This window comes from Podarcis vaucheri (assembly GCF_965113315.1).
Source record: "Podarcis vaucheri genome assembly, chromosome: 18".
Lineage (NCBI taxonomy): Eukaryota > Metazoa > Chordata > Lepidosauria > Squamata > Lacertidae > Podarcis > Podarcis vaucheri.
The window spans coordinates 1894876-2136837 of NC_138756.1; the positions used below are offsets into that span (position 1 = coordinate 1894876).

At 48.3% G+C, this 241962-nt stretch overlaps 10 protein-coding genes across 16 annotated transcripts in view; 4 read left to right on the plus strand and 6 right to left on the minus strand.

Moving 5' to 3' along the window:
• MEF2B (myocyte enhancer factor 2B) overlaps positions 1–343 on the minus strand; it is a 41785-nt gene extending 41442 nt beyond the window's left edge. For 2 of the 3 annotated variants that reach the window (XM_082206574.1, XM_082206572.1), the window contains exon 1: positions 158–343. The gene's annotated coding sequence lies outside the window, so the exon portion shown is untranslated. The remainder of the gene's footprint in view (positions 1–157) is intronic. The other variant, XM_082206573.1, reaches the window with a different exon arrangement.
• Positions 344–11502: 11159 nt separating this feature from the next.
• TMEM221 (transmembrane protein 221) lies at positions 11503–17324 on the plus strand (the record flags this gene model as incomplete). Its single annotated transcript, XM_082206641.1, has 3 exons — positions 11503–11819; positions 16022–16107; positions 16711–17324. The coding sequence occupies 3 exons, from the start codon at positions 11503–11505 to the stop codon at positions 17229–17231; spliced, it is 924 nt and encodes a 307-aa protein (XP_082062767.1). The 3' UTR covers positions 17232–17324.
• Positions 17325–19767: 2443 nt separating this feature from the next.
• On the minus strand, positions 19768–27442 carry BORCS8 (BLOC-1 related complex subunit 8). The gene is made up of 4 exons (XM_082206820.1): positions 27313–27442; positions 24726–24838; positions 20684–20748; positions 19768–20038 (listed from the first exon to the last, which is right to left on the minus strand). The coding sequence occupies exons 1-4, from the start codon at positions 27347–27349 to the stop codon at positions 19933–19935; spliced, it is 321 nt and encodes a 106-aa protein (XP_082062946.1). The 5' UTR covers positions 27350–27442; the 3' UTR covers positions 19768–19932.
• Positions 27348–41526, plus strand: RFXANK (regulatory factor X associated ankyrin containing protein; the record flags this gene model as incomplete). 3 transcript variants are annotated; one of them, XM_082206686.1, is made up of 9 exons in its annotated part: positions 27348–27480; positions 30115–30270; positions 30634–30717; positions 31516–31581; positions 32928–33028; positions 33123–33248; positions 35241–35307; positions 37161–37241; positions 38923–41526. In XM_082206686.1, the coding sequence occupies 9 exons, from the start codon at positions 27348–27350 to the stop codon at positions 38979–38981; spliced, it is 873 nt and encodes a 290-aa protein (XP_082062812.1). In that variant the 3' UTR covers positions 38982–41526. The 3 variants fall into 3 exon arrangements, with proteins under 3 accessions (XP_082062812.1, XP_082062813.1, XP_082062814.1); XM_082206687.1 differs by lacking the exon at positions 27348–27480 and adding an exon at positions 29030–29406; XM_082206688.1 differs by lacking the exon at positions 27348–27480 and adding an exon at positions 29040–29406 and having other exon boundaries at positions 30066–30270.
• NR2C2AP (nuclear receptor 2C2 associated protein) lies at positions 40798–47516 on the minus strand. Its single transcript, XM_082206806.1, has 6 exons — positions 47298–47516; positions 44598–44740; positions 43873–43963; positions 42243–42348; positions 41775–41842; positions 40798–41681 (listed from the first exon to the last, which is right to left on the minus strand). The coding sequence occupies exons 2-6, from the start codon at positions 44636–44638 to the stop codon at positions 41565–41567; spliced, it is 423 nt and encodes a 140-aa protein (XP_082062932.1). The 5' UTR covers positions 44639–44740; positions 47298–47516; the 3' UTR covers positions 40798–41564.
• Positions 47517–86780: 39264 nt separating this feature from the next.
• Positions 86781–153340, plus strand: NCAN (neurocan). 2 transcript variants are annotated; one of them, XM_082206244.1, is made up of 15 exons: positions 86781–86905; positions 107613–107692; positions 118722–119123; positions 120933–121107; positions 122785–122912; positions 127589–127882; positions 130945–131970; positions 137350–138630; positions 142978–143094; positions 146278–146391; positions 147843–148001; positions 149481–149563; positions 150137–150281; positions 152349–152531; positions 153123–153340. In XM_082206244.1, the coding sequence occupies exons 2-15, from the start codon at positions 107620–107622 to the stop codon at positions 153260–153262; spliced, it is 4320 nt and encodes a 1439-aa protein (XP_082062370.1). In that variant the 5' UTR covers positions 86781–86905; positions 107613–107619; the 3' UTR covers positions 153263–153340. The 2 variants fall into 2 exon arrangements, with proteins under 2 accessions (XP_082062370.1, XP_082062371.1); XM_082206245.1 differs by lacking the exon at positions 86781–86905.
• A 4061-nt stretch (positions 153341–157401) lies between these two features.
• On the minus strand, positions 157402–174037 carry HAPLN4 (hyaluronan and proteoglycan link protein 4). 2 transcript variants are annotated; one of them, XM_082206603.1, is made up of 5 exons: positions 173342–174037; positions 168304–168415; positions 166723–167085; positions 162046–162348; positions 157402–158731 (listed from the first exon to the last, which is right to left on the minus strand). In XM_082206603.1, exons 2-5 carry the CDS (start codon positions 168413–168415, stop codon positions 158382–158384), a joined length of 1128 nt encoding a protein of 375 aa, XP_082062729.1. In that variant the 5' UTR covers positions 173342–174037; the 3' UTR covers positions 157402–158381. The 2 variants fall into 2 exon arrangements, with proteins under 2 accessions (XP_082062729.1, XP_082062730.1); XM_082206604.1 differs by lacking the exon at positions 173342–174037 and adding an exon at positions 171070–171809.
• Positions 174038–174420: 383 nt separating this feature from the next.
• TM6SF2 (transmembrane 6 superfamily member 2) lies at positions 174421–192408 on the minus strand. The gene is made up of 10 exons (XM_082206606.1): positions 192135–192408; positions 185361–185455; positions 185061–185158; positions 182945–183048; positions 182524–182606; positions 180052–180176; positions 178456–178557; positions 177656–177748; positions 176650–176769; positions 174421–175568 (listed from the first exon to the last, which is right to left on the minus strand). The coding sequence occupies exons 1-10, from the start codon at positions 192221–192223 to the stop codon at positions 175368–175370; spliced, it is 1110 nt and encodes a 369-aa protein (XP_082062732.1). The 5' UTR covers positions 192224–192408; the 3' UTR covers positions 174421–175367.
• A 963-nt stretch (positions 192409–193371) lies between these two features.
• SUGP1 (SURP and G-patch domain containing 1) lies at positions 193372–210739 on the minus strand. The gene is given in 15 exon segments (XM_082206938.1): positions 193372–194684; positions 195508–195637; positions 196194–196339; positions 196856–196962; positions 197865–198042; positions 198199–198305; positions 199448–199821; positions 201470–201593; positions 203784–203887; positions 204091–204214; positions 205023–205256; positions 208288–208391; positions 208985–209156; positions 210615–210651; positions 210653–210739. Coding segments are annotated over 15 exon segments (2040 nt in total). The 5' UTR covers positions 210725–210739; the 3' UTR covers positions 193372–194657.
• A 1585-nt stretch (positions 210740–212324) lies between these two features.
• On the plus strand, positions 212325–239228 carry MAU2 (MAU2 sister chromatid cohesion factor). Its single transcript, XM_082206387.1, has 19 exons — positions 212325–212888; positions 216289–216306; positions 216530–216595; positions 217714–217809; positions 218406–218500; positions 218999–219026; positions 220792–220947; positions 223041–223187; positions 224387–224477; positions 225427–225530; positions 227537–227614; positions 228233–228298; positions 228477–228560; positions 228791–228840; positions 230683–230760; positions 232126–232237; positions 233733–233823; positions 234875–235002; positions 236005–239228. Exons 1-19 carry the CDS (start codon positions 212340–212342, stop codon positions 236077–236079), a joined length of 2112 nt encoding a protein of 703 aa, XP_082062513.1. The 5' UTR covers positions 212325–212339; the 3' UTR covers positions 236080–239228.
• The last annotated feature ends 2734 nt before the right edge of the window (positions 239229–241962 follow it).

Sequence of the window (241962 nt, forward strand, 5' to 3'; positions counted from 1 at the left end):
CCGTTTCCTAGAAGGATGGCAGGCGTGGAGACCTCTGAGCATGTGCAGAGCGCCTCCCCAGCCTTCCCGGTGTCCCCCACCCCAACCAACACACCTCTCTCTCTAAGCTTCGCCAGCCCATTCATTCTTTGGAGTCCTCGCCTCCCCTGGGACTTACCTGACGCACCTGTGCTCAGGTGTGCGGTCCTGCTATCCCTCTGCCGGGGGAAAAGCCAAGCTCTCCGCCTCAGTAGCAGATCCTCTGCCCCGGCGCCGCTGCCCGGTGGGGTCCTCTTCTTGCAAACAGCATTGCACGAATTGCAAAAACTGAAATATGATGATGGTTGTTGCACAAGGTCCTTTCCCGAAGCTCGCCGCTTCCCGCAACAATAATCCGCGCCTCTCTCGCCTCCAGCCTCGGGGTTCAGAATGGGAAGGCTGCTCTTTTGCATAGCCGCGTCCCCCGCGCTCCTGATTGGGCCGGATTCGGCCGGGTCGTTTGCATATGCAGGCTCGATTGGCTGACAGAGAGAGAGGGGTGGGGTGGGCAGAAAGGTACACAGTCACCTCCGCGCACGCCCCGCCCCCAGAACGCCTGCTGGCCCCGCCCACCACGTGGTTTCAGACACGCTTCTGAAACGCCGCTTTCACACGTGAGTCAGACACGCGATGCGCTTAAAGATGTTCCCTTTGTAAAGCAATCGCTGCGTTTAAAGAGTTGTATTCTGTGTTTTCTGATTTAGCTCGTTTGCTGTATTTGGCTTTTTGTTTTTTAAAGATGAATTGTATTTTATTATCTGCGTACACCACGCAGAAAGCTTGGCTGGATGGCGTGGGTGGGTATGCGAATTTAATTAATGTAATAAATAGGTAAATGGAACACTGGGATAGTCAGTCAGTAGAGCATGAGACTCTTAATCTCAGGGTCGTGGGTTGGGCAAAAGATTCCTGCATTTCAGGGGGCTGGACTAGATGGCCCCTGTGGTCCCTTCCAACTCAGCTCCACTCAGAATGGACCCCCTGGAATTAAGGTAGCTGTGCCATTGATTTCAGAGTATGGTGGATGCAGTTTACAGAGTTACACTGCTAACAGGCAGCTAAGAACTTGGCTCTGAACTTGCTTATTTCTTTCTCCCTCCCAATCCGTTTTCCTTTTGTGCTGTTATCTTTTCAGCTTGTCATTTGCAAGCCTGAGGGGAGGGTGCCTTGATGTGGTTTGTAGGCAAAGTGGCATTAAAAATCATTTAAACCAACAAATTTCTCTGCACTTGGAGGAGCTTACAAAGAAAAGACAACGGCAGAAAAATCAGGCAAATGTAGACATACTGCCTCCCTTTAAAAGACTGGCAAGGAGGACAATGAGGCAATGTCACACAGAGACGTGTGGTTCTCTTCCTCAAGCAGTCAAGCACTCTTAGCGTTCTCAGAGACACACGTCTAAAGGCACCAGAAATGCGGAAAACGAAAATCTGAAGCCCTGCAGGAGATTCTGCCCCAGAGTAAGACATAGCAGGAATGTGCCGGATCAGGCCAAAGAGATGCCAGGCATCGTGGCTGAAAGCTATTGGCAACCTCTTCCTCCTCCATGAATTTCTCTAATCCTCTTTCATGCCATCTAGGGTGGCTTCCATCGCTGCTTCCAGTGGCAGTGAGTTCCATAGTTTAACTTTGCAGTGTGTGAAGGGTATTTCTTGGACCCTTGGTATTACCCCCCCCCAACTGCTGATTTAGTACAAGTGACAGGATTCCCCACTTCTCATTTTGTAGAGATACACCAGTTCAAGTTTGCAGCCCCATTTTAGCCCTTTAAAATCTGGTTCACATTTACTGAGCTCACGCTTGAAAGGCCTGCAATCTTATCAAACAGGGACAACTGTGTCCCAGGTGGATTAATCCAGAATAAAGATTGCCCCATTTCCCCCATGCTTCACTTCTAACAACCTCATACTGGAACTCCAAATTGACACACATGGATAGCTCAACTGGAAGAGCACGAGACTCTTAGAGTTGTGGGTTCAAGCCCCACATTGGCCAAAAGATTGCTGCATTGCAGGGGGCTGGACTAGAAGGCCCTTGGGGGTCCCGACTCCGCAATTGTATAATTCTCTGATTGTAACAGTGTCTGTGCAAGACCAGAGAGCTTGCTCCTCTTTCCATCGTGCACCTCGCACGGCAAACCTCTCTCTTTCTCTCTCTCTGATAAGAGAGGTCTCTCTGGTTGCTGAATCCCCCATCCTTGGAGAACGAGAGGCAGCCAGAGAGTCCCCAGAGAAAGTTTTGTGTTTACAAGCGCTGGAGGGGAAACTGATGCAACCCAGGGCCTCCGGTTACATGCGCCCGGTTGGCAGGAGGCCAGGAGAGTAGGAGGGAGTGTAGCGGAGATGTAACAGCCCAGGAAAGGGCTGATCTGGTACCCTGCGTCCTTCGAAAGAGAGATGATGAGCTTGTTCCCTTCTCTCCTTTGTTTCAGTACAGTGGTACCTTAGGTTACAGACGCTTCAGGTTACAGACTCCGCTAACCCAGAAATAGTACCTCGGGTTAAGAACTTTGCTTCAGGATGAGAACAGAAATCGTGCTCTGGTGGTGCGGCAGCAGCAGAGGCCTCATTAGCTAAAGTGGTACCTCAGTTTAAGAACAGTTTCAGGTTCAGAACGGAACTCCAGAACAAATTAAGTTCTTAACCTGAGGTACCACTGTACTCCCTTTCCTCTTAAAGCAGTGTTTTTTTTCGGGGGGGGGGGGGGAACGAAGTTTCTTTGTTCACTGTGGGCCCAGTCACAGTGTCACACACACAAACACACCGGCAGCAGCTAAATGTAAGATGTGATTAATAAACTCAAGCCCACAAAGATCTGGATTAGAAATGGCTGCAACTTTATTGATCACAGATATAGGTGGGTTTTGCGGTCAGGCATTGGGCATCCATCCCAAACCCCCAGACTATCTATCCCAGGGGTAGGCAACCTAAGGTCCGGGGGCCGAATCCAGCCCAATCGCCTTCCCAATCCGGCCCGCGGATGGTCCAGGAATCAATGCGTTTTTACACGAGTAGAATGTGTGCTTTTATTTAAAATGCATCTCTGGGTTATTTGTGGGGCATAGGAATTCATTCATTTCCCCCCAAAAAATATAGTCCGGCCCCCCACATGGTCTAAGGGACCGGTCTGTGGACCGGCCCACAGCTGAAAAAGGTTGCTGACCCCTGATCTATCACCTACCTACCTATCTATCATCTATCTATCTCTATCATCTATCTCTATCTATCATCTATCTATCTAGAAGAAGAAGAAGAGGAGTTTGGATTTGATATCCCGCTTTATCACTACCCTAGGGAGTCTCAAAGCGGCTAACATTCTCCTTTCCCTTCCTCCCCCACAACAAACACTCTGTGAGGTGAGTGGGGCTGAGAGACTTCACAGAAGTGTGACTGGCCCAAGGTCACCCAGCAGCTGCAGGTGGAGGAGCGGAGACGCGAACCCGGTTCCCCAGATTACGAGTCTATCACTCTTAACCACTACACCACACTGGCTCTATCTATCTCTATAATTTTTAAAAAGGTAATGGAACTCAGTCCCGCTTTTAAGTATTTTATGACGGACACTGGAAGGTAAAATGAAACCAATCAAACATTATGACAGAAAGGGGGGTTTTAATGCAAAAAAACCCAAAACAAAACAAAAACTTAAGAGGCGCCTCCTGGATCAGGCTGAAAGGTGCCATTTCGTCCAGCATCCTCTTCAACGGGAAACCCACAAGGAAGATCAGAGCGCAAGACCCCTCCTTCCAGCAGCGGAGATTCAGAAGCCTCTGATCCTAAAGGTGGAGCAGAGCCAGCAAGGCCAGCAGCCATCAATAGGTCTGGATAGCTCAGTTGGTTAGAGTGTGGTGCTGATAATGCCAAGGTTGCAGGTTCGATCCCCGTATGGGGTGATAGCTGCATATTTCTGCATTGCAGGGGGGTGGGCTGGATGATCCTCAGGATCCCTTCCAGCTTGACATTTATCTGATTGCCCGGTCCTCTTTCAAAGCCATTTAAGCTGGTTTGCCATTTTTGTCTCCTGTGGGAGGGAGTTCTGTAGTTAGAACTCTGCACTTCATGAATCTGTATATATAATCTGTCCCGAATCATCAGACATTGAGCTTAATGGGACGTCTACAAGTTCTAATGTTATGAGAAAAACTTGCAGAACTTCTATAAACAGTAAAGTTTTTTAAAATTTGGTGTGGTGCAGAGAAAGTGAACAGCGAAGAGTCCCCCCCCCCTTACCCACTTTCTCCATTCTATGCATATTTTTTAAACAAATTCTATTGTGTCCTCTCTTCCTCACCTTTTCCTCTAAAGTAAAAAGCTCCACACACTGCAGCTTTTCCTCACAGCAGGAGTCAATTCTGGTTTTTTTCTGAACCTTTTCCAACCCTACAACATCGGTTTTTTGAGATGTGGCCAGAGCAAATCCCTCTATGGGCTTCAGCTGTGCAAACCTAGGCCCCCCTAATTCTGGTTTGGGATTAGGCAGCTGTCAAGATTCAATTCCATTAGCCCTTTCTTCACCTGCATGAAGACTGGACTCATGGGCTCTGCACACGCTCCCATTGACTGATGGTTTGGGAAGCAGTGCACACATGACGCTGGCCACAGTCATTATCTATCCTCAGGACCAGTTTACTTGCAAAGTAAACAGATTTGGGGGGACAGGTCAATAATAATAATAATAATAATAATAATAATAATAATAATAATAATAATAAATACCCCGCCCATCTGGCTGGGTTTCCCCAGCCACTCTGGGCAGCTTCCAACTGAATATTAAAATACAATAGTCTATTAAACATTAAAAACTTCCCTAAACAGGGCTGCACACTGCTTTCGGGGAGCAGGGTCTGCAGAGGACAAATGCATCAGAAGTGATTCTCCCCCCACCATCTCTGGGAGCAATTAAGATTAGCAATTAAACCATTAGGATTAGTTCATTAACACCCCGGTTAATTGCCTGCCCCTCTCTGCAGAATTGGAAGATTTAACCACAGTCCCTAGAAAGATGCATGTTGACTGCCTTGGAGGGCACCCCATGTTGGAGCATCCTCAGTCTAGGCTTCAAGACAGAACATGGTTGGCATCTGTTTGTCTCCCCGGGGTGCAAGCCTGGGCCGTGGGTCTGGGGGTCCTGGGCTGCCCAGGTGACAAGACCCCCCTCTCGGCCTCACTGAGGGGTCCAAAGGAAAGCAGAGCAAGATGTTTGGCGCCAGCTTGGCTGCAGGAATTGCAGGAAGGAGGCACGCAAGGCACCTTCCAGCCGCCTTAGGGACTCTGGATTTGTGGAAGATTTGCCTTGGAGCCTTTTCTTCTCCCAAAGATATCCTGCAAGGCAGTGGAGATTTAGGATCAGAGTTTTCCTTCTCGTAGGTGGACTCCCTTCCCAAGTGGACGGGCCCCATCTGCCCCTCACTTCCCTCTGCAGCCTTCTTGACCGTTGGACCCCCTCTTGACCTCATCCACTCTGTTCGCCAGAGCCTGTCTTTGCAGGCAGGGATGTCCCTAAGTCACCAAGGATTTGAGCTGCCCCCACCTGGTTTAGCTGGCCAGTCAAAGCCATTCTGCACACTGACATACCCCCCAACATTTCTCCAGTGAAAAGAGGGGTGTCCTATTTTAATAATAATAATAATAATAATAATAATAATAATAATAATAATAATAATAGCAATTATATTATTTATACCCCACCCATCTGACTGGGTTGCCCCAGCCACTCTGGGCAGCTTCCAATAGATACTGTAAATAAAACCTATGTTTTATATACATTAAACCTTAAAAACTGCCTTCAAGTGTCTTCTAAACGTTGTAGCTTATCTCCTTGGCTCAGGGGTCACAAAACTCCCCACCCTCCCACATTTGTCTGATGATAATACAGTGGTACCTTGGGTTACATATGCTTCAGGTTACATACACTTCAGGTAACAGACTCCGCTAACCCAGAAATAGTATCTCGGGTTAAGAACTTTGCTTCAGGATGAGAACAGAAATCGTACCCTGGCAGTGCGGCGGCAGCAGGAGGCCCCATTAGCTAAAGTGGTGCTTCAGGTTAAGAACAGTTTCAGGTTAAGAATGGACCTCTGGAATGAATTAAGTACTTAACCAGAGGTACCACTGTAGGGACGTCCTAAGGAAAAGCGGGACATTCCGGGATCAAATCAGAAGCCAGGACGGCTTCTGTAAATCCTGGACTGTCCCTGGAAAATGGAGACACTTGGAGGATCTGCAATTCCAGAGACAAAATGCAGGCATTGATTGCTGGCACTGCCAGATAGAGACTGGGTATGCCCCCCCTACTGAAAACCTTTGAGAGCTGCTGCCAGTCTGTGTGGACAGTACAGAGTTACATGGACCAGCTGTATTTGACTATGTATAATAATAATAATAATAATAATAATAATAATAATAATAATAATTTTTTTAAAAAAATATTTATATCCCACCCTCCCCAGCCGAAGCCGGGCTCAGGGCGGCTAACAATAAATTTCCTGTTTAAAATAACCACTTAAAATCATGAGGATTAGAACGGTTTGGAAACTTCAGCCGGTGCAGAATTCAGCGGCCAGGTTGCTCACCGGAGCAAGACTGTTTGAGCATATTGTACCAATCCTGGTCCAGCTGCACTGGCTGCCAATTAATTTCCGGGCCCAATCCAAAGTGCTGGTTTTGACCTATAAAGCCTTAAATGGCTCAGGACTGCAATACCTCAAGGACTGCCTCTTTCCATATGAACCCACCTGAGATCATCTTCTGAGACCCTCTTTCATGTGCCTCCTCCTCAAGAGGTCAAGAGGGCGGCAGCACAAGAACAGGGCCTTCTCTGCAGTGGCTCCCCATTCATGGAATGCTCTCCCCAGGGAGGTTCGCCTGGTGCCTTCATTATACACCAGGCAAAAACGTTCCTTTTTAACCAGACCCTTGGTTGATCTGTTTGACATCATAGAATCATAGAGTTGGAATAGACCACAAGGGCCATCGAGTCCAACCCCCTGCTATCCTATAATAATAATTAAAATGTGTTTTGTTTTATTTTATGGGGGGATTATTGGGTTGTTAGGGACACGGGTGGCGCTGTGGGTTAAACCACAGAGTCTAGGAGGTTGGTGGTTCGAATCCCCACGACAGGGTGAGCTCCCGTTGCTCGGTCCCTGCTCCTGTCAACCTAGCAGTTCAAAAGCACGTCAAAGTGCAAGTAGATCAATAGGTACCGCTCTGGCGGGAAGGTAAACGGTGTTTCCGTGCGCTGCTCTGGTTCGCTTAGTCCTGCTGGCCACATGACCCGGAAGCTGTCTGCGGACAAACGCCGACTCCCTCGGCCTATAGAGCGAGATGAGCGCACAACCCCAGAGTCGTCTGCAACTGGACCTAATGGTCAGGGGTCCCTTTACCTTTACCTATTGGGTTGTTGTTTTTATTTTGATTATGTATTTTGTGGTTTTACATTTTGATTTTATTCTGTGAACCGCCCTGAGACCTCTGGGTATAGGACGGTATATAAATTCAATGAATAATAATAATAACCACCTCACTTTGTTTGGGGAACGGCTGTAGCTCTGTAACACATTTCTGCACTCAGAAGGTCCCGAGTTCAGTTCCCGGCATCTCCAGGTACGGCTGGCCATGTCCCGAGTCTGAAATCCTGGGGAGCTGCTGCCAGTCAGTGTAGGCAATATTGAGGTAGATGGCGTCCTATCTTCTTTTCCTCCAGGCTCTTGGCCAATTCTTGCATTGCAGGTGGCTGGGGAAAATGACCCTCGCGGTCCCTTCCAACTCTACAATTCTATGATTCTTTAATATGCCAATATTGTGAATGATCTACTATAGATTATTTTAAAAACCAACTGTAGGGATTCTCATCTGGAAGATTTCTGATTTTAAAAGTACGAACTGTTTCTTCCTGCTGAGTTTGCTGGGTCTTTCTCTGCCGTTGACTCTAGAGAAGGCCTGGCGCCCTCTTCAGGCGCTATAATTCACTCATCGTAACCTCACGTCATACATGTAAAGCACAAAGATTCCTGGCGATCATCGTTTGTGAAGGGTGCTGGGAGTTGTAGTTCTGTGAGGGGGTAAACTACAGTTCCCAGGATTCCTTGGGGGGGGGGGAAGATGTATTTTAAATGTGTTTTTAAGAGCCTCTAATGCTTTTCAGAGTGAAGGACAGCTCACTCAGTAGAGCATGAGGCTCTTGTTCTCAGGGTCACGGGTTAGAGCCCCATGTCGGGCAAGATTCCTGCACTGGAGGGGGTTGGTCTGGATGACCCTCAGGGTCCCTTCCAGCTCTATGGTTCTCTGATTCCACATCTTGAGGCAAAACGTTTCATAGGCTTTGTGCTCTGCAAAGAAAGGCATCATCTTTCTTTGGGTCTGAGTCTTCTGTCAACCCATTTCACTGGGGGGTGGACTGAGTTCAGGCTACATGTCATAAAACATAATTTTCTATGTTCTCAATTTGACCCTTTTACATGGTTTTGTATGTATTGTGGTATTTTATGCATTGTGACTTGCGGCCATTTTTACTTTTCATAGTTCAGTAATTATTTATTATAATTGCTAAGAATGAATTTCTGTTTAATTGTTATTTGCTGTTGTTTTGAGAGTCCAATTCATTGTGTGCTATTATATTCTAATAGATTAATTGAATATTACTAATAATTGAATATTTATTTGATATGTCATCCCAATTTCAAGTTATGTTTTATCATGACATTTTGTATTGGATCAGGTTATTATAAAGCGTGTGTTCTTGGTTGTCTATTTTGTTGCTGTAAAGTGAAATGAAATGTCAAAAAGCGATAAAAAGTACTAAGTGTACATTGAAAGGGGAAACGTCCCCCTGCCATCGCCCTGCCAAACAGGTGGCGCAGGTTTCTGTGGCGCTCTTTGCAAGCCTGCCGGACCTGTTGAAATGGGCCGAGAAATGGTCACAAATCCTCTTTTCTGAGCCCGATTCAGGCCTCTTCAGAGCATCATCTCTGATCCTGGCGACATGGGACCTGGAAAATCCCAGGGGCTGGATGGCACCAGGAGCCCAGACGGCCTGTCCTGCCAAAGTCAACAATCCCTTCCCCGCAAAATTAGAGGCTGGCTCCCATTTCCCCCCAACAGAGCTCTGTGGCAGAAGAAGCCGCCCACGGAAAGGAGGCCTGGGCGCTGACCCTTCCGTCTGGGGCGGACGCTCACCGGCTTCTCTCCCACGCTGGGGAGAAAGGCTCTTTTGGGCACTGCCTTCAGATGGCAGCACACGAAAGCTTATACAGTACCTAGAACAAACGTAGTTGCGCGCTCTCTCTCTCTCTTTTATTAAAGATTTTATTGATTTACAAAAGTGTGTGCAATGTCTCTCTCTCGTATTTTTTCCCCATGTAACATTTTTACAAATTAGTTTCATTTGTTGAGACATTAGGAAGAAGAGGGGGAAAGAGGTGGAGGGGGAGATGGGGGGTTGGGGGCGATGTTTCTATTTTACTTACTATATGTAGGGTTTGGTGTCAGCGTCGTTTGTGCAGGTTCTCTGCTGTTCACTTGTGTTCCTTTGGTGGTGAGAGAGGTTGGGGTTGGCCATGGGTGTGGTGGTTCATTTGTGGTTGGCTGTGGTGGTCTTTGTTTTCGTGTGTGGGTGAGGTGGGTGTGTGTTTTGGTTCAGGTTAGCCATATTGATTTGTATGCTGTTGGTGGATTTTTGTCGTTGTCTTGTTGGGCTGTGTATGTGATAAAGGGGAGCCATACCAGGGTGAAGGCATCTTCTTCTGTTTGTCCCCATGTCAGTTTCCATTTATTGGTTAATTTTTCTAGTAAGGCTGTTTCCCATACTATTTGGTACCATAGGTCCATGCTTACTCCTCACAGGTCTCTCCAGTGTCTGGTTATGGTGTTTCTGGCTGCTCAAAGTAGGTAGGTTAGGAATTCTTTGTGGTGTAAGTGGACATTATTGTCTTGGAAGATGTTTAGTAAGGCCAATTCTGGGGTGATTTCTAATAATTGCTTGGTTATTTTACTTATTTCTCGTATGGCTGTTGTCCAGAATAGTTGGATTTTGGGGCACTCCCGCCACATGTGGAGGTATGTGCCTGTGGAGGTGCACCCTCTCCAGCATTTTGGTGAGGTTCCTGGGTGTATTAGCGCTAGTTTTCACGTGGTTGGTCTCTAAGGTGCTACTGGACAGTTTTGTTTTGTTTTATATATACTTCGACTGTGTCAGACCAACACGGCCACCACCTGAAGAGGAGGTTAAGGGGTGATATGATAGCCATGTTCAAATATATAAAAGGATGTCACATAGAGGAGGGAGAAAGGTTGTTTTCTGCTGCTCCAGAGAAGCGGACACGGAGCAATGGATCCAAACTACAAGAAAGAAGATTCCACCTAAACATTAGGAAGAACTTCCTCACAGTAAGAGCTGTTCAACAGTGGAATTTGCTGCCAAGGAGTGTGGTAGAGTCTCCTGCTTTGGAGGTCTTTAAGCAGAGGCTTGACAACCATATGTCAGGAGTGCTCTGATGGTGTTTCCTGCTTGGCAGGGGGTTGGACTCGATGGCCCTTGTGGTCTCTTCCAACTCTAGGATTCTATGATTCTATGAATCTATGCATCTGGCTGGCAGGCTCTTGCCCTGTTTCAGGGAGAGGAAAAGGCAGAATCATAGAATTGTGGAGTTGGAAGGGACCCTGGGGGTCATCTAGTCCAACCCTCTGCAACGCAGGAATCTTTTCCCCAACGTGGTTTGCCGTCTGGTTAAGAGGTCTGCCAGCTGCTTGGGACCAGCGTTGCCCTGGGCCTTGGGTGCCAGTCGCTGATTCTCAGCCTAACTTTACTCACAGGGTTGTTGTTTCTACAGGCATTTTTTAATTTTCACAAACAACTCCAGAAGGAACAAGGATAACAGCTGGAGGAAATTAAAACAAAACTGTAAGAGGCAGGCAGAATGAGTGGCTGCACAGGTGTTGAAATGACAAAAAGTCCATAATATCAGCGTTGTTTTTGGTTACCAAGTCTAGTTGCAGCTCTGCCAGAAAATCATGGTGTAGGTCAATTTCAAGGCGCTAGTCCCTAAGCCGCGGAAGCAACGAAGGCGGCGCTGCGAAGGCAATCGCGGGCGGCAGCGATGGTTCCCGCGCCTCCATCCTCCGCGGCAGGAGCCCCCCCCCCGGCTCCCGATCTCTGCTCTCCCTCCCCGCCGCTGTTGACCGATTTCAAGGCGCAAGACCCTCAGGCGATGGGGATCTGGGGGAGGGTCAGGCAGCCCCGCGCGAGCCCCCTTGCCTGGCTCCGCTGCAGCTGACCCATTTCAAGGCGCTAGTCCCTGAGGCGCGCGAGCTTCGCGGGCGGCGCCTTGCCGGGCGAGCGGGGGGCGGCAGGATGGGACCACCCCTTCGAGGCGCCTCCCCGCCCGCTCTCGCCCTCGCCCCCGCCTCCCGAGCGCTGCCTCGACGGCGCACCGGAGGGACCTTCTCGCGCCTCCCGCTCTCCCCCCGCGCGGCCCCGATCCGCCCCATGCCGGCGCCCCCGCCCTCCTCCCCCTACGGGCCGCGCGCCCTGGGCGCCCTGCTGCTCTTCGGCACCGTGTCCGGCCTGATGGCCGTCCTGGCGTCCATGCTCATCTTCCAGATCCAGGCGGGCAGCCGGGCCGGGGCGGCGGCGGGCGCGGCGGGTCTCCCCGAGGGGGCGCGCCGGGTGCTGCTGCCGCTGTCGGCGGTGCTGGCCTCGCTCTGCCTGGTGCTGAGCCTCAGCTGCCTCCTGCTCAGCCTCCTGCACGGCTACTGCGGCGCCGAGCGGTGCGCGCCCACGGGGGGCGCTCTGGGGCCCGACAGGTGCGTACTGGCAAGAGGTGCGGGGCTCTCCTGGGGCGCGCGGGGGGACGGGGACACCTCGATCTGAAGTTTGCTTCTTTGGGCGGGAGGGGGCTCTTAAGCCATCTCAAAGAATAAGAATAATAATAATTTATTATTTATACCCCGCGCATCTGGCTGGGCTTCCCCAGCCACACTGGGCGGCTTCCAACAAAATATTAAAATACAGTAGTCTGTCAAACATTAAAAGCTTCCCTAAACAGGGCTGCCTTCAGATGTCTTCTAAAAGTCTGGTAGTTGTTTTTCTCTTTGACATCTGGTGGGAGGGCGTTCCACAGGGCGGGCGCCACCACCGAGAAGGCCCTCTGCCTGCTTCCCTGTAACCTCACTTCTCGCAATGAGGGAACCACCAGAAGGCCCTTGGAGCTCGACCTCAGTGTCCGGGCAGAACGATGGGGGTGGAGACGCTCCTTCAGGTATACTGGACCGAGGTCGTTTAGGGCTTTAAAGGTCAGCACCAAAACTTTGAATTGTGCTTGGAAATGTACTGGGAGCCAATGTAGGTCTTTCAGGACCAGTGTTATGTGATCCCAGTCACCAATCTAGCTGCCACATTCTGGATTAATTGCAGTTTCCGCGTCACCTTCCAAGGCAGCCCCAGGGAGAGTGCATTGCAGTAGTCCAAGCGGGAGATAACCAGAGCATGCACCACTCTGGTGAGACAGTTCGCAGGCAGGTAGGGTCTCATCCTGCGTACCAGGTGGAGCTGGTAAACAGCTGCCCTGGACACAGATTTGACCTGTGCCTCCATGGACAGCTGTGAGTCCAAAATGACCCCCAGGCTGTGCACCTGCTCCTTCAGGGGCACAGTTACCACATTCAGGACCAGGGAGTCCCCCACACCAGCCCGCCTCCTGTCCCCCAAGAACAGTACTTCTGTCTTGTCAGGATTCAACCTCAATCTGTTGTTTTCCTATCCTGAGCTGGTTTGGAAGAAAAGCGAGATACAATCATAGAATGGGAGAGTTGGGTGGGACCACGAGGGTCATCTAGTCCAACCCGCTGCAAGGCAGAACTCTTTGGCCCGCGTGGAGCTTGAACCCACAACCCTGAGATTAAGGGGTCTCGGGCTCTACCAGTATGTATGGGATATAAATGAAATACGTCCACCCATCCAAGGAACTTGCCGTAATTAACTTGCCATGGGCTTCCGGGGTCTTGTAGCGCCCGAGTTTATTACAGGTCTCCCAGAAGAAAGGCCTTCTTCTGAACACGCGACTCAGAGGCCGGGGTCTGGCTCACCTTCGTCAAAGGTGGCTGTTCATGCCCCCACCTCTCCTTGCCCCTTGCAGTCCTCCTCCAAATCATTAACCAAAAGCATGTCCAAATTGTCTCCGAACACGAAAGAAACGACGGCATCCGCCATGCAATACATGCGTTAGCACGGCTCAGAAACGACACGCTGGGATGTCAGGAGGTCAGGGTTAAATTGCTGGAAGCAGAAGGCAGAGAGCAAGTTGGCAGAACTGGTGCCACAACTGCAGGTGTTTAAGATTCAAGCGGGCATTGCCCTGGCACTTCCCTGAAGGTCATCATAAGGTCTAGAAACTTGGATTTCTAAACACACACACATGCAGTCATAATGCCTAGACTCAGAAACATAGAATCATAGAATTGTAGAGTTGGAAGGGACCCTGAGGGCCATCTAGGAATCTTTTGCCCAATGTGCGGCTCAAACCCATGACTCTGAGATTAAGAGTCTCATGCCAGATTAATTGTTATTTTTAAATTTACAAAATGTACGTACTGCTTGATTGTAAGCTAACCTCTGGTTCACAGGGATGTAGAGCAATTCGTTGAAACTAACAGGTATTTTTAAATATTCAAAGGATAAAAATCAATATAGATTCATAGCACTGCAGAGTTGGAAGGGACCTCAAGGGTCATCTAGTCCAACCCCTGCAATGCAGGAATCTTTTTGTCCAACACGGGGCTCGAACTCACAGCCCTGGGATTAAGAGTCTCATGCACTACCGACTGAGCTGTCCTAGAAGCATGAGACACATCAGTGCATGTCCAACATCATGAGATCTAGATACTTGGGTTTTTAAACACACAGACACCCACAGTCATAGGGACTAGAAACTTTTCATGCATGTCCAGTTTCATGAGGTCTAGAAACATGTTTTAAATATATACACACACACACACCTAAGTTCTACAAACTTCCATAGACCTTCTAAGTGCCCCTATTTTCCAGGGACAGTCCAGGACTTACAGAAGCCATTCCAGTTTCTGATTTGATCCTGGAATTTCCCACTTCACCTTAGGACATTTCATTGGAGAAATGTTGGAGGGCTGGAGTTATATGACCCCCCCTGCCCCGAGCCAAGGAGATAAGTAACTAGACAACCTTTAGAAGACATCTGAAGACAGTCCTGTAGAGGGAAGTTGTTTAATGTTTAATGTTTTATTATGTTTTTATATATGTTGGAACCCACACAGAGTGGTGGCAGCAACCCAGTTAGATGGGCAGGGTATAAATAATAAGATTATTATTAGTATTATTATGCAATAGGATGCCCCTATTTTCATTGGCGAAATATTGGAGGGTATGCTTTCATGAATGTGGTGTAGTGTCATGAGGTCAGAGACATGGGTTTTTAAACACACACACACACACAGGCCTAGAAACTTGCATGCACATCTTGTGTCACAACAAGGTCTAGAAACAAGGTTTAAACATTCACATCTCCATAGTGATAAATACTTGATTTAAAAGCCACACATACCCCAGATTCAAGCAGGCGTTGCCATGTCTATGATCAAAAGATCCAGAAACATTTTTTTTTTTTAAAAAAGCATTCGCTCACACAGCCAGATTCAAGCAAGCATTGCCCACACATTTTCAAGCACACTGTAAGGTCCAGAAGTTGAACCAGACTGAAGTGGGCACTGCAATGTCGAGTACAGTCAATAAGGCCTTAAAACTTAGGGATTTTTTGCCTTTTTTCTTAAGAAGAGCCATAGCTGGCAAACCATCCATAATTTAAAAATACTGGAGCACTTTCAGGCACACCTTCTGTCATGTGGTCTAGAAACTTGGTTTTTTAAAAACAGCAACAACGCATTTGCAGGAAGGACAGATTTGACAGCCGCTGCTGCAATTTCTGTACTTAATCAGCCATTGCATGATGCTGGCTTTTACGTTACTCCGCAGAGTGCTGGGGCCCCCATCCGCACCCGTCCAAAAATTCCTGCCGTATGAGAAACTCTGCTCATTATCCCTCCAGCTCACGTCCGCCAACTTTTCCCACATTGCCGCTGTCATTCTGAATTACCACTTTGAGGTTTTCTTTTCTGAGTTTCCCCCCTCCCCTCCATGCTTTCTCTCCCTGTTTCATTTTCCTTTTTTTTCTCAGAGTTTTGCAAACAAAGTCCGTCCAGGCCTGCAGCGAACCCCCCTCCTTTTTTTCGGAAAGTAGGGGACGGTCAAAACAAAGCTCTCTCTATTCTTGGGGACAATGGCAAGCAAGGATGGAGCAGGCAGGGCGTCCAATATTTTCTCTCTGTTCCCAAGACACCGTCCCTTTGCAACATTGCGTTTTTTAAAAACACCACGTGGGGGCATCTGTCGTCCCCCCCCCCATCCTCATCTCCACAGTTACCGATTGAGGTGCAAATATTTGATTTATTCTTGGGGGACGCTGGGGGTTAACATCATACTCCTTCCAGAAAAGAAACACCCCATGTCCTGAGGAAACACTTTTAGGACAAATATTTCTCGAAGCTTTAGCATGAGCTGGAGGGGAGTAAGGGGTCTTTCGCAAAGGAGACGCGTTGAAATCAAGGAGCCAACGTTCACCAGGCCTGTTGAGTTTGGCAGGTCTGCTCAGTGGTCTAAGAAGAGCACTGCCGGGTCAGAGGGAGGGAGAAGGAACGAGAGGCTACAAAGGGGCAACACACAGAGCACACCATGCATTAGAATCATAGGGAAGGGACTCCCAAGGGTTATCTAGTCCAACCCCCTGCAATGCAGGAATCCCAGCTAAAGAGCCCACTGCTGAGCTCAGTGCAGTGTGTAATCTCTTTGGGGCAGAGACTCCTACCCCCTGCTTCGCTGATGTAACTCCCTAAAGCTCGAGGTGATATCACGGAGGCGTTGCATATAAATACGTGAAAATGAATTAACCACAGGTTTCTGTTCCTTCCTCCTGCCGCAGGGGCGACTGGTTCCTCGTGGACAGCCGGAAGGTGCGTCACGTGGCCGTGGGCCTGTTTTGCTGCGGGGTCTCGGCCTACCTGGCAGGTGAGTTTGGCTCCTCCCCCTGCCCACTCCTTTGACTAGCTCTTGCCCGCCCTCTGCTGGTGAGACCAGTGCAAAAGTGCATTCAAAGGAAGCTGGCTCCAATTCTAATTTTTTAATCACTGATGTATATTAAATTGTGCCCCGTCTCTAATTCTAGTGCTTACCTGCTAGAAAACTTGCAGTTTGTTGAACAAACCACAGTTAAAAGCACTCCGTGGCATCCTGTTCTGTCCAAACAGTGTCAAATGTTGTTAAAGCAAACCATGGTTTACTGTGCAAGCATTATCTCTGAGATATATATATACATAAAAAATCACTGCTGAGGGTTGCCATATTTTGAAGAGCAAAAAGAGGACACATTTGTCGACTTTAACTTTGGATCGCTATGACAGCTCTCATTTTACATACCCATGAAAAAGAGGTTGTGCCTAGGAAAAAGAGGATATATAGCAACCCTAGCTGAACAAACCGCAGTGGCCTCCTGTGCTGTCCAAACACAAGTCAAACCTGGTTAAAGCAAACCGTGGTTTACTGTGTAGGCATTCTCTTTTTTACCTGTATGAAAAACCACTGCTGTGGATTAAATCTCCCCCTCGATTCCAGCTCTCTCCATGTACATGCTGGTGCAGTTTGAGACTGAAACCGGGATCACCAGCGCCTGTGTCCTTTCGTCGGGCATCTTGGTCCTCTTCATCACTGTGACGCACGCCCTGATCCGCGCTGCCAAAGCCACGGGGCTCAGCCAGGGCGAGCTCTCACACACCCTCTACGAGAACGACTCGGCCCGTAGCGGGGAGCTGCCTGCTGCCCCCCTCAACAACACCAAGGGCATGCCTGCTCCCCGGCCACGCCCAGAGATCCACCGGGAGTTTTCCTACCCGCCGTTCCTTGAACCGAAGTCCCACCTCACCACACCGGCCAGCAGCAACATCACCTCGTCGGGGAGCGCCGAGCTAACCCTGGAAAAGGATTGCTACAGCGCTCCCCGGATGCACCGGACCCTCTCGGCGGAGTCCGGCCTCCTGCAAACCCACGGGAAGCCATGGAACGGCGTCACACAGGAAATGAGGAATGTGCTCTCCCGCAAAACGGCCGGCACGGGGAAAGATTCGACATTGGTGTAGAAAACGTGGGTAACCCGTCTCTGCAGAGGTGTATGGGGAGCCAGCTGGTTCTCTGGAGGCCTCTCAGCTATTAAAGACGTTTACTCTTCCTTATTCCCGCAGCCTGGTTAATTGGCGGAACTCCCTACCACAAGGTTGTGGCCGCTCACATAGGAGGTTTTGAAATAACAACAACAACAACAACAACAACAACAACAGACTAGGTTGCCCCAGCCACTCTGGGCAGCTTTCAGCATATACAGAAACACAGTAAAACATCAACCACTTACAAACTTCCCTATACAGGGCTGCCTTCAGATGTCCCCTAAAAGCTGTATAGTTACTTATCTCCTTGACACTTGAAGGGAGGGTGTTCCACAGGGTGGGCACCGTCACCAAGAAGGCCCTCTGCCTGGTTCCCTGTAACCTCACTTCTCGCAGTGAGGGAACCGCCAGAAGGCCCTTTGCGCTGGAGCTCAACTGAATGATGAGGGTGGAGACGCTCCTTCAGGTATACAGGGAGGAGGCTATTTAAGGCTTTAAAGGTCAGCACCAACACTGAATTGTGCTCGGAAACGTACTGGGAGCCAATGTAGATCCTTTAAGGACCAGTGTTATATGGTCCTGGCAGGTGCTCCCAGTCACCAGTCTGGCTGCCGCATTCTAGATTAGTTGTTGTTTCCGATTCATCTTCCAAGTTGGCCCCACAAAGAGCGCATGGCAGTAGTACAAGTGGGAGATAACCAGAGCATGGACCACGCTGGCAAGACAGTCTACGGGCAGATAGTCTCAGATGGAGCTGGCAGACAGCTGCCTTGGACGTAGAATTGACCTGTGCCTCCATAGACAGCTGTGAGTCCAAAATGACTCCCAGGCTGTGCACCTGGTCCTTCAGGGGCACAGTTACCCCATTCAGGATCAGGGAGTCCCCCACCTCTGCCCCCCAAAAAACAGTACTTCTGCCTTTTTAGGATTCAACCTCAATCCGTTAACCACCATCCATCCTCCAACCGCCTTCAGGCATGTAAAAGGGGATTAGGGGAGTCTGGTGAGGGCAGACGCATTGCATCTTACGCATAATTACACTTGTGCAATTCCTACCATACGTGGTTGAGGGCAGGCTGGTTGAAATTGTGCAGGTTAAATCCAAACAAGGTGGACAGTTTAAAAGCTTTTGGCACTGGGACTGCATGGGCTCTGGGAGCATGGCGTATTCTCCCCCCCATTGCGGAGACACAATTTCCCTTGTGCCTGAACCCCCACACAAGATGCAATCTTACTGTATCAGCAAGCCACTAGTAATGGAACCTCCAATTACAGAGGCTGGAAAGCAGCATCCAAATTAGCTGTGATTCCCACATTGTAAGGGTTGGACTAGATGACCCATGGGCCCCCTTCCAAAGAAACAATTCTATGATTCTACAGATTTGCTCCCAAGTAATCCCAGGCATCGCCGGCACCTGCTCAGAAAGACTCCCTGCCTGAAACTCCGGGGATCTGCTGCCAATCAGTGTAGACCAAGCTGAGTTACATGGACCAATGGTTCCACCTGGTTTACGGCACCTTCCTAGGCTCTGATTTTAAGTCAGAATCATGAGCAGTGTTTTCTTTCAGGGGGTGCTCAAAAGTAGGCAGTACCGGCACCTCCTTTGTTGTTGCTAAGAAGTGTGGCACTTCCTGTAACGACTTCATGGTGGGTACAGTGGTGCCTCGCAAGACGAATGCCTCGCAAGACAAAAAACTCGCTAGACGAAAGGGTTTTTTGTTTTTTGAGCTGCTTCGCAAGACGATTTTCCCTATGGGCTTGCTTTGCAAGACGGAAACGTCTTGCAAGTTTGTTTCCTTTTTCTTAACACCCTTAATACAGTTGCGACTTGACTTCGAGGAGCAACTCATAGAAAGCAGTGTGGTAGCCTTTTTTCAGGTTTTTAATGACTTTGGTGATTTTTGAAGCTTTTCCAAAACTTTCCCGACACCGTGCTTTGCAAGATGAAAAAAATCGCAAGACGACAAAACTCGCTGAACGAATTAATTTTGTCTTGCGAGGCACCACTGTATATAGAAAAAAGCACTGATCATGAGGGCTAGGATCTTAACTTGTTGTTTAAAAAAATAAAATAGAAGAGCTGCAACTCAGCTGTAATAATACAAATAATAATACTACAAATAAATAAATAATAATAATAATAATAATAATAATAATAATAATAATAATAATAATAATTTTATTATTTGTACCCTGCCCATCTGACTGGGTTGCCCATCATCTGCTTTGTGCACAGAAGGTCCCAGGTTCCCTGGCTGGGAAAAAGACCTCTGTCCACTATGCGTGTCTCAAATCCTGGAGATGAGTAGGAAATACTGGCCAAAAGTCCTGACTTGGGATAAGGTCAGTTCACATATTCCTGCCACACCTTTCCCAAGCATAAGGAATGTAGGAAAAACCCTCACTCTCAGCACACAGGAAGAGTCTCTCTCTCTCTCTCTCTCTCTCTCTCTCTCTCTCTCACACACACACACACACACACACTGCAATAAACACCATTCTGTTATCGGCTTGCTGCTTGCTGAGCTTTAATATTAACAAGGTTTAATTTAAAAAGTCAGCCACAATCAACACAGTGCACACTGCTGCTGTCTTGGCCTCCTGCGCCGACCAGACCCTGGGACTCCTCTGGGGGTGGGAGGGGGGGTCGTAGGGGGCTTCTTGGGGTTCCTGGAGCTACCTGCGGGCAGCATTCAGGCGGTCTTTCACCGCAATGGTGTGCCTGAGCAGACCCTCGATGCTCTTGAAATAAACGCTGCTATCTTTCATGTTCTTGATGGCACTGGAAAAGAGAGAGAGAGCACTTGAGGCGGCATTATTATTATTTATTTTTATTTTGCTGTCAGAAAGTTCTTCCTGATGTTTAGTTGGAATCTCCTTTCTTGTAACCTGAAGCTGCTGATTTGGATCCTCCCCTCTGGGGCAGCAGAAAGCAAGCTTGCTCCCTCCTCCATGTGGCAGCCCTTGAGATATTTGAGGATGGCTTTCATATCTCCTCTCAGTCTCCTTTTTTCCAGGCTAAACATACCCGGCTCCCTCAACCGTTCCTCATCAGGCATGGTTAGCAGATCTTAGTTGCCCTCCTCTCCACACTTCCAGCTTGTCAATATCCTTCTCAAATTGTGGAGCCCAGAACAGGACACAGGACTCCAGGTGGGTTCTGACCAAGGCAGAGCAGAGCGGGACTATAGCTTCACTTCACCAGACTTCTGAATTGCATGCCAAGTTCCTAGGTCTCATAGCTGCGATGAGATACCTGGAAGTCTGAATTCTAATTTTAAGCAGTTTGGGTTTTGGTTTCAGCTGAGTACAGTTAGCCATGGAAATGGGGATCAATGCCGGAGGCCCTCTGCTGCCTTCCCCCCAACCGCAGCCTGGGAAGCATCTTTGGGAAAGGGATGCAGCCCTGCAGGCTTCCCCCAAGTACCTGCAAGCGTACTCCACGGTGTAGATGGCCCCTTGACTTTGCTCCTCCCAGCTCTGCATGTCGGCCTGCAAGGAGAAAAGGGGACAGGGTGAGGATCTCCCAGAAGCAACCTGGGTCTCCTCAGTTCTACCTTGATGCGCTCAACACTGCCATGCAGCACGTCCAAAGACCAACCCTAGTGCTTTTGGGGTGGGGTGGGGGTTCTGGTCACAAACTGCCCAAGGAGAAAAGGCTGCAACGACCCTTGGGGGGTCTCTTCCAACTCTACAATTGCATGAGTCATTCAGAGGGGCAACGGGCAGCCTCCGACCTCTCCAAAATAAGGCTGGCCTGTTATGCTTAAATATCTGAACTTATCTGCAAGAAAGCCCTGCAGATGGACAGCAGATTTAGCTACAGAAGCCAAAGTACAGAGACAAAATGGGTAACCTCCTTTGCAGAGAAAACAAACTCCTTAGCCAATCAAACGTTTATTATGCGGTCACAGCAGCACTCAAAATTTGCCAGGTGCATTTTGTACCTGGCTATCAGCCCCTTGCAACCAAGTGAAGAGGCCCAGGTGCCAGGATGGGGCCTGACGTCTCCCCCATCTGGACTGTTTTCACACACTAAGGCCCCATCCTGTAGAATTCTATCCGTTATATTTTATCCACACAATCAGAATAAATGTAAAGAATCAAAAAGTCGTACTGAAAAATACAACTTTAGAGACAACTGCCCTCCAAAAGGCTACGGGGCATTCTGCTTTGGCGACTGTAACCTTGGCTTAAGGAGCCATTTGGCGATGGGCTTATATATCTGAGTTTCTAACCCTGGGTCACAGGTGCTGTACCAGGAAGATTTGGGCATCGCGTGGCAGGACAGAGTCTCAAACCAAAATGTGTTCCCCCAAGCCCACATTCCCAGCTTGTTTGCACTCCTGTCTCAGGGATGTCTACTCTGGCTTGGCCACATGCACAGAATGGAAGATGGCAGGATCCCCAAGGAGGTGCCCTGTGGGACCGTTGGCAGACTCTGTGTTACAAAGATGCCTGCAGTCAGTTTGCATCCATAGCAGTGATGAGAGGAGGAGTGACTGTGCCGGGAGGAGCACAGAGAGAGGAAATGCCCTAGTGCATCTGCAGCAGCACAACCAGACGCCTTCCTCTGCCCCGGCTGCAATGCAATATGTCTCTCCCGCATTGGTCTCAGGTGCTGCAACCTTCCAGCAGCTTGACTTCACCCTCAAAGGTGCACTCCATTGTCTCCTGAGATAGACGGATGCCAACCCCAAAGGCCCATTAACGTCTTTTTAAAAAAACTAAAGGGGTGAATGAAAGGTAGCTGTGGCTTAATGCAAAACACACTCATGCCCCCCAAGTCCAGAAAATTCAAAAAATCTTAGATTGCCTCCCTTGGATGACTTGCATTAGCTTAGGCTGGCTAATGCTCAAGACAATGGAATTAACGGCACATTAATGGGGCAGGGGAGGAACAAACATCAGATCCCAGTCCCCAAAAGATAGCTAAGGGGTGGGGGAAAACAGAGGGAGGAGGTTGCTTTCTTTAACTCGGAACTGGGGAATAACAAATCCCTCTCTCTCTTGCCAGGACAGCTTATCCACGAGATGTTGCCTAGTTGGAAAAGATGAATAAATCCTTGATGAATTTTTTTCATTTTTAAGGAAGAAAGACAGCAGGGTGACCTTCTCCATTTCGCTAGCATTCTCTTCCAGAACCCTGCTCTCCCTACGGCACCACTATTAATACAAGCCCCTAAATTAAACAAGGGACTTTTTAAATAAGTTTGGGAACAAGCAGCCCGGATAACATCTGCCCTCCCTGCTGTATTGACTCTCTATCCCTTTTCAAAACAACCAAAATACCCTCATCCAACATCTCCCCCTCCCAGTAAGAACCAACCCCCTCCCTCCAGAGACTGATCTGCACACGTAGGACCTGGGAGGCCGAGGTTCAAATCCTCCCACTGGGCCAGGAAGCTCGCTGGGTGACCTTGGGGGACCATCACTGCCCCTCAGCCCAGCCTCCCTCACAGGAGGGTTGTGAGGATTAGACAGGGGTGGGGCGGGGAAGAGACCCGTGTTCACCGCCAGCAGCTCCTGTAACCCAGTTATTTATGGAAAAATAAGCTTTATATGCGATGAAATGGTTTTGTCGTTTTCAGGAGCTTGCATGGATGGTTTTGTTGCTTTAGAGTTGGCTGATTTCCTCATTCTCAGGGCTTGCATTTGTGCACCCTGCTCTGTTTCTGTGCTGCGAAGGCTGGCTGCGTGGTAAGAAGAAGCCCGCAAATCTGTACCATAATGACAATGATGACAACAACTGCCTCCCTCACAGGGTTGTTGTGGGCTAAAATGGGGAGAAGGAGAACCACCCACGCCGCCTGGAGCTTCTTGGAGGAAACAGGGCGAGAAAGAAACGTAATCAATAACTACAAAATATAATGAGATGAGGGAAATGACCCTCTCCTGATGGAGGGCAGGGTAGGCAATCCTGTAGTAGTAGTAGTAGTAGTAGTAGTAGTAGTAGTATAACAACAACAACAACAACAACAATTTTATAATTCTTACTGGATTATTCCAGCCACTCTGGGCTGTTTCCAGCAAAATACAAAAGCACTATAAAACTTCAAGCATTAACTGTGGGCTTGCACATGTTTCTACACTCATCCATCCTATCTGACTCTCCGCTGGAACACTGGGAGGTGACAACATTTGGAGGCTGGCAGGTTCTCTGATATAGGATTTTACTACAGTGGTACCTCTGGTTATAAACTTAATTCATTCCGGAGGTCTGTTCTTAACCTGAAACCGTTCTTAACGTGAGGTACCACTTTAGCTAATGGGGCCTCCCGCCGCCACTGCACGATTTCTGTTCTCATCCTGAGGTAAAGTTGTTAACCTGAGGTATTACTTCCAGGTTAGCAGAGTCTGTAACCTGAAGTGTTTTTAACCCGAGGTGTTTGTAACCTGAGGTACCACTGTACATTCATGGTACTGGGAGCTGTTAGGAGACCTATATTCTCCCTCCCAGAGCTACAATTCCCAAGATGATTTAACAATCAATTCCTCTTCCCTTGGAACTGGAACTTTGGGCTGTGTTCAAAACTCAGATATATGAGCCAGGCACCAAATGGCTCCTTAAACCAAGGTTGCAGTTGCCAGAAAGGAATGTCCAGTCGCCATTTTGAGGCAAGACAGCTCTAAAGTCTTATTTTTCAAATGACGGACGGACTGATTGCTTCTCAGTTAAATATCTGGCTAGTTCAGAGGACAACCCTGAACTTGGTTAAGAGCTTTGAGAACTTAAAGAAGAAAGTCACTTGATACAGAGACAGTCTACAGATCTATTGGCCTATTCTAACCTCTTTTTCTTAATGGTGACATGGACCATTCATAACGTAGGAATATTCTTCCCAACTGTAAGTAGGGCAGTGGGAAAATTGAAGCAACAACAATTAATTACAACATTGTTCACCACTCCTGCTCAGGCATTTGACATTTTGGTTCCTGAAATTCAATCCAATTGTGCAGATAAAATAGAACTGATAGATTCTACAGGATGTTGTATTAGTGTGCGAAAACAGTCCAGATCCAATGATCCCCAGGAATGAACCTCCAGATGGTGGAGACATCAGGCGCCATCCATTTTGCTTTCCCCATATTTATTTACCTACTTAATTTATACAGCTGCACCATATAAGCTAATCTCTCGGTTGCAGAGGGCCGACAGGTACAAAATGCGCTTGGAGAATTGAGAGTACTGGCTCTGAGAGGGGAATATAGGGGCTCCCCTATATTCAGCAACCCACAGGTCCCAGGATTCTTTGGAGAAAGGCAGGACTGTTTAAAGCAGTAATCCGCACAATCCCTAAAAGTACACTGAAGTGGGGCGGGTTCAGCTAACTGATCTGGTGCTGGTGAGTCACAGAATTTGACGGGATCCCAAGGGCCATGTAGTCCAACCCCCTGCAATGCAGGGTCCATGATTAAGCATGGTGCGCATTTGAGTTTTCTCACTCCTGGGTTCAAAGGTGCCATACCTTATGCTGGGCCAACTCTGGGAGGGAGCGCCTGACATGTTCCTGAAGACGATACAGAGCCACAGAAGGTTCGTTGGCCAAGACATACATGCTCTCCGTAAACTTGTCTGTCACTAGGAAGAATGGGGAGATGTTAATTTTAATTGCAGCTTCATTGCCAAGCCAGGAAATCCTTTCCAGACAGCTATCATCATCATCATCATCAGTAACAACCATTACCAGTGTTAGAAACTCAGATATATAACCTAATTACAGTGGTGCCTCACAAGACGAAAATAATTCGTTCTGCGAGTCTTTTCGTCTTGTGATGTTTTTCGTCTTGCGAAGCAAGCCCATAGGGAAATTCGTCTAGCAAAGCAACGCAAAACCCTTTCGTCTAGCGAGTTTTTCGTCTTGCGAGGCATTCGTCTTGCGGGGCACCACTGTACCAAATGGTACATTAAACCTAGGCTGCGGTCACAACAAAATGTCTAGGTGCCATGTTTTTTTGCAATGGGATTATTATTATTATCATTTCTATAACACTTTGTATATATATATATATTATAAGATATTTATTAAGATTTTCAAGAAATTACAAAAAGAAAAAGAAAAAAGAAATTTTAAAGGAAACATCTTTGTATTTTTTATTTTTTTTAAATAATTTTTATTAACAGGCCAATCACATCACATTATCTGTATCACATTGATTCCAAATTATACAGCCAAATTTTAAATTTTGTTGGGGGTGCCCATACATCAAGCTCGGCTCGAGTCCAAAACAGCATCACTTATCTTACTGCTTTCATTAGACAGTTCTCTCCAGTTTGATCCAGATAGTCCTTTATTACTTCCTTTCTCTTCTTGTTGTTATCATAAATTCCTTTCTTTGCGATCTCTGATGATTTTCACAAGCGGGTTGAAAGTTGGCATTCTATGTGGGTTTTGTACTCTTCCAAAAATCATATCGATCCGGGACAGCCTCCGTACAACGCTTCCATAAACAAAATTAATCTCCGATCTGTCCTTTATTTTTCTCAGGCTTACCGAATAAATCAAATGAGTCTGGGGGTTCTGTCAGGTCAAACTACCATTCCAGCATTCCTTCTCATCAAACAATCCTGATTCTCCTCCCCCAGTCCTTCTTCCTCCAGCAGACCTGTCATGGAGAGACGCCATTTTTTAACTGCGTCATAATTTTTTTCCTCTTTTCTCACCGTTCTCCAGTCTTCTTTCCTGTTATACTCTGTCCCACATAGTTCTTAAAATCCTGCCTGTGATTCATAGAAACGCGACGATCTTGTTTCTATCTGGGGTGAAGGGTTATTAATGTCACATCATGCAGGGGGGAAAAGAGTTTTTTCCTCCACCCCCCCCTTCGTTCCAAACATAGTCTCCTTGTGGTAATTCATCAGAAGATTTACTTATCTGTCCGTCACTCCTGGTCGCAGAGATCCATTAATCAGCAGTCTTATCAGTCGAGCTTTACTTGATGTATGTGCTTTCAGCTTCATTTCCAAACGTATGTTTCCAATTATAATTCCAAGCTGCAGCAACCAGCACGTGCTAAGCTAATTGGAATCGGCGTCAGGAAGATCTGACTTCACCAAGGGCCTGTGCCAAGTGTTCGGCACCCCCGTCACTCGTTTCAGGGGGTGCATTGTGAACACCGCTGGCAGGACAGTCTCCCCCCGCATCCTGGGGAGATTAGGAAGACTGCATACTTCCCATAGTACCTCGTATGGGTCAGAGAGATGTTATTGTCAGCCATCTTCCAACGCGCCACCTGGTGGCCCCCCAAATCTTTGTATTTTAAAGCGAAAAAATCACAATGCGGTTGAGATAAAACAATCCAGAATAAAACAGATTCAGGCTTCCAGGAATTTTTTTCAGATCCTTCTCTAAGTGACATTTTGCTTTCTCCATATTTAGTTACCTACTTAATTTATAGAGCTGCATCATTGCCAATGGGGTGTAGTGGTGAGAGTGTCAGGCAAAGACCTGGGAGATCAGGGTTCGAATCCCCACTCCATTATGAAGCCCACTGGGTGACCTCTTCACACACCTCTCAGGGCCATTGCTTTCAATGGGTCTAATGCAAGCCACAACTGTGCCACCCCCCACAATAAACACAGGTGGGAATGGCTATGACTCCGTTCCCCCCTACTACATACTACTGACATGAAGGGAATTACAACATTGTAATATTAATACTAATGAAAGAATAATGTTACTATTCTTTCTGTGGGTTAAATATGAAATAATAATAATAATATGATATAATAAAACAAACAAACAAACAAACAAACAAACAAACAAACAAACATCGTTTCCCGGGGCTCCAGCGTGCCCAGGAGAGAAGGCGGCTTTCTGCCAGGGGAATGCTATCTGCACAGGCTCAGAGGCGCTCTTGACGCATGGCGTTCCGTTTGAAGGCCTGAGCTTGGGAAAAGAGGGGCTGGGGCCGCTTTTTAGGCGCTTCCCTAAAACAAACCCCCACATCTGGGCTGCGGCTTTGCGCTCCTGCGAATCATTGCACGCCCCCTCCCCCCTCCTGCCCGGACGCCTTTGGGCGCGACACCACCGGAAGTGGCTCCTCCGCCGCTACCTTTCTTGACTTTGAGCTGCATCTCCGGCTCCTCCATGATCGCGGGGAGAGCCCGAAGCGGCGGAGGGGAAAGCGGGCCGCGGCACCGGACAAGGAGGACAGCTGCCGGGCCACTTCCGACGGGCCGCGTGCAGCGCCGAAAGGGGAGCCGCTCGGAAACACCGTCCGGTGAGAAAGGTTCCCCCTGGGCGCTGTCGAGGGAAGAGAGGGGCGGACGGGGCTCGGCCAGGGGGGAGAAGGGAAACTCTGACCCCCAACTCTCCACCGGGGGATCCCTGCGGGAGGAGAGCAGGCTCAGGAGTACTGGATATCCCCCAGAAATCCGGAATGGAGTCCCTAAGGCTGGCTTCACCCCTGGAGGCGCACTCCATTGTCTGTCCAGACAGACCAGCCATAAGGGCCTTGGAGGTCCCCTCCTGGCCGAATGCAGGAGTTCCCCCACTCTGGCCAATAAATGCATGGCTGCTCAAAAGTGAGGCCACCAGGGTTCAATGGGGCTTACTCCCCAATATGCGCCTTTAGAATTTCAGCTGGCCTTAGATTTGTCTGGCACAGAAAGGGGTGCCTTTGCAAATGACCTCTCTTTCATTTTCCCCTGGGAAGTTTTCAAACTATAGGTCAGATGGATTACTCAGTTGGTCAGAGCGTGGCGCTGATAACGCCAAGGTTGCAAGTTCGAACCCCATAAGGGACAGCTGTGTATCCCTGCATTGCGGGGGGTTGGACTAGATGATTCTGAGAGTCCCCATATCCTCCAACATTTCTCTGGTGAAAAAAGGGACATCCTATTCCCTTAAAATAGTAATAATTTTATTATCTGTATCCCAGCCATCTGACTGGGTTGCCCCAGCCACTCTGGGTGACTTCCAACATATATAAAAACAGAATAAAACATTAAACATTAACCAAAAAAATCCCTATATAGGGCTGCCTTATATAGTTACCTATCTCATTGGCTCAGGGGTTGCATAATTCCATACGCTTCAACGTTTCTCCAGTGAAAATAGGGGCTTCCTAAGGAAAAGTGGGACATTCCAGGTTCATATGAGAAACTCTGGAACAGCTCCTGTAAATCCGGGTTTGTCCCTGGAAAATAGGGATGCTTGGAGGGTCTGCATTCCAACTCTACAATTCTATGATTCTCTGATACGCCACTGAATAGGTCCACTAAAATGAAGAGAAGTGACCAGTTTAGGTCCATTGCTTTCAGTGGGTCTAATTTTTGAGTAGGACTCAGTTCGATATAAGCCATTCCTTTCAATGGGTCTACTCTGGGTATGTATTAGACCATTGAGGTTCTACTCAGAGTAGGCCCTCATGCTGGTTGAGGCTAATGGGAGTTGTAGTCCAAACCATCTGGGAGGCACTAGGGTGACAAAGGATGGAAGAGATTATCACTACAGCCTGCAGGGGGCTGGACCAGTTTAATATCTGCCTGCTGTTAAAACATGTAAAGCCTCTGGGTCATCTTCAGTGCTCATTGGTTCTGAGGATGACAGCTGTTAAAGTTTATGTGGAGTCTTTTAACTTTTTAAATTTTGTAGTATTTTGTAAAAAATAAAATATTTCTTTAAAACAGTTTTATAGGGTAATAAAAACAATATTTTATTGTTGTCAATTAGAAGCTGCTGTGGACGGGCGTTGGCTCAGAAGATACGTTAAATAAACACAATGCATTAAAGCATAATCAAAACCAAATTTTGTGGAGGGTTTTTAAAAAGAAAACAATTGAACGGCTGGCCCTTTAAACCGCCCTTTGGGGGAAGCGCTTCCTCTTAGTTAGTGGCCGGTGATTGGCGGAGCTGGAGGGCGGGGCGGAGGCTAAGCTGCGCCGCTCATTCATAACAATACCGGCTTCCGCAACCTCATTCAGAAGCTCTTAAAGGGCCAGGCCGCCGCCGCCGCCACCCCGCGGGAGCGGCTGCAAATGCATTGTGGGAAGAGAAAGTTACTTTCAGTTTTGCGCGGACGGGCAGAGAGAGCAAAGAGAGGCGAAGATGCGGCAAAGCGGCTCTGGCGGCACCATGATCGTCAACCTTTTCTAAAGGGCTATGTGTAAACTTGACGTCATCGCCCTTCTAATGGGAGAGGCTGGTGAGTTTTTACGTCACATGTTGGAGGCAGGAAATCCCTCCAGGGCTTGGCCCGGGGTGACGTCAGAAGGGTTGTAAACAGATCAGAGTAGAGTTGGGCAGGGTATGTAAATAATAATAATAATAATAATAATAATAATAATAATAATAATAATAATACTTTGCATGCTGTAGGCCTGGGTTCAATTCTCAGTGGCATCTCAGTGGAATTTGAGAGGCTCCCTCTGAGATTGAAACACAGGAGAGCCAGTCAGTATTGGAAGCCGTGAGCTTGGTGGACCAATGGACTGTCTATAAACTTTCCTTTGCTTTTACTTGGAACCATGAGGACTAGCGCCTCATCCTTAACCCCTGAGCTATGGCCCTTCCCACAGAATGCACAATTTGTCTGAAGACGGTCCCAGGTTCCGTCCTGGGCATTTGCTGGTGAGGTTGGGAATGCCCCCCCACCTGACTCAGTACAAGGCAGCTTTCAGAAGAATAATGAGGACTAGAATCTTTTTAATTTTGAAGAAAGGACTGCAGCTCAGTGGCAGAGCTGTGCCTGGATTCTGGAGAGCTGCTGCCAGTCAGGGTAGGCAGTGCACAAATAGGTCGACCAGTAGTCTGGCTCTGTCTGAGGGCAGTTTCTTGTGTTCCTGTTTCTTTGCTGTGCCAAAGCTCTCAGGGCGCTGTAGACCTGCCATAGACACCTTCACAATTTCTCCAGAAGCTCCTGTCGCCGAAATGACCCACAATGCCCCATCAAAGGACCCAGAGATGCCCGCCAGCGACCAGGAGGACGATCAGGCATCAGTCATCTTGCGGCTGTATCCATACTCAGAGGAGAAAGACGACCCAAACCAAGCTGTTCCTGCACCAAATGGCAAGTCTTCAAACCCGGCCGCCTCTCCTCAAAAAGGATATTTCATTTCATTTCACTTTCAATGTGTATACCTTTTAATTTGTTTAATTAGCCAAAGGCCTGGGAAAAGAGGAATGTTTTCCCCAGGTGCCTAGAGATATGTAACGAAGGCTCCAGGTGAGCCTCCCTGGGGAGAGCATCCCACATATAGGGAGCCACCACAGAAAAGGCCCCGTCCTTGTGTGGCCCCCCCCCTCTGGACTTTTCACAGAGGAGGCCTCAGGTGGTGAGTGCTGGGTCCAGGCTGGTTCACATGGAGAGAAGCGGTCCTTGAAAAATGAAGGTTCCAGGTTTAACATCTTTTGTCTTTCTTCAAAAATGCAGATGGAAGCAGTCTGAAGCTGGCGACCACCCTGACCAACCGGCAGCGTGGCAACGAGGCATCTGCCTTGCCGGCCACTCTGGACAGTGAGTTGTTGTGCCACAAAACATTTTTGCTTTTCATTAGCTGGGGAATGGGGGGAGGGGGCTGTGAATCAGTTGAAGCCAAGGTGGCTTCAATTCTCCCCCATTTATACATTTTTTTTCCTGTTGCTCTAGAGGTCTAGCCCCTTGTTAAGATCAGCCAAAGTTCATGATTCTGTTGTGCTGCTTTTCCTCTGAACTGACTTCCCAAACCACTTGGTAAACTGACGGGCTATACACTTTTGTTGTTGTTCAAGAGGATTAGCGCCTTGAAGGGGGAAATTAATTAGTTTTTTGTTAAAAATCAGTCAAGGTTCAGGATTAGCTGAGTTGGTAGAGCACAGGAATCTTAATCGCAGGGTTGTGGGTTCTATGATTCTGTTGGGCTGCTTTCTCTCTTAATCGACTTCCCAATGGTCGCTAACACCCACCAAGCCGTTCCTTTTCCCTTCATGAACAGAGGGCTCAAGAGCAAATCTGCCCTCCACTCCTCAGGCCATTTTATTCTATTTATTTTTAAAGGCATTAATCCAAAAGTCAAGTTTCCATCCCTCATGATTGCCAGTGAATAACATTTCTAGCGATCATGAAAGGCGTCTGCTTCCCTCCTCCCTCTGAGGATTAATTATGCAAAGACAAGAATGGTTTGAATACCATTGCATATTTTACAGAACAGGACAATCATTTTGCAAAAACTGGCTTGGAATTTGGGTTCTGTGCAGCCTCTTACTGTAAGACTGCACTCTATTCCCTATTTCAGTTCTCAATGAAATCCTGTTTGTTTGTTTTTTACTTTTCCAGCTCTTTCTATTCATCAATTGGCAGCCCAAGGAGAACTGGTCCTACTGAAAGAAAATCTGAGGAAAGGTGAGATAGGAACACCCAGCCCCCCTCCACCCGCGTCTGACTTCCTGCCCACTAGCTAGAGTGTGCCTCACAGGGTTGGTTTATTTATTTAAGGTGTTTTTAAAACATTTATTTTATTTAATCATTTGACAGCTATTTACAACGATCAGCAAAATTCTCCTCTAGGCAAGGTTATTCCAAATCGTTATTCTGCAACACTTAACATATCAGTGCAATATTTCTTCTTTCAAATAACCCTCCTCAAAACCTACTTGAATTTGACTAGATTCTTTCTCTATGATAGGCGACATAGTTCTGAGGGATACTGGATCTGAGGGAACTTCGTATTTCAATACTGAGGACATTCATCTACCAAAGAGGTTCCTAAACTTCTTTGGGCTCCCCCCCCCTTCAGAAAAAAAAACCTTAGTGCCCCCCAGGAAAACTACTTTCTTTAAGTGAAGAAACAGAAAGATGCCATGACAAATTTGTGTTCTTTTAGGGATCTTTATTTTTACCTACATTCTGCAATATAGTGAAGAAATATGTTGCTGTAAATAAGACACCTTGAAGCTTAAGATTATAAAATTATTCATTAAAATCAACCATAGTAACATTCATATTATACACAGAAAATTAAGATAACGATAATATGAAAATAAAAATTATGTTGTCATTGTCCTGCAACAGCGTCTGGCCTGGCAGTAAGTGTTATTACACAACAGATGAAACATGTTTTTTCCAATTTTTATTCTCTTCTTTTTTATGCTTCCACTGCCCTCTTAGTTTTATTAATTACGCGCCCCCCCCCCATCACACTGCTTAAATCATGGGTAGGCAAACTAAGGCCCGGGGGCCGGATCTGGCCCAATCGCCTTCTAAATCCGGCCCATGGATAGTCTGGGAATCAGCGTGATTTTACATGAGTAGAATGTGGCCTTTTATTTAAAATTCATCTCTGAATTATTTGTGGGGCCTGCCTGGTATTTTTACATGAGTAGAATGTGTGCTTTCATTTAAAATGCATCTCTCTGTTTTTTGTGGGGCATAGGAATTTGTTCATCTCCCCCCCCCCAAATCTAGTCCAGCCCCCTACAAGGTCTAAGGGAAAGTGGACCGGCCCCCTGCTGAAAAAGTTTGCTGACCCCTGAATAAATCATTAGCCATTCCACCCAGTGTGCAGGAAAATCACAAAAATTAAAAACAAACCGTGCAGAGAATGAGAGAAATCTGTTGTAAAACCAAATGCTGCCATGAAATGATTTAATTCACTTAGCCGGGAAAGACCGTTGTGCAGCCTACATGAAGACCCCTGAACTTTCCTACCCCTGTGTCAATCAGCTCCCTAATTTTGGAAATGTTGACAGGCGAGAACCTTTTGAACAAGCCCGACGAACGGGGCTTCACGCCGCTGATGTGGGCAGCGGCTTTTGGAGAGATCGAGACAATTCGCAGTATGCTGGAATGGGTAAGGAACGTGCGATGGATGGGGAGGGAGAAGCGCAGGGGTCACCTGCATTTTCCCTGCCGCGGCTGCAGCCCTGTGTGTCCTCTCTCCCCAGGGCGCAGACCCCCACGTCCTTGCCAAGGAGAGGGAGAGCGCCCTGTCCCTTGCCAGCATGGGGGGCTACACGGACATCGTCACCTTGCTCCTGGAGAAGGACGTGGACATCAACACTTACGACTGGGTAACTTTTGCATCGGCGGGTGGATAGGGGGCAGGTACGGCCCTGCTGACCTGAATCAGTTTCACAGGCCCCGCATTCATAGAACCATAGGATTGTAGAGCTGGAAGGGCCCACCAAGGGCCATCTAGTCCAACCCCCTGCAAGGCAGGAATCTCAGCTCCAGCATCCAGGACAGGCGGCCGTCCAACCTCTGTTGAAAATCTCCAAGGAAGGAGAGGCCACCACCTTCCATCCCATGGTCGAACAGCTCTTACTGTCAGAAGTTCTTGCTAAATGTCTTCCTTGAAGCCATGGGTTCGAGTCCTGCCCTCCAGAGCAGGAGAAAACAAGCTTGTTCCCTCTGACAGCCCTTGAGATATTTGGAGATTGCTGTCATATCTCCTCTTTTCCAGGCTAAACATCCCCAGCTCCTTCAACTGTTCCTCATCAGGCTTGGTTTCCAGACCCTTGATCATCTCGGTCGCCCTCCTCTGTCACCTCTTGGCTGTAAATGGGAATACATACATCACCCAGGATTCCAGTCCTCATGAAGGCAAAGGAAGGGCTGATTTAACAGGAACGCTGAAAGCTGCCTGATGCAGAAACCAGAATTATTTGGGTCTGAGATCAAACAGCCAAAGCACCTAGACAGATCTGCCTTGTCTCAACAAGGATACTGTAGATTTGGGAAAGGTTCGGGAAAGGGCAGCCCCAGAGATTCAGAGGATGGGACACTTCCCAATGGGAAAGGGTTGCAGCATTTTTATAGTTGGAAGAGACCCTGAGGATCATCTAGTCCAGCGGTTCTCAACCTGTGGATCCCCAGATGTTGTTGGACTACAACTTCCATCATCCCTGAGCTCTGGCCTTGCTAGGGGTGATGGGAGTTGTAGTTTGACAACATCTGGGGACCCACAGGTTGAGAAAGGCTGAAAGTCCATGGGTAGGCAAGCAAAGGCCCAGGGGCTGGATCCGGCCCAATTGCCTTCTAAATCTGGCCCGCGGACGGTCTGGGAATCAGCATGTTTTTACATGAGTAGAATGTATCCTTTTATTTAAAATGCATCTCTGGGTTATTTGTGGGGCATAGGAATTCGTTCTCCCCCCCCAATATAGCCCGCCCCCCCCAAGGTCTGAGGGACACTGGACCGGCCCCCTGCTGAAAAAGTTTGCTGACCCCCTGCCACATTTCGGCCAGTTTTCAGCCTCACAACCCCCCTAAGAAGTAGGATAGGAGAGGGGCTTTACATGCAGAAGGTTCCAGGTTCCATTCCTGATGGCATCTCCAGTCAGGGCTAGGAAAGTGAACACCTGGAGAGATGCTGCCAGCCAGTGTGGACAGTGCTAAGCTAAGCAGGTCGGTGGTCTAATTTGGTAGAAGGCAGCTTCCTGTCCAATTCTGCTCTGCTGCTTCAGAATCTTGAGGACTAGAATCTTTATTTATTTCTAGGGAAAGGTTGAGCTTCTGATTTGCATTCAGAAGACCCTGAATTCAATCCCACAGAAGGCATCCCCTGAAACCCCGGAGAGCAGCTGCCAGTCTGTGTAGACAACCATGAATGAGAGGGACTCAGTAAAAGAGAGCTTCCTATGTAAATCAGCCTGTACTCAGAACCATGAGGCCTGGAAACCTGTTTTGTTGTTAAGGGCTGTCAGAGCTGAGGGAAAACAGGGAAAGACTCTCCAGAAAGTTGAGGACTAGAACCTTGATTTATTTTTAGAGGAAGGGCTCTCAAGACGGGTGGATGCCAGCAACCTGCTCTGAGTGCCAGCCCTTTGAACCAGGCCATGCGGGGGTGGGGGTGCAGACTTTCTCCGATTCTATTAATATTTTGTAAATTTCACTGGTTTCCCTTTTTATAACTATCTTCTCTTTTCTTTTATATTCCGACTAAATCTCAATGGTATCTTTTAACAAAGGATTGCCAGTTTTTTGCCTATTTGCCTAAGAAAGTGTGTGGGGTGTGTGTGTGTTTTGCTCCTTGTGCTGATGCTTTTTGGTTGCCTCTGCAGAACGGCGGGACTCCTCTCCTCTATGCCGTGCGCGGGAACCACGTCAAATGCATTGAGGCCTTGCTAGGTAAGTGGTGTCTGGGGAAGGTGCTTCCGTACCTGAGCGACAATCTCATTTTTGGATGGAGAAGCCAAGTTTGCCTCCTTTCGGCCACAGCTGAGAACGAGGGGGTCAACTAACGGGCCTTCCCCCCGAGCGATAATAACGTGGGTCCATTAATTTCAGCAGGTCTGCTGTGAGTAGGGTGGTGCTGTGGGTTAAACCACAGAGCCTAGGACTTGCCAATCAGAAGGTTGGCGGTTCGAATCCCCGCAATGACGGGGTGAGCTCCCGTTGCTCGGTCCCTGCTCCTGCCAACCTAGCTGTTCGAAAGCACGTCAAAGTGCAAGGAGATAAATAGGTACCGCTCTGGTGGGAAGGTAAACGGCGTTTCCGTGCGCTGCTCTGGTTTGCCAGAAGCGGCTTAGTCATGCTGGCCACATGGCCCGGAAGCTGTACGCCGGCTCCCTCAGCCAATAAAGCAAGATGAGCGCCACAATCCCAGAGTCGTCCGCAGCTGGACCTAATGGTCAGGGGTCCCTTTACCTTTACCTTTACTGCAAGTGCAGTAGTTTGCTGCCAACTCTCTTCAGTCCATGGAAGCATTTTTGGGTTTTGCCACAATGCCTCTGCTGGCTTTTTGGAGTTGCCACGAAGCTCCCTGTTTTGCCTGCAATGGACTTTGATGCGGCGAAATATGCTATAGGGCATATTTCTCTCTTGGTGGCAACTTAAACATCTCTGAGGCAGTGTGGTGCAGTGGTTAGGGCCATGGTTCTCCCAACTTTTTCCTCTGGACCACACTTTCAGAAGAAAAATTTGTTCGCGCCAGACTGGATTTTTTTATCGATAAGAAATACATTGGAAAACGGAAAGAAACGACTCCTAACTGTGCTCGATTTAGAGCTAGTATCATCCGCATACTGGTGAACACCCAGCCCAAGCCCAGATTAAATGTATTCCCATCTGAAGCCCTAAATTGTTGTTGTTTAGTCATGTCCGCCTCTTTGTGACCCCCTGGACCAGAGCACGCCAGGCCCTCCTGTCTTCCTCTGCCTCCTGCAGTTTGGTCAGACTCATGCTGGTAGCTTCGAGAACACTGTCCCACCATCTCGTCCTCTGTCGCCCCGTTCTCCTTGTGCCCTCAATCTTTCCCAGCATCAGGGTCTTTTCCAGGGAGTCTTCTCTTCTCCTGAGGTGGCCAAAGTCTTGGAGCCTCGGCTTCAGGATCTGTCCTTCCAGTGAGCACTCAGGGCTGATTTCCTTCCGAATGGAGAGGTTTGATCTTCTTGCAGTCCTCCAGCACCAGAATTCAAAAGCATCCATTCTTCGGCGATCAGCCTTCTTTATGGTCCAGCTCTCACTTCCACACATCACTACTGGGAAAACCAGAGCTTGAACTATACGGACCTTTGTTGGCATGGTGATGTCTCTGCTTTTTAAGATATTGCCCTTAAATCCTTGAGGCAGAGACTATGGGATAATGCATATAGTGATCACATGCAACCTGTGGACATCTCTTACTACATTCTGGGCTGCATAAACAAGGCAGGAACCAATTAATTAAACCCTTATCGGCAAACTTGCCTGGAAATCCTGAAACCTTCTATCTCAAGTATCGCCTTGAGGCAAATGATATTGCCCTGGCCGTGGCAAAATTTCTCTCTGGGGTGATACGAAATAGAAATCAACACACTCTGGATAAAACACAGTGGCTGCCTAGGAATGTCCCCCCCCCCCATTTCTGCTGTATTTGCTTTTGAAATTGCTTTTGTGGGTCTTTGGACTTTAATAAAGAATGTATGTGTAAAGTTAAAAAAAGAAGAACATAGCACTAAAATAAAATACATAAAATATTTGTCTCCCCTCCCTCTTCTCAGCCCACGGTGCTGATCTCACAACCGAGGCAGATTCAGGATACACCCCCATGGACCTGGCAGTCGCTCTGGGACATAAGAAAGGTGGGTTCGGAAACATGTGAGGGGCCAGAGGGTCCCACGTCAAGGGGCCGTGGTGCTCATGAGGGCCTTCCGCTTGTGGGGGGCTTCCCGTTGGAGCATCCAGAAGACTGGGCAAGGTGGGGGTCCCCTTTGACCTCATCCAAGCCTTCTTAAAAAAGGTAAAGGGACCCCTGACCATTTAGGTCCAGTCGTGGCTGACTCTGGGGTTGTGGCTCCCTCGCTTTATTGGCCGAGGGAGCCGGCATACAGCTTCCGGGTCATGTGGCCAGCAGGACTAAGCCGCTTCTGGCGAACCAGAGCAGCGCATGGAAACGCCATTTACCTTCCGGCCAGAGCGGTACCTATTTATCTACTTGCACTTTGACGTGCTTTCGAACTGCTAGGTGGGCAGGAGCAGGGACCGAGCAATGGGAGCTCACCCCGTTTCAGGGATTCGAACCGCTGACCTTCTGATCGGCAAGTCCTAGGCTCTGTGGTTTAACCCACAGCGCCACCCGCGTCCCCCAAGCCTCCTTAGTTTCTTCCAGTTCCTCCATGGACAGAGCCAGCTACCTTAGAACGGCGGAGAACCTCCAAGAGTGGGTTGGGAAAGCATTTCGGGGCTTGCATGCTCGCGAGGAGGCCTTCTATCGCCCTCACCCACACACCAAGCGTGTAAAAGAGGCAGCGGGGCATAGTGGTTAGAGAGTGGGACAAGGACCTGGGAGAGAACAGGGCTCAAATCCATTGGCCATGAAGCTGACTGGCTGGTGACCTTGGGGGCCAGTCACGGCCTCTCCCAGCCTGACCTCCCTGGCAGGATTGTTGTGTGAGGATTAAATGTGGCGGCAGAGGAGAGAAAAATGGTCACCACTTTGAGGGCAATGAAAGTGTATATAAATACAAGGAATGCTGATGTCTGTTTTGACCTGTTTTTAGTTTAAACCAGTGTCTCCCAAACTTGGGTCTCCAGCTGTTTTTGGACTGCAGTTCCCATCCCAAAACAGCTGGAGACCCAAGCTTGGGAAACCCTGGTTTAAAGCATTCCAAAGATAACATCAGCAAGAGTTGTTTTTACGCTTTATTGTCTTTATTCTTTTAAGCTGCTTGTAAAACCACTTTGAGGGACGCAGGTGGCGCTGTGGGTTAAACCACAGAGCCTAGGACTTGCCAATCAGAAGGTCGGCGGTTCGAATCCCCGCAATGACGGGGTGAGCTCCCGTTGCGCGGTCCCTGCTCCTGCCAACCTAGCAGTTCGAAAGCATGTCAAAGTGCAAGTAGATAAATAGGTACCTCTCTGGCAGGAAGGTAAATGGCGTTTCCGTGCGCTGCTCTGGTTCGCCAGAAGCGGCTTAGTCCTGCTGGCCACATGACCTGGAAGCTGTGCGCCGGCTCCCTCGGCCAGTAAAGCGAGATGAGCGCCGCAACCCCAGAGTCGGCCACGACTGGATCTAATGGTCAGGGGTCCCTTTACCTTTTTAAAACCACTTTGAGGGGACTTAAGGGGGAAAATCAAGCACTGCATAAATTTATTGACATAAGTAAATATAAGTTGAAATTCTTTCTTTTTTTAAAGAAATAAATCAACAAGTGCATAAATTTAATGAAGTAGATAAATGTAAACTGGAATTCTGTATTTTTTTAAAAAAACAACAACCCAAGTCAGTCAATTCATTCTTTGCTTTCCCTCTCCCTTCCCTAGTGCAACACGTGATGGAAAAACATATCCTCAAGTTGTTGCGGAGCAAAGAACCTGAGTGAAACAGGACTTCTTGTCAGACTGGGGGGGGGGGAGGACCTTCTCCCTGCCCCCCACCATTTTTCTCTCTGCTTTGAAGGTGGAATCAAAGGAAAGCCTTCTGCACTGAGCGGCTGATCTGAGGCACATGAGACAGGGCTGGATATTTGAGAGTCACCGGGCTTTAAAAAGTTCGCTACAGATCTCGTGAAAAGAGGGGGCAGTGGAGGGGGTTAGGTTTGATGGCAAGACACGACTCCCCCCCCCAAGCTGCTTGTTGCCATCAGCTTACTATTTTTTATTTATTTATTGAATTTTTATACCGCCCTATACCCGGAGGTCTCATTTATCGACCTGATGTCCACTAAGCACCACAACTATTCTGGAACCCCTGAAATCCAGACTCCAGCCAGAGGAGAAGTTTCCGGAGGCAAAGGAACTCCAGGTGGCTCGCAGAAGCAAGCCAAGCTGCAAATCAGAAGTCACTTGATGTTTTCCCCACTGCGTTTGCAAACTGTTCTGAGCTGGATGTGTGTGATGGGAGAGAGACTTTTGCAGATTCCCGAACTAAAAAAAAAAGTACTACGTACCATACTTTTAAATTTTGAAATGGCAACAACTGAACACCCCCGATTAATGGAAGAAACTATTCTGTCCCTAGAATACTTGCTGAAACTGCTAAGCAGGTGACTCTGCTACACTGTGCTTGTCTTAAACAGCAGTCTTGCTTATTTCCGCTCGCCTAGGGCGAACCAGGACTCCAGGGGAGCAGCTGTGAGAGCTTTCTTTTTAAATAAAGGAATGAATATCTCTGCATAAAAACACAAAATAAATTATTGTTCACTATTCGTTGTATGTCTTTACCACCCTACGTCTGAGGATCATACAGCAGTTTACAGTATAAAAGCACAAAAATATATAACCAAGAAACCAGTAAGGCTGTCCTCCCACAAACATCTAAAATTAGCCTGGTTCTAAGGAAAAGCCTTTGCCTGGCTCCTAAAGATATGTAATGAAGGGGCCAGGGGAGCCTCCCTGGGGAGAGCATCCCACAAATGGGGGGCCACCACCAAAAAAGGCCCTGTTCTCATGTTGCCACAAAGAAAGGCCTCAGAGGATGATCTCAGGGTCGGGGTCAGTTCATATGGGGAGAGGTGGCCCTTGAGGTGTTGCGGTCCTGAGCCACCTTCTGGACCGTTGGACCCCCTCTTGGTCTCTGTCACTCCATCCCCCGGAGCCTGACTGCACCTGCAGGGGAAGCCCCTGATTCCCTGAGGGTTTGAGGTCCATTGGCTTCCCTCCCCTGGCATAGCTGGCCAGTCAAAGCTGTTCCCGGGATTGTGGCCGCTGTCACATGCCGGCAGCATCTAGGAGCTGCAGGTGAGAGCTGAGTGCCCAGAGCTTATAGCCCTAAGATCAGCAGCAACACCCAAATGGAGGGAGTGGTAGCCAACTGGGTGGAAAACTTGCCCCAGTTTGGCTTTTGGAGTCTGGCAGCCACTCCTGGGAAGGGGAGACACCTTTTGAAATTATGGACTGTCTTCATAGAATTATAGAGTTGGAAGAAACCCTGAGGATCGTTTTGTCCAGGCACCCCCAAACTCGGCCCTCCAGACGCTTTGGGACTACAATTCCCATCACCCCTGACCACTGGTCCTGTTAGCTAGGGATGATGGGAGTTGTAGTCCCAAAACATCTGGAGGGCCGAGTTTGGAGGTGCCTGATTTAGTCCAACCCCCTGCAAGGCAGAATATGCAGCTGTCCCACACGGGGATCGGGCCTGCCGCCTTGGCAATTATCAGTGCCACGCACCAACCGACTGAGCTATCCAGGCTCCTCTTGTTGCAAAGAGATTTTTATTTCATTTTGTGATGCATATGAAACAGAACAATGAACGACAATGGAAAGGTGAAAAAGAAAAGTATCTGACAGACAGAATGAGCACAGTAGCACATGGGTTAGAATGACAAAGGTCCAAGTGAAAGTCTAGTTCCAGATTTGCCAGACTTGTGACAAGAGTCGTCTTGAAAACGATTGTCCCATTGTACATAGAATCACAGGCTTGTAGAGTTGGAAGGGGTCCCAGGGGTCATCTAGACCAACCCGCTGCAGTGCAGATGGCCATGTGACAAACGGATGCCAGACTGCATAAAAAGCACCTGGAGGTTCTAGTCCTCAATGAAATCTCAAATTTCCTCCATTTTCCAGAGTGAGTGGCACTAAGCCTCCAAGGTGTAAGATTGTGGGATGTTTCCCACTGAGTTGCAATTCCTATTTGAGCTGCCAAGATCGTATGTAAGACCAGTTCTTTGGGCATTATGTCTACATTGGTATCATCAAAAGCATTAATTTGGATAACAAACAATTGTTTCTTTAGTAATATTTATCATCTCAGTCAAAATAAAATTCAATTTTTTATTGTTACAACTTGCATTCCCGCCATAAGTAAACTTATGGGATGTCCTCAAGTTGCAAACCAGGGCAAAGAGACACTTCCATTTCAGAAGCAAGGCAGAACAACTGGAGAATCGGATTTGTGAGGTTTTGGCTGTTGTGAAAAAGGCACAATTTTTTTTAAAAAAACAGTCACATGAGGACTTCCAGAGTCAAAGCTTCACCCCACGGACATCCAGCTGGTAGACAATCACCCGTCCGAAGAAATCCGTGCTGTTTTCAAAGGTGATCTTGAGTTTGTCGAGAGGAGTTTCCTCGAGGGAGAAATGGTAGAGGGAAGAACAGTTAAGGAAAACTAAGTTCTGGACTCCATCCCCACCCCCACAGCCCAGTGAACTGGGAGGGAAGGGAAAAAAGGATATTTGCAGAGAATTTGTATCCTCAGGGTAGAATTCCGCCACCGGGGAAAGATCGCCTCCGTTCTGGCAGCCTAGGAGAAATTTGAAAGGAGATGTGGAAAGGGCAATATTTAACGGGGGTAAAACAGGGTTCTTTGATCGAGGCAAGGCGGGTGGTGGGGTTCTGGAGTCGTTTTTTGTGTATTGCCACTTTCTTGCCATGTCCCTCGGCCAACGAAAACTGATAAATGAATGGAAGAAGGACCTACTTGCCTGACGCTGATACAAAAACCTTGCATGCACACTATGTGAAAAAATAAAAGTTTACTATCTCCCCCACCTCATACTGTCCACAACAGAGCTTTCCAAACTTTCCATGTTGGTGAGACACTTTTTAGACATGCACCATTTCGCAACACAGCCATTCTGTTTTACTAGCAAGCCATGAAGGAGTCTTGCAACTGCTGCCTCTGCCTCTGCCACTGTCCTTACCTTGCACAACACACTTCCGGCTTGCAAATCCCCCCTGGAATTGGATCCGGACCTGGGACGCCCGGACAGCCTGTGGAAATTCCAGCGTCAACCACTGGGTGGCACCCTAAGACCAACAGCAGCCGTCAATTAGGGACAAACCTTTTAGCTCAAGGAGAGGAATTTCAACTCAAAACTGCAATATTTTATTTCCACCCCCTCCCCCAGGCAATGCAAAAAATACTACAAGGAGCCCTTCCCTGGGGAAACGAGTTCAGAGCTTCAGCAACATGTGACCCTAAAACTCTGGACCAGGCATAGGCAAACTCCGGCCCTCCAGATGTTTGGGACTACAATTCCCATCATCCCTGACCACTGATCCTGTTAGCTAGGGAGGATGGGAATTGTAGTCCTAAACATCTGGAGGGCTGGAGTTTGCCTATGCCTGCTCTGGACCCTCCCAAACAGAAGCCAAAGTTTAGTGCTTGTTTTGTGCCACAAACCCCTCGTTTCGTGCCCCCCCCCAACTGAGTAATTGCCCTATGGCGCCCGGTTTGAGTGTCAATTATTCCTTTGGGAGGGGCACCAAACGAGCACCAAACTTTGGCCCCTGTTTGGAGTCAATCAGACAAGGTTGGATTTTTTTGGCATTAACTTGTGACCCCAATTTGTTGTGTTAATTCCTTGGTTTGGAGGGGGGTTCACAGCACAAAACTAGCACTAAACTTCAGTATCAGTTTGGGGGAAGGAATCCAGAATTTCAAGATCACATGTTAATGAAGCTGGAGTTCAGCTTGCAAGTGAAATCGCCAGGCTCAGCCCCTGCTTTGCGTCATGAGATAATCTCAGAGTCGTGTGTTGGGCAAAAGATTCCTGCATTGCAGGGGGTTGGACTAGATGACCCTTGGGGTCCCTTCCAACTCTGTGGCTCTATGATTCTGTGAATGGCTTCCCTCTGCACAGGACCCTAAAGAACAGCACTGGGCTTGACGGGTGATCTTAGTCTGAGCTGGGATAAGATGAGTTCCTATATACCTGACTAAAGCCAACCCTTTTATTTGAACCATGAGGACTAGCTCCTTCCTTTAGTACTGGGCTTGATGGATGAGTGAGTCTGAGCTGGGACGAGACAGAATTATTTATGTCTTTTATTTCCTAAAAATTATATACAGCTTGATTATTTAACCAAAAAAGAAAAACCATGCGATAAAAGAAAAATGAAATTACCAGTGAAAAACAATTAAAAACCTTTAAAAAGAATTGCTTTCTACAGAGGAAGGTAAGGGATGAAAGTTAAGAAACAGTGAGTAGAGAGGGGCTTGCAGTTTCTTTTTTTCTGTTTCTTCTTTCTTTAGCTTCTTTCTACTCGTTATTTCTTGTAGATTAGTTTGTTTCTTTTATTGTATTTTGGAAACTTCAGTAAAAAATCCCCTGACTCAAAAAATAATAACAGGGACAATATGAAGATCAGCCTGACTGCAGTAGCGTTGTTGAGGAAGACCAAGATATCAATGGAGGGAAAATCTTGCAAGTACTCCAGCTCCGTGTTATTATTACTGTCACTGCTGGAAGTGCAATAAAATTGATCTCCAATCAATTAAAAAAAAATGGATTATTTTGCCAGCACTGCAGTTTTTCTCTTGCATCTCACCTGATCTGAGTTCCAGCAAGTCTCCTCATTCCCATCAAACATAAACTTCTTCCCAAACTGCTTCACGTCTCGGTTGAGCACGGAGCTGACCCTGCAAAAATGCACAAAAGCACTGCAGTCGGGCTTTCTCAGAAGCCATTAGGAGGTGGGAGGGACCCCACAAGGTCATCAAGCCCAACCCGCTTAGGAGGAGGAAGAAGCGGGGGGAGGAAAGAGAAAACTACGCATGTTTATGATTTTTATAATAAAACATCTATCCCATAAGCCACCTCAAACACATCTGGAAGGAAAATGGGATGAAAAGATAAACAAGACATGTTAAAAGTTTATTAGCATCCAAACTTTCCTTCACAGAGTTCAAGGGGGCACACAAGGTTCCCCTCGCGTTATTCTATCTTTACAATAAGCCTGTGAGGTAGCTCAAGCTGACTGTGACTGGCTCACAAGGCCACCCAGTGAACTTTATGGCTGAGTAGAGGGTGAGAGATTTGAACCCAGGCCTTGCAGGTCCCTGACAAGCACATTGGGACTTGAACTCTGGAACTTGAACCCGTGACCCCAAGATTAAGAATCCCATGCTTTACTAACTGAGCGATCTGAAGCCGAACTATAGAAATTACTATCACTGTCATGTTGCTATTACTGACAATTACTTCTGCTACAATGATCATTCCAATTCAGTTCTTTAATTTGCATCTTCAGAGGACAGCAAAAAAATCTCTCACCTGCTCACCGTCCCGGAGCAAATCAAGGATGTCACTGCCATCGTGACACCAGCCAGTTGGCAACCCAAGTGAAGGAATGTACAGACTGAGATGCAGGCAGAAATCCAACAGGTGTGTGCCTATGTTCTTCCAACCACAGCTACCTGTTAAAGGAGGACCAAGATGGAACGGGACGGAATTAAATTAATCATTTTGGGAATGAGACCGCCAACCACCTCCGACTCCCAGGGACCAGTGTGTCCAATGGTCAGTGATAATGGTAGCTGCTGGAGTCCCTGCAGGTATTTGCAATCCCTGACCGAAGAAGAGGCATGGGAGAGAGGGGGGCTGCCCACCAGATGATGCTTTTATTTGGAAGAGAACATCCCACCTGAGAGCAGCATATAAAGGTAAAGGGACCCCTGACCGTTAGGTCCAGTCGTGGCCGACTCTGGGGTGGCGGCGCTCATCTCGCTTTTATAGCCGAGGGAGCCGGTGTACAGCTTCCGGGTCATGTGGCCAGCAGGACTAAGCCGCTTCTGGCAAACCAGAGCAGCACACAGAAACGCCATTTACCTTCCCGCTGGAGCGGTACCTATTTATCTACTTGCGCTTTGACGTGCTTTTGAACTGCTAGGTTGGGAGGAGCAGGGACTGAGCAACGGGAGCTCACCCCAGCACGGGGATTCGAACTGCCGACCTCCTAATCGGCAAGTCCTAGGCTCTGTGGTTTAGCCCACAGCGCCACCTGCGTCCCTAGAGCAGCATATAAATCATGTTAAATAAAAACAAAAACTCGTATTTTCTTTTTCCTTGTCCCCACTGACTGGCTAAACCAGGTGAGCGGCGGGGGTCCAACGGTCAAGAAGCCCTTGGAGAAGTGAGGGGCAAGTGGGGCTTGTCCACCTGGGAAGGGAGCCCATCGGGGAGAAGGAAGACTCTGATCCTAAACCTCCACTGCCTTGTGGGACATCTTTGGGAGAGAAAAGGCTCAGGAGTAAACCCAAGAAAAATCCAGAGTGGAGTCCCTAAGGCGGTTGGGTGACGCCTTGTCCGCCTCCTTCTGGCAACTCCTGCAGCCCAGCTGGTGCCCAACGCCTTGCTCTGATTTCCTTTGGACCACATCTGGACCTCCAGAAACACAGCCCAGGCCTGCACCCGAAGGAGGTCACTTGGGTGTTGCTCACACAGTGGTTTGGCTTCACCCGCATAGGCGCACTCCATTGTCTCTTGAGAGAGACAGGTGCCAACAACATGTCCCCTTTTGCAATCTGTGCCTCTTCCCCAGCTCCTTAGCACCAGCACTGTCCAGACCAGCATTTCCCAAACTTGGGTCTCAGGATGGTTGTTTTTTTTGGCACTACAATTCCCATCATCCCTGACGACTGGTCCTGCTAGCTAGGGGTGATGGGAGTTGTAGTTCCAAAACAGCTGGAGACCCTGGTTTGGGAAAACCCTGGTTTAGCCTCTGCTCCCCATACAGACAATACTGAACAAGTTGGATCATCAATAAGGCAGGTTCCTGTATTTCATTTCACTTTTATTTTGTACACCCCCTTTCTGAACTGGGAAGGGTTCAGAAATAATAAATCTATTATTTATTATTATTATTCTATATTGCAGTTTACAGCAACAAAATACTGTATACCACAAAGAACACACGCCTTATAATAATCTGATCCAGTACAAAAGTCATAATAAAGCGTAACTTTAAAATACAAGTTACAGATAGGTAGCCGTGTTGGTCTGCCATAGTCAAAATAAAAAAATTCCTTCCAGTAGCACCTTAAAGACCAACTAAGTTAGTTCTTGGTATGAGCTTTCGTGTGCATGCACACTTCTTCAGATACACAGTAGTGTATCCGAAGAAGTGTGCATGCACACGAAAGCTCATATCAAGAACTAACTTAGTTGGTCTTTAAGGTGCTACTGGAAGGAATTTTTTTATTTTTAAAATACAACTCATAGTTGTCCAAGAATTAATTAGATTGTAATAGTACCCAATAAAATTTACCCTCAAAACATCAGCAAATGATAATTAAATAGAAATTCACTCTGAACAATTGCAATAAATAATTACTCAACTATGATCAATAAAAATAACTGGAAGTCACAATGAATAAAATACCGTGATACATATAAAAATAGGATCAAATTGAGAAACAAAGCCACACAACTTCTGAAACTGTTCCCCCCCCCTAAACTTCTCTTCGCAAACGTCGCTTCAAAACTAGACCCGCACATGCAAACCTCTGATTAATGGGGTTTACTCCCAGGAAAGCAAACCCAGGGGGCCAAGACTAGAGACAGCTCATTTTTGCCACCTCTCCTCAATCTAGCAGCCTTTCTCAACCTGTGGGTCCCCAGATGTTGTTGAACTACAACTCCCATCACGCCTAGCTAGCAAGGCCAGAGCTCAGGGAGGATGGGAGTTGTAGTCCAACAACATCTGGGGACCCACAGGTGGAGAACCGCTTAAAGGGGTTGCCAACGTACCAGGAAAAAAGCACAAACGCACAAAAGCAAACACACGCCCTGGATCTGTTCCTGTGGCCTATTTAACAGCCGCTTAATTTGCAAGAATCTGCCAGATCCTGCCAGATCCTCCGCGCGCTGCCCGGTTTGCAGCAGAGAAAACTGGTGCAAGAAAAAGGCAGAAAAGGCAAGGCGGAGGAGCAGGGGGTAAAGCAGACATTGGCAACCTTCCTCCCCTGTACCAACCTGCGAAAGATGTGGGAGAGAAGCTGTCGATGCCGGGATCTAAGAAGCCACCCGCGCCGCTTCTTGCAAATATAATCTCTGCGGCATAGCTCTGTTCTTCGTCTCTGTCTGAGAGGCAGAAGAAGCGCAACTGGGATTGAAAAGCCACTGGAAGAAAACAGGAGGAAATTCCTCTCCGGCTCCACGTGCTTCCTGCTTCCTGCGCCCGGGGCCAAGTCTTAAAGGGACCAGTTTGCAAGCCCAGTTCAAAACGGAAAAAGAAAGAAATATCCACGTTTGACCTAATATCATCTTGGCCACTAGGTGGCGGTAAAAGAGCGCGGCTCTAAAGCAAGGCGGGGAAGCGGATTTAAGGCAAAATGTTGGTGTGTGGGTTTTTTTATAAAAATATAAAATTGGAGGTCTTGATTCTGAGGGTTCCTTCTTACGGAGGGTGCTGGGGTTCTACAGACCGATCTTGCGAGGCGCCTGGTGGTGTTCACAAGCGGGTCTATGAGATGCACTTATTTAGATGCAGTCTGCATGCGGCACTGCATCGTTATACTGCGGAACTCTCCGCCACAGGAGGCAAGGACGGCCACCAACTTATACAGGGTGGCCAAAAAGTTGGTATACCGCTTTAGAATCCACTTTCTTTGTTCTTGACTCCAGTTCGCTGCCATCATGATCAATAGTAGTAGTAGTAGTAGTAATAATAATAATAATAATAATAATAATCATCTCATCTGGCTGGGTTTCTCCAGCTCCCTTCAATGCAGGAATCTCAGCTAAGGCTTTCATCAGTTTGAATAATAACAATGGTAATAGTAATAATCTTAGAATGAACGGTGGTATAAAAATAAAACAATAAAATAAAATAGGATCCAGTGGCTGGATGTAGGATTTCCCCCACTTCACCTTTTGCCTGCCTTGTTTTTGGATAATGCCATGGCCTTCGGCTGGTGCAATAAAAGTTTGTGGTGATTCCCTTCTGCCTGCCCTGAGCTCTCCACGCCCATCATCCCTGCCAGGCCCAGCTCACCTGTCAGTGGCCCATATCACCCCTTTGTCCCACTTCAAGCCTCACACCGTGTGAGTAAGCGATACCTGCCGCCCTCCCGCCGCCTCGCTGCTCAGGTTACCGCTTCTCTCTGTCTGGCGCCGGCCACCTCGGTCTCAAGCTGAACGGTCTGTGAGGGAGGCAGAATAGGGAATAATTTATTTCACACTCTACCTTTCCGTTTCTCACAGATTTACTTATAGGAAAATGTAGCCAACTATAATATCAGAACGAAAATACAGCAACAGCTCGTAGGAACAGGTTTCCGTACCAGAATCAAACACCATAAATTAATATCACAAAGTTCCATGTAGCACAAATGGGTTTGTGTTCCTCTGTACCTTAGAATCATAGAACTGTAGGGTTGCAAGGTATCCCAAGAGTCATCTAGTCTAACCCCCTGAAATGCTAAAGCAGCCATGACAGACGGACACCCAACGTCTGCTTAAAAACCTCCAAGGAAGGAGAGACCACCACCTCCAAGGGGAGCCCATTTCACTGTCGAACAGCTCTTCCTGTCAAGAAGTTTTTCCTGATGTTGATTCAGAATCTCCTTTCTTGTAATTTGAAGCCGTGGGTTCGAGTCCTACCCTCCAGAGCAGGAGAAACCAAGATTGGTCCATCTTCCATATGACAGCTCTTGAGATATTGGAAAATGGCTCTCATATCTCCTCTTTTCTAGGCTAAACACCCCCAGCTCCTTCAACCATTCCTCATCAGGCTTGGTTTCCAGACCCTGGATCATCTTGGCTGCCCTCCTCTCCCCACATTCCAGCTTGTCAACATCCTTCTTCAATTGTGGTGCCCAGAAGCCGTATTCCAGGTGGGGTCTGACCAAGGCAGAAGAGAGCGGGACTATGACTTCCCTTGATCTGGACACTGGACTTCAGTTGATGCATAGGTCATTCTGTTGATGACCTTATTACTCTAGAACAGGGATTACTCCTGTCCCTAGACTAGATTAATTTAGGGACAGGAGAAATGAAGGACTTCATCTGGTGATGTCCAAAGGCTTCTGAAATGTTCCTTGAATCATAAGAATGGCCTCAGTCCAGTAGACCTGAAGGAGCGCCTCCATCGCCATCGTTCTGTCCGGACACTGAGGTCCAGCGCCGAGGGCCTTCTGGCGGTTCCCTCATAGCGAGAAGCAAAGCTACAGGGAACCAGACCAGAGGGCCTTCTTGGTAGTGGCGCCCGCCCTGTGGAATGCCCTCCCACCAGATGTCAAAGAGATAAACAACTACCTGACATTTAGAAGACATCTGAAGGCAGCCCTGTTTAGGGAAGCTTTTAATGTGTGTGAATCTTTGTTGGAAGCTGCCCAGAGTGGCTGGGGAAACTCCTGGGGTTTCCAGAAACTGGCATTCAGAAGCAGCTCTGCCTGACTGTGGGAGCAGAGTGTAGTCATCCTGCCTAAAGGTAAAGGTAAAGGTACCCCTGCCCGAACGGGCCAGTCTTGACAGACTCTGGGGTTTGTGCGCCCATCTCACTCAAGAGGCCGGGGGCCAGCGCTGTCCGGAGACACTTCCGGGTCACGTGGCCAGCGTGACAAAGCTGCATCTGGCGAGCCAGCGCAGCACACGGAACGCCGTTTACCTTCCCGCTGGTAAGCGGTACCTATTTATCTACTTGCCCCCGGGGGTGCTTTCGAACTGCTAGGTTGGCAGGCGCTGGGACCGAGCAGCGGGAGCGCATCCCGCCGCGGGGATTCAAACCGCCGACCTGACGATCGGCAAGCCCTAGGCGCTGAGGCTTTTACCCACAGCGCCACCCGCGTCATCCTGCCTAGTACCCATCAATCCCTCTCTCCTGCTCCGTGAATTTGCTCAGTCCTCTTTTAAAGCCTTCCAGGTCTGTGGCCACTGCTGTCTCCTGGGGGGGGGGGCTCTTGGGCCCGGATCCTGCGTGAGGGTTTCACACTGTGAGGTATCTGTTTGGCCACTGTGAGAACAGGAGGCTGGACTAAAGGCACCACTGGGCTGATCCAAAAGGCTCCTCTTAGGTTTTTAGGGTCTTAGGATCTCAGCGGCTTGAATAGCATTGCGATTCAGCTGAAAGCAGCCCAAAATCTGATGCTGGGCACTTCGTACCACACACTGTGAACTGAACCCGGGAGCCTCTCTCAGACCCTCCAAGTCTCCCTATTTTCCAGGGACAGTCCCAGATTTACAGAAGCTGCCCCAGTTTTTGATCTCACCCTGCTTTTCCTTAGGACGTTCCTATTTTCATCAGAGAAATGGTGGAGGGTATGGCGCTATGGGGAAGTTTTTTATTTTTTTTTTTTTTTATAATAATTTTTATTACATTTTTTACAAAAATAACAAAGAGATCAAAAAGTAAGAAAAAAAAAAAAAAAGACCAGAAAAAAAGGAAAAAGAAAAACACGACCATTTCAATAACTCATTTCAAATTTCCATTGGACTTCCCCCATCCCTCGCAGAATGCATTTCTTAACAATAAATTTATCAGCAAATTATATCCTTATTTCGTATGTTTCTTTCTATTTTCAATTACAGTTTAAATTTAAATCTCTTGATCAATATATACTCTGAACAATATACCATAATATCGTTTTTACCCATTTAAACCTTGATTCTTTCATAAATCTTGTCAAATTTCATAAATAATTAAGTTTTGTTACTGGAGCTAGATTCCCAATCACACGACATCTTATGTTTCATATAACTTATAATACTTTTGCAAATAGTCTTTAAATTTTTTCCAGTCCTCCTCCATTGCTTCTTCTCCCAAGTCTCGAATCCTTGCAGTCATCTCGGCTAATTCCATGTAGTTCATCAGTTGCGTGTGCCAGTCCTCCAGTGTGGGCAAATCTTGGATCTTCCAATGCTTAGCGATAAGAATTCTTGCTGCTGTTGTAGCGTACATAAAAAAAGTTCTATCCTTTTTAGACACCTTCTGGCCGACAATGCCCAGAAGGAAGGCCTCTGGTTTCTTGGGAAAAGTGTACTTAAACACCTTTTTTAACTCATTATAGATCATTTCCCAGAAGGCCTTCAGTCTTGGGCAGGTCCACCAGAGGTGAAAGAATGTTCCCTCAGCTTCCTTGCATTTCCAACATTTGTTATCGGACAAATGGTAAATCTTAGCTAGCTTAACCGGGGTCATGTACCACCTGTATACCATTTTCATAATGTTTTCTTTCAAAGCATTACATGCAGTAAACTTCATACCGGTGGTCCATAACCTTTCCCAGTCATCAGACATAATATTATAACCAATGTCCTGAGCCCATTTTATCATTGCTGGTTTAACTGTCTCATCTTGAGTGTTCCATTTAAGCAGCAAGTTATACATTCTCGATAATAACTTGGTCTTTGGTTCAAGCAACTCTGTCTCAAGTTTCGATTTTTCCACCTGGAAACCTGTTTTTTTGTCTAGCTTAAAAACCTCATTAATTTGGGCATAATGCAGCCAATTTTGCACCTTATCCTTTAGTTTTTCAAAGCTCTGCAATCTCCAGTTACCTTCAATATTTTCTATTATTTCCCAATATTTCGGCCAATAAGCCTCCATATTGGTTGTTTTCCGAGCTTTGGCCTCTATTGGTGAGATCCACCTCGGAGTTTTGCTTTCCAATAAGTCTTTGTATTTTTTCCAGACCATATATATTGCTTTTCTGACAATATGGTTTTTAAACATTCCATATGATTTACCCTTGTCATACCACAAGTACGCATGCCAACCTAACGAATTGTTGAAGCCTTCCAGATCTAGGACATCAGTGTTTTCTAATAGAATCCAATCTTTCATCCAGCAGAAGGCTGCCGCTTCATAGTATAGCCTTAAGTCCGGCAGGGCAAACCCCCCTCTCTCTTTTGCATCAGTTAATATCTTAAACTTTATTCGGGGCTTTTTGCCCTGCCAGACAAACCTAGAAATGTCCTTCTGCCACTTTCCAAAGCATTCCACTCTGTCCACAATCTGCAAGGCTTGAAACAAAAACAACATCTTTGGCAAAACGTTCATCTTTATAGCTGCAATTCGGCCTAACAAGGATAATTTCAGTCTTGACCAAATTTCTAAATCTTTTTTAACTTCTAACCAACATTTCTCATAATTATCTTTAAATAGATTCAAATTCTTGGAAGACAGATTGACCCCCAGGTATTTCACTTTCTTAACAATATTTAGTTCTGTCTCTTTCTGAAACCCTTCTGTTTCCATGGCCGTCAAGTTTTTCCCTAAGACTTTAGTTTTTTGCTTGTTCAACTTAAAACCCGCCACCCGACCAAATTTCTGGATCAGTTCTAAAACTCTTTTTGTACTGGGTTCTGGCTCCTGTAGTGTTAAAACCAGGTCATCTGCAAATGCTTTCAGTTTATATTGTTTCGCTCCGACCCGTATTCCTTGTACCTGCCGATCCTCCCTTAACATGTTCAGCAAAACCTCCAGGACTGAAATAAACAATAAGGGGGATAGGGGGCATCCCTGTCGTGTTCCTTTTTCAATATGAAGTTCTTCTGTCACCACATTGTTCACTATCAACTTAGCTTTTTGTTCTGAATAGATTGCTTCTATTCCATTCTCAAACCCCCTTCCCACTCCCATCCCTTCCAAATTTTTCTTCATAAATTTCCAGGAAATGTTATCAAAGGCCTTCTCCGCATCAATAAAGATCAATACTGCTTTGGTGTTAATATTTGTTTGTAAAAGTTCCAAGATATCAATAATGTTCCTGGTATTGTCAAACAAATGTCTGCCTGGGAGAAAGCCGGCCTGGTCTTTATGGATTATCTCATTTAATACTTTTTTTAATCTGTTGGCCAGAATATCCGCAAATATTTTATAATCCACATTTAGGAGTGAGATGGGACGGTAGTTCTTAAGTTGAGTCTTTTCAGTTTCCACTTTAGGTATCAATGTGATGAATGCTTCTTTCCACGTATCTGGTGCCTTCCCTCCCCCCATAATCTGGTTACAAACCTCCTCTAGTGGTTGTATCAAATAGTCTTTTAACGTCCTATAATACTTGGAGGTGAGTCCATCAGGTCCTGGAGATTTGCCCAGCTGCATATTCTGAATGGCATCCTCGATTTCTTGTTGTGTTATTTTACAATTCAAGGTTGATCTCTTCTCTTGAGATATTTCTGGAAGACCATTTTCTTTCAAAAATTGTTCTATCTCGGTTACATCCTCGGGTCCTTGTGTATACAGCTTTTTAAAATATTTCTGGAAACACTTTCTAATTTCTCCCGGTTTCTGAATGTTCTTTCCTTCAACTTCTAGATTGGTAACATAGTTTAATTTTTGTCTCTTTTTCAACTGCCAAGCTAGCAGTTTCCCACATTTATTCGCCGATTCAAATGATCTTTGTTTCATTTGTTTAATTCTCCATTCCACTTCTTGGTTAATCAGTTGCGCATATTGTGACTGGTGGAATTTAATTTCTCTTAAAGTCTCTTTGGATTTTGGGTTTAATCTTAATTTTTTCTCGCCGTCTCTTATCTTCTCCAATATCTTGTCTTTTTTACCATTCCAGAGTTTTTTCTTAATCGTATTCTGTTGTATCAGAAACCCTCTCATAACAGCTTTGCTCGCGTCCCAGATTGTTCTTTTTTCCACCGAGGTGTTCAAGTTGATTTCAAAATAGTCCTTTAAAGCTTTTTGGGCCTTCTTTACAATCTCTTGATCTCTTAGCAGGTTGTCATTCATTTTCCATCTGAAGGAGTCGGCAGTAGTAAATCTCATTTCCATTTTCAGAGCGTTATGGTCGGAGCAAGTCTTTGGGCAGATTTCTATTTTTGTGGTCTTAGGTGCCAGCCCTCTAGTTGTCCAAATTTGGTCGATCCTTGTCCATGACAGGTGGGCCTCAGAAAAGAAAGTTCCTTCTTTACCTAGGGGGTTTCTCGTCCTCCATGAGTCAATTAAATCCATATTGTCAGTTAATTCAAAGAAAGTTTTTGGTAGTCTTCCATCTTTAGTCAAATTCTGGTTCTGTGACTTATCCATAAAAGTAGAGACAACCCCATTCATGTCTCCCATCATAATGATGTTAGAATAGTCCAGATAGTCCAATAATGTCTCATGCAGCTTCTTATAAAATTCTGATTTCCCCTCGTTTGGTGCATAAATTCCTAATATCAAAATTTTCTCTCCTTGGGTCGAAATCTCAATAGCCAGGATTCTTCCTTGTTCATCTTTAAACAAAAATTTCGGTGAAAGAGTCTCTTTGGCGTAAATCACCACGCCTCTCTTCTTGACTCTGTCTGATGAGATGAATTCTTGGCCTAATCTTTTATTTATTAACACCTTCCTGTGTACCCTTGTCACATGGGTTTCTTGCAAACAAATTATATCCAAATTCTCTTTCTTTAGGATGTGGAAGATCCGTTTGCGTTTTTCTGGGGAATTCGCGCCATTAATGTTCCAACTATACAGCTGCAGAGACATCTTGTATCAATCTGTTGTTACTCTTGTGGGGTGTCCTCTTTTTTGTCCGAGTCCGAAGGTGGTAACTCTTTCCCTAACTCTGGTGGTGGCCAAATAGCTGCTCCTTTCTGTAGGTCTTCTCCGTGATCGTGTAGGAACTTCTGGCAATCCTCTTTCGTTTTGATTTTTATCTTCTTTCCTTTGTATTTAAATAAGACACCTTGTGGGAACTCCCACCTGTAAAGTATTCCGTTACCTCTCAAAAGTCCAGTTAGGTCAGTGTAGTTGGCTCTTAGATCCAGTAATTGTTTAGGGATATCTTTGTAAATTTGTGCTCTTCTATCCTGGATCACAAGTGCTTTATTGAAGTGTAAATCAAGTAGCTTGTCTCTCTCCTGTTTAGTCCTTAAAATAATCAAACAGTCTCTAGGCCTGTCCTTCCCAATGACTCTTCCCAATCTAAATGCAGTCGTTATTTTGAAATCTGTGTCTTGGTTTATACCCCAGAATTTGGAAAATTCTGCCGTTAAAAAGCCGGTCAAATCCTCTTTCTCAATCTCTGGGATAGAGCGTAATCTCAGGTTATTTTCCCTGTTTCGCAGTTCCACCAAAGACAGGTAGGCCTGCTGGTCTGTAATATGTTTGTGGAGCGGTCTTACCTCTCCTTTCAGTTCCTCCACTCCTTTGGCTGCAGCCTCTGCTTTTCCAATCGCAGCCTCCGCCAATTTTCGATTTTCAGATGTTACGTCGTTTAAATTTCCAATATCTTGTGAATGCTTGGCCACCTGTTCCGAAAGTTTGGTAATTGAAGATGTGGCTAAGTCAATTTTTGCAGTTTGATCATCCACTTTTTTGTTCAAAATTGCGAATTGTTGTAACATTTCCTCTAAAAGAGTGTTAGATCCTCCAGATGCCATATCCTCACCTATTGGTTGTTCAGCTTCTTCAGCTGGTGTTGTTGGCGAGGGTGCAGTCTGTAAAACAGCAGGGACTGAAGATCTACGTCCCTGAGAAAACAGGGTTGTTTGTGTCAGTTTGCCTTTCCCTGCCTTCGACGCAGCTCTTGTTTTTACCCTGTCGCTCATTCCACACCTGTCTTTGGATTCAAGGTCAGACTGTCAAAAGTTTCATGAGAAAGGCAGGCGCAAGCGTAAACAATCTAACCACAGAAAGACAAAGCAAAGTTGGTTCTCAGGAAATTGTAAGTCCCAAGTTCCACTAGAGGGAGTAATGTTGCAATTCAGGGAAGAAGAAACAAAATTTCAGACGCCATTAAAGTTCCTTAAGTTAAGTAAATTAACGATGATCCTTGGAAAAGACCTTTTCCCTCTAGCAGAGCTCTCACAGTGTTGCCATAAGTTTCTTAAAGGGTGCAAAGTACAGTTGTTTAATTGTATCCAACAGTAATGCCTCTAAGTGTCCATTTCAAATTTATAAGTGTATCCGCAAAGTAGCCTTTTGTCCCACTGCAAGTCCGGGACTGGGGGTTTTAAAGTCTTTAGAATTTAGAAAAGTCCAGCAGAGGAGAAAGTCCCCAACTAAGGTACAGAAAATAGCAAGGAATTAAAAGTAACTTGCCTGCTTCAGTTTCCGACTTTTCCGAACGTATGATGTCTCACTTTAAAATCTCTCCGCACTGCTTCCAGCTTGTCAAATCTTTGCTTTTGATCACTAGCATCCTCGGGAGACGGACTTCCTTTTTCTCGCCTCCCGCTTTCAGCCAAATTCATAAATTTGTAATCCAATTTTGAGTAAATCTTACTCACGAGTAGTTGGTTTGTAATCCAATGTAAAAGGAAGAAAGGTCGGCGCTCATCCGCAACAGCCGCGCGGCTTCACTCCCGCAGAAAGAGCGATGAATCCACAGCACCGCTTCCCCTCCGCGCTTCCGGAGCCCCTTACGGGGTCCCTTCTTCGTTTTGGGGGTCGCTCTAGGTGCCCGCCGGATCCCACGGCCACGAGCTCACTCTGCTCGTGGTTTTTCTTAGTGGGTCGTCGCTTTGCCGCAGCGAACGACCCTTTTCTGCGGAGCCCCTCTTCGCAGCGCAAAGAGGACCGCCATTGCTTGCTTCGCGCCGCCTCCGGAAGTCGCTATGGGGAAGTTTTTTAAAGCTTAATGTTTTATTCTGTTTATATATGTGTTGGAAGCTGCCCAGAGTGGCTGGGGCAACCTAGTCAGATGGGCGGGGTATAAATAATAAAATTATTATCATTACTATTTTTATGAAATAAAGGTAAAGGGACCCCTGACCATTAGATCCAGTCGTGGCCGACTCTGGGGTTGCGGCGCTCATCTCGCTTTATTGGCCGAGGGAGCCGGCGTACAGCTTCCGGGTCATGTGGCCAGCAGGACTAAGGCACTTCTGGCGAACCAGAGCAGTGCACGGAAATGCCGTTTACCTTCCCGCCAGAGTGGTACCTATTTATCTACTTGCACTTTGACGTGCTTTCGAACTGCTAGGTTGGCAGGAGCTCACCTTGTTACGGGGATTCGAACCGCTGACCTTCTGATCAGCAAGCCCTAGGCTCTGTGGTTTAACCCACAGCGCCACCTGTGTCCCTTCTTTAATGAAATAGGACATCCCTATTTTCCTTGGAGAAATGTTGGAGGGGCTGTGCTCTCGGTGCAAATCCCACCTTTGGTGTGTGTTTGTGGCTGTTTGGGAAAAGATCCTGGAGACTTCCTGTCTCTCTGAGCTGCCTCCATGGAATACAACTGAATCCAAACAAAAGGGAAGGGGAATTCCATCCACTCGGTTTATTTAATTTCATTTTTCTTTGAAAACAAAACATTGCATCCTTTTTCTCCCATTGTTTTGTCAGGCTGTCATTTATCTCCAGAGCCTGCCGCTGTTCTGTTTCTGCCAGGGTCAGGCAAAACATTAATGAAAGGGAGGAAAATGACGGAACAAAAAAAACCGCAAACATTTAAATCTCATGTTGTTTAAATGCTGTGGGTGGAGTGGCAGAACTCTGAAAAATAATAATAACCATCTTGTTTTGCAGAACCATCGGAGGGAGGGAGGGAAAGAGGGATTTCAACTGGGGAGTCCAAAAATTTTCTGGACCCATAGGAATGCCTCTGAAGTTGGAGTCATGGTGTAGCCATGGTGGCAAGTGGCCACTGATAATCTTTTTCCTCCACAAGTTTGCCTAGGTTGGTGACCATAACTGCTTCCTGTGGGAGAGAGTTCCGTAGGTTAACTACATCTTGCGTGAAGAAGGACTTTCATAAATGCCAGTGGGTCTAAAGTCTGCCGGACTCACATGGGATGCAACCTGTCATGTACTGGCAGGATGAGAGGAAGGAGGGAGAGGACGAAGAGGATCCCAGCGAGGGGACTGGGACGCACTGGGGCAGCAGGGGATGGAGAAGGAGGTCCTCCCAGGGTGATGGAGGATGGTGAGCGGATGGGGGTCGGGGCACAGGTACCAGAGCAGTGGGACCCATCACCAGTCAGAGGGGCCCCAATCCCACGAACATGGCGGGCTCTGAGGCATAGGGAGCAACAGGAGGAATGCTCTAGGACAGCCTTTCTCAAGCTGTGGGTCCCCAGGTGTTGTTGAACCACAACTCCCATCATCCCTAGCTAGCAAGGCCAGAGCTCAGGGATGATGGGAGTTGTAGTCCAACAACACCTGGGGACCCACAGGTTGAGAAGCGCTGCTGTAGGAGGCAGAGGCAGGCAAGGCCCACAGCCCAGCTCCCTACCTGGCCAGGTGGGGCTTGCTTGTTCTGGCAGGAGGGGTGTGGGTCCTCAGCTGGAGTAGGCTTGGAGCAGAGGACTGTCAGAGAATCAAAGACTTGTAGAGTTGGAAGGGACCCCAAGGGTCATCTAGTCCAACCCCCTGCAATGCAGGAATGCCTCATCAAGCTCAGATGCTGCAAAGTGCAAAAGCATGCAAAGTGCAAAAGGGCAGCAGAGTGGAGGTGCTGGGTCTGGTCAACTGCCCATGTTGGTGGACCTTGGCTTGGATGCTCCTGGACATCTACGGAACTGTGCGTTGGGTTTGACTCTAGATAGTATCCTGACTGCTGGACTTCAGACTTGGATTAATCCTGGACTGCGTTTCCTGACCTTTGGACTTTGGTGGTATGGATTGACCCTTGGACTTTGAACTTTGCACTAGGCATACTGAATTGCTGCCAGGTAGGCCCGGGGTCCAGGACACAACCCAAGATTGTACAGTGTGGTGTAGTGGTTAAGAGCGGTAGTCACGTAATCTGGGTAACCGGGTTCGCGTCTCCGCTCCTCCACATGCAGCTGCTGGGTGACCTTGGGCCAGTCACACTTCTGTGAAGTCTCTCAGCCCCACTCACCTCACAGTGTGTTTGTTGTGGGGGAGGAAGGGGAAGGAGATTGTTAGCCGCTTTGAGACTCCTTAAAGGGAGTGAAAGGCGGGATATCAAATCCAAACTCTTCTTCTTCTTCTATATAATAAGAATGTAAGAGTGTTGTCTTGCTGCAGTTCATTTGGCCCACAGGCAGGTGGCGCTGTGGACTACAGTGTGGCGACAGCTGTCTGAGAGCTGCTTGGCCTTCACTGCAGCATTGGGGGAGGGTCTATGCTGCCACCACCGCCATTGCGCACCTCAGCACTGATGCTGCTTCAGCCTTCTGCAAGCAGGGCAGTTGCTGAGGAGTCACCTGACCTTTCCTGACTCTTCCTCCATGGCTGGTCTGGGATGTCTCCTGCTTCCTCTTTCTTCCTGGCAGGAGAAAGTCGACGGGGACGGAGGCCTCCACCAGCCTCCAGAACAGGTGCCTCTGAGCATTTTTAGAGCCAGCGTGGTCTAGTGGTTAGAGCAGGGCCTGGGAGAGACCAGGGTTCGAATCCCCACTCACAGGGTTGTTGTGGGGTTCAGCAAGGAGGTGGGGAGAACTGTGAGCCTCAGCTTGAGGGGTGGAAAAGCAATAAACAAAGCATTTTTACATTCATGCTTACGCTCCTAAACCATGTCGTGAGTCTCTTGGAGACCTTTGTGTGTGACAACTGACCAGGGTGGGTTTTCAATGTTGCGCTATATCACCAGGTATACACCCTGAGTAGAGTTGCCATGTTTTGAAGAGCAAAAACAGGGACACAATTGCTGACCTCTACTTTTAACTGTAGGGATGTGGGTGGTGCTGTGGGTTAAACAGAGCCTAGGACTTGCTGATCAGAAGGTTGGCGGTTTGAATCCCCACGATAGGGTGAGCTGCCATTGCTCTGTCCCTGCTCCTGCCAACCTAGCTGTTCGAAAGCACGTGAGAGTGCAAGTAGATAAATAGGTACCGCTCCGGCGGGAAGGTAAACAGCGTTTCCGTGCGCTGCTCTGGTTTGCCAGAAGCGGCTTAGTCCTGCTGGCCACATGACCCAGAAGCTGTACACCGGCTCCCTTGGCCAGTAAAGTGAGATGAGCGCCGCAACCCCAGAGTCGCCCGCGACTGGACCTGGTGGTCAGGGGTACCTTTTCCTTTACTTTTAACTGTGGATCGCTATGACGACTCTTCCCATGAAAAAGAGGAAACATCCTGGGGGGAAAAGGACATATGGGATATACCAATATATCACGATGTTTGAAGTAAGGATGGAGCTGGCTGTCTTCACAGTTTTCCCCACATTGTGAATTTTGCATAGCACAAACACAGACACATCATGATTCGTGATATATTGCCAGGTCAAAAATTTTGAAACCAATATCATGATATGGACATCAAACTGGCTTTGGACAATATATACCGTATTTTTTGCACCATAACACTCACTTTTTTCCTCCTAGAAAGTAAGGGGAAATGTCTGTGCGTGTTATGGAGGGAATGCCTACGGGTGGCGGGGGGGGGGAATCTGCTGCAGTCGTGAGCAGAGGATCCATGGTTCTCCTTCCTTCCTTCCTCCGTGGTTACAAAGCATGGAGCCACATGGATCCTCAGGATTTTTGCATTGGGCTACTCCAAACTCACTGTCAGATCACATGTCTGTGGCCACAGCATGAACCACAAAAATCATATATCCACTATTTCGTTTAGAATGTTTTTTTCTTGTTTTCCTCCTCTAAAAACTACGTGCGTGTTATGGTCTGGTGCGTGTTATAGAGTGAAAAATACGGTATTTCCCATCCCTAGCTGACAAGTCATTTTCTAAATATATAGTAGATATGTTTATGATTGCATTTCCACCCCAGCTTTTTGTCCAAGGAGTTCATGGGGGCACCAATCATTCTTCTTCTCAATTAATCCTCACAACAGCCCCGTGAGTCAGGATGGGGCTGAGAGGCAGCGACTGACCCCCAAGTTCTCCCAAGGAGTTTCACGGCCAGGTGGGGGGGATTCGAACCTGAGTCTGATGGGAACTGTAGACTGAAATATCTTGAGAGTGGCCAGTTGGGGAAGGCTGAGCTGACAGTGCGAAGCCGGAGTGGGGGCTTTGGCAAGGAGCAAGACCGAGAGAATTATAAGCAGCCCTTATTAGCCGCTTAATGAATTAAATTGCAGGTTTAAAACGGGGACTTCTAATTGGATTTTAATCAGAGCCTTCCCCCGTGAAAGCACGTTTGCTGAAAAAAGAGACAACTGTTGTAAACAATTTACATAATTCCCTTGATTGGGTAATGCGTTCAAATAAGATTTTCCAAAATAATGCACGGATCCTTATTGTTTTCGTTAAGATTCCCTCTTTCTTTGGGGAGTGGGGCTGGCAGTTTTGAACCAGCCAGGAGAGCTCAGCTGGATCCAGACTCAGCAGTGCTTAGAGAGAAGACCCATTGAAATCAGTTTGGCTTCCCCCCTGAAGCGCACTCTATTGTCTCTCCAAATGGATGCCTGAATAAGAATAAGAATTAATAAGAGCCTCGCTCAGTATTGTTAGCCCTGGATGGCAGCAGCTTTCTGGGGTGCTGGGCAGAGGGGACACCGGACCCTCCAAGGGTCCCTATTTTCCAGGGACAGTCCTGGATTTACAGGAGCTGTCATGGTTTCTGATTTGATCCCGGAATGTCCGCTTCTCCTTAGGACGTCCCTATTTTCATCAGAGAAATATTGGAGTGCATGGAGTCATGTGACCCCCAAACCGTCTTAAGGCAACCCTGCAGAGGGACTTTTTGAATGCTTAATGTTCTGTTCTGTTTTTATATATGTTGAAAGCTGCCCAGAGTGGCTGGGGCAACCCAGTCAGATGGTCAGGGTATGGTGATGATGATGATGGAATAGGATGTCCCTATATTCATTGACGCGGGTGGCGCTGTGGGTAAAACCTCAGTGCCTAGGACTTGCCGATCGCATGGTCGGTGGTTCGAATCCCCGCAGCAGGGTGAGCTCCCGTCGTTTGGTCCCAGCTCCTGCCCACCTAGCAGTTCGAAAGCACCCTTAAGTGCAAGTAGATAAATAGGTACCGCTTTATAGCGGGAAGGTAAACGGCGTTTCTGTGTGCTGCGCTGGTGCTGGCTCGCCAGAGCAGCTTCGTCACGCTGGCCACGTGACCCGGACAGTGTCTGCAGACAGCGCTGGCTCCCGGCCTCTAGAGTGAAATGACCACGCAACCCGAGAGTCTGTCAAGACTGGCCCGTACGGGCAGGGGTACCTTTACCTTTACCTATATTCATTGATGCGGGTAGCACTGTGGTCTAAACCACAGAGCCTAGGGCTTGCCGATCAGAAGGTTGGCAGTGCGAATCCCCACGATGGGGTGAGTTCCCGTTGCTCGGTCCCTGCTCCTGCCAACCTAGCAGCTCGAAAGCACGTCAAAGTGCAAGTAGATAAATAGGTACCGCTCTGGCGGGAAGGTAAACGGCATTTCCGTGCGCTGCTCTGGTTTGCCAGAAGCGGCTTAGTCCTGCTGGCCACATGACCCGGAAGATGTACACCGGCTCCCTCGGCCAGTAAAGCGAGATGAGCGCCGCAAGCCCAGAGTTGTCTGTGACTGGACCTAATGGTCAGGGGTCCCTTTACCTTATATTCATTGAAGAAATGTTGGAGAGTATGGGACACACACTTCACAAGCTTTTTTTATGAAGTTAGGAACCATTTCCTCAGTGTTATCCCTCCACTAATCTCAGTTGTTTTCCTGATTTCCTCATGGGGGGGGGGCTTTCTCCAAAAAGGCACTCACACGCACCCCAGCCACCACTGAGCTGATGAGCCGATTTATTCCTCTGGCAGCGACAACATCAGCTTGCTTTATGCATTCTGAATGCACCCATTCCAGGGAACGCTGCTCAGCAAGAAGTGAGCATTTTGTGCCTCCCTTGAGCTAATTAGCTTTGGCAATTGATGGATGGCTCGTTTCCGGGCCAAGGCAGAGCAGGGCTGAACAGAGGCAGGCCTGTCCTGTGCTGAGTGCCCTGCGCCAAGAGAATGTGCGCGCATGTGCGACGATCCAGTCATCTGGTCCAACTCTGTACCATGCAGGAATTTCAACTAAAGCCTCCATGGCCAGACCCTCCAAGCGTCCCTATTTTATTTAAAATGCATCTCTGGGTTATTTGTGGGGCCTGCCTGGTGTTTTTACATGAGTAGAATGTGTGCTTTTATTTAAAATGCATCTGTGGGTTATTTGCGGGGCATAGGAATTCGTTCATTCCCCCCCCCCAAATATTGTCCAGCCCCCCACAAGGTCTGAGGGACAGTGGACCGGCCCCCTGCTGAAAAAGTTTGCTGACCCCTGCTATAAACCTTCCCACTAGTCCATTGCAGCGCACCCAAGAATAATTATTCAAATGCTCAAAGCGTTTCTCTTGCATTATCCAATTACAGACCCTCCAAGGGTCCCTGTTTTCCAGGGACATCCCTGATTTAGAGAAACCGTCCCAGTTTCTGATTTCATCCCAGAACGCCCCACTTTTCCTAAGGATGTCCGTATTTCCATCGGAGAAACGTTGGGGCGTATGTAATTGTGGCAATCACTGTCATTATCTGAACTTTCTCGTCACTTGTAGGGCCAGGCATTATATTGATATATTGTCCAAAACCAGTGTGAAGTCCATATCGCTTGAATATGGCATCATAGAATCATAGAACTGTAGCGTTGGAAGGGATCCTGAGGGTCATCTAGTCCCACCCCCGGCAAAGCAGGAATAGGCAGCTGCCCCATGCAGGGACTGAACCTGCAACCTTGGCATGCTCAGCACAACACTCTAACCAACTGAACTATATGAAGCGAGGAAGATGTTTCGCTTTTGCCTCGCCAATTGTAAATACCGTAGGTTATTCTAAGTGCACTAGGAGGGGCCAGCCTCAAACACCCCCCTGCTGCCCCCTTGCCTCTTAGACCCCCTAGGTAATCCCATCACCCCAGGGGGCAGCACCCCCCGCTTTGGGAACCCTTGCTTTGGACAGTTGGGGGGTACATGGGAACAACCAGCAAGTGGGGAGATGTGCCCAGAGTAGGAGTCTATGAGGCTTCCCCTGAAAATTTCACTTACAGTGTCTGATTTTGGGACCCTCCACCAGTTACCCCCTTCCCTGGGGGAGAAAAAGCCAGCAGGGCTGTCTAGTTAGGAGAAATTGCTTCTTTGCTGTCATCATCCCAGCGCTGTGGAACACCCCGCCACTGGAGGCTCAGCAGTCACCTTCTGTGCCACCACCTGCTCAAAACTTTTCTATTCTGTCCATGCAGGCAGCTAAGAACACGTTGCTTTTAATCTTTACGTTACAGTTTTACATTTTTATATTATTGCAGACCAGCAGGATGTATGACACAGCGGTATATAACATTGATTTAAAAAGACAAAATACATTTTTGAAGTAAGCGAAATGATGCATGCTGCCCCCTAAGGAAAAAAAAAAGGGGGGAAGGCCATTTTATATATATTTGCAGGAATCAGTATGTTCCAGGCTGCGTGGAAAGGAGACGGCTGCTGGGTGGGTGGGGGCTGCAGCCAGGAACCCAGTGCTTTTGTTCTGCCATCTTGGGGTGCGGTGGGGGGGGGGGGGCAAAGGGCTGCCCATGTTTCTGGGGCAGGCAGAAGCAACTCGGAGAGCAATTGATCCGACTCCTGCCCTGAGAGGGCAGGTTGGGGGTTTGTGGGTGGACTGGAGAGAGAGAAAGAGAGAGAGAGAGAAGAAAAATGAATCGATTTTCTCTCCCCCCTGCTCCCCCCCCCCGCAACATCACCATAGCAACTCATGCCTTCTTTTGGCAGATGCATCACCAGGTCTTCTCGAGAGGCAGAGGGTTTGAGGCTTAATTCCAGGTGGGGCTTTTTGCACTCTTCAGAGAAGGATAATTTAATTAATCAGCATCTGGGTGGTAAATAAGTTTGCCAGCCAAACAGTCTTGGCTTTTGGTTGTTTTTAGAGAGGAGGCTTGGCAACCAGGGAACTTCACATCCCAAAGAACAGAATAAGAGGAAACCCTCCGACATTTCTCCGATGAAAATAGGGAAAACCTAGTTAACAACAACAACAACAACAACAACAACAACAACAACAATAGTACTCCACCCATCTGACTGCGTTGCCCCAGCCACTCTGGGCAGTTTCCAGCCCCTATAAAAACATGTTACGGAAATTACGGGGGGGGGGGCACATCTTTAAAGTTAAATATTACAAATATTATGCCTGAATATATCCTTCCAACTTGACAGCTCAGGGAAGTCACCTAGCTGTAAAAATAATATAAAATCATCTCCTTTCCCAGTTCCCCCCATTCCAAAGCTATTTTCCCCTTGCAAAGGACTCCAGGAAGTTCCCAGAGGTGACAATTGCTGGGCTCCTTGTTAGCCAAAGGAAGCCAAGTCTCATCACCCGACTCGCCTCAGGCTCCAGACATGCAAAGGAACTTCTAGTGTACTTTTGGGTGGTGGTACTTAAGACATATTTCTCTATGCTCATCTTATACCTGGGTCTTGCCCTGCCATGTCTGCTTATGCTAATCTGGTACCAAGGACTTGTCTGGACATGTTTGCCAAGGTTAAGCCCTCCCCTTCGAACTGTATTCTGGGATGTGGTGGGAAAGTTTCCAAAGTCTTTGTCACCCCATCCTCGGGGTTCAAATTTGCTTTTGAACCTCTTGCGCAATCAACTTTGGTCCACAGCTCTTTGCTCCGGTTGGCTGGCAGGGACCCACGGGCTCTGCCCGACCAGCTGGGGGACGGAGCAGCCTCACACCTAGATTTTACCTTAACACATAATAAAATATGAAACATTAAAAAACTTCCCCATCCATGGCTGGCTTCAGATGTCTCCTAAAAGTTGTCTAGTTACTTATTTTCTTGGCTCAAGGTCACATAACTCCATAACCTCCAAAATTTCTCTGATGAAAATAGGGACGTCCCAAGGAAAAGTGGAACATTCCGGTATCAAATTAGAAACTGGGATGGCTTTTGTGAATTCGGGACTGTCTCTGGAAAATAGGGACACTTGGAGGGTCTGCTGTAGGTTTGTGTTTCTTTTTTAAAAAAATAATAATATTTATTAAAAATTTCCAGTCAAACCAAATTATATATTCCAAATTATAAAAATTATCCAATAACCAAACAAATCCCAATGTTATGCCTAATAATAAATTACTGTTATTATTTAGCTGGCTTTCCATGCTTCAAGATCAGAGGGAATCCTAATCATTTCACAGTTCTACTGCATTTCAAAATATTGCATTAATTCCCTTAATACATTCTGATGTTAATCCTTCATTATTTTCAACAGCTTCTGCATTCATCTGCTGTAGGTTTGTGTTTCATTTTGAAAAATGAATTGCTATCTTACGGTTTATTATTGTACATATTTTAAATTGGATATATATGGGTGCACCAAAATCTTTTAAGTGCTTAGGGCCTTAATCCGGCTCTGTCTGTCCTGAACCATCCAACACACCGGCCTCGAGCTCCCTGGAGCAAAGGTGGGTTTAATAAAGGTACGGATAAATAAACCTGGGGTCGGAGGGAAGCAGCTCTTGCCCCGCACAGCATCTTCAAAGAGCAGCGATGCAGCTCAGCAGAGGAGGAGGTCACGGTTTGCACCCATTAAAGGCAGTCGGCTGCCTGGAGACTTTTCGCTGCACCATCCTAATAGGATAATTACAATTCCTGCTTGTTTATTCTGCCTCTCTTCTCCGCCTTCCTCCCAAAAGGACCTGCCATCTCTGCAAGCACCTCCGCAGTCCCAAACACTTTGGGGCCCCATCTGCAACCAGGAGTATTTAAGCTCCAGTGTCCCTATTTTCCTGGGACAGTTCTGGATTTACAGAAAGATTTGAACCTGGAATGTCCCGCTTTTCCTTAGCATGAGGATCAAAAGCTAGATCCTCCAAGCATCCCTTTTTTCTAGGGACAGTGCCAGATTTACAGAAACCATCCTGGTTTTTGATTTCATCCTGGAATGTCACGTTTTTCCTTAGGATGTCCCTTTTTTCACTGGAGAAATGTTGGAACGTGTGGAGTTATGTGACCCCCGAGCCAAGAAGATAAGTAACTAGACAAGCTTTAGAAAACAACTGAAGGCAGCCCTGGATAGGGAAGTTTTTTTAATGTTTAATGTTTTTATATACAGTATGTTGGAAACTGCCCAGAGTGTCTGGGGAAACCCAATCAGATGGGCAAAGTATAAATTATTATTATTATTATTATTATTCATAGAATCATAGAATCATAGAGTTGGAAGAGACCACAAGGGCCATCGAGTCCAACCCCCTGCCAAGCAGGAAACACCATCAGAGCACTCCTGACATATGGTTGTCAAGCCTCTGCTTAAAGACCTGCAAAGAAGAAGACTCCACCACACTCCTTGGCAGCAAATTCCACTGTCAAACAGCTCTTACTGTCAGGAAGTTCTTCCTAATGTTTAGGTGGAATCTTCTTTCTTGTAGTTTGGATCCATTGCTCCGTGTCCGCTTCTCTGGAGCAGCAGAAAACAACCTTTCTCCCTCCTCTATGTGACATCCTTTTATATATTTGAACATGGCTATCATATCACCCCTTAACCTCCTCTTCTCCAGGCTAAACATGCCCAGCTCCCTTAGCCGTTCCTCATAAGGCATCATTTCCAGGCCTTTGACCATTTTGGTTGCCCTCCTCTGGACACGTTCCAGATTGTCAGTGTCCTTCTTGAATTGTGGTGCCCAGAACTGGACACAGTACTCCAGGTGAGGTCTGACCAGAGCAGAATACAGTGGCACTATTACTTCCCTTGATCTAGATGCTATGCTCCTATTGATGCAGCCCAGAATTGCATTGGCTTTTTTAGCTGCCGCGTCACACTGTTGGCTCATGTCAAGTTTGTGGTCAACCAAGACTCCTAGATCCTTTTCACATGTACTGCTCTCAAGCCAGGTGTCACCCATCTTGTATTTGTGCCTCTCATTTTTTTTGCCCAAGTGCAATACTTTACATTTCTCCCTGTTAAAATTCATCTTGTTTGCTTTTGCCCAGTTCTCTAATCTGTCAAGGTCGTTTTGAAGTGTGATCCTGTCCTCTGGGGTGGTAGCCACCCCTCCCAGTTTGGTGTCATCTGCAAATTTGATCAGGATGCCATTATTATTATTATTATTATTATTATTATTATTATTATTAAATTGGGCATCCCTGTTTGGAGGACATGCTCCTAGAGGTAGGCAAACTAAGGCCCGGGGGCCAGATCGGGCCCAATCACCTTCTAAATCCGGCCTGCGGACAGTCCGGGAATCAGTGTGTTTTTACATGAGTAGAATGTGTCCTTTTATTTAAAATGCATCTCTGGGGTATTTGTGGGGCATAGGAATTCGTTCTCTCCAAAATATAGTCCAGCCCCTCACAAGGCCTGAGGGACAGAGGACCGGCCCACGGCTGAAAAAGTTTGCTGACCCCTGGAGGTTCTGGAACTGAGTTCTGGCTGACAAAAAGCCCTGTCCTGCAGTCTGATCCAAAGACTTCCCATGGATACCCCAAAGGTCCTCAGCCCCCCAAAAGGGAGCAATCCAGAGAAACTCCTGGGAAGCAGCAGAGAGTTTGAGAAGAGCAAAGTTCTTCCCCCCAAGCGACCGGCCGCTCGCGTGACAAATTCTGTAGCTGCGCCTTCAGCCAGGATGTGCCTCTGCCTTGCCGTGGTGACAGTTCCAGACTCAGGAATTAGCTCTTGGAGAGGAAAGGCGAGGGGCTCAGGGAGACGGAGGCCCAATTAGGAGTCTGCACGTCCTTCGCTCAGGGCACCTGGGAGGGCAAGTGTCGCCGCAGCGGATGTCGAGGTGAAACCTGGAAGCTTTCTGAGGAGGAAGGAGCTAAATTTTTTAACAGGGATCAAACAGTTCCATGGATATCCTGGTCAACGGTCAGGTGGCGGTGCTCGAAACAGCACTGTCTGTCCACATCCCAGTCAACTCCTCTTATCGGCAGGTTGAGCATCGCTTCCCTTTTGGGTGAAGACAGAGGCAAAGGAGGTGTTGAGCAGTCCTGCCTTCTCCCACTCACCCAGTATAATTTCTCTGTCTTCTCCACACAGAGGACCTATCACTTGCTTGTTCTTCCTCTTGTTTCGGACATAGTCCAAGAAATATTATTATTGTTGTTGTTGTTGTTGTTGTTGTTGTTGTTGTTGTTGTTGTTATTTAACCTTTCTTGCAAGCCTGAGCTAATTCTGAGCTTTGGTCAGCCTGACCTTCACCCTCCAGCTGTTGGCTACTCATCTATACTCCTCCTTTGTGATTTCCCCTTTCTTCCATTTCTTATACATGCCCTTCTTAACTCTCAGCTCATCTGTAAAGCTCCTTATGCAGCCACACTGGTTCCTTAGATGCCTCCCACTTTTCTTCCTTGTTGGTGTTGTCTGCATTCAGGCCTTCAAAATTTCTCCTTTTAGAAACTCCCATCCTTCTTGGACTCCCTTCTCTGAGTATTTCTGACCCTGGGATCACACCCAGTAGCTCCTTCAGCTTTTTGAAATTGCCCTTATAGTCCAACTGCACTCAGTTTCCCTTACCTGTGTATCCTGAAACCCAGGAGAACATGTTCACTTCCTCCCATGTTTCTGAGCACTTCCATTTCTTCAATCAGTTCCTCCCTGTTGGTGAGGACCAGATCCAAGACAGAGCACCCCCTTGTTGGTTCTTCTATCTTCTGGGAAATGAAATTGTCAGTGAGGCAATGGAGGAATTTGTTGGACATTACATACTTGGCAGAGTTTGAGTCCCAACAGTTATCGGGGAAATTGAAGTCTCCCATAACTATTATATCTCTCCTTTTTGAATGTTTGGCATTCAGCTCTAGGAAGGCATCATCCAAGCTTTCAGTCTGGCCGCCTCGACTGTGGGTGGCTGTATCCCTAAGTCAGGAATGTGGAGCATTAGGCCTGGAGGCCCGATGCGGCCCTCTAAGCCTCATGAAGTGGCCCTTTCAATTCTCCCATCACTGGTCCTGCCTAGCTTCTTGAACTCTGAAGATGCTTAGATGGAGGATAGAGAGGGGTGTCTGTGTGGAGACTAACCTATTATAGAAAGGTAAATTTTATATTTGTTGCTCCATCCAATTTTGCCTCAGGCAAGCGGCCCCCAGAAGACTCTGTGCGGCCTTTGAGGTGAAAACCTTCCCCACCCATCTCAGCTTCCTCTTGGGAGCGTGGGAAAAGAGGTTTTAACAAGCCCTTTGTCCCCCCCCCCAACAGGAAGATTGGATAACTGTCTGCCTGGGATTCTTTCACTGGGATCCCTGCATTGCAGGGGGTTGGACTAGATGACCCTCAGGGGTCCCTCCCAACTCAAAAGTTCTATGATTCTACTTTGCGGTTCCCTGCGGCTGGTCTGCAGAGGCATTTACTGCCCACAGCATGGGAGGGAGAAAGTTCCCCCGCAGATTGTCCATCAAAGCATTCATGCTTCTCTGTAAGGAGCATTTATCAGTATTTTGAGTTACAGTGCAATTTGGGATATAAAATCCCATCACTGGGCCGTTATCCATTTCCCGAGTCCAAGCTGCTGCCATCCTCCTCCAACTCCTCAATAGACTCCAGTGGCTCCCTCTCATATTTTATGATGGGGAAAAAATCTTCCGAGCTCTGCACCCCTCCCTCCCCTCTCTTGGGATATAAATCTGTCATCTCTGCCTCTGGCGCGGAGATCGCTTGATATGGACAATAACGCAGAAACAAGGATCCCGTCTTGTAAAGATTTACAGGGATGACTTAGCAGTGTGCTGGGAACGCAGGCCACCGTTGAACATCCCTGGACAAATCCCATGAGTGCACTCCAAGACTGCAAACCAGCCAGGCAGCATTTGGGAATCAAAGAAGACGGGGGGGGGGGGAGAGAAGCAGAGCCCCAAATGGGGCCCATCTATGCCAACATTTTATTCTCAAAGTACGTCTCCCCTCCTGTGGCTTTCAAGAACTGGAGGGTAGATCATAACCATTCTGCATCATCACCATCATCATCATCATCATCATCTAAAAACATCATATAATACCAAACATTAAACACTCCCCCATATAGGGCTGCCTTCAGATGTCTTCTAAAAGTCAGATACCGGTAGTTCTTCATCTCCTTGACATCTGAAGGGAGGGCTGTCCACGGGGCAGGTGCCACTACGGAGAAGGCCCTCTGCCTGGTTCCCTGTAACTTCGCTTCTTGCAGGGTCGAGCCATAGCAAGGGGGGGGGCTGGCCAGGGTTTCCTCCCCGGGTGAAGCCTCCAGGGAGGCGCCATTGAGGCTCCCAGCATGTCTGGGCTTTAGATGGAGAGAAAGATGAAAAAGTGAGTGGCAGCCGTGAGCTCCATCCTTCCCTTTTCCCCACGAAGCTGAAGAAGGCCCATTTACAACGCAATGCTGGGAGAATGAGAATTGGGAAATCTGGAGAGGCTGCGTGGCTCTCCCCAGCGAGGCAGAAGGTCGGATCCCCTGTGGGTTTGCTACTGTTTGAGAGAGAAATTCTGGAGGGAAGCTGAGGAAGAGACTAGATGATCCTTGGGGTCACTTCCAACTCTACAATTCTAGATCCCTTCAGAACTTTGAATGTGTTTAAATAGCCATGGTCGGTTCATTTTACAGACTAAACATGATCTACACACAGGAAAGTAAGGGGTGTGTGAGCACTTTCCCTGCCAGAGGCGGATCCCTGGACCCTGACAATCGCTGGTCAGCCCAGCTGCAGAATGGTAATGGAAGGGCACTTTCTACTTTAGACTCACAGAAAAGCATTTCTTCCCCTTTCATGGAACCGTAAATGACTACAAAATTATCATGTCCTAAAACGAGTAATTAAACAAAAATAAAATTGGAAGGAAACTTGTTGAAGCTTACTCAGGAGTAAATTTACACATCAAAACTCTTTGAAAGGGTTTGCACAGAACCAAGAAGAGGGGTGTGTGGCAAAAAGACACAAAGGGGGGGGGACCATTTTAAAAGGAAACCAGAGGGTCTTGGCTGATCTTATGGAAATGCAGTCTTTGAATGATCCTGTGACCAAATAAATCCAATTCAAAACCTGACCTCAGATAGACAATTACTGCATGTGGAAGTTCTACTTTTGACAAACAATTTGCTTTTATTGCAAGGGATGCTCATTTTCCCTTTGGTCATATAGTCATAATACTTCTAAGGATTTATTTGTCTTCAAATGATATTCTGCCTACTTTTTATGCCCTTTATGAATAAATGTGTTGAGGTGTGTGTGTGTGTGTGTGTGTGTGTGTGTGTGTGTGTGTTTAGAATCATAGAATCCTAGAGTTGGAAGAGACCACAAGGGCCATCGAGTCCAACCCCCTGCCAAGCAGGAAACACCATCAGAGCACTCCTGACATATGGTTGTCAAGCCTCTGCTTAAAGACACTCCTTGGCAGCAAATTCCACTGTCCAACAGCTCTTACTGTCAGGAAGTTCTTCCGAATGTTTAGGTGGAATCTTCTTTCTTGTAGTTTGGATCCATTGCTCCGTTTGTTTGTTTGTTTGTTTGTATGTATGCAAACACACATCCAGGGGGTGGGGTGCCAAACTGAATCTTTGACCCGGGTGACAGAAAGCCTGGTTTTAGCCCTGTGCAGGGAGGAAACCTCCAGAAGGCCCTCGGCGCTGGACCTCCATGTCTGGGCTGGACAATAGGGCTGGACATGCTCCTTCAGGTCTACAGGGCCAGGGCAGTTTAGGGCTTTGAAGGTCAGCACCAACACTTTGAATTATTGTCAGAGACATACTGGGAGCCAGTGAAGATCCTTTAGGACCGAAGTTATATGGTCCCAGCGGCCGCTCCCAGTCACCAGTCTGGCTGCCACGTTCTGGATTAGTTGTAGGATCTGACCAAAGACTTTGCCAGCAGAAAAAGTAGGATGGGGAAAAAAGTAAAATATAAATAAAATAGAAGCATACAAAAATAAACATTATTTTTCATCTTACTGTAGGTTTTGCTTCATTTAGAAAAAATAAAATTATATTTTACGGTTTATTACTGCTTATATTTTGATTTAAATATAAACATCTTTTAAGTGCTCTGGGCCTCTGAAGGTCTTAATCCAGCCCTCTCCACACCCCCCAGTGTTATGATAGTTTGGCAAGAGCCTGGTGCTGATAACACCAAGGTTGCAGGTTTGATTCCCGTGTGGTCAAGCTGCCTATTCCTGCATTTGGGGGGGGGCGGGGGGGTTGGACTAGATGATCCTCAGGGTCCCTCCCGACTGTTCTTTGAGAGAGAGTGGAAATGTCTTCTGTGTCCACTTTCTCCGTGCCATGTCCCTGGTATGAACCGTTTCCAGCTGGGCAATGCGCCTTTTTGAGGTGAGGAACCAGAAATCGGCACATCACCCGATCAGTAGAAACATCATACGGTTCATAAAATAAAAACAGATGGCGCAGACATATCACAATACCCTTCAAATCAAACACTTTGCTCCATAAGTTCTCACCTCCACAGCGTTTTTACTCAAACCTTTTCTACTGCATTGTATCGCCAATTCCCCCCCAAGACAATTATTTTCTCGTTTTTCTTCCGCCGCTCTTGTCTCGAATCCTGCCCGCGATTTCACTCGGCTGTAATCTTTGTTGAAAGAGTCCACAAAAGGCCCCTTTCTCAACGGGGGGGGGGGGTTGAGAGGGGGCGGGTGAGCCCCCAGTTCCCCCAAACCCGGCTCCGGCTGCGTCGCGCCCAAGCCAGAGAAAGGCGAGGCGAGAGACGCGACTCCGCATTCTGGTCTCCGCCTGGCAAGGCGTCGGACCCCCCTCCTTGCCCATTTCCCTCCTTCCTCGCGTCCAGCCAGGAGAGGGGGGCGTGTGGAGGGGGGCCAAGGGGCGCCCATTATATCCCCATCTATAAACTGCGCAAGGGCTGGTGGGTGCCATGACATTCCTCGAGAGAGGAAAAAGACCATAACTCACGTCCGGCCCTTTCGCTCATGAAGACGAATGGCCCCCAGGAGATGAGTTCGGGAGAGCTGCGGGGGTGTGTTTGGGGGGGGGGTCTGCAAGTCCAAGCAGGTCCAGAGAGGGAGAGGGGATGCGCGGAACGATCAGGGCGGGCGGCATGGGCGTAAATCAAAAAACAATAACACCTAACTGCGGGTCTGGCCCCCATTACATAAAGCCTATCACACCCCCGACAAAAACCCGGCTACGCCCGTGGGGGGGGGGCTGCTGCGGCCCCAGGGTGCCTATTTCATAGAATCATAGGATCATAAAGTTGGAAGGGACCCCGAGGGTCGTCTAGACTAACCCCCCCTGCCATGCGGGGATCCAGGTGGGAACTGGGAAGACGTGGATCTCTGAAGATTAAGATAGAAGCTTGATAGAATATAAAATGGGGTGGGTGGGTGTTTTCTCTCCTCCCCCCCCGCGCGCTTTCTTTAGGTCTTAGCTCTGTTTGGTTTTTATTGTATAATATGTTGAAAACCTTTAATAAAATTGCTTTTTTAAAGAATGAGGCAAAATGCCCTAAAGTTCGAATAAAATAAATTCACTTTCTCCAGGACGATGTTATTGGACGGTGACCTCCCAATCTGCCCCCGCCCTCCAGGAGAGAGCTGTCCCTTTCCCCCTCTGCTTGAGTTTTGTGGGGAGGGGGCGGGGTCCCTCGGAGTTCCCCCAGTGCTTTGCCACCGGCAGAATGTCAGCTCTGAGGCGCCCGCCTTGGAGATCAGGCTTTTTGCACTACGCAAGTTAACCCTGGTGACACACAGTCTCAAGGAAAGCCCTGGATGCTTCAGCGGAGATTTCTGCATTGCAGAGGGCGGGACTAGATGACCCTCGGGGTCCCTTCTGGCTCCATGAGTCTTTGATGTCCCACCAGTGCCCCCCCTCCCCCAGGTCTGATGGCAAAAGTGTTGCGGGATCAGAGCAACATTTGGGGAGTGAACTTTCCACACCAGGGATCTGAGGCGTTTATGATTCAGCTGACATTTGGTTGGAATAATCCGGCGGTGGGGAATTATCTGAAAATGTCAATTTAATTCACGGGATTGGATTTCCAGGCAGCTCTGTCTAGAAGAGACGGCGCCGTACCGATGGAGTGGCCTTTTTGGGGGCCGAGAAATAAGAGCGCCCGGGGTTCCTTAAGACCGGCACCCTGGCAAAACTCATCTCTGCATCTGTGTGCTGAGGAATGGGCTTCTTAGTGTGCTGTGTGGGAAATGACTATTGCTCTCCGTTTGTGGGGGTCAGTCTGGATGATTTCCTGGTGTCCTTCCCAGACCTGTGCTCCTGCACCCAGCGCGGGTTCGGAACAAGAAGAGGAGGCTACTGAACTGGTCTCCAGACCGCAGAAAAGATATTGTAGAGTTCAGTGGCATGGTTTGGGGGGCGGATTTCCGAGGGGGGCACCCAGGCGCCCCCACGACAGGCTCCCTCGTTGAGGCTGGAGCCATGCCTGGGCTGTGGGGCTGGGATGACGCCGCCCGCATGTGCCCCTCTCCTGGGCCAGCTGAGAGGGAGGGAGAGTGCCACCACCCCTCACTGAGGAGGGAGGGAGGACGAGGGGGCAGGAAAGCGCTGCTGGACCCACATGCGTCGCCCAGAGTTTCGCCTCGCTGCAAGGAAAGGAGGGCGAGGCGAAACGGCGCCCCCCCCCCCCGCTTGGAGATTCTCTGCCTCATTTCTGCTCCCAGGTTGGGGCTATTTTGCAAGGAGAGCCGGCCTTGATCAGACGCTGGCCAGTCCACCAGGGAGCCGGCAACCCCCTCTATGCCGCTGGTGGAGTTGGAAAGAGTTCAGAAAGGGCAAGGCAAAGCATAGAAGGTGGGCGAAGAAGAAAAGTCTCTCCCCCCCCCTCTCACAACACCAGAATCCGTTGACATCCAGGGAAGATTCAGGGCAGATAAAAGGACTTTTTTTCGCGCAATGCAGAGTTAAACTGCGGAACTCGCTGCCACTTGAGGCCGGGGCCCCTCAAATGTTGTGTGCGCGCCATGTCATGGGATCGATTATGTGGTGTGAGGTTTACCTGCCTCCCTCCCATATTTTATTCAAGTTGACGCCTAGTCCTAACCTATTATCACATGTGATATCACATGCTATATGCTGCATATGCATTTTTGATAAGGTCCACACCAAGCCGAATGCGTGATCTGCTACTACCTTCAACCTTCTCACTAGGGCAGCTCGTTTTATGGGACCTGGCTTTGTGTGGTGGAAAGCAGCTCTACGGGGCTGAGTATTTCAGGAATCTCTTAGGTGGATCCAGCCACCTCTCCAAATTTCTGTCATTCATCTTTTGAGGGTGGGGGGAAACAGGCAAGCGAATCAATGTGAGCGGTGGATTGACCACCCAACAGCCCATCGCCTCCATAAAGTCACCATTGCCTAGTGATTATGGTCGAGCCGCCTTCCGAGCCAGGGACTGTGCACATGGCAGGATACGACCCTTCTCCCCAGTGCAAAACAGGCTGCCAATTGTGTGATGGCAGACTTCCCCCTGGCCTCCTTACACACACCCAGCGCCCACCCCCCACAATTAATTACTATTCCTCTCAGGTCCCGGTTGCTAATGAACCCGGTTGCTGAAGAAGGGATCACATTCATCCCTTAATGATCTCCTTTGCAGCTGGGGTCTTGGGCAGAGGGGCTTACAATGCAGGCGACTCTTTCCTGCTCCCCCCCACCCCCCCCCCATTTTCTCTCTGCTGCTTCTAGTGGGGAACCACCTGGACAGAGGATCGGAACCGGGGAGGCTGCACGTGTGTCAGGAACACCCCTGGCAGGGTCAAGTCATTCCTCTCCCCAACATGTTGGAGAGGAGGCGCTCCAAAGGGCAAATCTCCTTTCAGGTGGGGGAAGAGTGTCCACACACCCACACCCACCCACCCACCCAGCCACCCACACACACCCTCTTCACACAGACTGATGACATCCATGGCTTCTACCTCTCCTTTAACTTGGAACCAGCGAAGGCAGTGAATGCATACCATTCAACATTTCTCCGATGAAAGTAGGGACGTCCTAAGGAAAAGCGGGACATTCTGGGATCAAATCAGAAACCGGAATGGCTTCTGTAAACCTGGGACTTTCCCTGGAAAACAGGGACACTTTGGAAGGTCTACGAATGTCCTGCGTGAGTCTCCAGAGGTGTTTGGAGGGTGGAGGGTGGCTAACGGATTGAGGTTGAATCCTAACAAGACAGAAGTTCTGTTTCTAGGGAACAGGCAGGTGTGGGGGACTTCCTGGTCCTGAATGGGGTAACTGTGCCCCCGAAGGACCAGGTGTGCAGCCTGGGAGTCATTTTGGACTCACCACTGTCCATGGAGGCGCAAGCCAATTCTGTGTCCAGGGCAGCTGTCTACCAGCTCTATCGGAGACCCTCCCTGCCCGCAGACTGTCTTGCCAGAGTGGTCCATGCTCTGGTTATCTCCCACGTGGACTACTGCCTTATGCTCCACATGGGGCTACCTTGGAAGGTGACTTGGAAACAATATATTGTGGAATGGGGAGTGGGGGGGTTGTCTCCTGACCCCTCTTAGCTCCCTTCATAAACTACAGCTCCCAGAATTCTTTGGAGGAAGGCCCTGTCTGTTTCATGTGGCATCATGGTGGATCTTTCTTTTTCCTTTTTTAAACATTTATATACCACCTTTACCTTCCAAAGAGCTCCGGGTGGTGTCCATGGTTCTCCTCCCTATTTCACTCTCACCACAACCCTGAGACTAGGTTCAGAGATGGCAACCAGCCCCCAGCCCCGCCCCCAGTGTCATTCATGGTTGAGTGGGGATTCGAACCCTGATCTCCCAGATCTTAGTCCGACCCTCTCACCACTGCACCCCACTGGCTCCCTAGAGTCCTTCTGCTATGGGGCAGCTCTATAAACTGAGTAGGCAAATAAATATGAGGAAAGCAAAATGTCACTTAGAGAAGGACCTGAAATATTTTCCTGGAAGCTTGAATTTGTTTTATTCCAGATTGTTCTATTTGGTGTTTCAATGCACTGTAAACCCCACTGCAAAAGAAAAGCAAAAGTGCTTGGAGACATTCCATTGTGGCAACCACAACCAAAGTTTAGGACGCTTCAGGTTACATTAGCTAAAGAACAGTTTCAGGTTAAGAACAGACCTCCGGAACGAATTAAGTTCTTAACCCAAGGTACCACTGTATCTGAGTTTCTGTAGCATGAAGGCCTGACAGTGTGACTTGGTATAAATTGGATTCCTATATCCCAATCTAAATTAGAACAGTGAGGACTAGTATCTTATCATTTCTTTGGGGGAAGCGCAGTAGCTCAGCAGAGGTGTTTTGGTCCCAGGTTCAATCCCTGCTGGCATCTCCAGGTAGGAGGAACCCTGGGGAGCTGCTGCCAGCCTGTGTAGGCGATACTGAGGCCCCCTGTGGGGTCAGACTCAGCATAAGGCATCTTCTTGTCTTCCTACACATCCCACAGAGCTGCCAATTTGCTGGAACGCCTTCTGCTTCCAGATAAATGTGACAGGAGCGTGATCTATTGTTATTTTCTTGTGTGCGTTAGGAAGGGTTGTGTTTTGTTTTGGTATATTAACTATTCTCCCTCCTCCCCCGGCCCCCCAACCAAATGCATTTTACTGCCTCGCACATCTGGGAGATCAGATCTGCTATATCGTAGCCTCTGGCTTCTCTTCCACAGCTTAGAAAAATCAAGAGAGAGAGAGAGAGAGAGAGAGAAAGGAGGGGGAGATGAGAAATGGAAAGGGAAAGAACAAAGAGGAGTAATGCACACAGATTGCAGGCTGCTGCTCCTTCCTGACTCAGGGAGCAAGCACCAGCAGATTTTTTTGTGGGAAGGGGACACCGTTGCCAACAGGGTGTGTGCATGTGCAGTACAATTGCATCTTGCACCAAATTAATTTGCACGGTTTCAAGGTCAAAACCCAGCTGCTTAAAACCGTGCAAATTAATTGCATGCAAAGTGGAGAGCTTAAAAGCTCATTTTTTTGCACAAGCTTTTCCTGCCTTGCTTGCTGGGCAAGCCCCACTCGGCTCCTGAAGGTAGGGCTACTTGCGAGAGAGCAGTTGGAGTACACAGGGTTTTGCATGTAGGGCCATCCCTAGAACACACACCCCTTGCAAGATGCAATTGTGCTGCATATATCCACATGGGAATTGGGTGTGATAGGCAGAGAGACTGATAAATGCATCGAGCTCCCATAGAAGAATGGTGCTGTGTGTTGGAGGGGGGGTCAGTCTGGATGATGCCCTGGGTCCCTTCTAATTCTCAGAGTCCTATACCTAGCATGGCTTAGAATCTAATAGAAGATTCTGCTGCTGAAATAGCCAGACAGGTTTATTTGTTTTTTTTTTTAAATATAGATTTCATAAAATTTTCATAAATTTCACATAAAATTCCAATACATAATAATTTGGTGTGGGGTTTTTTTTTTGTTTGTTTTCTCAGCTCCCCACCCCATTTTCCACAGTGTTTATTTAATTCTATCCCTTCGCTGAGCCATATCTACAGTTTTTTATATCCTAACCGTAATATGATACTCTCTAATTCTTTTTGTTGCTCATAGTTCAAATCCTGCTTTCAAATTCATTGCATCATAATATTTCTTTAAATACTCTGAAAAAGGCCGGACGGGTTTCTTTGTAAGACAATGATCTTGGCTGGCCACTTGAGAGTTCTCACCAGAAAGCCCCCCCCCCCCAAATAATGAGCTATGGTTGCACGAGTTGTGAGGGTGCCCTCTGGACTAATGGGTGGGCATTTCCTCTAGCCCCTCACCTAGCTGCTAGGTAGAAAAACAAGAGCCAGAGTTGTGGTGGGTGAGAATGCTGAGCTGGAAGCCGGAGACACAGAGGACATGCTTGCTCTGTGCTGGACCCAAAGCTGCGAGTAATGGAGAAGCAAGTTAGGGTGCTAATGTGGCAAGACTTATGCGCAGGTTGTGTATATGTGCTCAGCTGCTTACAGCATGGTGCTGATAATGCCAAGGTTGCAGGTTCAATCGCCATACTGCATATTGCTGCCTCGCAGGGGGTTGGACTAAATGATCCTCAGGATCCCTTCCAACTCTACAATTCTATGATTCTATATCCTAAGACAGCACAGCCTCCGCTGACCTTCATTCCAAGGAATCAAACTCTGGGCAAATGCTCGGAACCCCTGGAGTCTCTTGCTGGTCAGAGATCGTTCTCTGAGCAGTGGAGGCTGGTAATCATCATCATCATCATCATCATAATTTATTTGTACCCCGCCCTTCCCAGTTCAGAAAACCGGACTCAGGGCAGCTAACAACAAATTTAAAACACATAATTTAAAACGGCATAAAATACAGCATAAAATGTGAATAACAATACATTCAGAATTAAAAAATCAGTTTAGGGGGAAAATCCATCCAATAAGCATTAGATGATCACCAGGGCTAGCTGGCTAAATTAGTCCTATTTGGGCCAGCAAGGAGACCAGGGGAGAATTAGCTGTGGGATCCCAGAGCGGGGAATCTTCATAAAAAGGGGAAGGGGAGGGAAGGAAGGAGAATAAAAGATCAGGCTAAGTTCAAATTGAAAGCCAGGTGGAATAGCTCTTCCACCAGGTTGCAGCCATCACTGAGAAGGTCCTGGCCCTGGTGGAGGATAGTCTGACTTCCTTAGGGCCCGGGACCTCTAAACTATGATTATTCATGGACCTGAAGGTCCTCTGCAGGGCAGATGAGGAGAGCTGGAAGGGACCCCAAGGGTCATCCTGTCCAGTGCAGGAATTTCATCTCAAGCATCCAGGACAGATGGCCGTCTAAGCTCTGCTGCAAAATCTCCAAGGAAGGGGAGTCAATTCCACTACTGAATGGCTCTTAGTGCCAGCTTCCTCCTCTTCCATCTCAGCGGTGCCCTGGTCACATGCACAACACACATTTAAAGCCCGGGAACTGTAGTTTGCCAAGGGTGCTGGGAATTGTAGCACCTTGCTGGGTCAGCTGTTATTCTGTTTATTGCATTTATGAGCCACCTCCCCCCCCCAGGAGCTCAATGCGGTGTACCTGGTTCTTTCTTCCTGTTTGTTTAATCCGCACAACAGCCCTGCAAGGTCGACCAGTGAGCTTCACGGAGAAGTGTGGAATTTGAACCCAGAGGCCTCCCAAGTCCTAGTCCGACTCTTCACTGCTATGCCACCATTGGCAATACAGTTCCCAGGATTCCTTGAGGAGAAAAATCAGGTTGGTGGGATATCTCAATCGGTAGAGCATAAGACTCTTGATCGCAGGTTTGTGGGTTCGAGCCCACAGGGCAGGCAAAAGATTCCTGGGCAAAAGAACCCACCGGGTTGTAGGTTCGAACCCCATGTCAGGCAAAAGATTCCTGCATTGTAGGGGGTTGGACTAGATGACCCTCGGGGTACCTTTCAGATCTACAATGCTGTGATTCTATGAAATGTGCTTTAAATGTGTGGCATGGATGTTGTTGTTGTTGTTGTTAATAATAATAATAATAATAATAATAATCAATTAAATTTGTCTGTAGCCCTTCATCCGAAGATCCAAAGGTGATTCACAACAGAAAAAATAGAAAATGAGAATACAAAATACGACTCTTGCAGGGAAGAGGAAGACTGGGGCAAAGGAGGCATTGATTAGCTCTGCCTATCATTGGCTCCTGGGGCACCCAGCACCCACCCCATTCACTCTAATGGAGAAGTCATCACTGCTTTAAATGGATGAAACTGGATAGCTCAGTTGGTTAGAGCCTGGTGCTGATAACGCCAAGGTTGCAGGTTCAATCCCTGGGGACGGCTGCATATTCCTGCATTCCAGAGGGATGGACTAGATGATCCTCGGGTTCCCTTGCAACTCTACGATTCGATGAATTTTGCCCTCCAAAGCCTTTACTGCAGCGCTGCGCTGCAGACCATCCACTGCAATTTCACTCCCGGCCCAGCTGTGCAGGACAGAGCGCTGCAGGGATTCCCTTCAGATGTGAAATTGTACCTTCCGAAATAACTCTTTTGGAAACTTTCCACCAGAAGGGATTGAAAAGACACACGCGACCTGGTTCTTTCCTCCTTCTGCCCCCCTCCCCCCCGATTCCTGCAGGTTTTCTGTCTTCCATCGTCTTTATAGACTGAATCATACATCTTTCTTTTTCACAAAAAGAAACGTGACCTAGTTTGATGGCAATTTTGCTCTTTCTTGCAGCCTAAAATAAAAAATTGCCATCACTAACCCAGCATGGATACGACTAATATTTGATCCCTGGTACCAGGAAAGAGAACTATTTTCCAAAGATGCTCTCACCACTTGATCAGAGGAAGAAGGGTTCGGTCCTTTGCAAAATGTCAAAAATGTTTTCCTCCATATCACCTAATTGTTGGAGGGCTTGTGATAAGCTTGGTACATTTAGGGCAAGTTTGTTGTCCAAAAGTAATGTTAACTGAATGTTTCTGATGATACCAATGTAGATATATTGTGAGAAGAATTGGTCTTATACATGATTTTGGCACCTAACATAGTAATTGCAACCCAACGGAAAACAACCCAAAATCTCATACTGGGTGCTATAATAGAGAAAAGGATGCATAATTTGATATTTTGACAAGTATTAGAACATCCAAGCAATTCTAATAAGATTTGGCCTGTCTTTATAACATATACAGTGGTACCTCGGGTTAAGTACTTAATTTGTTCCGGAGGTCCGGTCTTAACATGAAACTGTTCTTAACCTGAAGCACCACTTTAGCTAATGGGGCCTCCTGCTGCTGCTGCGCCGCAACCACACGATTTCTGTTATCATCCTGGAGCAAAGTTCTTAACCCGAGGTACTATTTCTGGGTTAGCAGAGTCTGTAACCTGAAGCGTATGTAATCCAAGGTACCACTGTACAGCAAAATCATCATTTTCAAGACAACTCTGGTTACAAGCAAATCTGGAACTAGACTTGATCAACTCAGTTTTGTTGTTGTTTAGTCGTTTAGTCGTGTCCGACTCTTCATGACCCCCTGGACCAGAGCACGCCAGACACTCCTGTCTTCCACTGCCTCCCGCAGTTTGGTCAAACTCATACTGGTAGCTTCGAGAACACTGTCCCACCATCTCGTCCTCTGTCGTCCCCTTCTCCTTGTGCCCTCCATTTTTCCCAACATCAGGGTCTTTTCCAGGGAGTCTTCTCTTCTCATGAGGTGGCCAAAGTCTTGGAGCCTCAGCTTCAGGATCTGTCCTTCCAGTGAGCACTCAGGGCTGATTTCCTTCAGAATGGAGAGGTTTGATCTTTTTGCAGTCCATGAGTCTCAAGAGTCTCCTCCAGCACCATAATTCAAAAGCATCAATTCTTCGGCAATCAGCCTTCTTGATGGTCCAGCTCTCACTTCCATACATCACTATTTTAAGGTCTGTCACATGAAGGATGGAGCAAGCTTGTATTCTGCTGCTTCGGAGGGCAGGACTCGAACCCATGGCTTCAGGTTACAAGAAAGGAGATTCTGACTCAACATCAGGAAGGACTTTCTGACAGTAAGAGCTGTTCAACAGGGGAACAGTCTTCCTTTCCTTCCTTGGAGGTTTTTAAGCAGAGGTTGGGTGGCCATCTGTCATGGATGATTTACTTGAGATTTCTGCATTGCAGGGGGTTGGGCTGGATGATCCTCAGGGGTCCCTTCCAACTCTATAATTCTAGGATTCTATGTCCGATCCCCAGGTAGGGCTGAGAGCTAAATGCTGCAAAAGGGAAGAAGCCTCTGAAACTTGCCATCATTTTTTTTGTCCTTTTCTCTATTCAGTAGAGGGTAGGGGGGTCTCTCAGCAGGCTCCCCCCGCCAGCTTAACACACAGATATACACCACACAGCTGCACCAGCTTAGCTAGAGACAGAGACCCCTGTATATATATGTCACAACAGAACAATGATCCCCTGCCCCGTCTGTCAATTCATAAATGGCAGGAAATAGAGTCAGTGGCTTTCGCTATGCAAAGGAGGCCTATACAATCAGATAGGAAATGAGAGACCTCCACTCTATAGGATTTCAGAGAGGGTGCCCCACACATCCTATGGAAATGAATAGGGGACTTCTTCTTTCACGAGGACGCTGCCAAAGGCAAGGAAAAAGGCTCCCCTTTCTCCATTATTCCACACCCAGCTTTGTAGGGCAAGAGAAAAAGTGCCCTTTCTGTGCAAGCTGGTGGCTGAGGTTGGTTGGCAGGGGAAGGAAGAGGGTGCCTCCTCAGCATAACCTATATCCTGTCACCCAACAACCCCCTCCTCTTGCAGCTTCTCAGGGTGTTTGCCTTCCCGCCCACCTGCTCGCCCCCGGTGAACTGATTCCTCAAGATGTCCTCTCAGATTTTTCTTCTGAACTCTCAAAATCACCCCTTTTAATGTTAATTGTCATTACAGAAGAACATTTAAAACAAATGTAGGTAGCTAATTTATAGACCCAGAAAAGATTTCAGCAGGGGTCTAAAGCTACAAAGAAGCAAAGACGCCTTCTGGAGATCAAGAAGCAGGGAGTTCCAACGGATGGGCACACCATGCTGAAATGTCTGCTCCTCACCAAAGCAGAACAAATATTATGTGCCATTTTGTAAAAGTGCAAGGCGTGCAGATGCACATAAGCCAAACAGGCACATATGAGGCAAGTAATAGAATCACAGAGTTCTAGAGTTGGAAGGGACCCCGAGGGTCATCTAGTCCAACCCCCTGCAATGCAGGCAACTTGACTGATCTCAAGCTAAGGGTTTTCGTAACAGCTTGGACTTGCCTCGTGTCTTAGCCAACCCTTAAGTCTTGCAGCCATCCCATTACCCCTTAGAACAGGCCCACTGATATCCACAGACTTTTAACTTCATTGGCTTCATTAATTCCAATGGGCCTACTCTGAATAGAAGTAGAATTAAAGTATCCTATAGTATACGAAACAGAGGGCCATCTAGTGCCGCCTCTGCAAAGCAGGAATCTCAATGAAAGCATCCATGACAGAGGGTTGTCCCCTCATTCCACCCCATCAGTTCCTCAGAAGGCAGAGGTGCTATTCTGGTCTTTTTGCCCCCAAACCTCTCTTCACTGAGAGAGCTTGATCCATTGGGAACGTTCACCTAGAACAGGGCTAGGCAACCTAAGGCCCGCCTTCTCAATCCGGCCCACGGACTGTCCTGGAATCAGTGTGTTTTTACATGAGTAGAATGTGTCCTTTTATTTAAAATGCATCTCTGGGTTATTTGTGGTGCATAGGAATTCGTTCACCCCCCCATATAGTCCGCCCCCCCCCCACAATGTCTGAGGGACGGTGGACCAGCCCCCTGCTGAAAAAGGTTGCTGACCCCTGACCTAGACCTTGCACCTCCTTAATGAGAACTCCCCACAGAAATTAACTGCTGCCCTCCCTCCTAGTTAAAACTGTAAGTTGTAACCAACAAAGGCAGAGCAGACCCATTGAAATTAATGGCCCCAAGTGAGTCAATTTTCCTTGTTTTCAAAGAACCGTAGAATTGTAGAGTTGGAAGGGACCCCAGTGGTCATCTAGCCCAACCCCCTGCAGTGCAGGGATCTCAGTGGGTCCACCCTGAGCTGGGCTAACACTGGCTCATCAGAGCCAACTCCTTGGGGCTGAGGCCCCTTTGCCCCTGAATAAAATAGTTGAGGGGTTCCGCAAAGTGAATGGGCATTGCCATTCAAATGGTGTGTGTGCACTGAGTCATGTGATCGATTATGCAGGGCAGGGCTTACCTGCCGCCCCCCCAACATTTTATTGAAGTTGTCACTCCTGCACTGGCTGTAACCCCATTGTCCTTTCTGGTGTCTATTCCTTCCTCTCTCCCCTTTTCAGCAGGACATGCAGGTCAAGATCTCTATTTGAAATACCCTTTTCACCTATGCAATCGTTACCTATAGGCGATATAGAAAGATAGGAGTGGAAGTGTTTTCAATTTTTTTCCAAATACTGAATTGCCTTTCATCGTTTCTTATGTTGTTGTTTTAGAAACTCCCCACTGTAGAATCGTTTCGAGACTGTTTATGGCAAGCCTAACCCTAATGAAAAATCAATACACCCGGATCTGGATAGGCAAGAAGCTCCTGCAAACCTCTCTCCAAACACCCACGAACTTATTTCATATTTCTTTTGCAAAAGTTGCATGCCCGAGAACTGCCCGTCGGTGCTTTGATAGCTGGAAAAAGTGTAAGTGTAAGAGTGATACTTACTCTCTCACTCTCTCTCTCTCTCTCTCTCTCTCTCTCTCTCTCTCTCTCTCTCTCTCTCTCTCTCTCTCTCTGTGTGAGTGTGTGGATGTCTGTGTGTCTTTATAGGAAACCATGCGCATGCGCACCTGATACTCTCTTTCTTCATTCCCCCCCCCCTGCTTTCCCAGTTCTGCCTTGCATTACCATCAGTCCCACCAGCAGCTGCTATTCCTCTCTAACTGGGCGTGCAGGTGGAAGAGAGAAAGAGAGAGCAGGAGCCCAGGCGTGGTCGAGAAGGCGAGAGGGGAGAGGCGAGACCCCCACCCCTCAACCATCACCACCCCCCCCCCATGGAGAACCAGCGGGGCGCCACGAAAGGGTCCCTTCGACACCAGCCTCTCTGCAGTTTCCCCCCAGGCTGATCTGGGCTGCCTGCCCCCTTTGTTTCCAGAGCTGCGAGCGAGGATTGGCTGTAGGGAACCCCCCTTCTACAAACCCACTCACCCACCCACCCTGCCCCTCTTCTCCTCCCCCCTCCATCCTCTCCTTTGCAGGGGATGCTGCTGGTGGGCTCAGCCCCCTCTGAGTGGGTCCTCCCACCCCGCACACCCCACCTTTGAAACATCGTCCTAACCGTCGCCTCCTCCGCCGCTGCTTGGAGAAGCGAGAGAGGGCGAGGGAGAAGTCTTCTCTTTCCTGCGGGGAGAAGCGATGCATTCCTGCAGACTCTGAAAAAAAGGAGGCACAGGAGTCAGAGGGTCAGGTAGGGGCGTGTTTGTTTGTTTGTTTGCATTTTAAAAAAATAGCACCCAACCCCTCCCCAAAAACCAGCCCTAACTTCATTGAAAATCTTGTTTTGCAAATATTAGGATCAGCTGAATTTAAAATACGTTATTCTCTGATTCTGTCCGGGAGACCTCTGTCTCTTTTCCTGCAGGGATGTCATTTCATTTCACTTGGGGGCAGGATCGCTCGGGGGTTGAAGGATGGGGAGGGGGCACTGATGGCAGAGAAAGTGTGTATTATGGGGGAGTCTCTCTGTGTGTGTAATAACTCGCCCCTTTGGGGAGCTTCTGGGGAGAAGCGTTTGTTTCCATTTATTGGGGGGGGGGAACGACCAGCTGCAAATCTCCTAAATCTGCCAGTCCCCAAAGGAAATGAAGCCTTTTTTCTTTTCTTTTTTGCGATCTGAGAGAGAATATGGGAGATCCTTGGGCGAAGGAGTCCTCCCTGTTTCATTTGGGGGAAGGGAGGGGAGGGAGATTCCTGCTTGTCCACTTCAAGCACCTGGAAACTGGCCAGCTGCAAAAATTTGCAGTCCCCAAAGCAAATGAGTCCTCTCTCTTTTTGTTGCAATCTGCTAAGAGAATAGAAGTGTTTGGAAATGTAGCTGCCTTTTCCCTGTGTGTGTTGTCTCCAGCACAGAGTGAAAAAGGACTTATTTTGAGGGGTGTAGGGGGGAATAAGCTAATCCAAAGAAAGGCAGGGAAAGAATTAGAATTTTGGGAGTTCAGGGCTTGGCATGGTGTTAGCTCTGGTGAATGGGAAGGAAAAGGGAGGAAGGTGGAGCCCTTCCAGTCTAAAGTGTGTTGGTGTGTAAGTGTAAGAACAAGCTAAATGAAAGAAAAAGAGAACACTGGGCAAAAGAAGCAGAAGAAAATCCTTTGGGTTGCCAGAGAGCAGGTCTGTTTTTAAAACACACACACACCCCCACACCCCCACACACCCCAACATCCTTTGGGAATCCGAACCCAGGGAAAGATAAAGTGTGAAGGCAGAGAGTTGTGTGATAATGAGATGGGTAAGCTCTTGAATAATACAGCTTTACGCTTGTTAGAAAGGGAGGAGAGGAATTGCACAGGGGTGAAAACCTGCTGACATCTGGGTGTTGTGTGAACAGGGAGAAAGAGGGGGGGTGCCTTGTTTCCAGGGGGCTGTGCAGAAGGGGACCAGCAGGTCTGGGAAAGGGGCGAGGAGAGGCTGGCGTGGAAGGGATGGGTGTCATTTGAAGATGACAATGGTAGTAGTAGTAATAGCAATAATAATAATATCAGCAGCAGCAGCAGCAGCGATAACAGGAGATTGTGCTTGCGACTCATGAGTTGGTGATCCAAAATGCAGCATGAGGAGTGAGCTATGTGTGGCGCTAGAAGGCTTTGTTGCTCAGTGGGAGGGGGGCAGAAGGTTCGGATGCACCCGTACTTCTAGAGGGGGCTGGGAAGGGTCTGGCACCTGGGAGAGTCTCCCCCCCCCAGCTTCCTTTAGCCCCTGTATGCAGACCCACAAAGAGTTGGCAGAGCAGGAGATTCAAAATCTCTGGGTCCTGGGTTTGCCCCACCTTGGGCAAAAGATCCCAACTCTACAATTTTATGGTTCTACAAGGACTGGAAATTTGCTTTGTTTTTTAAAAGGAAAGGACAGCAGCCCAGCGGGTTGGGTCATCTAGGTAAGACCACAAGACTCACTGCCTGAAACGCTAGAGAGATGCTGCCAGTCTGTGCTGACAATATTTAGCTAGACGGACCCAACGGTCTGGCTCAGAATAAGGCAGCTTCCTGTTCGTTCCGAACCAGGAGGACTGGGGTCTTACTTTGAAGAGAAGGAAAGGACCACAGCTCATGGGTGGAGCGGGAGAAGTAGTTCCTTGCCGCAAGCCCCAAAGAGCTGCTGCCAGTCAGTGCAGACGATATTGGGCTAGATGGACTCGGTATAAAGCAAGTTCATAAGTTCCCATTAAATCAGCCCTTTGTTCACAAGTATGCGGACCAGCCTCCGTGTATGCTGAGGTCCCAGGTTCAATCCCAAGGAGGAGTGTGGGAGACCCCCACCCGAAATTCTGGAGAGCTGCTGCTGGTCAGTGTAAGTGATACTGTAAGCATGGATCCAATGACATGAACTTGGTGTTGGAGTCCTTGTATGTTTCACAGATCCCAAGAGGGGAGAGGTCACTGTGGGGGGAGCATTCAGGAAAAAAGCACCCGGTGGGTGGGCTATCATTATCGTCCATTATCTTTCCTGCAAATGCCAACCGTTCCCTAATATGGGAGAGGGGAAAGTGGAGTTATTTCCTAGACCCATAGAATTGCGGAGTTGGAAGGGACCCTAAGGGTCATCTAGTCCAACCCCCCTGCAATGCAGGAATCTCAGCTGACGTATCCATGGCAGAGGGCCACCCAACCTCTGCTTAAAAACCTCCAAGGAAGGAGAGTCCACCACCTTCTGAAGGAGTCCCTTCCACTGTCAAACAACTCTAGAAAGTTCTTCCTGATGTTTAGTTGGAATCTCCTTTCTTGTAACTTGAAGCCACGGGTTCGAGTCCTGCCCTCAGGAGCAGGAGAAACCAAGCTCGCGCCCTCTTCCATGGGGCAGCCCTTGCATATTATTTTATTGCAATACAAGTGGTATATGAGTATTGAGGAAGAAATAAAACCAGGAGGATAAAGGTGTTTAAACCTACTCTTTGTCCCATGGAGAGTAGACCCATTGAAACGGACACTGTAAACTTGTGGGTGTCCAACGAAGCTCAGTGCTGGAAGATTCAGGATAGGTGGAAGAAAGGACTTCTTCGTGCAAGTGCAGAGTTCATCTATGGAACTCCCTGCCACAGGAGGTAGAGACAGCTGCCAACTAGGATGACTTTAAAGGCACATTCATGGGTGAGAAGGCTAAGGCTGGCTGCCAGACACAATGGCTCTGCTTCTGAACACCAGTTGCTGGAAACTGCAGGAGGGGAGAGCGGCTCTGGCGCTCAGACCTGCTTGAGGGTTTCCCAGGAGAGGAGGCTGGACCAGGTGGGGCAGTGGCCTTATCCAGCAGGCAGGCTCTGAAAGCCTTGGAAGCATGGAATCGTAGAGTTGGAAGGGACCCCAAGAGTCATTTAGTCCAGCCCCCTGCAATGCAGGAATCTTTTGCCCATGGTGGGGCTTGAATTCAAGACCCTGAGATTAAGAATCTTGGATGATGATGATCACCTTATGGAACTTCCCAGTCCAGAGGCAGCCTGTCTATATTCCCAGGTTCTTATGGGTGACAACAGGATGCTGCAAAGCTTGGGCCACTTTTGTTCTGATCCAGAAGGCTCTTCTCATCTTTTGTTCATTTGCTTTCTTATTTCTTAAATCTCACTCTCCTCCCCAGTCCTAGCCAGAGGTTTCAGGCTGCAGGGGTTTCCAGGGAGCTGACTTGCCCCTCCTGCAGATTGCCTTTGTTGAAACCAGGCTCTCTAAAAACCTCAGGGACAAAGGATTCCGGTGCTGGTGGAAAAGGGTCCCCTGAACACCCTTATTCCACAGTGTACAAGAAAGATGTGGGGCGAAGCCAGTGCAGAGGGAACTGTCCTCTGCACATGCCCAGAGGAACATGTCTCCGGTGGTTGTGCTGCAAGACCTGAGTTGGGAAATGGCTGCAGAGCTGAGCTTTCTAATTAAGGCTTCAGGGTAAAGTGTTATGTAATATCTATGTTGCTCACAAGAAATTGCCGTTCTGATCCCAGCTCATTGAGATCAGCTGGGTTTATGTTGCAGTTTTATTTCAGCTGCCTACGCAGAAGTAACTTTGACTGAGCTCTGTGGGGTGTGCTGCCTAGTAAGCCTGCACAGGAGACTGAAGCCTCTGTCTTTGGGTCGATGTGAATCACTGTTGCAAAATGGGGGCTTTGTAGCAATCAGGGCTGCCTTTCTGCTGTTTGAAATTTTTTAATATGCTTTTCGTCTTACTTGTTGTGGCCGTCAGGTTTCATATTTGCGAAAGCACAGTGCTCCCCCCCCTTTTCACTCTGTTAGTCTGTGGAACTCCCTTCTGCAGGATATGAGATCTGGTGTGTTGTGGTTAGATTGCTGGACCAGGTCTCCTGTTCAAACCTCCAAGCAGCCCTGAAGCTCACGCAGCCTTGCGCAGCCAAAACTACTTCACAGTTATACGGATAAAAACGGGGGGGGGGGGGGAACCTTCACAGCTTAGATGAAGGCTGATATTATTATTTTTTAAAAGTGTAATAAAAAGCTGGACAGATTAATGGAAGACATTACATCTATCAGCAGCCTTGATCATTTTGGATGATCCCCTCTTCCTGTTTGTCAATACCCTTCTTAAGTTGTGGGGGGTTGGACTAGATGACCCTTGGGGTCCCTTCCAACTCTACCATTCTATGATTCTGTGATCCACAGAGAAAATTGTGGGATATACCGTAAATGTGGTCTACAAAAAGTACAGGGTTTTGGGGGGTCAAGGCAGGACAGGCTCCAAAACTGTTCAGGACCTGGGACAGCTCCTCATGGATGCTTTCAGGACCAACAGAAAGGCCTTGGCTGAGCTGAGCCTTTATATCCCTCAGAGAACATTTTATTTCATAGAATTATAGAGTTGGAAGGGTCCACGAGGGTCATCCAGCCCAACCCCCTGCAATGAGGAAGTCTTTTGTCCAATGTGGGGCTTAAACCCACGACCTTGAGATTAAGAGTTCCATGCTCCGCCGACAGAGACATCTATTTATTTCTTGAGGTCAAATCCCACTTTTGTCCCACAAAGGGCTCAAGGTGGCATAGATAGCTCACCACTGCTCCTCAGTTCCCGCAACAACCTTGCGAGGTAAGTTAAGATAGGCAGCAACTGCCCCCACCCAACGTCACACCCAGCCAGCTTCATGGCCAAGTCGGGGATTCAAACCCAGGTCTCTCCCACATCCTAATCCAACCCTCTAGCCACTACACCACGCTGCCTCTCTAGTAGGCTGATTTGCACATAAGGCGGTGGTTTTCCGTTCGGAGGGTTTTCCAAAGAGTTCTGCCTATGGGTTGTTGGTGGGTCCCTGGGCAGGTTGCAGGGAGTCTTTGAGATCTCTGGAGTCGACGTATAATTGGAACCTGAGGCTTGATAACCGGCGATGGGGTGAAATCTTTGCACTAATTCAGCCGGTCGGATGTGCCAGGGGGAAAACGTCCAGATGGCCAGCGGCAATTAACTTTGGAACTCTCTTTAATTTGCAATCAAAGTGTTCATTGGCTAATTGTGACAATTCATCAATGGAACGTTTTCTAGTGGTTCCCTCCCTCCCTGCCTTATGCCAATCCACTCCAGTGACCGATATTCAGAGCTTTATGAAACAAGCTCTCCCTCAATGGATTCTGCAAGACAGCAATCATATCCCCCTTTACCTGGGAGTAAGCCCCTTAAAACACTCTTCTTTTCTTTTTGGCAAAATGCAACTTCTCCGCCCCCAATTTCATCTTCCCTTGTGGGATATATACAGGAAAAGAGGAGGCTTAGGAGTGAACCCTACACAAATCTTGAGGGGAGTCCCTAAGACGGTTGGATGGCACCTTGTACACCTCCTTCTTGCAACTCTTGCAGCCAGCTGGTGCCAAACGTCTTGCTCTGCTTTCCTTCCGACCCCCTCAGTGAGGCCGGAAGGGGGATCTTGACCTCTGGGCAGCCCAGGACCTCCAGACACTTTGCCCAGGTTTGCGCCGTGGGGAGGCCATTTCAGTGCTGCTAACACAGTGCTTTGACTTCACTCCTGTCTCTTGAGACAGGCAGATGCCAATAATGTCTCTCTCTCTCCTGTGACTGCTCATATATTGTGGGATTCACTCGCAAGAGACTCTGCCACAAGGCTAAGACCTCCCTGTTCAGACAAGCCTTCGGAAACTTTTAGCTGAGATTCCTGCATTGCAGGGGGTTGGGCTGGATGACCTTTGGGGGTCCCTTCCAGCTTTATAATCCTAGGATTTTAGAAACACTAAGGTCCAGGCAATGCTGACCATTCAGCTGCTGTGAGGACAAACTGGATTTTAATTGTTGGTCCTGATGTCTTTTAACTATTGCTTTCATAGAATCAACGAATCATAGAAGGGTAGAGTTGGAAGGGACCCCTGGGGTCATCTAGTCCAACCCCCTGCAAAGCAGGATCCTCAACTAAAGCATCCAGGGCAGATGGCCATCCAAACTCTGCTTAAAATCCTCCAGGGAAGGGAAGGAGTTTCCTTTGATTACTTTGAAGTTTGTAATGATGTTTCTAAGTGTTGGGAGCTGCCTTGAATCCCAACTTTGGAGAAAGGCAGGATATAAGCACATTAAATACAGAGAGAGAAAGAGAGAATCGCTTGTCAAAACCTCCAGGTGATTTACATAAAATATACATTGAAATGACCAATAAAAACGAGATATTAAAAACAAGTTAGCTTCACCCAAAAAAGTAGCCAGAATTAATATATATATATATATACAGAACAGAATACAGTGGTGCCTCACAAGACAAAAATAATTCGTTTTGCGAGTCTTTTCGTCTTGCGATGTTTTTCGTCTTGCGAAGCACGGTCCGTCGCAACTGCACCTCTTCAAGCGGCTTTAAGAAAAAAGCGCAAGACGTTTTTGTCTTGCGAAGCAAGCCCATAGGGAAATTCGTCTAGCGAAGCAACGCAAAACTGAAAAACCCTTTCGTCTAGCGAGTTTTTCGTCTTGCGAGGCATTCGTCTTGTGGGGCACCACTGTAAAGCTATCTTTTAAAAGGCATGTCAGGTGTACTTGCCTGAGTATCCTTTTTCTATCAGGCACTGATAACGAAAGAGTGAAGGCACCTACCAGGGTAGCATAGTGGTTAGAGCAGGCACCCCCGACCTGTGGCCCTCTAGATGTTTTGGCCTACAACTCCCATGATCCCTAGCTAACAGGACCAGTGGTCAGGGATGATGGGAACTGTAGTCCAAAACATTTGGAGGGCTGAAGGTTGGGGGTGCCTGGGTTAGAGCATTAGACTAGGACTTGGGAGAGACCAGGGTTCAAATCTCCCCACTCTGCCATGAAGCTCACTGGGTGGTGGCTTTGGGCCAGTCCCTGCCTCCCAAAGAATCATAGAGTTGGGACCCCCAAGGTTCATCTAGTCCAACCCCCTGCAATGCAGGAATCTCAACTAAAGCATCTGTGAGTCTCAGCCTAACCTACCTCAGAGGGTTGTTGTGGGGACTGCAGGTACACCACCTTGAGCTCGTTGGAGGAAGGAGCCTTACTGGTCACATCACTGGTCCAATTATCTCAGTGCTGGCGACACTGACTGGCAGCAGCTCTCTGAGGTTTTCAGGCAAGGGATCTGTCTCTGGCCCTAAGACAGATCTGGTGGGGAATGAAACTGGGCCCTTTTGCATGCAGAGGCGATGCTGTAACCCAGGGTACCCATGGCTTAGAGCAGACTTCCTCAACCTCGGCCCTCCAGATGTTTTGAGACTACAATTCCCATCACCCCTGACCACTGGTCCTGCTAGCTAGGGATCATGGGAGCTGTAGGCCAAAAACATCTGGAGGGCTGAGGTTGAGGAAACCTGGGTTAGAGTATCAGATCAGGACCTGGGAGAGACCAGTGTCTGAATCCCCACTGGGCCAGGACACTCACTGGGTGACTGGGGGGGCCAGGCACTGCCTCTCTCAGGCTAACCAGCGGTTCTCAACGTGTGGGTCCCCAGATGTTGTTGGACTACAACTCCCATCATCCCTGAGCTCTGGCCTTGCTAGCTAGGGGTGATGGGAGTTGTAGTTCAACAACATCTGGGGACCCACAGGTTGAGAAAGGCTGGTCTAACCTATCTCACTGTTAAATGGAGAGTCGCGTGAGCCTTGGAGAATAGCTGTGATTTCTTCAGCTGCGATTCCTGATTTGCAGCGGGTTGGGCTAGATGACCCCTTGGCCAACTAGCAATAAATATCAGTGCAATAAATATCAACAAATAAATGAAATGGTCCATTGGCCCTGCGATAATAAGAATTGTCTCATTGGGCCGGCCTGAAATTCCCAACTGAGACAGAATCTCTCCCCCCTGCCCCCCTCTCTCTCCTTCTCTGCAGAGTGGGTGTAACTTTTCTCCTTCTCGATTTCCCTTCAATATGGTGTGAATTTGGACCATCTGCCTTTTGGGGGGAGGGGACAAGTTTGGCATTTTGGAATCGAGGCGAGGAAAGGTAGCACATGGCAACCGTCCGAGCCAAAAATGTAAATATCATCAAAAGAAACAGGGGATCCAAAAATGAATCTAGGTTCGGATGCAAAATTGTGGCTGGCTGCATATTTGCGGGGTGGAGTGTGGGTGTGGTGAGGCCAGCAGGTCAGTGGTTAGAGCATGGATAGGCAAACTAAGGTCCGGAGGTCGGATGCGGCCCAATCGCCTTCTAAATGCGGCCCGCGGACGGTCCTGGAATCAGCGTGTTTTTACATGAGTGGAATGTGTCCTTTTGTTTAAAATGCATCTCTGGGTTATTTGTGGGGCATAGGAATTCGTTCTTTTTTTTTCCTTTCCAAAATATAGTCCGGCCCCCGACAAGGTCTGAGGGACAGTGGACCGGACCCCTGCTGAAAAAGTTTGCTGACCCCTGCCGCTAACCACTAGGCCAAAAAGGTTCTAATCTTGGGCCTTTAAGTTCACAAAGCTCTTATCCTACCTCAAGGTTGTCATCTGCACTAGCCAGATGTTTAACTGAGAGTCAATCACAGTCAGTCCATCCTTTGAAAAATAAGACTTTTAGAGGCTTCTTGTCTCAAAATGGCAACTAGACATTCTGTTTTGGTGACTGCAACCTCGGTTTAATGAGCCAGTTGGTGCCTGGCTTATACATCTGAATTTCTAACCCTGGGAGAGAGTCCTCTAGTCTTCAGCTCCTGCTCGTGGGTTTCTCAATTGGGGCGTCTGGGACGCCACACGACTAGGATGCTGGACTAGGTGGGGCACTGGCCGCATCCTGCAGGTACTTCTTACGGCTGTGTCATTTCCCCCACAGCATTCTCTGGACCCTGGTGTGAATCTCGGTCGAAAGGGCTCTGCAACTGCTCCACAAAGAGAAGGGAAGTTGCAGCAAAGCTTTGCGTAGGGTCTGGAGAGAAGGGGCGGGGGATATATCCGGTATCCTGCCAAGATTTAAATTGCATTTTATGTGAACCTAATCACCAATCACCAGATTGGCATATTCATGAGTGCTATGAATTATTCAAGTTGTAGCAGATGTGGGGGTGGTGTGTGTGTGTGTGTGTGTGATCTCCCCTCTTGTCAATTTTGCTAAAGCATGGGCATGCGCTATTATCATTTTTTATCTAATGGATATGCTCTCTCTGGCCTAGCCCAAAGGCTAATCTGGCTTTTCAATGTGATTTTGTGCCAAAAAACATGCCAAAATGGCAAATCCTTTCCTCGGGATTGGGGGGGGGGCAAAGGGGGGGTGCTGGAGCAAGAGCACAAATACTGTAGAGGGCTTTCCCTTTATGCGCTTGGTGCCAAACAGCATCCCACGAGCACCTCTCTAATTGCGAAAAATCCACGCGGCGAGTCGGGATCTGGCCCGCTCTGCAAGGTGGGCAGAGCACCGCGCATTCTGGCCTCTTTTCCTTCCTCCCCTCCACCCCCCCCCCCCCGCAAAAGTGACAATTTTTGACAAGCTGCTGAGATCGTGTGTGTCGAGGGAAAACAGGCAAGAGAGGAGGTTTTATTTTAATCGCGCTTTCAGTTTTTCCTCCCTAAATGGAGAGCTAATGGATGTCACAGAAAGGGACACGTCACTCTCAGTGGTGGGTCTGGGGGTGTGCGTGTTTACAGGACCTCTCCCACCCCCCACCCCCACTTTCCTGTCTCAGAGAGACATTTGACAAGATCTCCCTGTGGCACACCCTGTCTGTCTTAGCTTGGCTTTCTGTGCAAAGAAAACACACACTCCTGAAATTCTTCCCCAATTTCTCCCTGGAGTTCAGAATTACCCAACATTAGGAGTCTCTCTTGATTCTGCAGAAGTCCTAGGTGTTACCTGAAAAACTCCCAGCAGAGATCAATTCCCTAAGAGGAAAGGATGTGGAGGCTTATCATGGAAACATAGAACTGCAGGGCTGGAAGGGGGAGGAGGGGAGTGTGCAGAGGGGAGGACCCCAAAACAGTCTGAGGATGTTTAGTATCCATTGTGTGCTGAGTGCCTGTGTGCATAGACTGAGGATGGGATGGAGAGTTGCAGATTGCACTAGTCTCCTCCATCTTCAGTCTAAATTATTATTATTATTCCACCCTATACGCACAGGTCTCAGGGTGGTTCACAACATAAAATCACTATATAAAAACACAAAATACATAACCAGAATAAAAACAAGAACAGCCCAATAACCCCCCTTTCCACAGCCAGTTTTGCCCTGCCCCATCCAGCCTGGTGACAAGTCCCTGAGAATCCAAAAACCTCCTCACTATTATGTAACCTACTGGTTGGTCCCTGGTAAAATCAGATTTACAAAGAACTACAGCCAAACCAACCAGAGGGTCGCAAGAAACATAGTTCCATAGTTAAACCATGGAACTCACCCCCACAAGGGGGTTTGAGGGCCACCAACTGGGTTTAGACAAATTCATGCAGGAGAGGTCTATTGACCTCAGGAATCGAACCCCTGCAATGCAGAAACCACAGCTGAGGAATCCATGACAGATGGCCATCCAACCTCTGCTTGAAAACCTCCAAAGAAGGGCAGTCCACCATCTTCTGAGGGCGTCAGTCTGCTCCACTGTCAAATATCTCTTTCCATCCAAAAGTTCTTTCTAATGCAGAGGTTCTCAAAATTATTTGACCTATCACCCCTTTTCAGAAAAAAATAATATTCAAACAAACAGAAAGATGCAGGGACAAATATGTGTTCTTTTGTGTATATTTCTACCTACAACATCGTAAAGAAATACGTTGTTGTAAATAAGACACCTTATTCATTGTACAACAGATGAAACATGTTTTTCAAAAATTTCTTCTTTCTTTACGCTTCCACCATCCCCTTATTTTATTCAACATCCCTCAATTGCACCTGAGGCTACTACTGCCCCCTAGATCATTCCAGTGCCCCCCAGGGGGCTATTGCCCACTCTGGGAAACAGTGCCCTAATGATTAGTCGGAATCCCCTTTCTTGCCATTTGAATCCATTAGTTTGGATTCCCCCCCTCCTAGAAGCAGCAGAAAAGAATATCACTCCATCCTCCATGTGACAGCCCCTCACGTATTTGAAGATGGCTCTTGTATCGCCTCTCAGTCTCCTCTTCTCCAAGCGAAACATCCCCAGCTCCTTCAGCTATCCCTCATAAGACTCTACTTCCAGATCCTTTCACCATCTTGGTTGCCTGCTTCTGCGCACTTTCCAGGTTGTCAACATCCTTCTTAAACCCCTTCTTACATTCCAGCTTATCAACTCAAGTTAATTTCTGCCGCTGCATATCACCTCTGTGTGCTAGCACATGCAACTACAAGAGAAGATAAATATTGCAAGTAGCTCTCCCAAGAGGGCAGAGTCACTGGAAGGTCATGCCCTGCCAGCACTTTAAAGACCTCAGATGACTAAGCCTTTGCTGAGACAACATCTCCTCAAGCTCAGAGAGCAAAGCCCACTGGGAGCTGTCCGGGGTCCTGATCAGCCGCCGACCTGGGAACTCTCCCAGGTCCTGATCAGGTACTTTCTCATCCTTTCCTTACTGGCCCCAGCAAAACAGGATACAGTGGTACCTCAGGTTAAGTACTTAGAATCATAGAATCATAGAATCATAGAATCATAGAGTTGGAAGAGACCACAAGGGCCATCGAGTCCAACCCCCTGCCAAGCAGGAAACATTAATTCTTTCCGGAGGTCTGTTCTTAACCTGAAACTGTTCTTAACCTGAAGCACCACTTTAGCTAATGGGGCCTCCCACTGCTGCCACACCGCCGGAGCACAATTTCTGTTCTCATCCTGAAGCAAAGTTCTGAACCCGAGGTACTATTTCTGGGTTAGCGGAGTCTGTAACCTGAAGCGTATGTAACCCGAGGTACCACTGTACATGTTTACAATTTTGTCAATATACTTCCTCCCCTCCCACGGTTTTTCTCAGTATTTTTAATAGGCAAACTGTGAATGAAGTGGGCGGAATCAAGGCACCCATGAGATCAAAAATCTGTGGCAAAACCTGTGCAATGCACCCACCAAAATCATGAAGGATCCACAGAACCAAAGAATTGTAAGTTGAAAGGGACCACGAGGGTCATCTAGTCCAACCCCCTGCAATGCAGGAATCTTTTGCCCAATGCTAGGCTCAAACTCGTGACTTTGAGATTAAGAGTCTCATGCTCTGCTGAGTTATCCCTAAGGTGTCAGCTTCTCTGTGGTGTTTGGAGCTGTAAAAACAGCAACAACCCAGGAAGAAATGGAGAGGGAAAATATTTTGCTGGAGGAAAATACTGAGGCCTAAGAAAAGATTTCCCAAGTCGACACCTTGAAAGGATGCAGCAACAAAAAAAGCTAATGCACTTCTAGGCCTCATCCGCAGAAGTCTAGTGTCCAGATCAAGGGAAGTAATCCTGCCACCCTATTCTGCCTTGGTCAGACCACACCTGGAATCCTGTGTCCAGTTCTGGGCACCACAATTTAAGAAGGTTGATGACAAGCTGGAGAGGTTGGACTAGATGACTCTTGGGGGTCCCTTTCCAACACCAAAATTCTATGATTCTTTGAAAGTGGGCTCGTCTCCCAAAGAGGGCCACTGGGGTTGGCCAAGAGGGGGGCAGGGCAGGGGGCTTCCTTTGAAAACACAACACTGTCTGTGTGCGTTGCCCCCCTCTCCTGCAGCCAGCTGCAAATCCCTGATATTGCCACCTCTCTGGAGAGCAGCGGACGCCTCGCTGCATTTATCAAGACAAGAGACCCCTCCAACGTGTCTGTTTTAAAAGACTCCCTGGCTGTCTTCGTGATTAATAAGGCGCTGGGCATCCTCCCCTTCCCTTTGTGTTCAGGGACGCACAGCAAAAACTGCTCGGGGAAGGACTTAGCTGCTCTTTGCCAGGCTGAGAGTCTTCCAGGGATGGGCAGCGGAGGGAGGGCTGAGTGGCTTAATTTGCTGTGAGCCAAGCTGGGCAGATGCTCCTGGAATGGCCAGCTCAAGCACAGGAGGAAAAGAGGAGGAGGAGGAGAAGAGGAGGTTAAGGGGTGATATGATAGCCATGTTCAAATATATAAAAGGATGTCACATAGAGGAGGGAGAAAGGTTGTTTTCTGCTGCTCCAGAGAAGCGGACACGGAGCAATGGATCCAAACTACAAGAAAGAAGATTCCACCTAAACATTCGGAAGAACTTCCTGACAGTAAGAGCTGTTTGACAGTGGAATTTGCTGCCAAGGAGTGTGGTGGAGTCTCCTACTTTGGAGGTCTTTAAGCAGAGGCTTGACAACCATATGTCAGGAGTGCTCTGATGGTGTTTCCTGCTTGGCAGGGGGTTGGACTCGATGGCCCTTGGGGTCTATTCCAACTCTATGATTCTATGATTCTATGATTCTATGATTCTATGATTCTAACAAGCCATTTGAGGGATCTGAACGGAGGAATCATGGAACTGTCAAGTTGGAAGGCACCCCAGGGTCATCTAGTCCAACCCCCTGCAATGCAGGATTCATGGCTAATTCTTGTTTCCTCTCTCTGCTCTGCTGCCTTCTCATTGCCAGGAACTCTTGTGCTGATGCAGAGTCAGTGCACTAAGCCCATCTGGCTCAGTACTGTCTACACAGGCTGGCAGCAGCTCTCCAAGGTTTCGGACAGGAGTCCCTCCCAGACTGACCTTTGGGGGTGTTGGGGCCTGGACCAAAAGCCGCTTTCTCCACCACTCGGCTGCAGCTGCTCCCCTAAAGACAAAATAAGGCACTAGTCCTCATGGATTTGAATAAACGGCTGCTGTAAGCAGGAACATAGGAAACCGCCTCATGCCAAGTCAGAACATTAGCCCATGGAGGAGGGAGGTGCTACCTCTTAGATCAGGGACAAGCCTCCAAATTTTGCCACCCCTGGCCATTGGCCACCCGGGCTGCTGTGGGTTCGAGTCCAACCAACATCCAGAAGGCTGCAGGTTTGCCAGTCCTCCTCTCTAGCCTTGCCGCTTCCGAGCCTCTCTTTTCCGAAGGGAGCAAAGCCTGAAAGCACCACTGCCACCACCCCTTCCTGAACTCGTCTTCAGGGGACGAAGCTGGAAATAATTCTGTCTGTATGTCTCCCACCTTCCCCTTTCAATGACTCATCTTATTTTGTGGCTGGCTTGGACTAAAAACCTCCCGCTTCCCCCTAAGCAATCTGGGAGGAAGTCAGTGCACCGGCAAGCCCTCTATTGGGACAGGCGATTGGAAATATTTCCACAGCAGTAAAGCTTAAAGGGAACCATCTCAATTTCTGCCTTGTGCAAAAGGACGGAAAGAACAGCAGAAGAACATGGCAGCTGGATCAGGCCAATGGTCCAGCATTTAGTCCAGTATCCTGTTCTCACAGTGGCCAAGCAGATGTCTCAATGGGGAACCTGCAGAGTGTTGGTGCTGACCTTTAAAGCAGTGTTTCCCAACCACTGTTCCGCGGCACACTAGTGTGCCGCGAGATGTTGCCTGGTGTGCCGCGGGAAAAATTAAAAAATTTGAAAGATTTTTTTTTAAAAGTCAAATTTTCGATTGGGGCGCCGTCACTAGATGACCCCTGGGGTTCCCTCCCTCCCGCTCTGCGCCTCCCTCCTCCTCCGGGGAGGCCCTTCCTGGCTCTCGGCCAAGGCTTGGCGGCTGCCACTCACTCGCTCGCTCGCCCACCCGTCCCTCCATCCCTGCACCCGGCCTCTCCCCCTCCGTCCCCGGCGCGGGGGCTGCCGGGATCCGTAGTCCCCTCGCCCTTGGGCTCCGCGCCCACGCGGGGTGCACAAACTACGTTTCCCAGCGTGGCCTGGCGGGCCGGGCGTTTTCTTTGAAGCGCTCTTCTCCCGGCCATGGAATGAGCGCAGCGGCGGCGGCCGGGCGGGCAGGGGCTCTTCCGCGCAGACCCCGCGCAGCCTGCCTGCACCCCCGCGGAGATCGGGCGGCAGGATGGAGCCCGGGGATCCCCGCGGAGGCGGAGCGGAGGAGGCGGAGGCTGCCCCCCAGGTAGGGCTGCGTCGGGGTTTTTTTATTTTTGCAATGCTGCATCCGCGCCGGAGGGGACGCATCGGACCGTGGGGAGACCCCTTGGTGGGCGTGCAAGGCAATGCATGCGTGCAGGCGTTGCATGGAGTGCAGTGCAATGCAATGGCAACGCGGCGCCCTGCATGCATGCATGCAACTTCCACCGGCGCTCCGGACTTGGCAGGTGAGGGGGGTCCCCAGTGGGCGGCAGAGAGAGCCGGGAGGGCGAAGGGGAGCCGGGGGGGGGAGCAGCGCTGCTCCCCGAGCCGAGCCCGGGGGGAAACTTTGGCGTCGTTGCGCCGGGTGTTGGAAGCGGAGGCTGGCGGGGGCCCCTCACCTGCAAAACCTGGTCGCCTCTCATATATTTCGTGCATTGCATTCATCGCCCGCTTTCTCCTCCAAGGAGCTCCCGGGGGCGCGCGTGGTTCTCCCCGTGTTATCCTCGCAACAACAGCCCTGCAAGGTGGGTCAGGCGAGTGGCCCAAGGGAGCACACAGGGATTGTCCTGGCCAGGTGGGGTGATTTGAACCCTGCTCTCTGCCCGGTCTTCGTCCTCATTTAGCCCCCACATGTGCATGACTGTGCATGACTGAGGTTTTTCCCCCTCGTCTTGGCTATGGTGTGAGTCTGTGCTGTTAATTAATGGGGTTCTGCCTTCGGAGAAGATGAGCCAGCCCTCAAGGAGGTGATTATGTAATTTGCTAGCAATTCATGTCCCTCCCGGCGTGACGCTGCGCGCTGACGTCACGGGGCTGTAATGGTGGTGTGCCTCGAGATTTTTTTCATGAAACAAGTGTGCCTTTGCCCAAAAAAGGTTGGGAAACACTGCATTAAAGCCCCAAACGGCCTCAGCCCCAATAAAAAAATTCTTTCCAGTAGCACCTTAAAGACCAACTAAGTTAGTTCTTGGTATGAGCTTTCGTGTGCATGCACACTTCTTCAGATACACTGAAACAGAAGTTGCCAGATCCTTCTATATAGTGAGAAGGTGGGGAGGGGTATTACTCAGAAGGGTGGTGGGAATGGGAGATTGGCAGATGGCTGAGATGAGCCTGTTGACGACTCTTAACGACTGCAATAGGTCTTACAGGAAAAGGCAAGGGGTGAGAAGGTGAAAAATGGCTTAGTCATGTATAATGAGATAAGAATCCAATGTCTCTGTTCAGGTCTCTCCATGGTTTTAAGTTTGGTAATGAGTTGCAATTCAGCAGCTTCTCTTTCCAGTCTATTTCTGAAATTCCTTTGTAGTAAAACAGCTACTTTGAGATCTTCAGCCTCAGCCCCATAGACCTGAAGGAGTGTCTCCACCCCCATCACTCATCCTGGACACGGATGTCCAGCTCCGAGGGAACCAGGCAACAGGGCCTTCTTGGTAGTAGCGCCCTCCCTGTGGAATGCCCTGAGGTTAGATGCCAAGGAGAAAAACAACTGCCTGACTTTCAGAACTTGTCTAAAAGGCAGCCCTGTATAGGGAAGTTTTTAATGTTTGATGGTTTATTAGCTCAGTCAGATGGGCAGGGAATAAATCATAAAATTATTAGTAGTATTAGCATTAATAAGTATTAGTAGTATGATGCCCTCCCATAGTTCAAGCCATGCTCAGTGTGGCTTACTACATGAAAAAGCACATAAACAATAAATAAATCATTAAAAAATACACAGCCAAATTGAGCAATTTGTAGCGAGAACTAAAATAAAGATAGTATCAATAACAGCAACCCCTCACTAAACAATACCCCAGCCTCATTAAATCATTTTTGTTGTTGATTTCTCTTCTTGATGATTTTTGAAGTTGTAAACTGCTTTGAGGTTTGTTTGTTTATACATTTCATGAAATAAATAGGTGAGTCCCGCTCTCCCACCCCCCAAAAATAGGAATCCTGTGAACTGTTGTTTGTTAAGGGTGCTGGGAATTGTAGCTTGGCAAGAGGATAGACTACAGTTCCCGGGACTGTTTGGAGGGGAGGGAACTGGGCTCCGAGCCAGCAGCCTTGCATCTTTTAAATGTTCCTTCAACCTTTTGGGTTGTCTGCAGCCTCAACCGCCGTATCTTCAAGTGGCACACATAGAAATTGGGGGGGGGGGGCTATTTCTGGTCCTGCCACTGATCTATAGCCCGGCCTTTGTTTTTTTAATTGCTGTTGATTGCTATTATTGATTCCTTGTTGAATCTCCAGGCTCCGAGAATCGGAAGCCGCTTGCAGGGAAGAAATGAATTTCACCATGAACCACCCCACCCCTTTCCTCCCCAGGGGAAAACCACACGCGGAAGGGCTGCGTTATCACTCACTCAAAGTGCCCGGGTGCCCCCCCCCAATCCCCATTGAAATGCAAATTCTGACTTTCTTGAAGACAAGGGAGACAGGCTCCGCTTTTCCATCACAAATAATTAGCGTTGATGGGCCCGAAGAGGAAGGCGCTGCTTAATGTCTCCCCCCTCTTTTATGGCCTGCCTTTATCTCCCACCTTTCCCTCCTAGAGATGCTTCTTTCTCCACCTCCTCGCTGAAGCCCCACAGCAACTTTGCAAGGTGGGTCAGGTGGAGAGATTGTGACAGGTCCTCTGGGGTCACCCAGTGAGTTTCAAAACTGAGTTCAGGATTCGAACCCCAGTCTCTCACAGATCATTGTCTGACACACTAACCACACTGACTCGCTCCTTCCTTAATAATAATAATAATTAATAATAATTTTATTATATGGGTGCTGGAGGAGATTCTTGAGAGTCCCATGGACTGCAAGAAGATCAAACCTCTCCATTCTGAAGGAAATCAGCCCTGAGTGCTCACTGGAAGGACAGATCCTGAAGCTGAGGCTCCAAGACTTTGGCCACCTCATGAGAAGAGAAGACTCCCTGGAAAAGACCCTGATGTTGGGAAAGATGGAGGGCACAAGGAGAAGGGGACGACAGAGGACGGGGTGGTTGCACGGTGTTCTCGAAGCTACCAGCATGAGTTTGACCAAACTGCGGGAGGCAGTGGAAGACAGGAGTGCCTGGCGTGCTCTGGTCCAGGGGTCACGAAGAGGCGGACACAACTAAACAACAACTCCACCCATCTGACTGGGTGGCCCCAACCACTCTGGGTGGCTTCCAGTATATATAAAACCACAATAAAACACCAAACATTAAAAATTTCCCTGCATGGGGCTGCCTTCAGATGTCTTCTAAAAGTCAGATAAGTTCTTTATTTCTTTGACATCTGACCGGAGGGTGTTCCACAGGGTGGGCGCCACCACTGAGAAGGCCCTCTGCCTGGTCTCCTGTAGCCTCACTTCTGGCAGGGAGGGAACCACTGGAAGGCCCTCAGAGCTGGACCTCAGTCTCCGGGCTGGACGATGGGGGTGGAGACCCTCTGAAGGATACTCCCTTCCTTGACCTTCCTCCCAGGCTCCTGGTTCCACTTAGGAATCACAAGAAACTAGGGAGATCCCTTCAGCTGGGCCAGGCCCAAGGGGGTGCGTCATATCTCAGCCTCCTGTCGCCACAGTGGCCAGCCACAAGCCCCCAAAGGGAAATCCCCCCCAGGCACTGCAACAACCTTTCAATTCCCATGTTCCGAACCATGAGCAACAGAAAGAATTAAAGGTTTTTGTCTTATGACTATGTTAAAAAAGAGGGAATGCAGGGAGTAGCAAAAGGGTGGTGGTGGTAATAAAAACATCACGGAAAATGGGAGGAGGAGTCGACAATATAAAAGAAAGTGTCTTAAAATATGTATTCGATTCCCAGCAAGTGGCGCTCAGAGGGCCTTGGGCCTCCGAGCTCAAGGGAGAAGCGTTCACACGCACACGCAATCCCGTGGCCTCCTGTAACCCACAACAAGCACCTCGCATTTCCCCAGGGAGGGAGCTGTCTCCTTTGGAGAAGCCCTCAAAGCAAATTCTCGGCCGGGGGGGCTCAGAGACGCGCCCCGTTTGCCAAGCGCCGCCGCCGCCTCGTTGCGCTTTGAACTCGCCGGAGGTGAGGCGGCTGATGCGAGGAGTCGTCGCGGCGGAGGGCGCTGTGATGGGGGGGGGGATTTGCAGCTGGAGAGGAGAACATGCCTTGACATGAAAGGGCCCCCTCCCTCCCCACCAGAGCGCGCATCTTGCTCTCTCTCCCTCTTCGCAATTCCTCTCCAGAAAGGGAAAAAAGGCTGTCAGATGCTGCTGGAATCAGAATGATCCAAGCCTTTTTTTAAAAAAAGGAAGGAAGGTGGATCAAAACCTTTTGGGTGAGAAAAGCTTGTTTGCCTTCGTTCAGAACCATAGCTCAGGATTGTAAGGCCCTGAGTCAGCCCCAGGGGTGCCAACTTAAATAAAATATTGGGGGCCGAGGGGCAGGTAAGCCCTGCTCCACACAATCCATCACATGACGTGGTCCACACACACCATGTGAACGGCCAGGCCCCCTAAAATATTTCATTGGGTGTGTGTGTGTGTGTGTGTGTGTGTGTGTGTGTGTGTGTATGTGTGTGTGTGAAGGGATCTCAGCTTCTAGGACCGGCATAGGCCAACTCGGCCCTCCAGATGTTATGGGACTACAACTCCCATCATCCCTGACCGCTGGTCCTGTTAGCTAGGGATGATGGGAGTTGTAGTCCCAAAGCATCTGGAGGGCTGAGTTTGCCTATGCCTGCTCTAGGAGTTGGCTCCTGTGATCAGCTCTGATACTAGCTAGCTAGCTGGTAGATTAGGTAGAGAGAGAGACATTGAGAGAGAGAGCGATTAGATAAATAAGTAGATTGATGGAGAGATAGGGAGGGAAATAGACAGGCAGAATAGTATTGCAGAGTTGGAGGAGACCCTGAGGGTCATCTAGTCCAACCCTCTGCAATGCATGATGATGATGATGATTTATTAAATTATATACTGCTCTAGATAGATAGATCTTGGGCAGCTATATAGAGAAATGGATGTGAGATATACCTAGAGAGAGGGAGGGACCTCAAAAAGCAACACAGAGGTAGGTGGATCTTAGATAGGTACCTGCAGAGTTCTGCTTAGGGTAAACGGAGGCGGAAGAGGGGGGAAGATGGCAGCGAGGGTCACCCCATAGAGTGGTTTTTGGTAGGATGGCAGGCAGGCAGAGGCTGAGCTTAGGCCTCCGTTGACTCTACTTCCCTGTGCACTAACAGGCATAGTGACATGCCTTGGGGGGAGTGTGGAGTAGTCGTTAGATCAGGACCTGGGAGACCAGTTTTTAAAACCCCAACTCACCATGTGGAACTTGGGGAGGGGTATCACTGTCTCTCCATCTGGCCTACCATGTGGGGTTGGCATGAGGATGAAATCAAAGGAGTTGGGGAGAGCGACCACATTCACTTTTATCGGAGAGCTCCCCAGTCAATGCGCGCCCAGCCACATTCTCCCAGCCTGGCCCAGCTCACGGGGTCGTTGCGAGAATAAAACAGGGAGCAGGAGAACAATGTAATAATAATAACAATAATTTTATCATTTATACCCTGCCCACCTGTACAGCCCCTTGAGTTCCTGGGAGGGAAGATTGGGTGTAAATGTAATAATAATAAAATGATGATGATCAATAAGATTTGTTGTTGTTGTTGTTATTCCAGATTAAGGATGGTCCATTTAATGGATGATGCTGTCTGCTGCGTCCTGCTGGGGTATCTGCTCCTGTCTTTCTCTGCTGTGGGTAAGTTCTGCTTAGATGTGGTGAGGAACAGGACATTAAGCAGTATTATTTAAAAAATAAAATGAAATTGGACAATTTCATTTCTCTTCCTCTTCCCACTGCCCTAAAAATGCATTTATTAGATGTGGCATTCATTTGCACAATCAAGAACTGCTCTTCTAAGAGTCTGACTCTGTTTGTCACCTGTTAACTTAATCGGGGCAGCTCAATGGAACTTCCCTTTCCAGGAGCGGCCTATTTCCGAATGTCACCTGCGGTGGGGTGGGGGGGCTTCTGGGAGAAGCTCTGGACTTCTGGCAACAAGTAGGAAGGCTTCCCCCTCCCTCCAAATCTGGGATCTGTGGCCCAAAAGAAGAAGAAAGGGAAGCTGCCTCCTTCAGGCATTGCTTGCCAGCTTCCTGTGAGCACCTAGACCAGGGTTGGCAATCTAAGGCCCGGGAGCCAGATCCGGCCCAATCGCCTTCTCAATCCAGCCCAAGGACGGTCTGGGAATCAGCGTGATTTTACATGAGTAGAATGTGTGCTTTTATTTAAAATGCATCTCTGGGTTATTTGCGGGGCATAGGAATTTGTTCATCCCCCCCAAAAAAAAATACAGTCCGGCCCTCCATGAGGTCTAAGGGACAGTGGACCGGCCCCCTGCCGAAAAAGGTTTCTGACCCCTGACCTAGACAGAACACTGTTGGTGGACTGCAATATGTGCACCTTGCTCCTTCTAGTCTGTAAGACAAGAAAATAAGGAGTGGCAGCCAGGTCAGGCCAAATACCCTTAAGAACCTGGGGATAGAGATAGACTGCCTCTGGGCTTGGAGGCTCCACGAGAGCATGATCCATCGCAATGGTCCATCTCGCCCAGCCTCCGGCTCTCGCGGGGGCCAAGCAGGGGCCCCAAAGGGAAGCCCACAAACAGGATCCAGGCACAGGAGCCCACTCCTCCCTGCCCCATGGTTTGCAGCAACTGGGATTCAGAAGCACGCCTGCCCCAACAGTGGAGGGCAGAGCAGAGCCGCCAATAGCCCTCTGCTACCTGAGTTTATCCCCTCCTCTTTTAAAGCCATCCCAGGTGGTGGTGGCCCTCGCCGCCTCCTGTGGCAGGGAGTTCCATAGTTGTGGTGTATGAAGAAGTTCTTTCTTCATCCGTCCTGACTGTCCCAACGTTCAGCTTTCGAGTTCCACTCTTAGAGAGAGGGAGAAAGGCTTTTCTCCACCCGCTCTCTCCCTGCCATGCACAATGCAACTCTCGGCTGCTTTCTTTCCTCTGCCCTGAATCTTCCAACGTTCACCTTCATTGGATGTCCACCAGTTCTAAGGTTACGAGTTTTAGTTTCCTCTATGGCTGCTGTGCAGAATTTTATAAATTTCTATCCTATTGCCCCTTACTCACCTTTACTTTAAGCTAAAAAGCCCCAAACGCTGCAGAAGCCTTTCCTCCTAGGAGAGATCTTATATACCCTCCAACATTTCTCTGATGAAAACAGAATCATACAATAGTAGAATCATACAGTTGGAAGGGACCTCTGAGGGTCATCTAGTCCAACCCTCTGCAATGCAGGAATCTTAGCTAAAACATCCATGACATGATAGGAATGTTGTATTTAATAATAATAATAATAATAATAATAATAATAATAATAATAATAATAATTCGATATAACAATAATTTTATTAAACCCTGCTCATCTGACTGGGTTGCCCCAGACACTCTGAGTGGCTCTCAACATATATAAAAACACAATGAAACATTAACCATTAAAAAACTTCCCTCTGCCTTCAGGTTGTCTAGTTCCTTATCTCCTTGTCTTCTGGGTTGCATAACTCCAGACCCTCCAACATTTCTCCATTAAAAATAGGGACACTGGCACAGTCTGGTTCTAGTGTTATGAGTCCCAGTTTCCTCTGTCCACTTCCTCTACGCCTTGCACAATTTTGTAAATTTCTATCAAGCCGCCTCTTACAAGCCTAAGCCAAAGAGTCCCAAATGCTGCTGCAGCTTTTCTTCCTAGGAGAGATCTTAGGGACAAGATCCTGCTTGGGAGAAGAAGCCTGTGTTTGGGAAAACCTTGTAGTTGCAGGCAGGAATCTGGGATCTGTTTTCTGTCCCCTCCTAACCCCCCCCCCTGCAACCCACTGTAAACAAACAAGCTGCAAACGACCTGCCAGCCATAAGCATCAAATAATGTACGGGTAATTAAGTATTAATGGTAACTGGAAGACAGGCATGAATAAGGAATGATGCACAGGAGAATAGGGAAAAAAGAATTTCAATTCCTCTGCCAAGTCTTGTCAGGCAGGGTGTTTCACCTCCCCCCACCCCCATTTCTGCCATTCTGTGGCTGCACAGATATCCAATATCTGGGCCAAAATTCTGACTTCCTGGACTGACATTTATCCTCCCCACCCTAAAGACAACAGGGTTATGTTGTGATGCCTCTCTGAGCAGTGAGGACTTGGGGAAGGCGAATAGCTCACAGCATCTCAGGGCAATGCAGACGACAGTGAGGCAGATGAACCAGGCAATGCCCTCCAACATTTCTCTGATGAAAATAGGGACAGCAGTCACAAAATTAAAAGATGCCTGCTTCTTGGGAGAAAAGCAATGACAAATTTAGACAGCATCTTAAAAAGCAGAGACATCACCTTGCCAACAAAGGTCCGTATAGTTAAAGCTATAGTTTTCCCAGTAGTGATGTATGGAAGTGAGAGCTGGACCATAAAGAAGGCTGATCGCCAAAGAATTGATGCTTTTGAATTCTGGTGCTGGAGGAGACTCTTGAGAGTCCCATGGACTGCAAGAAGATCCAACCTCTCCATTCTGAAGGAAATCAGCCCTGAATGCTCACTGGAAGGACAGATTGTGAAGCTGAGGCTCCAATCCTTTGGCCACCTCATGAGAAGAGAAGGCTCCCTGGAAAAGACCCTGATGTTGGGAAAGATGGAGGGCCCAAGGAGAAGGGGACGACAGAGGACGAGATGGTGGGACAGTGTTCTCGAAGCTACCAGCATGAGTCTGACCAAACTGCAGGAGGCAGTGGAAGACAGGAGGGCCTGGCGTGCTCTGGTCCAGGGGGTCACGAAGAGTTGGACACGACTAAACGACTAAACAACAACAACATTCTACATCAGGAAGCTTCTCCTGCACACGTAGACCTCGTGGGCACATCAGCATTGGTCACCTTGAGCCAACTCCAACCTCTCCACTGAACTTGCCTCACAGGGTTGTTGTGAAGGGAAAATGTGCGAAGGAAGGGATTGTGTGCAACACCTTCCACAGATAAATGGAAGGAAATAGGATATAGGATTTGAGCTGCCTTGAGTCCCTGTCAGGGGGAAAAACAGGATATAATAATAATAATAATAATAATAATAATAATAATAATAATAATAGAAGAAGAAACTGAGAATGATCGGGAACACGCTAGACAGAAAATCCTATTAAACTCAGTGGGACTTAGTTCTGAGTGAAAATTGCTTAGGACCGCAGTGTAAGGCAGCCCAGTCTTGACCAAGTTACCTGGGAGTAAGCTCTACTGAATACAATGGGGCTTACTTCTGAGTAGACAGGGCAAGCCTCCATTTGCATTAAAGGAATCAACACTCCCCACATTTCCTAGGAAATGGCTGGCTGCGGAAGCATTGCAATTAAAGAATTTAAAGTGGATTGGTGACATTTTCTTCCTAAAATATAGAAAGGGCTTCGTATGCCAGCTTCACCGTTTCCTTCATTTAGCTCAGTGATTTCATTTTCTGTATAAACAGGACTCTCTTTCTGCACCTACACACAAACCACTTTTAATTGTTCTCCGAGACATGGAGGAAAAGGGAAACCGGGACATTCCGGGATCAAACCAGAAACCGGGATGGCTTCTGTAATTCCGGGACTGTCCCTGGAAAATTGGGGCACTTGGAGGGTAAGGAATGGTCTGGCTTGGGTCTCTTTCAGCCTAACCTGCCTTGCTGTTGTGATTCCTGCAATGCAGAGGGTTGGACTAGATGACCCTCGGGGGGTCCCTGCCAACTGCACAGTTCCATGTTTCTATGATAGGATGGTGGATTAGATGAGCAGCAGAGCTCTTCTTGCATTCTCATAGAAGGCCAAACCACTTACTATGTTTTTGTTTATAAAAGTGTTTGTATACTGCTCTCTCTCTCTCTCTCTCTCTCTCTCTCTCTCACACACACACACACACACACACACACACACAAACTATTTACAGCACTAAAAGCCCCACACAATAAAACCATCAAAAAGTTAAGATCAATTAACCACATTGCAGAATGACACATCCTTAATTGCCATGGAGGAAATTTGCGGGAGATCTGGAGCCGGGCTAACCATTGCACAGCACAGCCCTCCCTTTCCTGGATGGGGCACCTAGCAGCCGCGTGTCAGGATGCATGTGAGAATCCCCGGAGTGCAGTTAACTCAGCTTCCTAGCCTGGGCTTTGGAAAACAGGGTACTAAGCTGCCCTTCTTGCTTGTAGAAAGGGCAGGGGGGAGCTGGATGGATCCAGAGAGCCAAGCTCTCTGGTTCATCTTGGCTTCAGGACCATCCATTCAATTTCCTTTTGTTTCTTCTCCTCCCTCTTTTTTAACTCCCCCCACTCTTCCTGGCTATCCTCCCCCTCATCCTATAATTGGGTCCAGCTGGCTGCAGCAGAAAATCAATGCTCAGAAGGAGCAAGGGTGTCCGTCGCAGCCACGGAGATGATTAATTTCACCGGTTGCAAAGTCCACAGAGCGGTGCTTTTCACTGCTGCAAAAAATTCCCTTCTGTGACCAGTTAAGGCAGCCTTCTCTGGCCCTCTGTCCTCCAGGCGGTGTGGGGAATGCCTTTTCTTGGGAGTGTGAAAGCCAGCGTCCCTCCAGATTGATGGGGATGGATTGAGGATTAAATCTGCAAATTAAAATTTAAACCTCCTGTGGGTGGGAGAAATATGAGAGTAGAACAATAGCACTGTTGAGCTGGAAAGGGACCCTGAGGATCATCTAGTCCAACCCTCTGCAATGCAGAAATATGCAGCTGTCCCATACAGGGACTGAACCTGCAACCTTGGCATTATCAGCATCATGCTCTAACCAAATGAGCAAGACAGGCTTTGAAGCCCTTTTAGCACAGTAAAAACACTTGTGTGCTTTTGCAGCTTGCTGGAAGCAAGGAATTAGGCAATTGTGCCTTTTTACCCTTCTATCTGTGGTCTACTCACCTTCCCTTCTCCGTCCCGGTTGCTAAGAATGCACCACACGTTTTAGTGACGAAAAGTAAAGAAGCTTTACTTACATTTCAATGCAGGCAGCAAATACATCACAGTACCATGCAGGTGAAAATATCTTTTTGTTACAAAATGCCAAATTGGTTTCCTTTTTCTTTTCTTTTTTATATACAATTTTTATTTATTTCCATTTAATAGAATCATAGAATCATAGAGTTGGAAGAGACCACAAGGGCCATCGAGTCCAACCCCCTGCCAAGCAGGAAACACCATCAGAGCACTCCTGACATATGGTTGTCAAGCCTCTGCTTAAACACCTCCAAAGTAGGAGACTCCACCACACTCCTTGGCAGCAAGTTCCACTGTCAAACAGCTCTTACTGTCAGGAAGTTCTTCCTAATGTTTAGGTGGAATCTTCTTTCTTGTAGTTTGGATCCATTGCTCCGTGTCCGCTTCTCTGGAGCAACAGAAAACAACCTTTTTCCCTCCTCTATGTGACATCCTTTTATATATTTGAACATGGCTATCATATCACCCCTTAACCTCCTCTTCTCCAGGCTAAACATGCCCAGCTCCCTTAGCCGTTCCTCATAAGGCATCGTTTCCAGGCCTTTGACCATTTTGGTTGCCCTCCTCTGGACACGTTCCAGTTTGTCAGTGTCCTTCTTGAATTGTGGTGCCCAGAACTGGACACAGTACTCCAGGTGAGGTCTGACCAGAGCAGAATACAGTGGCACTATTACTTCCCTTGATCTAGATGCTATACTCCTATTGATGCAGCCCAGAATTGCATTGGCTTTTTTAGCTGCCGCGTCACACTGTTGGCTCATGTCAAGTTTGTGGTCAACCAAGACTCCTAGATCCTTTTCACATGTACTGCTCTCAAGCCAGGTGTCACCCATCTTGTATTTGTGCCTCTCATTTTTTTTGCCCAAGTGCAATACTTTACATTTCTCCCTGTTAAAATTCATATTGTTTATTTTTGCCCAGTTCTCTAATCTGTCAAGGTCGTTTTGAAGTGTGATCCTGTCCTCTGGGGTGTTAGCCACCCCTCCCAGTTTGGTGTCATCTGCAAATTTGATCAGGATGCCCTTGAGTCCATCATCCAAGTCGTCGATAAAGATGTTGAATAAGACCGGGCCCAAGACAGAACCCTGTGGCACCCCACTAGTCACTCTTCTCCAGGATGAAGAGGAACCATTGATGAGCACCCTTTGGGTTCGGTCAGTCAGCCAGTTACAAATCCACTGAGTGGTAGCATAGTCAAGACCGCATTTTACCAGCTTCTTTACAAGAATATCATGGGGCACCTTGTCAAATGCCTTGCTGAAATCAAGGTAGGCTACATCCACTGCGTTCCCTTCATCTACCAGGCTTGTAATTCTGTCAAAAAACGAGATCAGGTTAGTCTGACATGACTTATTTTTCAGAAATCCATGCTGACTATTGGTGATCACAGCATTCCTTTCTAGGTGCTCACAGACTGTTTGCTTAATGATCTGCTCCAGAATCTTCCCTGCTATTGATGTCAGACTGACTGGGCGGTAATTATTTGGGTCCTCTCTTTTCCCCTTTTTGAAAATAGGGACAACATTTGCCCTCCTCCAGTCTGCCGGGACTTCGCCTGTTCTCCAGGAATTCTCAAAGATGACTGCCAGTGGTTCTGAGATCACATCTGCCAGTTCTTTTAATACTCTTGGATGCAGTTCATCTGGCCCTGGAGACTTGAATACATCTAAACTAGCCAAATATTCTTGTACTATCTCCTTAGTTATTCTGGGCTGTGTTTCCTTTGCTGAATCATTTGCTCCAAATTCTTCAGGTCGGGCATTGTTTTCTTTATCGGAGAAGACTGAGGCAAAGAAGGCATTGAGTAGTTCAGCCCTTTCTGTGTCCCCTGTTTGCATTTCACCATCTTCTCCTCTGAGTGACCCCATTGTTTCTTTGTTCTTCCTTTTGCTACGAACATACTGTCAGGGAACTGACATCAGAGGAAAGGGAGGTGGTAGGGCTCCCAGAGGCTGGGAGAGAGTCAGCAGCTAAAGCAGGGACCAGCAGGGGGAGCGAGGGGTCTCTGGAGGAGGATCTCAGTAATGCTGAGAGAGACGCAGCAGCCAAGGCAGGAAACAGCAGGGGAGAGAAAGGGGTGAGAGACACGTCCAGCGAAAACAGCGGGGAGGTGTCAGAAGCAACCGTAGGGAGACCCATACTTCGCCGGAAGCTGCCACGTCGTGAGTCCAGGAGACGCGTTTCCGTTAAGGAGCTTCTTTGCTGGAAACGCTTCCGCAGGCAGCCACTGTCAGACTCTACTAGTGACTAGAGCAGACATGTCTGAGGAGCTCTGTCACACACAGAGGTTTGTGGAGCCGCACAAACTCTGAGGGGGCACAATTTTAAGCACAAGCAGCTAATCATCCCCTGACACATACCCATAAAAGCCTTTTTTGTTGCTTTTAACCTCTCTAGCAAGCCTGAGTTCATTCTGTGCTTTAGCTTTTCTGACTTTGTGTCTACACGTGCTGGCTATTTGTTTGAATTCCTCTTTGGTGGTTTCCCCCCTTTTCCATTTTTTGTACACATCCTTTTTTAATCTTAATTCAGTTAAAAGTTCTTTAGATAGCCACCCTGGCTTCTTTAGGCACCTTCCATGTTTCCGTCTCATTGGTATTGCCTGACGTTGTGCTTTTAGTATCTCCCTCTTAACAAACTCCCAGCCATCATGAACTCCCTTTCCTTTTAGTATTGTTGTCCATGGGATCTCACCCAGCACTTCCCTAAGTTTTATGAAGTCGGCTTTCTTAAAGTCAAGAAATTGAGTCCTAGTATGCTTGGCTGCTCCTTTCCGCTGTATAGTAAACTTCAGAAGAGCATGATCACTCGCGCCTAATGATCCTTCCACTTCTACCCCACTAATCAGGTCATCAACATTGGTTAGGACCAGATCTAAAATGGCTGTTCCTCTTGTTGCTTCTCCCACTTTCTGGACAATGAAGTTGTCTGCAAGGCCAGTGAGGAATCTGTTTGACCTTATGCTCTTGGCTGAGTTTGACGTCCAACAAATATCCGGGTAATTGAAGTCCCCCATTACTACTATCTCCCTTCCTTTTGCATGCTTGGCCATCTGTTCCAGGAAGGCATCATCTATGTCCTCCGTTTGGCTTGGGGATCTATAGTAAACTCCCACAATGAGGTCTCTGTTATTCTTCTCTCCCTTATTTTGATCCAAATGCTCTCACTTTGGCTTTGAGGATCTAAATCTTGGATCTCTTCACAGGTATACACATCCCTGACATATAACGCCACTCCTCCTCCTTTCTTGTCTGGTCTGTTTCTCTGAAATAGATTGTATCCCCCCATTATTACATTCCAATCGTGGGACTTATCCCACCAGGTTTCAGTGATGCCTATTATGTCATATTTAGTTTGCTGTACCAAGAGCTCAAGCTCATCTTGTTTATTTCCCATGCTTTGCGCATTAGTGTACAGACATTGAAGTCCATTAATCATTCCCCCGTGTCTCTTATTTAAGGATTTTTTCCTCCCACCACTAGGTCCGCGTGCTGTTTGCTCCATTTGGTCTATGACATTTGGATGATCATCTTCATTAACTGAAAGACCCCTACCTTCAGGAGCACTGTCTCCCTCCCCCACATTAGTCAGTTTAAAGCCCTCCTGATGAGGTTTTTGAGATTTTTGGCAAAAACATTTCTCCCAACCGTTGTGAGGTGCAGCCCATCACTTGCCAGAAGTCCATCTTCAAGAAACTGCAGTCCGTGATCTAAGAATCCAAACCGTTCCTGTTTACACCATTTGCGAAGCCAGCTGTTCACTTCCACTATTTTCCCCTCTCTCCCTGGGCCACGTCGTTCAACTGGGAGGACAGACGAGATGACAATTTGTGCATTTAGTTGCTTCAATTTCCTGCCGAGAGCCTCGTAGTCTCTTTTGATCTTCTGGAGGCTATTGCTTGCAGTGTCATTGGTTCCCACATGAACCAAGAGGAAGGGGTATTTGTCAGTGGGTTTTATGATTCCTTGCAGTCGTTCAGTTACATCTTGGATCTTAGCCCCGGGGAGACAGCACACTTCCCGAGACATCTTGTCAGGCCCACAGATCACTGCTTCTGTTCCCCTCAGTAGGGAATCCCCTATCACCACTACACGCCTCCTCTTGGGTTTGGTCGGGGTTCTTCCGTGAGCTGTCCGTTTCAAGGTCGCCTGCACATTCCCTGAGGACTGACTTTGCCGCTCGTCTTCATATACCTGATCGACTGTAATGAGGGAGAGATCCTCAAATGGAGTCTGCTCTTCGTCTTCCATGCTAGGGGAGAGGACCTCAAAGCGATTGTGTATTTCTAAGCAATCAGAGTGAACCCTGGGCCTCCTACTTCTTTGAGTCACGTTTTTCCATATATCTGGCTCCTGTGTTGGTGAACTAGCCTCCTTCTCAGGGGAGTCCCCTGTCTCCTCCTTGGTGGAGACGGTGTGCTCTGTTGCTTCCAAGAAGAGCTCCAGCTCTCTAATTCTTTGGAGCGTAGCTACACGTTCCTCCAGTTGCTGGACTTTGTCTTTTAAGAGGGCAATCAACATGCAATTGCTGCAGGTAAAGCTGCCTGCAACCTTTGGCAAGATGGCAAACATTGCGCAGGAATCGCAGGCGACTGCAGCTGTTCCCTCCCCTTCCATCTTGAGATCGTGTCGTTGGGGGTGGCTACAGAGGTCCTCCATCATAAAAAGCTTGAAGACAGGACAAATAACTTCCCCCCCACAAAAAAACACCTAGATCTCCCCCAACAAACGTTTGAGACTAGCTCCCCTCAATCTAAAAGATGGATCTAACTGCGCGCGCCGCTGCCCTGCAGACTCTGATAAGCTCCTCCCACAGCTAATCCCCTGCCTCAACAGAAACCCTGCCCCCTCTGGCCTTTACACAGGGAAAACTGCTAATCAGCCAGAAAGAAACACACACACACAAGAAAACCCTTTTTGCTCCTTCTTCAACTGCTGCCCTACAAACTCTGATAAGCTCCTCCCACAGCTAATCCCCTGCCTCAACAGAAACCCTGCCCCCTCTGACCTTTACACAGGGAAAACAGCTAATCAGCCAGAAAGAAACACACAGACACAAGAAAACCCTTTTTGCTCCTTCCTCAACTGATGCCCTGCAAACTCAATATACGTTCACATCATTACAACCCACTTTACATCCCTGGCTCTTTAGAGCCTATCGACTTCCTTCCCTCCCTCCTCATGGCTTTCAAAATTAATCTTTATATCATTGCATTTGTACATTTTCCAATTCCAATTACACTCATTACAAAATTGTAAGCAATTAACATCACTAGCAGGGTTGTAATGAGAAATTTTCTACTTTTATATATTTATTTAAATTTTGAGTTCTTTTGTAATTTCCAAATTGGATTTCAAGAGGGAGTCCAAAGACCTATTGATTTTAGCTGACCTGTTCCAAGTATGACTTAGCTGGAGCCAGCAGGGTATAATTGTTAGGGCATTGGACTAGGAACTGGGAGACCAGGGTTCGAATCCCCGCTGTCCCATGAAGCTTGGGGTTAGGGTGACCTGCCTCTCCCAGCCCAACCTGCCTCTCAGGGCTGCTGTAGGGACTAGATGAGGACCCAGAGCTGGGAGAGAGCAGGGTTTGAATCCCCACTCAGCCCCAGTGACCTTGGGGACCAGTCACTGCCTCTCCCAGCTTCACCTTCCTTGCAGGGAGAGAGAACGACGCATGCCACCTTGCACTCCTCAGAGAAAAAGGCAGCACAAGAATGCCACAAAACAAAGCCATCTTTTCCTTGCAGGCTCCCAAGACAATGCGAAGGTGATCCACATCAACAAAGTCCACCACCAGCCTCTCCGGGTTGGCCTGGCGGAGCCCGTCGCCCTGCCCTGCCTCTTCCTCCTGCAGCTGCCCGCCTCCCTGGGGCCCAACGCGCCTCCTGACCCCCCTCGGGTCAGGTGGAGCAAGGTCCAGTCGGCCTCGGGGCAGCCGGAGGATGTCCCCATCCTGGTGGCCAAGGACAACGTGGTGAAGGTTTCCAAAGGCTACGAGGGGAGGGTCTCTCTGCCTGGGTACCCCTCCTGGCGCCACAATGCCACCCTGCTGCTCTCAGCCACCCGAGCCAGCGATGCCGGGCTCTACCGCTGTGAGGTGGTGGCCGGGATCCACGATGAGCAGGACCTGGTGCCCCTGGAAGTCACAGGTGAGAAGCATCTGCAGTAGTAGTGCATTCTTAAAAATAATAATAGTAATACTTGTATTGAAAGAATTTCAGTTATAAGGAAATAAAGTGATGCAAAGGGGGGGAAGTGAGGGGGGAGAACAAATATAAGAAAAAGAGAGAAACAAGAATGTAAAGTAATATACTCCCACAGATTTTTATATAAATTGATATGCTGTTATTATCCTAATACCTATGCTAGATGTTAATACCCTACTACATTCTGTAAAAACTTTTTCCAGATGTTGTCATATTTGTCCGAACAAAGTCTACGTCTGTAAGCAGTCCATTCATAAGTTGCAAGTGTTGTCATATTGTCGATCCATTGATTAAGCAGTATCCTATCTTTATTTTTCCAATTCATCAGTTTCAGTCTCTTGGCCACCATTAGGGCGCATAGAATCCATTCCCATTGTCCCATTGTTAATTTCCATACAACAGGTATATTGTTCAAATGAATATTCTCTGCTGAAAGATTTACCGTATTTTTCGCTCTATAAGACGCACTTCTCCCTCCTAAAAAGTAAGGGGAAATGTGTGTGCGTCTTATGGAGCGAATGCAGGCTGCATAGCTTTCGCTGAAAGGTTTCGCTGGTACAAACCGATCCCTCTTGCTCCTGGCTTCAGGGATAGCCGCCTGAAGCCTCCTGAGCGCAGCGGGAGCACTCCCATTGTGCTCTGGAGGCTTCGTGTTGCTTTCGCTGAAGCCAGGAGAGCAAGAGGGATCAATCCCTCTTGCTCTCCTGGCTTTGCTTCGCTGGAGAGGTGCTGCACAGTTTCCCCTCTCTGCACAGCGCCCCTTCCGCGAAGCGGGAGGAGAAACGGAGTCCCTTCCATTTCTCCTCCCGCTTTGCTGGAGAGGTGCTCAGCAGAGAGGGAGAGAATATTTTTTTTATTGTTCTCCTCCTCTAAAACTAGGTGCGTCTTATGGTTGGGTGCGTCTTATAGAGCGAAAAATACGGTAACTTTTTCCAGTAGCAGCAGATTCTTAAGAGGGAGTTTTGGTCCAGGTCTTGCTTGTTTGAAAGGAGGCTGGTCTCTTTGGCGAACAGGGCCTTTTCAGTAGTGGCGCCTCCACAGTTCCTCAAGGGGTCTGATGTCATGGACTGGTTGGATGCAGAATCATGGTGGGAGGAACCAGCTGGGGAATCCCCAAGGGAAGAAGGCTCAGAGCCCAGGGAGGGGTGGTGGGACAGCAATGAGTGGTCAGAGGGAGAAGAAGGAGAAGCCTGGGAGAAGGAGGTGTCAGGAACTGAAGAGGTAACAGGACTTAGTGAGTGGGGAGAGACTGTGGCAGAGGGAAGTCCAGAATCGGAGGCAGAAGCTGAAGCAGGAGAAGAGGAGGGAGGCCAAGAGACAGAGATGGGTCAGGCTGGTGAATGAAGAGAGGCATGAAAAGAGAGGAGGAGAGGTTGGCTGCATGCAGGCATAGTCTCTGATTGCTTGGGGAAAGTGCTGGAAAGGAGAGGACTTAGACGGCTGTGGGGGGCAGGGACCTTCAGTCTCGGCAACTGCTTCATGGGAGAAGACCTATTGGGGATGAGCGGCTGTGCTGATTAGGCCTGATGCTCAGCCAAGTCTGTGCAGATCGTGTTTTTGCTAACAAAGAGTTAACTCCAACTTGAACAGTGAGATTTACTGCTGGCTCTTGCTCTGCCTGCCTGCTAAAGGGTATTGAAACCAGCTCTTAGAAGGAAGTGAAAAATATAAAGCGAGCAATGCCACGAAGGTCCTCAGGATAGGTGCCTAGGAATTTTACACCCTCTTGTGCCCATTTCCTTGCCCGCCCAGGTGTGGTTTTCCACTACCGAGCTGCCAGCAACCGCTACGCACTGACCTTCCCAGAGGCCCAGAAGGCATGCGAGGAGAACTCGGCCGTCATTGCTTCCCCTGACCACCTCCAAGTGGCCTTCGAGGATGGCTATGACAACTGCGATGCAGGGTGGCTCTCTGACCGCACCGTCAGGTACGTGGAGAAGGCATCTGCCACGGTTCTCTGATTTATAAGGCGCAACCCTGATTTTCTGTCTCAATACTGCCCCCGGTTAATACGTCAGTTTGTCCCCCAATTTGGGACAGCTTTAAAGGGGGGAAGGAATATAAAAATTCCTAGGTTGTCAGTAGCTACCCATAGGTGGCTTCTACACTTTGGAGATCTTGATATCAGGCAGGTGCCTTTTTGCTTAAAACATTTTTGGTTAGGCAAGTCTGCACAGATATCTCAACCGTTGATGTGATTTAGTTTTTTGAGGGTTTTGTTTTTTTCTGATTGCGTCATTCTTTTTGTAAACTGCTTTGAGGTTGTTATTTTTTAACAGAAAAAACCCCAAGCGGTTGATCCATTTAATAAATAGGTCCATTAAATAAATGGATTAATAAATTAAAAATAAACAAGGCAGTTACATCACCTCCAGCATCAGAGGCAGTCTATCTTTGAATCCCTGTTCCTGGAAACGGTAAGAGGGGAGTTTTTCTGCTGTTCTCAGATCCTGCTGATGGCGTTCCCAGTGGGACCCCTGGTTGGCCCCTGGGAGAGCAGCAAGCTGGGCAAAGTAGGCCACTGATCGTCTCATTTTCTTACAGCAATCTAATAAAGTGAGAAACAGTCTAATAAAGCTCTGGTTCTGAGACGCAACCTTTTCAGACCTTCCAAGGGTGCCTATATTCCAGGGACAGTCCAGGATTTACAGAAGCCATCCCAGTTTCTGATTTGATCCTGGAATGTCCCGCTTTTCCTTAGGACGTCCCTATTTTCATCCGAGAAATGTTGGGGGGTCTGGAGTTATGCGACCCCCGAGCCAAGGAGACCAGTAAATCACAACCTTTAGAAGACATCTGAAGGCAGACCTTTTACAGTCATACCTCGGGTTACAGACGCTTCAAGTTGCGGTTTTTTGGGTTGCAGACCGCCCAAACCTGGAAGTACCGGAACGGGTTACTTCTGGGTTTCGGCGATTGCGCATGCGCAGAAGCGCTAAATTGCACTTTGCGCATGCACAGAAGTGCCAAATTGCAACCCGCATGTGTGCAGACGCGGGTTGCCAACTCTGCGGGTTGCGAACGTGCATCCTGCACGGATCACGCAACCCGAGCGTCCATTGTATAGGGAATATGTTTAACGTTTAATGTTTTATTATGTTTTTATATATGTTGGAAGCCTCCAACATGTTATGCCACCCATCTGACTGGGTTGCCCCAGCCACTCTGAGCAGCTCCCCACAAAAAAGAAGAAGACGTAAAACCACAATACAACATCACACATTAAAAACTTCCCTGAACAGGAAAATAGGATGCCCCTATTTTCATCGGAGAAACATTGGAGAGTCTGCCTTTCTTTTGTAGCTTCCAAGTGGGAGGCTGGGGAAAACAAATAGGGACCCTTTGCTGAGTAATTGTGATACGTGCTGATACCAAGGTGGGCTCCCTGTCCTGCCTCCCACACCCATTTCCCTCTCCCCCTCCTCTCCCTGGGTTGCCCTCTGCTCTGTTCTTCCACCCTCCCTTCAAAGGCATTCCAGCTGCTGGACCTCCATCCAACCAGCTCTTTTCCTTTGGCAAAGGATTCTGGGAGAATCCTGGCTTGCAGTGCTCCCCCTCCGTCTTCCCTCCCGTCCAACGCTCCCCCTGCTCCTTCCTGGCACAGGTACCCCATCACCCTCTCGAGGCCTGGCTGCTACGGTGATCGCAACACCCTCCCGGGAGTCCGGAGCTATGGGGAGCGGGACGCCGGAGAGGCCTACGATGTCTACTGCTACTCGAAGGAGCTTCGGGGTGAGTACAGCCCGTGCAAATGGGGCAGAGGGCGAAATAGACGCAGCCAGCACTTTTGGAAACAGAGCCACAGCCGTCCTTTGAAATCCGGACCTCTCTGAATTTTGCAATGCAGTTTCTTGGTCAAGCAACGGGTGCAGAGCATTGTTGCCAAGAGAGTTCTCCCCGGAGCAATCCCCATTGAAGTTAATGGACCTCTAAGATAACCATGCCCATTATGCCTGAAAACCACGAGGCCTAGAATCTTACTTTGGGCTTCTCCCAGCTAATCCTGCTCAGAGCAGTCGTGCTCATTGTTTTCAGTGGGTTGACATCTTATTCATTTACCATTATTTCTTTTGTGCATTTATAACATACCTTTTCTCCTAGCAGCTCAAAGTGGCATGTGCAGATCTCTCGCCACAACAACAGTCCAGTCAGCTAGGCCAGGCTGAGAGGCAGTGGCAGGCCCAAGGTCACCCAGTGAGCTTCAGGTGCTGAGTGGAGATTTGAACATTGGCTTCTCCGTTACTAGTCTGGCACTCTAACCACTAGACCACCGCTGCCTCTTCAGTGCTAACTTCTGGCATCATGCAAGAGAAATAAATTTATGGGTCCAGATTTCTCCTTCAAGAAGAAATGTGTGTGTGAGAGAGAAAGAGCGAGCCAAAGCATTAGCCTGGGTAGCTCATCTGCTTAGACCATGGTGCTAATAACGCCACGGTTGCAGGTTCAATCCCTGTATGGGACAGCTGCAAATTCCTGCCTTGCAGGGGGCTGGACTGGATGACCCTCAGGGTCCCTTCCAACTCTACAGTTCTATGATTATGCCAAATAACCTTCCTAAAGGGAAACAGGCTATTCCTGGGATAGCTCAGTTGATAGATCATGTGACTCTTAAAATCAGGGTCATGGGTTCAAGCCCCACATTGGGCAAAAGATTCTTGCATTACAATAATAATTCAAAAACAAGCATGCATGGAGTGGATAGATACTAGCTTTTAACCATTTCTCGTAATGCCAGAACTCATGGAAACCCAACGAAGCTGAATGTTGGAAGGTTCAGGACAGACAGAAGAAAGGACTTCACAGCGTTAAACTGTGGAACTCCCTTCCACTGGGAGGTAGCGATGCCAACCAACTTGGATGGCTTTAAAATAGGATTGGACCCATTCATGAAGAATAGGGCTATGGCTGGCTGCTCACCACGGTTGCAGGCAGCAAAGTGCAGGAGAGGAGAGGGCTCTGGTGGTCGGATCCTGCAGTGGGGCACCTGTGAGAAGAGAATGCCGGACCTGATGGGATCCCTTTGGGCCTGATCCAGCAGGTTTCTCTTACATCCTCATCACAAGCAAGTATAGCAATGGGAAGTAGCACCCCACAACTCCAGTCCACCGCCCCAGTGATTGCCAGGCACACACCAAACTTATCTGCAGGTTCCACCTTCTGATTCACAGATGCTCCCAGTGTCCCTGTTTTCCAGGGACAGCCCCGGATTTACAGAAGCCGTCCCCATTTCTTATTTTATCCTGGAATGTCATGCTCCTCCTTAGGGCGTCCCTATTTTCATTGGAGAAATCTTGGAGGGTCTGGATTCACCACTACCCCTTAATCCAGCATTTGCCAAGAGGCCGTAACCTGCAGGCCCCTTTATCAAACACCGAAGCCCAGTTTTGCTCTGTTTTGGGACATTTTCTGCCTTTTGGATGTCAAGAAGAAAGGTTCCCAGACAGCCAAGCGGTGTTTCTGAAAACAGCCCGAGAAGATTTTAATCCTCAGCCTGTTTAGAAATAAAACACACACGCAAACCCGAGGGAGCGCTGATGGATCGTTGCCTGGGGTTGATCCTCAGTCACGATGAGCAGAAACGGCCCATTTCAACAGCCCCAGACAGCCTTGCTAATGAAATGAAAGGCACCATCAAAAAACCATCGCCGGCTTCTCCCGAGATCCCGGAGGGGGAGTCGCAAGCAGGCATCGCTTTGATAAATCGGCCACGCTCGAGTTCCTCTTTGTCTCCACCAGAGAAAGGGAACAATCGAGCAAAAGGGTAACTTATCCTGTCTTGGCTTTGTTCCTTAAGTAATGATGGTTGTTTAAGAAACAGGAACCTCAGAGTCTGGCAGAAGCCTCTCTGAAGCTCAGTCAAGGCCGAGGGTGAAGGCGGGGGTCACCCTGGACCCCCACCCTGGGCAACTTTGCTGCCAGCCAAAATGATCAAGGGGATGGAGCGACTCCGGAAAGGCTGCAGTGTTTGGGACTTTTAAGTTCCAAGAAAAAGCAAACGAGAGAGACAGGAGAGAAGTTTGTAAAATGATGAGAGAGAGAGAGAGAGAGAGAGAGAGAGAGAGAGAGTAGATGGAGAGGAGCTCCTTTTCCCTCCCTCGTGGCCTGAAGAACTTGTGGGAACCCAATGAAGCTGAATATTGTGAGATTCCAGACAGATGAAAAGAAAGGACTTCTTCACGCAATACAGAGTTAAACTCTGGAACTCCCTGCCACAGGAAGCAGTCATGGCCACCAACTTGGATGGCTTTAACAGAGGATTGGACCTATTCAGGGAGGAGAAAGCTGTCTCCATTAGCTGTGATTCCTGCATTGCTTCCCCACAGGCCCTGGTGGCTGTAGGTTATGAGAAAGCTAGAGCAATAATCCACCAATAAATTTGGGATATGGAACTGCAGTGCCACATGAGCAAGATGAATAAACACCCAGCAATAAAAGATAATGGGAGAGGATTTACCCCAGCAAATCATTTATCAAAATTACAAATACCTAAATACAGACGGTCATTTACCCTCACTAGATTCAACGTGCTGCCATCTGCCTTATTGCAGGGCAGATTCGAGGGTGAACCATACGTGGAACGAGTCTGCCCCTGCAACTTGATGGAGGTAGAAACTGTCTCTCATGTCTTGTTACACTGCCGTTTCTACGGGGATATACGCTCGGCATTTATCACTCCTGTTATACAAAAATCTCCAAATGGGTCTGAACTTCAATGTCTAAAACTCCTGGTAGAGGACAAGGATCTGGAGATCACGCTCAGGGTGGCCAAATTCTGTGCGACATAAAACTTAGGGAACAAGCTGTACTACCAAAATGATTAAGGTTTTAAATGACAATTTTAGGTTGTATTTTAGTGATCAAGATTTAATATATATTTTTAACTGCTGCTGTATTGTCTCTGTTATACCCAATTGCCATTCAATGTATTCCTGTTGTGTTTTATGATTTTCCTGATATTGTAAACATGCTGGGCATGTTTAGCCTAGAGAAGAGGAGGTTAAGGGGTGATATGATAGCCATGTTCAAATATATAAAAGGATGTCACATAGAGGAGGGAGAAAGGTTGTTTTCTGCTGCTCCAGAGAAGCGGACACGGAGCAATGGATCCAAACTACAAGAAAGAAGATTCCACCTAAACATTAGGAAGAACTTCCTGACAGTAAGAGCTGTTCGACAGTGGAATTTGCTGCCAAGGAGTGTGGTGGAGTCTCCTACTTTGGAGGTCTTTAAGCAGAGGCTTGACAACCATGTCAGGAGTGCTCTGATGGTGTTTCCTGCTTGGCAGGGGGTTGGACTCGATGGCCCTTGTGGTCTCTTCCAACTCTAGGATTCTATGATTCTATTCTATGATTCTAAGTGAGCCGGAACTGGTCTGTGACCGTAATAATAAAATTCATTCATTCCCGCATTGCAGAGGGATGGGCTAGATGACCCTTGTGGTCCCTTCCAACTCTACAATTCTGTGATTCTTTGATTCCCAAAGGAGACCAGAGCAGCAAACCTGCCAGTAGCCACTCGGTTAGAGCATGGTGCTGGTAACACCAGGGTGGTGGGTTTGATCCCCACATTGGACAGCTTCATGTTCCAACATTGCTGGGAGCTGGACTCGATGATGCTCCGGGTCTCTTCCAACTCTATGATTCTATGATATAAGTGCACCAACTCAGATCGTTTAGTGTGGCAGCACCCGCACTCGTTGCCCATTGATACAGGTGCCTTCCCTGTATTCTTTTGGGCGCCTGCTAAAAGCATTCTTGTTTGGACAAGTCTGCCCAGATGCTTCAGATGTGGACTTTAACCTGTCTGGGAATTTCAACGTTTTGTATGTTTATTCTTCTTCTTCTTCATCATCATCATCATCGTATTTCAAACTGATTTTTACTGAAGTTTTCACAACACACTCAAGTAATACCTAGGACAAATAGAATCGAAAAGACAAGAAAGAGCGGGAAAAGAGAAAGAGAACAAGAAAGGAAAGGAAAAAAGAGGCGGGGAGAAGAGATAAGAAACACCAAAGACCAAAAGGGGCTGCTTCTGTTCTCCTCCTGCTACTTTACATTAGAAAAAGGACTCAGTTCAACTTCTCCAATTTCTGTTAAACCACATTTCTTTTTAGTCAAAGTGTCGCTGCATCACTCACTTCTTCTCCCAACAAAAAGTCCAAGAGGGAACCTCAAATTGTTGTTGTTAATAATAATTAGCTTTACCTCCACTAATTCCCATCATATTTCCTCTGCATTGTATAATAATAGTATGTTTCAAACTGTTTTCCTGATAACTTTATTGCTTTAAGTTTCTGCAAACCGCTTTGAGTGGTTTGTTTGAGGGGATTTGGGGGGGGGGCAGTCAAGTGGTGTGCATACAAAATAGCAATGCAATTTGGACTTTTTTTCATTTCTGGCTTTCAGGAAAGGTGTTCTATGCCTCCAGCCCCGGACGGCTGACGTTTCAGACGGCTCAAAAGCACTGCCTGAGCCGAGGTGCTCAGCTGGCAACTGCAGGGCAGCTGTACCTCGCTTGGAGGGAAGGGCTGGACCAGTGCGACCCAGGATGGCTGGCTGACGGAAGCGTCCGCTACCCTATCCGGATCCCGCGGAAGAAGTGCGGAGGGGACGAGCCTGGCGTCCGGACGGTCTACCAGTTCTCAAACCGGACGGGCTTCCCAGATCCAGCTTCCAAGTTTGATGCCTACTGCTACAAAGGTTGGGTCGATTGGTTGAGTTTAAGTTTTATGGCGCTTTTCCCGCAGCAAGCTGTGACCAAAGCTGAGAAAAATCAAAACACAGAGCAGTGGAAATGCAAATACTATATGTAAAATACAGCACAGAGGATTTGCTCTTTGTTGAAAACTCTGTCGTCATTTCGGCATTGTTTCATTTCCCTCCTTCCAATGAAATGATGGTGCTTGAAGGATATTCAGGGCAGACGGAAACTGGCCCTTGCCCACACACTTCTCCCTCCCACAAGATGCAGCAGTGTCTGGGCTGGACGATGGGGGTGGAGATGTTCCTTCAAGTATACAGGGCTGAGGCCATTATGGCTTTCAAGGTTGGCACCAACACTCTGAATTGTGCCCGGAAACATACTGGAAGCCAATATAGGTCTTTCAGGACCGGTGTTCTATGGTCCCAGCAACCACTCTTAGTCACCAGTCTGGCTGCTGCCTTCTGGATTAGCTGCCGTTTCCAAGTCACCTTCCAAGGTAGCCCCAGGTAGAGCACATTGCAGTAGTCCAAGCAGGAGATAACCAGGGCACTCACCACTCTGGCAAGACTGGGAGCAGGTATGCAGGGTCTCAGATGGCGCTGGTAGACAGCTGCCTTGGACACAGAATTGACATGCGCCTCTATGGACAGCTGTGAGTCCGAAATGACTCCCAGGCTGCGCACCTGATCCTTCAGGGGCACAGTTACCCCATTCAAGACCAGGGAGTTGTCGTCCCCATCTGCCCGCCCCCTCTCCCCCAGAAACAAAACTTCTGTCTTGCTGGGATTCAACCTCAATCTGTTGACTGCCATCCATCCTTCAACTGCCCCCAGACACTTCACTGCCTTCACTGGTTCTGATTTAAAGGAGAGGTAGAGTTGGGTATCATCCGCATATCAGTGAACCCCCAGCCCAAAATACTCCCAGCGGAGTAATTTTATGAAAACCCTTTTGCTAGACAGGGGATGGGAGAAGGCAGAGACTTCCCATACTTACAGGACCGCCTCTCCTGTTCTGCCCCACAGAGGACCTTAAGGTCCATGAATAACCATTGTTTAGAGGTCCCAGGCCCTAAGGAAGTCAGCCTATCCTCCCCCAGGGCCAGGGCCTTCTCAGTGATGGCTCCGACCTGGTGGAATGCTCTGTCCCATGAGACCAGGGCCCTGCAGGATTTAACTTCCTTCTGCTGGGCCTGTAAGACAGAACCACCTGGCTTTCAATTTGAACCTGGCCTGATTTTTTGTTCCCCTTCCTTCCCTCCCCCTCCCCTTTTTATGAAGATTCCCCACTCTGGGATCCCACAGCTGGTTCTCCCTGGTCTCCTCACTGGCCCAAATAGGACTAATTTAGCCAGCTAGCCCTGGTTTATTGGATGGATTTCCCCCCTAAATTGATTTTTGATTTTATTGTTATTTATGTTTTATACCGTATTTTATGCTGTTTTTTGTAGCATCAATTAAGTGTTTTAAATTTGTTGTTGGCCGCCCTGAGCCCAGTTTCCTGAACTGGGAAGGGCGGGGTATAAATAATTTATTATTTATTTATTTATTCCCACGCTCAAATCCTGCGTGCTGCAATGGGATTGCCAGGCCCCACCCGCAGCCCACCGTCTCCCCGCTCCCTGCAGCCCCTCCTCTCTGAGGTGACACAATTTAAGGTGCAATCATTCCAGGCGCACGTGGAGCTGGGAAGTGGTCCGGGGACGGTGGGATGCAATTTTCTTCTCGTCGGCCCAAGCGACTGCAGAAGTTGCCTTTGGCGATGCCGGCTGATTTATGAGCACACCCTTGGCATGAGGCAGAGCATAAAATGGCATTTCCAAACTCCCTTCCTTTTAATAAAACAAAGTGCCTGTACTTGTATAGCAGCAGTATCATGGGGGGGGGGTGCCAGCCGGGGCTGGAGGGGGGGCAGGAGTGTGTGAGCATCGTAAATACAGGTCTTTCCTATTCTCCACCTCTCTCCTTGCCTGTTCTCACAGCTAATTAACAGGCGGTATAGAATCAGAATTGTAGAGTTGAAAGGGACCCCCAAGGGTCATCTAGTCCAACCCTCTGCAACGCAAGAATCAATTTGGAGAGGGAGAATTCTGCATGGCATGGAGAAAGTGGAGAACTTTCCTCCCTCTCTCCTACCACTCGAACTCATGGGCATCCAGTGAAGCTGAATGTTGAAAGTTTCAGGGCAGATAAAAGGAAAGGTTTATTCACACAGCACAAAGTTAGCCTGTGGAACTCCTTCCCACTGGAGGCAGCAATGGCCACCAATTTGGATGCCTTTAAAAGAGGACTGGAGAAGCAGAGGGCTATCGATGGCTACCAGCCACAGCGGCTCAGCTCTGCCTCTACAACTGGAGGCCGGAATGCTTCTGAATACGAGTTTCTGGAACTGCAGGAAGGGAGAGTTCTGCTCTTGTAGTCAGATCCTGCTTGCTGGTTCCCCACAGGCATCTGGTTGGCTGCTGAGAGAAGAAGCCGCTGGACTAGATGGGACAATGGCCTGGTCCAACAGGCTTTCCTTACGTTCTTCTGTTCTCACGCGAAACCTCCACTTTCAGGAACAATCTACCTCTGTTACCGGAGGGTTGTGAGGTGGCTGTCGCCTCCATCCCCACTTGTGGGCTTCCCATTGGAGCATCTGATGGGCCACTGGTCTTTGGGCATGACCCAGGACGGCAATTCTTATGTACTAAATGCCTCAGAGGGCAGGAGATTATGGCCAGGAAGATGAAACATTTTAAGGCTCTGGGAAAGTTCTTAGACCAAGATAAAGTTTGCAAACCGGGACACCACGTCCGGTTTTGCAGAGTTCGTAAACCAAATAGTTCGTAAACTGAATGTTCTTCAACCGAGGTACCACTGTATTTGTCTGCTGAGTTCATTAATCAGATCTTACATTTAGCCGCTGCCTGGGGGTTGGGGGTGGCACTACACCTGGACCCACAACAAAAAAACAAACTTTGTGATGAGTTCCCCCACCTTTTTTCCAGAAAATAAGCATGGCGTAAAGGTCAGCCTGAAACCCAAGCGGTCTAATACCTCTCTTCTTCTCCTTCCAGCTTGGCAGCCGCCCACAAAACCAGGCCCAGCCACATTGGGGGTCGACCACAGCCAGGTGGCACGGGAGCCCATGGATCAGGACTCTGAGGGGAGCCAGGATCCAGGCATCGAGAACGTCTTGGTGGAGCACGACTCCAACTTGCCGCTGCTGAATGAGCTTTTCCCCAAGGAGAACGACGACGCCGTCATGTCGGGAGACTCGAAAGAGCTCTCAAAGGATCCCTACGCTCCCTCGCAGAAGGCCGCCGTCCCGTTCCTGGAGGAAGACGAGCAACTCCAGCTGGTGACGGCTTTCCCGGCTGGGTCTGTGGATCCGTGGGAGGAGAGGGCGGCACCAGCCCCAAAGGCAACCCCCTTGGATTTGGAAGGTCCTGCATCTACAAGACCATTCACCGTCTCCATCCCTGGTGGGGCAGACGGTGGACATCCGTTGGATACAGCTGACCAAGCTCCGGTTGGTGAGATGAAGGAGCATGGCGAGATGACCGTTGGCAAAGAGTCGGACAAAGCCGGTCAAACCATCACCAAGTCCCCTCCTCTGGAAGACTCTGACGATGGCTTACCACCTGAGGACGTTGCCCGTCCAACCTCTCCAACTTGGCTGCATGGAACCGCAGAAGGGAGCAGCTCACTCAGCCCCCAGCCCCCGTTCCGGACCCACATCCCCAAGGGGCATCCGACCTCAGCCCTCCCCCTGGTGCCTCACGGAGGTCACCCCTTTGGTACCGAGGCTCCTCCGGCTCCTGCTGGCCTCCCCGAATCTACCCGAAAGAGCATTTACTCCGGGCTGAACGGGCGCTACTTCCAGAGACGGCGAGAGGAAGAAGGAGACAGTGGCGGCAGCCAGCCGAGCATTGACGGGGGAGATGGCACCGCGGTGCCCACGACGCTCTCTGTCCTGGCGCTGGCAGTGCGCACGATGGCAGACAACTCCATCGAGGCCACCGCGAGGGAGGCACCCAGCCCTGCCTCTGCTCTACGGGGCGGGGTAATCTACGTCTTCTCCAACGAAGTGGAAGGGAATGGTAAGCAATCTGTTTTCATTTCAGTCAAACCCAGAGCTTGTGCTCTGAAGGTGCAATGAGTCACATTTGAGGTGACGTGTGCATGGCTCATCCTTGCCACCTCACAGCAGCCCTGTGAGGAAGCTGCCCAGGGTGGCTGCGGCAACCCAGATAGGTGGGGTACAAATCATCATCACGTACCCACGTACCTATGTCCCACCTCTCCTGGTATGCCCCACGGAGGACCTTAAGGACCATAACTGACAACACTCTGGAGGTCCCAAGTCGCAAGGTGGTTAGATTGGTCTCAACTAGGGCCAGGGCCTTTTCATTACTGGCCCCCACTTGGTGGAACACTCTGGCACAAGAGACCAGGGCCCTGCGGGACTTGACATCTTTCCGCAGGGCCTGCAAGACAGAACTGTTCCGCCTGGCTTTTGGTTTGGACTCAGTCTGACCCTTATGTTTCCCTTCCCTTACGGTTTTGATCTATGGGCTACTTTTAAAATGAGGCTGCATTTTAAATTGCGTTTTAACCTGTATTTTAAATTGCCCCCCCCATTATGTTTTTACTGTAATTTTACTGGTGTTAGCTGCCCTGAGCCCGGGCAGGGTATAAATAAAATTTATTATTATTATTATTATTATTATTATTATTATTATTATCCCTCAAGATTGCCCAGGGAGCTTCCATGGCTGAGAGGGTCCTAGCCCGACCCCCCAGCTGCTACCCCACTCTGTCTCTCACCAGGTTATCCTCTCTCTGTTGCTCTCTTGGCCTGATCTACCCCAGGGGTAAACCTATGCCGCCTTGACCCCCAGGGCAGGAAGAACCTGCGATAATGCCAATGGATGCTTAAAATCTGTCATCCCCTTTCACCACAGCCCCTTTCTCCTGCAAAAGCAGAACCTGCAGGAGGGCAAAGGGCTCTTGTCCTGGGTCCTGGGGGATTTCCCACTGGACATTTGGTTGGCTGCTATGATAACAGGAGGCTGGACTAAATGAGCCCCCTTTGGCCTGATCCGACGGCTGCAGAGCTCTTCTTAGTTTCTTGAATGGGTGAAGACTATTTGCTCTCACATCCTATCTGTGGGCTTCCCTTTGGGGCAACTGGGTGGCCACCATGAGGACAGAATGCTAGAAGTTGGAAGCAGTGGCGTGGCGTGGGTTGTCAGCACCCGGGGCAAGGCAAGTAATTTGCGCCCCCTAACCCGTGGATTTGCGCACCCTAACCCTCAGATGTTGCGCTAACCCTAACCCCCAGATGTTGCTGGGCCCCCCTGCACCCCCCACACTACGCCGCTGGTTGGAAGGCTGTCTGTCATGGACGCTTTAGCTGAGATTCCTACATGGAAACGATACGATACGATAATCTTTATTGCCATTGTCCCATCCAGAACAACGCAATTGAAAGAATCTACATCAGACATTCAAAAACCAACAAGCCTGCTATCCCAGCCTGGTTAGCCCCCTAAAAACTCTGATAAAGGTAAAGGTAAAGGGACCCCTGACCATTAGGTCCAGTTGTGGCCGACTCTGGGGTTGCGACGCTCATCTCGCTTTACTGGCCGAGGGAGCCGGCGTACAGCTTCCAGGTCATGTGGCCAGAAGGACTGAGCCGCTTCTGGTGAACCAGAGCAGCGCACGGAAACGCCGTTTACCTTCCTGCCAGAGCGGTACCTATTGATCTACTTGCACTTTGAGGTGCTTTCGAACTGCTAGGTTGGCAGGAGCTGGGACCGAACAACAGGAGCTCACCCCGTTGCGGGGATTTGAACCGCTGACCTTCTGATCGGCAAGTCCTAGACTCTGTGGTTTAACCCACAGCGCTGATATCCCATAATTAAATACAATATATTCCCATAGAGACTACCTTACACTGTGTTTAAAACCCAAATTGCATTTGGATAGAAACTGTTTCTCAGGCGACTAGTCCTAGTCTTTATAACCCTGTATGTACCTTCTTCCAGAAGGCAGAAGCTGAAAGAGATCATTTCTGGGGTGACCCTCAGGGTCCCTTCCAACTCAACAATTCTATGATTCTATGGCTGGGTGGGCTACTGGCCTTATCCAGCCACTGCGTGGCTCTTCTGACATCCTTAAACAAAACATCTGTGGCACTGCACTAATTCATAGTAATTCAGGAAGACTGCTCATAATATATCCACCTGATGAATCCCCCATGTTCAATTTCGCAGGGCTGAAATGTTATTAGCTTCTGTGGAGGCATCCCATAATAGTCAAGACTCCCCTTCATCCGCCTTGCCCTCTGCCTACCCTTTATCACCCCAGAAGCTCCCAGCGCTGAGCCTGTCATTTCCTCCTCCCTCTCTCTCCCCCTCCCCCAAAAGACCTGCCATCACCTTCAAAACGCCCGCAATCCACAGGCACAAAGTGGGCATTCTATGCCAATTAGAGCATGTTTGCCTCTTGATGGGATGCACTTATGCATAATTTCCGCTCAGAAAAAAAAGCCTTAAAGCCAATTAAGGAGGAAGCGTATGTATGTATGTATGTGTGTGTGGTCTCTGCAGGCGGAGTTATTTTGCAAATATGCATAATTTTGACACTCAGGGTTATGTGGAGAATTTGCCAGATTGTCCCAGGCGATGGCTCTCAAATTAAGAGAAAGTAGCCAGGCGGCGAGAAGTCAGGGTGGGAAGTCAAGATGTGTGGGAAACGGTCTAGGTGAGAAGGGCAAAATTCTCTAGGATCAGAAAGGGAAAGAGAGAAATCAAGCAGGGAGCATTCAGGAAAGTCTCACACCTTGCAATGATTCTAGAGTCATGTATGTAGATAGCCGTGTTGGTCTGACGCAGTCGAAATAAATGTAAAAAATTGTTCAGTAGCACCTTAGAGACCAGTGAGGTTGTCTGTCTCCAAACACAGCTCCAACCCTGAGCCAGGAGGTTTTATAGCCCTTCCAAGTCAGGGGTATGAAAGATTCCCTCGATTCCTGGCAAGCCACACGCAGGAGGGAATATTGCTCCAGCTGCCTGTGTGATTGTTTCAGAACTGATTATTGTTATTGGTGGCTTGTAAAAGGGGTGAGACCCATCTGCAAAGGAGACTTATCTAGTGCAGCATCCTGTCCAGCCAGATATCCCAAATGGGAAGCCCCCCAAGCAGGACCCAAGAGTCTCTCCCACTCCTTCAGTTTCAGCAACTGGGAATTCGGAAGCCTGCAGCTGTGGAGGTGGAGTCCAGCCACCAGGCCCTCTCCTCCAGGAATTCTTTTAACCCTCTTTTATAGCTGTCCGGGGCTGCGGCCATCTTGTGGAAGGGAGTTCCATAGGACTTATCTCCCACCATTCAGCAGAAGCGTTTCCCCTCCAGAGGCTGCTGCTCTCTCTTTCTCCGAAACCTCCTGAGGGCCAGGTGGTTGATGGAGGAGCCAGAGGCAAAAGAACCAGGCTGGGCAACCGGGGGATCATTTTTACCTTTGTGAAGTCGGCCGCTTTTGCTGAGGGACTAGATGAACCTCAGGGGACTTGCCAACTCTAGGATTATTTGAGACCAGCCATGCAACAATCAGACTTTTTTTTTTTTTTTGCTAACTATTTCAGACACACACACAATTCTCGGTTCACGAGCAAAAGGCATCATCAGAGTTTGAGGACACTTACCCAGTCAGGCAGAAGCTGTCAGGGCAGCTGCACCTCCCCCCCAATTTCTCTGATGAAAAGAGGGACATGCTATTCCATGGGTAGGCAAACTAAGGCCCGGGGGCCGGATGCAGCCCAATCGCCTTCTAAATCCGGCCCACGGATGGTCCAGGAATCGGCGTGTTTTTACATGAGTAGAATATGTCCTTTTATTTAAAATGCATCTCTGGGTTATTTGTGGGGCCTGCCTGGTGTTTTTACATGAGTAGAATGTGTGCTTTTATTATTTTATCTCTGGGTTATTTGTGGGGCATAGGAATTTGTTCATATATTTTTTTCAAAATATAGTCCAGCCCTCCACAAGGTCTGAGGGACAGTGGACCGGCCCCCTGATGAAAAAGGTTGCTGATCCCAGTTCTATTCCATCATCATCATCATCATCACAACTACTACCCCACCCACTGACTGGGCTGCCCCAGCTACTCTGGGCATCCCAGAAAATAGGGGCACTTGGAGGGGGTGGTGGTCTGAAGCTGCAAAGCAAGGCTGGCAGGGCGTGTGAGCCCAAAAGAGAGAATTGGAGGGCCACATTGGACCCCTGGGTCTGAGGGCTCCATCACCTGCACCTGTGGTGCATAGGAACAACAACAAAAAAATAACCCCTCTAAGGATGCTGTCTCTTAATCCCCGCCCCCTGGAGCAGAAGCGGACCTCAGCAGCCAGGAGCAGCCTGCTAATGAGGAGGCAGTTGCCACGGCAACCACTCCAGAACGCTCCCTTGCATCAATCGTGGCGGGAGCCTTTTGTGACTGTACCACAAACGGGTGGCTGGCGTGTGGCAGGGGGAAGCAGAGAAGGTCAAAAAGGAAGAGGCCATGTTCAGTGGGGGGAAATTTGGTGTGTTCTATTTATTCTCCTTTTTTTAATTATGCATATGTCCTAAGAATGTGTTTATTTATTCAATTTATATACCACCCTTTATCCAAAGTTCCCATGGTGGTATGCGACATTAAGGACATAATAAAATAACAACAACAACAACAGCTTTTGCTGACATCCATTTCTTGAGAGACAATGGAGTGTGCCTCCAGGGGCACTGATGGGGTCCAAACATTCAGCCTCATTCAATGTCCACGGTTTCTAGTCTTATGAGAAATGGAAGAAAACTTTCCTCTTTTTATAATTTTTTAATTAAATCTTCCAAATTATTACATAACTGCAATCACATTTATCGTGGTTTTTTGCTGCTCATTTTCTTCTTGACTTGCCACCCCTCCTTCCCTAGTTTTTTTATTCCCCCTTAACAGCTGCATTAGAACACACCTGCATTTATTTTCTAAGCTCCCAAAATCCATTCTCTATTTTTCCATTGCTCATATCTCAAATCCTGCATATGATTTCATATAAGGAAAATAATTTGATAGGTAGTCCACCAATGGCCTTCATTCTTCTATGCAAATATTATCCTTTTGTCCTCTTATTTTAGCAGTCGGTTTCACCATTTCTGCAGAGTCCACCAGTTTTATAAACCATTCTTCCTTAGTTGGAATCTCTTTGCCTTTCCATTTCTGTGCATGTAAAGTTCTAGCTGCAGTTGTCGCATACATAAAAAAGGTTGGTCAGCCTTTTGGGAATCTCTGTTCTATTATCCCCAATAAAAAGGCTTTGGGTTTTTCAGGAATGGTCAATTTAAAGATCTTTTTCAATTCATTGTACATCATTTCCCAGAAACCCTTAGCTTTCCTCTATCAATGCATAATTTTATAAACTTCTATCCCCTGTCTTTGCTTGCAGGGTTAGCACCACCTGAGCATCGAGGCCACCCAAAAATGACCTTCTCCCCTGCCTCGGACTTCCTGGAGGACCCCAGTGCTGAAAAGACCACCCAGGGACACAAGGAGGCCTCTGTGCCAGAGAGCCAGGAACGGCCAACTCATGATGAGCACCCTGGTGCATCCTCGCCAGCCACACCCAATGGGCCATTGCACCGTCTGGAGGCAGTTGCCATGACAACAGACGATGCTCTGGAAGGCTCTCTCATGGGCACCAGCATCCGGGGAGACTACCCTCAAGGGATCACTCAGCCTGGGGAGAACGAGGAGATCTTCTCTGGAAACGGCGATGTCACGCCAACGACTCCTCTGAAGAATGAGTCCCGGGCTGATGAGGCGAGTGGAGAGTCTGATTACGACTTCAGAGAAAGCCATGCCAAGGCTGTGAGTTTTGAAGAGGAGCTCCCTGGCTTGGAGGAAGCTCAGCCACACTTGCCCAGGGTAGTTCCAGATCGATCAGAGAAACAGGAAGACACAGCAGGAGAAGACCCCGTCTTGCAAGAAACCACCCAGCATTCGGAGGTGGAACTGGCTGAGCTGAGAGGAGAAGAAGCTGTCACCCTCTCGGCAGAGGACATCCCTTCCCCAATGGCCGTCAATGACTACCCGCTAGTGGCGCGGCTGATTTCCGGGGAGGCCGATGCTTGGGTGGCAGTGGGTGGCGAGGAAGCCACCACAATGGAAATCAAAGGGAGGGCGAGCTCAGGGCTGGTGGACGGACCTGCCGTCACGGAGGTCCTGAATCTGTCCAAAGCAGAAGACCGCTGGGAGGTCATAACTCCAAGCATGAGTGGTCATTTTGATGATGGCGTGGCAGGCCGATCCCCAGTCCCAGAAGCCGTCAGCTTGGTCGGGAGTAGCTCTGGCCCCCAGCAAGGCAAAGGCACCACTGGAACTCCCAGCCACAGTACAACCCCTGATTCTATCCCTCCTGGGTTCCTTCCAAAAGGATCAGAAGACGGCGAGGACTTGACATCTCGGGGGACGCCTGAGTCTCCCTCGCCTCCCTGGAGCACATCAGAACCTGCGCGCCACAATTTCAACACCTCTGAGCTGCCTGTTTATCCCAGCGATGGCGTGATAACTGGGAAAGAGAGCGAGAGCTACCTCCCCACTGCCCAGGGGCAGATCCTTCCGATGGAGTCTGACGGGGGGAGTGGAGAGGAGAAAGGAGGCGGCGTGTCTGCAGCCAAGGAGGTGGAGGGCCTGGCGTGGATCGGAGAGGTCAATGCCACCGTGCTTGGTGAGTTTCCTGCTACCCAGAAAACATTTGGGCAGGTGAGGGAGGTTCTGGGGCTTTTGAACACTGGTAAGCCTGGGAACGCAGGTGGCGCTGTGGGTTAAAGCCTCAGTGCCTAGGACTTGCCAATCGAAAGGTCGGCGGTTCGAATCCCCGCGGCGGGGTGCACTCCCATTGCTCAATCACAGCGCCTGCCAACCTAGCAGTTCGAAAGCACCCCCGGGTGCAAGTAGATAAATAGGTACCGCTTACCAGCGGGAAGGTAAACGGCGTTCCGTGTGCTGCGCTGGCTCGCCAGATGCAGCTTTGTCACGCTGGCCACGTGACCCGGAAGTGTCTGCGGACAGTGCTGGCCCCCGGCCTCTTGAGTGAGATGGGCGCACAACCCTAGAGTCGGACACGACTGGCCCGTATGGGCAGGGGTACCTTTACCTTTACCTTTAAGCCTGGCACACGGACGGCACTGTGGTCTAAACCACAGAGCCTAGGGCTTGCCGATCAGAAGGTCAGTTGTTTGAATCCCCACGATGAAGTGAGCTCCTGTTGCTCGGTCCCTGCTCCCGCCAACCTAGCAGTTCAGAAGCACGTCAAAGTGCAAGTAGATAAATAGGTACCACTCCGGCGGGAAGGTAAATGGCGTTTCTGTGCGCTGCTCTGGCTCTCCAAAAGCGACTTAGTCATGCTGGCCACATGACCCGGAAGCTGTACGCCGGCTGCCTCAGCCAGTAAAGCGAGATGAGCGCCGCAACCCCAGAGTCGTCCCCAACTGGACCTTATGGTCAGGGGTCCCTTTATCTTTTTAAGCCTGGCAAATATCATAGAATCATAATGATGGGAGGAGCCACGAGGGTCATCTAGTCCAACCCCCTGCAAAACGCCTAAACAGTTCACATAAAAGACAGTAATGTGCAGTAGTGGTTAGACCTGGGAGAGACCCGGGTTCAAGTCCCTGCTCAGCCAAGAAGCCCACTGAGTGACCCTGAGAGCCAATTGCTGCTGCTCTGCCAAACCCACCTCACAGGGCTGTTGTGAGGACGAGATGGAGTGGGGGGGGGAGAACATGCCCTCCAGCAGTTCTCCAATGAAAATAGGGACATTCTATTCTATAATAATAATCACAATAATTTTATTATTTATACCCTGCTCATCTGACTGGGTTGCCCCAGCCACTCTGGGCAGCTTCCAACGTATATAAAAACATAATAAAACATTAAACATTTAAAAACTTCCCTATGCAGGGCTGCCTTCAGATATCTTTTAAAGGTTGTCTAGTTACTTACCTCCTTGGCTCGGGTGTTACATAACTCCAGACCCTCCAACATTTCTTGGATGAAACTAGGGACGTCCTAAGGAAAAGCGGGACCTTTTCAAATCCGAAACAGAGGTGGCTTCTGTAAGTCCAGGACTGTCCCTGGAAAATAGGGGCACTTGGAGGGTCTGTATGGGCTGTCAGGAACCACCTTTGATTTCTTTATTTCCTCCCTTCCTGCCACCCCAAGCTCTCCACACACCCCTTAGGGAAGCTTCCAATCCAATATTCATCACCCGCCTTCGCTCATCAGAGTAGTCTGCGTGTAAGAGTCCTGGCGGCAAAGGCTTTGCTGCACAGCCTTTGAAGTCTTTCGCGAAGGAATGGGGAAAGCAAATAGACTTTTGGAGGGGTGGGGGAAGAACACAGAGGCAGGAATTTAAAAACCAACCGAGTTAATATTAAACAGTGCTCCCAGGGCTACAAATGGACGTGGAAAAATAATATCTCCAGCGAAAATAATATCCTCAGCACACTGGCGCACCCAGACACACAGACAAAGTTCAGTAACAGCAAAGGAGAATTATTAATGTGAGAACATTAATACCCTCCAAGTGCCTCTCTCTCCCAGGGACAGTCCCAGATTTACAGAAGGTGTCCTGCTTTCTGATTCTGGAGTGGCCTCTTTTTCCTTAAAGGTAAAGAGACCCCAGACCATTAGGGCCAGTCATGGCCGACTCTGGGGTTGTGGCGCTCATCTCGCTTTATTGGCCGAAGGAGCCGGCGTACAGCTTCCAGGTCATGTGGCCAGCATGACTAAGCCGCTTCTGGCGAACCAGAGCAGTGCATGGAAACGCCGTTTACCTTCCCGTCAGAGTGGTACCTATTTATCTATTTGCACTTTGACATGCTTTCAAACTGCTAGGTTGGGAGGAGCAGGGACCGAGCAACGGGAGCTCACCCCGTCGCAGGGATTCGAACCGCTCACCTTCTGGTCGGCAAGTCCTAGGCTCTGTGGTTTAACCCACAGCGCCATCCACGTCCCTTAGGACATCCTTATTGCCATCAGAAAAATGTTGGAAGGCATGGAATACAATTTCCCCGATTGTCATCGGAAAAGTGTTGGAAAGTATGGATCAGGTCAGTGGAAAGTATGGATCCTGTCCTCACAGTGGGCAGTCCCCACAGGAAATCCCCAAGCAGGACCTGAGCACGAGAGCACACAGCCTGTGATTCAGAACAATGAGGGCTGGAATCTTGATTTATTTTTGAAGGAAATGGCTGTAGCTGAGTGGCAGAGGCCCTGCTGCATTCATCACATAAGAAGAGAAGAATGAGGCCAGTGGCTCATTTAGTCCAGCTTCCTGTTCTCTCAGTGACTGACCAGATGCCTGTGGGAAACTCGCAATCAGGATCTGAGCACAGGAGTCCTCTCTCCTCCTACAGTTTCCAGAAACAGGGGTAAAGAAGCATTGCTGACTGGTTGGCTTCCAGCATATGCAAAAGCATAATAAAACCTCAAACCCTTCCCAATACAGGGCTGCCTTCTGATGTCTTCTAAAAGTCAGAAAGTTGCTTATTTCCTTGACATCTGGTGGGAGGGCGTTCCACAGGGAGGGCGCCACCACCAAGAAGGCCCTCTGCCTGGTTCCCGGTAGCTTCACTTCTTGCCGTGAGGGAACGGCCAGAAGGCCCTCGGAGATGGACCTCAGTGTCCGGGCTGAATGATGGGGGTGGAGACGTTCCTTCAGGTCTACAGGGCCGAGGCTGTTGAAGGATTTAAATGTCAGCACCAACACTTTGGATTGTGCTGGGAAACGTCCTGGGAGCCTGGAGAGAATGTGGTGCTCAGGCATGAAAAGGTCCCCCCTCGCCCCCACTGTGGGCTGCCTGAGAATCGATAGGCTGACTCCACTGAAGGCATCTTCTTCAGATAAGAGAGCGGCTCCTGCGCCAATGGCTTTTTAATGGTTATTTCTTGTGCTGGAATGTGCAGAGAGGCAGGCTGGTCCTCTCCAGCTGTTTAAGTGCCACTCGGAAGATGAAAGGTGCTTTCAACACGCAGCCTTCGCTTCAGAGAGGTGATCACGACACCTGCGATTCCTGCCAACCGCACAAACACCCACACGGGTCCTTCTCTCCAGCTTTGTTGAAAAAGAGGATTGCTGACCTGTTTCCCCGGAGACCGTTTGAAAGAGGGGCCTCGCCAATTGTAGGAGGGAGGGGATACCCCTCTTTGGCCCCCCAAACATGTTTCCAGCACAAGGAGAGATGCAGGGGGACTATCAGTCGGCTTCCAGGACCCCTGATTTATTGGCTGAGTCCCACGATTTCCGAGCCAAGCGAGGAGTGTGGAAATCGTTAAATGGGGATTAAACGGTGCAAGCTGCCTCGTTAGAATGGGTCATTATGACCGGCTGATTTACAGACCTAAGAAGAGTCTGCTAGATCAGGCCAATGGCATACCCTCCAACATGCCTCCAATGAAAAAAAGGATGTCAATAATAATAATGATGATGATAATAATAATAATAATAATAATAATAATAATAATAATAATAATAATATACCCTGCCTGTGTGGCTGGGTTGCCCCAGCCACTCTGCACAGCTTCCAGTATATATAAAAACATTAAAAAGCAAACATTAAAAACTTCCCTATCCAGGGCTGCTTTCAGATGTCTTCTAAAGGTTGTTTAGTTAACTCATCTTCTTTGTTCGGCGGTCACATAACTCCATAGCTTCCAACCCTTCTCAGATGGAAATAGGGACGTTCCTGGAAATAGGGACACTGGGAGGGTCTGTCTTTGGTATGATCCTACTGGGAAATTCCAGTCTCCTTAAGCTTTGCTTGGAAAGACAATGCCTGGTGAATACTGGGCTCTGTATGCGGAAACTCAGTGTTCAGAGTAATAATATGCAGCTTTCCCCCCTATTTGGCGATTAGCAGAAGCAGAGTGGATTATGCAAAGCGAGATTATGCAGAGATGTTTCTCCTTTTGCATCCTGATTTTACAGAGGTGCAGAATTTGGGATTGTCTGATCTTACTGCTTTCCTCCCTGTCTCCTCTTCTTCTCCTCCCCCCCCCACTCTCCTTGCAGCGGAAACTGACCCCTGCGACAACGACCCCTGTTTGCATGGGGGCACCTGCCAGTCCAGCGGAAACCTCTCCACCTGCAACTGCCCCCGGGGGTTCACGGGAGAGAACTGCGAAATAGGTGAAGGGGCGCCGGGGGAGGGAGGATCTAGAATCATAGAAGAGTTGGAAGGGACCAGGAGGGTCATCGGGTCCAGCCCCCTGAAATGCAGGAATCTTGTGGGAATATTCAGGGATGCAGGAGAGGATATATTGTTTGATTATAGCCTTTCCAACTTGTGTTAACAAGTTCACAATTTTAGCAGAGTAACATTCCCCCTTTTAAACTCGCAGCGGATGCTGTTCTGGTATTTTCCCCTTATTCCCCCATAAAAGATAAGACAGGACACAGTCTTCTATAAAAGTATAAAAAGAGTTTACTCACTCACATTCTGTTCACAATCGGATCCTAGAAGGCAGACTTAGCTTAGAAAAGTAACATACACCTGGAAACTATCTCATAAAAAGACAGTCCCTTTCTCCTCTCTTGGCTGGAGGCCAAGAGAGCATCTTTGGCTAAGCAGATGTTGCTTCTTTGATGCATGTAGTCACAGAGAGAGAGATGGCTGCCCTGCCCTGCCCTGCTTTTGTCGTTACCTGCACAGGTGAGGCCACACCCACCTCTAGTCACATGCAGAGGAAGTCTGTCCCAGCCCAGAAGGAAACAGGAAGTTTACCTGCTGGCTGGACAAACCTTCCTCCCCATGTTCACTCTAGGAAGGTTGTACTTGACTCCTCTTGTGTTTCACATCCCAGAAATCTTTTGCCCAATGTGAGACTCAAACCCGAAATCTGTTCACATTTAGCCACCGTGTGTGTGTGTTTGTGTGTGTGATTGTCACCTTCCTCTAATAGCGAACTCGGGTGCTGCTGGCTGACAACTTTCTAACCACTGGAGGAAAGACCCATCTCTCTCAAAAGATGGATCAAAGAGGGCTTTTCAGGAGGGGTAGTGAGTACAAGCGAAATCATAGAATTGCAGAGTTGGAATCAGGGCCGGATTGAGGTTTGATGAGGCCCTGAGTTCCTGAAGGTAAAGGGGCCCTTTATATGTCCAGCTGTCCTTTGTCAACAACAAATTGTCGCTGTTTTTGGTGTTGAATATATGCTATGTGGTAATTTATGGTCCTAATAGGTATCTAAAGCCATTTGCACATAACAAATAGGAGCCTACACAACACAAGACACTCTTGCTGTATGTAGGTTTTATTTTATTTGTTTTTTATTTTATATTTTGGAAATGTACATCCAGTTTTTTTCCCATTTAGTTTTTTGGGGGGGGGCAAAGAGAGTGGGGAGCTAAGCTATAGCTTGTTTAGCTTATATGTAAATCTGGTACTGGCTGGAACCAAGAGTCATCTAGTCCAACCCTTAGCAATGCAGGGATCTCAGCTAAAGCATCCCTGACAGGTGGCCCCCCAACCTCTGCTTAAAGGTTCGCCTGAGGAATTCCCCTTCCTCGAATGGCTCTTACTGTCAGAAAGTTTTTCCTGGTGTTTAGCTAGAATCTCCTTTCTTGTAACTTGAAGTCCTGGGTTCGAGTCCTACCCTGTGGAGCAGGAGTAAACCAACTTGCACCATCTTCCAGGCGACACCCAGCTGATGCTGCTAAATTTTGGTGGGTCCACTCTGAGGAAGGGTGTCCCTTCAGAGGGAAAAGGCGTCAGGGCGAAAGATTCCTGCATAGCAGGGGGGTTGGCCAGATGACCCTCGCGGCCCCTTCCAACAGGGACGCGGACTTATAAAAAATATTGGGGGGGCCCGGGAAAGCTCATGAATAATAAATAAGCTCATGAATATGCAAATAAAGTGGCGCCGCCTCCTCGTGAGCGAATAGGGGAGGGCGTGCTGCGCCTATTAATCAGCTCCAAAGGAAATTGGGTGGAGCTTTTGCTCGGGAGGGAGGGCAGGAGGCATGCAGCCCGACCCTCCCTGTGCATTTTGGGCTGGGGGAGGGGCGGCGATGGCGCTCTGCTGGAGGGGCGCCGGAGATTATTGGGGGGGCAGAGCCCCCCCAAACGAATTTTTGAGGGGGCTCGGGCCCCCTCAAGCCCCATGGAGTCGGCGCCTATGCCTTCCAACAATTCTATCATTCCATGGTTTTGAAGCCGCCTGCTGGGAAATTCAGGACAGATAAAAGAAAAGGCCTTTGGCTGACCACTGCGAGAAGAGGCTGCTGGGCCAGATGGCGTTGGCCGGATCCTGCAGGCTCTCCTGATGTCCTCATCAAATGCCGTGTGAGGCTGTGAACACAAGAAAGGAGGAGGCGGCGGCTGTGCAGCTGAAGGGCAGCTTTGAGCTCAGAGCCCATCTGGGCTTTGACAGGAGGCAGCCGGCTGCATCCAAAGAGGAGAATTAAGGCTGCCACAATGCCGCTTTTCAGATGCACCAGCACATTCAGGGCCACCCACGCACACCGGGCGGACATGCGAAAGCTCGCACACTTCGCACGAGACAGGGGCAGGAGGTGTGCCTCTTTCCAGGGCTACAGGGAACCCGGTCCATGGAGGTGGCAACCGCAGGGGGGTGGCCTGGGAGAGGCCTCAAGGGCCAGATAGAGAGGTGTGGAGGGCCACCCCCCCTCCTGCCAGGCTGCTGTGGCTCACAGGACCTCTGGGGTAGCAGTCAGCAGAGCATGAGACTCTGAATCTCAAGGTGGTGGGTTCGAGCCCCGGTTGGTCAGAAGATTTCTGTTGGACTCGATGACCCTCGTGGTCCCTCTGCAATTCTGTGCTAAGAAGATAGGAAGTGACCTCTCTTTCCCCAAGACCAGTGGGATCTGTTAGAGTCTTAGAATCATAGATTTGTAGAGTTGGAGGGGACTCCAAAGGTCATTTAGGCCACCCCTGCAATGCAGGAATCCAAACTGAAGCACCCATGACAGATGGCCATCTGTATGGCCGCAGGCTGGCTGGACCAATGGTCAGAGTCAAAAGGCAGCTTCCGGGTGGCAGAGGTTTACACCAGGGGTGGAGTGCCTCAGGGCCAGGATCCCAATTGCGGCCCTCAGAGCTTCGCCGAGTGGCCCTCACAGGATTCCCATCAGGCTGCACTCCCTCTCGCTCAGTAGAAGGCAGCTCCCTGTGTTGCTGTTCAAAATCACAATAATGAGGACTAGGACCTTAGCTTTGTTTTCAAAGTTGCAGTTAGACCAGAGGGGGGACCCACAAATGCATGGCCACTGGGGCTCTGTGTGGGACACCCCCCTTCTCTCAAGGCCAGCCCCCCTCCAATATTGGCCTCCTCTTTCCTCCTCCCCATACAGATATTGACGACTGCTTGTCCAGCCCCTGCCAGAACGGAGGGACCTGCATTGATGAGATCAATTCCTTCGTCTGCCTTTGCCTGCCCAGCTACGGAGGCAGCCTCTGCGACCGAGGTGAGAGTGGGGAGCCCCTTTCCTCTGCCCCAGCGCGTCTTCCATGAAAATAGGGGCATCCTATTCTACAACAGGAAGCTTCTCCCGTGTTTGATCCATAGCTGTCCAAATTTTCCCTTTTCTTGAGAGGAATCCTATTCGGAATAAGGGAATTTCCCTTAAAAAAGGGGGAAAGTTGACAGCTATGGTCTGATCTTGTTGCACACATAGACGTCGTATGCACATCGACATTGGTCACCTTGTGTTGTACAGGAAAAATGTGCGAGGGAAGGGATCAACACCTTCCACAGATAAATGGAATGAAATAAGATTTTGGCAGTAAGCCACCTTGGGGCCCTGTCAGGGAAAAAGGCAGAATAGTAGTAGTAGTAGTAATAGTAGTAGTAATAATAATAATAATACTGGAAACTGTGAAAATGATCAGACAGTAAATCCTATTGAACTTACTGGTACTTGGTTATGAGTAAAAATGCTTAGGGTCGCAGTGTAAGGCTGCCCAGTCTTGACGCAGTTACCTGGGAGCAAGCTCTATTGAATACAGTGGGACTTACTTCTGAGTAGACAGTGCAATAAAGGAATCCCTGCATTTCCTAAGAAATGGCTGGCTGCGGAAGCATTGCAATTAAAGTGGATTGGTGACATTTTCCTTCAAAGGTATAGGAAGGGCTTCGCATGCCAGCTTCACTGTCCACTTCATTTGGTGCAGAAATTTTGTTTTCAGGATAAGGACATGGCCCCCAGCCCCTCCCTCCAGGCCATACTCCTGGCCACTGGCCACACCCCTTCTCCCTAAGCCACGCCCCCTCACCTGCCGTGCTTCATACCTTCCTTGAGCCTCAGAAGCCAGCCTACAGTATAAAGAGGTGAAATTGACATTTGTTGCAAATGTCAGATTTAATTAATATTTTTTTAAAATCATTTTTATTGATTTTCCAATTAAAAAATCCAGTTAATATATCCAATCATAATACTCCAATTAAAATAAAAAACTAAAATAAAAAAGACCAAATTATAGTCCAAAATATATTTATTAATTTTTCGGAGCTCCCCACAGTCTGGATCTCTGAAGCAAATCTCCACACCTTATTCCTGCTTCTCCTCGTTGTTTCCATATTTTCCACATCTCAATTTTAACGCTTCATAATTCTTTGTCCCTGAGTCCACGATTCTCAATCATGCCAAACATCATATACTTTCATCCGTCGAATACAGCTTTGTTAATACATGTTTTTCCAACTGTCTTTTTATCAACGCGGCTAAATTTAATGAATAATAATACATATTTTAATAAAGAAGAAGAAGAAGTTTCCCCTCTTCCCACGCTCCCTCCTCCACAGGGTGTAGCGTTGCCAATTGCTAATCGCCCACAGGGTGCCCGCGCTTCGCCTTAGACGAGTGTCAACTCTCAGGGCTCCTCTGCCGATTCTCACTCTCCTTTTTCTCCCGCTCAGACACGGAGGGCTGTGACCACAACTGGAACAAGTTCCAGGGCCACTGCTACCGCTACTTCGCCCACCGACGCTCCTGGGAGGACGCAGAGAGGGATTGCCGCCACCGGTCTGGTCACCTGACCAGCATCCATTCATGGGAGGAGCACAACTTCATCAATAGTAGGTTGGCAGTCCAGGGGTGGGGGTGGGAGAGAAGGAGGTATCCCACGGCTGGCGGGCAGGGGGAAGAATCCCATGTAAGCCTGCTTTAATTATTTTCAAAGGAATGTATAAATCGCTTAATCAAGTACAGTCATACCTCTTGTTACGTTTGCTTCAGGTTAAATCTTTTCAGGTTGCATCCCGCGGCGACCCGGAAGTACCAGAAACAGTTACTTCCGGGTTTTGCTGCTCGCGCATGCGCAGATGCTCAAAATGATGTCGCGCGCATGCGCAGAAGCAGCGAATCTCGACCCACACACACGCAGGTGCGGTTTGCGTTCTGCTCATGTTGCGAATGGGGCTCCGGAACTGATCCCGTTCGCAACCAGAGGTACCACTGTACTAGTCGTTTTATTACGGTCAATGGCCAGTATCAAAGCAAAGGACATCAATTGCAGAAAAGCGCCTGGGGACCATGTTTCTAGCAATGCTCAGAGGAACTCATTGGCTATACAAAAATTCTTTAGATCGAAAAGAGACTGTTCTACCATTGAAATTATTTGAAGCAAAATCTACAGCCCCTCTTATATGGTGCCCAGCTAGGGCTCTTTCCTAAATTGATGTCCTAAGAGCACATAGAATCTAAATTTCTAAGATCGCTTAATCAATTTACTTTTTTTTTAAAAAATGGATCACTCAACAATCAATAAATCAATCAATCAATCTCCAAGCAGTGTACCAATGGGAATCTCACAGGCAGGGCATGTGAGGAAACAGACCTTCCCTGCTGCGTTGCTCTCTAGCAAACATCATGGTGTTTCCTGCTTGGCAGGGGGTTGGACTCGATGGCCCTTGTGGTCTCTTCCAACTCTAGGATTCTATGATTCTATGATTCTATGACAAAATCGCAGAGTTGGATCCCAAGGCCTCGGCCACGGACCTATTGAGAGACGGCGTAGGCTGGCTTCACGGTTTTCCCCGCATCGTGATTTTTTATTTCCAGTACTGTTTTTTATTATTTTCATGGTGCAGAAGATAAGTTTGAGAAAACAATGGTTACAACAGTAAGCAACAAGTAGCTTTTTGCATTGCACACACATCATGATTCGTGATATATTGCCAGGTCAAAGATTACGGAACTGGTATCACGAAATGGACTTCAAACCTGTTTGGGCTGATATATCACCCAGCCCTGGCAGTTGCCTAGACCTCGTTGCTGGATGCAAAGGTGCACCATGGCAGTTGAAGCTCCAGGACCCCCAGAATGTAGGCCTGCCGCTGGTCGTCAGCCAGATTCACCCCAATGGGGACCCCCCCCCTTGAATAGATCCTGAGCACGACAGCAGCAATTGCACCCCTCTTGCAATTCCCAGTGAGTGGCACTTTGGAGACTGACTCCCTACGAGAGCAGGTGTGGAGAGTAGCCATCACAGGTAGCAGCCGTGATCTCCTTCTCCTCTGCGCCCCGTGTCCACTCACTCCTTGTTTTCCACACAGGCTTTGGACAGGAGAACACATGGATTGGCTTGAACGACCGCATTGTGGAGCAGGATTTCCAGTGGACGGACAACACTGGACTGGTGAGCCCAGCGAGTGGGTGGAAAGGGCAGGGGAGCCAGACCGGCTGTCCCTGAGCAATGCTGAGCTGGACGGGCTGGTTAAAGACAACTATTTAAAACCTTTGAAAAAAATAGAACCAACCATAAGCTTTTTTAAAAAAGGGATTAAAACACATGTCAACATTTCAGCTTTGCTAAGCAAACATGTTTTTAGCAGCTGCTGAAAAGGGTACAGCCAAGTCGGCTGCCTGGTGTCAATTGGCAGGGAGTTTCAAAGTTACATTACATTATTATTATTTAAAAACAAAACAAAAGATTCTCTTTCATTTTGTTTTTATCTCTTTCTCTTTCGTCCTTTCCTTGTTAAATTTGCAACTGGCACTTCAGATTTTACAAAAAGAGAGAGAAGCTGAGCAAAAATGAAATGGAGAGATTGGCTCCTACCTGGTGGTGACGGGGTGACCCCCACCCTGAGTGCCTCTTGGTGTTCTATAATTAGAGAATCGCAGAGTTGGAAGGGACCTCAAGGGTCCTCTAGCCCAGCCCCCTGTTCTGTCTGCTTCTGACTCCTTGTCGCCCTCTGCTGTTGGCTAGCAATACGAGAACTGGCGCCAGAACCAGCCGGACAACTTTTTCGCTGGCGGTGAGGACTGCGTGGTGCTGGTGTCCCACGAGACCGGGAAGTGGAATGACGTCCCTTGCAATTACAACCTGCCCTACGTCTGCAAAAAGGATACAGGTAAACTCGCTCCCCTTTCCCTGATTGGCCATTGGTGTGTGGATGGGCCCCGCCCCCAGTCTCTTATTAGGTAAGGGGAGGAAGGCAGAGTTTCCAGTTTTTACTCCAAGCAGCATCACGTTCTTCCCCTACTCCTTTAACGCCCACAGCAACTCTGCGAAGTAGGTTAGGCCAGTGTTTCCCAAACTTGGGTCTCCGGCTGTTTTCAGACTACAATTCCCATCATCCCTGACCCACTAGGATGATGGGTGTTGTAGTCCAAAAACAGCCTGAGACCCAAGTTTAGGAAACACTGGTTAGGCTGAGAGGCAGGGAATGGCACATATGAGCTTCATGGCCGAAAGAGGGTCGGGATTTGAACTCTGGTCTCTTCCAACTCCTAGTCCGGCACTCTAACCACTATGCAACGCTGCCTCTCTAGGATTGCTTCTGCCTGACCCCTCTCTGTATTGACTCTTTGTCCTGCCTGTCATGTCTCTGGCTCCATCCCACTCCAACCTCCGCCCCAGCAGGCAGCGCTGCTCAATGGTCAGGAATGAGGACAGGAATGAGCATGGAATCATTGAATTGTGGAGTTGGAAGGGACCCTGAGGGTCATCTAGTCCAGCCTCCTGCAATGCAGGAATATGCAGCTGTCCTGCATGGGGATCGAACCTGCAACCTTCACATTATCAGCACAGTGCTCTAACCAGCTGAGCAATCCCGGCTGTACAACCCATCACCTTTTCTATCTTGGGACTATTTGCTGCTGTTGATTTTTTTGAAATGCAGAGAGTGAATTAAAGCCGAGTTTCACATAATCAAGCCCTCTGGGATCTTAATTTGCCTGCTTCCCGACCCACGGAAGCCATCAGTGGTGAAACATTTCCCTCCTCAAGCCCTCTCCCCAGACAACCTCAATTTCCTCTTTATTAATGTGTTCGGAAATGAAGCCGTTAGGAGGCCCACCCCATTCCTTATCTGAGAAATTGCATTAGCCACAAGCTGTTCACCCAAGAAATCACAGGCTTCCGATTCTGTGGGGTGTTGGTGGGTGAGAGCTGGCAGTTTCATTTCATTTGTATGTATCTTAGCACGTTAATAGTCATTATAGGCTCTCCACAGATATGTTTGTTGTATTGGTAGGATAAATTTGCTATCTACTTATCTATGACTTTAAAATAAGTCATATATACCCACAATAAATATATATCAGTAATATTTCCAATAAAGCAATACGTATTCAATAATCTGTTAGAATATAGTAGCACAATAAAATTAGCTGTCAAAATATCAGCAAATAATAATTGGACAGAAATTCACTCTCAACAGTTGCAGTAAATCATTATTAGTGCATCTGTTCCTGGCAAAATATCCAGCGCCAAGGTCTAATCCACAGGCCAGAGGGCTGTCCCCCCCCACACACACACTGTGTCCCCAAAGGAGCATCTCCACCCCCGCCATTCATCCTGGCCTTCTCAGTGGTGGCTCCCTCCCTGTGGAATGTCCTCCCATCTCCTTGATATATGACTTGACATCTTGACATCTCCTTGACAATATCTCCTTGACATCTGACTTTTAGAAGACATATGAAAGTTTTAATGTTTGCTTTGTTTTTATGTTTTGCTGGAAACTGCCCAGAGTGGCTAAGTGGATGGGCAGCATATTATTATTATTATTATTTAGTTAGGTTAGGCTGAGAGGCAGCAACTAGCCCCCAGGGTCACCTAGAGTGAGCCTTAAGACTGAGCAGGGATTACAACCATCATCACTCCCTGTTCCTGGCTCAACACTTTAACCACTACACCACACTGCCTCTCAAAAGAGGTCTGGTGTCTTTTATGCCTGCTTATGGGTTCCTGGAGGCCTGTGATTGGACAGACAGACCTTTGGCCTCATCCTGCAGGACTCTTCTTACGTTCCTAACAAACCAACCACAGGAACATTTCCTCTCTCAATTTTGTTGTTTCTTCGGTTTGTAAGACGCCTTGTGCCTAGTGATGTGGGAAGGCGGCGTACAAATTAAAAGTGAAAGGATAGGGCATTTCTCACGGCCTCCTCCTCCGCCCTTTGCACTCTCCCCTCCAGTGCTGTGCGGTCCTCCCCCCACGGTGGAGAACGCCTTCCCCATCGGCAAGAAGCGAGAGAAGTACAGCGTCCACGCCACGGTCCGCTACCAGTGCCAGGAAGGCTTCCTGCAGAGGCACGTGCCCACCATCAAATGCCACGTCAACGGGACGTGGGACAGGCCCAGAATCGTTTGCACAAAACGTGAGTCCCCAGGGAGGCGGCTCCGGGGGGGGGGGGGCATCGCGCATCCGACCTCAGGCTGTGTGTTCAGCATGGCTTTCTACCGCCTTTGTTTGTTTGAGGGTCCCCATCGCCATAGAATGGTAGAGTTGGAAGGGACCCTGAGGGTCATCCAGACCAACCCCCTGCAGTGCAGGAAGCAGGGTTGGTGTGAACCTCAGGGTTTGTGGCACAAAATGGCGCAAAACAAGCTCAAAACTTTGGCACCGGTTTGGAGGGGATCCCAAATTTCAGGGTTTGTAGTTAATAAAGCTCTTGGGCTTTGCCCAAGCTTGACTTGACCTGCTCAGAAGAGACTCTGCTCATTACTTCTCGTTCTCCCTAAAGCCCCAGCAGGACTGAAGGGTGAGAGGCAGCTGTCTGGCCTGTGTTTCAGTCAGCAGCAGGAGAGAAAACATGTTGGCATCTTCCTTTACTTTGCAGGAAGGAGAGAAACTTAGATGGATCAGGCTCGGCCAGGGGAGGAGGGAAGGAAGGAAGGATTTGCATTAGGAGTGCAACCTAGCAATGCTTTGCAACTAAATCTCTTTTCCCGCCCCCTTCGCCTTCCAGCCAGACGGTCCCACCGAATCCGCCGCCACCATCGCCGCCACCACAAGCACCACCAGCACAAATCCCGCAAGGACCGCAGGAAACACTCCAAGCAGCTCCCAAAGCTGGACTGGACGGAGGAAGACGGGAACTACTTTTAATGACGGGCCTGGGAAAGAAAGCACAAGCTCCCAATTCCGCTTCCCCGCCCCATTCCCCCCACCTTGACCTTCCTCCCCCCCCCCACGGATGCAATGGGTTGTGTGTGTGTGAGAGAGAGCGAGGAAAAGATGGGAATCGTTGATTCACGTTGATTTATCCACGTCTTCCTTCCCCTGTGGATAAATCTCTTCTGTCAGCCTTCTTGTCACAGGGGTGGCTGGCTGGCTGTCGTGTGCAAGTTTACAATGCCAGAAGATGATTTGCACCTTTTCTAAGGATCTGCAGGGGTTGCAGAAAACAGGTTTTCTTGAGTTCAGGCTACCTGAGGCAGCTCCGCTGTGCAAACCTTTATTCTGTTGAAGGCAGTCTGTCAGCATCTTTCCCTCTTTCTCCCTCTTCCTCTCATCCACAGGTCTTTTTTACATCCACTTCTCTCTCTTTTCCTGACATCTGCTTCTCTCAAGCTCACTTTCTCTTTCTGAAAGCCTCTTCTCCCTCTCCAGGTGGCTACTGAAGAGGAGGAGAGGCCCTTTATTACCCCAGCTAATCACCTGCAGGGAACTATCCCTTCCCTCCTTCGCTGCTTGCCCCTCCGCAGCAGCAGGGGGGTCAGAACCATCAGCTTACCTTACAGGGCTGTCGTCAGGGTTGCAGAGGAGGTGCTGCAAACATGCCTACCAAAGTGCTCTATCAAAGTTCATTTTGATAGCCTGCACAGGAAGAGGGGCTGGTCAGGATGGAGCCCAGGTTTACCCAGTCCCCCCCAGGTTTTGTTGTTTGTTTGTTTGTTTGTTTGTTTGTTTACAGACTCTTTCCTGTTTTGACCTTTGGGTGTGACCCTCTTTTCCCCACCGTAAAATGATTTCCACAAATGTCACAATTGTGAGGTGTGTATGTGTGTGTGTGTTTCCGGGGGGTGGGCAGGCGGGTAACTACATGGAAAGTGCTTTGTGCAACTATTAACCCTGCCGGGGCTCCATTTGCACTGAACACCCTGGGGGCTTCTCTCCTCTTTGACATTGTAGCTTACGGCCCTCTGTCTCAGTCCATGTGGCCCTTGCTCAGTGCAGCCTGCAGAGATGGCATGGAGGGGGGCAGGTGAGAGAGAGCATGATGCAACTGTGCTGTGTCACCCAGCCCACCCACTTGGGGGTCCAAAACTGACCCACACACTCCAAGGGGCTGCTGTGCTCCACCTCCATACCCTCCAACATTTCTCCAATGAAACGAAGGACGTCCTATTCTATATAATAATTTTATTTTTTCTACCCTGCCCATCTGACTGGGTTGCTCCAGCCACTCTGGGTGGCTTCTAACAGATATAGAGATTTAATAAAAATGAAACACAAACAAACTTCCCTGTCCAGGGCTGCCTTCAGATGTCTTCTAAAGGTTGCATAGTTACTTATTTTATTGGCTTGGGAGTCGCATAACTCCAGACCCTCCAACATTTCTCCAGTGAAACGAGGGACGTCCTAAGGAAAAGCAGGACATTCTGGGATCAAATCAGAAACCAGGATGGCTTCTGTAAATCTGGGAATGTCCCTGGAAAATAGGAGCACTTGGAGGGTCTGCGAATGACCAGCGAGACCGATTCCCAGGGATGGCAGGAGGCGACCCAAACAGCTCTCTTCCGCCACATGTGAAGTGAGTGCCCATGTCTGCAACAGAAAACAGCCTTCCGTGCAAAAAGGGGTGGGTGGTGAAATGTGTTTGTGTGAGTGTGCGCACGCACAAGAGTGTTGGGCGTGTGGCGGATGCATCCCTGATCTCTGCTGTTTCCTTGTTAACTGCAGTGTCTGCTATTCCTCTGTGTGTTTCCCCTTCTATGCCCCCTCCGCCTGTGGCATTCTCTCCCCCACCCCCTGTGTGCAAAAAAAGGGGGGGAGGTGTGGGGTGGAATCCTTTGGCGGTCTCTGTACTGCTGGACATTTTAATAAATTTTTTTAACAGTTCCTAAGACCACTGTCTGTCTTTCTTCCTTTCGCTCCAGGATTGAAGCTTGCAGAAACCATGCGCACGGGTGGTGCACTACTCTGGGTTATGCGCCACCATGGCACATTTGCAGCATGCAATTCAAGCCAGTCTCTTGCTCCCCTTTAAATGAAGTTGTTGTAATCAGGTCTGAGTTACTGGGGTTGACAATGCAGGTGTTTGTGTATGTTTGGTGCATCCTTCCTCACCCTTTGACTGGTGCACAGAAATCCTGAAATGTTAAGATGGCATAATGCAGAGGAAACACATCAAGTCAGACAGATGGTGCATTTGGCTTAGGGTTGTCCTCCACATTGACTGGCAGCAGCCCTCTGGGGTTTCAGGTATGAGTTTACCTGGCTTACCTGGAGATGCCACTGGGGACTCTGGGTGCAAACTGGGCACTCTCTCAGTGATCTGCTGTCCATTTTCCCAAAGCCTGGCATGCAGAGCTATAGTTCTTCCCCACGATATATGCCAACCTCTCCTCCACCCTTTTACTGCCTCTCCTAGTTCTGGGAGACAAGCAGGGAGGGGAGCTGGTTGCAGCAGGGGGGGGGGACTCCCTGGCTTCTTCAGTTTCTTCTGCTTCCGTTTCTGAGTCTGGCACAGACTCTCCCCGCTCACTAAGCCCTGTTACCCCTTCAGCTTCTGCCACCTCCTTTTCCTGGTGGTCTCCCTCTCCTCCCTTGTCATCTCACCATCAGTCCCCAAGCTCTGAGCCGTCTTCCCTTGGTGGCTCCCTAGCTGCTGCCTCCCACCATTACTCAAAACAACAACAAACCTCTGGTTACGTGAAACATATTCAATAAACACACAAGACGTAACCGGCTGTACGTTTGAAAAAATAATATATACTATTGTATTGAATCGTAGATTTCAACAGAAGTAGCTCATAAAGTTCAACGGAAAAAGTAGAAGACCCAGTGGATCAGTTCATTCTCTAATCAGTTTATGCATAAGGGCCGTATATGAGAAAGTGTCTCTTCCACCTGTCTGTTCATAGAGTCCAACAATCCACTTGAAAGGTTGTTGCAGTTCCACAGAATCCTTTTACAGAGTCTAAGACAAGGATTTCCAGAATATTAGCCTTGTTTCGCTGTCTTGGGCTTCATCAGTAGTACAAACTCATATATGGTATCACAGGACAGTGGATCTTATAGCTACAGCAGCTACTACTATGCTATAAGATCCACTGTCCTGTGATATATATGATGATGACTGCAAGAAGATCAAACCGATCCATTCTGAAGGAAATCAGCCCTGAGTGCTCCCTGGAAGGACAGATCGTGAAGCTGAGGCTCCAGTACTTTGGCCACCTCATGAGAAGAGAAGACTCCCTGGAAAAGACCCTGATGTTGGGAAAGATGGAGGGCACAAGGAGAAGGGGACGACAGAGGACGAGATGGCTGGACAGTGTTCTCGAAGCTACCAGCATGAGACTGACCAAACTGCAGGAAGCAGTGGAAGACAGGAGTGCCTGGTGTGCTCTGGTCCAGGGGGTCACAAAGAATCGGACATGACTAAACGACTAAACAGCAACTACTGATGAAGCCAAAGACTGTGAAACAAGGCTTGTCTTAGACTCTGTAAAAGGATTCTGTGGAACTGGGTCTTCTACTTTTTTCTTGCCATTACTCTGCATCCAGCCAATCTGTGCCTCTGGGACTCATCCAATGAAACTGGGAGGCTAAAGAGAACTAATATTTAACCTGCAGTGCAGAGTTGAATGGTGGAACTCACTTCTGCAGGAGGCCATTAGAAGAGGGCTGGGCAAATTCATGGAGAGTGAAGCTTATCAGTGGCTTCTAGCCACAATGACTCCTTCCCTGCTTCAGCTTCCACCTCTGGTCCTGGCCAGCAGAAGTTTAGGGCCAGAGTATTTCTTCTCCCAGAGGGGAGACAAGGTTCCTCAACTGCCCTCACGTCCCTCCATAGCACGCGGAGAAACCACCTTCTTGACCTCTGGACCCCCTCTTGGTCTTGTCTGCTCCATCTGGCAGAGCCAATCTTTGCATGCCCCTGAATCCCTGGGGGTTTGAGACCCATCAGCTCCCCTCACCTGGTTCAGCTGGCCAGTCAAGGTTGTTTCCTGGGATTGTGGCCGCTGTCACACACTGGCAGCTTCTAGGAGTCGCAAGTGAGAGCCGAGAACACAGAACTAACACCACCCTGCACAATTTTATTAACAGGTATGCAGTGTCGTCCATGTATACAATGCCTTACGCAGAGTAAACGTAAGCAAAAAGGACAATAAATTGTAGAACTGTAGAGTTAGAAAGGACCATCTATTATGGATGGAATAGTCATCTATTCCAACCCCCTATAACAGATAAATAGATAAAAAAACAAAATGACAGGAGCTGTGCTCCAAGGAGCCTGCAGTCTCTCCCAACAAGCCACACATTGATGAACATGTGCTTCCAGTTTTCTAGACGACAACAGAAACTTGTAGGATTTGGTTGTCTGGGCAAAATGACCTCTGGAGGAGCACGGAGAGCGGAAATGGTAATGGGGGTGTGCCTCCCCCCCCCTTTCAGGTTGCAGGATGAAGAGAGAAAAGAAGCTCAGCACGACTGCAATGCCCTTCAGTGCAACGCAATGCTGTCCAATTAACTGTGGCGCTCCCAAATACCATGCATAAAAGAAGAAATATTTGTCTTCATTTTGCAGTTTATAAGGGGGTGGGGAGCAGATCCCTCGCGACAGGCGGCTGCTGAATCCTCAGTGGCGACAAATCCCTGTGTGCCTCCTCCCTTTGCAAAGGGCAGGGGAGACCCCCCCACACACACACCTTGTAAAAGCTATAACTGAAGCGTTAATATAATAGCAAATTGCAAACAGCCAGGGCTTCTTGGAAAAGAAGACTCAAGCAGAGCGGGGGGCGGGCATCGTAAGTCATGGTTTGTGAGAAGCTGGGTGCAACTTGGACTCCCAGGGTTTCTGGAAGTCCGCAAAGAATCAACTGAATCTGGAACGGTCCTTCTCTTCTGGTTTTTCGGGACTCTTCGACCAGCAAATGCACGTTTCACAGCGGACTTGTTTCCTTCTCCAGAGGAAGGTCAAGGAAAACCCTCCCAGTCCCTCAAGGCTGGAAGATGGAGGGAGATGCAAGGATTCGTATCCGTTCAAAGCCGACCTTGTTTACACCTGCAAAGGTTTCCACTTGCCTGCTCCCTCCTTGGCAGCCGCCTTGGACCCTCCACTGGTGGCGCTTCTGTAGCAATAGACGCCAAAGAGCTTGTATTTCTTGTTGGGGAAGCCCAGGTTGCGGACGCCAGGCTCGCGGCCCCCGCAGCGGGTTCTGGGGTTGACGATGGGGTAGCGGATGCTTCCGTCGCCCACCCAGCCGGCCTCACACTTGTCCAAGAGCTGGATCTTCCAGGCAGCGTAGAGCTGGCCGACTTTGGCCACGGCGCCTCCGTTCTTCTTGCACGCCTGGACGGCTTCCGGGAAGCTCAGCTTGCGGTAGGTCTTGAGGAAGTAGACTTTGCCTGGGAGGGAGAAGAGGGGGAGAGGCAATGTGGTGCAGTGGTTAAAGCAGCGATTCCCAAGTTGAGTGGTGTTGGGATGCAAATAGATGCCAGCAGAGGATATATTGATTGGATATCATCCTTCCTTGCATCTCTGAGTTCACAGAGCGCCATTCCTTTGCATCTTAGAATTACAGTGGTACCTCGGGTTAAGAACTTAATTCGTTCCGGAGGTCCGTTTTTAACCTGAAACTGTTCTTAACCTGAAGCACCACTTTAGCTAATGGGGCCTCCCACTGTCACTGCACTGCCGGAGCACAATTTCTGTTCTCATCCTGAAGCAAAGTTCTTAACCCGAGGTACTATTTCTGGGTTAACGGAGTCTGTAACCTGAAGCATATGTAACCTGAAGCGTCTGTAACCCAAGGTACCACTGTATTTAAGATTACTTAATCCAAATCTACTTAGATCTAGTTTTGTAGATCTAGTAATCTAAATCTACTTAGATTACTTAAAATTAGCCTTTTAGATGAGCAATTCAGGATCATAGAATCATAGAGTTGCAAGGGACCTCCAAGCCCTTTAAAGCCATATGGGGCCTAGGACCCATGTACCTATGGGACCGCCTCTCCTGGTCTGGCCTCGTGGAGGACCTTAAGGTCCACAAATGACAACATTTTGCAAGTCGCAAGGTGGTTAGATTGGTCTCAACTAGGGCCAGGGCCTTTTCAGTACTGGCCCCGACTTGGTGAAACACTCTGTCCCAAGAGACTAGGGCCTTGCGGGACGTGACATCTTTCCGCAGCGCCTGCAAGACGCAGCTGTTCCACCTGGCCTTTGGTTTGGACTCAGTCTGACCCTTATGTTTCCCTCCCCTTATGGTCTTGATCTATGGGCTACTATTAAAATTATATTTTAACCTGTATTTCAAATTGGTTTTTTTGTTTTGCTTTTACTGGTGTTAGCTGCCCTGAGCCCGGCTCTGGCCAGGGAGGGCGGGGTATAAATAAAATATTATTATTATTATTATTATTATTATTACTACTACTACTACTACTACTACTACTACTACTACTACTATTATTATTAGTCCTCTAGTCCAATGCAGGAATCTCAGCTAAAATCTGAACAAAATTGTCTGGTGTACATGTCCATACAGACTCTGCTATGTTGTGGCTAGAACCCAAGAATTTAGGTGTATCCAGTCTTTATTACTGTTCCCTCCCTTCTTTAAACCTCCTGAGGGAGAACATTTGTTAAAGGGGTGTAACATGGGGATCAGCAGCTAATGAAAGTTTGGGTTCTCTTTTGTTTGGGGCTTCCATCTTGTTCCACCTGGTGGCAGGTGGGAGTCCTGTCGCGACAGTCTTCAATCAAGACCAAGCCTCCTGGCTGCTCTTTTGCTCTGGTATTCCTGGCTGGTGTCCTTGTTTTTCGTCCAAGGGAGCCCTCAGATTTCTCCGTTAACACATTTCACGGTCAAACAGCTCTTACGATCAGAAAGTTTTTTTCCATATATTTAGTCAGAATCTCCTTTCTTTTAACTTTAAAGCAAACTGGGTTCTCCTGGTATTTCCCCTTTTTGTCCCCCTTAAAACAATAATCACACAAACTGTCTTTCAAAAGGTAAAAAAAAAAGAGAGAGCATTTACTCACTTGGAATACTTGTCAGAGAGAAACTGATACAGCAACTTGCTTCCAGCAGGCTTAAAATGGTAATTCAGTGACAAAGACATACTTAAAGGTAAAGGTAAAGGGACCCCTGACCATTAGGTCCAGTCATGGCTGAATCTGGGGTTGCGGCGCTCATCTCGCTTTATTGGCCAAGGGAGCTGGCGTTTGTCCACAGTTTTTCCGGGTCATGTGGCCAGCATGACCAAGTCGCTTCTGGTGAACCAGAGCAGCGCACGGAAACACCATTTACCTTCCTGCCAGAGTGGTACCTATTTATCTACTTGCACTTTGGCTTGCTTTCAAACTGCTAGGTTGGCAGGAGCAGGGACCGAGCAACGGGAGCTCACCCCATCACGGGGATTCGAACCGCCGACCTTCTGATCGGCAAGTCCTAGGCTCTGTGGTTTAACCCACAGTGCCACCCGCGTCCTTAAAATGTAGTCTGGCAGAGCAGAAAGGGCTCGTTTCAGTGCAAAGCAGCGGTTTGACTTCACCCCCGGAGGCGCACTCCATTGTGTCTCCAGACGGATGGATGCCAACAACGAGCAGGAGAAAAACCTTAGTGCCCACCAGTCATAGAGTTGGAAGGGACCCTGAGGGTCATCTGGCCCAACCCCCTGCAAGGCGGGAAACTTTCCCCCCCTGTGGGGCTCAAACCCACAACCTGAGATTAAGAGTCTCATGCTCTACCAGCTGAGCTATCGGGGTTTGCTTCCTAGATCCCCTTTCCCCCTTAAAAAAACAAAAGCCACATACATGTGTGGGATATATCTTGACCATGGGTAGGCAAACTAAGGCCTGGGGGCCGGATCTGGCCCAATCACCTTCTCAATCTGGTCCACGGATGGTCTGGGAGTCAGCATGTTTTTACATGAGTAGAATGTGTGCTTTTATTTAAAATGCATCTCTGGGTTATATGTGGGGCATAGGAATTCGTTCATTCCCCCCCCCAAAAAAATAGTCCAGCCGCCCACAAGGTCTGAGGGACCTGAAAAAGTTTGCTGACCCCTGATCTTGACTCTTCCCATCATCCCCACAAAAAAACCCTCCATTTTTACGCTGCCAAGCCCAATGAGAGGAGAATTAAACACCTGCCTTCAGGAAGATGGATGAGGCAGCAAAAGGCACTCCATTTCCGAGTTGATCCAGGGCTATTTATCCTGCCCCTGATTACACAAATGAAGCCCCCCTCCTGCCAACTCCCCCCCCCCCGCAGACCCTCCCAGCAAAGAGTAATTTACGCCTTTGGACAAATCCCTGCAGGCTCATCCATCATGCTGAGCTGAATTACTGCCTCCTTGCCTGGTCCTGGGGGACGCGGAAAAGGCCAGCAATCGGTTAAATGTTGCTCTGAGATTTTTCCGGAGGGTGCGAGGAGGAGCGAGGAAGCCTGGAAGTTTATAAAATGATGCATGAAGAAAGCAGACTGGGAAAATGTGCCCCCCCCCTCTCCTGACACTGGGCAGGAAGAGTCCTTTGACAGGGGGACGAATGATCACGGGGGGGGGGAGTTTTAAGCAGAGGTTGCATGGGCACCGAAGCAGGGATCCTTTAGCTTCAAGTCCCGCATTGCAGGGGGTTGGGCTGGATGACCTTTGGGGGGCCCTCCGACTCTACCGTTTTCTGACTCTAGAACTTTGGGCAGCCAGGCGCCCCCTCACCGTTCAGATTCGACGTGAAGCAGAAGGCGTCGTAGCGCTCGTCGTCCTTGTGGCGGTAGCCGTAGTTGCGCACCCCGACGGGGGTCTCCTTCCTCCCGCACTCGTCCCGCGGCTTGGAGATGGGGTACTGCACCGAGCCGTCCTGCAGCCAGCCGGCGTTGCACCAGTCCATGCCCTCCAGCCAGGCTTCGTGGAGCTGGTCGTAGGAAGCCAGGATCCCGTCCTGCTCCAGGCACGCCTGCTGGGCGTCGTGGAAGTTCAGGCTGTAGCGCCCCAGGCGGGGGTGGTAAGGGAAGATCACCCCTAAAGAGAAGCAGAGGAGGAGGGGAAACAGACCTCGAGAGCGGATCAGGGCCTTCCGGGCATTCTTGGACTGCCGCCCCCCATCACCACCCTGACTGCTTGTTGCAGGAATTTACAATATAGGTTGGGGGGGGTTGCCCCTCCAGCAGATATCACGCACGTGCAGCCCACTACCAAAACCAGCACCATCACTTTTGTGACTTTTGTGACTTGTCCCCACAAAACACTCCATCACAGTTTCTTCCTATCTATTCAAAGGGCCTCAGCTGCCCAATACCAAATGTAAGAATTCACTGACAAATGTCTCTATGTACTGGCTCACTGGGAAAACTTCAGAAATTCATATAGACATGTGAGCTCAGCTCCTCAGCAGCCCCTCTGCCTGAGTGATAATCCCTGGCATCCTGATACCTGAGTGCCAGACAGGTAGCCATTCCAGAAATAACAAACCCAGATGAAGACAAAAGGGTGGGATGAACTTGGCTGGGAAACAGGGAAATGTAAATCTCTCTTTTCTTACACTTGATATATAAAAATATATCAAATATATAAAAGGATGTCACATAGAGGAGGGAGAAAGGTTGTTTTCTGCTGCTCCGGAGAAGCGGACACGGAGCAATGGATCCAAACTACAAGAAAGAAGATTCCACCTAAACATTCGGAAGAACTTCCTGACAGTAAGAGCTGTTTGACAGTGGAATTTGCTGCCAAGGAGTGTGGTGGAGTCTCCTACTTTGGAGGTCTTTAAGCAGAGGCTTGACAACCATATGTCAGGAGTGCTCTGATGGTGTTTCCTGCTTGGCAGGGGGTTGGACTCGATGGCCCTTGGGGTCTCTTCCAACTCTTCTATGATTCTATGATTCTATGATGGGTGTTTGGTGGAGGGCAAGGGGAACCATGGGGCAGGGTCCAGGATGCTCAGATTCCTGCCACCAGACCTCCCCTTTCATGATGTAACCGTGGTGTAGTTGGGGGGGGTGTAACATGGGGATTAGCAGCTAATAAAAGTATGGGGGCTCTTTTGTTGGGGGCTTCCAACTTGTTCCACCTGGTGGCAGGTGGAAGTCCTGTGGCGACAGACTTCAATCAAGACCAAGCCGACTGGCTGCTGTTTTGCTCTGGTATTCCTATCTGGTGTCCTTGTTTTTTGTCCAAAGGAGCCCTCAGATTTCTCCGTTAATGCTGCTGAAGCAGGCTGGTTCCCCCTCCCTGATCAAAGGAGAGGCATTCTCAGGAGGGAATAGTATTGGCTTGCTAGCAGCGCATGTGAAAAGGACCGAGGGGTCTTGGTGGACCACCAGGTGAACATGAGTCCACAGGGTGATGCAGCAGCAACAAAGGCGAATGCTATTCGAGGCTGCATCAACAGAAGTCTAGCGTCCAGGTCAAGGGAAGTAATAGCAATACTCTATTCTGCCTTGGCCAGACCACACGTGGAGTCCTGTGTCCAGTTCTGGACACCACAATTGAAAAAGGATGTTGACCAGCTGGAATGCCTCTTCTGTGCGGGAGAATCTGCAGCCAAATCGCAAACACACAATTGCACACAATTTTTAGAGAGTTGCAAACAGACGCTTCTCCATTTTGAGCAGCACTATGGACTTCTGTGATGTGGGTGGCGTTGTGGGTTAAACCACTGAGCCTTGGGCTTGCCAATCAGAAGGTTGGCGGTTCAAATCCCCGCGACAGGGTGAGCTCCCATTGCTCGGTCCCTGCTCCTGCCAACCTAGCAGTTTGAAAGCATGTCAAAGTGCAAGTAGATAAAGAGGTACCGCTCTGGCAGGAAGGTAAATGGCGTTTCCATGCGCTGCTCTGGTTCGCCAGAAGCGGCTTAGTCCTTCTGGCCACATGACCCGGAAGCTTTACGCTGGCTCCCTCGGCCAATAAAGCGAGATGAGCGCCGCAACCCTAGAGTCAGCCATGACTGGACCTAATGGTCAGGGGCCCCTTTAACTTTTTATGGACTTCTGCAACATTTGAGGAACCTTTCCATATTTTCATCACTGCATCTGTTGAACCCTGTCAGGCTTTTTGATCCGAGTAAACCTATTTTTCTTGTTTACTGAGAGTGATTGCCTTGTTAAGAGTGTCAGGGACTGCTTGGATGTAGAGGGAGGGCAGAAGGATCCGCCTGGGGAGTGGTGGTGGGACAACGATGAGGGAGAAGACTGGGAGGGGGAGATGTCAGAAGCTGAAGGGGCACCAGGGCTTAGCGGGCTGGGAGAGTCTGTGGCAGAGAGCAGTCTAGACTCAGAGGCAGAAGCTGAAGCAGGAGAGGAGGGAGGCCAGGAGGCAGAGATGGTGAAGAGTCACAGGTGTCTCCCCCTCCCTGCTTGTCTCTCAGGGCCAGGAGAGGCATGAAAAGTGCAGAGGGGAGGTTGGCTGCATTCAGGCACAAGCGCCAATTACTTGGGGGCTGGGGACGAGGAGAGGAAGGGCCATAGATGTCTGTGGGGAGGTGGGGATTGTCAGCAACAGATTTCCATGGAGGAAGACGAAAGGGAATGAGCTGCTCTGCTCATTATGCCTGACACTCTACCAAGTCTGTGGAAACCACATTTTTGCAAGATATTCAGTGATTAACTAATTGAGACCAGTTGCTCCAACCACTTTCGTCTCTGGCTCTGCCCGCTGCAATGGGATGTGGCCCCCAGAAGATCCTCAAGGAGAAAATGCGGCCCTCGGGTTAAAAAGGCACCCCAGCCCCACAGGAATGCATGATGAAAGACAGCTAGAAGCCTCTGTTTGCAGCTCCCACCCTCACGGAGAGCATGCAGGGTCCTCTCTCCCCCCCCTCAATTTCCTTCTCCTCTTCCCTCCGCCTCCCTTGCTTGAGAGTCTCTGGGGTGCTTTATTGCTGCTTTTATTGACTTTCATTGTCGTTGCAGGTTTCGGTGTCAGAAGCTAATAAAAACCAGGAAGAATGATAGCAGCTGGCGGATTCGTAAAACATCCCAACAAGAGAGAGAATTGGGTTGCTTTTGCTGCCGCGAGGTGGGGTGAATTATAGCATTGAGGGTATTGTCGTATTCCAGCTTTCCTTCTCTCTCTCTCTCTCTCTCTCTCTCTCTCTCTCTCTCTCTCTTGCTCTCGCTCTCGCTCTCACATGCTTCCAACTTATTTGGCTATGAAGATCCTGAGCAGGAAAGAGATTCTCCTTTTGGAGGGGCTCCCTCCACTCTTTCTGGCTTGAAGGAGGCAAAGGTGGATAGATGAGAATTTCAGAGATGTTCCAGCCTCCCCAGTATCCTGCCTCTGACAGTGGTCAGCCGGGGGCCTCTAGGAAATGGATAAGGAGGAGGGGTAAAGGCAACAGCTGCTCCCCTCACCCCGCCAGACCCTCCAAGGCGGTGGGCTGCCTGCGGACAAGGAGGATCCATTCTTATCTCCTGTGAGAGTGCAAGAAGAGTCAGCCTTGATAGCTCATTTGGTTAGAGGGTGGTGTTGATAATGCCAAGGGGGTTGGACTAGATGATCCTCATGGTCCCCTCCGAATCTACAATTCTGTGGTTCTGAGTCTTGCTGGATCAGGCTGCTACTTCATAGAAGAGGCATTCCCTGGCCATGCTGATAGAGGACAGAATGATAACAACTTAGGAGAGGCATTCCCACACCACTTTCACACAAATATAAGATGGGGGACACATGGCTTCCTAGTGGTACCTGTGGAACGGATCTGGGGGTCTTGGCAGACCATGAGCTGAACATGAGCCAACAGGGTCATGCAGCAGCAAAAACAGCTAATGCTGTTCTACGGAAGTCTAGTGTCTAGATCAAGGGAAGTAGAAGTACCACTCTATTCTGCCCTGGTCAGACCACACCTGGAATTCTGTGTCCAATTCTGGGCACCACAATTTAAGAAGGATGTTGACAAGCTGGAAGGTGGGCAGAGGAGGAGACCAAGGTGATCAGGAGTCTGGAAACCAGGCCTTATGAAGAACAGTTGAAGGAGCTGGAGAAGAGGAGACTAAGAGGAGATATGGTAGCCATCTTCCAATATCTGAAGGATTGTCACATGAAAGAGGGAACGAGCTTGTTTTCTCCTGCTCTGGACTCGAAGCAATGACTTCAAGTTACAAGACAAGAGATTCTGACTAAACACCAGGAAGAACTTTCTGACAGTAAGAGCTGTTTGGCAGTGGAACGGTTTCCCTTGGGAGGTTGTGGGCTCTCCTTCCTTGGAGGTTTTTAAGCAGAGGTTGGACTGTCATCTGTCAGGGATATTTTAGCTGAAATTCCTGAATTGCAGGGGGTTGGACTAGATGACCCTCATGGTCCCTTCCAGCTCTACAATTTAGGATTCTATTATCTCCCACTAGTTTCCTCCTACAGCCGGTGGGCCCCACCCCACCCAACCCGCCCGTCTCCCCTCACCTTCCAAGTCCAGGTTCACCATCCCAGCATCGTCCTCCAGCTCATTGGTCACCTCGCATTCGTAGCGCCCGTAGTCCTGGAGAGTCACGTTTCGGATGATGAGGGAGGCGTCCCCAGAGCCATCCTCCTGCAGCGCCGTGCGGCCCCTGTAGCTCCCGAAAGCCCTGCGCTCCACGCCCATCGCCACAAAGACGTCCTCAAAGGACATGGGCTCCACCAGCTTGGTCCACTTCAGGCGGATTTCGTCAGGGTCGTGGGCCGAGACATCGTAGTGGAAGCGGCAGGGCAGGATGATGGTGCCACCCCGGTGGGTGACCACTTTCCCCGGCGCCGTCTGCACCACGACGGCACCACTGTCATCCTCTGCGAGCAGAAAAGAGAAGGGTTTGTTGGGTTTTTTTTAAGCATCCTGGGTTTCGAACCCAGGACAGGTGGATGCAAGATGGGGCTGTGAGCTGCATCATACTGAAACTGGGTTAATATGTGGGGATTTTAAACAGATTTGGGATCTCCCCCTCCCCTTAAGAGAAAGCAGTAATGAATAAATAAAAATGATAATGCACTTAATCATTTACAAATCATCTACTTGTTTACAGAATTTCTGCCCCAGTTTTCTGCAGGTTAGTCAAACACATCTTGCAATGAAATAATACATGGTAGTGATAATAGATGTTTTAAAAACAGCAAGTCAGAGAATCATAGAATTGTAGAGATGGAAGGAACCCCCAAGGGGAATTGCAGCTGAATGGAATGGGAATACAGTCGTACCTTGTTTCTCGAACCTAATCCGTTCCGGAAGTTTGTTCGACTTCCAAAAACAATTGAAAACCAAGGCACGGCTTCCGATTGGCTGCAGGAACTTCCTGCCCTCAAGTGGAAGCCGTGTTGGACATTTGGCTTTGAAAAGCGGAACACTTGCCTCCAGGTTTTCAGTGTTCGGGAGCCAAGGCGTTCGAGAACCAAGGTAAGACTGTACTCCCCATGATTGGCACGTGAAATAAAAAGTCTGGGTTACAATCATAGGATTGTCAAGTTGGAAGTGATCCTGAGGATCATCCAGTCCAACCCCCTGCAAGGCAGGAATAGGCATCTGTCCCATAAGGGGATCGAACCTGCAGCCTTGGCATTATCAGCACCAGGCTCTCACCAGCTGAGCTATCCAAGGTTAGCTGATCCAGGTTAGGGATGGGCAAATATGTCAATTTATGGAGCCACGCCCACTCTCCCAGGCCATGCCCCCTCTCATAGACCACACCCCTCTCCCCCAGGCCATGCTGGCCGAACTGGACTGAGCCCTGAAAAGCCCAGAGAGATCACTATCCCCTTCAACTCTATGTCTAGAGTAGTGTAACCGCCTTCACTGCTTTACAAACAAGTAAGTGTGTGCGGAGCCTTCGTGGGCACCAGAGGAAGACCTCGAGGGCACCCCTGTGCCCCCAGGCACCCCTTTGGCTGAACTGGGGTTAACTGTACAAGGCCAAAGTGCTTTGGAGCCTATTGCATGAATCTGCTGGGCAGCTCAGTGAATGCAATGCCAGGGGAGAGGGGACTGAACTTCTGAATCACGTATGTGCCACCCACCTGAGACATGCACAACTTTCTTCCGTCCTTTCTGAGGAGCCGCGAGCCGGAAGCAGAGCAGCAAGACGGCAAGGTGGAGGCAGGTGCCGGTCACAGCCCTCGAAGGGAGCATCTGGAGAGGAAGGAAGAGGCGGATGATGGGCAAGGAGCCTGGGCTTGAAGAACCAACTCTGGAGTCCGCAAACAAGGCGGCTGAGCTTTGGGCTGGAACACTGGCCCCTACATTTGTGGGGCCCCTGAAGCCTGAACTGTCATGGGGACCCCTTGGCAATGAGGTCTTCTTCAGTGGGGTTGCTCCAAGACAGATCAGCGCAATTTTGTGAAAAACATTAACTACTACATCTCAGATTTTGATTAAAATTGCTGGACTGGATGATCTCAAAGTCACTGGTGTGCAAACAAAGTTCCTATGCTTTATAGTTTTCAAGTTCGGGATGAAAATTAGGGAAACGTTACATACATGCATCAAAGTCCCAAAAATCTTAAGCAATGTGGACTAAAGTTGCTTTTGGGGCCCCCCTCTGGGATTAGGAGCCCTGAAGTTTCATAGCAGATCCACCCCTGGGCTGGCAGGAGACTGCCAGAGTTTTTGGAGGCAGCCTCAAGAGACTAAAAGAGTCTACCAGGGGCCTATCTAGTCTGGGGGTTGGACTAGATGACCCTTGAGGTTCCTTCCAACTCTATGATTCTAGATGGCTCCCAGGGTTGGACACTAGGTAAGGCAAGTCCGTCCCCTACCCCCGTCAGCCCGTTATTCAGAGGCACACAGCCTGCAACCTTTACTCTTTTGCAGAGTCCCTCCTTGCATGCAGAACGTCCAACGTTCAGTCTACAGCATCTCCCAGGGAGCCGCTGCCCGTTAGCATATATTTATAACACTGAAAGATTGGAAATCTAAATATAATATAAGCAGTTTTACAGACATTTGTTCCTTTTCACTAGATGCTCTTGTTATTTTTATTAGATGTCCCCTTTCGTGGCTGTAAGTTTTTAAAATTGCTTTTAACGCTGCCGCAAGCCACCCTGGGACCCTAGGGAGGAGATTTTCGTGAAATTATTGTCATTTTAATAAAGTAACATTTATTCAAAAGTGACAATACAGCTTTGTCCACAGTCATAATATCACAAAATGATCACTCCAATCCTCAACCCCACGTCACTGTCATGTGGGCTTGCTGAATGCCCACTACTAACTACCAAAGTGGTTTGCTAGACATTTTCTCATATATATATATATATATATATATATATATATATATATATATATGCTTTCGTAGATTTTCACGGGTACAGGAATGCAGGTTTTGGTGTCTTCGGGTGTCTTCCCGTGTAAGAGTCGGGGTGTCTGTGCGACGTTTCGACGAGGTCTCACTCGTCATCTTCAGGCTGGTGCTTTCGGCTTCTTGTTACTGGAACAGAGCAGAATCTGGTGTTTGAGTTCCTATAAATACTGTTGAGGGGTGTGGTGTATAGCCTCCAACGTTCTGGGCAGAGAGGAAGTTCCTAGATTAGTGTGCCTCTTCTTCTTTTGTTCCTTAATTACTTGAGGGATATCTTGAGTGATTTCATGAGTGATATTCTGAATACCACTGGGTGGGTCATTAAGTGTAGATTAGTTGCTAAAGCTTTTGTGTCTTGACCTCTTGAGCTTGTGAAGAGTTTTTCTGAGAAGATGGCTGTGCTGCATTTAGTTGTGCTCTGGCTTGGCTTCGTGTATAGGGGCGAGCTGTGGTTTTGTGCCTTGTGCCAGCCAGATCTGTGTAGGGCTTGCAGGGGGGTGCAGCATCCGGAGGTGCCACTATAGTTTGGCTACTGGATGGAGTCTGTAATATGTCTGTGGAGAGGGTCTGGGTTTGGGTCTGGTGTGGTTGATTGGTGACGGCGTTCTGTGTGCCTCTGGTTCTGGTGTCGGTTTTTGTGGGGAGGGCTAATTTCCAGATGTCTGGCAGGCGGGACGTGTCGTCACGCTTGTTCATGTTGTGAGGGTGTTTCTCTATCTCGATGGCTTCCATGATTATTCTCTTGTGGTGATGTTCCATGTTAAAGAGCAATTTGGAATCTGCAAAATTAATTTCGTGTCCTGTTTCTTTCATGTGTTGGAAAAGAGAGGAAGTTTTTTCTTCTTTTTTGACGGCATTCTTGTGTTCTGCGATACGTGCATTTATTCGTCTGTTTGTTTGTCCAATGTACGTGGCTGGGCAGACTTTGCAGGGTATTTCATAGACCCCTTGGTTTTCCAGCTGGATTTTGTCTTTTGGGTTTCTGAGGATATTGGCTATTTTTTGGTTGGTGCAGAAGGCTGTTTTGATATTGTGTTTATGGAGGATTTTGCTGATTTTGTCTGTAGTGCCCTTGATATAAGGAAGGAGGGCCATGCCATTGTTTTCTTCTGTGTCTTGGTTTTTGGGGGGTGTTTCTTTTTGGATTAGCTTAACACATTTGAGAGATTCTGTAACTCAGTTGTCAAGTGGTCTTTGTCAGCCAGGCGTTTGGTTCTGGAGATGAGAGTCTTGGCTACGGAGTTTATTTGTGCAGGGTGGTGGTGTGATTGTGCATGTAAGTAGTTATATATATATATATATATATATATATATATATATATATATATATATATATATATATATATATATATATAATATATATATATATATAAAATATATATAAAATATATATATATATATATATAAAATATATATAAAATATATATATATATATATAAAAAATATCAGTTCCAACAATCATTTAATATAACTTCTTATCTTATACAGTATTTTAGACTTCCGTCAACCACCTCTGAAGATTTTCCATTCTTTATCACTTGTTCTTCATTTCTTAATTTCTCTATTACTTTTACTTGTCCTTAACTAATAATTCTTTTCAAAGTCTTCCTTGCAATATTTCACAAAGTCCTCCTTACAGAACTTCTTGCAGACCTACTAGTGCAATCTGTTTGTCACAATTGCTTTCCAAATAGTTCAAATATTTACTCCAGTCCTCTAAGAATCTCTGGTCCCGCAGGTTTCGAATCCTTCCTGTTAATTTATCTAATTCTGCATAGTCCATTAATTTCATCTGCCATTCTTCTTTTGTCGGCAATTCTTCTTGCTTCCATTTTGGTGCCAATAATATTCTTGCTGCTGTTGCTGCATATAAAAACAAGTTATAACCCTGTCTGCTAATATCCTCTGGTTTGCTAGACATTTTCAGCCAATATATCCCCTCCACAGACACTTATAGATCATAGAATTGTAGAGTTGGAAGGACCCTGAGGGTCATGCAGGAATATGTCGCTGCCCCACACGGGGACTGAACCTGCAACCTTGGTGTTATCAGCACCACGCTCTAGCCAACTAAGCTATCCCCCCAGGTGGGTGGGAATAAATTTAATAGAATCATAGAAGTGGAAGGGACCACGAGGGTCATCCAGTCTGACCCCCTGCAATGCAGGACTACTTTGCCCAACATGGGGCTCGAACCCGCGAACCTGAGATTAAGAGTCTCTTGCTCTACAAACTCGGCAGAAAAGGTCCTATGGTTTCTTGGCAATGTAAACACTTCAGTGACTCTTAATGTTGCCTTCTGCTTTGGCAGCCAAAAAGGTCAGAAAGAAGACAATATAGCCGTGAACTGTAAGGGAGACGCACAGATCTAAATAGAGACCATTCTTTGTGGTGTGACTCCCCTTTTGCTTGTATTTATTTTTGACTGAGATTTGTCTGGCCAATGGCTAGGACAATAAAGTCATTTGGATTGGATTGGACTGAGCATGGGCAGAATAATAATAATAATAATAATAATAATAATAATAATAATAATAAATACTAAGACTGGCCTGATTAAGTCTAAGCCACCTTCCAGAGTCACTGTTTAAAGCCAGAACAATGAGGACTGAGACCTTGACTTCATTTTTAAAAGGTGGTCACAGGTACTGTCCCCAGCATCTCCGGTGAGACAGATATATATATATATCCTGTCTAAGGGTATAAAACAACTTCCTACATCCTTTGGCGTTAGATTGCAGGTAAGCAGCAGGGGGCCTCAGGGGGGTGGAGTTTGCTTGTTAAAGACCCAGGTTGCAGATGATACTGAAGTCTCTGGCAGCCAGGCAAGACTTTGCTCAAGAGACGAGAAATAATTCTGTCCTGCCTAACCCATATAAAGAAACATCCTTTCCTCACAAGGACACAAAGCAGAAGGGATTTACAAAATTCTCCTGACCTCCTGTTGTGACCAACAAATTATTATTATTATTATTATTATTATTATTATTATTATTATTATTATTCCATCCCCTTAAGAAGCAGGGTCAGGAAGGAAGATTCCAAACCCTGATCTCTGAGAAAAGGATAAATTATCAGTTTCTATGTTCCCTTCGAGATGTGGCAAAAGCAGTCTTTTAAAAAGGCCATTTTAAGAAGTAACCCCCCCCACCGCCCCCATTCAGCCATTGATACAGTTTCCTTTCTACTACATCCGATAGAACGCCTTGCAGAAATAAAGCAAACAAAAATCATTTTAAAAGTAGTACCCAACTCAGCCAGGAGAAAAGATGCCCTATCTATGAACATCTCTGAGCATCCCACAGAGCCCTCCTAAAATGCTTAAAATTTGGCGAGAGAAGAGTCTTCTTTTAAACAAACTAACAAACAAACAAACAAGCAGTTTTCCAAATTAAGTGCCCCCCACTTCTAGAATTTAAGTGGTCACTTTCTGCATGGGGGGGGTTGATCTCTCTCCTCCCCTGCATCTATCCGACACAACCCCCTTTTTTGCAAAGATGTGGCTCATCTTCATCCTACAGAGCTCTGCATCCCTGCAAAAAAGTGGTACCCAAGTCAGCCAGTAAAATGATTCTCTCTCTCTCTCTCTCTCTCTCTCTCTCTCTCTCTCTGGATCCTGCAGCAAAACCCCAAATGAGCCAGCACTGCATTTCATCAAGGTGAAATGTGGGGCAGGTTGGGGGGGGGGACGGACCCGGGGATGGAACCTGATTTTAAAAATAAAAAGGACAACCCTGCAGGAAAAAAAGAGGACTCACTGTTTCTCCTTGAGAAGAGGGACGTCCCAGGGCAAAAAGAGAGAAATCTCAGAAGCTCAGCCGAAGTTGAGATGGAGATGATGCAGGAGAAAGGGGGGGGGGGCGCTGAGAGAGAAAGAGGATTCCCGCCCCACCCACCCCGAGTGCCTTGAGTTTCCCCCCACCTTTCAACCTCCTTCCTTGTCCTCTATTTCCCAACCCCAGTTCATCAGCATAATGCTGACGGTATTGCAGGCTCCTCGGTTTTGTCAAATCTTAGTCAGCAGACTTCTATGGGGGAGAAAAGGAGAGAGAGGAGGAGAGAGGGAAAGAAGGAGGGAGAGAAGTTTTGCAGAAGGACAACTGCATTAGGGGACAGCCTGCAATGAGGGCAGAAGAAAGGAGGGTTTGGGATAAAAATGGGGTGAGGAGCGAGGAGAGAGAGAGAGAGAGAGATGTTTTAAAGGGGAACCTGCAAACCTATTGGGTGCTTTTCTCCAAAGCAGCCTCAAAGCTGGGGGACTCCAGCCAAATACACAAGCGTAGGCACAGCACACCAGTGCCAATTTTGGGGATTTTCCCGGTGTGTTGTTTTTCTTCTGCTTCCTCTTTTTTTGGTAATTTTTTAAAATAAGTATAATGTAAAACAGAGGAAACAGTCATAACTAGGTGGGGGGGTTGAGTAGGAACTAGAGGAAACTGAGTTCCCTTACCTTTTTTAAAAAATATGTAATTTCTTTTTTTTTTGGTCTGGGGGGCTGGAACACCCAATGCCTGAGACCAAAACCCACCTATATCTGTAATCAATAAAGTTGTGGTGGTTTCTAATCCACATCAGTTTGCTAGAGTTTATTAATCACATCTTACATTTAGCCACTGCTTGGTTGGCAGCGGCACTGCGACTGGGCCCACGATAAACAAACAAACAAACAAATATCATGATGAGTCCCCCCCTTCCCCCCGAAAAAGCACTGGTTATAACACCAGATTTCAAAGGCATCAAGTTAAAAGAATGCCACAGTGGTCTGGGGACACTGGAAACCTCAAGAATTTTTTTTTGTTGGGGTGAGGAGACACAAACGCACACCGAACAAGAAGCAAGCAGTTCAAAAACCTTCTATAAATGTTTTTATTTTGTAAACAATGACATATGTGAGTGTCCCCATGTCCGTTCCAATTCTAGGTTTCCACTTCTATCTTGTGCAACAACACCTTTCATTTACAAGTCAGCATTGTTCTAGAAAAAGTCAGGGTTAGTTTTTGCAGCCCATCTCTCCATCAAGGGATCCAGTGTCTTCCTAAATCTGTTATCAGTCAGAGGAAAGTGAGTGGAGGCAGGAACTGGAAAAGGAAAGCAAGGAAGATCTTTATTTTTCCCCGTCTCCCACCTTGCAAGGAGGTGAGGGCGCAGAACAAGGGCGCATAAGAGCTTTTAAAGGTTTTAGAAACTGCCCAACCCCTTAGCCAAAGACCACCAAAGAGCATCACACAAGTGCCACAGAAAGAGGCAGTCTACAGCTGAAATTTGAGAGAGTGGCTCGTCTCCTTTCTGTCCAGATACCTGGCGATGTTTGCACCTGGCGATGGTGCCCTGGCTGGCTAGTCTGGGCAGGAACCGAACCAGCAGATTCAAACACTAAGAAAGGGGACTCCAACTTTCTGACGGCAAGAGCTGTTCAACCGTGGAATGGGAGGTGATGGGGTGATGGAGTCTCTTTCCTTGGAGGTTTTTAAGCAGAGGTTGGGTGGCTGCCTGCCAGGGATCCTTCAGCTGAGATTCCTGCATTGCAGGGGGTTGGACTAGATGGCCCTGAGAGGTCCCTTCCACCTTGACAATTCTATGAAGTGTGCTAGCACTGAGTAGACAAGGCAGCAGCTGCTGGGAGCTTCAGGAGAACCCCTGAGTGGACCTGAAGCCACAGAGATATTAAAAAACAAAAATCCCACAGGCAAACTGGTGAGCAGGGTTTGTGGTTTTTTGGCTTTGCACAATGCGATCTGGTTTGTGGCTGGACAGTGGAGGGTGGCAACCCCCGGCTCCTCTGCCTCATTGCTTCTTCTTGATGTCGTCTTGCGAGACCACCGGGGAGAAGAAGGCCGGATTGCGAAGGCAGCGGTACACCAAAAGGTGAGGCCCCACGGCGTAGGCAAGGTTGAAAAGGGTGACCAGCCACCAGGCACTTTCGGGGGTGCGGTAAGGAAACGGGGTGTGCTGGTGGAGCGAAGAGCCAATATGAGAGAACTGGGCCTGGAAGGAGGAACAGACAGAGAGAGGAGGGCTGTTAGGATGTCCTTATCTTCACCAGAGAAATGTTGGAGGGTAGGGATAAGTCACTAGACAATCTTTAGAAGACACCTGAAGGCAGGCCCCACCCCTCTCCCCAAGCCACACCCTCTCTCTTAAGCCACACCCCTCTCCACAAACCGCACACAGGACTCAGCTATACAGCTGCAAATAAAACGTTTTAAGTGTGTTGTAAAGTGTGTGGCTATACCACAGAGTCTAGGTCTTGCCGATCAGAAGGTCGGCGGTTTGAATCCCTGCGATGGAGTGAGCTCCCGTTGCTCAGTCCTTGCTCCTGCCAACCTAGCAGTTCGAAAGCACGTCAAAGTGCAAGTAGATAAATAGGTAGCTCTCCGGCGGAAAGGTAAATGGCATTTCCGTGCGCTGCTCTGGTTTCGCCAGAAGCGGCTTAGTCATGCTGGCCACATGACCCAGAAAAACTGTCTGCAAACAAAATGTCAGCTCCCTCAGTAAAATGAGATGAGCGCCGCAACCCCAGAGTCTTAGTCATGACTGGACTTAACTATCAGGGGTCCTTTACATTTTTAAAGTGCAGTATTCAAATGTGACACTAGATGGCGATGGTGAGCTACAGCAAATTTAGCATATTTCTCAAAACATTTTTTTTTAAAGCATTTTCACAGGGGTTTTTTATATGTGTGTAGATTCCACCAGACTCTATTAAGCCACACCCACTCTCTCAAGCCACACCTACCAGCCCTGTTTCCCACCCTCCTTGAACATTTTCACCCATGAAATCTGAGCATGCCGGGAAGGAGGGCAGAGAGAGCTGTGTGGAAGGCGGTCTGGGAACCAGCCCGTTCTGCACAGAGAAACCTGGCCTGTGTTGCTCCGCCCACATTTGGTCATGGCCCCGCCCACCATTGGGATGTGGCCCCTGCAAAGCTGCCCAGAATGGAATTCGGCCCTCGCCTCCCTCAGCTTGGAATACCCTGTGGAAATCCCAGAATTGGAATTGGTGTCCTGTGACAAAGCAGATGAAAGCTCCTTAGCCCCTGCTGCAGTCCATACATGTCCACGTTACCTGGGCAATGGCGCCAGCGGAGATCAGGGCCCAGTCGGGCATCCATGAGCTTCCCGGGGTGAGCAATCCGTAAAGGCAGAGGCAGAAATATGGCAGGCCGTAGAACAGGAAGACGAGCATCTGGGAAGAAGGGCAGGCAGGAGAGTTAGGAGGCAGAGCAGAGTTCGGTCAAATCTCAAGGCGACAGCAGAAACTCTTGACTGCCTTTGAGACACAAGGACAAAAAGCAGGCCAAGTTTTTTGGTTTTTTAAATGACAAACAGTGTGCTTACAAAGGCTTGTTGTTAGAATCACAGAGTCAGAGTTGGAAGGGACCCTGAGGGTCATCTAGTCCAACCCCCTGCAATGCAGCAGTCCCAGACGGGGATCGAACCTGCAACCTTGGCGTTATCAGAGCTTGGCGCTGTTGTTGTTGTTATATTTATACTTATTCCTATCCGGCCTTTCCTGCAGCCAGGACGGCTTGCACAAATTAAAACAGCCACAGATAAAATATAGAAAGCTTGAAACACGTAAAAGAGTCAAATGCAATTAAACTCTGACAGAAATTTTTTTTTTAATCATAAAATGAACATAATAAAAACAGCACTATCAAAAAGCCCTTTCTTTAAAACACAGACCTGCGGGAACAGAAAAGCTTTGCCTGCTGGTGGAAGGACAGCGAGGAGGGAGCCAGTCCGGCTGCCCCAGGAAGGGAGTTCCAGAGTTGCCTGGGAGCAACCACCTCTTCCTTTCACTCAGTGACCCAGATTGAGGTGTGCAATGGATCAAAGCAGGGCTCAGGACTAACAGTTGGCCAAGCATGGGTCCCAATTTCTTCCACAAGAAATTTGTGATTTGATCCCAGAATGTCCTGATTTCCCTTAGGACGTCCCTATTTTCATCAGAGAAATGTCGGAGGGTATGGGCTTCTGTGAGTTCTGGTGCTACGAGAGAGGGAGGAAAACGTTTCTCTCTCCACCGACGCTCCCTTTCCCCCTGCAGAAGAACAAGAGGCTCTGCTCACCTGGATTTTGGGATAAGCCACCGGGTCGCGCAGGTACGGCTCCTGCTGGTTGATGTAGTCAAAGCAGACGTCCGCCTTGCAGTCCAGAACAACCTGGAGGCAAGATCAGGTCAAAGAGGATGGAGGGCGGATTTCGTTGGGGTTTTTTATCAAGAGAAATTAGGAGCACTAATGGGAGGAGGAGGAACGCGGGTGGCGCTGTGGTCTAAGCCACAGAGCCTAGGGATTGCAGATCAGAAGGTCGGCGGTTCGAATCCCCGCGAAGGGGTGAGCTCCCGTTGCTCGGTCCCTGCTCCTGCCCACCTAGCAGTTTGAAAGCACAAACTGGACTATTTAAAGAAATATGATCGTATGATGAATTGGCGAGCAGGATTTGAACTATGAGTAACAGAACAAATGAGAGATTATCGAATTATTGTCATAATGCAGGGAGAGAAGACAGGGTCCAGCAAGGGGGAGAAATAAAAAACGCCCTGGAAAACGGGAGGGGACGTTGACCTAGCAACAGAAGAATCCGTTCTGTATTGGAATGCACATGTGGAATTTCTGGAAATTTAATGAAATATATTTGGCCAAAAAATGATTTTTTTTAAAAAAAACCGATGGTTCTAGTCCTCATGAATTCTGTTTGGGCATCTGACTCACTGACCTGGCAGCGGGTCTCCAGGTTTTCAAGCAGGGAATTGCACCCTCCACCCCCATCCCCTACCTGGAGGGGACCAAACTGGGACATTCTGCCTGCAGAGCAGATACTCTGACCACTGAGCAATGCTGCCTCCGGAAGATGACCACATGCTCACCAGTCCCCGGAACAGAGTGAAGCTGGTGTCGAAAAGGAGGAAGCCCACCAGCACCAAGTCCAGGGGGCGCTGCAGGAGGCTTTTGCGCTGCTCTTCCGAAACCTTCCCCAAAGGAGAAAAAAGGAAAGTAAGATGACAGAATTATAGAACTGTTGAGCTGGAAGGTACCCCAGGGGCCATCTAGTCCAACCCCCTGCCGGTCTTGAGTCGATGGTGCGTTTGATTCGTGTGGCATGAGCTTATAAACCAGGAGTAGCTGGGGAAACCCAGCCAGATGAGCGGGGTATAAATAATAAAATTATTACTATTATTAATTATTATTATTATTAGGGGTTCTGAAACTCAGACGTGGCGGTCTGAGCGGCTCTGGGGATTTTGCTGTCCTCTGTCGGAAACAGGGCACTGTGCTGGGCAGTCTGAGCCACCAAGGCAGTTCCTTATAGGCCCTTAGATAAGCCTATGGGGCACACATTTGCCGTAGTAACTGAGTGTATCTTCTGCGGACATTCGCAGTCTATCTTGCCCCACATGTGGGGCTTTTCTTTTTCAGGAAGTTTTTTTATGTTTGATGTCTTATTATGTTTTTATATGTGCTGGAAGCCGCCCAGAGCGGCTGGGGAAACCCGGCCAAATGGGTGGAGAATAATCATACTAATAATTTCCTAGCGCTTGAGCTGGAACCCGCAGTTGGTGCAGAATGCTGCATCAAGATTGCTGACAGGAGTGAGACGCCATCTGCATATCACGTCTGTGCTCAGAGATCTTCACTGGTTGACAATTTGCTACCGGGCCAAGTTCAAATAAGCAAATAAAAACCCTTAACCACTTGAGGAAAGTGGTTGTTTTGCTGACGGAAAATGAGGTCACCTATGACATCACCTTACGTCATGCAGGCTCCTTCAGCCACTTCAATCTGCAGAACTGCCCCCATCACAGGGTGACTGTGATCATTTGGGTGTGACTGCACCGAACTTTGGAACTCCTGGCTGATTGGCTCCTGCTAGAAGCCTTTTTCCTGTTTTTCATTTAGGCTAGCCTATCCAGATGTCTCAATGTCTTTCCTTTTAAACTGATAGTCGGCTTTAGTTATTCTTATTTTCAAATCCTTTCCATCGCTGTTGTTGTGGGGTTTTTTTGCAGGGTGTGTGTGTTTCTGATAACATTATTGTTTTATTCTGACCGTAGATTGCTTTGACCACCATAGAATCATAGAATCATATGGGGACTGAACTTGCAACTTTTGTGTTATCGGCACCCCAGGCTCTAACCAACTGAGCTGTCCCTGCTGAAAGCGGTACTTAAATCTCCTGATGTGTGAAAAAGAAAGAAAGAAAGCCGGTGGCTAGAGAGGAACCACTGGGGAAGTCAATTGGGAAGAAGATTCTGGACGGAGCAGACCTTTGCTCTGATCCAAGGAGGCTCGTCTGACAGTGGTTTAGGGCAGCTAAGAAGAACCTCCACTCAAAAGGGCAGTCTACCTCCTACCAAATGCTGGAGGGACAAGAACGCTGGTGCCTCTGGGGCCTTCCTGGGCTGGGGGGTTTCTAGCTGTCAGAGACAGGATGCTTTGGCTTAGAAGGCGCTTTCTTCCGTTACCTTATCGGCCGTCTCGAGGGACAACGTCTTGGGCTGGGCAAAGATCCTGGAGGCAACCCAGATGAGGGCGAGGAGCAAAGGGATGTTGAGGAAGAAGTCCGGACGGATCTCAGAACCGTATTTCCCTGGGAAAGCAAGGATTGGTCTCAGTCCACCCACAAGTTAATCATCATCATCATCATCATCATTTATTTATACCCCGCCCTTCCCGGTTCAAAAACCGGGCTCAGGGCAGCTAACAACAAATTTAAAACACTTAATTGTAAAAGCAGCATAAAATACAGTATAAAAACATGAATAACAATAAAAGTCAAAGTTCAGACATCAATTTAGGGGAAATCCATCTAATAAGCATTAGATAGTCACCAGGGCTAGCTGGCTGAATTGGTCCTACTTGGGCCAGTGAGGAGACCAGGGGAGAATTAGCTGTGGGATTCCAGAGTGGGGAATCTTCATAAAAAGGGGGGAGGGAGAGAAGAGAAGGGGAATAAAAGATCAGGCTGAATTCAAATTAAATGCCAGGCAGAATAGCTCTGTCTTACAGGCCCGACAGAAGGAGGTTAAATCCTGCAGGGCTCTGGTCTCCTGGGACAGAGCGTTCCACCAGGTCGGAGCCACCACTGAGAAGGCCCTGGCCCTGGTGGAGGATAGTCTGACTTCCTTAGGGCCTAGGACCTCTAAACTATGGTTATTCATCGACCTTAAGGTCCTCTGTGGGGCAGACCAGGAGAGGCGGTCCCGTAAATACGAGGGCCCTAAGTCACAAAGTCAAATCTTGGGGACACCACTCAGCCCAATTCTCCTGAGGGATTTTATTAGAACATGGATGGTGGAATCATCTGCCCCCCACACTCCAGCGATTGCAGGTCTCCAAACCCCTGCAGCCCTTGGCTGAGGTGGAGGGAATGGATGAGTTTGCCACCTTAGGGTCTCCACACTGGATTTTTGTAGGCTTCACTCCTTAGTCTTCTCTTCTCCCAAAGATGTCCCACAAGGGCAGCAGAAGTTTCCCTTCGTCTAAATGGGCTCCCTTCCCAGGTGGACAAGCCCCACCTGCCCCTCACTTCCCTCTGCAGAAACTGCCTTCTTGACCATTTTGTAAAAAAACTAATACAAAATTACTATTAAGAAAAGAAAAGAACATGCATGTATCTTTAAAAGAGAGAGAGAGAGAGGTGGCCGCCTTAGGACACCTCCAGGCCCTGCGCCACCAATCTGGGAAGGGACCCCAGGGTCATCTAGTCCAACCCTCCGCAATGCAGGAATGCAACAGGTCCCAGGTCCCATCCCTGGCCTTTCCAGTGCGGGCTGTGTCAATACTCCCTCTCTTGAGCCTCAGAGAGCTGTTGCTGCCAGCCCGTGTTGGCAATACTTTGCTAGATGGGCCAGCGGTCTGTCTCATTATAAGGCAGCTTTCTGTTGAAACTAGACCTTCATTCAAGACCATGAGGACTAGACTCTTGGTTTATTTTTCCATGAAACGAAAGGACATAGCTGTCAAGTGTCCCTTATTTGAAGGGACAGTCCCTTATTCCAGGGCCATGTCCGCTGCTATCCCTTATTGATGGATGTCCCTTAAATGTCCCTTAAATGATTTCCCTTAAATTTCAAAGGAAGCAGCTCCTCTCCCTCCCTCCCTGCCGACCAGGGAGGCTCCAACTGTGTTGCTTGGCTGTGCTGCTCACCCAATAAGAAGTCTAAGAACGACTGGGGGGTGGAGCTTGCATGCCTTGTGTGTGGCTAGTTAATGCAAGCGGAGGAGGTTTTTGAACGCTGGACGCCATTTTGTTGCACATGCTGCTGCAAACTTTGCAGTGCAAAGCCAGGCCGGGGAGCCATCTTAAGCTGAGGCTGCATAGGCCTTGTGGTGCATGTGATTCAGATTCTAGTCAGTTGAACCTCTGGTTACAAAGTTGGTTGGACAGTGTTCTCGAAGCTACCAGCCTGAGTTTGACCAGACTGCAGGAGGACAGGAAGACTGGAGTGCCTGGAAGAGGTGAGGCTGCAGGTCCCTTATTTTCAAGGCTGCTGGTCCCTTATTTGCAAGGCTGCTGGTCCCTTATTTTCAAATCTGTAAGTTGACAGCTATGCGAAAGGGCAATTGCTCAGAGGTAAAGGACCTGCTTTGCACACAGAAGGACTGGGAAAGAAAGGTACTCTGTGCCTGAACCCCTGGCGAGCTGATGCTGCCAGCCAGTGTGGACGATACTGGTTTGGGTGGACCACGTGGTCTGGCTCAGAAGAAAGGCGGCTTGTTGCAGTGTGTCAGAAATCCCACCCAGCAGTCTGGACAAATCCCTAATAGAAGCATAGGATCGTATCGTTGGAAGGGACCCAAGGGTCATCTACTACAACCCCCTGCAGTGCCAAAATCTCAGCCAAAGCTGAGATAAGGAGAACTAAACTCCTGCTCTTCCCATTTTTCATTCGAAAGGGAAGATGATGGCAAGCGTTTGCCAGGGAGCAACTCACCAACCACATTCCCCAGCAGGTAGACGGCAAAGTTCATGGTGAGGGATCCGACCCAGTAGAGCCCAAGGTTCCGGAAACTCTTTCTGGGGAGCAAACAGAGAGTCAACGCAGCTTGCCTACTCAGCCCCACCAAATATAACTGGGGTCTATTCCCCCACTCCTCACCCCAGGCCTGAAAAATCCTCCCCCCTCTGCCCCAGAGGGAGTTTTTATGCCTCCAAACAGCTCCAGGACCTGTAAAAACCCAGGGAGTCCACAAAGCACTACCAGTTGGATTTCTGCCTGACACCTTTACAAAGGTTCTGCAAAATCCCCAGCAGAACAGACGACCTCTGGACTCTCTTTGGTTGGAGGTTTTTAAACAGATGACCCTTGATATTCCTTCCAGCTCTACAAGTTTATGACAACAGACCTGTCTCACCTTTGAGTGATGGCTGCAATCATGGCCAGCTGGAGGGCAAAGTGGGTGGTGGCGGCCCAATAGCAGTTCATCATACCGTGAGCTGTGCTTAGGTATGGCTCACCCTATAGGAAGCAGAAACCAAGACGTCAGTCACAGCCCGAGACCCGTCCCGTCCTTCAACCATCCATTTCAACATCTGCACGTCCCCCAGAAATTAAAAGTTGTGACTCTGCGGCCAAAAAGCAGCTTTTGCATCACACACACACACACACACACACACACACACACACACACACAAACAGGTTAGTTCCTGGCATTTCCAGCTGTGGCTGAGGAAATGGTACCTAAATCCCCATCTGAAAACCTGAAGAGATGCTGCCAGCCAGTGTAGGCAGCACTGAGTTGGATGGATCAATGGTCTGACTTGGCTCAAGGCAGCGGCCTATTTGAATTGGTTCTTTACTCAAAATGCTGAGGACTAGAATCTTACTGCCCTACCTAGAGATGCCTGTGACCTTCTACATGCAAAGCAGTGCTCTGGCGCTGAGATATGAGTCCTCCCTGAACTAAGGGATTGCTAAAGGGTTGGGGGTGGACCGAATGGCCTCATGGCGCATTTCCGAAGCAGCGACTCTATGGCTGTGGGCTTGGGGTCCAGAGAATAGAAGAGATGCTTATTCAGTGGTGCAATGTGCCATGCTCAGCTTTGCTATGTAAAATAGCTGGGCCAAGTACCTGTGATTTGTTGCCATAGGGCAGAGAAGGGGTAAGCCAATGGCCCTCTGGGTATTGCTGGACTCCTGCTCTCGTCATCCCTGGCCGTGCCGGGTGGTTGGTGATGGGAGTTGGAGTCCAGCGACATCTGGAGGCGCCTCACCCCTGCTATGGGAACGGACGTTTGTGCGGGAGGATGTGCAGACAAAATCACAAATGCATAGACAGTCACAAATGGAGTTCCAGATGATGTCATACCCCCAAACTTGGTGGCAAGAAAAGGACAATTTGTTGATCCCTATCTCTTCCTTCCTGTCGCTGTAAACTCTTTTTTTCCTACCTTTAATGGCGGATGATATATGTTTGCTCTCCTCCATTTTGAACTGGGCTATGGATATTTGTAATGTTTATTGCCTGCCTGATTTTCGTCACTGTATTTCCTGAATCCTGGCAAGACTTACGTTGTGAGTAAACCTTGTAGTTCCTGGCGGGGTGGGGTAAGCGAAGACAAGCGACAACAATTAACTATAACACTGTTCCCTGCTCAGAAAAAGCATTTTGTTTCCAGAAATTCATTCTGACTGTGCAAATAAAATATAATGGAGAGAATTCTACAGAATGTGTTGCTACATGAAAGACCTACATTGGCTCCCAGTACGTTTCTGAGCAAAATTCAAAGTGTTGGTGCTGACCTTTAAAGCCCTAAATGGCCTCGGTCCAGGATACCTGAAGGAGCGTCTCCACACCCATTATTCTGGTCTGAGGGCCTTCTGGCGGTTCCCTCCCTGCGAGAAGTGAGGTTACAGGGAACAAGGCAGAGGGCCTTCTCGGTGGTGGCGCCCGCCCTGTGGAACGCCCTCCCACCAGATGTCAAAGAGAACAACAACTACCAGACTTTTAGAAGACATCTGAAGGCAGCCCTATTTAGGGAAGCTTTTAATGTTTGGCAGACTACTGTATTTTAATATTTTGTTGGAAGCCGCCCAGAATGGTGGGGTATAAATATATTATTGTTATTATTGTTGTTGTTGTTGTTAATAATATTATTATTTGCACAACCAGTCCGGATCCAATGATTCCCAGGCATGCACCTCCACCTGGTGAAGACATCAGGTGCCATCCTGGCACCCAGGCGTCCTCACTTGGTCACAGGTGGCCAATAGGTGCAAAGAGTGCCTAGCTAATTTTGAGCACTGGCTGTTAATGGTGTCACTACCTATGCCCAAGCTGTAGAAAGGTACGGATGTACCCCCTTCTCACAAAAGGTCTTGTGTCCTCGGGGGCCTGGCTGAAAGGAAACCTGGTTGAAAGGTTTTATGTGATAAAACCACCCGCCACTCAGACAAAGGTTTGAAGCATCTGATATGGGTCGCACACCCTCCGCACCCTCCCGGTTGCACTCCTGCATGCGAGGACTTGCCTGTCTCATGTAGCCTTCCAGGAAGTTGCTTATGTAGCCATCTTCTTCCAGAACAATGACGGCGCTGATTCCTGACACGAAGGAAAGTACAACGAACACTGCAGGGATATGGGGAAATAAATATTTGTGTTTTCCACTGAATGCACTTTTGAGTTTCATGAGGGATAGCGACATTTTTTTTTAAAGGTGACCAGGTGGTCAGCTGTTTACACACATACACTAAACACACACACAGAGAAAGAGAAGCAGGGAAAGGAGGGGGGGCAGGCATGAAGATGCCCAAAGAGAGGAGAGACTTACCATAGAAGAGGGAATCCTCAGAGTCACTTGCGGAGTAAACCAGAGCAAACAGGAATAAGAGGATCCCGAAGGCAGTCACTGCGATGGCCGAGGGGCTGCAAGCGAGGAGAAGGTGAAAGGGGGAGGAGAAAACAAGGACGGACCCAAAGTTAAAAACAATGAAAAAGAAGCAACATGTTTGGTTTTGCGTGGCTTGACCATTTCTTCATATGCCCAGACATCCTGCTACTTTAACGTAAGAGTCATCCTGCTGGATCAAGCCCACAGGGACCACCCAGTCTAGCATCCTGGCCTCGATTCGGAAGTATGCTGCCGACAACTGGGGGGAGGCAGAGCACAGCCGTCCTGGCTAGAAGACATCGACAGCAGACCCTCCAACATTTCTCTAGGGATGGAGATGGCCTATTTAACAACAACAACAATTTTTATACCCCCCACCCCCACCCACCCATCTGCCTGGCTTGCTCCAACCGCTCTGGGCAGCTTGCGGCATATATAAAAACAAAAATAAAACATTAAACATTAAAACAGCTTCCCTATATGGGGCCTTCAGATGTCTTCTAAAGGTAATAACCTATTATTATTATTATTATTATTATTATTATTATTATTATTTAATTAATTAATAGTAGTATTATATAGGATTTCCCTGTTTTCATCAGAGAAATGTTGGAGGCCATGAAAATGCTTTGTGAGTCCACATCTAATCTTGCCCTTTTATCAAATTTATTCCTTGGTTTGTGCTTTTCTTTTTGGCAAGCTACTGAAAAATAAAATAACATAAAACTGGGATTAAGGGCTTTTCTCAGGAGGGTGGAGGTTGTGTGTTGTGTGTCCCAATAGAGCACCTTCCTTCTGGTAGGGAGTGCTCTGTGGGGTGGGGAACAACAAAACCTTGCGGGGCGAGGAGGGTCAGTTGCACGGGGAGGGGGAAGCACCCCCACTTTCACCTGAGGAATGTTAGAGGGTATCATTTCGGCTCTTTATTCCAAACCCTGAGGACTAGAACCTCACTTTGGGTTTGAGGAAGGGCCATAGCTTTCCAGGCTTCCAGGCAGAAAGTCTGTGTGCAGATCAAGGCTGCAGCCTTCTGCATGCACAGGAGCTGTTCTGCTGCAACCCTGGTCCAAAACCTGAATTGACATTCAGGTCACACAAAAAAACCCTTTTCCTCTGCAAACCTGCAGCTCCAGCACCTGCAGATATCAGCTGGGAAGGAGTAGGGAGGAGCCCCTGAGCTGCAAATTGAAAGGTGGTTTTCTCTCTGTGTGTGTGTGAGAGAGAGAGGCAGCTCAGAAGCAGCCACTGTGCATCAGCCACACAGCTGCAATGCAGATCCAGACCAAACTCAGAAACCTCCTTGCAGCAGATTATATATATATATATATATGGCTCTAGAAAAAGTGCCACTCAGCACCCGCAGAGCTGCACAGGGGGTCTTTCCAGATCAATCGCTGCCTGCAGTGGAAGCTAGCAGAGGACAAGCGGATCACGGAGGAAGAAGATCTATCCCGGTTCAGATTTTCTAAAAGGGCTCTTTCAGCAGATGCAGAAGCGATAAAACTCCACGCTTGGATTAGGGTCCCTTCCCTGGAAGAGGAGAGCAGGATTCTGGTCCTCATGAACAAAGGGCTGAATTACATGGAACCCGGGACGCTCAGACCCTTCAAGTGCCCCTGTTTTCCAAGGACAGTCCTGGCTTTACAGAAGGCATCCCAGTTTCTGATTTGATCCCAGAATGTCCCACTTTTCCTTAGGAAACTCCACAGTTATATGATTCTGTGAAATACATATATGCCACCCTGGGCTCCTTGGTGGAAAGGATGGGATATAAATGCAATTTCTCTCTGTTTGTGTGTGATTGAGTGGTATATAGAATCGCAGAACTGCAGAGTTGGTAGGGGCCCCGAGGGTCATCTAGTCCAACCCCCGGCAACGCGGGGATATTTTGCCCAATGTGGTGCTCTAACCCACAACCCTGAGATTAAAAGTGCTCAACTGACTGAGCTATCCTCCATTACTTATAGGACATGGTGGCGCTGTGGTCTAAACCACTGAGCCTCTTGGGCTTGCTGATCAGAAGGTTGGAGGTTTGAATCCCCACGACAGGGTGAGCTCCCGTTGCTCTGTCCCAGCTTATGCCACTCTAGCAGTTCGAAAGCACCTCAAAGTGCAAGTAGATAAATAGGTACCACTCTGGCAGGAAGGTAAACAGCGTTTCCATGCGCTCTGGCACTCATCACGGTGCGCCAGAAGCAGTTTAGTCATGCTGGCCACATGACCAGAAAGCTGTCTGTGGACAAACGCTGGCTCTCTTGGCCTGAAGCGAGATGAGTGCTGCAACCCCATAGTCAAGTTTGACTGGACTTAACCATCCAGCGGTCCTTCACCTTTACTATTATTTATACTACTTGAATAGATATATATCTATATCTATTTAATGGATATTTAGAGATAGATTGCACCTGAACTTGGGGTTTCCATTTATTCCTTTAAAAACAACAACCTTGTAAGCTATTTATTAGCTGATGTGGCTAATAGGAAGGCTGCTTGCATGTCACCAACCTGCCCATCCCCGCTCAAGGGTAAGCCTAGCTATGATTCACCAGGCTGCTGGGCCAGATAGCGAGTCCCTGTTTCCCAGATAGCGCAGGGAAAAGATCAAAGTTCGGCCGCCTGTCCAGAGTGCACCAGGCGTCAGCCAGCAGAGCCTTTGGGACACGAGCCCTGCAGCTGCCAGGCCAGGCCAAGCGGGGCGGGGGGGGGAGGGTTGCAAATAGACCCAACGCGACCCTTACTAAAATAGTAGGGGAAAACTGCAGTAAATATGTTCTCTGCAGCAGTTTGACAGTTGTTTGTTTGTTTAATTACAGTGGTACCTCGGGTTAAAGACGCTTCAGGTTACAGACGCTTCAGGTTACAGACTCTGCTAACCCAGAAATAGGACCTCGGGTTAAGAACTTTGCTTCAGGATGAGAACAGAAATCGTGCAGCGGGAGGCCCCATTAGCTAAAGTGGTACCTCGGCTTAAGAACAGTTTCAGGTTAAGAACGGACCTCCAGAACGAATTAAGTTCTTAACCCGAGGTACCACTGTAATTGATTTTCCAAAAACCAACATCCCTCACACACACACCCCGGTTTCCTCAATTTCTCTATTACTGCTGCGTATTGTAATTATACCATGCCTTCTTTCCTCCAACTTTTTTCTCAGTATCTTGATTACTGCTGTCCTTACTCCAAACCTGTTAGCATTTTAGCATATTTACAATGTTTTTTTTTTAAAAAAAATATTGTCTACAAACATTTTCCAATCCTCCTTAAAGACTGACTCATATCTAATTTTGCTAGCTAAACTTGCTAATTCAGCATATTCCATAAACTTCACCTGCCACTCCTCTGCTTGTGGCCTCCCCTTCCTTGGAGGTTTCCAAGCAGAGATTGGATGGCCGTCTGTCATGGATGCTTTGGCTGAGATCCCTGCATTGCAGGGGGTTGGACTAGATGACCCTCGGAGGTCCCTTCCAACTCTACAATTCTATGATTCTGTACAGCTAGGAAGCTGATAGCCAAACAGGGGTAAGTGGGCAATTGTCCGCTTAGTAAACAGGAGTGAGAAATCTGGCATGGCATATTAATGCATGCATTAAAAAGAAAAATAGATGTGAGAAATAAGGGGGGGGGGGGAGTCTCATCCAAAAGTTGTTATGCCATTTGCTGACTATTGGAGCCATAGTGGTTGAAATAAAAAAATTAAGGTCATATATATATATATCAAACTGCATATATAAACCACATGTCTGAAACCCCACAGAAAGTCCTGAAACCATTTTGTCCCTCCCAAATTGACCTCATCTATTTCTCTGCCAAAGGAAAATGGAAAAGCCTCCCCATTGTCTTTTCCTTCACAAATCCTGTCTGTGTATGAATAGGGTGAGCCTGTGACCTGGCCCAGGAACTAAGTATTTGTCATTACAAAAGACTGGCCAGGCTCTCCAGGGTATCCAATCAAGTGAGCATTAACAGGTAACCTGTCAGACGAGATAAACAGTGCACTCAGATTTCTGCTGTAGACTGCCTTTTCTGTGATGTAGGTATGATGTATCTGAGGGGGTGGTCTTGGGTTACACCCCTTCTGTGATGTATGTATGATGTATGGAGGGCTGGTCTTGAGTTCCAGGGCGGGCAATTACGGTAAAAATGTCTATATAAGGGCAGACACACCTTTGTTCGGGGTCCTCCTCCAACCTCCTGCGTGTAAGGGGAGCACCCAGTCACAACAATTCAATAAAGACCAGGCTTACGAGCTGCTTTGCTTCTTAGTATTCTCTGGTTGGCCTCTGTTCTTTTCTCTGACTGATGGAGAACCTACAAAGGACTCTATAAGGGCTCTGGTATCCCCCATAAGGGAATAAGGGCAGATTTTTGTTTATTACAAGGTCAATGCAACAATAGCGGGAAGGTTTCGTTGGAAGTAATGCAGAATTTGTTCATAAACCGGCAAAACTGAACAGGAACAAAGAAAGCTGCCTTTATGGCTGTTGGTTCATCTGTCTCAATAGTGTCTGCACTGACTGGCAGAAGTTCTCCTGGGTTTCAAGCAACGAGTCTTTTCCAGCCCTGCCTGAAGCTGGACTGGACTGAGCCTAGTTTTCTCTGTGCAAGGCAGATGCTGTAACCACTGAGCTGCAGCTTCTTCCCTAAACTCCTCTTCCCCATCCACACATTTCTGAAAAGGGCAGTTTTAAATAGGTGCACCGCCTGCTCTGACCTGTAGCAGCTACTCCAGGATTACATACCCTCCAACATTTCCCCAATGAAAATAGGGATGTCCTATTTACTACTAATAACAGCAATAATTTTATTATTTATACCCCACTCATCTGACTGGGTTGCCCCAGCCATTCTGGGCAGCTTCCAATAAATATTAAAACATTAAACATCAAAAAATCTTCTCTATCCAGGGTTGCCTTCAGATGCCTTCTAAAGGTTGTACAGTTACTTATCTCCTTGGCTCGGGGGTCGCATAACTCCGGACCCCCCAACATTTCTCAGATGAAAATAGGGACGTCCTAAGGAAAAGCGGGACATTCCAGGATCAAATCAGAAACCGGGACAGCTTCTGTAAATCCGATACTGTCCCTGGAAAATAGGGACACTTGGAGGGTCTGGGATTTCAATCTGGAGACATTTCCAGCAACACCTGAAAATGCTGGGGATTTGCGCCCCAACTCTTATGTTTGCCAATCTTCAAGTAGAATCATAGGATTGTTGAGTTGAAGCGGACCCCCAACCCCCCTGTGCTGAAGGAATCACGCTGCATTAATAGGGGATGTTGTTGCCCTATAGAGCATGCCCATTCCTCCAGATGGCAATATTGAAGAAGCGTCCCATGGTTAAACTGTGGTACTCCCTGCCACAGGATTAAACAAAGTCAGAGGCAAAAATGCTTCTGGATTCCAGTTGCTGCAGGACAGGAGAGGGCTCTTGGGCTCAAATCCTTGCAAGAATTTATTTATTTTTTTAAAAAAGCTTAACTAAAAGTAGAAATAATCTGAATATTTGAAATTGAAATGCTTGCTGAGATGCCAACATCTCCCTCCCTAGCGAGCGTTTCCCTAGAAAAAGTCAGTGCCTGCTTTTTGCAGGCAGCATACCATGCCATCCTTCATTGCAATGTGCAAGCTATTCTCTGCAGAACATCAGAATTCAGGATACTACAGCATCTTTCTTGCTCAGCCAGGCACCACTTGTGCCATGCAGACGTCATTCTGTACCTTGCGGAGAGCAAAGACCTGGCTAAGGTTGACAAGGGCAAGAGAGCGTCTCCCTGGGCTGTGCTTACTAGAAAAACTGCATTGGGAAAAAGGAGGAATTTGAGAAGGAAGTGCTGAAAAGGTTTTCAGCAAATCCAAGAAAGCTTTAAAAAACAATATGGAAAAAAGGCGTGTTCTTTGTAATTTTGCAAAATATACTCGCCAGTTGCATGAAAGGTACTCCCTGATGTTAATTCTCCATTTGACTTCCTAGTTTTCAAATGAATGAAGATTTTGACAGATTTTTCTGAGCAAAAGAAAGTAATTTGGAACAACAGTTGCTGAAACATTTCATTCCGAATCTGCTAGACAGAGCCGGGCGGAAGATGTGGACAGGTAAGTGCCCTGCCACCCCGACAACATAAACCCTGGCTCTGTGCATTCAGGTTTCCCATTGTGGCATCTGTGGGAACAGGATGCTGGACTCGATGGGTCATTGGTTTCATCCAGGAGGCTTTTCTTAGGTCCTTAACAACTAATAAAGCAAAACAGCGGCATAGACAGTCCAGTAAAACAATGCACCAAAATGGCACTAAAATTGCTTTCTTGAGAAGTTGCAAGATCGGCCTGCAAAAACTCCAAACCACCTCCTTGGCCTTAATAGGTAACTAAGAATTCCTTTCTTAAAGCAATAAAGAAATAAAATCAGCAGAGTCACCCCACAGTCCCTTTGAATGGCCATGCTCCAATGGGGGAAATTTCCAATAAGCTGACGTCTCCGTTTTCATCGGAGGAAGATTGGAGGGGACGCCTCTATTTTCATTGGAGAAATGTTGGAGGGTATGTTGTTAGGACCCAGAATGTATGTTTTACCTGCATGATTGCTTTGGCTGCTCCCAAGCGGCTGGGTCAGATGGTCAGGTGAGGGTGATCACCAGAGAGAGCAGGAGATTCAGAAATGGTCAGGGTTATTATTATTTCTCCACCGCCCCCCGACAACGCCTTCACATGATACTCACTTATCCAGGGCAGTCAGGCCGTCCATCATGTAGAAAGGGAAGGCAAAGAGGAACAAGGCGATGGTCAAAAAGAGTGGATGCAGTTTCATGGTAAGAAAAATGGGCCGTGCGGCTCAGCCAGCTGGGAGTGCAAGGTCGTGGGAACGCACTGGGAAGCAAGTTGGAGGGTTAAGCGGCCGGCTGGCCAGCCTGACACGCAGGCGTTCCTCTCGCAGCTCCAGCGACGCCTCGCCAGCCGCTTTCCCACACAGCCCACCCCATAGGCAAAAGGGAACTATTTGGCAGTCCAAAGGTCAAAGGAGAGAGACTGCCTTGCACAAGACCCAGGGACCCACCTTTTAAAAGGGCGACACAGCTTTTTAAAACATTTGCTTCTCCCAAGGTGGTCCTGTCCACATGTCCTTTCTTGGGGCTCGCATTATGACCAGCCCTGACCATTGGGCAAGCTGATCGCTGGGAGCCCCAGGTGGCAAAGCACATAATGGCAACTAGACATTCTGTTTTGGCGACTGCAATCTTGGTTTAAGGAGTTATTTAGTCCCTTGCTGATATATCCAAGTTTCTAACTGTCCCCAGGGTTTCGAATTATTGGCATCCGCTTGTCTCGAGACAATGGAGTGTGCCTGCTTGGCTGAAGTCAAAAGGATTTGCAGCATCAAAGTGACCTCCCTGGAGGGCAATCCTGGTCAGCGTGTCTGGAGGTCCTGGGCTCCCCAGACAAGACTCAGGGGATTTTCTCAGCGCAACCCAGAGATGCCCTTGGCAGCTGGACCTTCAACTTTCTGCATGCACGGCCGGTGCTCTGTCACTGACCTGAGGCCCTTTCCCCCAGAGATTTCTCAGGGGTGGAGGAAGTTGCCTCTTGACCTCGCCCTGTGCCAGCCAGAGCTTCCTCAAGGGGCTGCACCAATCCTGGAGGAGCAAGGGTCGGCCACGTGGCACAGGCTGGCACACCGGTTTCGAAAACTGCACCGCCCTCTTTGCCTGCCTCTAGGAGCGCCCATTTGTGAAGAGGGTCTAAGGTTCAAGATCGGGTTGCAAATCTTGCAGTCAGGAGATTAATTCAGCGTTTGGGGTGAGCAGCCCCCCTTCCCCCAGCGCCACTCTCCATCTTCCAGCAACGCTTCCTGCAAGACCTGCACTCACGGCCTCCTGTGCATCAGGCGGCCTCATCCCTTCTCTCAGGGGAAATCCCAAAACGTTATGTGGGTTTTCGAAACAAAAGACAAACCTGCCCTTTAGATTTACAGACAGCTTTATTAACTTGTTGAAAGCCAAACGCTACAGTTTCATTGTTGAAATGATGATGATGATAATAATAATAAAAATAGAAACCAAAAAGGTCACGACACCCCAAAATAATAATAATAATAATAGAAGAAGTGGTACAAGTCTGCTATGGGGGTGTGGGAGTTGAGAGAGAGAAAGGAAGGAGAGAATCTCGACTAAAACAGCAGAGAATGAGATGTATATTGGGGGCAAGGGGGCTTCCCTAGACGTTTTGGGGAGGGAAATCCCATCTCCGTTCCATCTCTCCACACCCCTGCCCCAAACTTTCTCCTTCGGGGGAGAACCTGGAGGCTTTTCAGCTTCCACTTCACTGAGAATCCAGGCAGAGCGGGGGACCCCTTGTTTCACTCGGTGTAGCAAGTAAACAAATTTCCATTCCTAGCAAAGTGGGGGGGGGGAGGGAAGAGGGATCGTCTGCCCTCCAAAACAGGATCTACCATTGCCCAAAAGGTTCTGCCTCACCTCTCTGCTCCACCGCTGGGTGAAAAGTGATGCCCTTGGCAGGAACAGCCCTGAATGGGATCGTGAAAGCCACTGGTATCACCCCATGACCCCCACCCCCCTTCACAGGCAAGAGTGTGTACATCCCCTCGCTCTGGCTGCTTCCCCTACACTAATATTGTGGCCTGATTTTATTTATTTTATTGAAAAGAGAATATTGGGGGGGGGGAAGAGTCCAAATCCCCCCACTGCTTCTCTCCAGAGGTGGCACCCTGGCACCCCCTGCCCCCTACTTCTATGTGGGTCAAAATGCCCTCGCTTGCTCTACCCTGCCCCAGCACAGGAGGAACCCCTCTGGGCAATCTGGGCAATCAGAGCGAAAGGACTGCCCCAAATCAAGTAAGTGTGTGTGTTCGTGTGTTACTCAGCCAATATATCTGAAGACATTCCCAAACACACAACCCCACCCACCTCACTCCTGACAGCCCCCTGGGGAGCGATAACTCAGGGTGGGGGTTGACTTCCAAACCCTCTCACCCAAATCCAGCTACAGAAATCCCCAAAGTTGCTTCTTTACTTGGGGGGTAGACAACATTAACAGCGCAGCCCCCTCCCCATGATCGCTATGGGCTGGGTGAACGAGACCGGTCTTGAGTTTTTTAAAAACAAGAGTGCTTTCAAAGGAAAAGCGGGGTGGTGTGGGGGGCAGAGATGTCAATTCCATAAACGCAACACAGTAAACCAACCAACCGACGATTTGAAAAGAGGGGAGGAAAAGCAGGTTGCTGGGTCTCAGTAGTACGGACGTCTGGGATTGTTCTGTAGCGGGGGAAGAGGAAGAAAACATGGTCAGAGGACGAGTTAGGAGGACTAAGGGGAGTACAGGAGAGCCTCAGTCCCCTCCCCCCAACACCCACCTCCGCAGAGAAAAGATGACAAGTGGCCTGGGTGGGCTGTGGGTGTGGACTGGCAGCCCGTGCATGAAACCTGACAATCCTTCCCTACGGGTGCCAAGAGAAGAGGGACCCCTCTGTGTAGTTCCAGCTCTCTCACAAACCTCGAGGGTGGGGCCTGCAGTAGCGCTGGGCGATATTATCATTCAAAACCAGTTTGAAGTCCATATTGTGATATCGGTTTCATACTATTAGACCTGGCAATACATCGCAAATCATGGTGTGTGCTACGACTGGGCGATATATTGTCCAAAATGGGTTTGAAGACCACATCATGATACTGGTTTCATAACCGCTGACCTGGCAATGTATCGTGAATCGTGATGTATGTGTGTCCACTATGCAAAAATCACAATGTGGGGAAAACCGTGAAGCCAACCAACGCCTCTGCATAGCTCCATCCTTATTTCAGACACTGATATATATATATTGTGATGTTTAGCTGGCAATATATCACTAAGCTGAAAACCAGATTATCGCCCAACCCTGAGAGGCAGAGAAGCAACTCATTCTAGGTCTGCTCCCATCCTCCTCCCTGCCGACTTAAGTGAAGGGCAGCACTGAGATTAGAGGAGTGAAGGAAGTTGGAAGGTGGGGCTGCCCCCTGGGCTGCATGTCAGTGGGGCAGGGGTTGGAAGTCGGTGGAATAGGGTTAAGAAGAACACAGAATGAGGTCCAGGTGATCTCACCAGCGGGTTGGGCCGGAATCTGTAGGCCAGCATCATCCTCTTGCGGAACGCCTCGTATTCATCGTCCTCCTTGGTCAGGTCGGCAGGGCGGTCGATCCCAAACCCCGCCCCGTCTACTGCTGTCACGCCCCTGTTTCGAAGGAGAAAAAGAGGCTAAGTTTACCTTCCATGGGTGCTTATTAGGAAAGGAGTCAGAAGCTGACTTGTATCAGGGACAGATTCTTACCACCCGGCGGGCAAGGCACACGCTCCACCAATGGAGCTTCCAGAATGGTGTTGGCCTCCATCTGTCTCAAGAGACAATGGAGTGTGCCTCTGGGGGTGAAGCCAAGCTGCTGTGTGAGCAGCACCGAAGTGGCCTCCCTGGGACACGTCCAGGAAGGCACCGTATGGGGGAAGGCCGTATCTTCCTATATACATAAGAACGTGAGGTTGTTGTCGTGGTGCAGTTCATGCAGCTGCCAGTCGGTGGCCACACCAACTCCCGCACGATGGCCGGCAGGAGAGGGAGAACACTGATGGGGGCACAAAGGAGCTTGGGGCGAACAGAGGGGACAGGTGACGTGCAAAGGGAGGGTTGGTCAGGTGTAGGAGGGAAAGGGGTTGGTGAGTAGGAGTAGCGGACCCTAGTAAAAAAAACACAACCAAGAGGAGGTGGAGGAGAGAGATGGAGACAAGGTGCATACTTGTTGACGGGGGCCTTGATGCCCTGCTTCTCCGAGCCCAGGCCTTCGCCCTCCTTCCAGCCCATCTTCATCAACATTTGGAAACCGATGTTCTCCACCGTCAGCTTGAACTCCTTGTATTCGGAGTAGTCTGGCTCGCGACCTTCCTGTGGAATTAAAGAAAACCAGGGGGCTTTGCACTGTGAGGGAGAGCAAAGTTGGGGTGCGTGCACTGACTGCTTAAAAAAGCTCTGGGGCACAGGTGCCTTGGATCACCTCCTAACGCCACCCCTGGAGGGTAGCCTCACTTGGCATTTTATGTCATCGAGAGGAGGGGGAAGGTGAAAGCTTCTCTGGAAAGCAGCAGCCAGCCAGCCACAAACAGGGCAGGGCTCCACTACGGACAGGGCTCAGGGCACTGTACTTGTTCAGTGGCAAGGGAACTGCCCTCTGCTCATGCTCAGGGGCAGTTCCAAAGCAGGTCAAAGGCTTGATGAGAACACGGCTGAAATCAAACTCTGCTGTTACACTGAGAAGAGATTTGCAGAATCCAGCAGAAGGATCTGTCCAGCCCAGTTTCTGGGATCCCACAAGGGAGACGGCGTTCCCTGCAAGCTTGTTTCTGGCGTGTGTGAGAGATGGGGAGGGGGGCTTAAAGAGCAGGGGGTGCAAAAGCAGGTTACCTTCAGGGCCTTGAAGGTCTCCATGAACTTCTCCAGCTCGTCAGGTGGCAGGAAATCCCCAATGAAATGCTTCCCACGGCCCATTTGAGTCAGCTGCTCCGCCCACTCTGAGAGAGGAGGATGAAAGGACATGGGGGAGGATTAAAAACAGCAGCCAACCAGGTGCCCAAATGGGAAACAGGACCTGAGCATAAGAGGAACTCTCCACTCCTGTGATTTCCAGAAACAGAAAAGCATTGCTGCCTGACTGTGGAGGCAGAGCAAAGCTACTGTGGCTGCAGCCGTCGATCGCCAGCCCTCCGCCGTGAATTTGCCCAGTCCTCTTTTACAGCCACCTAAAGATGCACTGCTGCCTCCTGCGGAAGCGAGCTCCATAGGTGTACACTGTGCTGTGTGGAGAGGCAGCACAACCTCAACTCTTCAAATCTGAAGTTCTTCTTTCATTGTTTTTTAAGGAACAAATGCACCAGCTGCTGAAATAGCGAAGGGTCTTTTCGCCTTGCCAGTGTGGAAACTCTTCTGTGGCTTAACCAGAAGGCATGCCTTGCCTCGAGGCTGCAAGAAACAAACCCCTTGAAGACCTGGGAGGCATTACGATTAATAGTCTGAAACCGGTAGGAGCCAGTGACACATTACGGCTCCTCAGCCACTGCCAGCACAGCGCACCTCACTCCCGCCTCCTTGTGCTGTGCTGGCAGCAGCCGGCGATGTACTGCCAGCTCAAGTTGCCTTGATCAGCCGAGTCCCCTGCTTCTGGCTCATGACTCCTCTTGCGTGGCTTCCAGAAATGGGCATATGCAGAAGCGCCTAGTGCAGCCTTTCTCAACCTTGGGTCCCCAGATGTTGTTGAACTACAGCTCCCGTCACCCCTAGCTAGCAAGGCCAGAGCTCAGGGATGATGGGAGTTGTAGTCCAACAACATCTGGGGACCCAAGGTTAAGAAAGGTTGCACTAGGGCCTGCCATCCCATCTTGCCTACCACCAGGCCCCCGCTGCCAGGCATACACACCTCTCGTCTTGTCCATCTCCATGCGCCTCAGCTGATGCTCCCAGGTGCCCAGCTCGCTGTCCACCTCCTCGTCGCTGTCATAGCCGGACTGGTGCTCCTTGACCGTCTTCTCCCACATGATCTGCATCTCCTGCATGGCCTGCTTGTGCTTCATGATCATGTCGTACATCTGCTGCATCTGGGAGCGGGGGGAGAAAGAAGAAGCCGTGACTGACGGGTGACAGAATGATGCTTGCCCCCACCCCTGCAGAAGTCGGACGGGCCCACCAAACTGGGCCCCCGCTTGAGGAAGACTCGAACTCCTGACGGCAGAGCGGAGATGTGAACCCGTTACCTCTTGCTGCTCCTTCAGCTGCTTCCTCTGGGCGTCCGAAAGCTCCGTCACCCCCACCAGCCCGACGGGCTTCCCCTTCTCATAGCCGAGGCCTTTGAGGTCCTGGACTGAAGACAAGGAGGAGCACCGGAAGGGTTAGCCCTGACTGCACACTGTGGGGGACAGTACCCCCCCATACTTCTATCTGTAGCCAACACAGGAAGCGGATGGCCAGGAGGAGTGAGGCGGGGAAGGAGGAGGAGTCAGAGATCAGATTTCTTTTTTCACATATATTGCAATCGCTCACAAGCTTAGTGTCAGGGCTGACACAGGTCAGCACGAAAGATGCTAGGCTTTCGTCAGTTCCTTTATTTAAGGAAATGGCACACAACTCAGCAACCCTTCCCAGCAGGTCTTGCCCCTATGGAGCCGTTGCCAGGACTGAAGGCCCCTGCCTTCCACCCTCTCTAAGGCTCCTCCTCTCCCAGATGTTTCCCAAACAGTCTCAAACTGTGCCTGAGCACCTCTGGCTTCTGTTTTGCCCTCCTCATTATTCTGCGCATTCTCGGAGACTAGGGTGGAGGGAGCTTGTCACAGCCAGAAAGAGAGACTCCCTGGATTCTTCTGCCGCCTCTTGGACCCCCCCCTCCCCGCTTGCTTCAGCCTCAGAGTCTGAACTGCTCCCTGTCACAGCCTCTTCCCGCTCACTAAACCTTGTTGCTCCATCAGCATCTGGCACAGCTTCCCAATCTTCTCCCTCTGACCTCTCCCTGGTGTCCCAGGCTCTGAGCCTTCCCCCTCTGGGGGTTCCCTGGCAGCTGCCTCCCACCAGTCCGTGACACACTTGGAGTCGCTATGCCCTGCCGACTCCATCAACAGTAGGCTGCATCCAGCTAAGTTGGATTATACAAACGTATGGAAGAGAGGGCTATTGATGGCTACTAGCCATTATGGCTGTGCTCTGCCTCCATGGTCAGAGGCAGTGATGCAGTTGGACACTGTGAGTCTGGGACACTGGACTTAGATGGGTCTCTTTGGCCTGATTCAGCGGCCAGGCTTTTCTTAGTTTCTTCTGACCCCTAAGAGGAGCCTCCATGGAGAGAGCCAGTCTACCACAGAATGGTGAGAAGGCTACAGCTCTCTGCTCCTGCTTGTGGGGCAGCTGGCTGGCCAGTGTGGGAACAGGAAGGCCTCCTCTCTAAACCAGTCCAGGAGTGCCCTGATCTCTAGGGATGAACAAAGCGCTGCCCAACCCGCAACCGCCACTCACCTGACAACGGGGTGGGCGAGGGGTCCTTGGTCTGCTGAGCGAGCTCTGGGGGAGGCAAGTCCACCTTCTCCTCTTCTGGGCCCCACCGGCTTTTCCTCTTTTTTTTGGTGGCAGGCGCAGGTGGCAGTGGCTGTGGCTGCGGTGGCTTTGCAGGAGGGGCGGCTGGTGTAGGCAGCAGTGCCACTGAGGAGGAGGAGGAGGAGGAGGAGGAAGAGGAAGAGGAAGGAGAGGGAGCCCCCTTGGGAGGGACTTTGCGTTTCAGGTTGGCTGCCGGGATGGGGGGGACCCCCTCGGCGTCGTCATTGGCTTTGCGGTATTCCTCCAGCTTCTGCCGGTAATACTTGTAACCGGAGCTGCCAGGCTCATACAAAAATCTGCAGAAGGAGCATAAAGGTGAAGGGACCCCTGAATGTTAGGTCCAGTTGCGGACGACTCTGGGGTTGCGGCACCCATCTCGCTTTACTGGCCGAGGGAGCCGGCGTACAGCTTCCGGGTCATGTGGCCAGCATGACGAAGCCGCTTCTGGCGAACCAGAACAGCGCACGGAAACGCTGTTTACCTTCCTGCCGGAGCGGTACCTATTTATCTACTTGCACTGCATGCTTTCGAACTGCTAGGTTGGCAGGAGCAGGGACCGAGCAATGCGAGCTCACCCCGTCGCGGGGATTCAAACCGCCAACCTTCTGATCTGCAAGCCCTAGGCTCTGTGGTTTAACCCACAGCACCACCTGCGTGCCGCAGAAGGAGTGTACAAAGGCCAATTAAAGGGAAGAAAATCCATTTTAAATAAATTTATTATTATTAGTATTAAATTGAATTCATTAATAATTTTTGTTGGATTTTTAAGAACGAGAACAATGAATGTCACATTTTTCCAACAGGAGCGGTAGAAAACACAGAAGTTGGAAATCTCCCACAATGGTAATGTACGAAATAACCGATTTGGTGTTAAACTCAATGGAACATAAAAAAATGGTCAAAGAATGCAGCGGGCTACACATAATATATACCAAATCCTGAAGCGTGTAAAAAAAAATATGAAACAAAACCTAAATACTGTGCAAAACTTTTAAAAATGATGCACTGAGATGAATAAAATTAAGTAAACATTATTCAAAACATTCAAGCAGCTGTGGCTCCACCTAGTGGTATAAGGGTCGTTATGGCAAATGGATTGATTAAAATGAAAAAATTCCCTTTTTTCCTCACAGGTGAGCCTAGTTCGCCAAAGAAAGGTGGGTAGGAGATTTAGGAGATATATGCCAACCATACACTTTCCTCATTAGTTCTTTCTTATATCCCACCTGAGGAGCTCAAGGTTCATACATGTGATATTCACCACAACCCTGGGAGGTAGACCAGGCCAAGAGAGGCCTGGCCGTGAGGGGACCCAAATGAGCTGCATGGCTTAGTGGGCGGATGTGAACCCTGGTCTCCCCCAGTCCAAGTCTCAAATCCTTTTTTGTGTAAAGTTTGTTTTAATTTCATTCTATAACACATATGAAATCGAGAGAACCGCTGTTAACAATAGATGGAAATTAAAAGATGGAGAGCAAAACTATAAAACAGGCATGCAGGGTCAGTACTGTGGCACATGGGTTAAAATAACAAAGCCCCTGAAGAATATCAGCATTAATCTATCAAGTGTCATCCCAGATCCGCCAAACATGCGACGATACAGTACAGTATATGTAATGAAGGAATGCCAAATCATATAAAAGGCGCCAAGAGGTTCTAGTCCTCATCAGAATCTCAAATTACATGCAACTTTCTCCGTTATTCCAGAGTGAGTGGTACAAAGCATCAAGTGTAAGATTTGTGGGCTGTTTCCCCATCACTGTTTGAGCTGCCGAGATCATATTTAAAACACTAGTTGTTTTGACAACGTATCTACATGGCTACATATCTACTCAAATACATAATCTAATTGCCAACGGCACCGTAAACCTAGGCTATGGTGTGTGCGCGTGTGTTGGCACACCGACTCTCCCACTCCCCCAGATCTCTGCTGACCCTCCTCACCTGAAGGACTGGTTCTCCCGGTGGTTCTTCAGGGCGACCATTTCCACCACGGGGCCCCCGTCGGCAACGAACCTGGCGAGCTTCTCAGCGCAGTCCTTGGTCTCTTCGTCGTCTGGAGGCGAAACTTTAAGCAGGCTGTCAGTACGGTGCCCCCAACTCACATACCCAACAGCCACAAGCTCTTAATCTGGCTTTAAGGAACCCCGGGAGGGGAGGGGACGGAATAAGCGGGAAGAGGAGGGTTTAAAATTTCTCTTTCTCAGTCTGTTTCTTGCCTTTTCGCCTCCCCACTTTGATCACAAACAGAAAAGGAGGAAATAATGCCGGCTGCACTCAGAACAGACCCACAGCTAAGTCCCAATACTGTCAACTGCTCCCTGGGGGCAGTGGGTGCTAACGGCGGGGGGGGGGGGGGAGCTAAGAAGGAAGGGGGTGGCAGAGGCCTAAATGACTCTCAGCCTTTGAAAAGCTGGTTTCCCCGGATCAATACCCAGAGAGGTTTAACCTTCAACCCCACTTCACTCTGTGAATTGTCACTCTTTGAAGGGAATAGTGTACTTTCAGCCCCCTTAATGAACTACAGCTCCCAGAAGAAGCCAAGACTGTTTGCAGTGCTCTCAGGGCACTTCAAATGTATGGTCTCAGAGCATAACCACTGGCATTAAGGCACACAACTGCCTCATTGTGCACATAAAAGGGCCTGGAAAAAACCTCTGATGGCTCAGAATCACCCAGAGGGCAAGAGGTTGCTCACTCCTGGCGCAAATCTACCCCCTCCTGGTTCTCCCCACCCTGAGCATTTCCCCTCACCCCACCCTGGTCTGTTACACAAGCAGCGGCACTCACACCTGCAAACCGGAAGGCAGACAGGCGTACTAGACTAAGGTTGTCATCCTGCCTGAAGGAATCTGTGCCCAATTCATTGTATGGGTTTTCAGGAGGTCAGTCTACTGACTAAATGTCGCACCTGGTAAACGCCTAAGCCTGGCTGCTGCTCAGAGGCAGTGATGCTTCCGGATGCCAGTTGCCAGAACCTGCAGGAGGGGAGAGGGCTCCTGCGCCCAGATCCTGCTTGTGGGTTTCCCCATTGTGTCACCTTGCTGGCCAGGTAGGGCAGGATGGTGAACTAGATCTTTTGACCTGATCCAGCGCGCCCTCCTCTTGTTCTGAAACAGCCAAAATCCACATTCTTCACAAACAGTTTTCATTTTGACAAGCTTTTCCAGCTTGAGGTCTGCCTTAGGAGTTTTCATTCAAATCGCTTAAACCTACCTTCACAGCAGGTTTCCTAGACTGCTTTTAAAAACTATTTTTAGCTGTCTTTATGGTACGCCTGCGAATGGCCAAAAGACACGCATAGCAAGCAAATTAATGGTTACTGCTTTGCAGGGGACTGAACTGTTACTATTATTTACAGTTCTATGATTCTATGACCTGAGTGCAAGAGCAACTCTCCCCTCCTGCCGTTTCCAGCAACTGGTACTGAGAAGCATTTACTGCCTCTGAAAATATTAACAACAACAACACAAAACGTTGTAAACTATTCTTGATTCGTGCTTTGCACCCTGAAGGCAGGATATTAGTTCTTCAAGAAATAATTAAGGCTGGATCAAGAGTTAGGCATGCTCAGAGCAGGTCCCCTGGAGACACTAGGCCTCAAGTGAGTCGCCATCGATTTCAACGGATCTGCGCCAAAAGCAGCTAACAGCAACCCAAGCCACGTCTACTCAGAATTAAGTTGTTCTGAATTCAATGGGGCTTCCTCTCAGGTTATGATGGGTTAGGGTAGCAGCCAAATTATCTTTTTTTTTAAAAAAACTAAAGCTAAAAATCTGCTGCTTCATTAATCAGTAGGTTTTGTGTGTGTTTTTTTTAAAGAAAGCTCTCAGCTCTAATATCATCAACACCAAACTTCACCCTCCAGATGTTTTGGCAGGCACAACGGTGTATTGTGGGAGTTGTAGTCCAAAATGTCTGTGCTGTCTGGGGCTGATGGGAGTCATAGTGCAAAACATCTGGAGGGTGCCACGCTAGCCAGGCTGATCTCTATACACACCCAGCCCGTAGCCCAGAACTTTCCAAACTGTGAGTCATGACACACTAGTGCGTCGACTGCAGTGTGTAGGTGTGTTCCTCCCAGGGCTGGGAAGGGGTTAGTTTAACCTCCGATTTGCTAGCAAAACTGAATTACTGTGTCACAAAACGATGCCTGTCTTAAAAGTGTGTCACCAACATGAATAGTTTGGAGAGTTCTGCCTATAAAAAGATAGCTCACGCAAGAATTGCAGGAGGGGAGCAATGACCCTCGCCTTACCTTTCTGGAAAGAGGCCTCTTCTGGATCTTGACCCTTCTTCCACATTTCCGCCAGTTTTTTCCTGTAATACAGAAACTCCGGACTGTTCTTATCGTGCAGGAATCTGAGGGGTGCGAGAGAAAAAAGGGCATTAAGGGGGATCGGGTCTTGGAAGCGTCCTAGTGTAAAAGGTGCACAGCAGGAGAGGTGGACAGCAACAAGCCTGGAGGGGAGTCAAGGGCTGTCCTTGGCTTCCTGCACCATGACTGACCACACAAGGGAGGGAGAAGAGGGAGGGTGGATGCACAAGAACAGCAGCAAACGTACGCAAAAGTCGGGTTGTCCTTGCAGTCCTCAAGCGCCACCTTCTCCAGATCGGGGCCCCCTTCCGCCACGACCCTGGCCAGCTTCTCCACCACTCGGCGAGTCCGGGTGTCCTCTGGGGGACAAACTTTAAGCAGGCTGTCAGTACTGGGGCTCAACTCACACACCCAACAGGCACATTACCTCTTTAAGAACCACAGCAGTAGGCCCACGAGACGGCGGGGGAGAAGGAGGGAGCGGGGTGGGTGGAACGAGGAGAAAGAGGATGAAACGATGGAGCCACGGCAGGCAGCAACATAAGCCTGATGCTTTCAATACGGGGGTGAGGGTGGGGAGGAAGGCGCAGGCACGCAGGACTGACCTACCAACACCTACTGAACACTGGGGCAGCTGTGTCTACGCTGCATTGTTTTTGGTTTTATTTTGTAAACCTCCTTGTTAATTGTTTGTACAATCGCCTGGTTTACACAGTTTACTCAACTATGGTATATCAAACCACAGTTTACTCAACTGTGGGCTATCAAACCATGGTTTTCTCAACTACAGTATATCAAGCCAAGGTTTCCTCAACTGTGGTCTAAACTACACCCTCCCTGCTCACTTTCCTTTTGTGTTGCGTCCCTTTAAGACAGTAGGCCTAAGGGCAAAGACTCAGTGATGTGCTAGGTCCATCCTAAAAGCCCTTTTTTTGGCTCAAGTGAGGGATTAATCAATAAAGAAGGCCGGGGCATGGGGAGAGGGTTTGGTCCTGACCTGGACATGTGCCTCCCTCCCTCTCAAGGCACATTTTTAACGGCTTTTACAACACTCAGTGGAATTTTAAGCACAAAGTAAGTATCTTTTCAGCTGGCCAGAATCCCCCTTTGGAAAAACGATGGGAAGCTGTGCAGGGCAGAGGGCCCTGTTCCCTCGCTTTGTAAAGAAACGCCACTTACTTTTTATCTCCAGCCACTGCTCGTAGTCTTCCTCCTCATCCTCGTCGTCTGGCGACTGGAAAACACTGAGGCGGTTGGTCACGGGCGTCTGCTTGGAATGGGTGTAGTTCTTGACCTGGTTCAGCATGCTGGTGACACTCAGGTTGGGGCGCTTCCCGCTCAGCGAGGGCTTCTTTGCAATGCTGGCAGCCGGGGGGTTTGCCGCAGAGGCCTTGGCAGAGCTGGAGGAAGCATCTGGAAGGGTGGGGAGACAGAGGTTGACATTACAGTCATACCTCGGGTTAAATATGCTTTGAGTTGAGCGCGTTCAAGTTGCGCTCCTCAGCAACCCGGAAGTAACGGAGCGCGTTACTTCTGGGCTTCACCACTTGCACATGCGCAGACGCTCAAAATGACGTCACGCGCATGCGCAGAAGTGGCAAAAAGCGACACGCATGTGCACAGATGCGCCATCACTAGTTACGTTTAGCTCTAGATGCGAACGGGCTCCGGAAAGGATCCCACTCGTATCTAGAGGTACCACCGTATTGTTATTATTATTAACTAAATTTATATACTGCTCTTCTTCAACAGACCACAGGGCAGTTTACAACAAGTCACGAACCGGCAGGATGACAGGGAGGAGGAAGAGGACCCCGGCAAGGGGTGTAGTTGGGAATGGGACACACTGGGGATGGAGGGTTGCGAGCGGATGGGGGTCAGTGCACAGGAACCAAAGCAGCAGGACCCACTGCAAGAGCCAGAGGGGCCCGTGTCCCCACAGATAGATAGATAGACAGATAATACTTTATTCGGCTATAAGCCCACCAGATAAAACCAATCAGTAAATAAAATAGCATTTTACATTCTAAAATATCAACTAAAATATTTCAACGCATAATCTCCTTCACATTACATACGGTCTCTAGATGTACCATATTGTGGCCTTGAATATAAAGATGGTGGATAGAGTTTACTAGATTTTAATAGTCATGCAGCATTCCATGAAGTCTTTTATATGAGAGAACAAAATTCAGGAATCTTGCAACCTGTAATGTTCTATAAGAGTCAATGTCCTGGAGTAGATAGGCTAGATGTAATTCAGGTGGTTTAGCAACAGTTTCCAAAACGACTGAACTCAGAATCCTTGATCGGGGAACAATATATAAAGGTCAATTAAACAAGATATGATGAAGGGATTCTATTGATTTGTTGTCACATGCGCATAAAACAGAGGTTTTACCCGTGTCCCCACAAACATAGCAGGCTCTGAGGCGTAGGGAGCAGCAGGAGGGTCACTCCAGAAGGCTGAGGAAGCAAGGATCCACAGCCCAGCTCCCCAGCTGGCCAGGTGGGGCTTGCTAGCTCTGGAAGGAGGGATGTGATTTCCTCAGCTGGAAGTAGGCTTGGAGCAGGTGAGGGTCACATGCCTCATGAAGCCCAGATGTTGCATTCAGCATGGAAAGTCCAAAACTGAAGCAGAGCTGAGGTGCTGGGTATGCTCAGCTACCCATGTTGGCGGACCTTGGCTTCAGTGCTCCTGGACCTCTATGGGACTGGGCTTTGGTTTTGGCTCTGGACTGTATCCTGACTGCTGGACTTCAGACTTGGCTCTTACCCTGAGCTTCATTCCTGACCTTTGGACCTGTGTGGATTGACCCCTGGACTTGGCATACTGGCCTGCTGCCAGGTACGCCAGGGGTTCAGGAAACAACATAGAACACAAGATAAATACAATAGTAGTAAAAAAAACAACACTCAACAACCCACCATGCTTTACAAGGACATTGTTTAAAAGCCAAAGGTCTGTTTGTAGAGGAATGCTTTCACCTGGTGCCTAAAGATACGTAACAAAGGTGCCATGTGAGCCTCTCTTGGGAGAACACCCTACAAACAGGAAACACCCAGAGAGAAGGTGCATAAATTACATGTGGCAAAAAGCTCAGAGGACCCTGAAAAATTCCATGCTGTCTGGGGGCAACTTAATCATGTATATAGCCAATACCTGGACTCCCTCTCCATGGTACAATGTAAAATTTAGCTTACCTAATGGTCTGCTCACTTGATTTAAGTTTCTTCCCGATATACAGTGGTGCCTCGCAAGACGAAAAGAATCCGTTCTGTGATTCTCTTCGTCTAGCACAGTGTTTCCCAAACGTTTTTGGGCAACGGCACACCTGTTTACCGGAAAAAAATCTCGCGGCACACCACCATTAAAGCCCCGCCCCATGACGTCAGCGCGCAGCGTCACGCCGGGAGGGACGCACAAAAGTGAACGTTTTTTCCCTTCCCCTTGCCGGGGTGGGAGGAGGCAGCAGAGCGAGGGACTGAGGGACGGCGGCAGCTGAGGCGGCGGCGGCTGTTGTGGTGGTGGCAGCGATAGCGGGCGGAGGAGGAGCCGTCGCCGGGAGTTGCTGCTGCTGCTGTTGCTGCTGCTGCCCGGACATGCCGGCCTCCTCCTCCTCCGCTGTCTCGCGCTCCTCCCTTTTGCGCGCGCTGCCCCGCCGCTCGGCACCACCACTGCGGAGCCGCCCCCGGCTCGACGCGGATCCTCGCCGCCGGCGCCTCTCGCCGCCCGACTTGCCCGCCTCCCTCCCACGGCACACCAGCCGGTGTCTCACGGCACACTAGTGTGCCGCGGAACACCGGTTGGGAAACACTGGTCTAGCAGTTTTTTTTAGTCTTGCGAAGCAAGCCCATTGACGGATTAGCAGATTAGCGCTATTAGCGGCTTTTAGCGGCTTATCAGCTTATCGGATCAGCTGATAAGCGGCTTAGCGGCTTAGAAAAAGGGGGGGGAAGGAAAAAAAACCAGGAACTCGCAAGACATTGTCATCTTGCGAAGCAAGCCCATAGGAAATTCGTTTTGCGAAGCACTTCCAAAACGGAAAACTCTTTCGTCTAGCGAGTTTTCCGTCTTGCGAGGCATTCGTCTTGCAGGGCACCACTGTACTATACTTTTTCTTTTTCTTTTTTTGTATTTGTATTTTTTTGGCACTGATTTGTTTGACTTCAATAAAAATTGAAAGAAAAAAGAAAACGGGTTTCTTTGAGAGGGCTGGTGCACAAATGTGTGCAGAAACTCACTCTACTGCATAGAAGGAAAAAATTGACATTCATTGCCCTGCCTGCTTTTCCCATGAGCCCTGCCCGCTATTGACATGTGGCCCCCAAAAGATCTGTTCAAAAGAGAACATGGCTCTTTGTGCTGAAAGAAATTCCCTGCCCTTGGGACTTACAACAGGCCCACAGAATTGGCAGAGTGGACTCAGGAACAAGTGCTTACCGCTGCCCAACTTCTCCTTCTGCAGCTTGAGGAACTGCTGGAGGAAACTCCCATCGTTGGCAAATTTGTTGGAAACAGAGCTTTCCCCATCTCCACTGTCGTCACTGTGGGGTTAAAGGGGGAGGAGGTCAGAGGCCACAGTGCTGCTGTGGAGCACAGCTTCCCCCACCAGCAAAAAATAATAATCCAATAACTAAGACTCCCTCCCTTTGCAAATTAAGCCTTTGCTCATTCTTACGGAGTTCTATCACTGTTTTCAAAAGACACACAAAAGGAGGACTGTGTGTCCTCGGTTGCCATCCCATCCCCTTGACTTCCACGTGATCTATGTGCTGATGTCACAAGACTGGAAGGAAGCTCAGAGCGACTGCTCATGCCAGGAATATCTGGCCCCTGGCAGATGCTCAGCAGGAGATTGCATCAAAACAGCAGCCAGCCTCATAATCTGATTGCTAAATCTCGAGCATCAGGAATAATTTAATGCTCAATGCACACCTGAGGCAAATGCAGTCAGCCTCTCCTCAGAGGTCAGCTGGAATGGGACATGAGAAGAGCAGGGACTCCCTCAGAGACACTTACTTTGTATATTTATTAGACTTCTGTGCTTCCCTGCATCTTCTGGCCCTATCACACAGGCAATTGCCTGCCCATTGCTCCCAGCCTATCAGAAAGGTATGAACAAGGCAATCCTACGTACTCGCTGGCCTGCGAGGCCTGCTTACTAGCCAAGTGGCTGCGCTTGGCTTGACGCTCCAGCTTGGCCTCAATCTCACGCTTCTTTTGGGCGATCAGCTTCTCCTGGTGGAGGATGTTCACATTGGTCTTCTCCGATTTGGGCATCGTGATGCCAAACCACCGGCTGGTTTTCCCTGGCCGAGAAGAAGGGGCACCACAAAAAAACAAAAGAAATTATATTAACCCTTCATATAATCATTGCGAAGGGAAAGGGGTTCAAAGGACATCTGTTACAACTCTCAGCTGAAAGCAGGATCTGGCATGTAGATATGAGTCAAACCAATGGTCCAAATAGCTCAGCACTGCCTACACTGACTGGCAGCGGCTCTTGCCAGGATTTCAGACAGCCTGAAGATGTCAGGGATTGAGCCCAGTGTTAAGAAATTCAGATATATAAGCTAGGAGCCAAATGGCTCCTTAAACAAAGGTTACAGCCGCCAAACCAGAATGTCTAGTTGCCATTTTTGGGCATGACGGCTCTAAAGTCTTATTTTTCAAAGGATGGACTGAATGTGATTGATTCTCAGTGAAACATATGGCTAGTTCAGAGGACAACCTTGAGCCTGGTAAAGAACTCTGAGAACTTAAACAAGAAAGTCACTTGATCCATGGACAGCTCCAACCTCTTTTTCTTAAAGGTGACAAGGACGATTCATAACGTAAGAATATCCTTCACTACTCCGAGCAGGGCAGTGGGGTAAGCAAAGACAAGCGACAACAATTACAGTGGTACCTCTGGTTACAAACTCAATCCGTTCTGGAGGTCCGTTCTTAACCTGAAACCGTTCTTAACCTGAGGTACCACTTTAGTTAATGGGGCCTCCCACTGCCACCGCACAATTTCTGTTCTCATCCTGAGGTAAAGTTCTTAACCCAAGGTACTACTTCCAGGTTAGCAGAGTCTGTAACCTGAAGCGTTTGTAACCCGAGGTACCACTGTAACTATGATGTTGTTCACTGCTCCTGTTCAGGCTGCACAGAAAAAGCATATTGTTTCCAGAAATTTGTTCTCTACTGTGCAGATAAAATATAACGGATAGAATTTTACAGGATGCTGTATTAGTGAGTGAAAACAGCCCAGATCCAGTGATTCCCCAGATGGGGGGGAGACGTCAGGCACCGTCCTGGCACTTGGGCATCTTCACTTGGTTGCAAGTGGTCAAAAGGCAGGTGCAAAATGACTACAGTGGTACCTCGGGTTACAGACGCTTCAGGTTAAGAACAGTTTCAGGTTAAGAACAGGCCTCCAGAATGAATTAAGTTCTCAACCCGAGGTACCACTGTACTTAAAATGTTTAGCATTGTTAAGACGCTTTGGACTGCCTCGGGTGAAATGAAGCGGCTAACGAATTTAATTATTATTAATAGTAGTAGTAGTAGTAACAATAATAACGACGAGACCTGCAATAATAGCTTGGCGACCCCCAAAGCAGCCGCGGCAGCAGAGAAAGAGCTTGGAAGGCCCAGCGAAGGGAGAGAAAGGGGTTGTTGTTTTAATTCGTGGGGGCCCAGTGGGGAGGGAGGGAGAAGGGAGTGGGGCGGGGGGGGCTTACCTGGCTGGAAAGGGGCGGGGCGGGGGAGGGCAGACTCACCTGGCGCATCTTTGCTGCCGTCCATCGCTCTCAGGATGTCCCCACCCTTCTCCCACAATGCACCGCGCGGAGAGCCCGCCGCCAGCGTCGTTGACGCAGGCGCGTTGCATTCGGGGGGGGCGGAGAGGAGAAAGGAGAGGCAAGATGGTCGCGCCTGGACGGATGCCGGGAATTGTAGTCCACGCCTGGTTGAGGGGGTGGGGGAATGCGGGGAAAGCAGGGAGGAGGAGAAGAAGGCGGTCTTTTCAGGCCAGCGGCGTCTCTGAGGATTCTTAACATCGGCTTCGGCTGCAGGGAGAATAAAGCAGCCAGGGAGCGGGAGACGGGGCGGACTACGATTCCCGGCAAGCGCTGCGCGGGGGTTGAGATATACTGGGGAGGAAGAAAGCTGCTCTCGCGAGACTTGGAGACGCAATGAAAGGAGAGGAAGGCGCTCTCGCGAGTTTTGTGGAAATTAAGCTTCCCCTCCCCATTCCTCAGTGTAGTTTGCTAAGGGACTACAATTCCCATGAGGCGAAGGGAAGTGGGAGAAAATACTCCTCCATAATAATGTCTGATGATATTAATATTGAGTCATACTAATATTTAGCAATATTATTAAAATAATTGCATTTATTTTGACTGAGGACATTTGGACGTCAAGGAGGACGTTCCCTACCGTTTATAAACAATTATATACGAGGCACTATGTACAACTGTAGCTAGCAGGTTTATTAATATTACTGTACTGTATTTCGTATAATAGTGTACTATATTATTATGGTAAATGTGTACTATTATCTGCTATAACTACATTATTATAATAAAAAATAGGATATTTCTATCGTTTTGATATTTTATATACGGTATTTTCATCGTTTTAATATTTTAACTTTTGTATGTTTTAAATAGGGTTGTTTTCTTGATTATACCGTTTTGTTTTGTAAACCGCTCTGAGATTATGAAATCAATGAAATATAGAAATACCATATGCACCATATTATAATCCTTGAATGTTGCTAAATTTTTATCCTCGAAAGGATTATAATTTAAATCCTTATGTATTGCATTATGAATAATAGTTAAAATTTCTATCTTGGGAAGTGAACACCGAACTAACACAGCACCATTGTTAAAAACAATAGTTAAAATTAAATGAAGGCTGAAAACAATTGAAGTTTACAATGTAAATTGTTATAGGAGGGCAATGAAATTTGTAGTATAAATTTTTTGGTGTAAATCCCGGACCAGTTAGAATAAAAAATAAAAACATTAAAAACTTTTTTTTATAAAAAAAAAAACCTATCCTGGCTGACTCCAAAGCCACCAGATGTGCCACAGTTTTGTGGGGAGGCGGCACACAAATAAAAAATGAAACAGAAATAATAAAAAACAGAAATACTGTACACAAAGCGCCAGCCGGTGTGCGGAAGAAAAAATCTCGCGAGAGGAGCGCATCTCCTTTACCTCTCGCGCCGGCTGAAACGGGAGCCCTGCGCCTTCGCGGCGCATTTCGCGTTCTCGCCTCCGGAGACGCTTGTCGGACTCCAACTCCCGTCACTCCTCCCCACCCCGCTGCCTGACGGGAGTTGTAGTCCAAGAGCCCCACCCCACACTTTCCTTCATACAACGCCGGCACTCGTTTTCCCGTCACGCTTTGCGCTAGGCCCGCGCGCGTCGCAGCCCCGCCCCCTTTCCCCTCGGCCCTGACAATCCATGTCTTATCGTTTCTGAGGTAAATCTAAGATGGCGGCCGTGGGCGCTGCGGCCGGGGCAGCCGGTGGCTCCGCCGCCGCCGCCGCGGCCTCTTCCTCCGCAACGGCGACGGCGCCTCCGCCCCCGCCCGCCTCCTCCTCCTCGGTGTCCGCGACCACGGCTCCGTCATCGTCGTCCGCGGCGGCGCCTCAGCCTCCGTCGGGCGGGCCGCCCGGCGGGGCTGAGGCGGCGGCGGGAGGAGGAGGCGGCGGGGACGGCAATGGCGGCGGCTCGTCGTCGTCCTCGGCCTCCTCTTCCGCGGCCGGAGGCCCTCCGTCGTCGTCGTCTCCCGCGGCCGCGGCGGCCTCTTCGTCGTCGGGCGGCTCCTCGGAGTCGTGGTACGTGGCGCTGCTGGGCCTGGCCGAGCACTTCCGCACCTCCAGCCCGCCCAAGGTGCGCCTCTGCGTCCACTGCCTGCAGGCCGTGCTGCCCAGGAAGCCGCCGGCGCGCGTCGAGGCCCGGACCCACCTGCAGCTCGGCTCCGTCCTTTACCACCACACGCGGAACGGCGAGCAGGCGCGCAGCCACCTCGAGAAGGCGGTGAGGGAAGGCCGGTGGCGGGGGGCGTTTGTGTGCAGGCGTGTTAGATACACAGTTGCAGAGAGAGCACGAGCTTGTATTTCCCGTGCGTGTGTGTGTGTGTGTGTAGAGAGAGAGAGAGAGGAAGGCAGGAAGGCTGTGCGTGCACATTCGTGTTTGTGTGCCTGTTTGGGATGCCATGTATTGTGTGCAGATGCGTACACATACATATATGCATATATGTGTGCGTGCACTGTATGTCCAGATAACAGATACACTGTATTTATGTTGCACGTGGATTTACAGGTGGTGTTATATGTATAGAGAGAGAGAATATATGGTGTGTGCATACACACACACACACACACACACACACACACATATATATATAGAGAGAGAGAGAGATTTTAGCTATAATTCCATTGAAAAGACACAGATGAGAATAAAAGCAGCACAGGGCCAGCAGTCATTTCCCAAAAGCCTGTTGGAACAGGAAGGTCTTCAGCAACAAGAAGGGCTGAAGGACAGCAAAGGAGGGAGCCAGTTTGGCTTCTCTAGGAAGGGAGCAGTGAATGAGAAGGCTGTCACACACACAGAGAGAGAGATACGTTTTGTCTGTGCAGGTGTATATGTCATAATAATAATAATAATGTTATTTATACCCCGCCCTCTGGCCAGAGCCAGGCTCAGGGCGGCTAACACCAGTAAAATTCCAATAAAAACATAATAGGGGGGAAAAACAATTTAAAATACAGGTGAAAATGCAATTTAAAATACAGCCTCATTTTAAAAGTAGCCCATAGATCAAAAACGTAAGGGGAGGGAAACATAAGGGTCAGACTGAGTCCAAACCAAAGGCCAGGCGGAACAGCTCTGTGTTGATGTCAAGTCCCGCAGGGCCCTAGTTGAGGCCAATCTAACCACCTTGCATCTTGGGACCTCCAGAGTGTTGTCATTTATGGACCTTAAGGTCCTCCATGGGGCATACCAGGAGAGGCTGTCCCATAAGTATGTGGGTCCTAGGCCGCATAGGGCTTCAAAGGTCAAAACCAGCACCTTAAACCTGACCCTGTACTCCACCGGGAGCCAGTGCAGTTGGTAAAGCACTGGGTGAATGTGATCCCGTGACAAGGACCCCGTAAGGAGCCTCGCCACGGCATTCTGCACCCGCTGGAGTTTCTGGGTCAGCTTCAAGGGCAGCCCTGTGTAGAGCGAGTTACAATAATCAAGCCTAGAGAGAGAGAGTGATTTGCCCATGTGTGTGTATTGCATTTTGTGGGGGACAGTGTATATATACACATACACATACATATATACACATACTGATACAATATATTTTGCTTGTGCGTGAGAGAGACAGTGCATATATGCGTTTATATATTACAGAGAGAATGTTATGTGCGTGCACAAGTGTTTGTGTGTATGCATGCATGTGTGATGTGGAGGGGTGTTACATTTTAATGTCGTGTGTGTGTCTGTCGTGTGTTGCATGTCCAGGAAGGGGACGCGGAGTATTTTTACATCTGTGTGGATGTATATATCGATTGTGTGTTTGGGGATGGATGTCAAGTATTTATATTAGGTGCATGTTATTTGTGTGGATGTGATAGTGGATGTTATAGAGCAGGCATCCCCAACCTTCGGCCCTCCAGATGTTTTGGACTACAATTCTCATCATCCCTGACCACTGGTCCTGTTAGCTAGGGATCATGGGAGTTGTAGGCCAAAATATCTGTAGGGCCGCAGGTTGGGGGTGCCTGTTATACAGTTTGCTATGTGTAGATATATCGGGGTGGGGGGAGTGTGCCGTCAGCATATGTTGCAGTTATAAAAAAAAATATTATTCTGTTTCCCAAGGTGGAGAACAACAAAAAAAAATTCAAAAAGTTCTTCAGCTACTGTCTCTGATAGGATAACAATCCCCTGCCCTCATTGGGCTGTATTTTTTGCCCTCATAATTTTTTGTTTTGTTTCAAAAAACATATTTGTACTTTTGCAAACTTCATGGTTTCACAGAGCATGTTGATACCCACCCCCATCTCTCTGTCGTTGGCCGTTTTTGGCTATGGTCCATTGGCGTCCTCATCCCCAGTTCAGTGTTAAACAGAAAGGGCAGGAAGAAAGCTTGAACTCCTTGTATTATTACAATGGTGTAGGAATTTCTTGACAGCTGCCCAAAATTCTCCCATTTTGTTAAAATGTTACATGCAGACATACAGGAAAGGGTTTGAGCTACGTAATTTCCCCTGCTGTGCATACATATAGCAGTGCCTATGTGGAACAGTGAGAAGGAGAGACCTTGAGGTCGCGGTGTGTTAGAGAATAAGCAGAAGGTTGAAAGGGCCCCTATTGCCTGTTGTGTTTGGTGGTGTGAGCTGCCTCAGTTAATAGAAGGGAGAGCAAAGAGAACACCCTTGAAAAGGAACAACAGAGCAGGAGGAAGCAACTCAGTAGGAGTGTAGAAAACTGCACTGAGTCAGTCAACATTGGTCAACCTAGCTCAGTACTGTCTACACTGATTGGCAGCTGCTTGGGGGTTTCAGGCAAGAAGTCTTTTCTCAGCCTTGCCTGGAGATGTCGTTGGGGATTGAACCTGGGACCTTCTGCATGCAAAGCAGGGGCTCTATGGCTGAGCTGGAGCCCTTTAGGAGGAGGAGGAGGAGGAGGAGAAGAAGAAGAAGAAGAGTTTGGATTTGCTATCCCGCTTTATCACTACTAAGGAGTCTCAAAGCAGCTAACAATCTCCTTTCCCTTCCTCCCCCACAACAAACACTCTGTGAGGTGAGTGGGGCTGAGAGACTTCAAAGAAGTGTGACTGGCCCAAGGTCACCCAGAAGCTGCATGTGGAGGAGCGGAGACACGAACCCGGTTCACCAGATTACGAGTCTACCGCTCTTAACCACCACACCTACACTGGATAAAGTAGGTGTGGGGGCATCCCATGAATGAACTGAGACCATCAGCAAATGTGTGGGGGGGATGAAAGTGGACTGTGGACTTTTTCAAGGGGCACGGCTGTGTCGGCATCTTGAGAACAGAAAAGAAAGAAAGAGAAGTGAAAGGTGGACACCCAAAAAGGGTGTTCTGTTCATCTTTTATTTCCAGTGGGAAGCCCCATCGCTCAGTGGTTAGAGCACCTGCTTTGCGTTCAGGCGGTCCCCTGTTCAATTCCTGGCATCTCCAAGTAGGACAGGGAGAGACTCTGTTCTGAATCTCTGGCGAGAAACATTGCTGCGTCTAGCTCAGTAGAAGGCAGCTTCCTATGTCTCTGTTGTGGAAAGGATTAAAATATGGTGTGAGGGACAAGACAGCTCAGTAGTGACAACTCAAAGCTGTCTCAAAGTCTTCCCCTTCCATTTATGTCGAGAGCTTCATTTTTGTTGATTCCAGAATACCTCATTTCTCTCTGTTTCTCTTACAGTGGCTGATATCACAGCAAGTATCCTTTTTTCTGGTCTCATGAAAACGGGGGTTTTGCTTCTTGGAGGGGAAAACACAACTACGTGTCAACAGAGTGTTTAAAAAGCCCCATTGATTCCAGGCTTTGGTTTTGTTAATATAAATTTTGAGAAGCAACTGTGCTCCCTGTTTTTTGGATACCCCTTAAAACAATTGCTCCACCATTTTTTTTTACTATATTAGCTTAACTTGGATGCTGTCAGATTCCGCAGTTTGAGGATGTCAAATTTGAAGCTGCCAGTCTGCTGTCGGAGCTGTATTGTCAAGAGGTAAGTGGAGAAAGAATATTTCCCACTCGGTTCTTTAAATCCCAAAGTTCAGTGGGGTCAGCAGCCAGAGAAGACTTAGAAAGGTGCTTTACAAAATAGAGCTAAGCTGAGACAGTGCTGCTTGTGGGCTTCCCATGAGGTTATCTTGTTGGACACTGAGATCAGAGTGCTGAATCAGCCTTTGGCCTGATGCGGCAGCCAGGCTCTTGCAGTTTTATTGCTTGCTGATACAAGGGATTGCATGTGGAGTGGTCTGTAGTGGCAGGCAAGAGACAGAGCACTTGGTTGATCCTGAACGCCTGGCAGAGTGCAAGAGGAGGGATGACAGACACTCCCTCCATGCTCAGATTGGGCTACTCAGAATGGGACAGAGCACTTTCCTGGGGATCATCGGCTCTTGATTGTTTTTACACACTAATACCTAATCCTGTAGAATTCTTTCAGTTATGTATTATCTGCGCAATCAAAATGAATTTCAGGAACCAAAATGCTTTTTATGTGCAGTCTCAGCAGGAGTAGTGAACAATGTTATAGTTAATTGTTGTTGCTTGTCTTCACTTACCCCCCTGCCATTCTCACAGTTGTGAAGAAATCCCTATGTTATGAATGGGCCATGTCACCATTAAGAAAAAGAAGTCGGAATAGGCCAATAGATATGTGGAATGAATCAAGTAACTTTTCTTCTTTAAGTTCTCAAAGTTCTTAACATAGCTCAAGGTTGTCATCTGCACTAGCCAGATGTTTAACTCAGAGTCAATCACAGTCAGTCCATCATTTGAAAAATAAGACTTTAGAGCTGTCTTGCCCCCAAAATGACAACTAGACATTCTGGTTTGGCAGCTGCAACCTTGGTTTAAAGAGCCATTTGGCTCCTGTCTTCTATATCTGAATTTCTAATACAGTCATACCTCGGTTCCCAAACGCCTTGGTTTCTGAACTTTGGAAGTCGAACAGACTTCTGGAATGGATTCCATTCGACTTCCAAGGTACATCTGTGCTGGCTGAAGTTCTTAGCTCAGTCTGACATCTTCTTGTTGATTCTCCTATTTTGGGTTAGAACTTTGGGTCCCTCCCTTCATATCCATATTTTTTATTTTATTTTATTTGTTTTGTTTCAGAACTCTGTCGACACTGCAAAACCCCTGCTTCGTAAAGCCATCCAGATTTCACAGCAGACTCCATACTGGCACTGCCGCCTCCTCTTCCAGCTGGCGGTATGCTTATTTTAAGTCAAGGGTGGTGAGCCATTTTCAGCCGGAGGACTGTGTTTCCTTCTGTGTGACCTTAAGTGGGGCTGTGTGTTAGTGGTGGGTGGGGCCAGAGGCAAAAGTGGGCAGATCAGTTTACTTAGTCAAAGAATTGTAGAGTTGGAAGGGATCACGAGGGACATCTAGCCCAACCCCCTGCAATGCAGGAATCTTTTGCACAAGGTGGGGCTTGAACCCACAACCCTGAGATTAAGAATCTCATGCTCTGCTGACTGATTTGTTTTCATGATTAAACTCACTACTCACTTGTCACTCAAAGGGTTTCCCAGTGGCTTGCATTAAGTGTGTGTGTGTGTAGGTATATGTGTATGTATACGCATAATTGCATTGTATAACGTATATGATATAACACATTCATATTTCATACAACATGTTGGGGAAACAAATGAAAAACCACCAGCCCCCCCCCCCCCCAGTAATAGAAAACTCAGTACTCTGTCAGACACTGTCAGCTTCTGCAGTTAGCTGTAGGATCAGATTTGAAAGGAAGAAGTAGCCTACTTTCAAAATGTAACTGTGTATGTATTTCTTTCTCCACTTAGCAACTTCACACACTTGAAAAAGATTTGGTGTCTGCTTGTGACCTCCTGGGGGTTGGAGCAGAATACGCCCGTGTGGTAGGGTCGGAATATACAAGGTGAGTCCTTTCTTATGGGGCAACTGGTCTTTTGCCACCAAAGTTGGTGGAGTCTGGGCGCGGGGGCCGGGATTATTAGGGGTACTCTGGGGGCTCATTCAACCTTCCAAGAGAGAGTTACAAAGCTTCCTTGGGGGCTGCTTGGTTGTCACAGGCTCATAATGGGGGCCTTCTCAGTGGTGGTTCCCTGCTTGTGGAATGCCCTGTCTCTCTCATTATCAGCTTTCAGGAGGAATTGAAAAGTATTCCTGTTCACCCAGGCATAAGATGGCCAAAAGATACTGTTCCTGGCAGCCTTGAAGTTATTAGTTGTCAGAGAATACAATTGTTTTAAGATATTTGCTTTTAATTGTGTTTAGATGTTTTAAATACATTAAGTTCATTGCAGTGGAAAGGCATGGTATAAAAACTTTAATTGAAAGTTCTTAGCTTCCTTGCACTTCTGGTGGTCTTGCCTGTATTTTAGAATCTTCAATTTGTTATTTTTCCCCCTTTCAGAGCCCTGTTTCTGCTAAGCAAAGGCATGGTAAGTTGTGTGTGTGCTTGGAAAAACCGGTTTAAATAGTTCTGGATTTGCTAGATTGCAAACCTGCAGATGGGCAGTTCAGCTGTGGCCTACAAATAGAAGGCTGCATTAAGCCACACCCTAAACATATCTTTAATGCAGAAGTGGGCAGCCTGTGGTGCCCCCCCCCCGATGTCTCCAATAACTATTGCGGCCAATGGACAGGGGCGATTATGGGAGTTGTAATTCAGCAACATCTGGAGGGTGGCAGGTTCCCTATCCCCAACCTTAGAAGTCGTATTCTCTGCTGAGAGTAGGGAATGCTTATCCTTGGATCAAGGACAGGGACATCTCTGGCCCTCTGGATCTTGGACTCCAGCATCCACTTGCATGGCTGGTGGTCACATGCTGCTAGTTCAGCAGGATATGTAGAGCCACAGATGTTCCTCCATCTCTGATCTAGTTCTTGCTGCTTGCTTGAATCCTTGAATTAAGATAAAAATACAGAACTAAATGGGGTGCAGCCCAGCAGGGCTCTGCTTATATTCTTGCCACACAGCCTTGAAACCCAAATGGCATGTTGTGGGGATGTTTTAAAACAAATAATGTTGGTTGTATCCAGCATCTGCTCTACAGAGTAGTACAGTGGTGCCTCGGGTTACGTACTATTCAGGTTACAGACTCCGCTAACCCAGAAATAGTACCTCGGGTTAAGAACTGTGCTTCTGGATGAGAACAGAAATTGTGCTCGGGCGGCGTAGCAGCAGCAGGAGGCCCTATTAGCTTAAATGGTGCTTCAGGTTAAGAACAGTTTCAGGTTAAGAACAGACCTCCGGAACGAATTAAGTACTTAACCCGAGGTACTACTGTACTATTATTTTATTCGTTCATTCAGTTTATATACTGCCCTTCATCAGAAGCCCCTAGGGTGGTGTACAACATTAAAAACACATTACAGAATATCAGTGATAAAAATATAAAAAGTCAACTGACGGACAGCCTAATAATGAAATAGTCATCATAATAACAGTCCTCTCCCCCACACAGTGAAATTGAAATCAATGAATGTGACTAATTTGGGTCCATTAATTTTCAGTGGGTCTATTCTGAGTAGGGCTGGTGTTTGATATCACTCTATTTTTTAAATTAAAAGGTCATGAGTTCTAGTAAATGTTCCCATGAAAAATAACAATGTTTGGAAATGCAAGTTTTGACAAAGCGCAACATCTTAAGTTAATTTTAAGACTTTATTAAGAGTGTTAGCTGTTATGAGAAAGGAAAGGGAGGAATTTACACCTTATGGAATAAGAACTCATACAACCTCTTGTGATGACAATTGCTAAACACTGGAGGACTTTAAGTGTTAACCTGACAGTGGAGTGGACAGCTGCAATATGTCACCTGGCACTAATGGAAGAGCTAACTCACAAACGCCAGATGACTTGAACAAACCATATGCACATTTTATGCCAGTAAAACCAATATATTGTTTTTGGGTGGGGATGACCACCATTGGGGGGGGGGGGCTTAGAGCTTTTCCTTTTAATTGCCTGGAACAAAACAATAGAAACATTTAAAAAAACAAAACCAAAAAACTTGGGTGACATGAATGAATTTATCCTTCTTGTTTGCCCTGCAGCCTTCTCAAATGTTTCTCCGAAGCCCTCCGGACCAGATTTAGAATTCTAAAGTAGTCAGATGACAGGCAAGGTTTACTTTGATCTTCTGATTGCAGCCATTTTATTTCCTTTTTTGCCTCTTCCCTCCTTTTTTTCATACTCATCAGCTGCTCCTTATGGAGAGGAAGTTACAAGAGGTGCACCCGCTGCTTACGTTGTGCGGGCAGATAGTGGAGAACTGGCAGGGGAACCCTATCCAGAAGGAGTCTCTGCGAGTCTTCTTCTTGGTGCTGCAAGTGACACATTACCTGGATGCTGGTCAGGTGAGTGGAAGGCACTACAGATGCCTGGTAGTTTCCCCCTCCCCCATCCTTGCATCCTGCAGTGGTTAGAAGCAAAAAACTTGTAGTGGCAAGCTTAGCTATGTCTTCTTGGAACTAAGTCTTTTTGAATTCACTTGGGCTTACTCCCAGATAAGTGAGGTTAGCATTGGAGCCTTTGGGTTGTATTCAAGCAAATGTTATTGGGGCTAGTCCAGTGTTTCCTAAACTTGGGTCTCAAGCTGTTTTTTGACTATAACTCCCATCATCCCTAGCTAGTAAGAGCAGTGGTTAGGGATGATGGGAATTGTAGTCTGAAAACAGCTCGAGAGGGAGTGTGGTGTAGTGGTTAAGAGCGGTAGACTCGTGATCTGGTGAACCGGGTTCGCGTCTCCGCTCCTCCACATGCAGCTGCTGGGTGACCTTGGGCTAGTCACACTTCTGTGAAGTCTCTCAGCCCTACTCACCTCACAGAGTGTTTGTTGTGGGGGAGGAAGGGAAAGGAGAATGTTAGCTGCTTTGAGACTCCTTAGGGTAGTGATAAAGTGGGATATCAAATCCAAACTCCTCTTCTTCTCGAGACCCAAGTTTGGGAAACACTGGACCCATTGAAATGAATAGGCCTTGGTTAAGTCATCTCCAATCATTTCAGTGGCTTGTATCCAACTAAGGCACCCTTGCGCCACTTTCGCACTATACATTTGAAGCCCTGTGACAGCACTTTAGCAGTCATGGCTCCCCCCCCCCCCCCCGAATTCTGGGAGCTGTAGTTTTTTGGTTTTTTTTAATGATCTTTATTTGGGGTTTAAAAGTTACAGGAAAAGAAAAAGAACAACAATAAAAAATTAAGCAAAACAAAACAGTACCTTACAATACATTAAAAAAAGAAGAAACAAAAAACAATACAATAAAACAACAAAAAGAAAAAGAACAAAAACATTTAAAAACACATCCAACCTTTCCATATCTTTACCTTTCATATACTTGTTTCATCGACCTCCTCACACCTCCCTTCTTTGTATTCTAGTTCAATTAGCTATTTCAGCAAGTCCTTTCCATCTTTCTCAATTTCCATTCTAAAATTTAACTTAAGACAGTCTAACCTTAAAATTTCCACTTTGGTCCATTAACAATCTATTTTTACTTAATTCCTTATAACATTTCTGCTAAAGCCATATAACTTCGTTCCAGCATCCTTCTAACATCTGGGAGCTGGAGTTTGTTGAGGGTGCTGGGAGTTGTTTGAAGGCCCCCATTCCTCTTCCAGAGCTATGACTCCCAGAGCGCTTTGATAATCATTCCCTCTTCCCAGGGTACTCTCCTTTAAAAAAACACACAACCCCATTGATTGATTTTTCACCCACAAAAAAGCCTTACAGATTTTAACATAGACCATAAATTACTTGTATCTATTGACTTCCCATCTTCCCCTTGCATGGTTTCCATATTTACCTGTTTCATATACACTATTCAATACATACAGTTTAACCTATTTATTTTAATAATTGATGCTGTTGCTTATATTTTTTTAATACTGAGTAACAGGTCTCCAGTCCTCAAGGATTTTTTTTTGTAATTTTGGTCTCTAATTTTTTGCTGTTAATCTTGCCTGTTCCGCATACTCCCATCATTTTCAAAAGCCATTCTTCCTTTGTTGAAACCTCTCTTCCTTTCCATCTTCGGGCGTACAGTATTTGTGCTGCTGTCGTTATATACGTAAATAAGTTAACCAACTCTTTTGTTACATCATTATCTGTAATTCCGAAAAGAAAACTTCGAGTTTTTTGGAATTCCTAGGGCACTCTCCTAACAACTTAGAAATCTGCTTAACAATTGAACTGCATCCAGGTTGCAGCCTGGACCCACACCAGCAGTGCCATGACAGCTTTGTAGCCGGGGGGGGGGGGGAGAGAAGGTGAGAAGGAAGGCAGCTGGGAGAGGAATAGAGGGGAAACCCTCCCCCCGCCTCCTCATTCAACGGGATTAAAAATCATTGTATACTGCCCCTCATCCGTAGATCTCAGGGCGCTTCACAACATTAAAATCAGCAGGTGGCAGCTTTTCTCTTTGCTGAGGCGACCCCTTCCTTTCCCCAGGTGAAGAGTGTCAAGCCTTGCCTGAAGCAGCTCCAGCAGTGCATCCAGACCATCTCCACCCTCCACGACGACGAGATCCTGCCCAGCAACCCTGCTGACCTCTTCCACTGGCTACCCAAGGAGCACATGTGTGTGCTGGTCTACCTGGTGAGCCGCTCAATGCACTTGTGAACCCAAGATTGGGGCCACATCCTAGGAAGTTACACCAGTGTTGCACTACTGTTCTGTCCAGGTCACAGGGGCCGTGTGGCCCATGGTAAAGGTAAAGGTAAAGGTACCCCTGCCCGAAAGGGCCAGTCTTGACAGACTCTGGGGTTTGTGCGCCCATCTCACATCTATAGGCCGGGGGCCAGCGCTGTCCGGAGACACTTCCGGGTCACGTGGCCAGCGTGACAAAGCTGCATCTGGCGAGCCAGCGCAGCACACGGAACGCCGTTTACCTTCCCGCCAGTAAGCGGTCCCTATTTATCTACTTGCACCCGGGGGTGCTTTCGAACTGCTAGGTTGGCAGGCGCTGGGACCGAGCAGCGGGAGCGCACCCCGCTGCGGGGATTCGAACCGCCGACCTTTCGATCGGCAAGCCCTAGGCGCTGAGGCTTTTACCCACAGCGCCACCCGCGTCCCTGTGGCCCATGGTAGGGGAGGCCAAAGGCTTGGGTTATATCCAGTGTTAGTCCTACTCAGAGTAGATCTACTGGAAATTTAGGTCCATTTAATTTCAATGGGTCTAACTGTGTAGAACTTAAAATGCAATGCATGTGACTCATACCAGATACACACTAAGGCTGGGTGATACATCAATATATCCTCCAAAACTGTTTTGAAGTCCATACCATGATAACAGTTTCATAATTTTTGACCTGGCAACGTATCACAAATCATGATATATATATGTATGTACCATGCAAAAATCACAATGTGGGGAAAACCGTGAAGCCAGCCAATGTTTTGCTTGATTCCTGCAGCTCCTATTAACTGCCAGCTCAGCTCTCCCCTGCGGGAAATACAAGAGCAGGTTTCTTTTAGTTTTTGGGCAGCTCATGAAAAATTCTCTTTTATAGCCCTTGGTGGGAAAGTGGGTCAAGTTATCTTTGCTGTGAGGGATGAGTGTGACAACTCACAGTGGAGTACATCGTTCATCGTTCTCTCCCCCCCCCCCCAAATCTCATTTAACCCTCACAGCAATCCTGCAGTGACTGCAGTGAATGTCACCCAGTGAGCTGAGTGAGGATTTGAACTCTGGACTCCCAGGTCCCAGTCCAGCACTTGTAACCATTACACCACACTGGCTCTTTTGTTTTCTTGCAGAATGATGGCAAAAGGCTTCTGTTTATTTGTTTCCACAGGTGACAGTGATGCACTCAATGCAGGCCGGATACTTGGAGAAGGCACAGAAGTACACGGACAAGGCGCTTATGCAGCTGGAGAAACTCAAAAGTGAGCAGCAGGAATGATTTTCTTCCCTGCCCATGTCTTTGTTCTTTTGAGATTCCGTGCTTGGAATGCTCACCATGTGCATGTTAAATCTCTACCAGAGGGTGTCCTTCTCCCCCACCCCCACTATGCACCTCCCCTTTATCACTGCCACCTTTTTTGTGGAGGGTTGTCAGTCCCCTTTTCTAAGGCCAGTCATACCCCCATCTCCAACCCACTACCAGCAAATACCATTTACCCTATTTTTCTGTGTATAAGATGACCCCTATTTTTTTAACCCAAAATTAAGTTGTTTAGCATTTTTTTTTGGGGGGGAGGTGACTTCCACCAATCGCTCACCCACTTGCCCGCCACTGCCGATTGCACACTTCGCTGCAGCCGCCAGTTGTCTGCCCCCTTGCCGCCACCAACAGCACAGCCGCCCACTTGCCACAGCCACAGCCAATTGCCAGCAGCCAGTTGCCAGCAGCCACCAATCACCTGCCCAATCACCACTGCCAATCTCCTGCTTGCTGCTGCCATTAATCGCACGTCCCCCCTCTGCATTCACTATCTGTGTATAAGAAGACACCCAATTTTTGCCTATTTTTTAAGCAAAAAGATCGTCTTATACACAGAAAAATATGGTATCCTTTTGTTGCTACAACATCAACCAAGATCTATTTGTAAGCATATGTGAATGAGCGAGTTTTCTTTATTCCCCTCTGGGACTTCAGAAATGCAAGGACCCCTCGCCTCACTGCTTCTGGCATACCCCTCAGTTCCGCCCCCCCTTCCCCATTGGAAAGGAGGCTGGGGCCAGAAGGTGGCTTTGCCAGCCCAAAGAAGTGCCCATAGAATATCAAGACTGTTGAGCAGCTCTTTCCACTTGCCCTTGGAGAGGCTCTCACAGCTGCATTTGCCCTCCTCTCCACCCACACTAAAGACGCCACCATTTCTTTTTCACTTCCAGTGCTGGACTGCAGCCCTATCTTGTCTTCCTTCCAAGTGATTTTGTTGGAACACATCATCATGTGCCGCCTCGTGACGGGTCACAAAGCCACAGCCCTGCAGGAGGTAGAGCCCAGTTTCTGTATTCCAGGGGTTCCTGCTTTATATTCTTTATTGGAAAATAAAAAGTACAAAATTAACAAGTGTGCAGTAGGGTTATAAAAACGATTTCCTATATCATAAAGGGATGAACTTTTTCTTAGAAACACTGAAAAAGGGACTAATTCTTCTCAGTTGCGACAAAAGGTCACCCCAAAATGAAGAGTTGAAATCACCATATATGTAACGTATTAGCATAATACTCATAAGTATTAGCACTCTTAAAAACTTTTAGGAACTGTTTAGAATTTTTACATCTGTAAAAGAACTTTTAAAAGCATCAGAAAAGCACTGGAAGCAAGAGCCATCCATACTCCAGATACCAAAAAGTAATCTGTGTGCAGAACGCGCAATCCAAGTGATGCGGGAATGTTATGGTGCTTGTTGCAGAAACAAAGACAAAGTACAACCACGATTTATTCTAAGCAATAATAAGTGATTCACAGTGTACAAAACATTGTACAAGTATTAGAAAATTTGCAAACTCGATTTTTCCTATATACATGCTGTTCATATTACATAATACATTATGCAGTTACATATACAAAAATTGATTTATTGATATTGGGGTGACCTCTTTTCAAAAGATTTGGAAATGACAAAGTTCATTCCTTTGTTTTTAGGCAAAAGTTCATCTAACTAAGCTACAGGAACATCAGGTTGTAAAAAAGTTATAAGCCTAGTGTGCAGAGTAAGGTAAGACACAAAAAAGAAGAAACAAGAAATAGTACCCATATAGAAAACAAAAAAAGAGAAGAAAAAAGATATTGTGAAATTACGGTATTATTGTAGTTAACCAGACCTTAATCTAATACGGTATTTATAAAAATGAATTCCAGGGATTCCTTTCTCACATCCTTTGAGGGCAGAGGAGCAGGCAAAGCCCTGCAGTGCTTGCTGAAGGCACAGCAGCGCTGAGAAGCACTTAGTGCAGCCTGGAGTTGGTAGGAGTTGCAGTCCAGAACAGCTGATAGCAGTTACAGCTCATTAGATTCTTGCATTGCAGGGGGTTGGACTAGATGACCATCGGATCCCTTCCAGCTCTACAATTCTGTGATCAGGAGGGGGGCTGTGGTTTGGCAAAGGCTGTCTTAGCACAGGGGTGGGCAGCCCAAGGGCCACATTCTCTGCTGGATAACCTTCCAGGGGCCACATGGTGGGTGGGGCCAGAGGCAAAAGTGGGTGGGACAACAGGTAAACATTTAGCTTTGTAGAGCAGGACACACTTCTCTGTCCTTGGTCTGGTCAATCAAGAGGCATCATTGGAGTGCAAGGAAACAATCCCAGCAAGGCAAGAACCCTCAAAGGGCTGGAGGCCAGAAAGGGGGTGGCTGGTCTGGGGAAAAGCCCCAAGGCCAGTGGCGTAGCGTGGGGGGTGCAGGGGGTGCCGGCCGCACCGGGCGCAAAATCTGGGGGGGGGGCGCTCGCACTCGCAGCTCTCTGCCCCTACCTGGCTCGCTCACTCTCTCTCACTGCAGTGCTGGCTGTGCGAATCTGATCCGAGCCGCTGGGTCGCTGCCCACTGTGGAGGGGGTGGGTTCCAGGCATGCGATGCGGAGAGAGAGCGAGGGACTATCTGGGGGAGGGACAGTGCAGTGGCCGCCCAGCGCAGCGCTGAGCGTGGGAGAGAACCACACCAGACCAGACCAGGCAGCAGCAAGAAGAAGCTGGCAGCGGCGGCAGGTTAGGGGGCGCAAATTACTTGCCTTGCCCCGGGTGCTGACAACCCACGCTATGCCGCTGCCCAAGGCTCCCCCACCTTGAGGAGAGAGGGGTGTTCTACTGCAGCAGCAGCAGTACTGCAGACATCACTTAGCTGGGGCTGGTGAAAGATGGTGGAGGAATGGCAGGCAGAGGGCGGGAGGTGACCCTCGTGGGGCTTTGTGGGGGAAAGATCCGCCAGTGTGGGAAAGAAACCCACAGCACTGACTTAAATGCCACCTCTCCCTCCCATTTGCCTCGTCTTCCAAAAGATCTCCCAGGTTTGCCAGCTCTGCCAGCAGTCTCCTCGGCTCTTTTCAAACCACGCAGCTCAGCTCCACACTCTGCTGGTAAGTATAGCAGCCTGAGTTTGAGAGGGGTGTACTCTTCGCTGTGATTCCCTTCCAGCTCTACAATGCACAGAGGATTTCTTTTTTTTAAAAAAAAAAAATTAAGCCCAACAGACTCTGTCTTTCTTCTTCTTAAGCCATGTAATTGGGGCAGGGGTGGGTGGGGGGTAAACCTCCTTCAACTTATCCAGTTAAAATTTATTTGTTGTTATATTTTATTGTTTTAAACAACTTACATTGATTTATTTGCAGTATTTATAAACTGTTTTCCAGGCGGACTGTATAAAGCAGTTTGCCTAAGATTATTGCAGCGATAAGCATTGAATTTTTAAAAGCTGCAAGAGAATAGAAAAGACAAAATGTTAGTTTAGAAAAAGCTGCTCCTGCTTCTTCGCCCCTTCCAGTTTCTCTGAAAGTCAACTTGGGGGGGGGGGGTGTCCCCTGCTCTATTCCTTTGTAGTGAGGAGAGGGGATTGTTCATTTCTATTTTCTATCAAGTTTCATGCCAAAAGGGTTTTATACCCACTGCTGCTTCTATGCTCTCTCCCACCCCACCCCTCTCTCTAGAGGCCAGAGTTGTTGAACCTTGGAATGTTAATTTCTCTCTTTCCCTCGCAGGGGCTGTACTGCATTTCTGTAAACTGCATGGACAACGCGGAAGCTCAGTTCACCACAGCACTCAGGGTAAGGCTGGGTTCAGTGTCTCAACACAGAGCCAGAAATTGGCTTCCTGTATCCAGCCATGCTACTTCAAACACAGTTCCTTAACAAAAGTGGGAAATCCTGCCTTCTATGAGTTGGGTGGTTGTTGTTTTTAGTCATGTTCTGACTTTGCCTTTCTTCCTCTTCCCCACACCCACAGCTCACCACCCACCAGGAATTGTGGGCTTTCATCGTGACTAACCTGGCGAGCGTCTACATCAGGGAGGGGAACCGGCATCAAGAGGTAGGGCGATTCCCTTGGCTTCAGTCCTGGACTTGCCTTTCAGAGCGCTGGTTGGGAACATCTATGGAATCCCAACACCCTCATCCTACCAGTGTGGCCAGTGGTCAGGGTTGATTATGGTTGCTGGTAGTCCAGCAACATCTGAGGAAGCCAGAGATGTACCCCTTTGCTGTTTTTAATGTGTATTGCTGAACATTAAACCTCCTTCCTCTTTTTCTCCTCTCCTCTAGCTTTACAGTTTATTGGAAAGAATAAATCCAGATCACAACTTCCCTGTGAGGTATGTGCGCCAGTTATGCTTGGAAGCAAATAGATTTATGGGTTAGTAGTGACCAGTGTTTGAAATTATCTATTGGCCACTTGCAACCAAGTGAAGATGCCTGGGCGCAAGGATGGTGCCTGACGTCTCCACCATCTGGGGATCATTGGATCTGGACTGTTTTCACACCCTAATACCCTATCCCATAGAATTCTATCCATTATATTTTATCTGCACAATAGAGAACAAATTTCTGGAACCAAGATGCTTTTATTGTGCAGCCTCAGCAGAAGCAGTTACCATTAAGAAAAAAGGTCCAAATAGGCCAATAGATATGTGGGCTGTCCCTGCATCAGGTGGTTTTCTTCCTGAAATTCTCAAAGCTCTTGCCCTAGCTCATGATTGTCATCTTAATTAGCCAGATGTTTAACTGAGAATCAATCACAATCAGTCCATTATTTGAAAAATAAGACTTTAGAGCCATCTTGCCCCAAAATGACAAATAGATTTTCTGTTTTGAATGAATGCTTATTATTATTACCAAACAGGCAGCATACAGCATTCCACTTTGGTGACTGCAACCTTGGTTTACAGAGCCATTTGGCGACTAGCTTATATATTTACATTTCTAACACTAGTAGTGACCACCTGACACAAGCAAGTGCTTTTTATTTTCATTCCTATTCCGTTTATTTCCTTTATGCTCCACCGTTCCCTCCAAGTAGCTCAAGGTGGTATAAACAGTTCTCCCCCTTCTCATTTAATCCCCACAACTACCCTGTGAGGTAGATTAACGCTGAGCGTGGGTGACTGGCCCCCAAGGCAACCCAGTGAGCTTCATGGCCAAGTGGGGATTGGAGCCCTTGGGTCTTCCCACACTCTACTACCTGATGCTGGCTCTAATACCTTTGCAGACCCCTGAGCTGAGCGCTCTCTTTGCGCACCAGAATAACTGCAGGTCAATAAGCCTAGAAGTGCTGGCACTTCCATTGAGTCACACAGCGGCAGCTTTAAGTTTCCCCTGACTGGCCAGTGGAAGCAAGGCAGCCACCAATAGCAGCAGCAAAATGCTGTGACATCGAACCTCGCAGTAGACAGCTTTGTCAATAGTCCATCTGCTTCGTTGGCTGTAGCGTAAAAGCAAGCCCAACACACATTGCCTGCTATTGCAGGCTTTTACTACTCAGCTGATCTGGAAGCCCTGGGGGCATCTCTTTCTCATGCTGTTCCCAGGTTTGGCTGGCACCTTCATTATACGCCTTTAGGTGCCAGGCAAAAATGCCCCTCTTTAACCAGATATTATCCAATGCTCTTTTAAAATGTGTTGGGGAGGGGGGATTATTGAGTTGTTTTTGTTTTTATTATGTATTTTTTGCCTTTATGTTGTGAACCACCCTGAGACCTGCAGGTCTAGGGCAGTATACAAATTTTAGTAATAATAATATAAACACAGTTTCCATGCCTTAATCCACTTGCATGGGTAGATTCTGAAGAAGAATAGCAAACATACACTGAACCAGACCATTGGTCCCTCTAGTTCAACGCTGTCTGCACTGACGGGCAGAGGCTCTCCCAGCCCTGTGTTACCCAAGGTCTCCAGGGATTGAACATGGGACCTTTTGAATGCAAGGCAGAAGTGTCCTGTGGAGGAGAAAGTTTGGGAACTATTGGGCTTAGAGGTTTACAAAGCAGAGTCTGGATTATTTTTGCCTCTTGGCGGTGGTTGATTAAAATGCTGCAACTCCCAAGTACAGCCTCTGCTTGTGCCTTCCCCAGTCTCTGCATCACGAGTGAATTGCCATCACTGCCCATCAATTGCCATTAATGCCCATTTCTTTGTTGTTGCATCTGCCTCTCCTCCAGCTCCCACTGCCTGAGAGCCGCAGCCTTCTACATCCGAGGTCTCTTTTCCTTTTTCCAAGGGAGGTACAACGAAGCCAAGTGAGTCGTGTGGGGTTGGTTGGCTGGCTGCTCCAGCTTATGCAGAGGGAGGGAGAAAGCAAGTGAGGGCAGAGAGTGAGAATGGGGGCTGCTTAGTTGGGTGTGCCTGTTTTTTGATGGCACTTAGTGAAGTCAAGTGGCAACCTGCCTCTCTGCACTGCATCCTGTGCAGAGGTGGGTTATTGGCATGAATGACAGTGGGGGTGGGAAACCCTCATTGTTCTGACAAAGCTGGGGTGATAGGCACAAGTAGGCATCCCCTAGCCTGTTCCTCACTCTGTCCTCTTCCCCCTCCCAGCAAACTTGGATTACTACTATTACTATTATCATTATGTAAAGTGTTATGTATCCTGCTGTTCAGCCAAGGGCAGCTTGCATAAAATCAAAACAAGGCAGTCCCTGGTGCCCGTACAATCTGCATAAACCCCATGACACACAAGGGAAAAGGGACAGGGAGAGAAGAAGAAGAAGATCAAAACAGGCAGCAATTCCTAATGAGTAGTTCCCTACACTGACCAGCTGGCAAAGGTCATGGGCAGGAGGTGCCTGATGGAGCTGGGCCCCCAGCAAAGATGATGGAGTCAGCCTTCTGCTTCCCCTCTCTCCCAGTGAGGTAGCCAGTGAGTGTTCTGGTTTTCACACATTCTTTTGGAAACTGAACGTCCGACAGGGTTTCCGCAGCTTCCGATTGGCTGCAGGTGCTTCCTGCAGCCAATCAGAAGCTGCACTTTGGTTTCCAAACATTTTGGGAATGGAACAGAGTTCCATAATGGATTCCGTTCAACTTCCAAGGTATGACTGTATCAGTGTCTGATTTTAAATTGTTGTGAGCTATCTTGCGGACTTAGGATAAAAGGCACGTACAGTGGTACCTCGGGTTAAGTACTTAATTCGTTCTGGAGGTCCGTACTTAACCTGAAACTGTTCGTAACCTGAAGCACCACTTTAGCTAATGGGGCCTCCTGCTGCTGCTGCGCCGCTGGAGCCCGATTTCTGTTCTTATCCTGAAGCAAAGTTCTTAAGCTGAAGCACTATTTCAGGGTTAGCGGAGTGTGTAACCTGAAGCGTATGTAACCCAAGGTACCACTGTAATACATCCTTCTCATTATCAGCCAAATTCCAAAGGTCTCCAGTCTCCTCAGTTACAGGCAAGAGACTGGCAGAATGGCAACACCATCAGCTTTGCTCCTTAACAGTCCCCTAGAAATCCACAGAACATTTTTTTTTGGGGGGGATACCCACCTTGCAGGGAGGGTGTTAGTGGGGGATTCCAGCTTTTTAAGTGCCTCTGATCACTGGACAAAAACCAGCAGGGCTTGTTGCATTCCAGTTGTCGCTTCAGGCTCCTCCTTTTCTTTCCGACAGGCGTTTTCTGCGGGAGACGTTGAAAATGTCAAACGCGGAAGACCTGAATCGGTTAACAGCCTGCTCCCTCGTCCTCCTGGGTCACATCTTCTATGTGTTGGGGAATCACAGGGTGAGCAGCACAGGCTCTCTAGAATCGTGCTCTTGTCAATGTTTCACTTCTCCTCTGTCACCAAAGGGGACTGGAGCGTGGAATCAATCCAGCTTAAGAATGCCGCCAAGCAATGCTCTCCATTCCCCTGAGCTCATCAGGCCTCTGCTTACAAAATTGCCAAGAAAGCAGCAGTGCCTCGAGAGTATATGGGCACATTGTGACACTCGCAATCAGTTGCCAACTTTTGTAATGTGGTTTGCTTATTTGGGGGCGGGGGGAGATGCACAGAATAGACGTCCAGGGGTTTGCTGAGGAGATTGGAACTGTAAATCCCCCTCCCCCTGCCCCGCATTCCCTTTAAACTGGTGGAATCATAGAATCATAGAATATATGATAGAGTTGGAAGGGACCCAAAGGCCATCTAGTCCAACCCCCTGTAATACAGGATTCACAGCTAAAGCATTCAACCTTTGTTTAAAAACTGCCAGTGAAGCATAGTCCATCACCTAAGGTAGTTCGTTCCACTGCTGAACAGCTATTACCATCTGGAAAGTTCATCCTAATGTTTAGCCAAAATCTTGGGTCATCCCCTCTGGAGCAGCAGAAAACAAGCTCATCTTGTCTTCCATGTTATCATATCTTCTCATTCTAAACACCCCCAACTCCCTCAACCGTTCCTCACAAGGCTTGGTTTCCAGGACCTTGATCATTTGGGTCGCTCTCCACACTGTTGGAGTGCAGACAGTAATTTCCCCCACTGTACATAAATAAGTCCTACAGATAACTGTCCACGTGTTTAGAGCAGTTGCTTCCAAAGTGCTGCCTTTGGAGAACTCTGCTAGGCTGCCGCAAGAAGTGAATTGATGGGATTATTTAAGCCCTCGGTGAGGAGGAGGGAGCCTCCTGCATCTCTGTGTAGATTGGCTGCTCTGGAGTTGCTTCCGTTTAGAGCTGGATAATTCTGCCACAGCTTTACCTGAGGTGTGGGTTGGAATACTCATCAAGTCTAAGTGCATCAACGCACTCAGTGGAGCTCCTCAGAGGAGGCTGTGCACCGTGTCACTGTAGGAACCTATGATCTGGAGGTGGAATAGTGACTCGCACAGGAACGTGGTGGGTACCACTCATTTTTACCCATCCGTACAGCAAAATCAAAACTTGGAAGAGTGCTTGAGCTATCAGAAGTTTAGAAAATACTACTGTTTGGGGGTGGGGGAAGTCCAGTTTGCTCAAGCTACCTTGCAGCTTTCCTGCACAGCAGGAGGTTGGACTAGATGAGCTCTTGGGTCTCTTCCTGCTCTACAGTACTGTGACTCCAAACGGTGTTTGTGTGCTGCCACTGGGGTTGAGGCATTCTGGAATTCCATTCCTGGGAGTCTTTTAAGAGGTGGCAGGCACAGCCCACTCCTGCGGTTTGGTGTGGGGCATTTCATGCAGAAATTTGGAGGTGGGGGTGGATTTGTCCACATGGGATTTGCTCACACCCTTTGATCCAAGGCTCTGCTACCCCTAGGAGAGTAACAACATGGTGGTTCCTGCCATGCAGTTGGCAAGCAAGATCCCAGACATGTCCGTGCAGCTCTGGTCATCGGCTCTCCTGCGAGGTAAGCGGCAGAGAAGGCGGGTGAGTGGCAGAGCAGCTGCCTGGCATTCAGAAGGACCCCAGCTCAATCGCTGATGGCATGTTTTGTTTCAAAAGGGGCAGTTAGCAGATGGCGAGACCCTGGAGAGCACCTGCCAGTCAAGAGTATACAATACTACGCTAGATAGACCAAGAGTCTGACTTGTTTTTTGTGTGCTGCCTTTAAACTTCCTGCCAAACTGTCCTTGAGGGTGAACTCTCTTCCTACTTATTGGAGGAGAGGTGGCTGGCGGGGGGAGAGACTTTCCCCCTTCCTCCAAGTGCCTGATAATCAACTTTGATTGGAGAGGGGGAAAGTCTTCGCTTTTCAATCACTGCAAAATAAGGCCTCTTAAAGAAAGAAAGAGGGCAAAGGGTTAATATGCAGGTATTTTTTTTGTTTGGGAACAGTCGGGATGCCACAACCTTTGCTTCGTTCCTGGTACAGAAAATGAAATGGTGGCCATTTCCTGGGCTTCCCAAGGACCCTCCATGCAGCTACCATATACGTGTATATCATCTTATTTTATTGCCATGTTTTCTCTGCCACATGGCAGGCAGAGACTCATTCTTCTTTCATGGGAACTTATTTCCATTTTTGTGCATGAAGAATCTTATATGAACAACTTAATCATCTTTTGGGGGAATTCTGTCTCTATAAACCCTAAGATAAAAGCTTCCAGGTTGTTGTTTTTTTGGTATAATCACTTTAAACATCTTTTTTATTCTATATCATTTGCCAAAAAGCCCTTGCTAAATCTAACTGTGTATGTCTTTTGCACCTGGATCTTCTTGGGGAGATATTGGGGAAAGTTCTGACTGTGCGGCCTATTGCCCTTGGCTCTGGTTGGTGTTCTAGTAAAAAGGCAAATTAGGCCTGACACGCCCAATGCCTGCCTACCTCCCTAACATTGCACCGTCTTTGTGGGTTGGTGCTTCTGAAATGGACAGAGACTAGGTGTGTAACCCCGCCAGGAGTCTGCCATCTCACCCTCCTTTCCTCATTTCTCCCTTCCCTCTGCGGAAAAAAAAAGACCTGAACAAAGCCTGTGGGAACGCCATTGATGCCCACGAAGCCGCGCAGATGCACCAGAACTTCTCTCAGCAGCTTCTGCAGGACCACATCGAGGCCTGCAGTCTCCCAGAGCACAACCTCATCACGGTATGTCAGACCCTCCGGACGTTGATGGATTCTGGCCCCCAGCCGCCGCCACTGTAGCTCATGTTCAGGGGGCGATAGGAGGCCAGCAGCATCTGTTTCCCAGCCTGCCTTTATATAGGCATCCTGAACTTCCAGATTTGAGCTGGTTTAGGGTGCCCCTTTAAATGTGTTGTGGGAGGGGGGATTATTGGTTTGAGGTTGGTCTTATTTCTGCCATGTCTTTCGTGGTTTTAATATTGTAATTCTGTGTTGTGGACCACCCTGAGGTCTACGGGTCAAGGGTGGTATATAAATTTTAATGGTGACCATTATTATAATTAATCCTCTGAATGTCGTTCGCTGGGCAGAGTCGCCACCGTTGCTCTTCAGTCCCTGCTCGTGGGTTTCCCTTTGAGGCATCTGGTGGCCACTGTGAGAACAGGATGCTGGACTAGATGGGCTGCAGGGCAGTTCTTATGGATGGCTTTAAAAATCTATTAGATCAGTTCATGGAGGAGGACAAGGCTGTGCTCCCCCTCCACTCTTGGGAAGGCCATCTGCCCTTGAATACCAGTTGCTGGGGATCACAGGTGGGGAGAGTTCTTGCTGTTGTGCTTAGGCTCTTCTTGTGGGTTTCCAATTGTGGAAGGAGGCCTGCTGTGTTAAAATTATTGTTTTAATAGGGATGGGGGTTTAACTTGGGTGGGTGCTGTTTTATTTGGAGGATGGGATGGTGGTGGTTTAACTTCTTGTTAAATGTTATAGGTTAATTGGATATTTTTATTTGTGAGCTGGAGTATTGTTTAGGGGCTTTGGTTGGGGAGTGTATTGTTTATTAGTGTGTATGCTGCATATGATGCTTTTTGAGTGGCAAAGTGGCTAATAAACTCTACTTAAATGTAAACAGTCAAGCATCCCCATAATACAGGCTGCTAAATGTTACTGGTTTTGAGGGTAATATAACATTTCCCACTTTGGTTGCTCACTGACCCTCAGCTTGTGTGTGTGTTTCTCCACCTGCAGTGGACAGACGGACCCCCACCTGTACAGTTCCAGGCGCAGAACGGACCCACCACCAGTCTGGCCAGCCTGTTGTGAAAGGAGGCCGATGTGCAGTCTTCACTCGGAGAAGAGGAGGCGACGGAGTTGGGGTTTTTCTTACGCTGAGCTTTTTTTAAACAGACAGTGGGCTGCAGATTCCTTGCCTTGCAAGTGTTGCGTTAGGGAAGGATACTTCACAGACTTGCAGGATAGCATGGCCACTCTCAGCTTCTTCTTATGGTCTCTGTGTTTTGCCTGGATTGCAGGTGTGTGTGTGTGTGTCTGCATTGCACACACACAAACACACACACAATTGTGCGAAGGGGTTTTGATACATCCGTTCCCTGACCCAGAATTAGGTTTTACGCAATTCACATGGAAAAGTGTTCTTTCCATTAAGCTGATTCTTTTCAACAAAACTTTACAGACAATTTTCTAATGAAGGAAAAAAACTGGGTGTGGGGAAGCAGGGGAGGAAACCACCCAGCTAATTTGAACTGCCTGTTATAATGTCACATCCTTGCATTTTAACTGGCACACTCCCAAGGCTGTTACATTTGTTTTTTTGAAGGAAATCAATTCGGTGGTCCGGTAGCCACCAGCCAACACGGACTGTGCTTTCCCTAACAGTTGACTCCTTTTAGCTTGGCATATAGTAGAAAGAACTGTGCATATAAGCAAAGTGAAAATTGAGTTTGGGGCACTTCAGGGAACATTTGTTCCATGTTCTTGGGGACGGGAGGCTTGGGCAGTTCATGCGGGAGAGCAGATCGCAACTACTACTGAATCTGCCGGGTCGGCTCCCCCCCCCCCCATGATAAATCTCTTTCCCTTTAATTGCTTTTTCATCTTTGTTTCTTAAAAGCAAAACAGAACACCCAGATCAGTGATTTCCCACTGGGAAGGCAAGCTCATCAAACCTTGTCCTTTTCCTTTCCGTAGCTCCTGAGGTTCATAGATGCAGGCTGCCCCAGTTGCCATACCTCCAGCTTACCAGAGCCAAGTGCCCCTTGCCCGCCCCCACCTTTTACCAAGGTGGCTCAGAAAGGACCCTGTTTCTCCCATCCCTCTTGTCCTCAATGGAGAAAGTGGGAGCGAGAAGGAGTGAAGGCTTGGCTTGGATGTGCCTGCATAGATGGACACCAAGGGGCACCAGAGAAGCGCAGGATGTGGTACTGGGGCCAGAGTTCAGTGCATGTAGAATCTCCTCTCTCTTTCTCAAAAAGGCAGATTCCCAGCCCTCAGTGGACTTGAAAGTTTTCTGTGGGCAATTATGTTCCGAGATCGTAGAAATCAAGAGGCTTTCCTGTGTTGGGATAAAAGTGTGCCCTTGCCCTGCTCTGGCTAGCAAAAACAGGAATATTTTATGCAAAGTACTAAAACTAGTTATGCATTGTGATCAATTTGCATAATTTAATCGTGTTGCAGAATCCTGCTTTTCTTGGTGCAGAACTTCTGTTTTTAGCACAGGGACACAGTCATGCTTTTAGTGTGCGTGTGTGGGTTTTTGTTTTTAAAAAGGAAATATTTCCTTTCAACCAGATTAACTTGAGCATTCAATCATGGATTTTTCAAATCAAGAATACAGTCGTACCTCTGCTTACATTTCCCTCTGGTTACGTAAACTTCGGGATATGTAAGCGGCAAACCCGGAAGTATATTTCTGGGTTTTTGCCTCGTGTGCATGCGCAGAAGTGCTCTACTGCTGTGCGCGTGTGCGCAGAAGCAGTCTCTCCAGTTTCAAAAACCTCGGGATCCGGCCAGACCTCCACAACGGATCCCATCCACAACCGGAGGTACCACTGTATTCATAAACTGAAAAAATGACCTGTGTCCTCTATCTAATCATGTTCTCTCGTGGGGCTGCTTCATTCTGCTACTGAAACCTGTTGCAGACCCTCCAGGTTTTCTGGAGATGGTTGATGATGTGCAAAAAAAAAGTCCCAGCAGGGAAGTTGCTTTCAGTGTCTGCAGAGGGTTTGGAAGTAATGCCTCAAAGAAGCTGAGTGTGTTGGCTCAGTAGAGCGTAGTCTCTGCTTCTCTTACCCCTAGAAGAGATCATGAACTGAAGCTTCCCTTCAGCCTTGAGCTGTGTCTTTCTCATCCTTGCAGTGACCCTCGGACCTGCTTTTTCTCTGACAGACTTGTCCTACACTTGGGATAAAGAGCACCAGAGTTACCAAATGTTCCAGGAAGGTGTTGAGACCAGTGATAATAGACCTGTTGCCTTTTGCGGGGGGGGGGGGGGAGTGTTTAGCTCCTCCTTTCCTCAGTTGCTTTTTCAGCTGAGACCCAAGTCAAGCTGGATCTGCAAACCTGACATTTCTGCAAACCCTTTTGAATGGAATGGATCTTTCATTTGCTTGTTTGTCTGAGGGCAGCACAGAAGGATGGCCTATTCCCAGGATTTTCAGGCAAAGGGGAGGCGATGATTATGTTGATTTTCCCAGACCAGGGACCAGAAGTGTATACTGCCGCAGAGGCTGAACTCTTCACCCTCCCTCTGCCCCCACCTCCAAGACACCCTTCGGGCACCATCTCTAGAGTTAACAAGAGGACAGATTATTCAATATTGGCATTAGTATTTTTATTTTTAAAAAAAAAAGAGAGAGGAAAAAGTGATATTAGTGACAAATTAAGCATGTTTTGACAAATGTGTTTGAGAGGCATTAAGTGGTTCTTACAACTTGGAAAAAAGCACTAAGTTGATCCTGAGAGAACTCTTCCACACTTTGGGTTAGAAACTCCCCACCCCTTTGGGGAAGCCCCGTGTTGAAATCGCTTGGAGGGGTTGGCTCTATCAGGCCGTGTGTTGAGTATGTCTGCTGTAATACCTGCGCCCCCCTCCCCAAAAGTTTCCCACCTGCCCACCCCATCCCAGCAGACCCCTGTCTTACGACCAGGGGCCCAACCTTCCCAGAAAACCCTCATTTGGGCCAGTTAGGTGGGCACCTTTGTAACTTTGCACAGTTAAAAGTGTGGCACCTGCTCAACTTGATGTGAGAAATTATTTGCTTGGTCACTCTTAACAGTCCTCCTCTCTCCTGCTGATGTCAGGCTCTCTGTGAAAGAGTTCTTTTTATGTACTTAAAAAAAGAAAGTGCGCTTTAGTAAATTTGTACAGTTTTGTCTTTTAGCCTTTTTCCAAAAAAGTGTTTAATCTTTTCCTAGCGATAACGTGCAGACATTAAAAAAAATGTACAGTGGTTTATTTTGTCTTCATTCTCAGGAGCAAAAGTGGCTTTTCACCTTAGTCCATGGGGTGGGTTTTCGGAGAACCTCGGGTTCTCTTTTGTCATTGGGTGTGTCTCTCTATTTTGAGCAGAACTGTGTGCAGGTGTCTGGATGCAGGTGCTTCCTTTCAGCTTGGTTTCTAATCAAGGTTTGACTCCTAGGTAGGAGCAGCGGTGCCTGTGGGAACCAAGTGGTTTTCCAGCAGAGGTTGGATGACCATCTGTCATGGATGCTTTAGCTGAGATTCTACATTGCAAGGGGGTTGTACTAGATGACCATTGGGGTATCCATCCAACTTTACGGTTCTTTGATTTGTGCATTTATCCATTAAGCAGTAGGTAAAGTGCAGGTACAAACATCTTGGTTACATGATGTGGTAAAATGTTTCTCAATTGTAGGTCAAGAAACACAAAAATGGCTAGCGAGCCAGTTACGAGGTCTGAGCCTGGAGCCCCAGACGACCTTCAGTACTTACAGTGTTCAGGATAATAGAAAGAACAACTGGAGAAAACTTACCTTCCTTCTAGGTGAGGGGTGTGACCACAACCTAGCTGAGTCTAGGGATACAGATTTATGGTCTTAACCTCTTGGTGCAATAACTAGCATGGCACATGCTGTGGTTACAGTTGACTGCAATCTCCCACAAAAATACTTATGCTTAAACTAGAGTAGAAGAGGCAGCAGTTCTTGTTCATCAGCCCTGATCCCCCGGAGAGCTGAATCATTTGTTTGCATGTTTCATGTTCTGAGAAAGAACTGTCTGGCTACACGCAAACTTGTAAAAGGGTGGAGGAGTGGGTGCGCTCTAAGACCCAAGCTGGGAATCGAGCAAGTTCCCTGGTTTGAATCCTGCCTCACCAGATGTCTTAAGTTAAGCCTCTTCTGCATCAAATCTCCACATCAGTTTTCCCTGCCTGCGCTATGGAGGCTAATCAATACTGATCTTCCTTGCAGGGTGGTAAGCCTTGCAAAAAAAAGAGAATGAGTAGGAGGAAATTTTGACTACTATTCTTAAGAAAGAAAAGCAAGTTAAAGTCTCCCTTGCAGAGCTATTGAGCCCCTCATATTCATTTCTCCTAAATAGAAGCATGGAGCCTCTTGAGACACTTTTAAGTCCCAACCTATCCCTTTAAAAACTTTCTTATTGGTGAACTGGCTTTGTCAGTCAAAGAGAACTGGAGAATCAATTGAAGGACATGGAATGCTATGGTACTAGGCCTTGATTTTGATAGGTTGGGCTTGCTTAAGTGATGCACCAACAATCCATTCTTCACAGAGGATGATGAGAACATTTGTGGAGCACAGCGGTATCAGTCAACACATCCAGTTCTGATTCAAGTGCCCTGCTCCATTTCAGGGATTTAGAAATGAGATTAAATTAGCCCACAAATGTGCCTAACGCTTACCTGGGAGTAAGTCCCATAGAATTCTATAGGGCTTCATTCTGAGTGTGCATGCACAGCATCATGGTATGCATTCTTTAATTTAACCTCCATCAATGTGTTTTCTGCATCTATGCCCTAACGCAGAGGTTTTCAGTCTTTTTGAGTCCACAGCTCCTTTTACCAACCACATTTTTTCTGTGGGTCCCCTGTGGGATACAGGGGAAACCCCACTTAACACTGGGACTTGGATTTGAAGGTTGCTATGTTCTAACCCCAATAGGCTTCACTGGAAATCAATGACACTGTCTGCCGTAACCATCAGTTTCAATGGGCTTACACTGAGTAAAATTAACACTGGCAACAACCCTATAGAATATATAATATGATATGATATGATATGATACGATTAATATAATTAAAATAATATAATATATAATCTGGCTCAGGGAAGACCCATTGGAAGCCAGTGACCCCCTGAGTCAACCACACCAATCAATTTTAGTAGGTCTCTTGGGTATTATTACTATTGCAGTTTATTGCCCATCCATTACCCACCTATTTTAATGGGTTTCCTCTTGAGCAGGACCCAACATTGCCTACAACCCAATAATGATGAAGATGGGTTTCCCCAGCAAAGGCCTACTCAGGAGTAGAATCCACTGGGGTCAACGGGTCCAGGTTGCTCCACTATCTTTCAACAGAGACAGCTTTGGCAGGAAGAAGTCACCCCAGAGTGCCACAGCACACTGGTTGAAAACCTAGGCCCTAAGAAGTAGGTCACCACACAAAAAACCAACCACAGCAAAAGCAAAGAGAGAGAGAGATACGGACACCCTAATAAGTGTCTGTGAGAGGGGAGGTCATTTTATCCTTTCCTAATTTCCTATTGAACCTGCCCTGAGGAGTAGAATCTTACTGCATAATCTGGAAAATGAGAATTTATTTATTGGCAGTGCATAGGTTCTATCCCCAGTTACAATTGTGACCCTGAAAATTTAGGGAGGTAATACAAAACTCCTTACAAAGCGGGTAAAAAAAATTATAACTTTTATTTTTAAAAACTCCATTGCTTTCAGATGGAAACCTGAGAGGGCCAGTGCAATAAATTGTACTTTTATTTGCTTGCACAGAGTCTGCAACATAGAGATACCTGTTGGGCAAAGCAATATATTAATACACCAACTTGCAATGGCACCTGTGTGCCTTTTATTATTAACTATAAATGCAAAAACGAAGAGGATTTTCCCATAGAGACCGATTGGGGGGGGGGAGATATCCACCATCTGATGCTTCGCTTTCTTACCCGAAGACGCGATTGTCT

What these genes read in the sequence shown, in the direction of transcription:
- BORCS8 (XM_082206820.1), bottom strand. Translation starts at nt 27,349, where the DNA reads ATGGAGGAGCCGGAGATGCAGCTCAAAGTCAAGAAAG. An exon ending in GCAGCTCAAAGTCAAGAAAG is followed by an intron (nt 24,839 to 27,312) that starts GTAGCGGCGGAG and finishes CATTCTTCCTAG; the next exon opens with TGACAGACAAGTTTACGGAG. An exon ending in CAGAGTTGGCCCAGCATAAG is followed by an intron (nt 20,749 to 24,725) that starts GTATGGCACCTT and finishes TTCTCCTTGCAG; the next exon opens with GCCGACATGCAGAGCTGGGA.
- NR2C2AP (XM_082206806.1), bottom strand. Translation starts at nt 44,638, where the DNA reads ATGGCAGTGACATCCTTGATTTGCTCCGGGACGGTGAGCAG. An exon ending in CTTGCTGGAACTCAGATCAG is followed by an intron (nt 42,349 to 43,872) that starts GTGAGATGCAAG and finishes TGTTGGTCTTAG; the next exon opens with GGTGCCACCCAGTGGTTGAC. An exon ending in CCGGAAGTGTGTTGTGCAAG is followed by an intron (nt 41,843 to 42,242) that starts GTAAGGACAGTG and finishes AATTTCTCCTAG; the next exon opens with GCTGCCAGAACGGAGGCGAT.
- NCAN (XM_082206244.1), top strand. Translation starts at nt 107,620, where the DNA reads ATGGTCCATTTAATGGATGATGCTGTCTGCTGCGTCCTGCTGGGGTAT. An exon ending in GGTCAATGCCACCGTGCTTG is followed by an intron (nt 138,631 to 142,977) that starts GTGAGTTTCCTG and finishes CTCTCCTTGCAG; the next exon opens with CGGAAACTGACCCCTGCGAC. An exon ending in GGACGGACAACACTGGACTG is followed by an intron (nt 149,564 to 150,136) that starts GTGAGCCCAGCG and finishes GCTGTTGGCTAG; the next exon opens with CAATACGAGAACTGGCGCCA.
- HAPLN4 (XM_082206603.1), bottom strand. Translation starts at nt 168,415, where the DNA reads ATGCTCCCTTCGAGGGCTGTGACCGGCACCTGCCTCCACCTTGCCGTC. An exon ending in GAAAGTTGTGCATGTCTCAG is followed by an intron (nt 167,086 to 168,303) that starts GTGGGTGGCACA and finishes TTCTGCTCGCAG; the next exon opens with AGGATGACAGTGGTGCCGTC. An exon ending in GGTGAACCTGGACTTGGAAG is followed by an intron (nt 162,349 to 166,722) that starts GTGAGGGGAGAC and finishes GCTTCTCTTTAG; the next exon opens with GGGTGATCTTCCCTTACCAC.
- TM6SF2 (XM_082206606.1), bottom strand. Translation starts at nt 192,223, where the DNA reads ATGAAACTGCATCCACTCTTTTTGACCATCGCCTTGTTCCTCTTTGCC. An exon ending in GGCCTGACTGCCCTGGATAA is followed by an intron (nt 185,456 to 192,134) that starts GTGAGTATCATG and finishes CCTCGCTTGCAG; the next exon opens with CCCCTCGGCCATCGCAGTGA. An exon ending in CCGCTGGCGCCATTGCCCAG is followed by an intron (nt 175,569 to 176,649) that starts GTAACGTGGACA and finishes TCCTCCTTCCAG; the next exon opens with GCCCAGTTCTCTCATATTGG.
- MAU2 (XM_082206387.1), top strand. Translation starts at nt 212,340, where the DNA reads ATGGCGGCCGTGGGCGCTGCGGCCGGGGCAGCCGGTGGCTCCGCCGCC. An exon ending in GGGAGGTACAACGAAGCCAA is followed by an intron (nt 230,761 to 232,125) that starts GTGAGTCGTGTG and finishes TCTTTCCGACAG; the next exon opens with GCGTTTTCTGCGGGAGACGT. An exon ending in ATGTGTTGGGGAATCACAGG is followed by an intron (nt 232,238 to 233,732) that starts GTGAGCAGCACA and finishes TGCTACCCCTAG; the next exon opens with GAGAGTAACAACATGGTGGT.